Source organism: Erpetoichthys calabaricus, chromosome 2, assembly GCF_900747795.2.
Source record: "Erpetoichthys calabaricus chromosome 2, fErpCal1.3, whole genome shotgun sequence".
NCBI lineage: Eukaryota > Metazoa > Chordata > Cladistia > Polypteriformes > Polypteridae > Erpetoichthys > Erpetoichthys calabaricus.
The window spans coordinates 9,144,320-9,432,677 of record NC_041395.2 but is presented as its reverse complement, the minus strand read 5'-3'; the positions used below and the strand labels follow the sequence as shown (position 1 = coordinate 9,432,677).

Sequence of the window (288,358 nt, the reverse complement as noted above, 5' to 3'; positions counted from 1 at the left end):
ACGTTGTATGGACCAAGCAAAGGTAATTCCACACCAGGCCAGGGGATGGTGGGGTGCACTAAACCTTCTCCTGTTATCTCTACAGACCAGATGTGGGAAAACCTGTCTGACTCAACGTTGATGGTGACACTTCCAGTGCCAGTGCCTTGACTGACATCAGAAGAAGGTTACGTCCGGTTCCCCTATATCACTTCCGGTCTGACTACTTAAAACCTCCATCTTTACAAGCCCTCATCAGTTCATGTCTGGATTCCAACAGAGACACTTCTGTCAAATAAACCAAACCCATTGCATCCAGGGATAATATACGGGTGGCTGCCCCAAACCTTTTTAAGTGTGTCGAGCCTGATCCTTCCACAATATATAGAAATGACATAATGTTGACATGAAGAGTAGAATGTGTAAAGACTGAAGCACAAATGTCGAACAAACACTTTTAGAAAAGGTACAACAAGACAAGTGTAGTTTTATTAAAGAAAAAGAAATTGCTCAGTTGACATATGGCTGAAGCCTGGCACACAATAAACGAGGATCACATGCTTGTGTGTGTTTGCCCATTGTATTTTCAACCAGTTGTCACTGTGGTAGCGCAGCTCCTTCACAGGTGGATAAGCTACTGCTTAGGGTTTCAATCCTGTGCCCGGCTTACTTGTCTGAACTCATCATGACTTACAAACCTGAGCGCACATTAAGATCTCAGGATGCAGTTCTGCTTACAATTCCAAGAATTAATAAAATAACAATAGGAGGTCGAACTTTTAGTTACAGGGCCCTCTAAACTGTGGATTGGTCTGCCTGCTACTATAAGAGATGCCCCTTCGGTATCAGCTTTCAAATCCCGGCTGAAGACTCACTACTTCAGTTTAGCACACCCTGACTAGAGCTGCTGATTAGCTGTATCTCTGTTGTTAGTCATTAGTACTAAAATATAAGTTATACAATAATGCTAACCTTCCACTATTCTGTTTCTCTTCTTGGTATCCTCGTGTGGGACTTGATGCTCTACTGCCAAGTTGTTTGTCTTCCTACGGAGAAGTCATCTCAGATCAAGGAGCATTGGACTCATCGGGTAGAAGGGTCCTTTCATCTGATTGGCTGGTCCAGCACTGACTCAGCTGTGGAATGGCCAATAAGAGGGAGGCGGGTAGTTGGCCGAGGTCTCTAGAACTCTGACCGTGTCTGGCTTGTCTCTCTGACTCCTTTTCTACAATCTGGCTGTGGTTCGACAATGAGCTGATGGACAGATGTTGATATTTGTTATTTATGTTAATCCGTTTCTACTTTGTTTTTGATGTATTTGAACAAATCTGTGTCCTCAAATGTGACAGTTCTGTATTTAGTGAGTGGTATCATCTAGTCTGCATTTTGTTTTGAGAGTTTTGCGGCTCTCCGGTCTGCACTTGGTGAAGAGTGTTGTGCAACAACAAAGTCGTCTGTACTGTTTATTGTAGTTCTAAGGTGGCCATGATAGATCGGCTGTTGAGCTCTGTGAAGAGGATTACTTGGCTTCTGTATTGTGTGTTGTGTTTATCCCATTTTTGGACACCTTGAAGGGGGTCTCTCCAACATTTATTTCCCTACAAGTTTTTTTTTTTTTTTTTTGGTGGGGGGTGAGAGAGTTTTTCCTGTCTTCTTAGGGAGTCAAGGCTGGGGGGCTGTCAAAAAACGGTCTTTGAATGCCCACTGAGGCACTCCGTGTGTGATATTGGGCTATACAAGAAATTGTTTCATTTCTGTGTCAACTTTAACAAAAACTGTGAGGTCACCACTTCAGCCCCAGTCCCATAGCAGCCCTGCTATCACCCCGAAAGAGTCGCTTGAGCTGCTGGTTCTCTCTTCTTGATTTGTGCTGTTTAATTCAGTTTACTGAAGATATCGTTTTAATGCTAGTTTTAGAATGTCATGATTTACATTGCTGCATTTTTCTTTTTCTTTTTCCTTTTTGGTTATTTTGATTTTTATTTATTTTTGCAATTATTTTGGTGACCATGTCACAGTCTTCTGCCATCATTCTATTATAAAAGATGGCACAATCTTTTCTTGCCAGTTCCTGCACAGTCGTTAAAAATTCTAACAAACCACACACACTGGTGTAAAGTGACACAAATGTGGGGGACCAAGACTAAGAAGTGTTCTCATTTCTACATGGTTCTACATTCTTTCTGGTTGGGGCAAGAAAGTCTAATTCTGTTTCTCCTATTTTAGCTTCTTTACAATGGCTGCCTGTCAGTTTTCGAAATTGATTTTCAAATCTTGTTGCTAGTTTTTTAAATCTTTACATGTGCTTGCTCCTGCCTATTTATCTGAATTGTGTGCTTTACACCAGCCATCCAGAGTGCTTAGATCTTCTGGTCAGTTGTGTCTTATTGTCCCTCGTACCAAGTGTAAAACTAAGGGGGACAGAAAGGGCGTTGGCAGCCTCGTTACCTCGTCACATAAAGGAGTCATCAACAATTCAAAACGTGACCTTCAGGAATACTGATGGTTTCCTCATTGAGATTATATAATATCACTTCTATTTATTATTTAATTTATTTTTATTTATGTTCATATACTTTTATTTCTATTTATGTTATTTTTTTTCTTTTATTCTAATATTATAAAGCATTTTGGCCACAGCATTCCTATGTTGTTTTAAATGTGCTATATAAATAAATTGACATTGACATTATTATCACATTTTAAACCATGGAGCAGAGGGGGAAATCAAGGAAAATGGGTAGATAGATAGATAGATAGATAGATAGATAGATAGATAGATAGATAGATAGATAGATAGATAGATAGATAGATAGATAGATAGATAGATAGATAGATAGATAGATAGATAGATAGATAGATAGATAGATAGATAGATAGATAGATAGATAGATAGATAGATATGAAAGGCACTATATAATAATAGATAGATATGCTCATTTGGCATTGATGTCCTTGTCTTTGGGCTATAATTACAACAGAAAACTAGGCTACTTAGCTGTGGGGTCTGTTTGCTAGGGAGATCCATCTGGTGGTTCAGTCTTTCCAAAATGATGCAACCTTCTGGGAAACTGTGATGTGCTCTTATGGCCAAGATACTGGACAGGGTACTGGAAGGGGCGGAGTCAGGTGCGTTCACTGGGCAGTTTGTTGGAGAAGGAGAAGACAATGTTAGTAAATGTGCCCCCTCATGTCCCGGCCAGTTACTACATACCTCATACAGGCCTGTAGTGAGATCCTCTGACATGATTGTGTTATAACAGACAGATAGATAAGGCAGTATATAATCAATAGATAATAAAGGCACTATATAACAGATAGATAGATAGATATGAAAGGCACTAGATAGATAGATAGATAGATAGATAGATAGATAGATAGATAGATAGATAGATAGATAGATAGATAGATAGATAGATAGATAGATAGATAGATAGATAGATAGATAGATAGATAGAGGGCGGCACGGTGGCGCAGTGGGTAGCGCTGCTGCCTCGCAGTTGGGAGACCTGGGGACCTGGGTTCGCTTCCCCGGGTCCTCCCTGCGTGGAGTTTGCATGTTCTCCCCGTGTCTGCGTGGGTTTCCTCCGGGTGCTCCGGTTTCCTCCCACAGTCCAAAGACATGCAGGTTAGGTGGATTGGCGATTCTAAATTGGCCCTAGTGTGTGCTTGGTGTTTGTGTGTGTCCTGCGGTGGGTTGGCACTCTGCCCAGGATTGTTTCCTGCCTTGTGCCCTGTGTTGGCTGGGATTGGCTCCAGCAGACCCCCGTGACCCTGTGTTCTGATTTAGCGGGTTGGAAAATGGATGGATGGCTGGATAGATAGATAGATAGATAGATAGATAGATAGATAGATAGATAGATAGATAGATAGATAGATAGATAGATAGATAGATAGATAGATAGATAGATAGATAGATAGATAGATAGATAGATAGATCCCCCTTAAATGCACAAGTACTTCTAGCTTGGAGAGCTGCCTACATCTGATGCCCAGCTTCTTGCAGGTGGCAGTAAGAGGTGGTCAGATCTGCCCAGTTGTGTCACAGGTTTACATCTAAAAACATTTAACATTTCAGTAAAGCAGGTCCAGTTTGTTGTGTCCAGGAATGAAACCTGACACATACTGATGGAAGTTTATCATCGTTCCTTCCTGAGTTCCCCTGGTCAGAATGATTCATCATTAGAGTGTTGTCAACAGAGTGACTCATTTCTGTTGTTGAGCCCATGTTTGCAGACAGAGGAGCACAACTTATCTCCTCAGTTGGTATCGTGGATGAATTGCCATATTAGTAGTTTATGATCTGGATTTCACGTTTTAGTTTTAATTGTAATATGTGTACAGGGTATTCCAACTGATTTTTCACAGTGTAATGTTATCCCATTACTTTGACACCAATATTGCTTTGAAAGTGTTAAAAGTGACTATAGATCTAAGGCTATCTGAGAGGTTGATGAAACGTTTTGTCCAAAATGTTCTGAGTGTAGAAGTTTCTTAAAGTGCATGACTGACTAATGTTGGCACTGCATGGCATCGCTTACAGGTTGGATGAGCATGACAACTTTGAAGATGCATCTGGAGGACATTGGAGTTATTAGCCAACTAAATGGGTGATGTGTGGACTGAATTGTTACACTTTTTATGCTCTTAGGGCACGCTGCTTTGTTAAACTCCTCTTATTCTGCAAATGGTAAATGGAGGCAATAAGGAAGACTACTTGTCTGTAAATAATCATCAAAAGGTTCATTCCACAGATGAAAATGACTTTATAATTTAGTACTTGATACGAAGAAAATAAAAAGAGACGAGCCTAAGAGTCGCCTTCATGAAGGATAAAGCTATACATAAGCATTAATGCAGGAGGCCACTCGATCTTTTTAAAGCATAATGGACACAGAGGCTATTGAATTGGAACTAAAAGGGACATTTAAATAAAAGCAGGGGATGAAAAAGTGGAATATAAATCTCATTTTAAATTTTTATAATTTTTTTAAAGTAGAAGTAATAAGAATTTGGGACGGGCAAAACAGGCTGTGACATTGCCTTACGAAGTGGTGGATCTCTCCAGAGCTCCCAGTAATAAACCGTCCAGCCAAATGAACTCACTGTCCATTTCCAAGAGTAAAAACTGAAATCTGTAATTTGGTGATTCACTTCAACCTTTTATTTAACAGGCAAAAGGACAAAGAAAAGATTTTCCATGTTTTCACCGACAAACTTAATTCTGTGTGTTAAACAGAAAGGCATTAAGAAATTGAGGCCTGCAACCCACTCCAGAAAAGTTGGTCCAGAGGCCAGTTTACCACTGGGGGGGGGTGTTATATGAATGTTGTTACAATATTGAGATTAATTGTCACTTTATCTGTTTAAACTGTATAAATTCATTTCTTTTCTGTAGGCATGCAGAGCTGAGACAGATTTAGCACAGAGTGTCAGTATTCAGAATTGCTGGGCCAAGCATTAGGATAAGACAAACAGGGACAGCTGGAGGACTGTCGTCAGCCTGAAGGAGAACTGTGTGTTATAAAAACTTACTGTCTGATGTCAGCTAAAAGTTTGTACCCTTGTTTGGAAATGGGCTCTGTGCCATCTGGGGGCTTGCACGTGGAGGATTGCCAGCCATTGGGAGACTTGACGCCCGGACTACAGGAGACTATGTCGACTTGGTCTGAGAAACACTTCCAAACGCTGTGACAATGACTGCAAACTCCATACGCAAGGTCCCCACCCTTGGACTGAGTACTGCGGTGTGTCTTCCCCGTTAATTATGCAGCGTAAGCCGTTATTAAAGAACTAGAATTATCCTAACTTGTCGTGTAAGCTTGTAACCGCCATTGCATGCTGAGTGGGGTAATACCATTTTAATTTATAATAATTTATAATTCAGGTTAATTAAAACGCCGCAATATAAAAGAACACATTTCCAGAGAGCTAATACCTCTCTTCAGGAAACAGGGGGTCACATCCCCTTTTCTTTTAATGACACTTCATCATCGTTTGGGAACTGAAGACATTCATTTTTGCAGTATTTCAAGTGAAATTTTTGCCCATTCTTGCTGCGTATAAGACTTGAGCTGCTCAGCAGGCTCAGGCTCAGACCTGATTATTAAGAATAACTGAATGTGGGAAAAGTTTCTTCCGGGTGCTCCGGTTTCCTCCCACAGTCCAAAGACGTGCAGGTTAGGTGCATTGGCAATCCTAAATTGTCCCTAGTATGTGCTTGGTGTGTGTGTGTGTGTCCTGAGGTGGGCTGTCGCTCTGCCCGGGGTTTGTTTCCTGCCTTTCGCCCTGTGTTGGCTGGGATTGGCTCCAGCAGACCCCCGTGACCCTGTAGTTAGGATATAGTGGGTTGGATAATGGATGGATGGATGAAATGTGGAAAAAACTATTTATATGCCATTTGATATGGGATTTCTACCAGCAGTGTTAATGTGTGTGATGTGCGATTTGTTGGAATGACAAATTCAAAGACTATATCTTTTATATGGCATTTAGTATGGGATTCATGAAAGTAGTGTTTGTGACGCATCACAGTGAAATAGCAGATGCTCTGCAATTGCATTTTTCTGAGGTATTCACAAGTGAGGAAGTGGATAACTAACAAGAGGTAACAGGGACTACTAAGGAGGTACTGAATGATTTAGAAATTGTAGAGGGAGACGTGCTGCTGAGATTAAAAAGGCTGAAATCAAACAACTCAGCAGGAGCAGATAACTTTTGTCCTTGAGTTGTGCATTGCAGGTATTGGCATTGGTATTGTATGAGGAGTGTTGTCGGGAGTGGCAGAGAAGTATGTAAGAGTTGTACAGGATATGTACCAGGGAAGTGTGACCGTGCAGTAGGAGTGACAGAGGTGGGATTACATCAGGGATCGGCTCTTGTGGACGAAGACCTCAGACATGACAGCAGGTGTGGTTATATAGCAGCTTTATTTTGCAGCATCACAGTGAGTAGAGTTTCAGAAAAGCCGGCAATCAATAATACATGACAGCGTCAGGGCTCTTCTGAACCCCGTCTTTTGGGTGGGGCAAGTTTTTTATACCCCTAGAATGCGTGATTTAATATCACTATGAGATGCAACAGTTGACAATTTCATTTTACAAAATCCTTGAGTTTCTAAAACACCCCTGTGCGAGCTGATTTCTTGGCTCCTTTGTTATGGCGTTCAAATGTAAGCTAAGGGAAAACGTGATAAGGCAGACTCATGTGTGGAATGCTTTGACCTTGAGTCATTAGAACAGATATTTTTGTTCTGTTTGCTCAGCAAAGCATGCTGAATGGTTTCATAAAGCTGACTTCTCAGACATGAATTTGTACAAGGGAACGAATAGAACATTCATCTTCCACACTCTGAGCCCTTTCTTATTTGCAATGGTGATGGACAGGTTGACAGACGAGATTAGACAGGAGTCCCCGTGGACTGTGATGTTTGCTGATGACATTGTGATCTGTAGCGATAGTAGGGAGCAGGCTGAGGAGACCCTGGAGAGGTGGAGATATGAGAGGAGAGGAATGACGGTCAGTAGGACCACCAAGACAGAATACATGTGTGTGAATGAGAGGGAGGTCAGTGGAATGGTGAGGATGCTGGGAGTAGAGTTGGCGAAGGTGGAGGAGTTTCAATTCTTGGGATCAACAGTACAAAGTAATGGGGATTGTGGAAGAGAAGTGAAAAAGAGAGTGCAGGCAGGGTGGAGTGGGTGGAGAAGAGTATCAGGAGTGATTTGTGACAGACAGGTATCAGCAGGAGTGAAAGGGAAGGTCTACAGGACAGTAGTGAGACCAGCTATGTTATATGGGCTGGAGACGGTGGCACAGGAGACAGAGCTGGAGGTGGCAGAGTTAAAGATATTAAGATTTGCATTGGGTGTGACGAGGATGGACAGTATTAGGAATGAGGACATTAGAGGGTCAGCTCAGGTGGGACGGTTGGGAGACAAAGTCAGAGAGGCGAGATTGTGTTGGTTTGGACATGTGCAGAGGAGAGATGCTGAGTATATTGAGAGAAGGATGGTAAAGATAGAGCTGCCAGGGAAGAGGAGAACAGAAAGGCCTAAGAGAAGGTTTATGGATGTGGTGAGAGAGGACATGCAGGTGACGGGTGTGACAGAAAAAGATGCAGGGGACACGAAGATATGGAAGAAGATGATCTGCTGTGGCAACCCCTAACGGGAGCAGCCGAAAGAAGAAGAAGATTAAGGTAAAGTACTGTAGATCTATGTACAAAACTCTTTGTTAAAAAAGAAATTTAAGAGGAAAAGTAATGCAGACAGAAGCTTAAGTTTCACACACTTCTCCTGAAACAAGTTTAAATGAATGTGGAGAAAGTATGAAAATTAAAAAAAAAAAAATAATGACACAGCTGGAGCAATAAATAAATAAATAAATAATACAGCATCTAGAAATAATTTATCAAAAATTAAATGCAAAAAACAAAGAGGGATTTTGGGTTCAATGAATAATATGAAATAAAACCACGTTGCACATGCAATTAACAATTTCATTGTGTGAGGTACATGACAATAAACTCAATTTGCCTTGAAGACTTACACACTGCAAACTGGACTAACGTGCTTTAAAAATGGATGGATGGATGGATGGATGGATGGATGGATGGATGGATGGATGGATGGATGGATGGATGGATGGATGGACGGCCAGTCCCTCATCAGGCACACTCACACACTCACTCTTAGAGGACCAATTTAATGTCACCAGATGGCTTAACTGTGGATATTTGTAATGGAGAAGATCAATAGACCTGTAGAAATAGACATGGAAAGAACATGCAACCTCCACACAGATAGCATCCTGTCAGGACATTGAACTCAGGGCTGGCAGCACTCTCTAAGTGCCAAGCAGGATTATCCGGCGCCCCACCCTGCCCAAATGAAAGGACAGAAATGGCCTGGCATCCTGTCCGGGATGATTATAGGACAAAACAAAGGAACAGTGGGGAAAGGCTCCTATTGTGGAATATGTATGCTCCCCATCCACTAAATGGCAGCATCCTCAGTAACCATGTGGACACTGGCATCTTCTGTGGTTACTGCTTGAACCAGCAGTGCGTCCATCAGACTGTGGTCTTGCACTGGACATTCTCCCAGGTCTGACATAAAGGAAGCCATCCAGCCTTCTCCAGTGAAGTCAGAGTCAGGAGGAAGGCAGGCACAAAACACTCGCTGGAGGGAGGAGGACGGAGAGAGAAGAGAAGGAAGACGATTTGAGCTTCTGCAACCACTGGAGAAACCGTTGTGCAGTATTTTTAGAATAAAAACCTCTGTTTTGAATCCGTGACTGTATTTGTGTTGGTTTGTGTTCAGGGTCTGGGCTTGGTGGCACCCCCTATCTGTGTGGATCCTAGGGATCACTGTTGCCCCTTAAACCCAACAGACAGACATACAGGACACAGGGTAAAAGCACCAAGAAGTTGTTTTTATTCTTTTCCTTCCATAAATAGGCAAGTCATAATCACAATATTCTTTCTCTCTCCCTCTCTCTGTATAATACAGTGGAACCTCGGTTTGCGAGTATAATTCATTCCGGAAACGTGTTCGCAGTCCAAAGCACTCGTATACCAAAGTGAATTTCCCCATAAGAAATAATGGAAACTCAGATGATTCGTTCCGCAACCCTTTATTCATATAAAAGATTAATACAAAACATAAAGTAAAAATACATAAAAGAAATTAACCTGCACTTTACCTTTGAGAAGAATCATGGCTGGTGTGAGTGAGTTTCTAAACTCTTGTAGGATTGCACCCAACGGGACGACACGCGGAAGAGCGTCCCAAAGCAATCGCAGTCTCCCAGCGCTGTAGCCGTAAAAGCGAATCCGAAAAGATCGTGGACATGCTATAAGCGCCTGCCGTCGGTGAGTGATACAAGGAACATTATAAATGTGCAGGGCCCTGCCTGACTGCTGTGTCTGTGTATAGGAGAGCGGCAGATCCCACTACAATAAATAACTGCGCTGTTGCTGTTTCAAGCTGAATAAAGCTGGTGTTGCTAAAGTACTGAGACTCAGCTTTGTGTTTTAGGGTGCAATGTCACAGCACACACGCGCACACACACACACAGTCACAATGCTGTAGTAAACACTATACGCTCGTATGGATGTTGACTATATAAGTGAGGCACGCCGACTCAGATAGAGAATAGGAGATGATTACCCACAATCCCAGTGAGAGAGAGAGAAGAACCATCAGCTCAGTTGTGATCACATGACGCTCAGCAGACAAAGCATATTCATACTACTCATATTGCAAGACCTCGCTCGTTTATCAAGTCAAAATTTATTAAAAAATTTAGCTCGTCTTGCAAAACACTCGTAAACTAAGTTACTCACAAACCGAGGTTCCACTGTGTTTATATATATATTGTGAATAAGGCACAATATAAGCGTTCAACTCAGCACAGATTCACACTGAGGCACGTATAAATTATACACAAATCTTTTTATTTTCTCTTCAGCCGTGGGGCACATCTTCCCCGTGTCCCACAGGCCCAACACAGTCCCAAAAGCACTTAATGCAATAAACACAAATAAATCTTTCTCTTCACCTGTGGGGCACATCTTCCCCGTGAACCCCACAGGTATAACACAGTCCCAAAGTACCTCTTTCTCAAGACAGCAATCCTTCCGTTGGTACCACCACTCTTCTCAGGCACCTCATCCTCTTCCTCCTGATTCTGGCCCTGAGTGGTGGTTGCTGGCTTCTTTTATGGCCCTCCTGGGAGTGCTCCTGGTGCTTGCTCACCTGTTCCCAATTGCACCCCCGTGTGGGCCCAATGATTAGACCAGCTGGGCTTAATTATCTCCGCCTCGCCCCCTGGCGGCCATCCCAGGTCCCCACAGGGTTGGGAAGAACTCCATCTCCCATGAAACCCTGTGGGAAACTGAGGCATCATCATTAACCAGGGAGGCTGACACCAAGCGTCCCGGGGGAGGTATTGAGGAGTCCATGGCTACTCCCCCGGAATACAAGTAGAAGGGAAGTCCTGGCCGGGCATGGACCCTGGCCATCTTCCACATATATATATAATGCAGTGGAGTGTGTACGCCTGATGAGCCCATAATGAGGGCGAAACACGTGTCGCGTACTCTTTGCATTTATTTGACAGTAAACCATTTCAACCATTCTATGATCTGCTCCTCACAAACTGAGGGCACCGTGGCGGATGTTAGCAGATTGCTGGCCAACCACAAGCGTTACCTGGTAGGTAACCACCCATACAATCAGATTGTGACACAGACTTCGAATGCCGTGAATGTAATTACCCTGATCTACATGCTGTCAAATAAACGAACCACACGCCGTGGCGCAACGATAGGGGCATCGCCACTGACGTTCGAGGTTCGATTCCCGAGAGGGAGTGCAGTGGAGTTTGTACGCCTGATGAGCCAAGAATGAGGGCGAAACACGTGTCGCGTACTCTTTGCATTTATTTGACAGTAAACTATTTCAACCATATATATATATATATATATATATATATATATATATATATATATATATATATATATATATATATATATAGTGCTGCAAACACATGATTTTTGATAAATAAAAAGCTTATTCTGACAAAAATGCTCTTCAAGGAAAACGATGTTCCATAAAGCACAAAAGGCAAAATGGAGTCCCCTAAAATGGTAAGGCAATGAACTGCAAAGTTCCAATACGAGAATCCAAGGAGCAGTCAAAAGAAAGCAGCAAAAAAAGTACAAAAATCACACTTAGCAAACTAGAAACACAATAACTCTGAAACTATCTATCTATCTATCTATCTATCTATCTATCTATCTATCTATCTATCTATCTATCTATCTATCTATCTATCTATCTATCTATCTATCTATTATATAGTGCCTTTCATATCTATCTATCTATCTATCTATCTATCTATCTATCTATCTATCTATCTATCTATCTATCTATCTATCTATTATATAGTGCCTTTCATATCTATCTATCTATCTATCTATCTATCTATCTATCTATCTATCTATCTATCTATTATATAGTGCCTTTCATATCTATCTATCTATCTATCTATCTATCTATCTATCTATCTATTATATAGTGCCTTTCATATCTATCTATCTATCTATCTATCTATCTATCTATCTATCTATCTATCTATCTATCTATCTATCTATCTATCTATTATATAGTGCCTTTCATATCTATCTATCTATCTATCTATCTATCTATCTATCTATCTATCTATCTATTATATAGTGCCTTTCATATCTATCTATCTATCTATCTATCTATCTATCTATCTATCTATCTATCTATCTATCTATCTATCTATCTATCTATCTATCTATTATATAGTGCCTTTCATATCTATCTATCTATCTATCTATCTATCTATCTATCTATCTATCTATCTATCTATCTATCTATCTATCTATCTATCTATCTATTATATAGTGCCTTTCATATCTATCTATCTATCTATCTATCTATCTATCTATCTATCTATCTATCTATCTATCTATCTATCTATCTATCTATCTATCTATCTATCTATTATATAGTGCCTTTCATATCTATCTATCTATCTATCTATCTATCTATCTATCTATCTATCTATCTATCTATCTATCTATCTATCTATTATATAGTGCCTTTCATATCTATCTATCTATCTATCTATCTATCTATCTATCTATCTATCTATCTATCTATCTATCTATCTATTATATAGTGCCTTTCATATCTATCTATCTATCTATCTATCTATCTATCTATCTATCTATCTATCTATCTATCTATCTATCTATCTATCTATCTATCTATCTATCTATCTATCTATCTATTATTGCCTTTCATATCTATCTATCTATGATAAACTGTGTATGTGGTGCCCTCTACTGGCAAATATAAAAAGAAGCAGGTAGTGCTGTGCAGAGTAATGCACTTTGACATGCTGTGTAGAGGATCTGTTTAACCACAAAAACAAAGTACAGCAACAGCTTTCCAGTGCTTTGCCGTTGTTAGTGCCAAGCTTACGGTATATTAGGCCGATTATATTATTTAGCCTGCTTCATTTTCTCATGCCTAAGTAGTTTCTATTTCATAAACACTCTTTAAAGTAATATAATTGACAGAACCCTATATGACTTGTGTCAGTTAATTATCACAGAGGGACTGTTTATCATGAGGCTGTCTGTTAACATAAAGCAGTGACACAGTGGCACAGTTTGATGAGAATGTGAAATTTAAGACCAAATTCAATTTTCTTCCACATCTTGAATATGTGCATATTAGGTTATAAGTACCAGTTGGGTGTATGAGTGTGCCCTGTAATGGGCTGGCATGTTGCCCTTGTTTGGCTCCTATCTTGTGTCCAGTTGTGCCTGAATATGTTTTGAGTGAATGAAATCTTTATAAAGGAAGAATATATTTAACAAAATAGGATAAACTCAGGGCGGCACGGTGGTGCAGTGGGTAGCGCTGTTGCCTCACAGTTAGGAGACCCGGGTTCGCTTCCTAGTCTCCCTCCCTGTTCACCCTCCACACAATGGACTTCCAGCGCTTGCCATCTACAGAAGTTTTCAAATGGCTCATCCATCATAGGCTGCCTTTATAATGGAGACCAGCTGGAGTACAGAAAAGCTGGGGAAGTCTAGATTTTGTGGTGCAGGCACAACAATATGCAACTCAACATCAGCGAGACAAAAGAGCTGGTGATGTACTTGTGGAGTGAAAAAGACCCTCTGAGACCAGTCACCATGTAGTGGGGGTGGGGGGTGGGGCATGGAAGTGGTGCAGAGCTTCAAGTACCAGCAAACTGGACTGGTCTGACAACACAGTGGGGCTGGACAAGAAGGACCAGAGCAGACTGGACTTGTTAAGGAGACTTGGGACTTTTGATATGTGCAGCAAGCTGCTAGAAATGTTCTACCAGTCCATAGTAGCCTGTGTGGTGTTCTGCGCTGTGCTCTCCTTGGGGAAGCAACTTGAACTCAGAAGATGTCTCTCTGAGCTCATTCCAACACGATGTGCTGAGAAATGTCTAAGGGGGTCTTTTCTGCCCACTGCTATCAGGCAATTCAATGCTTCCACCCAATGCACTTGTTAAGTATTGTCACAAAAACGACATGAAGTCATCATAAAGGTTTGGAGCAGCCACCCATATAATAATTTGCCCTCGCTGCAAAAAGGGTTGAATAACTGTGAGATGTTCACAAGTCCACAAGTTTGAGTCCAAAACTGAACTGATGACATTTGGCAATGATGGCGGCTTTAAAGGACTGCATGGGAAGTGATGTCATCATGGAATTTGAAACCAGAAGTGACATCATCATGGGTGCCAGAACTGGACGTGACATAGTCTGGACAGGAAGTGATGTCATCAAGGGTGCAGGAACCTGGTGTAATTTCCCGAGAATGGTCTGCAGAGGATTGAGACAAAAAGTCAGTGCACCTCGCCACCCCCTGGTCAGACATGGAATTGTCACTATTGGAGCCCTTTAGTTGCCTCCCATGCACACATATTTTAATTTCTTTATTTATCATTTATTGATTGATCGATTGTATTATCTGTCCTGTGAGGCTGTATCTTTGGATTTTTTTATGTTTCTGCTGTTGTATGCATCTGAATTTCCCCTTGGGATTAATAAAGTTTATCATATCTAATCTAATGAAGTGGTTAGAAAAATGGATGGATGAATGTTTGATTTCAGACTCTGACTATTGTGGCTCTGGCACCGGCGGCGCACAGCTGAGTCTGAGACGGCGAATGTCCACAGCATGGCCTTTCATTTTTATCGCACTGTGCAAGTCTTTCTCGTGAGGCGTAATTACCTCCATTCTTCTGGTCTTTCCATTGTCATAATTAGTTTACACATCCCACATTTATTTAACACGTCCCTCTGTCCTCACATTTTGTACCTCACTTCTCCCTCTTGCAAATTACTTGCATCCATTTGAAATTTAAATAAACCAATTTGGTTCGGTTTTTACTTTTTGGTTTGACATAAAATCTATTCGTCGTCTGATTAAAGCAGGTCTTTGGTGACTTCAGACCCTTGAAACTACTTTGATGAGCATCTCAGGCCTGAAATTATGATAGCAAAGTCCCAGATAATGACTTTATTAAACCGTAACAGCTTGAGGATACTCCATCAATCAAAGGAGCTCGTTGTGTTACTCGATGACATTTATCATTTTTACTCCGCTGTCTTTATATTGATGTTTCAAATTCAATTAGTTTTATTGTTGCATATCAATGTCCCACAGTAAGACAAATTAACATGTAGAGATATCCCAAAGAATGAATTTCAGATATATTATAATATTGTTTGTTATTAAATACGAGGGGGTACCCAAAAATAAGTTAATTGAAAAAAAAAAATTGCCTTAATAATTTTTACTTCCTGAAACTTTAGACTCCTTCAAAGTGCTCTCCATGTGAATGAATGCACTCGGCCCAACGGTTATCCCACTGGTGGAGACGCTGAAGAGGAACGTTTGTCCAAGGCCTGCAGCAACTTTTCTTTGGCTTCCTCCACGGTACAAAGACATTTTCCTTTGAGTTATTTTTTCATTGCGCTTAGGAGGCAGTCAACAAGTCACGAGGTGAGTGAAATATCGCGAGATGAAGGGTTGATTTGTAACGGCCGACCCCTTACCCAGCCGGCAGCTACACTTCCAAGACCTGTGGCCTGGATAATAATACCAAGCCGTAACTCTAACAAATAAACTTTTCCCCACAATCGACGGTTTAAACATAAGAACAAAAACAACAGATATGTAAAAATAACTGAATATATTAAATAGAACACAACAAAACACTACTGCACATTCCTCACGTAGAATATACGGTGCATCCGGAAAGTATTCACAGCGCATCACTTTGTCCACATTTTGTTATGTTACAGCCTTATTCCAAAATGGATTAAATTCATTTTTTTCCTCAGAATTCTACACACAACACCCCATAATGACAACGTGAAAAAAGTTTACTTGAGGTTTTTGCAAATTTATTAAAAATAAAAAAATTGAGAAAGCACATGTACATAAGTATTCACAGCCTTTGCCATGAAGCTCAAAATTGAGCTCAGGTGCCTCCTGTTTCCCCTGATCATCCTTGAGATGTTTCTGCAGCTTCATTGGAGTCCACCTGTGGTAAATTCAGTTGACTGGACATGATTTGGAAAGGCACACACCTGTATATAGAAGGTCCCACAGTTGACAGTTCATGTCAGAGCACAAACCAAGCATGAAGTCAAAGGAATTGTCTCTAGACCTCCGAGACAGGATTGTCTCGAGGCACAAATCTGGGGAAGGTTACAGAAAAATTTCTGCTGCTTTAAGGTCCCAATGAGCACAGTGGCCTCCATCATCCGTAAGTGGAAGAAGTTCGAAAACCAACAGGACTCTTCCTAGAGCTGGCCGGCCATCTAAACTGAGTGATCGGGGGAGAAGGGCCTTAGTCAGGGAGGTGACCAAGAACCCGATGGTCACTCTGTCAGAGCTCCAGAGATCCTCTGTGGAGGGAGGAGGACCTTCCAGAAGGAAAACCATCTCTGCAGCAATCCACCAATCAGGCCTGTATGGTAGAGTGGCCAGACGGAAGCCACTCCTTAGTAAAAGGCACATGGCAGCCCACCTGGAGTTTGCCAAAAGGCACCTGAAGGACTCTCAGACCATGAGAAAGAAAATTCTCTGGTCTGATGAGACAAAGATTGAACTCTTTGGTGTGAATGCCAGGCGTCACGTTTGGAGGAAACCAGGCACCGCTCATCACCAGGCCAATACCATCCCTACAGTGAAGCATGGTGGTGGCAGCATCATGCTGTGGGGATGTTTTTCAGCGGCAGGGACTGAGAGACTAGTCAGGATAAAGGGAAAGATGACTGCAGCAATGTACAGAGACATTCTGGATGAAAACCTGCTCCAGAGCGCTCTTGACCTCAGACTGGGGTGACGGTTCATCTTTCAGCAGGACAACGACCCTAAGCACACAGCCAAGATATCAAAGGAGTGGCTTCAGGACAACCCTGTGAATGTCCTTGAGTGGCCCAGCCAGAGCCCAGACTTGAATCTGATTGAACATCTCTGGAGAGATCTTAAAATGGCTGTGCACCGACGCTTCCCATCCAACCTGATGGAGCTTGAGAGGTGCTGCAAAGAGGAATGGGCCAAACTGGCCAAGGATAGGTGTGCCAAGCTTGTGGCATCATATTCAACAAGACTTGAGGCTGGAATTGCTGCCAAAGGGGCATCAACAAAGTATTGAGCAAAGTCTGTGAATACTTATGTACATGTAATTTCTCAGTTTTTTTATTTTTAATAAATATGTAAAAATCTCAAGTAAACTTTTTTCACATTGTCATTATGGGGTGTTGTGTGCAGAATTCTGAGGAAAAAAATGAATTTAATCCATTTTAGAATAAGGCTGTAACATAACAAAATGTGCAAAAAGTGATGCGCTGGGAATACTTTCTGGATGGACTGTATGAGACCAATTATTGTGTGTTTTCTATTTGTCATTAATTCAGGGCACTTGGTGTGTTAAATTGCATCCAGCCCTGCAAGTGGGAGTTGGTGACAGGATTGGCACTCCAGCCCCCATAAAAATCTTCACGCATCTCCAAAATGACAGACAGGACTCCTTTCTGCTCTCCATGTGAATAGCTCTGCTGTAGGAAGGCTGCTCAGATTATGAAGGGGATGGGGGAGCCACACCTGCAGAATAGTCCAAAACTGCCGGAGAGCCAATGGGGTTAGGCCCGTTGGGGATCAGAACTGGTTTGGTGCTGAGGCGTCACCCGCTGCACAGCAACACTCGGGTACCAATACCAGCGTCCTGAGCTGTTTCATTGTGTTCTGGATGTGGCAGCGTACTGTACCAGTGCATGCTCCCCACCTGACCTGACCTGGCAGGGCACTTTGCAAGGATCTGTTCTCACTTTTACATTATAGAGTCAATCTAACAGAGCTGCTTGAGAGGATCTGCCAGGAAGAATGGGATCAACTGTCCAAATCCAGGCATGAAAAGCTTGTAGAGACTCAGCCAAAAAGACTCAAAGCTGGAATTGCTGCCTGCGGGACTTCTACTTCCAGGAAGAAGAGGAGGAGGAGGAAAAGGTTGGGGATATGCTCTGATAGCCACACCCACCACGTGACGAACCACGGGGATTGGGACCCGAGTGCAGCAGGTGACACCTTATACAGGAAAGAGAGTTTTTGATTTTTTGATCAAACCACTTTTGCGTTCATTCTTCCTCATCCCTGCAGGATTTTTACATTCTTTTCTTTTTGATCCAGAAACTTCCATGGTGTTCATCGTTCATACAGTATCTAACAGCTGGTCTAGATGTGAAGTCTGAATGCTCCAACAGGTGGTGTGCCAGGTATGGCCTGCAGAGTGGAGACCCAGAACATCCATCTATCCATTATCCAACCCGCTATATCCTAACTACAGGGTCACGGGGGTCTGCTGGAGCCAATCCCTGCCAACACAGGGCGCTAGGCAGGAAACAAACCCCGGGCAGGGTGCCAGCCCACTGCAGAGACCCAGAACATCCAGCAGAAATTATGTTATCTCACCCTGTCCGTCCTCAGGGGGCACGGTGGGCCATCAATGAGGACAGGATGGCTTCTTGTCTCTGCGACATGTAACAGAACAGGTAACCCACCTGATGCTAAGCACGTTTAGGCCCGGCCAGCACTTGGATGGAAGACCAACCAGGAAAAGCGTGGATTGCTGCTGGAAGAGGTGTGGGTGAGGGCAGCAGGGGGCACTGATCCTGTGGTCTGAATGTGGACCCACTGTTGTGTAACAATAAAATGTGGTGCTCACATAATACCCAATGACTACTGGAGGTTTTGAATCAAAATGTTACAGTTTTATAGGAAACAAGATAAATTATCTATCTGTTTGAGTCTGTTTGGGTGTGCCACTCTGAGTTTAAAAATCTAAAACTGAGCTTTTTAAGCGCTGTCTCCTTAGTCTGCTGCTTTTGAGGAAAATGAAATGAGAGATTTGTGTTCATCAAGAGGTTTGCTTTTTGTTCTGAATGTACAACATGTCTAAAATGTTATCTTCTTTATGGATTGTTTTTTACATGAAGCCCTACTTTCTGTCATTTTTCTTGAGTGACATCATTAGGCATTGTGCTTTATTATATAATAGTATGTCATTACTGTAATTAGAATTGTAATTATTACCTTACCCGAGATTCTTTCGCTCTCATACAAAAGACTTAATCTCTTGTAAATGATGTCATTTTCCCTAAAGTGATAGTATTAGTTTACATTCTTCACAATCCATAAGCACTGCAGACCTCTAGAGGGCGCTCATTTCACATGATACACTCACAATTGTCCTGTCAAGCTTTGAGTTCTGAACTAACTGAGTCAGACAAAATCATAAGAAAAAGATGGGCATGGCTGGATCTTCATTTAGCATGTCCTAAGTGTGCACCCAGGGGTCCCAGGATGGAAAGGGGGCTCTTTATCAATTGCAGTCCTTGCCACATGCATCAAAATTACTAAGGAGGGATCCCCCACTCCCCAGCTCAAAGAAAAGATCGGGTGTTCGTGTGCTGAAATCATCAAAGGCAAAGCGTGTGGTGAGTGTACTGGCACAAAATGGCATCCAGGTGGGTGCTACACATTAGTGGTGGTTGAAGTCCTGAATTAGGCACATCACCTGTATTGGAGGGAATTACCCTACTTCCTATTAAACCCTCCCCCCCCCTGCTGCTGGAAGAGCTGCTGATGAGGCCAGCAGGGGGTGCTAACTCTGTAGTTTTAAATGTGGATTCCAGTGCAGTGACGGGGGGTTGGGGAGCACTGTGCTGTAAAAATGGAACTGACTTTTGGATGAGACGTCAAGCTCAGGTCTCTGTGGTCATAAAAGATCTCTGGGCATTCTTCATAAAGAGTTGGGTGTATCTCGATGTCCTGGATATATTGCCCACCAAATAATCTAATCTATCTATCTATCTATCTGTTATATAGTGCCTTTCACTCTATCTATCTATCTATCTATCTATCTATCTATCTATCTATCTATCTATCTATCTATCTATCTATCTATCTATCTATCTATCTATCTATCTATCTATCTATCTAGTGCCTTTCACTCTATCTATCTATCTATCTATCTATCTATCTATCTATCTATCTATCTATCTAGTGCCTTTCACTCTATCTATCTATCTATCTATCTATCTATCTATCTATCTATCTATCTATCTATCTATCTATCTATCTATCTATCTATCTAGTGCCTTTCACTCTATCTATCTATCTATATGTTATATAGTGCCTTTCCTATCTATCTATCTATCTATCTATCTATTATATAGTGCCTTTCACTCTATCTATCTATATGTTATATAGTGCCTTTCACTCTATCTATCTATCTATCTATCTATCTATCTATCTATCTATCTATCTATCTATCTATCTATCTAGTGCCTTTCACTCTATCTATCTATCTATCTATCTATCTATCTATCTATCTATCTATCTATCTATCTATCTATCTATCTATCTATCTATCTATCTAGTGCCTTTCACTCTATCCATCTATCTATCTATCTATATGTTATATAGTGCCTTTCCTATCTATCTATCTATCTATCTATCTATCTATCTATCTATCTATCTAGTGCCTTTCACTCTATCTATCTATCTATCTATCTATCTATCTATCTATCTATCTATCTATCTATCTATCTATCTATCTAGTGCCTTTCACTCGATCTATCTATCTATCTATCTATCTATCTATCTATCTATCTATCTATCTATCTATCTATCTATCTAGTGCCTTTCACTCTATCTATCTATCTATCTATCTATCTATCTATCTATCTATCTATCTATCTATCTATCTATCTATATGTTATATAGTGCCTTTCCTATCTATCTATCTATCTATATGTTATATAGTGCCTTTCACTCTATCTATCTATATGTTATATAGTGCCTTTCACTCTATCTATCTATCTATCTATCTATCTATCTATCTATCTATCTATCTATCTATCTATCTATCTATCTAGTGCCTTTCACTCTATCTATCTATCTATTATATAGTGCCTTTCACTCTATCTATCTATCTATCTATTATATAGTGCATTTCATATCTATCTATCTATCTATCTATTATATAGTGCATTTCATATCTATCTATCTATCTATCTATCTAGTGCCTCTCACTCTATCTATCCATCTATCTATCTGTTATATAGTGCCTTTCCTATCTATCTATCTATTATATAGTGCATTTCATATCTATCTATCTATCTATCTATTATATAGTGCCTTTCACTCTATCTATCTATCTATCTATCTAGTGCCTCTCACTCTATCTATCTATCTATCTGTTATATAGTGCCTTTCCTATCTATCTATCTATCTATCTATCTATCTATCTATCTATCTATCTATCTATCTATCTATCTAGTGCCTTTCACTCTATCTATCTATCTATATGTTATATAGTGCCTTTCCTATCTATCTATCTATCTATCTATCTATTATATAGTGCCTTTCACTCTATCTATCTATCTATATGTTATATAGTGCCTTTCCTATCTATCTATCTATCTATTATATAGTGCCTTTCACTCTATCTATCTATATGTTATATAGTGCCTTTCACTCTATCTATCTATCTATCTATCTATCTATCTATCTATCTATCTATCTATCTATCTATCTATCTATCTAGTGCCTTTCACTCTATCTATCTATCTATCTATCTATCTATCTATCTATCTATCTATCTATCTATCTATCTAGTGCCTTTCACTCTATCCATCTATCTATCTATCTATATGTTATATAGTGCCTTTCCTATCTATCTATCTATCTATCTATCTGTCTATCTATCTATCTATCTATCTATCTATCTATCTAGTGCCTTTCACTCTATCTATCTATCTATCTATCTATCTATCTATCTATCTATCTATCTATCTATCTATCTATCTATCTATCTATCTAGTGCCTTTCACTCGATCTATCTATCTATCTATCTATCTATCTAGTGCCTTTCACTATCTATCTATCTATCTATCTATCTATCTATCTATCTATCTATCTATCTATCTATCTATCTATATGTTATATAGTGCCTTTCCTATCTATCTATCTATCTATCTATATGTTATATAGTGCCTTTCCCATCTATCTATCTATTATATAGTGCCTTTCATATCTATCTATCTATCTATCTATCTATCTATCTATCTATCTATCTATCTATCTATCTATCTATCTATCTAGTGCCTTTCACTCTAGCTATCTATCTATTATATAGTGCCTTTCACTCTATCTATCTATCTATCTATTATATAGTGCATTTCATATCTATCTATCTATCTATCTATTATATAGTGCATTTCATATCTATCCATCTATCTATCTGTTATATAGTGCCTTTCCTATCTATCTATCTATTATATAGTGCATTTCATATCTATCTATCTATCTATCTATTATATAGTGCCTTTCACTCTATCTATCTATCTATCTATCTAGTGCCTCTCACTCTATCTATCTATCTATCTATCTGTTATATAGTGCCTTTCCTATCTATCTATCTATCTATCTATCTATCTATCTATCTATCTATCTATCTATCTATCTATCTATCTATCTATCTATCTATCTATCTATCTATCTATCTATCTGTTATATAGTGCCTTTCCTATCTATCTATCTATCTATCTCTTTCTGTCCGTTTGGCTCTCGATTGGTGTGGTCTGGGGTGGGCGTGTCTGTGGTTTCGGCCGTCGACGGCTGCTGCGTGTTGTTAGTGTCTCTCTTTTTCTTTTCCTTTTTTTGTTTTGTTTGTTTTAGTTTTAATAATTATTTTTCTGTTTTAAAAGAGGACGCGATATCGGCTTTGCCGCTATGGCGGCGTCTAAAGCTATACGAGATGGCTTATCTCCACACAGTTTTTCTAACCTTTCCAGAAGGCACGCTGTAAAGTTGCTTGTTGATCCGGCGGTCTCGGTGGAGGCCTGCGTTATGGAGGTCGGTAGGGTGGTGGGGTGTAAGAATGTCCGGTCGGCCTCATGTATGAATAAAGCGGTGGTGATTTTCCTGGACGATGAAGTGCTGGTGCCCCGACTGGTCGAGCAGGGTGTTGTACTTAATGGCGCGCTGATATCGGTGTTGCCGCTGTCGACTCCTGCCCGTAAGGTTATTATTTCTAATGTGCCTCCATTCTTAAGTAATGATATCTTGCAGCGTGAACTGCGCAGGTATGGTGAAGTGATGTCTCCAATTAGCATGATTCCACTGGGCTGCAGATCCCCTGATTTAAAGCATGTCGTGTCTTTTCGGCGACAGCTTTATATGATTTTAAATAACGCGACTGATGAACTTAACGTGGCCTTAAAGTTCCGAGTGGAGGGTGTGGATTACGTGGTGTTTGTGAGTTCAGAATCGATGAAATGTTTCAATTGTGGTAGAGCAGGCCATAAAGCGATTGATTGTAAAAGAGAGAATGTTTATATAAGTGATGAAGAAAGTAGAGAGAGTGAGTCAGAGACTGAAGAGGAGGAGGAGCTTGATGAAGATGAGCTGACTGATAGTGAGAATGAATTAGATGAAAAGGAAACTGAAGAGCAAATGGAGCCTGCTGACAAAGATAATGCTGCACTAGACTCTAAACAAGAGCATGACAATAATAATGAAGGTGTGCTGGCCGAGGCTGGTGATACACCTGTCGATGAGCCCAGTGTCCCAGGTGAAGGAGCCTCCGTCCTTAAAGAAGGGCGCACAGCTGAGAATGAGGAGGCCTCCACTGGTCAGGCTGCAGAGGTCTGCGGTGATAAGAATGTCCCCCTGTTCCAAAATGAAGGCAGCTGTAATGATGTAACAGGAGATGATCCATCTCCAAGTGGTGCAGCTCTGCCCACCAATAATGAGACAAACTCAGACATGGCAATTGTTGATATTAATGGGGAAAATCTTGAGTTGGGCCTGGGCACCAAACAAATAGCAAGCAGCAGCAACAAGGAAATAAAAGTTACAAAGAGAGCAGGAGTGAGTGAGGCAGCCATGATGGATGTGAGTGTGGAGTCGAGTGGGTGTAAGGAGACATCACAAATAACCACTAGAAAAAGAATAGAAGCAGTGGAGTCCAGCACGGGTGCAAAGAAGATTTTAATGTCTGAAAATCTGTCCAAAAAACAAATTGTGCCTGTTAATAAGAAGGATATTGCAGATAGTGGCGAAGGTGTGGAAGGTGAAAGAGAGACTGATTCTGACATTTCTGGTAACACCTTCTCAGTGTTTGGTATGGAGCCTAAAGGGGGATACAGTACGAAGAGCATCAGGAAGTTCTTGATATATTTAGAAGGAAAGAGGGGTGTTCAAGTACAGGACTATTTTCCGGACCTCGATCTCTTTTTGAGCTCAGCAAAAAACATAAAGCGCAATGCAGCTAACTTAGGGTTGGACCAAAAAGAGACCAGAAAGGATGAAAAACGTAATGAGCAGAGTGCGCAAGATTCTTCAGAATAAGTCCTGATGGATGGTCAAATCAAGAAAGTGAATCTAATGGTTTTTAGGTGTGTTGTTTGTTTCTTTTGTGGTATAAATATGGCTGAGTTACATGTGGGGACCCTAAATGTGAATGGCTGTCGAGGCGATTTGAAGAGGAACTTGGTCTGTGATTTTATACGACAAAAGCACTTAGATGTGGGGTTCCTACAAGAGACCCACTCAGATCCGGAGAGTCAGGCCGCCTGGGTGCAGGACTGGGGAGGGACGGGCTTTTTCAGTCATGGCACCAGTGTGAGTGCGGGGGTGGCAGTGCTGATTTGTAAAACCTCCGTGTTAAAAATCACAAAGGTGACTGAGGTTATGGCTGGCAGACGTTTAGTTGTACAGGCAGAGGATGGCCCCCACTCGTTGGTTTTTATTAATGTTTATGCCCCAAATAATGGCACTGCCAGGGTGGATTTTTTTGAATTATTACGGGGGATTTTGGATGAATTTACTAATAATGAGATCATCGTGCTGGGGGGGGGATTTTAATTGTACAGAGGACTGGTTTATGGATAGAAATGGGGCCGAGCCGCACTTGGGGTCAGTCCGGATACTTAAGGAAATCGTCGAGGCCTACGACTTGGTGGATGTGTGGCGCTATCACTTTCCAGCTGACAAACAGTTCACGTGGCTCAAAGGGAGCAAAGGGCACCTCTCGATGGCCCGTTTAGATCGCTTTTACAGTCCTAAACGACACCTAAATTTATTAACTACCACTCATATCACTCCTGTCGCTTTTTCCGATCACTCTCTGGTTTCTGTTACTTTTCTCCTCCCATCTCCACAAAAATATAAATCATACTGGCACTTCAACACGACTCTACTTCAGGACAGTCATTTTGTGAAATGTTTTAATTTTTTTTGGGAGCAGTGGAGATCCACAAAGCTGTTTTTTAGATCCCTGAGACAGTGGTGGGACATGTCCAAGGTGCAGATTCGACAATTTTGTCAGCAATACACTGAACACGTCACCAAGGCCTGCATTTTAAAAATGAAGACACTGGAGGAGGAGATCACTGAGATCCATCAGACTCTGTTAAATGGCTACTCTGAGGATCTGCTGCACACCCTGACCACGAAGAAAACAACACTACGGGATTTACTGAAGCTTCGAGCTCACAGCGCTTTAATACGTTCTTGTTTTCAACAACGTAATCATCTAGATGCACCTACAAAATTTTTCTTTGCTTTGGAAAAAAAGGAGGCCCAAGGTAAAGTTATCCATGTTCTCCAAACAGATACTGGAGAAGAGCTGAGAGAGCCGGAGGACATCCGGGACTTTGCTGTGTCCTTTTACGAGACTTTGTTTTCAGAGGAGCCGCTCAGTCTCTCTTCTTCAGCCACTCTGTTCAAAGGACTGCCTCACATTTCTGACGATTCTGCCGAATTTCTGGACAGCGACCTCACTTTTCAAGAACTCACAGTTGCACTCAATGGTCTCAATACTGGAAAGATGCCGGGAATTGACGGATTACCGGTTGAATTTTATAAACAGTTCTGGCCGTTATTGGGCATGGATTTTTTTGAGGTTGTACAGGACAGTTTACAAGCAGGGGAGCTTCCGGTCAGTTGTCGGAGAGCTGTTGTCACTTTGCTCCCTAAGAAAGGCAACCTCTGCCTTCTGAAGAACTGGCGGCCCATGAGCTTACTGTGCATGGATTATAAAATCATTTCAAAAGGATTAGCGACGAGGCTGAGAAAAGTGATGGGCAGCATCATCAACCCCTACCAGTCCTACTGCGTACCGGACAGACAAATTCATGACAACATATTTGTGCTGAGGGACGTCATATCTGCCTCGAAAGCTTTTAACCTCGATGTTGGCGTTCTTTCTTTAGACCAAGAAAAGGCTTTTGATCGGGTCGACCACAAATATTTATTCACAACTCTAAGAGCATTTGGCTTTGGTTTACCTTTTATAAAGTACATCAAATTGTTGTATTCCAACATTTTTGGAGTCTTAAAAATCAATGGGGTGTTAAGCCGGCCATTCGCTGTGACCAGGGGGATTCGTCAGGGGTGTCCTTTGTCGGGGATGTTATACGCCATCTCCATTGAACCTTTTTTTAGGCAGCTTGAGAAACACCTGCAGGGATTTACAATTCCATTGTGTAAAAATCTGACTTTTAAATTTCTGGCCTATGCAGATGACGTCGTGGTGTTTGTAAATTCTGATGAAGACGTCTCTGCTGTATGTAAATGTTTAGCACTTTTTGAGGGAGCGTCTTCTGCTAAAGTTAACTGGGAGAAGGGGAATGCATATTTATCAGGGGACTGGGCACATCGTCCTCCGCCTGTCTTACCATCAGGGCTGGGCTGGAATAAGAAAGCTTTCCGTTACCTCTGGGTTGTGCTGGGTGGTGAAGACATTGAAAAAGACAACTGGGAGGGCTGTTTACAACAGATTGAGCTACGATTGAAGAAATGGCAGTGGATTGCGCCTAAGCTCTCTTTTAGAGGAAGAGTTCTTGTTATCAATAATCTCGTTGCCTCCATGTTGTGGCACAGACTGATGAGTGTTGACCCGCCATCAGGACTCTTACACTCCATACAGAAATTATTGGTTAACTTTTTTTGGAATGGAGTGCACTGGCTGAAGAAAGGGCTCGTCTGTTTACCGGTGGAGGAAGGAGGACAAGGCCTGATTAATGTCTGCTGTAAGGCGGCTAGTTTCAGATTGTTAGTTTTACAGCGCCTTTTTTTCTCTTTAGAACCCCTAATTTGGAAAAGAATAGCCCTTTCATTTTTCCATAAGATTGATAATTTGGGTTTTGATGTGCAGTTATTGCTCATAGATTTGAGCAGGTTTGATCTCACTCCGTTACCTAAATTTTACAAGGGAGTTTTACGTACTTGGAGCTCCTTTCTTCAGAGAGTGCCATCCAAGTCCCCTTCACTTTTCAATGAACCCCTCATTTTTAATTCTTTATTCACATGTCAACTGCTTTTTAAAATTAGTTTTGTTAAGAATTTGATCAAAAGTGGCGTTGTGGTTGTTTCTCAATTATTGGAGGAGGACAACAAGAGTTTTAAAGATGCCAATGTGTTGGCTTCAGGGCTGGGCATTCGATCAATAAGAATGGTCAATTGTTTATTATCATTTATGGCAAAAGACTTCATCAGGCTAAGGGACAGTCAGGGGAACTCGACCTCAGTGCATAACAAGGTGGAGGAAGAGGAAGGCTGTTTTTCTGATCTGGAGGTGGAACCCAAATTGGACATGGATGGTGTGAGGAAGGACTCGATTTTAAGGCTTGACGAACAGGAAAATAATTTTTTTCGATCTTTACCAAAAAAAGATGTGTATGTATACTGCATCAAAGTTTTCCATTTTTCAAATTTAAAAAACACCATCATGCCACCCTGGACTGAAACATTAAATGTAAAAACAGAGATCAGGCCAGCATGGAGAGAATTTTATAAACCCCCTAATAATAAGAGAGCAGGCGATTTACAATGGAGAGTCGTACACGGGGTCATCGCAACAAATGTAATTCTAAGTAAACTTCAGAGTGATGTGAGCGATAAATGGGCCTTCTGTGGGGGGAAAGAGACTGTTTATCATTTATTTTTATATTGTACGAGACTGAAAACTCTGTTGGTGTATTTTCAGAAAATATGTGAAAAATTTACTGTTTCTTTTGATGTTCAGAGATTTATTTGGGGCATGAAATATAACAAAACATCAAAATCTAAATTTCAACTTTTAAATTATTTGCTTGGGCAAGCAAAGTTAGCCATTTTAAAAAGCCGTAATAATAAACAGTGTGGTACATTACCAGATGAGGTACTGTTTATTTTCAAATTTTATGTAATTTCAAGAATCAAGCTAGAATTTACATATTATACAACAATGTGTAATATCGAAGAATTTGAAAAAGTGTGGGGAGTGAAGGGGATGCTGTGCTCTACTGAGGGGGGGCAACGAAAAATCAATTTGGAATAACGAAGAAGAGCGGGTGTGAAATTATAATGTTAAATGTTAGAAGGATTAGCTGGAGTACTGAATACTAAATAAAGACGTGTGTACTTAATGTGTGGGGAATGGGGAGTAGTGGAGGAGTAATGACATTGTTATATTGAGAAATTGTTACTTGTATTGATGTGTTCATGTCTTCTGTTTATTGTGCACAATAAAGTTTATATTAAAAATTAAAATTATCTATCTATCTATCTATCTATATAGTGCCTTTTCTATCTATCTATCTATCTATCTATCTATCTATCTATCTATCTATCTATCTATCTATTATATAGTGCCTTTTCTATCTATCTATCTATCTATCTATCTATCTATCTATCTATCTATCTATCTATCTATCTATCTATCTATCTATCTATCTATCTATTATATAGTGCCTTTCCTATCTATCTATCTATCTATCTATCTATCTATCTATCTATCTATCTATCTATCTATCTATCTATCTATCTATCTATCTATCTATTATATAGTGCCTTTCCTATCTATCTATCTATCTATCTATCTATCTATCTATCTATCTATCTATCTATCTATCTATCTATCTATCTATCTATCTATCTATCTATCTATCTATTATATAGTGCCTTTCCTATCTATCTATCTATCTATCTATCTATCTATCTATCTATCTATCTATCTATCTATCTATCTATCTATCTATCTATCTATTATATAGTGCCTTTCCTATCTATCTATCTATCTATCTATCTATCTATCTATCTATCTATCTATCTATCTATCTATCTATCTATCTATCTATCTATCTATCTATCTATCTATCTATCTATCTATCATATATAACGTCTAACTTGCTGTCTCTCTCGGTGACACTGTGCTGTTAAAACTCTACCAGCCTTTACATGAGACATAAAACTGAGGTCCTTCCTCTCTGTGGTCATAAGTAAATCCCAGGGCATCTGTTGTAAAGAGTAAGGTGTAAACTGATGTCAAGTGCCCACCATGGCCTTGTCTTTCTGACCCTCTAATCACCACCCGTCTCTAATTGTCAATCTTTCTTGTCACTTCACTACCTAATAGCTAGTGTGTATGAGTGGACTGGCACATAATGGCTGCCGTTCTATCATCCAGGCTGATGCTACACGTTAGTGGTTGGATGGAGTTTTCCATTTTACGCTACCATTGATATCAGATATTTAAATTAATCCATTCTTTAAAAAAAACAAAACAAGAGTCAGGCCTTTAATGACCTCTCGGGCACGGCCATCAGCAGTGTGTCTGTCTGCAGAGAGAGTGTCGACCTCGTCATCGAGAGGTTTACTTACCTCGGCAGTGACATTGATGTCTTTGTAACACCTGACTGTGTCAGATACAGAGGGTCATTTCCGGAGGGTGGGACTGGACCGCATGTCTGCCCTTTTTTACCCAGCAGGATCCTGAGCTGTTTCGTTGTGTGGTGGTGTGGCGATGTGCTCTGCCAGTGCGGGATCCTCAATCTAACCTGACCTGCAGTGGCTCCCCATTCCTTATGTAAAGCACTTTGAGTGGTGAGAATAGAAAAGTCAATTCTTCGTATTATTATCTAAAGAGAACTGATACAAAGGCCAAGGCAAATGACAGTGAAGAAGGACACATCCACCCAGAGTCTCACCGGAGCTCCTAATGTCTTTACTTTGCGTTTGAGAGCAAAAGTTGTCTTCAGAGCTTTGCACCCAAACACCTTTGTCGCGTCTGAAGAAGGCAAAGCCTTGGGTGACGTCGAGCTGCTCATTAAAGTTAACGTGACGCTAATTAGCCCGACAAACTTTTAATCATATTTCACTGGCTCTGTTCAGACCAAGAAAACCAAGTGGCTGACATTTAACGATTAGTGATCCGACAATCAGAGGGCAGGCACGGCTTATTTTTCTTTAGTGACTTGTAAGGGATAGCAGTCAACTCCCTCTACCAAACGTTCTCGTCTCTGTGATGATCGAAGATAATTAATGTCGAAAGGGTGGAAGGTTAAATAAAACTTGATGGACCTTTGACATGTGGGCTCAAATGTATGCACACATTCCATTAGCACAGCTGAGGCGATGGGGTTGTAGCATTAATTGACAACCACTAATTGGCGTAAACTTCTCTAGAAATGTGGCATCTCAGCCACGCAGAGTTCAGAGCCCACCTAAAAGGTCAAATCTGTAGGGGAAAGGAAGGTAAACCAACCGCATGGGAGACATGGAGGGCCTGCTGTTCATCACAGGCCTGTTTCAGATAATAAGACTGGGTAGGGGGTTTGTCTGAACCGATGGCAAACCTTCCAGAAGGAGCCCCACCACTTCACTACGGGTCATTTCAAGAGTTGTGTGATTGTCATTGCTGATTAAGGTAGGAGACACAAACCAGAAAATGTGGAGTCCACCGCGGTGTGCCGGACGAGAGAAGATGAGGTGCAAATTAGTGAAGGGGATGTGAGGACAACGACGTGCAACCTGAGCTGGGCAAAGTCACTTCAAGAATTAAGATATATGTTGTGGAACTGTGTGTACAGAAATAAACAGAATATGGAGCAATAATAATAATAATAAAATAAACGGAATCCCCTGAAAAGAGCTGAGCCATGTTGTGTTTGATCTGGTGGTGTAATGTCCACCTTACTAAGAATGTTGGCAGTCTTTGTAATCGTAATCTTCGACATGCACTGGAGAGAAAAATGACTCTCAAAGCTATGGGGTGCTTAAGGTGTGGACCTCCTCATCCTCACCTGGAGGAAGCAAGAAACTGGAAAGGGCAGCTGCCAGGTAAGATGGTGTGTGTGTGGGGTCTAATTTAGTGTGAATTCATGTTATAGATAGATAGATAGATAGATAGATAGATAGATAGATAGATAGATAGATAGATAGATAGATAGATAGATAGATAGATAGATAGATAGATAGATAGATAGATAGATAGATAGATAGATAGATAGATAGATAGATAGAGTTAGGTCCATAAATATTTGGACAGAGACAACTTTTTTCTAATTTTGGTTCTGTACATCATCACAATGAATTGTAAATGAAACAACTCCGATGCAGTTGAAGTGCAGACTTTCAGCTTTAATTCAGTGGGGTGAACAAAACGATTGCATAAAAATGTGAGGCCACTAAAGCATTTTTTGAACACAATCTCTTCATTTCAGGGGCTCAAAAGTAATTGGACAAATGAAATAACTGGAAATCAAATGTTCATCTCTAATACTTGGTTGAAAACCCTTTGCTGGCAATGGCAGCCTGAAGTCTTGAACTCCTGGACATCACCAGATGTTGGGTTTCCTCCTTTTTAATGCTCTGCCAGGCCTTTACTGCAGCGGCTTTCAGTTGCTGTTTGTTTGTGGGCCTTTCTGTCTGAAGTTTAGTCTTCAACAAGTGAAATGCCTGCTCAGTTGGGTTAAGATCAGGTGACTGACTTGGCCATTCAAGAATTTTGCACTTCTTTGCTTTAATAAACTCCTGGGTTGCTTTGGCTGTATGTTTTGGGTCATTGTCCATCTGTATCATGAATCAATGTGACTGCTGTATTGAGCTGGATTTGAGCAGACAGTATGTCTCTGAACACCTCAGAATTCATTCGGCTGCTTCTGTCCTGTGTCACATCATCAATAAACACGAGTGTCCCAGTGCCACTGGCAGCCATGCACGCCCAAGCCATCACACTGCCTCCCTCCACCGTGTTTTACAGATGATGTGCTATGCTTTGGATAATGAGCTGTTCCACGCCTTCTCCATACTTTTTTCTTGCCATCATTCTGGTAGAGGTTGATCTTGGTTTCATCTGTCAAAAGAATGTTTTTCCAGAACTGTGCTGGCTTTTTTAGATGTTCTTTAGCAAAGTCCAATCTAGCCTTTCTATTCTTGAGGCTTATGAGTGGCTTGCACCTTGCAGTGCACCCTCTGTATTTACTGTCATGCAGTCTTCTCTTTATGGTAGACTTGGATATCGATACGCCCGCCTACCCCCTGGAGAGTGTTGTTCACTTGGTTGGCTGTTGTGAAGGGGTTTCTCTTCACCATGGAAATGATTCTGCGATCATCCACCACTGTTGTCTTCTGTGGACGTCCAGGTCTTTTTGCGTTGCTGAGTTCACCAGTGCTTGCTTTCTTTCTCAGGATGTACCAAACTGTAGATTTTGCCACTCGTAATATTTGAGCAATTTCTCGGATGGGTTTTTCTGTTTTTGCAGCTTAAGGATGGCTTCTTTCACCTGCATGGAGAGCCCCTTTGACCGCATGTTGTCTGTTCACAGCAAAATCTTCCACATGCAAGCACCACACCTCAAATCAACTCCAGGCCTTTTATCTGCTTAATTGATAATGGCGTAACGACAGACTTGCCCACACCTGCCCATGAAATAGCCTTTGAGTCAATTGTCCAATTACCTTTGAGCCCCTGAAATGAAGGGATTGTGTTCACAAAATGCTTTAGTTGCCTCACATTTTTATGCAATCGTTTTGTTCACCCCACTGAATTAAAGCTGAAAGTCTGCACTTCAACTGCATCTGAGTTGTTTCATTTCAAATTCATTGTGGTGATGTACAGAACCAAAACTAGAAAAAAGTTGTCTCTGTCCAAATATTTATGGACCTAACTGTATATAGATAGATAGATAGATAGATAGATAGATAGATAGATAGATAGATAGATAGATAGATAGATAGATAGATAGATAGATATGAAAGGCACTATATAATAGATAGATAGATAGATGGGAAAGGCACTATATGATATGTAGATTATCGGTGTTCTCAGAAGTATACAGCACTGAAGTATTTTTTAAAGTCTCCGTTTGTCAGGGTAAGAATGCAGTGGTAGGGTTGTTAAGAGGTAAAAGCAACGGTGATTTTTAATGATAATGTCGTAGTGTGGACTCAGCCATAGCAATCAGCATGGAGGCAGAACGTGAGCACAGGTCAGTCCTGAGGAGGCTGAGGAGCCCGAAGTGCCAAGAAACAGTCGGGGACAGAAGGCAAGACGCAGTGCTTTGCTGGTGTCACAAAGGTACAGGAGCCATCCAACCTGCTGTAACACAAGAGACAGACAGCATCAGCGTGTTGGGGCTCCTTGCAGCAAACACCATATACTCGAATGATCAAAAATAGAACTAAAAACGAATTGTAAACGCAAAACAAGCCTTCCTCAGAATTGCATCCTCTCAGGCTGACTGCCCAAGATGGCGCCTCTTATGGTTATGAGGAGTCCTGGCAGGTCCAGGTGGGTGGACCCTGGATGTGATAGTGGTGTGAGTCTGCACTTCTGCAGACCGAGAGGCAGAGAGAGAGAGAGACCATTATCACACAGCGCTATCCCCTGGATAGGAGGAGAATTTTCATCACCCGAGCCTTTAAACTGCCTTTCATGGTTGGCTGCGGAGCTTTTTGTTTTACGGTTTCCATGTACTTATCCCTCACTCAGATTTCACTTGCAATAAAACGTACAAAACAAATAAACAAATAACTTGACAGAATTCTCAGATTATAAACTTCCTCCAAGTCCTGTACTTTGAAATTCCAGTCCACTCGGTTGTGCAAATGTTGGAGGATTCTTAAAATGACTTTTATCTTCAATACAATGACTTCTTGTTTGGTTGGAACAAACAGCATTTATGAAAATGATTTAAAAGGAAAAAAAAAATAAAATAAAACGGGTACAACCAGTTTGCCCAAAGCAACTGTAACTGGTGGAGACGAATCCAAAAGCCATAAATCAAAATGCTCACGGGCCAAAAAATGCAAGTCCGGCTCCGGTGAAGAGGTGCGCCAGGAAACTGAGCTGTGAGTCAATTGGAAGGAGGCATCCAAACTGTTAGTGCTGCCCTCGACTCGGGCAACAGCCTCATTTGCAAGAAACACACTCAAAGTAAATTTATGATACTATCAGATACCTGTTCTTTTATAAAACATTGACAAGTCAAACTATGGGTGGGGAGTAAAATTTATAGACGACAACACAGACAATAATCCAACAATAACAACAGCACTAATAATAACAATAATAATAATCCTCAGACTGGCGTAGCCTTAAAAGACACTGACGCGACTAAATAAACTGAAGCAATCAACACGGCAAGAGGACTGCAGCTCTCGGCTTTGACTTGGAGGCTTACAGTAAAACTTGGGTTAAAACTCCACAAAATCTCACCCTCCATTGGTCATCACCACCTACAACTTGACCACACTGTTTCCTCTCGGGACGCTAAAAACAGTTCTCCATAGTCCCGTGCCAGAAAACAAATCTGACGTTGTGCAGTGATTGCATGGTGGCACTGTGTTATTTGCATATGTAGATGGGAATTAGTAAACAGGATTCATGAGTAAATGTTTAACGATAATTATTGTGCTACAATATTAGTACAGTCTATATATTTAATAAACCTTAATCTATTACTTTATGATTTATGAGGTTGCATAATAAGAGTATAATTATGCTGTCACCGTCACCGTCAGCTATGCCTTAGGGTGCTGGTTTAAATAGATTCAGGGCTACAGGGGATGAGTTATGAGGAAAGAGCTGAGCCTTAAGGAGATGAAGAGGAGACCTGACTGAAGTGTTTAAAATGATGAAGGGAATTAGATCTAGTGGATCAAGATGGTGACTTTAAAATGAGTTCATCAAGAGCACGGGGACACAGTTGGAAACTTGTGAAGGGGTAATTTCACACAAACATTAGGAAACATTAGAGAACCACAGCCATGTGGAATACATGACAAAGTAGTGTGGTGGACAGTAGAACTTTAGGGACCTTCAAAACTCGATTTGATGTTATTGTTGAAGAATTAAGTGAATAGGACTGGCGAGTTTTGTTGGGCAGAATGGACTGTGCGGATCGGTGCGGCATCCACAGTGCGGGCTCTGCATTGATCTGTCATGGTGAAAAAGGAGCAGAGCCTCAAGGCAAAGCTCTCAATTTACCAGTCGATCTATGTTCCTACCCTCACCTATGGTCATGAGCTATGGGTAGTGACCGAAAGAACGAGATCGCGAATACAAGCGGCTGAAATGAGTTTCCTCCGTTGGGTGTCTGGGCTTTCCCTTAAAGATAGGGTGAGAAGTTCAGAGTAGACCCACTGCTCCTCTGCATCGAGAGGAGTCAGATGAGGTGGCTCAGGCATTTGATCAGAATGCCTCCTGGACACCTCTCTAGTGAGGTGTTCTGCGCACGTCTAACCGGGAGGAGGCCCTGGGGAAGACCCAGGACTACGCTGAAGGGACTATGTCTCTCGGCTGGCCTGGGAATGCCTTGGGATTCTCCCGGAACAGCTACAAGAAGTAGCCAGGGAGAGGGAAGTCTGGGCATCTCTGCTCAAGCTGCTGCCCCCGCGACCCGATCTCGGATAAGCGGAAGAGGGTGGATGGATGGATGGATGGATGGATGGATGTCCTAATGTTTTAAAGCTAATGCCACATTACGCACCTTTTATCATGGGGTACAAGTCACAGGAGGTTCTGCTCAAGCTTTATAACACACTGGTGAGGCCTCATCTGGAGTCCTGGGTGCAGTTTTGGTCTCCAGGCTACAAAAAGGACATAGCAGCACACAAAAATGTCCAGAGAAGAGCAAATAGGCTGAGTCCAGGGTTACAGGGGATGAGTTATGAGGAAAGGTTAAAAGAGCTGAGCCTTTACAGAGATGAAGAGGAGACCTGACTGAAGGGTTTGAAATTATAAAAGGAATTAGTCCAGGGATTGAGACGGTGACTTTAAAATGAGTTCATCAAGAACACAGGGACACAGCTGGAAACTTGTTAAGGGTAAATGTCACACAAACATTAGGAAGTTTATCTCCACACAAACAAACATTGATGTGTGGAATAATTGAACAAGTAGTGTGGTAGACAGGAGGACATCAGTGACCTTTGAGACTCCACTTGAGGTCTGAGCATTGAAAGCACACCTTATGAGAAGGATTTAGGAGTCATTGTGGACTCTAAACGATCGACTTCCCGACATTGTTCAGAAGCCATTAAGAAGGCTAACAGAATGTCAGGTTATATAGCGCCTTGATGTGTGGAGTAGAAGTCACAGGAGGTTCTGCTCAAGCTTTATAACACACTGGTGAGGCCTCATCTGGAGTCCTGGGTGCAGTTTGGGTGTCCAGTATACAAAAAGGACATAGCAGCACTAGAGAAGGTCCAGAGAAGAGCGACTAGGCTGATTCCAGGGCTACAGGGGATGAGTTATGAGGAAAGATTAAAAGAGCTGAGCCTTTACAATTTAAGATAAAGGAGATTAAGAGGAGACCTGGCTGAAGAGGTTTAAAATGATAAAGGGAATTAGTCCAGTGGATCGAGATGGTGACTTTAAAATGAGTTCATCAAGAACACGGGGACAGAGTTGGAAACTTGTGAAGGGGAAATTTCACACAAACATTAGGAAACATTAGAGAACCACAGCCATGTGGAATACGTGACAAAGTAGTGTGGTGGACAGTAGGACTTTAGGTACCTTCAAAACTCGACTTGATGTTATTGTTGAAGAATTAAGTGAATAGGACTGGCCAGTTTTATTGGAAAAAATGGCCTGTTCTCATCCAGATTATTATTTTAAAGCAATTGCCACATTATGCAACTTTTATCATGGGGTACAAGTCACAGGAGGTTCTGTTCAAGCTTTATAACACACTGGTGAGGCCTCATCTGGAGTCCTGGGTGCAGTTTTGGTCTCCAGGCTACAAAAAGGACATAGCAGCACTAGAGAAGGTCCAGAGATGAGTGACTAGGCTGATTCAGGGCTACAGGGGATGAGTTATGAGGAAAGATTAAAAGAGCTGAGCCTTAAAGAGATGAAGAGAAGACCTGAGTGAAGTGCTTAAAATGATGAAGGGAATTAGTCCAGTGGATCGAGACGGTGACTTTAAAATGAGTTCATCAAGAACACGGGGACACAGTTGGAAACTTAAGGGTAAATTTCACACAAACATTAGGAAGTTTTACTTCACACAGAGAACCACAGACACTTGGAATAAGCGACCAGGTAGTGTGGTGGACAGTAGGACTTTAGTGACTTTCAAAACTCGACTTGATGTTTTGGCAAGTTTTGTTAGGCTGAAGGGCCTGTTCTTGTCGAGACTGGTCTAATGTTGTAATGTTGTAGAGAATCGCTCATTTTAAAATGTGAGTATTTGTTGGTTACATGTCAGGTTTTTCTTTTCAGTCTTTTAAGAGAAGTGTGAAATGTTAAAAAAATAATGGAAGCCAGCCAGTGGGGCCCAACGTCATGACTCAAGTGTTGATTTTTCCAACTGATTCTTTCAGTCCAACTTTGCAGTAATCAAATCCACCTCACAAAATTCTTACAAACGTGAAATTGCTAATTTTCACGAAACTACTCCACATGTTATTCAAGCCCGTAATGGCTCCTCTCTCGCGTCTTCAGGTTTCTATGTAGAGACTTGACATTGATGGTCTCACTCACACCACCTTTGAGCAATGGCGAGCTGACACATTCACAGATGTTGCTGCTGAAGTCAGCATGTCGCTGGTATTCTTGGTTGTCTATTAGGTTGCATCTTCCTAAGAAATGAGTTTTTATTAATTTTCCACATTCAGGTTTGACAGCCATCCGCAATCAAATCGGATTTGAATCGCTTGAAAAAATTCATTTGAAATTAAGGAATGAACCAAAAGTTAATTTGAGACACTTTTAACTGTGGTGTGAAACTGCAGCACCGGACAGGACTCAAATGCAGACAGTATGGACATTCAGCTTCTCTCTAGCACTGCTCCATCCATCAGTGCTGTGAACGCTGTAGAAGCGAAAAATACGCTGAAGATTCTCACTTTAAATGAAGGCTCTAGGAGTCGAAGGATAGGCAAACAGAATAATTAGCTTTACTGCAATAAAGAATAACACGGACTCAACCCAATTACACCAAACTGAGCTGAGCCCCGAATAAGCCAAAATATCACAAGTTTCTATAATCATTTCTTATCATGCTGACCTCGCTCATGACAGCTCATTCGCTGCTCCTTCTCACTCTCTTCTGCAGCTGGCTTCCCAAGTTTTCATGGGCACCACCAATATCTCTCATATTTTGGTATTCGCCTTCACCTTTTGCTTCACTTATTATTAAGTCGGCCTTGAGCTTGCAGGTGTTCCCCCTTCTTCTTCTCTTGGGCTGTCTCTATCTATCATTCTCCTCCTTCTCTGTCCCTCAAGTTGATAAGATATTGGTGGCTACAGCTAAGCTTTAATTAAAAAAGAAATATGGCGTGTGCCCTTATTTAACCATTTGCTTGGTATGCCTGACTTGTATTAATACTTGCACTAAGGTTAATGCTGACAACGTCTTTAACAGGTTTGACCACCCTAACCCACTCTCACCTCGGAGTACTGCACCCTCCACCCATCCTTCTGCTGACGCCAACATAAGAGAGAGTTTCCCCCCACCCACAACTACAGCAGCCCAGGTACGCAGAGAGCTGAGGAGACTTCATGCCAGCAAAGCAGTGGGTCCAGATGGAGTATCACCATGACTGTTGAAGGCCTGTACGTTGGAGCTGGGAAGTCCTCTACAGTGCATCTTCAACCTGAGCCTGGAACAGGGGAGAGTCCCGAGGCTTTGGAAAACATCTTACATCACCCCCGTCCCAAAGGTATCACGTCCTAGTGAGATGAATGACTTCCGGCCCGTCGCTCTGACGTCACATGTGATGAAGACCATGGAGAGGCTGCTGCTTCACCACCTGAGGCCACAGGTCCACCACACCCTCGACCCTCTGCAGTTCGCATACCAGGAGAAGGTGGGAGTGGAGGATGCCATCATCTACATGCTACACCGATCCATCTCCCACTTGGACAGAGTCAGTGGTGAAGTAAGAATTATGTTTCTGGACTTCTCTAGTGCCTTCAACACAATCCAACCTCTGCTCCTTAGGGACAAGCTGACAGAGATGGGTGTAGATTCATACCTGGTGGCATGGATCGTAGACTATCTTACAGACAGACCTCAGTATGTGCATCTTGGGAACTGCAGGTCTGACATTGTGGTCAGCAGCACAAGAGCGCCGCAGGGGACTGTACTTTCTCCGATCCTGTTCAGCCTATATACATCGGACTTCCAATACAACTCGGAGTCCTGCCACGTGCAAAAGTTCTCTGACGACACTGCTATCGTGGGCTGCATCAGGAGTGGGCAGGAGGAGGAGTATAGGAACCTAATCAATGACTTTGTTAAATGGTGCGACTCAAACCACCTACACCTGAACACCAGCAAAACCAAAGAGCTGGTGGTGGATTTTAGGGGGACCAGGCCCCTCATGGACCCTGTGATCATCAGAGGTGACTGTGTGCAGAGGGTGCAGACCTATAAATACCTGGGAGTGCAGCTGGATGATAAATTGGACTGGACTGCCAGTACTGATGGTCTGTGTAAGAAAGGACAGAGCCGACTATACTTCCTTAGAAGGCTGATGTCCTTCAACATCTGTAATAAGATGCTGCAGATGTTCTATCAGACGGTTGTGGCGAGCGCCCTCTTCTACGCAGTGGTGTGCTGGGGAGGCAGCATAAAGAAGAGGGATGCCTCACGCCTGGACAAACTGGTGAGGAAGGCAGACTCTATTGTAGGCACGGAGCTGGACAGTTTGACATCCACGGCAGAGCGACGGGCGCTGAGCAGACTCCTGTCAATCATGGAGAATCCACGGCATCCACTGAACAGGATCACCTCCAGACAGAGGAGCAGCTTCAGTGACAGACTGCTGACACCGTCCTGCTCCACTGACAGACTGAGGAGATCGTTCCTCCCCCACATTAATAAAGGGATTAATAAAGTATCTATCTATAAGTTTTAGTATCTATTTCTGCTAATACATGAATACAGTAATCCCTCCTCTATCGCAGGGGTTGCGTTCCAGAACCCCCGTGAAAGGTGACAATCCGTGAAGTAAAATCCATATGTTCATTTCGTTATTTTTATATATTTTATGCGCTTATAAACTCTCCCACACTCTTATAAACATTTCCCGCACAATTATACAGCATAAACCCTTTGTATTCTCTTAGATGTTAGGTAAGATTCATTGAAATTATGTATGTAAACACACTGTTTATATACAGTAAAACCTAAATATTATTTTAAAGATATCGAGCGTCTCCGATATCACATATGTTACAGCCATTACGACAGACAGGCCACCAGCAATAAATACGTACAATGCAAGAAAAATTGTATACTGTACAGTAAAATGTGTGTGCAGTGATACTAAACTATGTACATGTAATAAGTACTGTACATTGAAAATTAATTATGTTACTCACCAACAATGACACGACGACTTGTCTGATAACGATGAGTTTAATTTTACTGCACAACAAAGGATAGCGTTACAGCTCTTCTGAAGGAGCCTCTTCAGGTGACTGTGTAGCACCGCCGTTGTTCTTCAATCCGAATCCCTAAAGCAGATTCCATCCGGACTACCGCCTTATTACGTCCACTTACAACTCTTTTTGCACCCTGTTTGAAGGACACTGCGGCCGTAGATCTTATATTCTTTTCCTCCTTTTTAAATAAAAAAGAATCGTGGACTCATCGATGCCGTAATGGCATCCTGCACCGGTGTAGCTGTTCCCTTCCTTCAACATATCCAAAACTTTTACCTTTTCGGAAATCGTTGGCACTTGCGCACGGCCCCTGAAGCAGTAGCAGCAGCACGTTGATGTTGAATGAGCGAGACGAGACTTCCTGGTTAACACAGCGGAATTGAATTCTGTGCTCCGTCGCTTAGCCAATCAGCACACAGGAACTTAACCGTGTGCTCTGATTGGATAGCTTCTCAGCCATCCGCCAATAGTGTCCCTTGTATGAAATCAGCTGGGCAAACCAACTGAGGAAGCATGTATCAGAAGTAAAAAGACCCATTGTCCGCAGAATCCCGCAAAGCAGCGAAAAATCCGCGATATATGTTTAAATATGCTTACATATAAAATCCGCGATAGAGTGAAGCCGCGAAAGTCGAAGCGCGATATAGCGAGGGATTACTGTATACTAATTTTTTATTTTCCATATAGCCAGACTAACTTTCCACACTGTGTTGTGTTGGACTAGTAACCTCACGTAGCGAAACAGCATACTGATTAAGAGGGCAGACTCAGTTATGGGACCCCCTGGAGGTCCTAGAGGAGAGAGAGAATGAAAAGAAAAGTGAGTGCCATTATGAACAATGCTGCACATCCTCTCTGTGACAGAATAACATGGAGGACTTTCAGCCAACAAATCATTCAGCAGAAGTGAGTCAAGAAACGCGACGGGGGCTCCTTCATACCAATGGCAACACGCCAGCATGGCACCTCACAGGGACTGGGACTCACGTGTCAGAAGTTTTTGTTCTTTTTATTGTTCTTTCTTTTAAGTCATTCTGATGTATACGAGGTGAGACACAAAAATAACTGGATTGGTAAAAAAAAAAAAAAAAACTTTTTGATGACTTCCAGCATTCTAAACATTGTCACCTTCACTATACTCCCCCGCCTGATCTCTACACCACTCCAGACGTATTGTAAAGAAATAAGCAAACACAGCATAAAGTTTTGAGGTTTTTAGGCCCCGTATACTGTAAAGCAAAAGGTTTTCGTCAGTGTTTTCAACTATGTACAACAGACAGTTCAAAAAATGGCGGGGCGGTCAATTTATAATGATTAACTGGAAGTGACGAAATGATGGGGAAGCCATGGTGATGGATGGGTAAATGACGTAATCAGGAGGGGACCAGAGGTAAGAAAGGAACCCAGAAGTGGTTGGAATCATCAGTCTTCCGGGGGGAATAGTTATGGTGACGGTGCTTTGTTTAGTCTGGAGAAAAACAGAAAGAGAGGTTAGTACCCCACCATTCTCCCCTGGCACGATTTGTCGCGCCTCCCGTCGGGTCCTTAAACCGCTCCCCATGCGCTCGTGCATGACAGTATCTTCCATTGATTGAAACAGTGCTGGAAGTCTTCCTGCTTGAGGCTCTTTAACATGCTTGCCGTTCCTGTCTTCACTTCATCCATTGAAGAAGAAAAGTGTCCTCTTGGGGTCACTTTTGACTTTCGTGAACAAGTGAAAATCACAGGGAGCTAAATCGGGTGAGCGAATAGGGAGGATGATCGAGGACAGGAATGTTTTTGTCAATCAAAAACTGCTTTACGGAAAATAAAGAGAAAATTCCCGAGAAATGTGACGTTGATTTGCTGTTCGATTTTTTCACCCGGCATTAACTCGTGTAGCGGTTGTTGTGCAGATACTGACTGGGCTATTCACAGGATATACCGAACTGGTCGGCGGTTTGAGAGGGCACACTTGTAGGAGGGGTTATAGTTCTAGGATTCACGTTCGGCCGACCTGCAGATGGTTTTTCAGGAAAGCCCCAAGCCCAGTCCGGTTATTTTTGTGCCTCGCCTCGTATTTGAGAACGCCTTGTTTGATTACATTGGTCAACAAGCATTTTGCTACTGGGATTCTTTCACCTTTACTTTAACAAATTTCATTTGCTGACTCCAAATCTTAAAAAAAAACGTTTTCGTCCAGCACCTCCCGTTTTTTTAGTTATGATGTTCCAAGTCTTGGACATCTAGGGTGATTGGACAGTAAAGGCGATGCGTTTCGGCATTTAAGAAATAAGTTTGGTCTCGAGAAAAGTGAAGCCAAAATTAAAGAAGGTGTTTTTGTTGTTCCTGAAATCCGTGAACTGATGCTTGACGATGAGTTCAAAAGGAAACTGAAGCCCACTGAATCAGCAGCCTCATTCGTGCGGGTTGTCCAGAATTTACTTGACAGTCACAGAGCAGAGAGTTATACTGAGCTTGTGGAGAACCTGCTGAAAGTAGATTAGCTTACAGGAGCCAGAATGTCACTGAAGATGCATTTTTGACATTCTCGTCTCGACTTTTTTCCACCAAATCTAAGCGATGTCAGAGATGAGCATGGGGAAAGATTTCATCAAGATATAAAGGTGATGGAAAACTGATTATTCCGAGCATGATGGGTGACTACTATTGGTTCATGCAAAGAGAGACGCAGTACAAGTGCAAAAGCAATTGCCTCAGACAATTCTGAGCACACTGACCTCACTTTTATATTGAGGTAAATTGACATAAATATACTTTAACGTGTCTCTGGTATCGTCTTCTGGTTTGTTTTCAGAATAAACGCATCAAAACAATTTTGGTGGGACAGAGTTCAAACTCTAGTGTTGATATATTATATTGATATTCAAAAGTGTCAAAACGACAATGATGTGTTTCTCAAAAATCTGACGTGCTAGCTTAATTCCGATTTCATATATGGAATCAGTGTAAAACAATTAATAAAGAGCAGATCTGAAATTCCCAGTAGCAAACAAAAAATATGTTTTTGTAGACCAGTGTTATTGTTTGTCATAATATAATAACTAGCTATGTTCCCTCTAGGCACGGTGGCGCAGTGGGTAGCGCTGCTGCCTCGCAGTTGGGAGATCTGGGGACCTTGGTTTGCTTCCCGGGTCCTCCCTGCGTGGAGTTTGCATGTTCTCCCCGTGTCTGCGTGGGTTTCCTCCAGGCGCTCCGGTTTCCTCCCACAGTCCAAAGACATGCTGGTTAGGTGGATTGGCGATTCTAAATTAGCCCTAGTGTGTGTGCTTGGTGTGTGGGTGTGTTTGTGTGTGTCCTGCGGTGGGTTGGCACCCTGCCCGGGATTGGTTCCCTGCCTTGTGCCCTGTGTTGGCTGGGATTGGCTCCAGCAGACCCCCGTGACCCTGTGTTCGGATTCAGCGGGTTGGACACTGGATGGATGGATGTTCCCTCTAAGAAGAGCTGACATCTACTATCTATTGGAATGTATTTTGTAATGCATCAAATAAAATTATTGCATTTGTTATTCCAACTGATGAAGCATCAAATACATTTTTAGTAATGAAATGCATTGCACTTGTCATTCCAACAGATGGTTCCCTACAAGCATTAGTATGGCTTTTACAAATCCTATACCAAATGCTATATAAAAGAGACAAAGAAACCAGACGGAAACACACAGAGTTTATTTTAACAAAAGGCTTGCAAGCACAAAGGAATTGCCAGAAAAGGCAAGATAATTCACAGTAAATGAAGTCTCAATACAGAATCCAAAACTGTAGTCAAAAAATCGGGAGTGGTCTCCCTTAGACTTTCTCGTTTACTCAGATATGGGGATGGATATTTGAGGAGTAAACCTCAAGACAATGATTATATACAGCCCAATATTATATACAGCCCTGACTTATCTGCAGTGCCCTAACACTTATGTTAGGATGCTATTTGTCGATTTTAGTTCAGCGTTTAACACCGTAATCCCGGACAAGCTGGTACGAAAGCTTCATAATCTGGGTCTGTCCACTTCATTGTGTCTCTGGATCAGGGACTTTCTCACTTACAGGCCTCAGGTGGTTAGAATTGGAGATCGTACATCAGCCACGCTGGTTTTGAACACAGGCACACCACAGGGTTGTGTGCTCAGCCCATCACTCTTCACGTTATTTACGCACGATTGCTCTGCCATCCATGCCAAAAATATGGTTGTGAAGTTTGCAGATGATATGACCGTGGTGGGTCTCATATCAGACAATGATGAGACTCACTATAGAGAGGAGATACAACACCTAGCACTATGGTGCTCAGCCAACAACCTCAACTTGAACACCAGCAAGACCAAAGAGATCATTGTGGACTATAGGAGGTCCAGAAGAACAGAACATGAGGAGGCTGTAATGTGTGTTGGCAATATCAAGTTCTTGGGTATCCACATCACATCGGATCTGACCTGGTCTTTGAACACATCTCACCTGGTAAAGAAGGCCCAACAAAGACTCTTCTTCTTCAGGAAGATGAGACGTGCTGGATTCTCCTCTCGGCTGCTCACGAACTTCTACAGATCCGCTATAGAAAGCATTCCCTGTCACAATATGACAGTGTGGTATGGCAGCCGCATAGCACAGGACGGGTGGTGAGAACAGCTCAGGGGATTGTGGGAAGTCCTCTCCTAGACCCGGACTCTGTATATGCTGGAAGGGTGCAGAAGAGGGCCAAATGTAAAGCTGCAGATCTCACCCATACGGGAAATGGACTGTTTGTACTACAGCCTTCGGGAAAGTGGTACAGAAACATAAAAACACGCACCAGCAGACTGAAAGACAGCTTTTTCCCCAGAGCTGTGAAGTCCATCTGCCCGTGCTGACACACACACTCAGTGGAACCTTGGGTCATGAACGTCTTTGAACACGTACAAATCGGGTTACGACCAAAAAGTTTGCCAAACTTTTGCATCTGTTCACGATTACACACTTGGGTGACAAACAAGCCAGTTTCCCTTCTGGTTCGTACACGCTGATAATTTACGCACGTGTTCAGTCTCTCCCTGTACAGTATAGGGTGGTCCGAATTATGCAATTTACATTACGCTATAACTTATTAAGTTTATTACATAGAAAATCACCCGAAAAATCCCGGACCATCGAGAAGTGTGCGAACTGACGACATGAAGAATCGTCCTCGCGCCGAACTCGAATCGTCCCCGCATAAATCAAAGTCATCCAGAAGATCTTTAGATAATTAGATCTGGACCGCATCGCGCAGAGGGACTTTGTGGTATAGCGGGTCCACAGCTCACGTCAAGAGGCCAGTTTTAAATAAATAATCGCCGCGCTTGCAGCTTAGCGAGGTGGCGTGGTGGTTGATTGCTACAGCTGCCACGTCCTCTTCATAAATAGAAACACGAGGCGGATAAAGGGAGGAAAAAGAAAAGAAAGACGGAGGTTGCGGAGTGAGGAAGTAAGCAGGAAGCAGTGTGGAAAGAACCGGTGTGAGCGAGCTGGACAGTGAGCCCAAGCAGGGGAGTTTGGCCGACACTCGGTGGGGCAGAAGGAAGCGGTCACTCCAGCTGAGCGATCAAGGAGCTGGAGTGACCAGAAGAAGGACGGCTGGCCGCGTAAGGCCGAGAAGGCAGTTAAAGAATGCACCGGGCTTGTTTTTAAAGAGACTGCTTCCAGCATTGTTTTAACCTCGTTGTATTTAATGAAGACTTTTTTCTATTCGGTTTTAATCTCCACTTCACTTCTGTTTTTATGGGATTATTTATTTATTGAAGGATTCTGAAAGCACTGCACTTTATTTAATTTGGACTTTGTTTTTGATTGTTGTTTTGTTGATTTTAATAAAAGCACTTGGCACTTTGATTAGACAGACCACAATAAAGAGTTTGAGCACCGCCCAGTGATACTGTATGATTGGAATGCAGCAGTGCAAAGGAAAATGAGCAGTAGCTTGTGAAAGGCGTTATATAGCGCCCGACCCGGCACAGACTGACACAGAGGCACGTACTTAAATAAAACAGATTTTTATTTTTCTTCAGCCGTGGGGCACGTCTTCTCCATGTCCACAGGCCCAACACGGTCCCAAAAACACTCACAATAACCACAACAATCCTTCTGGCACCATCACTCCTCCTCAGGCTTAGTCCTCCTCCTCCCGACTCTGGCTCATGAGTGGTGGATGCTGGCCCTTTTTATAACCCACCCGGAAGTGGTCCAGGTGCTTGACCCCCTGGTCCTAATTGCATTTCCGGGTGGGGCTGAAGATTCAACCAGCCGGGCTGCAGACTCCATGCAGCTCCCCCTAGCGGCCATCCAAGCCCCCAACCGGGCTGTGGAGGACTCCATCTCCCATGGAGCCATGCGCCAGGTTGGGGAATCATCGTCCTCCAGGGAGGCTGCCACCAAGCATCCCGGGGGAGGTATTGAAGTGTCCATGGCTGCTCCCCCGGAACAGATGTAGCAGGGTGTCCCTGCTGGGCATGGAACCTGGCTGTCCTTCACAACCTGCAAAAACGTCTTTTCCGACAGGAGTACCAATAGTGTACTGTACAAAATGGCAGAAAGAACTACGTCAGGCAGATGGACACCAGAGATGTTAGAGCTGTCAATCATCCAGTCTGCAAAGGGCATTAGAGCACAGCGCCAACCCCTGGAGCGGCAGGTAATTACAATCCTGAGAGCATTTAAGCTGTCCCCTATGCGCACATGAATGACAAAACATAAGCGATTCTCCTCTATGTTTCTCAGTAGGTCTGGTGTTCTTTTCCTTGAAAGCTTCACTTTTTTCTTCATTTCTTCTAACCCTAACCATGGACATCCATGAGACCAGAAACATTCAGGCTCATCCGAGCAGTCCTGTTGATGGAGCTCATGGATATCTTGCTGTCCCTAAAAACCTAACCAGAGAACTGATGTGATGGCTGGCTTTTTTATGTTTTTCATTCAGGAGTGGAGTCCTCCTGGGTCTTCTTCCATTGAGCCCACTGTCACTAAGATGGTGTGATCAGACACTGATGGGCCTCGACCTTGCAGTTCAGCTTGTATCTCTTTAGAAGTTGTCCTTGGCTTTTTGGCTGCCATTCTCACTATTCTTCTGTCTATTCTGGGGTCGATTTTCTTCTTGCAGCAGCATTCAGGGAGGCTGGCTACATTCCCAAGGACCTCCAACTTCTTCATAATGTTTCCAACTGTCGTCACATTAACATCAAGCTGCTTGGAAGATGGTGGACTTCTGGCCTTGGCCTTTAACTTGCTTGTCTGTCATTTTCTTTTCTGATCTCCTCAGACGTCTCTCTGCTTTGCTGTCACACGATGACACCCAACAGCAGAGTGGTGACTTTTTTCCACCTTGGAGACGTGTGATACGAATTCAGGAAAACAGCTAATTTGAAAAGTCACTCAAATCCAGTTTTTTAGGACCTTCTTCAGGGGTCCAGGCCATGTTACATAAGATAGAGTGCATCCGGAAAGTATTCACAGAGCGTCACTTTTTCCATTTTGTTATGTTACAGCCTTATTCTAAAATGGATTAAATTCATTTTTTTCCTCAGAATTCTACACACAACACCCCATAATGACAATGTGAAAAAAGTTTACTTGAGATTTTTGCAAATTTATTAAAATTAAAAAAATTGAGAAATCCCATGTCCATAAGTATTCACAGCCTTTGCCGTGAAGCTCTAAATTGAGCTCAGGTGCCTCCTGTTTCCCCTGATCATCCTTGAGATGTTTCTGCAGCTTCATTGGAGTCCACCTGTGGTAACTTCAGTTGACTGGACATGATTTAGAAAGGCACACACCTGTCTATATAAGGTCCCACAGTTGACAGTTCATGTCAGAGCACAAACCAAGCATGAAGTCAAAGGAATTGTCTGTAGACCTCCGAGACAGGATTGTCACTAGGCACAAATTTGGGGAAGGTTACAGAAAAATTTCTGCTGTTTTGAAGGTCCCAATGAGCACAGTGGCCTCCATCATCCGTAAGTGGAAGAAGTTCGAAACCACCAGGACTCTTCCTAGAGCTGGCCGGCCATCTAAACTGAGTGTTTGGGGGAGAAGGGCCTTTGTCAGGGAGGTGACCAAGAACTCGATGGTCACTCTGTCACAGCTCCAGAGGTCCTCTGTGGAGAGAGGAGAACCTTCCAGAATGACAACCATCTCTGCAGCAATCCACCAATCAGGCCTGTATGGTAGAGTGGCCAGACGGAAGCCACTCTTTAGTAAAAGGCACATGGCAGCTCGCCTGGAGTTTGCCAAAAGGCACCTGAAGGACTCTCAGACCATGAGAAAGAAAATTCTCTGGTCTGATGAGACAAAGATTGAACTCTTTGGTGTGAAGTCCAGGCGTCACATTTGGAGGAAACCAGGCACCGCTCATCACCAGGTCAATACCATCCCTACAGTGAAGCATGGTGGTGGCAGCATCATGTTGTGGGGATGTTTTTCAGCGGCAGGGACTGCGAGACTAGTCAGGATAAAGGGAAAGATGACTGCGGCAATGTACAGAGACATCCTGGATGAAAACCTGCTCCAGAGCGCTCTTGACCTCAGACTGGGGCGACGGTTCATCTTTCAGCAGGACAACGACCCTAAGCACACAGCCAAGATATCGAAGGAGTGGCTTCAGGACAACTCTGTGAATGTCCTTGAGTGGCCCAGCCAGAGCCCAGACTTGAATCTGATTGAACATCTCTGGAGAAATCTTAAAATGGCTGTGCACCGACGCTTCCCATCCAACCTGATGGAGCTTGAGATGTGCTGCAAAGAGGAATGGGCGAAACTGACCAAGGATAGGTGTGCCAAGCTTGTGGCATCACATTCAAAAAGACTTGAGGCTGGAATTGCTGCCAAAGGTGCATCAACAAAGTATTGAGCAAAGGCTGTGAATACTTATGGACATGGGATTTCTCCGTTTTTTATTTTTAACAAATTTGCAAAAACCTTAAGTAAACTTTTTTCACGTTGTCATTATGGGGTGTTGTGTGTAGAATTCTGAGGAAAAAAATGAATTTAATCCATTTTGGAATAAGGCTGTAACATAACAAAATGTGGAAAAAGTGATGAAGCGCTGTGAATACTTTCTGGATGCACTGTATCTGTCAAACAAGAGGAAACCCTTCAGTCCACTTCTCATCCATTTTTTGAGCTGATAGCTAAGCCATCCCAATATCTCATCCAGATACTTCGTAGGCTGCGGTGCCCGGGGTTTGTTTCCTGCCTTGCACCCTGTGTTGGGTGGGATTGGCTCCAGCAGACCCTCCGTGACCCTGTAGTTAGGATATAGTGGGTTGGATAATGGATGGATACTTCTTATGTTAGAATCTCTTTTGCGGAATAAGCAATACTTGACTTCTTGTGACACTTGCTTTACTCTACTCGATGACGTCTCAGAAACGTGAAGGTGGACAGGGGACAACTGCTTTTCATTTCATCACTTTTTAGGAGGCAGACAGCACATTTGCAGTATGCTTCAAGGGGAACAGCCAATTTGTCCACGTCTGTATAGACGTACTGTATATGCAAGTAAAATATATAGATCTGTGGTACGAAAATTAAATACAAGTAAAAGCTTTCAGAATTCAGAAAATTTTAGGTGGTGAAAACTTATCAATAAATGTGCTTTAAACACAAGCAACTTTTCTGCCCACCAAGTTGCTGCTACCTACCTAAACTTTTTTTTTTAATTTATAAAAGATTTTAAGTTAAAAGTTTCAAATACGTCCAAGATCGAGATTCTAGCCCCCTTTGGTCACTAGTGACTGTATTAGAGATGGACAGATGTGAGTATTTTATGCACACTCATTGGCCATTTCATTAAATACACCTGTTGAAGAGCATGGTAATGCAAATATCCAACTAGCCAATCACATGGCAGCATGTAGACATCGTCAAGACAACCTACTGAAGTTCAGAGTGAGCAACAGAATGGGGAGGAAAGAGGACTGAAGTGACTCTGAACATGGCCAGATGGGCTGCTTGGAATATTTCAGAAACTGCTAATCTACTAGGATTTTCACACACAGCCATCTCTATGGTTTACACAGAATGGTCTGAAAAAGGGAAAACATCCAGTGAGTGGCAGTTCTCTGGGTCTTGTTGATGCCAGAGGTCAGAGGAGAATGGTCATACTGGTCTGAGCTGATAGAAAGGCACCAGTAAGTCAAATAAGCACTCATTACAACTGAGGTGTGCAGAAGAGCAGCTCTGAATGCATAACACATTGAACCTTGAAGTAGGAGGGGGGCTACAGCAGCAGGAGACCACACTGGGTTTTCACTGGGTGAAAATTCACACAGGATCACCAAAATTGGGCAATAGAAGATTGGAAAAACGTTGCCTGGTATGATGAGTCTCTATTTCTGCTGTGACATTCAGATGGCAGGGACAGAATTTGATGTCAGCAACATGAAAGTGGGGATCCATCCTGCCTTGTATCAATGGCTCAGGTTGGTTGTGGTGGTGGTCTAATAAAGTGGGAGATATTTCTTGGCATACTATGAGCCCCTTAGTACCAATTTAGCATTATTTAAATGCCACAGCCTACCTGAGTATTGTTGCTGACCACGTCCATCCCTTTATGACCGCAGTGTGCCAATCTTCTGATGGCTCCTTCCAGCAGGATAACTCGCCATGTCACAAAGCTCTAATCATCTCCAACTGGTTTCTTGAACATGACAAGGAGTTCACTGCACTCCAATGGCCTCCACAGTCTCCAGACCTCAATCCAGTAGATCACCTTTGGGATGTGGTGGAACAAGAGAGTCACATCATGGATGGGCAGCTGATAAATCTGCAGCAAGTGTGTGATGTCAATATTGACCAAAATCCATGAGGAAAGTTTCTAACATCTTGTTGAATCAATGCCATGAAGAATAATGGCAGTTCTAAAGGCAAAAGGGGGTCCAACTGGGTACAAGCAAAGTGTACCTAATAAAGTGGCCAGTGTGTGTGTGTAGATAATGTGAAAGGCACTATATAATAGATAGATAGATAGATAATGTGAAAGGCACTATATAATAGATAGATAGATAGATAGATAGATAGATAGATAGATAGATAGATAGATAGATGTGAAAGGCACTATATAATAATAGATAAATAGATAGATAGATAGATAGATAGATAAATGAAGCACTATATAATAGATAGATAGATAGATAGATAGATAGATAGATAGATAGATAGATAGATAATGTGAAAGGCACTATATGATAGATAGATAGATAGATAGATAGATAGATAGATAGATAGATAGATAGATAGATAGATAATGTGAAAGGCACTATATAATAGATAGATAGATAGATAGATAGATAGATAGATAGATAGATAGATAGATAGATAGATAGATAGATGTGAAAGGCACTATATAATAATAGATAGATAGATAGATAGATAATGTGAAAGGCACTATATAATAGATAGATAGATAGATAGATAATGTGAAAGGCACTATATAATAGATAGATAGATAGATAGATAGATAGATAGATAGATAGATAGATAGATAGATGTGAAAGGCACTATATAATAATAGATAGATAGATAGATAGATAGATAATGTGAAAGGCACTATATAATAGATAGATAGATAGATAGATAGATAGATAGATAGATAGATAGATAGATGAAGCACTATATAATAGATAGATAGATAGATAGATAATGTGAAAGGCACTATATAATAGATAGATAGATAGATAGATATGAAATGCACTATATAATAGATAGATAGATAGATAGATAATGTGAAAGGCACTATATAATAGATAGATAGATAGATAGATAGATAGATAGATAGATAGATAGATAGATAGATAGATAGATAGATAGATGTGAAAGGCACTATATAGATAGATAGATAGATAGATAGATGGGAAAGGCACTATATGATAGATAGATAGATAGATAGATAGATAGATAGATAGATAGATAGATAGATAGATAGATAGATAGATAGATAGATAGATAGATAGATAGATAGATAGATAGATAGATAGTATAAAGACTAGGCAGTTGAGTTTCACACTCTCTAGGCTGGTAGCAGACCTTCATTTTTAACAAGTTTTGAACTTTTAAGGCCTCGCTGTCACTGAGGTGATCAGGTTTGGTTTAGTGACATTAAACACTTTTTATATTCAAACTGAAACAAACCCCACACATACATATTCCAGCCACATGAGCACCTACACACACACACACACACACAAACACACTTTCAGAGCGGCTCTCACAGGAACATAAAGCCTCATTCCTTTAAAGCTACTTTCATTTTTGAAACTCGAAGCCTCTATGGAGGTGTGTGTGTGTGTGTGACGACGGCTCAGTGAGGCTCGAGTATGCAAATCTCTACCTGTTACAAAAGCCGAAGGGCAGCCAATGGATTTACAAGGAAGCAGTGCAGGAAAAAAATCCCCATTGGGCACACACAGCCGGCCGTCCTCCTCTGGAGTGTGTGTTTGTGTGTTTTAAAGCTTGTAATAGTAAATTGTTGAAACACCCGCAACCATTCAGTCCATCCAGCTGGGCTCTGCCTCCATAAACTCAGAGGTGGCCATCAGATCAACACAAACGAGCAGAAAGTTGGAGGGCAGCAGAAAGTGCCGGTGAGTTCAGACTTCTGTTTTCCAAATGCTTGTAGTCTGCTTGGCTGTTTAGCTGTCCTGCTCTGTCCTGTCCTGGCGCTCTCCTCTGTTTCATGTTTATGGTCTTCTCAAATGCTGGCCAGTGTGGCATTGAGGTGGGGTGGGACAAGGCGCACTTGTCTAAGGAAGGAATATGAATAGTTAAAAAATAATAATAAAGTGACACTTGAAGGGACAGTCCAGAAAAAGCACAAAGGGTGCAAGTCTGCCTACATGAACCCCTGTTGAATTTTACGGTTTTATTGATGCATTTAATTTATTTTAGTTTATTTGTTTATTGTATTAGGAAATTATTGTGCATTTCACACATAGGGACTGCCTTATTTGTAATGATGATAAACTAATGTGATGACAGAACGTTATCTGAGTCCAGAAGAAACCCTTAATTAATTGAATGTACATATCTGGTTGTTTTATTTTTAATAAGCCATAATAAACGTGTTGTACACAGAGTGCTAATTACAGTGTGAAGGAGAATTACAGCGGAATTGGAGTCAATTTGTCATCAAAAGATCCGACTCGATCCAGGGGGAGACCTGGCCACATTCTTATTTATTTTCATGTAGCATTTCTTTAGTTAAGTTTACTGCATTTAAAAAATATACAAATAGCAGGTGTGTTTTACACGTACACTGCAGCGCCTCTTTTATATTTATTATAATTCATTTACAAGTTGGACGACTTGATGACAGGAGCCGCTTTCTGCCGGTGAATTCCACGCTTTATGTGTTTATTTCATTGTTTGTTTGTTTTTTTGACTTTCTGAGAAAATTAAAAATTATATGAAGGTTTTACACTTAGCAACGCATTGTTTGTGTCAATCAAAATTAATTTTAAGTTAAGTAACCTCTGGCTTGTTTCTATGGAGATTAAAGTCGTGGTGAAGTAAATGCATTTCTTTATTTTATTGTTTTGAGTCTTTTATTTAATATTTACAAAATCTATCTATCTATCTATCTATCTATCTATCTATCTATCTATCTATCTATCTATCTAATATATAGTGCCTTTCACATCTATCTCTCTATATATAAACTGCTCAAAAACATTAAAGGACCTCATTGAAAACACATGAGATCTCAATGTGAATAAAAATCCTGCTGGCTCTCTCTACTGCTATGGACTGATATGGTGATGTGTGAGGAGCAAAAGGATGGAAATGAAATTGATCAACCGACAGAGAGAGGGCTGAATACAAAGACACCCCGAAAATCAAAGGGAACAAAATGATACAGCGGCAGGCAGGTGAGTCCATTTGGCCGAAATTTTATTGCAGCAACTCCAAATGGTACTCAGAAGTGTTGTATTGGATTGAGGTCAGAAGATTGAGCATGGGGTGGTGGGCGGCCAGTTAATGATATCAATTCCTTCATCCTCTCGCCACATGAGTCTGGGTATTGTCGTGCACCAGGAGGAATCAGCATAGTGTCTGGCAATCGATCCAAGGATTTCATCCCGATACCTAATGGCTGTCAAGGTGCCATTGTCTAGCCTGTAGAGGTCTGTGCTTCTGTCCCTCCATGGATATGCCTCCCCAGACTGACCATCTCTGACCCACCACCAAACCGGTCAGGCTGAACGATGTTACAGGCAGCATAAGGTTCTCCACAGCTTCTCCAGATGTCTGTCAAATGTGCTCAGGGTGAACCTGCTCTCATCTGTGAAAAGCAAAGGGCGCCAGTGGTGGACCTGCCAATTCTGGTATGCTATGGAAAATGCCAATTGAGCTCCATGGTGCACACTAGAGGACATCGTGCCCTCAGGTCACCCTCATGAAGTCTGTTTCTGATTGTTTGCTCAGAGACATTCACACTAGTGGCCTGCCTGCCTGCTGGAGGTCATTTTGTAGGCTCTGCCAGTGCTCATCCTGTTCCTCTTTGCCCAAAGGAGCAGATACCGGTGGGTCCTGCTAATGGGTTAAGGACCTTCTATGAGGGACCCTGTCCAGCTCTCCCAGAAGAACTGCCTGCCTGTCTCCTGGAACCTCCTCCATGCCCTTGAGGCTGTGCTGGGAGACACAGCAAACGTTCTGGCAATGCGACATATTGATGTGCCATCCTGGAGAAGCTGAACTACCTGTGCCAGCTCTGCAGCGTCCAGGTATGGCCTCATGCTGCCAGTAGTGACACTGATCGTAGCCAAATGCAAAACGAGTGACAAAACAGATGAGGAGGGAAAAATGTCAATGGCCTCCCTCCACCTGTTGAAACCATTCATTCCTGTTTTGGGGGTCGTCTCATTGTGGCTCCTCTAGTGCACCAAAGCAGCTGAATCTGATGAACAAGCCCCTCTGCTACTTCACTGGCCAGACCAATAGACCACAAGTGTCACTGACTTGATGACATACTCGGATTATAAAGTGTGCCTTTCATTTTTTTCAGCAGTCTATGTACAGTAGATATATATATATATACTAGACAAAGAGCCCGTTTCGACAACGTAAGCTGAAACGGACACGAGTTTGTGTCAGCAGTGTATGAAGAACAAATGATACGTAACAAAGAAGTTGTTTTGTAATGATTGTAGTCCGCTTTACTCATTACTGTACAGGCTTGTACTGTTAGTTGATGAATTTTCCAGGCCTATAGTATAATATTGAATGATGAATGTTCCAGTACAATATGGAATAGTAATAAGTATAAGCACCATAAACCTGATACAGGTGTATTGAATGAATGCGTAATTGAATCAGAATGCGTAATTAGGCCTCGAGCTGTAGTCGAAATCGCCTTTCAGGCCTCTAGAGCTTTGATCGAAGTCGCCTTTCTCTTTGAATTTTTGCGGCCATAAATCCGCCGCCTGCCGCGATGTTGGAGTTCGATGTCGGTCTCGTAAGGTTTTTCGGGCAGCTGCACAGAAGGCGACTGTGCATTCGGCTTCGGACAGACGTGAGTGAGTGAGTGAGGAAGCAGGTGAATTATGTATTAAGATATATATATATATATATATATATATATATATATATATATATATAGTATATATATCTTGCACTAATAAGCACTGAACAGGGACCTATGGTAACAATTACAGCTCATTTGTATCTAAAAGAGCTGACATTAGACTGCGAGTGTGAGGCCCTTGCTTAATGACATATATTTATTTATTTATTTTACTTTAGTGTATTTCTACATTTACAGTAAGTAATATACAACTGTTTTATGTGAGTATATGTCATAACTGTCATGAACTTAGCTGAGTCAGTAAGAATTAATTTACTGTTAAATAACTTGACAACAAACATAGCCAGGACCGCTGTCTACACAAACACCTACTTGAATTTATATAATAGATAGATAGATATGAAAGGCACTATATAATAGATAGATAGATAGATAGATAGATAGATAGATAGATAGATAGATGGGAAAGGCACTATATAATAGATAGATAGATAGATAGATAGATAGATAGATAGATAGATAGATAGATAGATAGATAGATAGATAGATAGATAGATGGGAAAGGCACTATATAATCGATAGATAGATAGATAGATAGATAGATAGATAGATAGATAGATAGATAGATAGATAGATGGGAAAGGCACTATATAATAGATAGATAGATAGATAGATAGATAGATAGATAGATAGATAGATAGATAGATAGATAGATAGATAGATAGATAAGGCACTATATAATAAATAGATAGATAGATAGATAGATAGATAGATAGATAGATAGATAGATAGATAGATAGATAGATAGATAGATAGATAGATAGATAGATAGGAAAGGCACTATATAATAAATAGATAGATAGATAGATAGATAGATAGATAGATAGATAGATAGATAGATAGATAGATAGATAGATAGATAGATAGATAGATAGATAGATAGATGATGGGAAAGGCACTATATAATAGATAGATAGATAGATAGATAGATAGATAGATAGATAGATAGATAGATAGATAGATAGATAGATAGATGGGAAAGGCACTATATAATAGATAGATAGATAGATAGATAGATAGATAGATAGATAGATAGATAGATAGATAGATAGATGGGAAAGGCACTATATAATAGATAGACAGATAGATAGATAGATGGGAAAGGCACTATATAATAGATAGATAGATAGATAGATAGATAGATAGATAGATAGATAGATAGATAGATAGATAGATAGATAGATAGATAGATAGATAGATAGATGGGAAAGGCACTATATAATAGATAGATAGATAGATAGCTAGATGGGAAAGGCACTATATAATAGATAGATAGATAGATAGATAGATAGATAGATAGATAGATAGATAGATAGATAGATAGATAGATAGATAGATAGGAAAGGCACTATATAATAAATAGATAGATAGATAGATAGATAGATAGATAGATAGATAGATAGATAGATAGATAGATAGATAGATGGGAAAGGCACTATATAATAGATAGACAGATAGATAGATAGATGGGAAAGGCACTATATTATAGATAGATAGATAGATAGATAGATAGATAGATAGATAGATAGATAGATAGATAGATAGATAGTGAAAGGCACTATATGATAGATAGATAGATAGATAGATAGATAGATAGATAGATAGATAGATAGATAGATAGATAGATAGATAGATAGATAGATATGAAAGGCACCATAGGATTGCCCGTATACTCATTTCTTCTGTTTATAACCCTTCATGATGAAATTATTCATTAAGATTTGGACATAGGTGGCACGGTGGCGCAGTGGGCAGCGCTGCTGCCTCGCAGTAAGGTGGGTTCACTTTCCGGGTCCTCCCTATGTGGAGTTTGCATGTTCTCTCCGTGTCTGCGTGAGTTTCCTCCCACAGTCCAAAGACATGCAGGTTAGGTGGATTGGCGATTCTAAATTGTCCCTAGTGTGTGTGTTTGTGTGTGTGTGCGTGCCCTGCGGTGGGCTGGCGCCCTGCCCGGTGTTTGTTTCCTGCCTTGCGCCCTGTGTTGGCTGGGATTGGCTCCAGCGGACCTCCGCTAGTAGTTAGGATATAGTGGGGTTGGATAATGGATGGATGGATTGTTTTGGACATAAGTCTTCTTTTATTGGGAACTTAAAGTGAGGAAAACATAAACATTTAAAAGAGCTTAGAGAGGAGGAACTGTGTCTGACAAAAGCATTCAGACGAATGAGAGGTGAGAGGACTGTGGCCGTGGGCCGTGAACTGGAAATGGTGGAGAGGAGGGCGGGACTTGAAAAAATCTCTTGGAAAAAGTCTCATCTCGTCTCAAGATTTTCTTTTATAATAGAGAGAAATGCAGCATTGTTGATGTTCAGAAGATGTCGCTGTCATACGTTCAAGTGCACTTTATCTAATTTAGGGTCACAAAGAGGCAGAGCCACCCCGGTAGGACTGGGAGAAAGGCAGGAAGAAGCCCCAGGCGATTGCTCACACACTCAACACACACCTTTATAAGTTTCCATTTGAATTTGCCAATCAAGTTAATCTGCTCAGTGCTGAGGATGTGGGAGGAAAAGGCAGGCAGATGCGGGGAGAACATACAAACTGCAAAAAGATAACAATCAGGCGTGGCATTCAAACACACGGCCCTGAATGTGTGTGGCACTGTGCCCTCCACTGATATATATAATGTAGGTTTATGAAAAATGCAGTAAATAAAAACAAGTTATACCAACAGCAATAAAAAATTCAGATAACAGGAGAGGAAGTGAAAATGTGAGCTGACAGTTTATTCAATGAACTTTTTGGCACACAGATGGTACTAATCTTCCTGATATCACCCTCAACGAAAACGGACTCAAGGAATCGCTGCTGTTAGGAATAAGCAAACTGTGAAGGTCTCTGCTGCGGTGGGTTGGTTCCTGCCTTGCACCCTGTGCTGGCTGGTATTGGCTCCAGCAGACCCCTGTGATCCTGTGTTAGGATATAGCGGGTTGGACAATGACTGACTGACTGAAGGTCTCTGCTCCTCGTCTTTCGGTTTCTATACTGTTGTGCTTTACAGGTTAGATTAAAACCAGAGGCGGCCTTCGGGGTGTGCAGGGCCAACCCCACACGTTATGTCAAACGCTGTTACCGGTGTGTTAATGTTAACATACACCTGGTTTTCTCATTACTGTATTCAGCTAAATTTTTGCAAGATAACACACAGACTTTATCAAAGTATAACTGGAGAATATAACTGGGACAGGTGGACCTCAAAAGCAGGGCCTCCTAAGGCACGGGGTCACTCCACTTGCCACCCCGAAACACCACTCCTGATTAAAACATTCCAAATTACAAAACCGTGTTCAAATGAAACTGAGGATTCTGGACCTGACGAGCATAAGGAATGCCAATCATTCTGTCCAGCCCTGGCACCCGCTGCTCCTGTGGACTCTCCAGCTACTTCAAGATGTTTAGAAAATGGAGACCTGAAATACGTGATCGTTTAATTAAAGTCGGCCAAAGACGTAAAAGACAATCCATCTGTCATAAAACACTGGTGTAAAAGTAATAATAACGTGTAATAAAAAGATCAGACGTCATCTATTAATAGCAAACGCGCACACGCAGGCGCTCAAGGCCACCTCAAGCGCGGCCAGCCCAACGGACTTCTCTTCAGCGTGTAAGGCAAAAATCGATACGGATGTGACAAAAAACAAAAAACTTAAAAATTGCACACGCGCAGGGCCGACTTCATCATCTATCTGTGCCCTGTCAGGAACACTACGTCTTGACTGTCACAGATCTCCTCGCGTTCGCGTATCTTTGCGAGTCTTTCCGCTTTTGAATTTAACAGAAATATAACAGTGCGCCTGCGCCAAAATCAGACTGGACGCTGAACTCCACAAGGCTCAGACGTCTTCATAACACCCGCAACGCGGTCTGATCGTTTTCCGCTTCTCCACGTTTCTTTATTTTTTCAGGTTTCTAGTTTTACGTTTTGTTTTCAATGGCGCTGACTTGTTATAAAGCGGGGTTTGGTGGGTTGGATCAGGGGAGTGGTGGTGCGTGTGTGAAGGTGGGTGGTTTACAGCATAGATAATAATTCAACAATAACAATAAAGATAATGATAATAACGATAGCAAGCCTCAAACAGGCGTAAGTATAGAAGGACAGGCGTGGCACGATAAAAAAAAAATAACCATCAAAACGTCAACTACACCTCTCGAAAGAATTGCTAAAGACTGATTTAATTCACTGCGGTGGGTTGGCACCCTGCCCGGGACTGGTTCCCTGCCTTGTGCCCTGTGTTGGCTGGGATTGGCTCCAGCAGACCCCCGTGACCCTGTGTTCGGATTCAGCGGGTTGGAAAATGGATGGATGGATGGATGATTTAATTCAAATTGGAATCGTCTCTCAACTGGGCATACATTTGCGGTTTTTGTTGTTCACAACCATTTATGAAACTTGGTACGCTGGAAAAATAAATACATTAAAATTTTTAAAAACAAAACTCCATAGTCCGTCCGTCCATCCGTCCCTCTCTCTCTCTCTCTCTCGCTCGCTCTGTTTTTCTCTCTCTCTCTCTCTTTCTTGCTCGCTCGCCCGCTCTCTGAAGTCGTGCGATGATTGGATAGTTATAGTCCATTATTTACATACGCGATGATAAAATATTGGAATGACGACATTTTGCCTAAAGAAAGGCCCTGAGTTGCCTGGAGAGCTTTCATATTGTAATCTTTTTAGTTAGTCAATAAAAGGGGTCATTCTGCTTGACTTCTCACTACATTCATAATGGCTAGCACCTTACAACACCCTAGCGCTACAGGAATTATGGGTAAATGTATCAAACTATAATGATTTTATTTTAGTTCCATGGACTTTTGAGAAGATATTCTCTTCTGCTTTCGGCTGCTCCCATCAGGAGTTCCCACAGCGGATCATCTGTTGTCCGCATATTGATTTGGCAAAATTTTACACCAGATGCCCTTCCTGACGTAACCCTCCCCATTTATCCGGGCTTGGGACCGGCACGAAGAGACACACTGGTTTGTGCATCCCCCTGTGGCTGGGTTTGAGAAATTATTAAGTTTTTAAATTTGATTAAACAATCCTCTTTAATAAAACCCCTGTGTGCGTCCAGTGTCTGTGTGTGTGTGTGTCTTCTGGTGAAGTGCGCATGCGCGGGGCATGGTGAGACGCTTCAAAGGCCGCCTGACGCGTCACACAAGACAGAGAGGGCGGGACCTATAAAATATCGCGTGGCCGATCCAATCGGATTTCGGTAAATGAGGTAAGACTTAAAACAGAAAACACGAAAAATCCAATCGGGTACTGAGACGCGGAGACCAGCTTCCCCATTGTTGTGCAAGTGTTCACTCTGAGGATGTCAGATTTGCGATTATGAAGCTTGGCCCGGTAAAGTGTAAAGTAAAAGTAGATTTATTTTTGCACACATTACATCAGTTGCTGGGGAGAATCTGCTGATTGTCCACTGTTGTGACAGAGAATTAAACGCATATTACGGACAGCAAAGCCAGTATTACTGTCAGAGAAAATTACAGGCATTTTACAGAAAAAAATTTAATGAGGTAAAAGGTCCCTTGCCATTTAATACAGACTGTACCTACTAATGTTTATGGACTACTGTTCTAGCGCCCGTTATTGTAACGGGCTTAATGTCTAGTATTTAATAAATTGTTTATGTTTGTGGTGCTGCATTGGTAGGAATACAATGAAACTATCAACGTCATGGTAAGGCACCAGGCATAGGCTTAGAAAGACTCGCTTTTACGATATGTAGTGACGTTTGAAAATGTAACTTTTTTTTTTTAATAAGTTGATGCATTCACTTTGTGTTTAGAAAACATTAAAAGACTTAAGGTAATTCAAATAAATGTTGTTGTATATAATTAAAGTAACTGTATACTTTATAGGGTTGTGGGCAGTCCCTGTCAGTGATGGGCAGGTGGCACCGCCTCTTGGGGAACCACCCACAAAACACAAGGCACATAATAAGGCTTGTAGTGGAAAAAAAGAACAATGCATACAATTAACAAATAAAAATAAAAGAACTCAAAAATTAACAAAAAGGACATAAGGAACAGATAGATAGATAGATAGATAGATAGATAGATAGATAGATAGATAGATAGATAGATAGATAGATAGATAGATAGATACTGTATGTGAAAGGCACTATATAACAGATAGATAGATAGATAGATAGATAGATATGTGAAAGGCACTATAAAATAGATAGATAGATAGATAGATAGATAGATAGATAGATAGATAGATAGATAGATAGATAGATAGATAGATAGATAGATAGATAGATAGATAGATATGTGAAAGGCACTATAAAATAGATAGATAGATAGATAGATAGATAGATAGATAGATAGATAGATAGATAGATAGATAGATAGATAGATACTGTATGTGAAAGGCACTATATAATAGATAGATAGATATGTGAAAGGCACTATAAAATAGATAGATAGATAGATAGATAGATAGATAGATAGATAGATAGATAGATAGATAGATAGATAGATAGATAGATAGATATGTGAAAGGCACTATATAATAGATAGATAGATAGATAGATAGATAGATAGATAGATAGATAGATAGATAGATAGATAGATAGATAGATAGATAGATAGATATGTGAAAGGCACTATATAATAGATAGATAGATAGATAGATAGATAGATAGATAGATAGATAGATAGATAGATAGATAGATAGATAGATAGATAGATAGATAGATATATGTGAAAGGCACTATATAATAGATAGATAGATAGATAGATAGATAGATAGATAGATAGATAGATAGATAGATAGATAGATAGATAGATAGATAGATAGATAGATAGATAGGCACTATATCATAGATAGACAGATAGATAGATAGATAAATAGAATGTGAAAGGCACTATATAATAGATAGATAGATAGATAGATAGATAGATAGATAGATAGATAGATAGATAGATAGATAGATAGATAGATAGATAGATAGATAGATAGATAGATAGATAGATAGATAGACAACACAATCTAAGCAGAACCCCGTTGGCTCATCCCCAGATGAGAATTCTAAACCTGATCTCGTAATTCACTGCGTACTCGTGAGTCCACTCAGTCTCTCTTTTAAGCAGAATTAAGCAACTGCTGCCTTCTTTTGTTCATTTTGACGCTTACCCTTTTATTGAACATAACATTACAGACAAAACTTTCTCTCTGCTTTCCCTCCCCATTGTTCAGAAGGTGTTTACTTTTGGTATTATTTTTTTTGGCTATTTTGCAATCCCTGCTGCTCACAAAGAGGTGCATGAGACGTGGCATTTCTTTTTACAAGGCATTCTTATGGCGGGATCTGATTGCTTAACAGCGTTGGCACCTAATTGTACTTGTAGGTAAATGCACGTCTATACACAGTGAGATCTCCTGTTAATTTTTCAATAATGTATATTTTATTATAAAAATGTAAGCCACTTGTTGTAATCATCTGTTATCTGTAATTCAAAATATTTTAAAGACTTATTGTTCCCTGTGTTAAATAAAGTGCAACACTGAGTTAGACATCCAAGCCGACAGGTTGGTATGTGTGAAAGGCACAATATAATAGAAAGACAATATTGTAAAAGGCACCATATGACAGAGACCTAGAAATGAAAGGCGCTATATCATAGATAGCTTGATAGATAGGCAGATAGATGTTCATTTTAAACAGATCTTTATTTATAGTTACAGTATATTACAATTACAGTAATTAACAGACCTCACTCTGTAACATATATAAAAGTTTCAGGCTTTTCTACTCACATTTTACTACTAGACATTCATTTTGTATAAAGCACCACATAAATACAATAGGTCTTTGTGATCATACGTGAATTAAAAACTAATAAGTGCTTATTTCAAGCAGTCATAGCCATTAACAACACTAGTAACTCTTAACTGTATTTTAAAATCAGTTTAATGGTATCTTCATAAATAAGGTATCAATTTCAATCACAAACATGAACATATCTTAGTGCATCTAAACCTTTCACTGGGAGTGTAAATATCATGGCCTGTATACAGTATTTAACATATTCCTATGATACATTGAAGGACCATAGAGGAAAAAAGGTTGAGAACCTTGGACTACTAGGGTTTATCCAAATTGGATTACGTGATATCAGCTACTTGTGCTCTGTACTTGTAATATTTCTATTGTACTATCGTATTGTATTGAGGATTACTTGCGTTCTCTTCTGTGTATTGTCTTGTATTGACCCCCCTTCTTTTTGACACCCACTGCACTCTCACCCTACCTGAAAAGGGGTCTCTGTTTGAATTGCCTTTCCCAAGGTTTCTTCCCTTTTTCCCTACAAGGGAGTTTTTCCTTGTCTTCTTAGAGAGTCAAGGCTGAGGGGCTGTCAAGAGGCAGGGCCTGTTAAAGCTCATTGTGGCACACCTTGTGTGATTTTGGGATATGCAAAAATAAATTGTATTGTATTGTATTGTATTGTATTGTATTGTATTGTATTGTATTGTATTCACAAACTTGTAACTGCCTTGTATAACACTAGCATTTTTTTTTCTCATGCCAGTTCTTGTATTGCACTGTGTTTATCAGTTCTATAGTACAGCAATCTAATTTGTTAGAAAATACGTGGAGGCAGCGCTATTACAGTCAAGTAATCCCTGCTAGACCTTAAAACTTTAGGGACTTTCAAAGTTAGACTGGATATTTCTTTAGAAGAATTAAGTAGCTAGGACTGGCACCCTAATAATAATAATAATAATCAAACTGTAGCATAGAAGACATAGACATGGCAAAATAAAATTAAAAGATCAAAACAGCAAGACTGCGGTGGGTTGGCACCCTGCCCAGGATCGTTTCCTGCCTTGTGCCCTGTGTTGGCTGGGATTGGCTCCAGCAGACCCCCCGTGACCCTGTGATCGGATTCAGCGGGTTGGAAAATGGATGGATGGAAAACAGCAAGAGGACTGCAGCTCTTCAAAGCAATGCTTGAGGCTGATTCTATCAAAACTATAAGCATCTCCCTAACGAGCTGAAATTAAAACCTTTGCAGTGGTTCTCCATATTCAGTCTGTCACTAGAAAAACTCAATGAGTTCATGTATTGATTAGGTAGTAATATTGCATTATTTGTATACACTAGAGGGCAGCACCTAAAAATTATAAGTAAAAATTCATTGCAATTTGTGATTATATTAAGTTTTTCAGTTTATTTTATTGACATGTAAATGTTACAGAGCTGCCTGGGTGAGATTATAATTACTCTGTCACCATCACTGTAAGGTGCATGTTTGGCTGGAAGTTTAAATGGAGACATATAGAATTCTTAATTATTGACTTGAATAAGTCTCGAAATATTTCTCCCACTTAAAAACTTTGTCGAGATGAACAGAATCAAATTTCTAGGACTTAATTATTGTTCAAATGAAGTGAAAATATAGTTAGATGAAAATATGTGTTTCTTTCTTAAAAAATGTTAAATACAATAAATAAATAAAATAAAATCAGCCTCGCTAATACATCCCTGTTTTTCCTTGTTTTCTAATTGACACCCCTAAAGAGCACATTTTTCGGAGTCAGTCTTCTAAACAGACGTTGCTATAACTAATCAGCCGTCCCTCTCAACATTCTTAAATTGTAAATTTGCCATTTTAAACCCTTACTTCGCTCCCCCTCATGTGTCTCTAGGTTTCTATGTACAGGTCCGGTATTGAGAATTTCACACAAAGCACAAATTTACAAGGACAAGTAAAGTGCCTGAGCTGGCACAGGGGGGTAGAGTGTGGTGACAAGATCTCAGCTAAAATACAATTCTAGGTTTTACAAATTACTAAATACAGAATTAGTACACAAAAGAAACAGATTTCTTTAAACACAGAGAAAACAAAGTAGAAACTCATTAACAGAAATGGAAACAACAATATCTTTTCCATGAATTAATTGTTGGACTATGGCTAGTTGATAATTGAGGAAAGGGAATAAAAAAAGTCCAGTCAGCCACTTCAATGGGGAAAATAACCCTGTGTTGTTTGGGTGGTCCCTGGGCTACTAGAACAGACATAGTCAGAGTCCTGAAGACTGGTCCTCCTATAGTAGGGTCTGTGCTGGCCATCCAGTCTGATGAAGGAATCTTTCCATCTGATGACTCGAAGGGCTCCTGGAAGCTCAAATCACTTTTCTATGGGCAGGAGAAGAGCTTGTCAATAGAGCAGTGGCACCAAGTGCTACATCAGGGTTTGAAGAAGAGAAACAGAATAGCGCAGGATTCATAACGGTTTATAAGCATTCTATGAGGGGTTACCCAAAAATAACCAGAATTGAAAAAAATTGTTTTAATAATTTTTACTTACTGAAACTTTAGTCTCCTTCAAAGTCCTCTCCATGTCCCCAACGGTTTCCCCACTGGTGGAAACATTTTTAGAATTGCTGAAGAGGAACATTGTCCAAGGCCTGCAGCGATTTTTCTTTAACTTCCTCTGCGGTACAAAAACGATTTCCTTCGAGTTCTTTGTTCACAAGAAAAAGATGCACGGAGCAAGATCAAATGACATTTCCTCTCATTTGAAAAATCGAAAAGCACTCGTAGACCTGTGTTTTACTTAAAGCTTCCTCTTTAAAAGCAGTTTCAAGTATCACAACAGTCTCAGCAGCTGTTTTCCCTTAGAGAAAACAACATTCAACGCAGACTCGCTGTTCTTTATGATCACCCATATGAATTTGAATTTGTTGCAGGCATCAAGTTCAAAATGAGTGAAGATTTGCAAAACAGCAATAATGTTTATCAGTTTGAACATTCGATATCCTGTCTTCGTAGTGTATTCAATTGAATATAGGTTGAAAAGGATTTGCAAACCATTGCATTCTGTTTTTATTTACGTTTTACACAACGTCCCAACTTCATTGGAATTGGGGTTGTAGATATGAAATCGGAATTAAGCTAGCATGTCAGGTTTTTCAAATACACATTATTGACGTTTTGACAATTTTGAATACAATATAATATATCAACACGATATCTAGAGTTTGGACTCTGTCCCACCAACATTGTTTTGATGTGTTTATTCTGAAAACAAACCAGTAGACGATACCAGAAACACGTTAAAGTATATTTATGTCAATTTACCTCAATATAAAAGTGAGGTCAATGTGCCCAAAAATGTCAGAGGCACTCGCTTTTGCACTTGTACTGCACATCCATCTCTCTTTGCATGAACCAACGGTAGTCACCCATCATGCTCAGAGTGATTTTTTCCCCAATATTAGTTTTCTATCACCTTTATATCTTGATGAAATCTTTCCCCATACTCATCTCTGACATCGCCCAGATTTGGTGGAAAAAAGTCGCAATGAGAATGTCAAAAATGCATCGTCAGTGATCTTCTGGCTCCCATAAGCTGATACGCTTTCAGCAGGTTCTCCACAAGCTCTGCATTATTCTCTGCTCTGTGACTGCCAAGAACATTCTGGACAACCTGCACGAACGAGGGTGCTGATTCAGTGGGCTTCAGTTTCCTTTTGAACTCATCGTCAAGCATCAGTTCACGGATTTCAGGAACAACAAAAACACCTTCCTTCATTTTATCTTCACGTTTCTCGAGACCAAACTTTTTTCTTAAATGCATTGCCGTTTCCGTCCATCGCCTTGACAGAATTTTCAAAGTAACGGTGAAACTAACAAACAAAATGTCCTGAAATGCAATGTTATGTTTAACAGTAGAACCTCAAACTACTGCACCGTCATGTCTGAGGTGTGTCATTATGCTTTAAAGCAGTGGTTCTCAAAGTCAGTCCTGGGGGCCCACTCTGGCTTCAGGTTTTTGCTTCAACCAAATTCATAATCAGTGAGCAACTGCTAACACTGATCTCAATTAATTAGCTGTTTTTATCTCTTCACTTATTCTATATTAAGAAAGCACAGAGGCATGATTTTTACATTTATTATAAAACATTTAAAAATATTTCCATTTTGCTATAGATTTAAATGCTTAACCCACTTTTGTTGCTTTTTTATACTTTGCCCTTTCTCTGTGCAGTTGTCTTATTAATGACAATTAAAAACTAGAAGAGCAGACACCCAGGAAAAGGACACTGATTCATGAAAGGCTGCAACTACTTTAGTATTATCCATCCATTTTCCAACCCGCTGAATCCAAACACAGGGTCACGGGGGTCTGCTGGAGCCAATCCCAGCCAACACAGGGCACAAGGCAGGGTACTTTAGTATTAGACCCACTAATTATAAAACAATGGATTAATTAAACAATTAGAACACCTGGAAAAATAGAGCGAACATCAAGATGAAAATATTGTTAAAAACAAAAAAAAAAATACATTATTCCCATATAACTGCTTAGTACATTTTAATATATATATATATTTTTTTACCAAACTTAGTTTTCTAAATTCCATATTGTTCCCAAAACACTGAATCTGGGAAATAACAGTTCACTTAACTAGCCCGGGATTCCAATTAAAAACAGCAGCGGGTTGAAAGAAAAACCCACAGCCACAGGGGGTCCCCAGGACCGACATTGAGAACCCCTGCTTTAGAGTCATATACAGTGCATCCGGAAAGTATTCCCAGCGCATCACTTTTTCCACATTTTGTTATGTTACAGCCTTATTCCAAAATAGATTAAATTCATTTTTTCCTCAGAATTCTACACACAACACCCCATAATGACAACGTGAAAAAAGTTTACTTGTGGTTTTTGCAAATTTATTAAAAATAAAAAAAACTGAGAAATCCCATGTCCATAAGTATTCACAGCCTTTGCTCAATACTTTGTCGATGCACCTTTGGCAGCAATTACAACCTCAAGTCTTTTTGAATATGATGCCACAAGCTTGGCACACCTATCCTTGGCCAGTTTCGCCCATTCCTCTTTGCAGCACCTCTCAAGTTCCATCAGGTTGGATGGGAAGCATCGGTGCACAGCCATTTTAAGATCTCTCCAGAGATGTTCAATCAGATTCAAGTCTGGGTTATGGCTGGGCCACTCAAGGACATTCACAGAGTTGTCCTGAAGCCACTCCTTTGATATCTTGGCTGTGTGCTTAGGGTCGTTGTCCTGCTGAAAGATGAACCGTTGCCCCAGTCTGAGGTCAAGTGTGCTCTGGAGCAGGTTTTCATCCAGGATGTCTCTGAACATTGCTGCAGTCATCTTTCCCTTTATCCTGACTAGTCTCCCAGTTCCTGCCACTGAAAAACATCCCCACAGCATGATGCTGCCACCACCATGCTTCACTGTAGGGATGGTATTGGCCTGGTGATGAGCGGTGCCTGGTTTCCTCCAAACTTGACGCCTGGAATTCACACCAAAGAGTTCAATCTTTGTCTCATCAGACCAGAGAATTTTCTTTCTCATGGTCTGAGAGTCCTTCAGGTGCCTTTTGGCAAACTCCAGGCGGGCTGCCACGTGCCTTTTACTAAGGAGTGGCTTCCATCTGGTCAGTCTACCATACAGACCTGATTGGTGGATTGCTGCAGAGATGGTTGTCCTTCTGGAAGGTTCTCCTCTCTCCACAGAGGACCTCTGGAGCTCTGACAGAGTGACCATTGGGTTCTTGGTCACCCCCCTGACTAAGGCCTTTCTCCCCCGATTGCTCAGTTTAGATGGCCAGCCAGCTCTAGGAAGAGTCCTGGTGGTTTTGAACTTCTGCCACTTACGGATGATGGAGGCCACTGTGCTCATTGGGACCTTCAAAACAGCAGAAATTTTTCTGTAACATTCCCCAGATTTGTGCCTCGAGACAATCCTGTCTCGGAGGTCTACAAACAATTCCTTTGACTTCATGCTTGGTTTGTGCTCTGACATGAACTGTCAACTGTGGGACCTTCTATAGACAGGTGTGTGCCTTTCTAAATCATGTCCAGTCAACTGAATTTACCACAGGTGGACTCCAATGAAGCTGCAGGAACATCTCAAGGATGATCAGGGGAAACAGGATGGACCTGAGCTCAATTTCGAGCTTCATGGCAAAGGCTGTGAATACTTATGTACATGGGATTTCTCAATTTTTTTATTTTTAATGAATTTGCAAAAATCTCAAGTAAACTTTTTTCACGTTGTCATTATGGGGTGTTGTGTGCAGAATTCTGAGGAAAAAAATGAATTTAATCCATTTTGGAATAAGGCTGTAACATAACAAAATGTGGAAACAGTGATGCGCTGTGAATACTTTCCGGATGCACTGTAACAACAACAACATTTATTTCTATAGCACATTTTCATACAAAAAAGTAGCTCAAAGTGCTTTACATAATGAAGAAAAGAAAAATAAAAGACAAAGTAAGAAATTCAAATAAGACAACATTAGTTAACATAGAATAGGAGTAAGGTCCGATGGCCAGGGAGGACAGAAAAAAACAAAAAAAAACTCCAGACGGCTGGAGAAAAAATAAAATCTGCAGGGGTTCCAGGCCACGAGACCACCCAGTCCCCACTGGGCATTCTACCTAACATAAATGAAATAGTCCTCTTTGTAATTAGGGTTCTCACGGAAGGACTTGATGATGTTGGTCATGTAGACTTCTGGCTTTTAATCCATCATTGTTGGAACATCATGGTGCTTTGATTAGGTGGTGGTGGCACAAGCCGCCGCCACCACAAAGAAACCGGAACAAGAAACAGAAGAGAGAGTAGGGGTTAGTACAGATTTTAGAGCCACCATGAATAGTTATTATAATGAATTGGATATACAGAGTATCAGGATTAAATTAAAGTGAAGTTATGAGAAGGCCATGTTAAAGTAATGTGTTTTCAGCAGTTTTTTAAAGTGCTCCACTGTATTAGCCTGGCGAATTCCTATTGACAGGCTATTCCAGATTTTAGGTGCATAACAGGAGAAGGCCACCTCACCACTTCTTTTAAGTTTTGCTCTTGGAATTCTAAGGAGACACTCAGTTGAGGATCTGAGGTTGCGATTTGGAATATAAGACGTCAGACATTCCGATATATAAGATGGGGCGAGATTATTTAAGGCTTTATAAACCATAAGTAGAATTTTAAAGTCAATCCTGAATGACACAGGTAACCAGTGTAGTGACATCAAAACTGGAGAAATGTGTTCGGATTTTCTTTTCCTGGTTAGGATTCTAGCAGCTGCATTCTGCACTAGTTGCAAACGATTGATGTCTTTTTTTGGGTAGTCCTGAGAGGAGTGCGTTACAGTAATCTAGTCAACTTAAAACAAAACCATGAACTAATATCTCAGCATCTTTCAATGATATAAGAGGTCTAACTTTTGCTATATTTCTTAAGTGAAAAAATACTGTCCTAGTTATCTGATTAATATGCGATTTAAAATTCAGATTACAGTCAGCAGTTACCCCTAAGCTTTTTACCTCCCTCTTGACTTATATAAGACTTGGTAATTAGTAACAAATATTTTTTTGCTAATTAAAAATTAGTAATTTTTAAAAAAACGTAATAATGACAAGGTAAACAACTCACAGTTGTTAGTAACGTGTGGCGAATTCTTTTCATCTCAATGGCATCCCTAGTGGAATTACCGGTATTTAATAAAATGGTTATCCGCCTTTACTGTCCAGTCACCCTAGTTGTTCAAGACCTGGAACATCATAACTATAAAACGGGACATGCTGCTAGACGAAACCTGTTAAAGTAAAGGTGAAAGACTCCCAGGAGCAAAATGCTTGTTGACCAGCGTACAGCATGAATGTTGTAGCAGTCAACGAGCCAGTGACGAGTTGTGTGTTGTTACGCTTCTGACCTTGTCCATAAATGGCTTCAGAAGCTTCAGTCTAGGAAAGTCCTTCCTCCGGGAGACGAGTGTTCTGTGACATTTCAATAGAAGGCCCACCCTTTTCAGATACAACGATGCCAACACACTCGTAATGTTCACGTTCAATGCAACACATTATTTAGGAAAGACAACAAACAACTTCTTCACATCGCTGTCGCTAGCTAATAGACTGCTGCAACGTTCACAAAACACTTTCAATTCTCTCCATGATCTGACACTGCTGCCATTATTTGTTCAGAAATGGCTGCATATATCAAGCTTATGTCATATTGGGGTAATTATAAAGGCACTGATAATGATGGCACGGTGGCGCAGTGGTAACGCTGCTGCCTTGCAGTAAGGAGACCCGTCTGGGTTCGCTTCCCGGGTCCTCCCTGCATGGAGTTTGCATGTTCTCCCTGTGTCTGCATGGGTTTCCTCCCACAGTCCAAAGACATGCAGGTTAGATGCATTGGCGATCCTAAATTGTGTTTGGTGTGTGTGTGTGCCCTGTGGTGGGCTGGCACCCTGCCCGAGGTTTGTTCCTGCCCTGTGCTGGCGTGAGATTTGCTCCAGCAGACCCCCATGACCCTGTGGTTTGGATACTGACTGATAAATGATTTGTCTTTTTAGTGCTGACTGATACAAGTGTCATACATTTGCACCGACTGTTACAGACTCGGATCAAATGCATGTTTTTATTATATCCATTTATGCATGAAAGTGTTTTGTGGACATTGCAGCTCTATGGCATTTCCAAAGAATGTGGACCCTTTTCAGAAATAAAGATGCCAAGACACTCGAAACGTTCACGTTCAATGCAACTCTTTATTTAGATAAGACAACTTCTTCATATCTCTGTCGCTGGCTAATAGACTTCTGCTGAAATCCTGGCACTTCCAGGCAGGTGGCGCAAGTGCATTGAGAAGGGTGGAGGCGACATTGAGAGATGATAGCATCAGTTTTTTGAAGGTTTGTTCCATTTTCTAATAAATCCCATTTCCTAACTTTAGCTTGATTCCCCCTCATATATATATTGTGGTACCCGGCTGGGGTTCATGCCCGGCCGGGATGCCCAGGAGGACCGGAGGAGGGCTTGTGCCTCCTTCAGAACACGAGGGGGGGGGTCCACCCTGGTTGCTTTGGGGGCCACGGGTACAGAGCTTGGAAGCTCTACCCTGTAGGGACCCGTGGTCACCGTCAGGGGGCGTCCCGATGCCTTGGGAGCCCTGGACCTCAGCACTTCCACCACACCCGGAAGTGCTGGGGGGAAGAGGATTGGGGACACCCAGAGGACTTCTGGATACACCGCCAGAGCTAAAGCCACACAGGGGTGTGGCTACAGAAGCTCCTTGGGATGCACCTGGAGGCCATCCGGAGTGTATAAAAGGGGCCGCCTCCCTCCAGTCATGGGCAAGAGTTGGGTGGAAGTGGATGAAGCTTGCTGGAGAGGAGTGGAGGCTGACCAGAGACTGTGAGAAGGCATTGTGTTGTGGCCAAGGACTTGAGGGGTGATTGGTGCTGCGGCACTGGGCTTGTGCACTTGAACCTTGTATATAGTGTATAATAAACGTGTGTGTGGTGAAATCAACATGTCTACCTGTCTGTGTTATATATATACTAGCTGTCCACCGTGACTCTGCCCACGTAGTACTGAAACAGGACAGTGAGGAGGCCCCGCCCAGCTCCCTACACCTGACATCACTCCTCCCCCTCCCCTCGGCCTGCTGTCTCTATCTCAGATTAGCACGAATAGATTTCTCCTGAAAGCAAACTATGATTCTTGGCGCGATGAGAGAAGTCACAAAATCAAACGGAATGTTCAAGCAAATTCTAGAAAAAAACCTGATCTAAATCTGTTAAGTAGTTCTCTTGTTTGCTTGCTAAGCAGAGGTAAAGGTACACACCCCGAGGCTGGCGCGTGAGTGAGGAGGTATCCCTCGGCCCGCTGTGTGTCTCTCGTATTCGCGCAAGTAAATCGGTACCGCAAAATCAACCGGAATGTTCAAGCAAATTCTAGAAAAAAACCCGATCTAAATCCGTTAAGTAGTTCTTTTGTTCGCTTGCTAAGCAGAGGTAAAGGTACACACCCTGAGGCTGGCGTGTGAGTGAGGGGGTATCCCTCGGCCCGCTGTGTGTCTCTCGTATTCGCGCAAGTAAATCGGTACCGCAAAATCAACCGGAATGTTCAAGCAAATTAGAAATAGCTAAATATAATCTAAATCTGTTAAGTAGTTGTCTCGTGAAAAGCAGACAGACATACTGACAGACAGACAGATGTTGGATTTTACATATACAGGTATCTATATACTGTATATCTATATATATATATATATATATATAAAAGGCAAAGCCCTCACTGACTCCTCACTAATTCTCTCACTTTCCATACAGGTGGGAAGCTAAAATTTCGCATGCTCATTCCTTGCAGTGTACTTACAAAAATTAGGCATGTTTCATGTCCTATTGCAACACCCAAGGGGGAGAAACGGGTGTACCCCCTAAACTATATACAGTGGAACCTCGAGATACGAGTTTAATTCGTTCCAGCACTGAGCTCGTATAGCGAATTTCTCGTATCTAGAACAAACTTCCCCATTGAAAATAATGGAAATCCAGTTAATCTGTTCAGCACCCCCAAAAATATCAACATAAAAATCAATTTTCCTAACAAATAACACTGATCTATACATAGTAATAAAAGGCAAAGCCCTCACTGACTCACTGACTGACTGACTGACTGACTGACTGACTGACTGACTGACTGACTCATCACTAATTCTCGAACTTTCCGTGTAGGTGGAAGGCTGAAATTTGGCAGGCTCATTCCTTACAGCTTACTTACAAAAGATAGGCAGGTTTCATTTCGAAATTCTACGCGTAATGGTCATAACTGGAACCTGCTTTTTGTCCATATACTCTAATGGAGGAGGCGGAGTCACGTATCACGTCATCACGCCTCCTACGTAATCACGTGAACTGAAAACAAGGAAGAGATTTACAGCACGAGTCAAACGCGGGAACGAAGGTAAATGACGTTAATTTTTGACTGTCTTTTAATACTGTGTAAGCATACATATTAACACATGTGCAATTAAACGTGTGCATTTACGGGGTGATTTCTCAGCCTTAAAAGCTCGCCTTTTACTAAAAAGGTAAATGCAAAAACTATTTTCAATCATTCTATGATCTGCTTCTCACAACTGAAGGCACCGTGGCTGATGGTAAATGACGTTAATTTTTGAGTGTCTTTTAATACTGTGTAAGCATACATATTAACACATGTGCAATTAAACGTGTGCATTTACGGGGTGATTTCTCAGGCTTAAAAGCTCGCCTTTTACTAAAAAGGTAAATGCAAAACTATTTTCAATCATTCTATGATCTGCTTCTCACAACTGAAGGCACCGTGGCTGATGTTACGTCACTTGCTGTCCAACCATAAGCGTTACCTAGTAGGTAACCAGACACTAACTTCACTCCCTTTCGGGAATTGAACCTCTGAGGTTTTCTTTTGTTCTTAATTAAAATTTAAAAGCAATACTTCACCGCTGCTAAGCCCCTCTAGCGCTGACGTCCGAGGTTCGATTACCGTAAGCAAGTGCAGTGAGTGTGTAATTACATTCACGGCATTCGTAGTCTGATTCACAATCTGATTGTATGGGTGGTTACCTACCAGGTAACGCTTACACTTGGCCACCAAGTCAGGTCGAAGTGATCACTCGAGTAAAGGCAGCTTCACAAAAAAACTGATCCTTAACAAACTGTTATTAGTATATTTTCCCTCAATTTAAAAACGTTTTATTTTCTTCTTAATAAAAATTTAAAAGCGGTACTTCGCCGGTGCGAAGCGCGTGGATTTGACCGACTGACACATACAGACATATTCATGAGTGCAGGTACTTCGGAAAGAAAGCACCGTGTAAACCTAAAGTTTAAATTAAGTTCATAGACCTACAAAAGGTTGCCATTCATTTGAGGCAAGATTGCTTTTCTTCTGTACAACTACACGTTGCATTCTCAAGAGTGTGCTTGCACGGCTTCGGATATATATATATATATATATATATATATATATATATATATATATATATATATATATATATATATATATATATGTATATCTATATATAAATATGTAAGCTTATAAGTACTGCCCTTACTTCTCTTTAAGAAAGGAAGATGTAATGATACTTGATTTAAACGATTCCATGTCTTCCTGGGTTTGCGTAGCTTATTGTCAATATCTTTACACCTGTTTTTAAGACTTATTTACTGAAACGGGCTTTCACGAAAAAAGTTAGGGCTTTGCTACAGGATACACCCTCCACAAGTTAAGCAAGTAAAAATAAAATATATATTTATGTTTAATTTAAACCTTTTAAGTTCGTATGCATAGCCCCATTTGGCTGTTTAATTTTTTTTTTTCTTTCTTCAGTAATATTTAATCTCCTTAAAGAAAAACAACATGTTCATTTTACTTTTTTTGTATCTCTTTAGTAATATTTTAGTGTAAAAGGATAACCAGTATTTAAACCTTTTATGTTACTTTATACATTTATTTTACACAATGTTGAAAAATTAATAAGAAAGCTACATATTTTGGCAGCTGCTGCTTTCATTTTCAATGAAATGAAAAAAGCTCTCCAAGAGAAAACGTCAATGAAGAAGAAACAGTTTGCACTATCTAAAAAGGAGAAACCCTCATTTATAAAGGTTTGCTGCAGATGACTTAACTGAAAATAAATGAATAGTTCCTATGTGTATAATACATATTTATCTATTTTACTTATGCCTTTATTCCACCAACTTACAACATCTGAGGTACAATTTGTTACATTACTTTGGTTTTTTGCAGCACAGGCACCTGAAGTGACTTCCTCAGGGTCACACAGTGGTGTCAGTACCAGGATTTGAACTGACAAGCTCCGAGTTTACTGAAATATTACTGAAGAAAGAAAAAAAAAAACAAAAACGGGCAAATGGGGCTATGCATACAGATGTCCATCCGTCCATTATCCAACCTGCCATATCCTAAATACAGGAGCCAATAAGTAGATATGTATATATACAGTATATTTATATATATATATATATATATATATATATATATATATATATATATGTATGTCTATATATATATATATATATGTAGATATGTAAATTTGTATATGTATATATATGTTTATGTGGATGTGTATATGTGTATATACGTATGTATATGTAGATATGTATATATATATGTATATGTATATATATATGTTTATGTGTGTGTGTGTGTGTATATTATATATATATATATATATATCAGTAACACTCATAACAATGACAACACAATTACATTGACAATCATGTTACGTTATTTTTAAAATGTTTCCTTTTTTTTTTCATAACCTCTTTAACACACTACTTCTCCACTGCGAAGCGCGGGTATTTTGCTATAAATAATATATACTTTATTATTATTTATATAATATTTTTTTATATTCCAAAAAAGACCTGTTTCATCACAATTAAACACTTGCTGGGGAATAGACACTAGTTATAAATTGTTGGAACTCTGGCCCAAATTTATCAGCAGCAGCTGTATCAGAGCTGGCAGCCTCCCCATGTCGCAGAACACTGTGAATACCGGTTCTCTTTTTAAATTTTTCAAACCATCCATGGCTTGCCTTAAATGCCTCCTCATCTTCAGCCGACGTACCTGGTGTTTTTCGGAGAAGGTCCAAGTACAGCTTCTTAGCCTTAGCGCAAGTGATAGCTTCCGACACCGAATTGTCTTTTAACTGCTTCTCGTTAATCCACACCAACAACAGCTTCTCAACATCTTCTAGGAGTTTTGGACGGTGCTTGGAAGTCACGGTAACTCCTTTGGCCACATCAAGTTTCTTAATTTCTTCCTTCTTCTTCAGAATAGTGCAGATCGTCGATGTCGAACGGCCGTAAGTCTTCACCAGTTCCGTCACTCTTACACCACGCTCATGTTTATCTATGATTTCTTTCTTAATTTCAACGGCCATGGCTTCCTTTTTTTTCTTTGCAGCACTATCTGAGGCAACAATCTTCTTGAGAGGCATCGTGGAATAATTATTTTCACGTTAAATGCAAAAAAAACAATGAAATCACAAGCGCACAAACGCGTAGATCCTCACGCTGCGGGAGAACAAGGAACACTGAGTGAGCTGACGGACGGGCAGCTTCAGCTTGGGTGAATCCCCGAGTCGAGGCGGATCGGGAAACGCGTCACGTATACGCACAGCCTGGCTCGTGGCTCGTTATGCGAGCCAATGCTCGTATTTAGATCCGAATTTTTTCGCTCATACTTTCCTCGTATCTTGAATTTCTCGTATACAGAGCTTTTCGTATCTCGAGGTTCCACTGTATATGGATAGGGGAAACCAGTCCTTCACTATTTCTGCGACTTCCAATATACGTAGGAAGCCCAAATTTCCCATGCTCATCCTTTACACTGTACTTACAAATGTTAAGTATGTTTCATTTCACGCTGTGCCCCGTAACAAACTTTCGAAAATAACGTCTTCTTTTTGGTGGTTCTTACCATTCTGTCGTAAGGAACTTTCGGAACTGACCTCTCCTTTTGGCGGTTTCATTCCTTATTTCCATTAACAGATGATTTATTTCATGGCAGAGGAGCATAAGGGCCGCCCCTGGTCCCCCTTCCTTTTTCCGCGCACCTACCACGTGGTTGATTTCCTGCCTGTATACATTAACGACATCCCGCGCTCATGTGCCTCCTCACTTGCTTCCTTACTTTCCTCAGCTGTTTGTCGTGCTCACTGCTCCCTTCTTCTTTAGTCCACCACTTCAAGCCTGTTATTGTTGGCCTTGCTTCATGTCACTCTGCTGGTGATTTCTGCCTTTCTGTTTACTCCACCGTTTTAAGGCTGACATTGTTGGCTTTGCTTCATGTTTGACTGGATTTATTCCTCACATCCCTCTCATACCCTCTGACCTCCCATTCCAATTCAAACGCCTCCAATTTCCAGTAAGGGTCTGCTTTGCTATGACAATAAATAAGTCACAGGGCCAGACCCTAAAGAAGGTCGTCATTGTCTTGACACAAGATGGCTTCTCACATGGCCGACTGTACGCTGCATGCTTGGGAGTGAGCTCAGCAGACCAGCAGCTTGGTCATTTTACAGCCCGAGGGCAGAACTGCAAATGTCATTTACAAAGAGATCCATCCGTTCTCCAACCTGCTAAAATCCACGTGTTATCTTGCAAAAATTTAGCTGAATACTGTAATGAGAAAACCAGGTGTATGTTAACATTAACATACCAGTAACAGCGTTTGACATAACAGGCCCCGCATGGGGCTGGTCAACCGTAGGCCCCGCACACCCCTAAGGCCGCCTCTGGTTTTAATCTAACCTGTAAAGCACTACAGCAGCGATTCTCAACCTTTAAGTATTTGCGACCCGAGTTTTCATAACAGTTTTAATCGTGCCCCCCTAACATTTTTTTGAAACCCTAATAAAATTTATTCCTATATTTTTTGCTGCCAATACACTGCTACAAGTTTAAAATTTCCCTACGAATAGCGAAATTGTGCCACATATGGCAACATTCGCGCGCCCTTTTTTGTTAGGGTGGCGCGCTCCACAGATTGAGAAGCGCTGCACTACAGTAAAGAAACCAAAAGACGAGGAGCAGAGACCTTCAGTCAGTCAGTCAGTCAGTCAGTCAGTCAGTCATTGTCCAACCCGCTATATCCTAACGCAGGGTCATGGGGGTCCACTGGAGCCAATACCAGCCAACACAGGGCGCAAGGCAGGAACAAATCCCGGGCAGGGCGCCAACCCACCACAGACAAAGAGATCCTTACATCCTTAAAATGTGCATTTCTCATACACAACATTTACAATCATAAATGAAACTCTTTACAATCATCAAATTTACTTTCAATACTAAAATAAGCCTATGACAATTACATTGACAATCATGTTACGTTATTTTTAAAATGCTTCCTTTTCTTTTTTCATAACTTCTTTAACACACTTCTTTTCCACTGTGAAGCACCGGTATTTTGCTAATGTATATATATATATATATATCCATCCATCCATCCATTATCCAACCCGCTGAATCCGAACACAGGGTCACGGGGGTCTGCTGGAGCCAATCCCAGTCAACACAGAGCACAAGGCAGGAACCAATCCTGGGCAGGGTGCCAACCCACCGCAGTATATATATATATATATATATATATATATATATATATATATATATATATATAAAAATAAATAAATATATATATATATATATATATATATATATATATATATATATATATATATATATATATATATATATATATATATATATACTGTATATATATATATATATATATTTATATATATACACATTCGTATGAAAAAGTTTGGGAACCCCTCTTAATTCTTTGGATTTTTGTTTCTCATTGGCTGAGCTTTCAAAGTAGCAACTTCCTTTTAATATCTGACATGCTTTATGGACACAGTAGGATTTCAGCAGTGACACTAAATTTATGGGATTAACAGAAAATATGCAACATGCATCATAACAAAATTAGACAGGTGCATAAATGTGGGCACCCCAACAGAGATATGACATCAATACTTAGTTGAGCCTCCTTTTGTAAATCTAATAGCTTCTTGACGCTGTCCTCCTATAGTCTCTGATGAGTGTCTGGATTCTGGATGGAGGTATTGTTGACCATTCTTCATACCAAATCTCTCCACTTCAGTTCAATTTGATGGACAGCCTGCTTCAAATCATCCCATAGATTTTCAATGATATTCAAGTCAGGGGACTGTGACGGCCATTCCAGAACATTGTACTTCTCCCTCTGCATGAATGCCTTTGTAGATTTCCAACTGTGTTTTGGGGCATTGTCTTGTTGGAATATCCAACCCCTGCATAACTTCAACTTTGTGACTGATGCTTGAACATTATCCTGAAGAATTTGTTGATATTGGGTTGAATTCATCTGACCCTCGACTTTAACAAGGGCCCCAGTCCCTGAACTAGCCACACAGCCCCACAGCATGATGGAACCTCCACCAAATTTGACAGTATGTAGCAGGTGTTTTTCTTGGAATGCGGTGTTCTTCTTCCGCCATGCAAAGCGCTTTTTGTTCTGACCAAATAACTCCATTTTTGTCTCATCAGTCCAAAGCACTTTGTTCCAAAATGAATCTGGCTTGTTTAAATGAGCATTGGCATACAACAAGCGACTCTGTTTGTGGGGTGAGTGCAGAAAGGGCTTCTTTCTCATCACCCTGCCATACAGATGTTCTGAATTGTAGAATGATGTACAGATACACCATCTGCAGCAAGATGTTCTTGTAGGTCTTTGGAGGTGATCTGTGGGTTGTCTGTCAACATTCTCACAATCCTGCTCATATGCCGCTCCTGTATTTTTCTTGGCCTGCCAGACCTGCTGGTTTAACAGCAACTGTGCCTGTGGCCTTCCATTTCCTGATTCCATTCCTTCCAGTTGAAACTGACAGTTTAGACCTCTGAGATGGCTTTTTGTAGCCTTCCCCTAAACCAGGAGACTCGACAATCTTTGTTTTCAGATCTTTGGAGAGTTGCTTTGAGGATCCCATGTTGTCACTCTTCAGAGGAGAGTCAAAGGGAAGGAAGCACAACTTGTAATTGACCACCTTTATATCTCATGATGGACACACCTGTCTATGAAGTTCAAGGCTTAACAAGCTCATCACACCAACCAATCAGCATTGAGCAGTGACAGGCATTCAAATCAGCACAATGACAAGGGGACCCACATTTGTGCACAGCCAGTTTTTCACATTTGATTTCATTTCATACAACTAAATACTGCGTCACTAAAAATCTTTGTTCGGAAAACACCGCAGTACTCAGATGTTCCTAGAAAATGAAAGACAGACCACCGTTATCTTTATTGTTGAAAGGACAGTCAGTTATTATGCAGGCTGAGAGGGGGTCACAAACTTTTTCATATGACTGTTGTGAGACTTTCCCGGAGACCACCAGTCGGAAACCACATCTTTATAAATTGCACACATTTATTAATCATAAATAAATCCAGTATCAACACTACACACAATGCACACAGCAATAATCACCCCAATATCTCTCTGTCTCAGTCTTTGACTGCCTCTATTCTTCTCCTGGGAGCTTCGTCCTGCTCCCACTCCCGACTCTGGCTCTCCAACTGTAAGGAGGTGGCCCCTTTTATTCCTGCCCGGATGTGCTCCAGGTGACTGATGACATTCATCCGGCAGCACTTCCTGGTGTGGCGGAAGTGCTGCCCTTTGCCCCGGAAGCACTCCGGGCATCCCTGGCAGGTTCCTCCGCCATCTTGCCGAGTGCGGCGGAAGTAACAATATCCGGGTCCCACGAGGTTTAAAGCACCCTCTGGCGGTGGCCACGGGTCCCAATGAGTTCGAAACTATTCCCACCACCTTCCGGTCCTTTTAGGCGTCCCGGCAGGTAATGACCCCTGCCATCTGCGACACTGTATATTGATTCACTATTTCTACCTCCTCCCCGTTAACAGCAATGGGTGAACATATCGATTTCTATCTTTTAACATCAAATATCATTTCTTTGCTGTTTTTTTTACATTCAGAGTCAGAATGTTTTTATTACACCAGCTTGCCATCCAGTCCACTTGATTTAGACAGTGGCTTACATCCTCCCCAGATACGCATCCTAGGAGTGTGGTGTCATCAGCATACTTAATAAGGGAGCACCGCTCATTGTTCTGACTCAGATCAGTCTCATGCAGGCTGAGAGGGGTTCACAAACTTTTTCATATGACCGTATATATATCCATCCATTCATTTTCCAACCTGCTGAACCCGAACACAGGGTCACGGGGGTCTGCCGGAGCCAATACCAGCCAACACAGGGCACAAGGCAGGAACCAATCCCGGGCAGGGTGCCAACCCACCGCAGGACACACACAAACACACCCACACACCAAGCACACACTAGGGCCAATTTAGAATCGCCAATCCACCTAACCTGCATGTCTTTGGACCGTGGGAGGAAACCGGAGCGCCCGGAGGAAACCCACGCAGACACGGGGACAACATGCAAACTCCACGCAGGGAGGACCCGGGAAGCGAACCTGGGTCTCCTTACTGCGAGGCACCGTATATATATATATATATATATATATATAGTGTTGTGGCAGCGTTTTTAAGCTAAATGAACTTTCAGTGGCCATAGAAAACTGGTTGATCCCTCATAATGTGACAAAACATGGCACTTTAATGGCATACATTAATTTTAAATCTGCTGCTGAGGTCCGACTTTATTAAGTTTTGCCTTGATGAGGAAGAATTCCTCCATGTCACACCATTTTAAACTCGTTCTATAAATATCAATCTACTGCTAGTGTGAAAGACATGTTTGTTAGACCGCTGAGAAGCGCGAGGACACAAGGATGAGACAAGACAAAAGGGTGACACAAGACGTTCAGCACGATGTTAGTTGATCATTGTAGCACAGCATAATTGGGAGACCACAAGACGTCATTCTTATGCAACAAGTGATAGGCTGCAAGTGAGAATAAGTCGAGAGGGAACCGCTGGCATTGCTGCCCCTTTAGCCTGTCTCAGCCTTTGGAAATGTCAGCTCATCCTTATCAGGTGAACCTCTCGTGAAATGAATAAAACACAAGAGACTATGATGGGTTGGGGCACCCAATAGTGATCCCCATATAACTGAAATTAAATTGAAAGTCGCGAGTCTGTCATCGTCTGCCTCCAAGATGGCGGTGGAGCCAATTTTCAGGTCCACAAGAGAGGAAGAGGTGGGTTCAGGAGGTGACATCGTTGGTGTTCAGTTCGTCAATCATCTATTCTGCAGGGGGAGGAAGAGAAAAGGCATTAAGGGACAGCGCCAACCTGTGTCTCGGAGTGGAATTACTGCATGAAGTTGTTACCCGAGCGCACGTTTCTGACTCTCGACACACACACACACACACATACATACATTCACCAGCAGCCAAGCCCACCGCCATTGTGGCTTCTCTCCACACCACTATTACTGGCCTGCCATCGTAGACGCTCCTTTATGCACACATTGAGCTCACCGGATTGCACTCTGAATAAAGTCGGTGCCTGCAGACTGTGGCAATAAATCACGTCACATGAGGAATTTCAACAGCAAATATTAGAGCAGTGTGTGCTTGTGCTCATCTGCAAAGGAGGTGCAAATATTCAGTGTTGACAGTGATTATGAATTATTTACTCGTCAGCTTTATTACAATATGATGGATTTTAAGTTGTAAAGCCATTTACTTGTTTCTGCTTGTGCATATCAGGCACAACTGAAGCAGAAATGGACACCAACCAAGGACTGACTCTTCCGCATTTGGTATTTAAGACAAGACGATATGACAAGGCGGCGTCTCTCTGAGAAACCATTAATGAATAAATGGAATAAATGCCTAGCCCCCTAAATCAGTTCTGATTTCTGATGTCAAGTCATCAAACTGCAAAGTTCTACATTAGGAAAGCGGTGAACGGTAGATTGCGTAAAGACAGGGGAGACGGCACAAGCGATCCGGGTGAATGGAGTCCACTGCAGGCCTTTACTTGTGGTGAAATGTTACCAAATGTAAGATGGCAGAACCAACCGACACGGAGGAGCAAAATGTCAAAGACCCTGAAAAACGAGTTTTATTGGCAGAGTGCGCCGGTCGCCCCCTTGATCAGCGGCCTCCTCACTCCTCACCTTGGCTCTCTGCTTCATTCTCTTGTTCTCCCGGTTTTACTGTTTTTGTAAGACAAGTTTAGGCAAATGTTGTGCTGCTTTCATTTTTGTCAAAGATATGCAATGGGAGCTACAGGTGATCGGATATACAGCTGTGACCAAAAGTATGGAGAATGACACAAAGTCTGCTGCTTCAGTGTTTTGAGATCTTTGTGTCAGATGTTTCTCCGGGATACTGAAGTAGAATTACAAGCACTTCAGAAGTTTCAAAAGCTTTTATTGACAATGACTTGAAGATTATTTGCAGTGTTGGCCCATCTTTCTTTTTCAAGACCCCTGCAATTCCCCCTAGCAGGCTGTCCATCAACTTCTGGGCCAAATCCTGACGGATGGCCACCCATTCTTGCATCATCAGTGCTTGGAGCTTTGTCAGAATTGGTGGCTTTTTGTTTGTCCACCCTGCTCTTGAGGACTGACCACAAGTTCTCAATGGGATTAAAGGTGAGTGGAGTTCCCTGGACATGGACCCAAAATTTTGTTCCCCCGAGCCTCTCAGTTCTCACTTGTGCCTTATGGCCCGGTGCTCCATCATGTTGGTTATCAAACTGTTCTTGGATGGTTGGGAGAAGTTGCTCTCGGACGAGGTTTTGGTCCCATTCTTTATTCCTGGCTGTGTTCTTAGGCCAAATTGGGAGTGAGCCCTGCACTGCCTTGGCTGTCATGAATGGTCTCAAGATGCTTTACTGTTGGCCTGACACAGGACTGATGGATGCGCCGCTCACCTTTTTCTTCTTTTTTCTGGATGCCCCAAACAATTGGAAAGGGGATTCATCCGAAAAAATGACTTTCCCCCAGCAGTCCTCAGCAGATCCTATCCATGTCCCTTTTGCAGAATGTCAGTCTATCCCTGATGTTTTTCTTGGCTTCTTTGCTGCTCTTCTTGACACCCACCAGGCCATCCTCCAAAAGTCTTCACCACACTCACACCTGCCTTGCTGCCATTCCTGAGCCAGCTCTGCTCTGGTGGTGCCCCGATCCCGAACCATGAATAAAGAATGAGACCAAAACCTCTTCCGAGAGCAACTTCTCACAACCATTGAAGAACAGTTTGGTGACCAACATGACGGAGCCCTGGGTCATAAGGTAAAAGTGAGAACTAAGTGGCTGGGGGAACAAAACATCAACATTTAGGGTCCATTGCCAGGAAACTCCCAGACCTTAATCTCGTTGAGAACTTGTGGTCAATCCTCAAGAGGCGGGGGGACAAACAAAAACCCACCAATTCTGACAAACTCCAAGCAATGATTAGCAAGAATGGGCTGCCATCAGTCAGGATTGGGCCCAGAAGTTGATTGCCAGCCTGCCAGGGTGAATTGCAGATTTCTTGAAAAAGAAAGAAGAGCCAACACTGCAAATATGGACTCTTTGCATAAACTTCATGTCATTGTCAATAAAAGCCTTTGAAACGTCTGAACTGTTTGTCATTCTACTTCAGTAAACCACAGAAACAGCTGACACAAAGATCTAAAAACACTGAAGCAGTAAACTTTGTGAAAACCAACACTTGGGTCATTCTCAAAACTTTGGGCCACCACTGTACCAAATTAGAAGAATCAGGGTAAGAGTTACAGAAAGATGGCTCAGGTACAAAACAGACCACCAGAGGAGAGCTTGAGGACTGGAACAGAGAGGTCCTCTTCAGTGACTGGAGCGCACACCCCTTGATTTTTATCAACAGCACCCGAAGGTGATGGTGCCCTAGGCAGCCATCTATGGATTGAGAGGCTCTGACGCAGACTTGTGTTCTTTTATTAAGGCCTATAGGCTGATTTCTGTCCTTCCAGAAGTTACTTTTGTATTGGACATATTCAGTGGTAGCACCTTCTATTAGAATGTATTTTTAAATGCTTTGCATTTTTTCCTATTTTTCATTCTAACGGATGGCGCATTAGAAATATTAGCACTGCTTTTACGAATCCCATAGCAAATGCCGTATAAAAGAGAAGCAGCAACCAGAAGAACACACAGATTCACAGACGCTTGTCCTTTTATTATATTCAGTACTAGCCGGGCTACTCATCTACGATGGTTTGAAATTAAAGTAATCAACAAGGCCCTTAGTGTTCATGTTTGCGACAAATCGTTCAATGCATTTGTCTCTGATATGTGCCATTTGGAATGAAATTTGTAAAAGCAGGGTCAATGTTTGTAATGTACCATCTGTTGGAATGACATTACTAAAAATGTTTTGCTAAGACAAGTTAAGGCAGATGTTGTGCTGCTTTCATTTCTTCAAGAATTTGCAATGGGAGCTACAGATGATAATAATAATTCATTACATTTATATAGCGCTTTTCTCAATACTCAAAGTGCTATCCACACAGGGAGGAACCGGGAAGCAAACCCACAATCTTCCACAGTCTCCTTACTGCAAGCAGCAGCACTACCACTGCGCCACCTGTGAGGATATTTAATCTTATATGGCAAATCAGAAGAATCAGGGTAAGAGTAACAAAAGGAGGGCACAGGGATGAGACCACCAGAGGGGAGGTCAACGATCGAATCCTCCTCAGTGTCCAGAGCATACACCCTTTCATTTTCATCAACAGTGCCCCCATGTGACTGTGCCCGAGGCAGCTGTCAATGTTGCTCATAGATGTACAGTCTCTGACCAGACTCGTGTTTTTTATTATGGAGTATAAGATAATTTCTGTCCTTCCAGCAGTTACTTTCTTTTGGATTACTCTCTGTTCTCTCGGTTACTCTTTATTCAGTGTTCACGTTTGCAGTGCACCATCTATTGGAATGTATTTTGAAACGCATTGCATTTTTCATATTTTTCATTCCAACAGATGGTGCATTACAAATATTACAAAAATCCCATGCCAAATACCATTAAACAGAGATACAGTAACCAGACACCTATGCTATTTGACTTATATGCCATTTGATTTAGGATGTGTAAAAGTGGTCTTAATGTTTGTGATGCGCCATCTGTTGGAATGACAAATGCAATGCATTTTATTACTCAAAATGTTTTCTATCCATTCATTATCCAACCCACTATATCCTAACTACAGGGTCACGGGGGTCTGCTGGAGCCAGTCCCAGCCAACACATGGCGCAAGGCAGGAAACAAACCCTGGGCAGGGCACCAGCCAGGAAACAGGACGCCAGCCCACCGCTGGGCACGCACACACACACACCCACACACTAGGGACAATTTAGAATCACCAATGCACCTAACCTGCATGTCTTTGGACCATGGGAGGAAACCCACGCAGACATGGGGAGAACATGCAAACTCAGCAGCGCTACCCACCGCGCCACCGTGCCGCCCTCAAAATGTTTTTATAAGGCAAATTTTGTGCTGCTATCATTTCTTCAAGGATATGCAATGGGAGCTACTAATGATATGTTATATAGCAAACCAGAAGAATCAGGGTTAAGGTTATAGAGAGATGGCTCAGAGATGAAACCACCAGAGGAGAGGAGCAGTTTGGTTTTATGCCAATGAGAGGAACAACTGATGCAGTCTTTGCATTGAGAGAGAAAAGCAGAAAGGTCTGCATATGGCGGCCTTTCCCTCTTCAGGCAGAGCTACTTGTTTTCATTGTTTCGTCTTTGCATCGCCAGTTAAACTGACCATTCTTACAATCAACGTGTTTGGCTGGGAAAATGCAGCGGTGGTCGCTACTACATTAGCCTGGTTTAGAAACTGTAGCGCAGTAATTTTGGGCTTTTGGTTTCTCGACGTTTCCGTTGACTTATCGTTATTTTCACATATCCATTGCCAACTACGCAAAATTCTCAGTCAGTTCTCACATGGCCCAAGTGGGTTCAAGAAAGTCGCTCCCACACTGCAGTTTCATCAGATAATCTCGGGCAACAGAATAGGCCGATAAGACCAATTTTGTTTTATATTTAGAGCCTTCATTGCTATTTAATTTATCATTTTTTACATTTTTTTGACCCTTCTTCTACACATTTTGACTATTTTTAGCACTCAGGCTTCAAGGGCTGGGGGTTAGGGGGTTCTCCTCAATGTCTGGAGCGCACACCCCATGATTTTCATAAATGGTGCCCCCATGTTGACGCTGTTTGGACACCCTCTAGTGGACTGACTGGCTCTGACACAGACTCTTGCTCTTTTATGAAGGTGGATCAGCTGATTTCTGTCCTTCTGGAAGTTACTCTCTGTTGGATGTATTCAGCATTCACGTTTGTGGTGCACCATCTGTTGGAATGAATTTTGTAATGCATGTAGTAATAAAATGCATTGCATTTTTCTGATTTTTCATTCTAACAGATGGCACATTATCAATATGAACATATTTTGCTCTGTTGCAACCTCGTCCTGATGACTCACTCAAGTTCCTGTTTTGCAACTGCAGAAAATAAGATGATTTAATTGTGTCTTCTTCTCCCAGACTAAATGCAAATAAGTTCGCAGTAAATCGGGGCTTTCATGAAGCAATAAACGCAGGTCATTGATGGTGTGGCTTTGACAGGCGAGTCAAAATCTGTAAACGTGCAACACGTGAATTAACGTTCTAAGGAAGGAACAGCAGATTTAGAAAGTCTTCACACTCCTTCACTTCTTCACATTTTGTTATTGCTGGCGTGTACTAAAATCATTTCAATTTCGTTTTGTATTCATCAAACAGCACTCAATACCACAGAATGGCAAATAGGACACAGGATTTTACAAATATTTGCAAATGCATTAAAAAGAAAAAACTGAAATATCCCATGGACACGAGTCTTCAGACCCTTTCCTCAGCGCTTAGTTGAAGGACCATTATCAGCCATTCCAACCTCCTTGGGGTCGGACACCACAAACGTCACCCACCTGGATGTGTGGATGTCCTGCCATTCTTGTCGGCAGATCCGTCAGGTCAGGTGGAGATCACCGCTGGGCAGGTTGTTTTCAGATTTCTCCACAGATGTTCAAGTTTGGGCTCTGAGTGGGCCACTCAAGGACTTTCCCCACTCTTTTGTTTTGTGCTTAGGGTCTTTGTTATGTTGCAACCCAGTCTGAGGTTCAGAGCACTTTGGAGAAGGTTTGCATTACGGACATCTCTCTGTCCTTTGGTCCATTCAGCTCAGCATTCACCGTTGGGATGGCTTTTTTGCGGGTGTCTGGTTTCCTCGAGACGTGACACTAATCCTGTTCTCATCAGACCAGAGGGTCTTGTTTCTCTCAGTCTGAGAGTCGTTTAGGTGCCTTTTTGTAAACTCCAGGTGGGTGTAGGATGCAGCCAGTTCCCTTGCCCGGCCGGGACGCCTCCACACTGGGAGGACCGGGGATGCAAGCATGGCGTTACCTTCCCCGCAACACTAGATGGCAGGCCCCCCTGCATTGCAGCGGCGCACCGGACTCCCACAGGGGATTCATGGGAGTTGGAGTTTGCTGCAGCCCTGTTGGGATCTGCAGGCGCTGCCAGGGGGGATGCTGCCCTTTTGGGCAGTTCTTCTGCCACACCCGGAAGTGCTGCCGGAAATGAGTCATCAAGCACCTGGAGCACTTCCGGGTGCCTTATAAAAGGAGCCAGCAGAAACACTACTTGGGGAGCCAGAGTCGGGAGGAGGAAGACGAACCTTGACCAGAGGATTGGAGGAGAAAGGAAGAAAAAGAGAGAAGGAAAGATTTGTGCGGAGACTGTGTTGTACTTGTGGGAAACGGGAGAAGGCGTTTCCCACAAGGTAAAAAGAAAATTAAAAAAATCAATGTGTGCCTTGAACTTGTGTCTCACGCTTGTCTGTGTCGGGTTCAGCTGGTAGTGCCAGCCTGGGTGGTCCACATGGGCATTAACCGATGCCCTGATTAGTGAAGTGGTGCAGTGATGGTTGTCTTTCTTTAAGTTTCTCCCATCTCCACACAGGTACTCTAGAGCTCAGCATACTGAAAAGGGAAGGTGATAAAAGCCCCAACGTTTTGCTGTATTGCCTTCATCAGGTAGGCAGCCGAAAAGAAACAAGCAGGGAGCTGAGATAGGAAGGGGAACAAAGCTGGGGTAAGGAGAAGTTGCGAGTAGGTGGGACACATTTTACTATCGTAGAAGATGACTGCAGAGATTAGAAAGTTAGTCAGTCATTGAGACCTGGAGAAATGTGTGTTCCCAGGCTGAGCGGCTTTTTTTGAAAAGTGTCTCCGAAGCCCTGTGAAAGAACACAAAGAGAGAGCTAGCAGTGTGGCACTCGTCACAATCGGATCTGATGTGCTCCCTGAAATGTCCAGCTGGCCGTCTCCCTGTTTCACTTCTCTGGACTGCTGGACACTTCATATAAAGATTGGAGTAAGAGTAGCAGCAGGCCCGTTGTTTAATATTGAATTTACCAGGGGGACCAGATATAGACATCTCTCGTGAGGGACGAGACTTTGGCCATGAGATATTTTCAAGTCCCGCCCTCCTCTCAACCATATTCAACCACGCCCGCGGTCCTCTTACCTCTCATTCGTGTGAATGCTTTTGTCAGACTCAGTTCCTGGTCTCTGAGCTCTTATCAATTTTAACGTTTTCCTCATTTTAAGTTCCCAATTAAAGAAGACGTATTGTGTCCAAATCTTATCGAAGAATTTCATGAGTCACTCAGCATGAGTGACTATCAGGATCTTGATCACCTCTCTTACCTGGGCACTTCTCTCACGATCACACAGTCTGGCTGGATGACCAGCTTTAGGAAGAGTTCAAACTTCTTCCTTTTAAGAATTATGGAAGCCGCTGTTGTCTTGGGATCCTTCAATGCTGCAGACATTTCTTTGTGGCTGTCATGTGTCTCCATACAATCCTGTCTCTAAGTTCTGTAGTCAGTTCCTTCAACCTCACAGCCGGTTGGATTTTCTATTGACAGTTGTGTGCCTTCCCTCAACGGTCCAATCAACTGAATGGACCAAAGGTGGGCTTCTAAACAAGGTATAGAAACATCTCCCCAACCATGAAAATGGGATGCACTTGAGCCAAATTTCAGTTGTCCTAGCAAAGGCTTCTGAGTACTTTTGTCGATGTGAGATTTCAGTTTTTAATTTCTAATAAATCTGCAAACCTTTCTAAAACCCAGTTTCACTTTTAGTGTTGCTCGCATGTGATGAACTCGAGACGCCTGTGCTTTTCTTTTTTGTTGAGGTTCTTCAAGGAGATTTGTTGAGACAGTTCCGCTTTTATTCAGATCTCTCGAACAGATTGTGCAAATTTAAAATCTCCCACTGAAAAGCATTAGCGAATCTGTGAACTCGTCCAGCTAAGAATGGAGAAACGTTTGGTGCCACTTCATCTAAGGATGCATTTACTGGTTCAATTTTACCTTAGGAGCAGTTTCTTGAACTTGTAGATTTTATAGATTTTCCTCTTTTACTTGTCTGACAGCTGCTCGGATGCCAGTCAGATGTCAGTCAAACACCGGGCAGAACACACGGGTACAAACAGCTCAAACTGCAGCGCCCTCTTCTGGGGCCTCATGCAATAACGCCATGCGTAGAATTCACACTATAACATGACGTAAGCACAAAAAAATCCAGATGCATAAATCTCTGCGAACGCCTGCTTCCACGTTCTTCTGCTACATAAATCCCGGTCAGCGTGAAAAGTAACACACGTGCACGCACTTGCTGTCCCGCCACAACTCCTCCCAGAATTACGCCTCTTTGAATATGCAAATCAATATAAATAGTCCTTAAGCTCAGCCTCATGTGAAAAGAAACGAGGGAAAATAGAAGAATTTAGAATACCAAGTGCAGGCAAAGAAAAACTTACTATTCGTTGGTTTAAACAGTGGTATAAACAACAAAAGGAAGTTGATCGAGTGACATAGCGTGTCGGAGAATCTCATATGCTCAAGTTCACAAAGTCGCACAGTGCCCAAAATAAAAAAGAAATTGTCACATATCAAAGTCACCGTGAAAAGGCGAGTCATAGCCCACCGTCTGAGTGTCACATGAAAGCTTATTAGGGTACAGAGAAAAAAAATAGGCACACAGTGGGAAAAAAGCACAAAATGTCAACTTTAATCTCGAAATTTCAAGTTTCATCACGTAGTTTATTTTGTCCTTAAAGTAGAACATCATAAACTTCATCTTAAAATCGTTTAATTCACTAGTTTCTCAGATCCCATTGTAACTAAAGTAGCACGTTAAATGCTTTGTATTGTATTTGATCTTCTGTGTGTGTGAATCACTACGTGCTTCCGGACTTTCTCTTCCTCCGACAGGACACAGAATCCATTACATCCATAATATTACAGCTCTCTGAATAATTAAAATACTGAGAAGTATACGTGATATCATTTTCATGATGATAGGAGTTAAAGCATTTTATTAGATAGATAGATAGATAGATAGATAGATAGATAGATAGATAGATAGATAGATAGATAGATAGATAGATAGATAGATAGATAGATAGATAGATAGATAGATAGATAGATAGATAGATAGATAGATAGATAGATAGATAGATAGATAGATAGATAGATAGATAGATAGATAGATAGATAGATAGATAGATACTTTATTAATCCCAATGGGAAATTCACATTCTTCAGCAGCAGCATACTGATACAATAAATAATATTAAATTAAAGAATGATAACAATGCAGGTGAAAAACAGAAAAACAGACAATAACTATGTATAATGTTGAATGTTAACGTTTACCCCTCTGGGTGGAATTAAAGAGTCGCATAGTTTGGGGGAGAAACGATCTCCTCAATCTGTCAGTGGAGCAGGACAGTGACAGCAGTCTGTCGCTGAAGCTGCTCTTCTGTCTGGAGATGATACTATTAAGTGGATGCAGTGGATTCTCCATAATTGATAGGAGCCTGCTGAGCGCCCTTCGCTCTGCCACAGATGTTAAACTGTCCAGCTCCATGCCAACAATAGAGCTTGCCTTCCTCACCAGTTTGTCCAGGCGTGAGGCGTCTTTCCTCTTAATGCTGCCTCCCCAGCACACCACTGCGTAGAAGAGGGCGCTCGCCACAACTGTCTGATAGAACATCTGCAGCATCTTATTGCAGATGTTGAAGGACGCCAGCCTTCTAAGGTAGTATAACCGGCTCTGTCCTTTCTTGCACAGCGCATCAGTATTGGCAGTCCAGTCTAATTTATCATCCAGCTGCACTCCCAGATATTTATAGGTCTGCACCATCTGCACACAGTCACCTTTGATGATCACTGGGTCTATGAGGGGTCTGGGCCTCCTAAAATCCACCACCAGCTCTTTGGTTTTGCTGGTGTTCAGTTGTAGGTGGTTTGAGTCGCACCATTTAAAATGGGAACACGATGGCAGAGTGATTGTTCATGTCCTACGCAAGATGCTTGCTGCACCATGCGTGACCTTCGATGAAATAATTTATCACAGCAGTACTGTCTCTCTCAACGTACTAACCCCCAATTCCTATCCTTACTTTTCTTTCTCCAAATACCCAATCGCCACACAATCAGCTCTGTAATAGACGTGAAGCCATCTGTAAGCTTAGAAAGCCGATTCTTCAAAACTTTTAAGGAACATTGAAATATCTTCGTAGTACATGTTTAATTAGGGCGGCACGGTGGTGCAGTGGGTAGCGCTGCTGCCTCGCAGTTGGGAGACCTGGGGACCTGGGTTCACTTCCCGGGTCCTCCCTGCGTGGAGTTTGCATGTTCTCTGCGTGGGTTTCCTCCGGGTGCTCCGGTTTCCTCCCACAGTCCAAAGACATGCAGGTTAGGTGGATTGGCGATTCTAAATTGGCCCTAGTGTGTGCTTGGTGTGTGGGTGTGTTTGTGTGTGTCCTGCGGTGGGTTGGCACCCTGCCCGGGATTGGTTCCTGCCTTGTGCTCTGTGTTGGCTGGGATTGGCTCCAGCAGACCCCTGTGTTCGGATTCAGCGGGTTGGAAAATGGATGGATGGATGTTTAATTATTCTATCCATCTTTCCTTCCAGTGTCGCGCCAGCCGCAGCAAGAATACAGCGCGAGGCAGGAACAATCCGTGAACGAAGCTCCAGCTCCTCACTATCACTACGGCACCATGTAGTTAAAGTTTAAGTTTTATCTGTATAATATAATAAACGTTTTTTGCTGCATTTCATCTTAAAAATGACATCGTCATAATATGTAAATACGCGCTTTATAAAGTGACTCAGGTTATGCAATATTATAACTGTATCGCAAGTTTACAGTGAGGTAATTGTAATTATAAGTACAAACAGTTTCACAAGGAGCACTTGATGGACTGATTGAGTGCGTTTGTAGTTCTTGGGATGAATATGTTTGTGAACCATGAGGTCCATACAGGAAAGGCTCTGAAGTGTTTGCTATATGGCAGCAGTTCAAATAGACTGTGTTCATGGCTGAGACAGCATGTGCTTGATGTTGTATCCCGATAATTCTCTTACTGATCAGCTGCTGTAGAGCTGTGATTCCCTACTCAGATACAGTGATATAAATACTCCGAGAGGAGCAGTGAGAGAAATATGGAAAAAGATGATCTGCTGTGGCAACCCCTAACGGGAGCAGCTGAAAGAAGGAGAAGAAGATGCAGTGAGAGTAACAAAGCTAAAGCAGCTATGGTATTTGGAATAGTTTGACCATTCCGTGGACCATTATATTGTTACTGGTTAATTACAATCAGATGCCTTAAACTAATAAACAATATGCAGTTAGTTTCAGTGTATTTATTAAGCCGCGTCAGGGATGTGGATCTGAAAAAGAAAGGGTAACCACACAGGACATGGGGGTGCAAAACCAGTCTGCAAAACTGAGCGGAGAACTTGCGTACGACAGGGTATGAGCTACCATGGAAATGTGTGTGGCTTTATGGCAAGTTTAGGTTTTATACATAGCGATTTGAAACATGGAAATATTCTTACGCAACATTTCTGTGCGTACGCACCGTTTATACATGAGGCCCCTGGTGCTTTAAGTAAGTTAACTAATACAGGACAAACAAAGTCACTTCTCTGGAAATAAAAGGAATGGGAAAACAATTATGTAAGCACATATAAGACTGAATTGATTCAACAAAATTATCTGCAGGTTATTATTGTAAAGAAAGGACATTATCATCCTGCAGCTAAACGGTGTTTGGACTCATTAGTAATACAGAAAAGGTGCAGTTGCTGCCTAACTGATATAAACACAGGGCTGGTCCGAAAATGGATTACAATAAACCAGTTGCTTTCCAGGTTCTTACTTATTTATATAATTTTAACAAATTCCTCCTTGTGAAAAGATTGGACAGACACAGGAAAAGGTTTGGGAGCAGCCGCCTTTATACTTGAATTAGGCTACCAAAATTGAAATGTTGCTTCCATAGAACAGGCCTCAACAGACTTCAGTCCAACAGTAGAACAATCATAACAGGCAAAGATGGTGGTTTGAAAGTCAGGCAGGGGAAGTGATGTCATGGGGGCAGGAACCTGAAATGTCATTGGGCCCGGAAACCAGAAGTGATGTCGTCAGGCCCAGAACTGGAAGTGAGGTCCTCCAGTTCAGGGCGAAATTTCCTATGGTTGGTCTACCGATGAAAAAGAGAGAGGATTAGTGCACCCTGCCACCCCCTGGTCTGGCATGGAATTACCCCTTTGTGAGCCCTTCAGCTGTCTCCCATGCGCACGGGTGTGACACTGTCTTTTAACTAATATTAATAGCTAGAGGGGGGACTTACTTTAGTTGGTTTTCTCCTTTCATAGGGTAATATTAATGCTGGTCTTATGCTAGCATTGTTCATTTTGTATTATTAGATATTTTTCAATTGCTAATTACTGGATACAACTCTGTTGGGTAATCTTTGAAAAATCTTATGTGTAACAAAATTGAACGCCAATTAATCAGAGAACCCTCCACCATTAATACACACCAGTCGATGCCATCTCAACATCACTTGAATCGCATTCTGCTGTGTGTGACAGCCATTGAGCCACCACAGGCCTCTTTGTGCTCCGTTTTGAACTGCACTGCTTAAAAGTGAGGATTTAATGTCAACTGCTGACACATGGAGCTTCAGTCTGTTATCGCTTTTAATTTTGAATACGACTCATTGATACAAAATTATTTAATAACCAAACATGTAATGACTAACTCTGGAATGAAGGAAATAAAAAATGTGAAATGCTCCAACTTTCATATTAGTTAGTTGCTGAGCACACCTGAATGTTACACCATGCCGACATTGTTGAACTTGTTTCATTATTATCTTTATTATTATTATTATTATTAGTAGTAGTAGTATTATTATCCTGGGGTGTTGAGTGTTGCTTGACGAGAGATAAATGACTTTAAATGATTTTAGCCCAAGGCTAAAACAACTCAAAATGTAAAAAGGTGAAGGAGTTTGAAGCCTTTCTCAATCCACTGTTATATATGTGTATGTACTATAGAGGAAAAAAGTTAAAGGGTATCTCCATGCTGAAATGGAAAGGTGATAAAAGACGCACCGTTTTGCTGTATTGCCTTCATCAGGTATACATCTGAAAAGAAACAAGCAGGGAGCTGAGATAAGAAGGGGAACAAAGCCGGGGTAGACGTAAGCATTTTATCGTAGAAGATGACTGGAGAGATTAGAAAGTTAGTCGGTCATTGAGACCTGGAGAAATGTGTGATCCCAGGCTGAGCGGCTTTCTTTGAAAAGTGTCTCTGAAGCCCTGTGAAAGAACACAAAGTGAGAGCTAGCAGTGTGGCGCTCGTCACAATCGGATCTGATGTGCTCCCTGACATGTCCGGCTGGCCATCTCCCTGTTTCACTTCTCTGGATGGCTGGACACTTCGCATAAAGATTGCAGTAAGAGTAGCAGCACGCCTGTTGTTTACTATTGAATTTACCAGGGGGACCAGATATAGACATCTCTCTATTATATAAAAAATCCTGGGATGAGACAAGACTTTTTTCAAGATATTTTTTCAAGTCCCACGAGAGACGAGACTTTAGCCATGAGATATCTTCAAGTCACATCTTCATCTCAACCATATTCAACCACACCCGCAGTCCTCTCACCTCTCATTCATGTGAATGCTTTTGACAGACTCAGTTCCTGCTCTCTCAGCTCTTATCAATTTTAACATTTTCCTCATTTTAAGTTCCCAATTAAAGAAGACGTATTGTGTCCAAATCTTATCGAAGAATTTCATGAGTCACTCAGCATGAGTGACTATTAGGATCTTGGTCACCTCTCTTACCTGGGCACTTCTCTCACGATCACACAGTCTGGCTGGGTGACCAGCTTTAGGAAGAGTTCAAACTTCTTCCTTTTAAGAATTATGGAAGCCGCTGTTGTCTTGGGATCCTTCAATGCTGCAGACATTTCTTTGTGGCCGTCATGTGTCTCCATATAATCCTGTCTCTAAGTTCTGTAGTCAGTTCCTTCAACCTCACAGCCGTTTGGATTTTCTATTGACAGTTGTGTTCTTTCCCTCAACGGTCCAATCAACGTTTTCCTCACTTTAAGTTCCCAATTAAAGAAGACGTATTATGTCCAAATCTTAATGAAGAATTTCATGACGAAGGGTTATCAACAGAAGAAATGAGTACACGGGCAATCCTAGCACCGAGAAATGATGAAGTCAAATGAATTTACACGAAAAATGTCGATCAGTTACACGGCTAATTTGTTAAATGCGTATCAATAGGCTATACTGAAACAGTTGGTGGTGATGGTGAGGAAGATGAAAACATCAACTTACAATATCACAAAGAGTATCTACAGCCGTTAACACCATCTGGTCCACCACCACAGGAATTACTGTAGGAAGAAGGACATATCCAAGAAAAGTAATGGAGTACATCTTCCGCAGACAACATTAGACACCACAGGAGATCTTGATAAGCCGTTCATATTAAAACATTAACAGTTTCCCGTTAGAATAGCTGTTGCAAAAACAAGTAACAATCACGGGGACAAACATTCGAAGAAGTCATTTTATTTATTAGAGAGAAAGAAACGAAATTCACGATGAAAGTCCAAACACAGAATCACAATTCAAATGTGATTTTGATGAAAATTTAATTTAAAAAATTTTATAGTAAAAGTGTAAGTTTAAAAAATATTTGTGTGTTAATTTCAAAGTCAAACAGAACAAAATCGTATTACGCAACGAATAACTAACGCAACATGAAACATAATTTTCTTTCAAATGATTATGTTTTCCTATTTTTTACTATGGTTAATTCCAACCATCCATCCATTGTCCAACCCGCCGAATCCGAACACAGGGTCACGGGGTTCTGCTGGAGCCAATCCCAGCCAACACAGGGCGCAAGGCAGGAACCAATCTCGGGCAGGGTGCCGACCCACCGCAGGACACACACAAACACACCCACACACCAAGCACACACTAGGGCCAATGTAGAATCGCCAATCCACCTAACCTGCATGTCTTTGGACTGTGGGAGGAAACCCACGCAGACGCGGGGAGAACATGCAAACTCCACGCAGGGAGGACCCAGGAAGCGAACCCGGGTCTCCAGGTCACCCAACTGCGAGGCAGCAGCGCTACCCACTGCACCACCGTGCCGCCCACTATGGTTAATTACTCGCTGTAATGTAAAATAGTTAGTTCTATTATGCATATGTAACAATTCCCATGAAAATAACAATTTGTTTAAATTGTACAACTCCCCATATGCGAGCGGCAGAACCGCAAAGAGGCTAATGGGTAGCGCCAGCCCAGGGGTTAGCGAGTGAAGCGACCAGGTGGCACAAAAACTTGAAAAGTGTATTTTGATGACCGTTCATTAATCTCAACAGTTGTGCATAGAAACTGATCCTGAATTGTCCCTCCTGGTGTGAGTACCAACCTCACAGGTGGTGCAGTGGTGGTGCTGCTGCTTGGCAGTAAGGAGATTGTGGGTTCACTTCCCGGGTCCTCCCTGTGTGGAGAGCACTTTGAGTAGTGAGAAAAGCGCTATATAAATGTAAAGAATTATTATTATTAATGGTCCTGAATGGAGAACTGAGAAAAGTAGCATGGCTGGGGTCTGTTTGTCCTTCTAAGGCACTTAAGGGGCCTCATGTATAACGGCGTGCGTAGAACTCACACTATAACATGGCGTAAGCACAAAAGTGGGAATGTAACGTACGCACAGAAAAATCCAGATGCAGGAATCTGTGCGCATGCAAACTTTCACGTTCTTCCACTACATAAATCCCTATCAGCGTGAAGAGTCATGCACGTGCACGCGCCTTCTGTCCCGCCCCAACTCCTCCCAGAATTATGCCTCTTTGAATATGCAAATCGATATAAATAGCCTTCTGTGAAAAAACAATGGGAGAAGCACGGGGGAAAATATAAGAATTTCAGCGAATACCAAGAGGAGGCAAAGGAAAAACCTACTATTTGTTGGTTTAAACAGTTATATAATCAACAAAAGAAAGTTGATCGAGTGCCGGAGAAACTCGAAAGCTCAAGTTCACAAAGTCGCACAGTGCCCGAAATAAAAAAGTTGTCACATATCAAAGTCGGCGTGAAAAGGCAACTCGCAGCCCACCGTCTGAGTGTCATATGAAAGCTTATTACGGTACAGAGAAAAAAAATAGGCACACAGTGGGAAAAAAGCTCGAAATGTCAACTTTAATCTCGAAATTTCCACTTTAATCACGTAGTTTATTTTGTCATTAAAGTAGAACATCATAAACTTCATCTTAAAATCATTTTTTTTACTAGTTTCTCAAGTAGCACGTTAAATGCTTTGTTCTGTATTTGATCTTCTATGTGCTCTATGTGTGTGAATCACTACCTGCTTCTTAAACGGGCTTTCTCTTTCTCCGATAGCACACAGAATCCATTACATTCGTGATATTACAGCTCTCTGAATAATTAAAATACTGAGATGTACACGTGATATCATTTTCATGATGATAGGAATGAAAGCATGTTATTAAACATGGGAACACGGTGGCGCAGTGATTGTTCATATCTCACGCAAGATGCTTGCTGCGCCATGTGCGACCTTTGATGAAATAATTTATTACAAAAGTACTGTCTTTTTCAAACGTACTGACCTCTAATTCCTGTTCATACTTTTCTTTCTCCAAATACCCAATCAGCTCTGTAATAGACGTTAAGCCATTTGTAAGCTTAGAACGCCGATTCTTCAAAACTTTTAAGGAACATTGAAATATCTTCGTAGTACATGTTTAATTATTCTATCCGTCTATCCTTCCAGTGTCGCGTCAGCACCAGCAAGAATACAGCGCAAGGCAGGAGCTATCCGTGAACTAGCTAGCGCTGCAGCACCGTGTCCTCACATGTTTACTTATTAACAATACAGATTATTTAAATGAAGTTAAAGTTTTATCTGTATACTATAAGCAACATATTTTGCTGCATTTCATCTTAAAAATGATATTGTCATCATACGCGCTTTATAAAGTGGCGCAGGTTGTGCAATATTAAAACTGTAGTGCAAGTTTACAGTGAGGTGATTGTACTTATAAGTCCAGACAGTTCTACAAGGAGCACTTGATGGACTGATTGAGTGCGTTTAGAGTTCTTGGGATGAAACTGTTTCTGAAACGCGAGGTCCATACAGGAAAGGCTTTGACGTGTTTTGCCGTGGTTGAGGTAGTGTGTGCTTGAAACTGTATACCGATCATTCTCTTTCCGATCAGCTGCTGCTGTGATTCCCCACTCAGATACAGTGATATAAATACTCCGAGTGGTGCAGTGAGAGTAATATGGAAAAAAATGATCCGCTGTGGCAACCGTTAACGGGAGCAGCTGAAAGAAGAAGAAGATGCAGTGAGAGTAACAACGCTAAAGCAGTTATGGTATTTAGAATACTATGGCTATTCCCTGGACCATTATATTGCTGCAGGTTAATTACAATCAGATTCATTACACTAATAAACAATATGTAGTTAGTTTCAGTGTATTTATAAAGCCACGTCAGGAATGTGGGTCTAAGAAAGAAAGGGTGACCACACAGGAACAGTAGACCTGCTTTGACGCTGGGTGCCGCCAGTCTGCAAAACCGAACAGAGAAATTGCGTATGCCAGGGTATGAGGTACCGTGGAAATGTGCGTGGCTTTACGCCAAGTTTAGGTTTTATACATCGCGATTTGAGCGTGGAAACATTCGTACGCAACATTTCTGTGCGTACGCACCGTTTATACATGAGGCCCCAGAAGAGGTCATCCACTTGAAGCTGAGCAGGTTTGAGCCCGGCCAGCACATGGATGGGAGACCATCTAGTAAAAAGCTTGGGTTGCTGCTGGAAGAGTTGTTGGTGAGGCCAGCAGGAAGCCCTTTGGTCTGAGTGTGGATCCCAGTGCCACCACTGCAGTGATGGGGACACTGTGCTGTAAAAATGGCTCTCGTCCTTCAGATGAGAGGTAAAATTGAAGTCCTGCCTCTCTGTGGTCTTAAAAGATCAGTGGCTCGTCTTCATCCAGATGCCTTCCAGATCACTCCATGTAGACTATGTTTTTATTTAATATTTTATTTACTTTTTACCATCTTTCATGTCCTTACAACAATGAGTTTAACGTGGGGCATCTGTTGGTGAATAGAGATTCACTGATCTTGACTTTGCTGACGATGCTATGATCTTCGTGGAGTCAATGGAGGCTCTGATCGGGGGTCTTGAGAGACTGAATGAGGAGTCTGAGTGTCTGGGCTTGCGAAAGTCCTGATAAAAACCAAAGAGCCAGGCCTTTAATGACCTCTTAGGAACAACAGTGTGTCTGTCTGCGGAGAGAGTGTCGAGACCTCGTCGAGAGGTTTACTTACCTTGGCAATGGCATTCATGTCTCTCTCTGGTGACTCTTCCTATGAAGAGGATTGGGAGAGCATGGGGGGGGTCATGAGGTCACTGGAAAGGGGTGTGTGGTGTGGCAAAAGGACGAAGGTCCAAGTCTTTAGAGTCCTGGTGCTCCCTGGTTGTGAGACATGGACGCTGTCTGGTCACCTGAGATGAAGACAGGACTCCTTCAGTACTGTGTCTCCCCGGAAGATCCTTGAGTACCGCTGGTTTGACTTTGTGTCTCAAATGAGGCACATTAGCTGCATTGTGAGGGAGTGTCAGTTATGGCACAATGGCCATGTGGCACAGTTCCCTGAGGGTGATCCGGCTCACAGGATAGTTGAGGACCCTAGCGGCTGGACCAGGCCAAGGAGATGCCCATGTAACACTTGGCTGCGGCAGATAGATGGTCGTTTCCGGAGGGTGGGACTGGACTATGGCATGTCTGTCTGCGGGGGTTGCCAACCAGGATCCCGAGCTATTTTGTCGTGTGGTGAGTGAGGCAACGCACTGTGCCAGTGCATGCTCCCCAACCTGACCTGAATGTTGAATCTTGGGCATCCCTCATCTACATGTGTTTTGTGGACTTGGAAAAGGCGTTCGACCGTGTCCCTCGGGGAATCCTGTGGGGGGTGCTCCGAGAGTATGGGGTACCGGACCCCCTGATAAGGGCTGTTCAGTCCCTGTACGATCGTTGCCAGAGGCTGGTCCGCATTGCCGGCAGTAAGTCGAACCCGTTTCCAGTGAGAGTTGGACTCCGCCAGGGCTGCCCTTTGTCACAGATTCTGTTCATAACTTTTATGGACAGAATTTCTAGGCGCAGCCAGGGTGTTGAGGGGGTCCGGTGTGGTGGGCTCAGGATTGGGTCACTGCTTTTTGCAGATGATGTTTTCCTGTTTGCTTCATCAGGCCGTGATCTTCAGCTCTCTCTGCATCGGTATGCAGCTGAGTGTGAAGCGGCTGGGATGGGAATCCACACCTCTAAATCCGAGAGCATGGTCCTCAGCCGGAAAAGGGTGGAGTGCCCTCTCAGGGTTGGGAGCGAGATCCTGCCTCAAGTGAAGGAGTTCAAGTATCTCGGGGTCTTGTTCACGAGTGAGGGAAGAATGGAGCGTGAGATCGACAGGCGGATCGGTGCGGCGTCTGCAGTGATGAGGGCTCTGCATCAGTCTGTCGTGGTGAAAAAGGAGCTGAGCCGTAAGGCAAAGCTCTCAATTTACCTGTCGATCTATGTTCCTACCCTCACCTATGGTCATGAGCTATGGGTAGTGACCAAAGAATGAGGTCGCAAATAAAAGCGGCTGAAATGACTTTCCTCCGCAGGGTGTCTGGGCTCTCCCTTAAAGATGAGGTGAGAAGCTCAGTCATCCGGGAGGAGCTCAGAGTAGAGCCGCTGCTCCTCCGCATTGAGAGGAGTCAGATGAGGTGGCTCGGGCATCTGATCAGGATGCCTCCTGGACGCCTCCCTGGTGAGGTGTTCCGGGCACGTTTAAACGGGAGGAGGGCCCAGGGAAGACCCAGGACATGCTGGATGGACTATGTCTCTCGGCTGGCCTGGGAACGTTTTGGGATTCTCCCGGAAGAGCTAAAAGTGGCCGGGGAGAGGGAAGCCTGGGCATCTCTGCTTAAGCTGCTGCCCCCGCGACCTGACCTCGGATAAGCGGAAGAGGATGGATGAATGGATGGATGGATGGATGGGCATCCCTCATAAAGAGTAGGTTGTATCCTGATGTACAGGCTAAATTGCCTACCACAGTCTAGTCATTCTGGCCCCCTAATCTTGCCCTGTTTCACTCCTCACTTCACCACCTAACAGCTAAAGTGGGGTGAGTGTACTGGCACAATAATGGCTGCCGTCGCATCCTGCAGGTGGGTGCTACACATTAGTGGTGGTTGAAGTGGCTCCCCACTCACTATGTAAAGCAATTTGAGTGCTATAGAAATGCAATTGATATCTTATTATGATTATTATTAACCCTTAATACTTGGGGGGTTAATGCACCCCAGACCCCCATCCTGGATGTCAAATACTTTTTTGCTGCACATTTTAAGGAACAGTTCGCCATGAAAAAGTGAAATTTGAATGGAACACATATTTTTTTCCATGCATCACAATTTCGGCAACACTGATCATTTTGCACACTACCAATGAACCGTAAAAATGTTAAAAATACTACTGGAACAATCTCCTATTATATGTACAGGGTGCCACTGACACCATTGATGAAATTCAGTAAGTCACCGAGCCAACTGCGTTTGAACTGGCTGCACACGAGCACAAAGAGAGGCCAACGCTGATACTTGCAGGCTCGTCTAGTGCATCCCTGGGTCAGTGATGCTGATTCACTAGGGGGCGCCAGTGGTCATGAGCTGGCTGCTCAACGAATGTACAGCACGGACTGATCAGCAAATTGCACTGGGAACCGACTAGAGGCAGTTGCGGTTTTCAATGAATGTATATCGCCGAATATACTCGGCTCTGGCGTGCTGGCAAATTGCATTGGGAATCGACTATAGCTGGTTCAAGTTTAAGGGTTGAGGCAATGTGTGTTGTGTCTGTCCTGAACAGAAGGCACCTGGTTGTTTGTCATGTTCTGGGTTGCCTTTACCAGCCTTAGTAGGACCCTGTGGCCCTGGGCTGAGCAGGTGCCTTACCAGAAGATGTTCTGAGCCCATCGTGCACCTGTAGAAGTGCGTGAGAACATATGGAAAAATTTGAGAGGTTCTCTCAGGGGTCCGAGGAAGGTGTGGTGCCAATGAGCCTTTCTGACAAAAGCCGAAGAACCACAATCAGTGGTTGTCCCTCCAAGAAATTTAAAGCTGCTTCCCCTCCATTGAAGATGGCAGTGTGCTTTCACTGGGTGAGATTGTCATGAAACCACAGGGCCTGTTAAAGCCCATTTAGGAATTCTTTGAGTGATTTTGGGCTATGCTAGAAATAAATTGTAGTTGTTGCTATCTGCCGCCACGGTGTCAGCAAGTCTGTAGTAATTATGGATTTATTAGATCACAGCATGCACTTAAATGCTGAGAACACGCAAACGGCACCCCACTTTAACAACGGGTGTAAAAACCAGCCTGTAGCAGTGCGAGAACATCAATGTCAACTCTACAGTATGTTGTAACTCCCTGGAATATCTGATGGGCTTGAATTCTTTTCGTCTAGTTACTCATTTGTTTTAGTCCACATCAAGCTATTTCTTCTTTTGTTCTCCACCTTGAATTCTCAGTAAACTGGAGATCGGTTGTCACTCTTTAAATGGAGCTGAAGCCTTTACCAGGGTGCAGAAAACAAAAGTCTCGACAAGTAAAACTGGAAATGAAGAACTGACTTGCAAATCCAATCATCGCGGCCTGTCGGCTTTTATCCCATAATTGCTTTCCAAGTCATTTCATTTGTCAGCTGAAGAATCAATTAGTGAAAGCTGACACCCCACACACGGTATACGGATTATGAATATCAGTTATCTAGGAGGAATTTTCAAGGACACGGCATTTGTAACCATTTGCCTTAAAGTTATAAGTGTGAGCCTTTGTTAGCTAAGAATTTTCATCCTTTCTTCAGGAGCTGTGATTACTTGACTTTACGTCTACTATATGAAAGACAGTTTATTATTGCGCCTTGTGGCCAGCAGAGGGTGTAAATGAATGTATGCAGGAAAACTACAATACTAATAAACAGATAAATCCATCCATTATCGAACCCGCTGTATCCTAACTACAGGGTTATGTGGGTCTGCTGGAGCCAATCCCAGCCAACACAGGGCGCAAGGCAGGAAACAAACCCCGGGCAGAGCGCCAGTCAACCACAGGGCACACACACCAGGGACAATTTAGGATCCCCAATGCACCCAATCTGCATGTCTTTGAACTGTGGGAGGAAACCCACGCAGACATGGAGAGAACATGCAAACTCCACGCAGGGAAGCGAACCCAGGTCTCCTTACTGCTACCACTGAGCCACCGTGCCGCCCAGATAAATAATCCATCCATCCATTTTCCAACCCGCTGAATCCGAACACAGGGTCACGGGGGTCTGCCGGAGCCAATCCCAGCCAACACAGGGCACAAGGCAGGAAACAATCCCGGGCAGGGTGCCAACCCACCGCAGGACACACACAAACATACCCACACACCAAGCACACACTAGGGCCAATTTAGAATCGCCAATGCACCTAACCTACATGTCTTTGGACTGTGGGAGGAAACTGGAGCGCCGGGAGGAAACCCACGCAGACACGGGGAGAACATGCAAACTCCACGCAGGGAGGACCCGGGAAGCGAACCCGGGTCCCCAGGTCTCCCAACTGCGAGGCAGCAGCGCTACCCATTGCGCCACCGTGCCGCCCCAGATAAATAATAATAAATAATAAATCAATAAATATAGACACACACTTTGGTCAGAACACACACTGGAATTCAAAAAAAAGAAACGTTCTGACTGGGCTGTCCCAGTCCCAGTGAGGTGCTGTACAGGTATATTGCTGTTGGTATAAAAAGAGCCCCAGTTATGTTTCTTGACCCACTTCTGCTGTGGCTGGAAGTCCGCAGTGTTGGTGTGTCACAGAGAGGATGCGAAGCGTTGTTCAGAATGGCACTCAGTTAATCCTCTCCTTTGCTACAACCTCCAGGGGGTCCACAGTGTGCCCCATCACTGAGCTTGCCCTTTTAATTAGGTTGTTGGTCCAGTGGTCCTCTCTTTGAAGTGATGTCACCAGCCCTGCACACCACAGTCTGGCCATCACAGAGTTGTAGACGATGTCACCATATTAAAGGAGCTCAGTCACTTACGATAAAAGCCCCTGTTCTGCCCCTTCTTATACAGTTCCTCTGTGTTCAGAGAGCAGTCCAACTTGTCATTAATGTGGACCCCCAAGTACTTGTAGCAGTGGACGACCTCTACATCCACTCCCCAAATAGTGACCGGACATTGAGACTCTTTGGTGCGGTGAAAGTCAATAAGCAGTTCTTTGGTTTTACTGATGTTGAGTTGGGCGGCACGGTGGCGCAGTGGGTAGCGCTGCTGCCTCGCAGTTGGGAGATCTGGGGACCTGGGTTCGCTTCCTGGGTCCTCCCTGCATGGAGTTTGCATGTTCTCCCCGTGTCTGTGTGGGTTTCCTCCGGGCGCTCCGGTTTCCTCCCACAGTCCAAAGACATGCAGGTTAGGTAGATTGGCGATTCTAAATTGGCCCTAGTGTGTGCTTCGTGTGTGTGTTTGTGTGGGTTGGCACCCTGCCCGGGATTGTTTCCTGCCTTGTGCCCTGTGTTGGCTGGGATTGGCTCCAGCAGACCCCCGTGACCCTGTGTTCGGATTCAGCGGGTTGGAAAATGGATGGATGGATGATGTTGAGTTGCAGACAATTCTCAAAGTTCTCCCCCTGACTCCTCTCCTCTGTCTCACCCCCTTTATCGATACCCCCCCTTAAGTGCAGAATCATCTGAGGTTGTCTGTAAGTGACCTGACCTGCACAGAGTGAAGAGAGAAGCAGACAGGCCTGTTCCTTATGGTGCTCCAGTGTTGCTCACACAGCCCTTGAGTCTCACAAGTAAGGTCTCCTATTTTTTTAGAAATACAAACAACCGTGTATTTTCTATAATGTTTACATCATTTTAAAGGTTAAAGACTTATTTGTTTTTCTACATAATCGCCATTTCAGTCGATGCATTTTTGTAGACGCTGTGGTAGTTTTAGAATGCCCATGTCATACCAGCTCGCCGCCATATCCTTCAGTAAGCGTTGAACCTCATCTTTCACCTCTTCGTCGGAGCAGAATCGCCTTTCTGGACAAATGTTCTTTCAACTTAGGGAACAGGTGGTAGTCACTGGGTGCCACGTCCGGACTATAGGGTGGGTGGGTGATGAAGTTCCAACCGCCAATCTTTACGCATGTTTTCCTCAACCTTCGCGACTGTCTCGTCAGAAATTGACGGTCTCCTGCGTGAACTTCGCACTTGGCGGTAGCGTTCAACGGGAGCTCCATTTTTCAAGGGCTGCCAAGCCAAGATTGAGCATCCCAGCAAAGCCGCACATGCTTGTTTGGGAGTGGAGGAAGCACCAATCACAACAGTGTGGCCAACAGCCGTACGAACAGTTTCTCTACGTCCCCACCGCTTTGGAGACCTTACTTTTGGGATTGCCCTCGTATATAAGAGCCAGATGTTATTTACTTATTTACCTTTATTTATTTACTTACTTCCTACAATGTAAAGTCACAAGTAGACTGCAGAGCTTCCCGTGTACATATACAGAGTACAGCGATGGCAAAAGTACGACGTGCATTCTTGCTCCGATGTAGAACCATCGTCATGATCTTAGTTCACCTCTGTTATAGCGCGTCATTATGTGAAAACAGCAGTGTCAGATGGGTTGGGATCATGAACGTGACTGAGAGAATAAAACTGAATAAAAAAAAAAAACCAAAGCTAACCTTTACAAGTATCATACATTTACACCGGCTATTACAGACTGAAATCAAATGTATGTTTTTATTCTAATAGTAAGAATAGGAGCAGCTCACTTCTCAAAACAGACTCGTCCGGGGTCGAACACGTGAAGTTTAGATTACCAGTCAACAGTTGCACCACTGAAGCAAATTGGTGTCAATGTCGCACCCTAACGTGGGTTATTTTTCTGCAGTTATATTCTTGAACAGAAGCGCACTTGTTCTGTTCTATTTGTACCTTTTGTGAAAGTGTTTATTTGATATTTGGAATTCAGGCTTAACACATTATACACTTCATGTCTACATTTTGTCAATTATTACTAAAACATGAAAAACGTTTCTGTTTTAACAATGTGTTTACTGTACATAGATTGTTGTAGACACGGAACACACATGAAATGCATGTGTTCCAAATAACGATATATAGTATTTATAAAAGGTGTCATTTTGCTAGACTTCTCACTCTATACAACTCCAAGCAACTGACATGCAGGTAAACAGACTTGAGCTGAGAAAACTGTGCGCCGGTGGGCAGGGTGATGTGATAGCAGGCTGCTTGCTGCTTATCGACACATTTACAGGACAAAAGATGCTGATGGAGAGGTGCGAAGCGATTTAAGGTGGGACGGATCTACGAGTTTTTTCATAGGCTCTGGTAATTCTAGTGTTAACAGGGATGGTACAGAAGGCACTGGAGAAGTCAAAGGACATCATCCTCCCAGTGCTGCCAGCTTTGTCCAGCCTTGTGGAACAGACAGATAATTGCGTCCTCCATTCCAACCTTTGTCTGATAGGCAAACTGCGGTGGGTCCAGGTGGTCTACCACAACAGGGCTCATATAGTCCAGGAGCAGCCTCTCAAGGTGTGAAGAGGCGCCTGCCTTCTTTGAAAGAGGAACAATGCAGGATGCTTTCCACAGCAGCAGGACTTCCTGGGGCCTTAGGGACAGACTGATCAGGTGACAGAGGACCCCACAAAGTGGGTCAGCACAGGCCTTAGAAACTCGAGGACTGACTCCATCTGGTCCCGCAGATTTTCCTGTGTGTAGCTCCCTCAGTACTCAGTACTTTTCTCACTCTCAAAATGCCTTCAGCGAGTGGGGAGCCACTTCAACCACCACTAATGTGCAGCACCCACCTGGATGATGCCATGGAAGCCATTTTTACGGCAGTACGCTCACCACACACAAGCTTTTAAGTGGTGAAGTGGAGAGAGAGAAAGCCAATCAGAGACAGGGATGATTAGGAGGCCGGAATGACTAGGCTGTGATGGGCAATTTAGCCAGGATATCAGGATTCACCCAACTCTTTACGATGGATATCCAGGGAACTTTTATGACCACAGTGAACCAGGACCTTGATTTCTTACATCTCACTTGGATGAGGCGACGACGGCCATTTTTGCGCCAGTATGCTCACCACACATTAGCTGTGTGTGGAACAGCCCGGACACAGACAGGTAGACATTGTTTTTATCACCACAACACGTTTATTTACACTAATATTTACAAATAAGTACACACACAACCCACTCTACCCCAAAGTCCAGGCTTCTTCTCACACTGCCTTTCTCCTTAAGTCAGCCTCCACTCCTCTCCTCCGAGCTCTGTCCTTCTACTCTCCCGACTACAGCCATCGAATGGAGTAATGCGGCCCCTTTTATGCTCACCCGGACTGCTCCAGGTGCCTCCCGATAAGCTTCTGCCAGCCCTACCTGTGTCCTGGTCTTCTTCCCCTCAGCACTTCCGCCACACCCACCCAGGGCTCCATAGGCATCTAGGCGCCCCCTGGCAGTGACCACGGGCCCCTATAGGGTTGAGCTTCTAAGCTCTGTTCCCGTGGTCCCCAAAGCCACCAGGATGGTCACCCCCTAGTGGTCTGGAGGAGATGTAAGCCCTCCTCCGGTCCTTCTGGGTGTCCCCGCTGGGTACCACCCCCAGCCACCTGCCACAGCTGTTAGGTGGTGAAGTGGTGAGAGAGATAGCCAATTACAGACAGGGTGCCAAGAATGACTAGGCTGTGGTGGGCAATTTAACCACGACATTTTGATACTTCCTGCTATTTACTGAGGATGCCCAGGGATCTTTAATGACCACAGACACCACCTCAATTTTAATTCTCATCTGAGGGATGGCACCATTTTTACTGCTTAGTGTCCCCATCACTGCACTGGGGCATTGGGATTCACATTCAGACCAAAGGGTAAGCCCTCCATCCCACTCACCAACGCTTCTTCCAGCAGCAACCCAAGCTTTATCCTAGATGGTCTCCCATCCTAGCAGAGGCTCGTCCCGAACGTGCTTAGCTTTAGGTGGATGACCTCTTCTGAAGTGCAGGCGGTATGGCTATAATGGGACAACAATCCATTTGGAGAAATGACTTGATTCATTACAGGACAACAGAGGCTCTAGCTTACCACAGTAGCAATGGCCAGGGGGTACTAGTCGAACTGGGTGGGACCATCGGCCATTTTGAGAAATGACTCAATCCATTGCTTGACAGCAGAGACCCTAGCTTGCCACAGCAGCAATGACCAGAGGGCATGTGATGGTCCGGGTTGGCTGCACTGTCGCCTGTTTTTCTGTTTTGAACCCGTAACCGTCAATAGTCATGAACTGGAAAGTCGTGTTTTTGTTAAATATGGAATCCACAATGATAGGTGCCAATGGCTTTTGTCAGTTTCATTTCAGGCATAATTGTGGCTTCATCTATTTTTGTTGTGACTACAAAGTTTTCCAAAAGTGGCACAACACACCACTAGATCGGTGAACTTAAGAGACTGTCAACTCATTATATGTGTAGGATTTTGCTGTATGCGCAGCAGTATGAACTTAGCTCAGATTACACATTACAAAGAACCCAATATTTGCTTTAAAATCAAGATAAGGCTGTAATTGACTTAACTTTATTTGCAAAGCTCTGTCTGAAAACTTTAGCGGGTCAAATACAAGCAAGTCAAAGTCTTGTTGAATATGTGGGAGTACCTCTTTAGAGCTGAGGCCTAAAATATTTGAATGAAAAAGGCAGCACTGGTGCTCAGAAAAGTCCAGTATTCAACGCAGAAGGCCCTTCAGTCTTATCCTGTTCTTTCAGGTTTTCTTTAAGACGTTTTCGAGGTTTGAGACACAGGAATTTGCAGTGGAAACGAGTTCACCAAAAGAGCAGATTCTCTCGTCTCTCTTACCTTGACTTCTATCCAGCATCGGTTATTCTCTGCTAAAGCTCATGCCCGCCTGTCACTGGACATCTCCAGACTCGCTCCCTAGAAATCCTCTTTCTTTAATCCAACTCTACTTGAACCTTCAGTGCCATGGACTAATGGATCATTTGGCTCCAATATACTAACGTGGCAAAGTGCTGCACAGCAGACTGGCGAGGGATCCGTGCCCCTCCGCAAACCTTAATCCCTAATCTTGTAATAGGTTAGAAAAAAGACCAACTCAAATCTACCAGACAGATGCCATTTCTCGTTTCTATAAATTTCAACTGTTGCTACCAGAATGCAAATTTAGGTTCGTGAAGGTAAAGACTAAAAGATTTAACAACTCTCTCATTCTTATGTGCATTTTGAATTTTGCTTGTACATGCTGCAGAATGAAAAATTCTGAATTATTATATCTTGTACTGTTAAAGGTAGTTATTAATATTTGTACTAATTTTAAGAGTGTGAACTTATGATAACACAAGATGTCTGCTGTTGAGTCTTGGCTTATTTTCTCGTATCCTTGCAGAGATGTCTTATGTTTTTGTACTATCCTGCTACAAAGAATTTTCCTTTTGGGATAATAAAGTCTACTTACCTATCTACCTACCTACCTACCTATAGGGCACTGACGACCCACATGTCTAACCCTGAATGCAGAACAATGCAGAAATCAGAATTCCAGTGCTAAATGAAGGACATACGAGAACATGAGGGCAACCATTAAAAAGGATATTATGGAGGTTAAAAGGCAGTTAGAAAGGAACACAGAATAAAAGGTGAAAGACGACCCAAAGAGATTCTTTCATTATTTTAATAGTGAAAGAACAGCCAAGGAGGAGGTGAAGTGCATCAGGAATAGTAAAAGGGAATTAAAAAGTATACAGAAACAGTGAAATAGCAGATGGTCTAAACTTGAATTTCTCTGGGGTCTTCAATTTTGGGGAATTGGATAAATTCCCAGCAGTAACAGGGACTACTATGGAAGTACTGAGGGATTTGGAAACTGAAGAGAGAGAAGAGCTGTGCAGAATAAAAAAGCTGAAATCAAACAAATCATCAGCACCAGATAACATTTACCCTCATGTTCTTAAGGTGGTTGGTGAGTACAGATAAAAACCCATCCATCCATCCATCCATCCATCCATCCATCCATCCATCCATCCATCCATCCATCCTCTTCCGCTTATCCGAGGTCGGGTCGCGGGGGCAGCTGCTTAAACAGAGATGCCCAGACTTCCCTCTCCCCGGCCACTTCTTCGAGCTCTTCCGGGAGAATCCCAAGGCGTTCCCAGGCCAGCCGTGAGTCATAGTCCCTCCAGCGTGTCCTGGGTCATCCCCGAGGCCTCTTCCCAGTTGGACGTGCCCAGAACACCTCAACAGGGAGGCGTCCAGGAGCCACCTCTTCTGACTCCTCTCAATGTCGAGGAGCAGCGGCTCTACTCTGAGCTTCTCACCCTATCTTTAAGGGAGAGCCCAGACACCCTGCGGAGGAAACTCATTTCAACCGCTTGTATTCGCGATCTCGTTCTTTTGGTCACTACCCATAGCTCATGACCGTAGGTGAGGGTAGGAGCAAAGATCAACTGGTAAATTGAGAGCTTTGCCTTACGGCTCAGCTCCTTTTTCACCACGACAGACCGATGCAGAGCCCGCATCACTGTGGATGCCGCACCGATCCGCCTGTCGATCTCACGCTCCATTCTTCCCTCACTCGTGAACAAGATCCCGAGATACTTGAACTCCTCCACTTGGGGCAGGATCTCGCTCCCAACCCTGAGAGAGCACTCCACCCTTTTCCGGCTGAGGACCATGGTCTCGGATTTGGAGGTGCTGATTCCCATCCCAGCCACTTCACACTCAGCTGCAAACCGATCCAGAGAGAGCTGAAAATCACGGCCTGATGAAGCAAACAGGACAACATCATCTGCAAAAAGCAGTGACCCAATCCTGAGTCCACCAAACCGGACCCCCTCAACCCCCTGGCTGTGCCTAGAAATTCTGTCCATGAAAGTTATGAACAGAATCGGTGACAAAGGGCAGCCCTGGCGGAGTCCAACTCTCACTGGAAACGGGTTCGACTTACTGCCGGCAATGCGGACCAAGCTCTGACATCGGTTGTACAGGGACCGAACAGCTCTTATCAGGGGGTCCGGTACCCCATACTCCTGGAGCCCCCCCCCCCCCACGGGATTCCCCGAGGGACACGGTCAAACGCCTTTTCCAAGTTCACAAAACACATGTAGACTGGTTGGGCGAACTCCCATGCACCCATGAACTCTGCTAATGGTGTAAAGCTGGTCCACTGTTCAGCGACCAGGACGAAAACCACACTGCTGATCCTGAATCCGAGGTTCAACTATCTGACGAACCCTCCTCTCCAGAACCCCCGAATAGACTTTTCCAGGGAGGCTGGGGAGTGTGATCCCTCTGTAGTTGGAACACACCCTTCTTAAAGAGATAAAAACCCATTACACACTGGGGGAATTCCAAAGGACTTTAAAATGGCAAATATTATCACATTATATTAAAAGGGTGACCAAGCACATCCAAGCAACTACAGGCGAGTAAACTTAATGTATATCACAGGTAAATTAATGGACAAAATTATTAAGGAATACTTTGAGCAACACCTGGCAAGGAAAGGAGTTATTAGGAACAGTCAGCATGGGTTCAGAAGAGGGAGGTCGTGTTTGCTTTAATTCTACAAGGAACTGACAAAACCAGAATGGTGCATATGATATTATTTATCTGGACTTTCAGAAATTCTTTGATATGTTACCACGTGAGAGGGTGGGCATCAAACTAAAAAAGTGGGAGTTCAGGGTGTGGTGAGTAGATGAATGCAGAATTGGCTCAGACACAGGAAGCAGAGAGTGATGGTGTGAGGAACCTCGTCAGAACTGGGTGTAGTTAAAGTAGTGTCCAGCAGGGGTCAGTCCTGGGGCCACTGCTGTCTTTAATATATATAAATGATTTGGATAGGAATTTAAGTAACAAGCTGGTTAAGTTGGAAAATAATCAAGAATGCACAAGCTCATTCCAGAGGGACTTGGACAGCATACAGGCAGTATGAATATGAAGTATGAATACTCAATGAGAGGTCTGAAAATCAGAAGTACTCTTTATGAGAGGAATTAAGGAGTCATTGTGGACTCATCACTATAAAGTTTCAGACAGTGTTTAGAAGCCATTAAGAAGGCTAACAGACTGTCAGGTTATATAGTGCCTTGATGTGCGGAGTACAAGTCCCAGGAGGTTCTGCTCAAGTTTTATAACACACTTGTGAGGCCTCATCTGGAGTCCTGGGTGCAATTTGGGTCTCCAGGCTACAAAAAGGACATAGCAGCATCAGAAAAGGTCCAGAGAAGAGCAACTAGGCTGATGCCAGGTACTACAAGGGATGAGTTATGAGGAAAGATTTAATGAGCTGAGCCTTCACAGTTTAAGATAAAGGAGATGAAGAGGAGACCTGACTGAAGCATTTAAAATGATGAAGGCAATTAGTGCAATGGATCGAGACGGTGACTTTAAAATGAGTTCATCAAGAACACGGAGACACAGTTGGAAATTTCACAGAAATATTAGGAAGTTTTTCTTTACACAGAGAGTCACAGACACATGGAAAAAGTGACCAAGTAGTGTGGTGGACTTCCTGACTATTCATTCTGCTAATCCCTTAACTTACCATTTTCATTTCCCAGTCCACTTGATCCAAATCTCATAGTCCTCCTGGACAACCCTTCACATTTTTTGACATTTGATACCCATACTCTGAAGGAAATCCCAGTTTATGGCAAGGATTATTATACACAATACGGCCAAACACTAAATGATTGAGTTGAGGTGTTTCATTGTTAGCAGATGCAATCTCTATTGACAAACTCTTGAGTCGTACTGAGGAGCTCAGTGACTTTTTAAACGTGGCTCTGTCATAGGATGTCATCTTTGCCACAAGTCAGTGTCTGATATTTTTGCTCTATTAGATCTGGCCCTGCTCAACTGTGAGTGCAAATATTGTGAAGTGGAAGTGTTGAGGAGTAACAACTGCTCAGACCAGAGGTGGTAGACCACATTAACTTAAAGAGCAGGATCACCAAGTGATCAATGATGTAAAAATGGCATCTCCTCTGTGTTGTCACTAACAACAGATTTCCAAACTGCCTTCTGGAAGCAACAACAGCACAAGAATCATGTGTCAGGAGCTTCATGAATTGAGTTTCTACGGCCGAGTCTTAGTTGACTTAGTTGACTTGTGTAAAGCACATGGCCTGCCATTGGACTCTGGAGAAGTGGAAACATTCCCTGGAGTGATGAGTCCCACTTCATTATCTGGCAGACTGATGGACCAACTTGGATTTGGTGGATGCCGGGAGAACGCTCCCTTAAAGACTGTATAGTGCCTAGTGTAAAATACTCTGGTCTTAATGGTGAATCCCGTACTTGAGGACAAAGGTGGTAGTTATGGGGAAGTGCATTTAGGAAAGCACTTCTTCACGCAAACAATTGTGGGTATCTGGAATAAACTACTGTGTCATGTAGATGAAGCAGGAACTTTGACAACCTTTAAGAAGTATCTGGATGAGATGTTGGGGCAGCTTAGATTGGGAACATTCACTGATTACAGCGTGTTTCTGCACCCATCACACAACAAATCACCTGGACTGGCACCCGAGTGAAGTGGGTGACACTTCAGTCTCACACTGGAACAGTGTAAGTTTATTTTTTTTTATGGTGGCTGGGGTGGCAATTCTGCCACCAACCCCCAAGTTTTCCCTGTAAGTTGGAGGACCTGCTTGCAGGGCTGGACGCTGGTTAACGTCCCACCCATGACTGAGCAATCACAGGTTAAGGGCCTCACTCAAGGACCCAATGGAGCTTAGCTGTTAGCTGAACAAACAAGCTGGAGGGACTGAGTGGTCTCCTGTTATTTGTCAGATTTCTTATGTTCTCATGTTCTTTGCTGGATGGGGGATAATGGCAGGGTTTGGACTCGGCCCCTTGGTTCCACCAAAGAGTTCTCTTAATGCTACAGCATAAACAGACATTTTGTGTGCTTCTAACTTTATGGCAGCAGTTTCGGGAAAGTCCTTTCCTGTTCTGTCATTTGCACAAAGCCTGGTCCATAAGGACATGGGGGCATTGAGTAGGCCTGCACAGAAGCCCCAACCTCGACTTTAATGCACACCTTAATGAATTGCAACTTCCAGGTCTTCTAGTCCAGCATCAGTCCCTAATCTCACAATTGCTCTTCTGGATGAATGGGTAGAAATTCTTGTGGAAAGAGCAGAGTGGAGGCTGTGGTAGTGGGGGGCAACTCCATATTAATACCCATGGGTTTGAAATGGGATGTCCCACAAGCTCATGTAGATGTGATGGTCAGGCGTCCAGAAACGTTTGGCAGTATAGCGTATCTTAATTTTGATCTTCTAACATTTCCAGGTTGCCAAACAGTAGTTGCACAATCCCTTTGTTTTTTAATCAGTTTGATCTTTTTAAACACTCGTGTACAAATATGTCAGTTAGAGAAGGCCACCTTCAGTTTCACTTCTAATTTTACGATTTGTTCTTGCACTTTGACTGCTTATTAATTACAAGTTTTGTTCCTGTCCTTTTCCTTTGGTTGCTCCTCATCTGTGTCTACCGCAGGTTACGTCTAAATCCCCTCTTGCTGGCATCAATAACTTTGTCTTTGCCACTCTGGAATTATTTTGATGTATTTTTAAATTTTTCTCGACATTTTGCAACAGAAATAATTAATAATACAAAACCACCAAATTACATTAATCCCGCTGCATAAATTATGTCAGACTACTAAGTAAGAAGCAGCAAGGTCAATTATCAAATAAGTGTATTTAATTAACCCAATCTGTATTACATATTAATTTTACAACATGCAAAAATATTTTATAACATTAAAAATCGAGCACAAAGAGGGCATCCGGTGTACAATTTTGCCAAATCAATATGTGGACAAAAAATGATCCTCTGTGGCAACCCCTAACGGGAGCAGCCGAATGAAGAAGAAAAAGACAAATCGAGCACAAAGGCTTCCAAAATTTTAGACATGTTAGATAGATAGATAGATAGATAGATAGATAGATAGATAGATAGATAGATAGATAGATAGATAGATAGATAGATAGATAGATAGATAGATAGATAGATAGATAGATAGATAGATAGATAGATAGATAGATAGATAGATAGATAGATAGATAGATAGATAGATAGATAGATAGATAGATAGATACTTTATTAATCCCAATGGGAAATTCCCATACTCCAGCAGCAGCATACTGATAAAGACAATATTAAATTAAAGAGTGATAACAATGCAGGTATAACAGACAATAACTTTGTATAATGTTAACGTTTACCCCCCCGGGTGGAACTGAAGAGTCACATAGTGTGGGAGAGGAACGATCTCCTCAGTCTGTCAGTGGAGCAGAACGGTGACAGCAGTCTGTCGCTGAAGCTGCTCCTCTGTCTGGAGATGATCCTGTTCAGTGGATGCAGTGCATTCTCCATGATTGACAGGAGTCTGCTGAGCGCCCGTCGCTCTGCCACAGATGTCAAACTGTCCAGCTCCGTGCCTACAATAGAGCCTGCCTTCTTCACCAGGCGTGAGGCGTCCCTCTTCTTAATGCTGCCTCCCCAGCACACCACTGCATAGAAGAGGGCGCGCGCCACAACCGTCTGATAGAACATCTGCAGTATCTTATTGCAGATGTTGAAGGACACCAGCCTTCTAAAGAAGTATAGTCGGCTCTGTCCTTTCTTACACAGAACATCAGTATTGGCAGTCCAGTCTAATTTATCATCCAGCTGCACTCCCAGATATTTATAGGTCTGCACCCTCTGCACACAGTCACCTCTGATGATCACGGGGTCCATGAGGGGTCTGGTCCTCCTAAAATCCACCACTAGCTCCTTGGTTTTGCTGGTGTTCAGGTGTAGGTGGTTTGAGTCACACCATTTAACAAAGTCCTTGATTAGCTTCCTATTCTCCTCCTCCTGCCCATTCCTGATGCAGCCCACGATAGCAGTGTCGTCAGTAAACTTTTGCACGTGGCAGGACTCCGAGTTGTATTGGAAGTCTGATGTATATAGGCTGAACAGGACCAGAGAAAGTACAGTCCCCTGTGGCGCTCCTGTGCTGCTGACCACAATGTCAGACCTGCAGTTCTATTGTAGGCACGGACCTGGACGGTTTGACATCTGTGGCAGAGCAACGGGCGCTGAGCAGACTCCTGTCAATCATGGAGAATCCACTGCATCCACTAAACAGTGTCATCTCCAGACAGAGGAGCAGCTTCAGCGACAGACTGCTGTCACCGTTCTGCTCCACTGACAGACTGAGGAGATCGTTCCTCCCCTACACTATGTGACTCTTCAATTCAACTCGGGGGGTAAACGTTAACATTATAAAAAGTTATTGTCTGTTATACCTGCATTGTTATCACTCTTTAATTTAATATTGTCTTTATCAGTATGCTGCTGCTGGAGTATGGGAATTTCCCATTGGGATTAATAAAGTATCTATCTATCTATCTATCTATCTATCTATCTATCTATCTATCTATCTATCTATCTATCTATCTATCTATCTATCTATCTATCTATCTATCGATCATTTAGTGCCTTTCACATCTATCTATCTATCTATCTATCTATCTATCTATCTATCTATCTATCTATCTATCTATCTATCTATCTATCTATCTATCTATCTGTTCCTTATGTCCTTTTTGTTAATTTTTGAGTTCTTTTATTTTTATTTGTTAATTGTATGCATTGTTCTTTTTTTTCCACTACAAGCCTTATTATGTGCCCTCTATTTTGTGGGTGGTTCCCCAAGAGGCGGTACCACCTGCCCATCACTGACAGGGACTGCCCACAACCCTATAAAAGGGACAGATTTCCCACAATTCTCTGCAGTTCATCTGAATGCCCTTTTGGGATTTTGGTGAGTTATTGTGTTTCTGCTGTAGTTATTGGTAACTTATTACATTTGTAACTTGTTTGCTCTGTTTTTTTTTGACCATTCTTGCATTGGGATTTTGTTTTCATTGGATTGCCTTATTGTTTTAGGCAACTTTATCTTGCCTCTTGTACCCTACTGATCTTCTTGTTGAAGAGCAATTTTTATGAGAATAAACCTTTTATCCTGTGTTTGCTCTTACAGTATATCTTGCTGGGGTTTGATGGTATATCCCCCTCTAGTCGGCATTTCTGAGCATTGTTTCCGACTCTCTTGTGTTTTAAACCTTTCAAGTCAAAGTTGCAGTTGTTCTTGTTGGTTTATTATCTGTCCTGTGAGTCTGTATCTTTGTTTTTTATGTTTCTGCTGATGTAGGCCTCTAAACTTCGTCATCAATAAACGTTATCGAATCTAATCTAATTCCTAGCTTAAAGACTTAATGTCTGACTTCCTGATGACTAGTGCTGTTTCTCCCCTTGATTTATTGAACGATTGGTTTGATTCCTGGTGTACTATACATCTCCTCCCCTGATCCTTACTAAAAATGTTTAACAGCAGCAAAGGGTGACATTTAAATCCCACAAACTCTGTTAAAGTCCACAAACATGCAATGCAATTCCTCCTGGCCTTCTCCATCATCACTCTTTCACTAGTATTCCTAGCTTAATGATTTTTAGGGAAAGTGACCAGGAGCAGATTTACCAATTAAATAAAGAACAAAGGAGAGAGTGAGGTGAAAATGATAAAAAATATCACAGAAAATAAAGCCCAATACACAAAAACCAAAGGTGTAAAGGGAAGTGTATTTAATTCAGTTGCCAGGAATCTGGAAGAAATTGCTGAGTCGTACAGCTGACACAGTAAACGTATTTCAACACATTGACTGTGTAGAAGTATTTAAAAGATCAGGAAGTGCAACGGATTAGCAAGGAGGAAGTAAGGACAGCGATGAAGAGGATGAAAAACGGAAAGGCCGTTGGTCCAGATGACATACCTGTGGAAGCATGGAGGTGTTTAGGAGAGATGGCAGTGGAGTTTTTAACCAGATTGTTTAATGGAATCTTGGAAAGTGTGAGGATGCCTGATGAGTGGAGAAGAAGTGTACTGGTGCCGATATTTAAGAATAAGGGGGATGTGCAGGACTGCAGTAACTACAGGGGGATAAAATTGATGAGCCACAGCATGAAGTTATAGGAAAGAGTAGTTGAAGCTCAGTTAAGAAGTGAGGTGATGATTAGTGAGCAGCAGTATGGTTTCATGCCAAGAAAGAACACCACAGATGTGATGTTTGCTCTGAGGATGTTGATGGAGAAGTTTAGAGAAGGCCAGAAGGAGTTGCATTGCGTCTTTGTGGACCTGGAGAAAGCATATGACAGGGTGCCTTGAGAGGAGCTGTGGTATTGTATGAGGAAGTCGGGAGTGGCAGAGAAGTATGTAAGAGTGGTACAGGATATGTACGAGGGAAGTGTGGCAGTCGTGAGGTCTGTGGTAGGAGTGACGGAGGTGGGATTACATCAGGGATCGGCTCTGAGCCCTTTCTTATTTGCAATGGTGATGGACAGGCTGACAGACGAGATTAGACAGGAGTCCCCATGGACTGTGATGTTTGCTGATGACACTGTGATCTGTAGAGATAGTAGGGAGCAGGTTGAGGAGACCCTGGAGAGGTGGAGATATGAGAGGAGAGGAGAGGAATGAAGGTCAGTAGGACCACTAAGACAGAATACATGTGTGTGACTGAGAGGGAGGTCAGTGGAATGGTGAGGATGAGGGAGTAGAGTTGGTGAAGGTGGAGGAGTTTAAATACTTGGGATCAACAGTATAGAGCAATGGGGATTGTGGAAGAGAAGTGAAGAAGAGACTGCAAGCAGGGTGGAATGGGTGGAGAAGAGTGTCAAGAGTGATTTGTGACAGACGGGTATCAGCAAGAGTGAAAGGGAAGGTCTACAGGACGGTAGTGAGACCAGCTATGTTATATGGGCTGGAGTCGGTGGCACTGACCAGAAAGCAAGAGACAGAGCTGGAGGTGGCAGAGTTAAAGATGCTAAGATTTGCATTGGGTGTGACGAGGATGGACAGGATTAGGAATGAGAGACATTAGAGGGTCCGCTCAGGTGGGACGGTTGGGAGACAAAGTCAGAGAGGCGAGATTGCGTTGGTTTGGACATGTGCAGAGGAGAGATGAGGGGTATATTGGGAGAAGGATGATAAGGATAGAGCAGAACAGAACAAGAAGCAGAGGACAGAAAGATATGGAAGAAGATGATCTACTGTGGCGACCCTTAACGGGAGCAGCCGAAAGAAAAAGAAAGAAAGACCTATATATACAAATTAATGAAACGCTTTAATCATGGATTAGTCTGAAGCAGAGTTAGATACACACAAACGCACTGCGAGGGTCCTGCTGCTGCTGCTCCTAAGCTCTGTGTGTGTGTGTGTGCTCGTTGTATTGAGCAGGCTGCTTTTATAAATTCACACATACGGCATTGTGTAATGATGATCTTTAAAACTAACTACCAGGAAGGCTAATTTTGAAACAAGAGTCACAGGCAGATTTGCTAGTACAAACCACAGAAGGAAACCTAAGAATCGTAACATTGCTGCTGCATTATTAGTCAACGTATAAGCTAAAGCAATAGATAGAAATAAGGAAACATGGGCTAAAAGCAGTTATGAGCTAATACAAGTGTGGGCTCAAATAAAATATAACTATATTGTTCTACTGCGGTGGGCTGGCGCCCTGCCCAGGGTTTGTTTCCTGCCTTGTGCCCTGTGCTGGCTGGGATTGGCTCCAGCAGACCCCCATGACCCTGTGTTAGGATACAGCGGGTTTGATAATGGATGGCTGGATGGACATATTGTTTTACGCTTCCTGGGTCCTCCCTGCGTGGAGTTTGCATGTTCTCCCCATGTCTGTGTGGGTTTCCTCCGGGGTGCTCTGGTGTCCTCCCACTGTCCAAAGACGTGCAAGTTAGTTACATTGACGATTCTAAATTGGCCCTAGTGTGTGTGCTTGGTGTGTGGGTGTGTGTCCTGCGGTGGGTTGGTGCCCTGCCCGGGATTGGTGCCTGTGTTGGCTGGGATTGGCTCCAGCAGACCCCGTGACCCTGTGTTAGGATATAGCGGGTTGGATAATGGATGGATGGATGTTGTTCTAATGTTAGCTTTACACTGTCTTGCCAGTCAATATAGACAGGACGGAATAAATTTTACATCGAGAGATGGTTAATGTAATTATTATTACCTGAGTGCATCTGTATTTTTGTTTTCCATGGACTTTTTATAGAAGACAAAAGGCTTTGTGATATTTCCTGAGACGTGACTGTGCAATCTGTAAAAAGACACAACTAAAAGGACAGGGGAGTACTCCACTAACTCCTCATTTACTGACGGAGTTCCATTCCAGCGATCAGGTTGTGACGTGAAATGCTCGCTGATCACGACTGTGCATACGACTTCACCTCGGTCTTCCATGCTCAATTTCATTTTACCCTTCATGAAGTGGACATTTTTAACCACATTTTGTACATTCTCCTTTATGACCTTTCAAATCTTTGCATCTCCTTCTCATTGTTTTAAAAAAAGAGATGAATATTTCTTAAGTTTTGGTCGAAGAGCACTGTTACGCCCGCCTGCTTTCATTGCCTTCCTGATCCTTTCCTCGTCTTTTTAAACAGTCGAGACGGTATTGAATGCACCAGGCCTTTGTCACGCACTATGTGCGGTCGCCTTCTTACCCTGTAGGGAGATCTTCAGAATCTTCATTTTGACATTACGATGGATGCCTTGCCTTTCCTTCTTGCTTCTTCCTTCACCTAAAATGGGGTTCTGTCTCTTTGAGGACATTGTAAGAATGAGAATAAGACAAAGAGAAGCAATTGGTGAATCCTGTGTAATTGGCAGATGAATTCGCCAAAAAATAATGTGATTGACTCCCTCCAGTGGTGGCCTTCAGGTTTGTTAGAGGAAGTGGAAGTGACATCATCACAGTTCCTCTCACCTTTGACCCTCCTTTCAGAAGGACTAAAAGGGAAAGGATGTGAATGACAGTTCCAACCCCTGGCTTGGAATGGTATTGCAGTAGCAGATAAGCCCTGAAGATGTCTTCTATTCACGTTTGTGTGACAACATCTTAACATGGAGTATACATGAGTGTAAATGAGTAAATACGTGAAATAACATTAGCTAGTAGCAGCGCTAGGAAACTGGGACTCAGTAAAGGAGGTGGGCTGGTAGCCTGCTAACTCAGATAAAGTTCTCAAACAGCTAGGCCATCATCACTCACTCCCAGTGTGAACTGTTGTTGAAGTACTACAGTTGTGAAAATATTGGATGATGTTAGGTTGTAAATGCACACAGTGGTTCATAAATTGGATCATTTGAAACCAAAGTATTTACTAAATGAGTGAATGTGGCTACTTTACTCCACCTCCTGGTGTGAAACTGATTCCTATCCAAAAAGTGGCCTTAAAATGACACAGTTGTGCTTTCTAGTTCTGCAATCGTCTTCAAAAAATTTAGAATTACTTGTCAGGCCGCGATCAAGCGATTGGAAGAGCCTGACACTAAAGCCACTCAAGGCCTGTGCCAGTCAGTCACTCCTGATCAATGCAAATCAATAAACCATATACTGGGATGTGCACAGTGGAGAAAGGAGACATTACACAGTCTCTCATTGACCTAAGTATCAGAGTCTGCTTGCAGTACCGATTTATTTGCACAAATGCAAGAGAAACACTGCGCTCCAAGGATGGGGGGATGGGGCCCTTGTCACTCATGCACCAGCCTCGGGGCGTGTACCTTACCTTTAATGACCTAGCGAACAAGAGAACTACTTAATGGATTTAGATCGGGGTTTTATAGAAATTGCTTGAACATTCTGGTTGATTTTGCGACTTCTCTCATTGCACTATATATCTTAGTTTGCTTGCGGCACCAATTTATCTGCATGAATTCAAGGGGGGCCGAGGGGAGAAGGGCGGAGCCTTCCTCAATCATACGCCAGCCTCGGGGCATTCCTTACCTCCGCTTACCTAGCGAACAAGAGAATTACTTAATGGATTTAGATCGGGTTTTTTCTAGAATTTGCTTGAACGTTCTGGTTGATTTTGCAACTTGTCTCATCGCTCTAAGAATCATAGTTTGCTTGCAGGAGTGATATATTTGCACAAATCTGAGAAAGAGGCTGCAGGCCGAGGGGAGGGGAAGCATGACGTCAGGAGTAGGGAGCCGGGCAGGGACCTCCTCACTCACGCTCCAGCCTCCATTCGAGTCGCTCTAACCTCTGCATTTTTGGAGTGTACCTTGCCTCCTCTTAGCTAGCAATACCTGTTTGTATATATATATATATATATATAATATATATATATATATATATATATATATATATATATATATATATATATAGTGGAACCTCGGTTCACGAACGTCTCGGTCCACGTACAAATCGGTTTACGACCAAAAAGTTCGCCAAACTTTTGCCTCGGTTCACGACCACACACTCGGTATACGAACAAGCCAGTTTCCCTTTCGGTTTTGTATGTGTTTCAGTCACTCCCTGTGCATTTCCTGTGCAGCAAGCAAGAGAGAGCGGAGAGCGAGAGAGTAAGAGCGCGACATACACGAGAGAGACACACACACACACACAGGCAACGCGAGAGAGAGAGAGCTGGACGCATAGGGTAGGAAGGCAGTTAAAGAATGCACTGGGCTTGTTTTTGTTTTCACTTCTGTTTACAGCGATCGGTTCGTAGCGTGCATTGTTGCAATGTTACTTTTCTTGGTGGTTTATTAAATTACGGATTTATTCAAATGTTCATTTTTTCCCTGTGCTTAAAACTCATTAAAAAAAAGTGTTTTTAGCCAGGCGGTTGGTAGCGCTATAGCGCGAAACTATTGCAGTGTTAGTTTTCTCTGTTGTTCAAGGTTTTCTCAGTGTTATTCAATGTTTTTACATTTAGTTTACTATTACGCTGTGCATTCTATTAACAATGGATTAATTGTATTTACACACAATCCTATGGGGGAAATTGCTTCAGTTCACGACCAAATCGGTTTACGACCAGAGTTTTGGAATGAATTATGGTCATGAACCGAGGTTCCACTGTATACAATATACAATACTATATATATATACAATATATACAATATACGTAGAATAATATACTATAGATAATATATATATATATATATATATATATATATATATATATATATACATATACACTATATATATACTATATATATATATACAATATATAAAATATACAATACTATACTAAATACAATATATATATATACAATACAATACATCCATCCATTATCCAACCCACTGAATCCGAACACAGGGTCATGGGGGTCTGCTGGAACCAATCCCAGCCAACACAGGGCACAAGGCAGGAACCAATCCTGGGCAGGGTGCCAACCCACCGCAGGACACACACAAACACACCAAATACACACTAGGGCCAATTTAGAATCGCCAATCGCCAACCTGCATGTCTTTGGACTGTGGGAGGAAACCGGAGCACCCGGAGGAAACCCACGCAGACACGGGGAGAACATGCAAACTCCACGCAGGGAGGACCTGGGAAGCGAACCCAGGTCCCCAGATCTCCCAACTGCGAGGCAGCAGCGCTACCCACTGCACCACCGTGCTGCCCTATGCAATACTATACTAAATACAATATATAAAATATACAATACTATACTATTTACAATATATATCAAATATATACAATATTCAATACTACAGTAATCCCTCACTTATCGCGGGAGATAGGTTCCAAGGCCGACCGCGATAACTGAATTTCCGCGAAGTAAGGACACCATATTTATTTAATTATTTAACGTTTATTTGGACGTTTTTAAACCCTCCCTGTATTGTTTACAACCCACCCTTTACTCTATTAATAACAGGGACAACTGCTAAGCAATATGAAATCGGTAGATAAATTTACACTTACTGTATAGCGAAGTACACGTAGCTATATATGACGTGATGAATATGCTGCGCAGTAAAAATGATGACGATGAAAGTGATGATCCCCTGAATGCAGTATAAAGAGCACGTTAATATTGAATGAGTGAGATGAGATGAGACTTCCTGGTTAATGCAGCACTGCGTCGCTGAGCCAATCAGCAGCACACAAGAACTTAACTGCGTGCTCTGATTGGGTAGCTTCTCAGCCATCCGCCAATAGCATCTCTTGTATGAAATCAACTGGGCAAACCAACTGAGGAAGCAACTATCAGAAGTAAAAAGACTAATTGTCCGCAGAAACCCGCGAAGAAGCGAAAAATCTGCGTTATATATTTAGATATGCTTACATATAAAATCCGCGAAGTCGTGAATCCGCGAAAAGTGAACCGCGAAGTGGTGAGGGATTACTGTATACTAAATACAATATGCAATACTATACTATGTACTATATATATATATATATATATATATATATATATATATATATATATATATATACAATATATACAATATACAATAATATACTATAGACTATATATATATTATATATAATATAAAATACTATACTATATATATATATATATATATATATATATATATATATATATATATATATATATATCCATCCATCCATCCATCCATTTTCCAACCCGCTGAATCCGAACACAGGGTCACGGGGGTCTGCTGGAGCCAATCCCAGCCAACACAGGGCACAAGGCAGGAACCAATCCTGGGCAGGGTGCCAACCCACCGCAGGACACACACACAAACACACCCACACACCAAGCACATACTAGGGCCAATTTAGAATCGCCAATCCACCTAACCAGCATGTCTTTGGACTGTGGGAGGAAACCGGAGCACCCGGAAGAAACCCACACAGACACGGGGAGAACATGCAAACTCCACGCAGGGAGGACCCGGGAATCGAACCCAGGTCCCCAGGGGTCCCAACTGCGAGGCAGCAGCGCTACCCACTGCGCCACCGTGCCGCCTATATATATATATATATATATCCATCCATTTTCCAACCCGCTGAATCCGAACACAGGGTCACGGGGGTCTGCTGGAGCCAATCCCAGCCAACAAAGGGCACAAGGCAGGAAACAATCCTGGGCAGGGTGCTAACCCACCGCAGGACACACACAAACACACCCACACACCAAGCACACACTAGGGCCAATTTAGAATCGCCAATCCACCTAACCTGCATGTCTTTGGAATGTGGGAGGAAACCGGAGCGCCCGGAGGAAACCCACGCAGACACGGGGAGAACATGCAAACTCCACGCAGGGAGGACCCGGGAATCGAACCCAGGTCCAACAGATCTCCCAACTGCGAGGCAGCAGCGCTACTCACTGCGCCACCGTGCCGCCCTATATATATATATATACAATATACAATTCTATACTATATACTATATATATACAATATATACAATATACAATACTATACTATATTCACAAAATGCTTTAGTTGCCTCACATTTTTATGCAATCGTTTTGTTCACCCCACTGAATTAAAGCTGAAAGTCTGCACTTCAACTGCATCGGAGTTGTTTCATTTAAAATTCATTGTGGTGATGTACAGAACCAAAATTAGAAAAAAGTTGTCTCTGTCCAAATATTTATGGACCTAACTGTATATACACAATATATACAATATACAATAATATACTATAAACAATATATATATACAATATATATAATATACAATACTATACTATATACAATATATATATATACAATATACAATAATATACTATATACTATATACTATATATATATATATATATATATATACACAATATACAATACAATACTATATACTAGATATATACAATATACAATACTATACTAAATACAATATGTAAATATACAATATACAAAATATACAATACTATACTAAATACAATATATATATATATATATATATATATATATATATATATATATACAATATACAATACTATACTATATGCTATATATATATATATATGTATATATATATATATATATATATATATATATATATATATATATATATATATATATGTATATACACAATATATACAATATACAATAATATATTATATACAACACCCTGCGGTGGGCTGTCGCCCTTCCCGGGGTTTGTTTCCTGCCTTGTGCCCTGTGTTGGCTGGGATTGGCTCCAACAGACCCCCGTGACCCTGTGTTAGGATATAGCGGGTTGGATAATGGATGGATGGATACTATATACAATATATACAGTATACTGGCGCCAGCAGACTGTACGTTTACGATTTCTGCTGCCAGTACTGAAGCTGACTCACTCCTTCAGAGTCAGATTTACCAATACAGTCTATGAACCCCAAACAGTAGCTTATTCACTATGTTGTTGGCACATTGACTGCTGTTTATGTTTCATATCTTATCAGTGTTCTTTACACACAGATAGGTAAGGCGCATATTTGGATCAGAAAGAACGTTACGTTTATAGCGAGCAGAGAGAGCGCATTTGCTCCTCATCCTCCACGTGTTCTAAATTTGCCATTGCAATTCCACAATTCACACTCATTCAGTACAAATGAAAGTATAGAGTGGTGTACATAAAAAAAACAAATTTCAGTTTTGACCTTAATTGAAATATTTAGTTGTTTTTCAAAGCCTTTAATTCTGATGATTTAATCAATTTTAAAGAAAAGGATAACATGAAAAACATGAATATTTTATTTAAGGTCAAAATTAAGTTTTTAAATATTGAATTGTTTTTTTTCTTAGTCTGATCCCATTTTTATAAAATTGAAAACCATTTATGGTCTTAGCTTTATTTGTAAATGAAGTCCATGTGCCTATCCTGCTCCATGTAAATCTCCATCACTTTCTTGTAAAAGTCCTCCTTATTTTCCTTTAGTTTTTAAAAGTCTTAATCTTTCATTTTGGCAGTCAGTTGGAACAAAAAATTAAAATAAACGGCCTGCTGCAGTGCACGTGACTTTCTGATGTCGCTAACTTATCGGCGCCTCAGTGTCAGCAGCAACGAGTGCCTGTTGAGCTCACATGTGCCCCCTTAAGGACAGCACGGTACTGTCTGCCTCACCTTCTGCCTTTTCACTTCGGTTTTATGTCCGATCAGCAAGACTAAATATGTCACACATATTCATTAAAGATATTAGCCAGACTGTGGAAAGTCAGGGTGTATAATAAACATGTCTGCAAACCTTATATTGGTGACATACAGAGAGACAGAGACAGGCACGCGCCAATTACAGGCGTCAACCCCATGTGTGAGGAGAGTTCAGTCCGAGGGGAGGTGAGACTCGTTGCTGCCACACCTCGTGTTTCTCCCCTGTATTTGAACAGTGTTAATTCAGTGATTTGGACGTTAAAAATGATCCAAATTATTTCGAATCATACAGAAAACAAATTTATAGCCCAGACCAGTGGACACATTTATTTTATGTTATGATTATTAGTATTTTTTACTTTTCATGAAGGTCCATAGAAGTGCTGGACTTCCACTAAGTTCTGATGCAGCAGGTCCTGCACTGAAGACTCTTTTCTTCTTCCCGCACGCTACATGTTATTTATCATCTGCGCTCTTATTAAAGTATTTCCACACGTTACTTTCTCAATTTCTACCCGCAAACATCTGTGCAAAACTCGCCACCATCAACCACACGTGCTTACTGCTTCAACCCAATGAGCCAAATGTGCTCAACAAATAAACAACGGTCCTTTACGGAAGTTGTGCCACGTGACTACAGTAAGCCCAAGTTACAAGATCACCGCATAGTGAAGAGCGCAACATAAGTGAAGGCTCAGGGCGACCTGCAAACAACTCCTCCGCACGACTGAACCGGAATGAACGAAAACGCTATTGCTGTTTTTTTTGTTTTTACTCAATTCATGTTTTAGTTCGTTCACATATCACTAATTTTTTTTTTTATTTAGTTTTAGTTTCTCTGTTTGCCTTAATTTCAGTTCTCGTTCCTGTAAAACAAAAAAGAATATTTTTAGTTACTCATTTTCATTATGAAAATATCACTTGTGTTCGCCAGTGACTCTCACAGAGCTGAGGGCCATTGGGCATACTAGTGCTATGTCCATGAGCGCCAATCTCCAAACTGATTTTTTAGATGGCAGACAAGACCCTCTGGACAGTTTAGCACGTGTATGACATTTAATGCTTTTTTGGTTGGTAAAATTGAGGTGTGTCTTGGGATTTTTTGTTTTACAATAAAGTGTGCCACCACAGAGAAAACATTGGAAAGCCCTGCTGCATGCCCTTTTCTTCTGGCACGCAAAAAGTAATCCACAGCAGCTTTGTCACCTAAAAACAGACACCGTGCATTACTTGGATGGTTATGTTGTGTTCTTTAAATAAATTAGCGAAGATACTGCAAACTGGACTCATGGGTAGAGATAATCATTACACTCCTAATTCACAGTATTTTGTCATAATAGAAGAGCTGCAAGATACCTGGCAGACCACCGAGTTAAATATAGAGGTACTAAAGACTCGTTTTAGTTTTACTGCCACTCAAAGATAACTTATTTATCTCTTAGATGGTATGACATTGAATATAACATCTTATAGAAACGTCAAAAAAAAAAAAAAGAGTGCAATGTTTATCTTTGCAACTTTTCTGTGGCATTGCATCGGGACTGGCATTACACCCCCCAACCTCACCCCGGGCTCCCCTGTTTCGTCCCACTCCCCTGCATGTATGTCTGTGTAATGTATAAATCAAGGAAATGAACACCAGTATGAGGCAATTGACAAGCTGCCTGCCATGGATGTGACAATATTTCTTAACACGTTAAACTGGCGACATTAATCACAAGAATTAATGCATTAACTTTCCCAGGTCTGTAAAAAGCCAAATTTCCCCATGAAAACAAAAAGTTTATCTATCTATCTATCTATCTATCTATCTATCTATCTATCTATCTATCTATCTATCTATCTATCTATCTATCTATCTATCTATCTATCTATCTATCTATCTATCTATCTATCTATCTATTATATAGTGCCTTTCATATCTATCTATCTATCTATCTATCTATCTATCTATCTATCTATCTATCTATCTATCTATCTATCTATCTATCTATCTATCTATCTGTCTGTCTGCTTGTCTGTCTGTCTGTCTGTTTATTCTCCCCTTGGAGAATCACCACTGACAATCACAATGGAACAATATTAATTGCTTAAACTGCCCATGATGACCTATCACAATAAACTTCACAAAACGTACACAATCTTTACCCAATGAATACAATAGAGACACAAACCCCTGCACAACCCAAAAGGTGGCAAATTATAAACCTTTTTGGGTTGTGATCTATAATTTAAGAAACTTTGCCCTATACAGATTCATTGTTCTCCTTTTAAAATCATACTGCACTGCTTTTTGACAGGGGGATATCAGACAATATATTCTCACTGCACTCCACTTTAGGCTGGTAGCCCTGCTATCAACGGGTTATTAGAGTTTAGAACTAGTCTACAAGGAAACATGACGACACTCCAGTTGGCAGCCGTTCCTCCAGACAGCTCTTTCACCTCCATGGTTGTACTTGAGATTTGTTCAATTGTGATTATTTACTTACAGATTAGACTTTCTATTTCAAGCTACCGCTGCTAATTCATCAAAAGACTTGAGTACATAAATGTGACTCTTTGTGCAGGTGGTTAGGAGGGCTGGCATTGTTATTTATTAATACCATAGAACACAGAACAAAATTAGGATCTCAGCCGAAAGAGATCAACTCTGTTTAGATAGATAGATAGATAGATAGATAGATAGATAGATAGATAGATAGATAGATAGATAGATGGATAGATAGATAGATAGATAGATAGATAGATAGATAGATAGATAGATAGATGTGAAAGGCACTATATGATAGATAGATAGATAGATAGATAGATAGATAGATAGATAGATAGATAGATAGATAGATAGATAGATAGATAAGATAGATAGATAGATAGATGTGAAAGGCACTATATGATAGATAGAAGATAGATAGATAGATAGATAGATAGATAGATAGATAGATAGATAGATAGATAGATAGATAGATAGATAGATAGATGTGAAAGGCACTATATGATAGATAGATAGATAGATAGATAGATAGATAGATAGATAGATAGATAGATAGATAGATAGATAGATAGGATAGATAGATAGATAGATAGATAGATAGATAGATGTGAAAAGGCACTATATGATAGATAGATAGATAGATAGATAGATAGATAGATAGATAGATAGATAGATAGATAGATAGATAGATAGATAGATAGATAGATAGATAGATAGATAGATAGATAGATGTGAAAGGCACTATATGATAGATAGATAGATAGATAGATAGATAGATAGATAGATAGATAGATAGATAGATAGATAGATAGATAGATAGATAGATAGATAGATAGATAGATAGATGTGAAAGGCACTATATGATAGATAGATAGATAGATAGATAGATAGATAGATAGATAGATAGATAGATAGATAGATAGATAGATAGATAGATAGATAGATAGATAGATAGATAGATAGATAGATAGATGTGAAAGGCACTATATGATAGATAGATAGATAGATAGATAGATAGATAGATAGATAGAATAGATAGATAGATAGATAGATAGATAGATAGATAGATAGATAGATAGATGTGAAAGGCACTATATGATAGATAGATAGATAGATAGATAGATAGATAGATAGATAGATAGATAGATAGATAGATAGATAGATAGATAGATAGATAGATAGATAGATAGATAGATGTATAAACGGTGCGTACTCCCGTTTCTATGCTCACATCGCGATGTATAAAACCTAAACTTGGCGTAAAGCCACACACATTTTCATGCTAGCTCAAAACCCTGGCGTACGCAAGTTCTTCGCTCAGTTTTGCAAACTGGCGGCACCCACCGTCAAAGCAGTGCTTTTGTTCCTGTGTGGTTTCCCCTTTCTTTTTCAGATCCACATCCCTGACGCGGCTTTATCATATACACTGAAATTAACCGCATATTGTTTATTAGTTTAAGGCATCTGATTGTAATTAACCTGTAACAATATAATGGTCCACGGAATGGCCCAAACTGTTCCAAATACCATAGCTGCTTTAGCTTTGTTACTCTCACTGCACCTTCTTCTTCTTCTTCTTTCAGCTGCTCCCGTTAGTGGTTGCCACAGTGGATCATCTTTAGCCATATTACTCTCACTGCACCACTCGGAGTATTTACAGTATATTACTGTATCTGAGTGTGGAATCACAGATCTACAGCAGCTGATTGGAAAGAGAATTGTCGGGATACAGCATCAAGCACATGCTGGCTCAGCCATGAACACAGTCTATTTGAACTGCTCTCATTCAGCAAACGCTTCAGAGTCTTTCCTGTATGGACCTCACGGTTCAAAAACAGTTTCATCCCACGTTTCAAAAACAGTTTCATCCCAAGAACTATAAACGCACTCAATCAGTCCATCAAGTGCTCCTTGTAGAACTGTTTGTACTTATAAGTACAATCACCTCACTGTAAACTTACGCTACAGTTATAATATTGCACAACCTGAGCCACTTTATAAAGAGCATATTTGCATATGATGACGATATTTTTAAGATGAAATGCAGCAAACTATGTTTATTATCTTATACAGATAAAACTTTAACTTCTTTTAAACAGTCTATATTTTTAATAAATAAACATGTGAGGACACGGTGTTACAGTGCTAGCGACGAGCTGGCGCCCATTCAGGGATTGTTCCTGCCTTGCGCTGTATTCTTGCTGCGGCTGGCGCAACACTGGAAGGATAGATGGATAGAATAATTAAACATGTACTACAAAGATATTTCAATGTTTCTTAAAAGTTGTGAAGAATCAGCGTTCTCAGCTTACAGATGGCTTTACATCTAATACAGAGCTGATTGTGTGGCAATTGGGTATTTGGAGAAAGAAAAGGAAGGACAGGAATTGGGGGTTAGTACGTTTGAGAGAGAAAGTACTGCTGCAATGAATTATTTCATCGAAGGTTGCACACAGCGCAGCAAACATCTTACCGGGGGACAGGAACAACCTCTGGACGGGGCGCCAGCTCGTCACTATCACTGCGCCACCGTGTTTAATAACATGCTTTAACTCCTATCATCATGAAAATGATATCAAGTATACATCTCAGTATTTTAATTATTCAGAGAGCTGTAATATCTCGAATGTAATGGATTCTGTGTCCTGTTGGCGGACGAGAAAGCCCGTTTAAGAAGCACATAGTGATTCACACACATAGAGCACATAGAAGAACACATACAAAACAAACATTTAACATGCTACTTTAGTTATGATGGTATTTGAGAAACTAGTAAATTAAACAATTTTAAGATGAAGTTTATGATGTTCTACTTTAATGACAAAATAAACTTTATGATTAAAGTGGACATTTTGAGATTAAAGTTGACATTTCGAGCTTTTTCCCCACTGTGTCTCTATTTCTTTTTTTTTGTCTCTGTACCCTAATAAGCTTCCATATGACACTCAGACAGTGGGCTACAACTCGCCTTTTCACTGCGACTTTGATATCTGACAACTTCTTTTTTATTTTGGGCACTGTGCGACTTTGTGAACTTGAGCTTTCGAGTTTCTCCAACAACTCTATGTCATTCGATCAGCTTCCTTTTGTTGTTTATACCACTGTTTAAACCAGCAAATAGTACGTTTTTCTTTGCCTCCACTTGGTATTCGCTGAAATTCTTCTATTTCCCCCCTGTGCTTTTGCCATTGCCTTTTCACAGAAGGCTGATCTTAAGGGGTATTTATATTGATTTGCATATTCAAATTCTGGGAGGAGTTTGGGGAGTGACGGCAGGTGTGTGCACGTGCGTTACTTTTCACATTGACAGTGATTTATTGAGCAGAAGAACGTGGAAGTTGGCGAACGGACAGATTTATGCATCTGGATTTTTTTGTGCATACGAACATTTCCGCTTTGGTCCATACGCCATGTTTTAGTCTGAATTCTACGCACGGCGTTATGCATGAGGGCCCTGGTATTTCAAGGCCCTGTTTTGTCCTTTTCTTCCTGCCACTTGCCCCGTCAAACCTGCAGCACAAAGTCTCCTCTTCACAATCCAAACTGACTCGTGCTTTTTTGAAGCTGTGCTTGGTGCCTGTGATCTCGCAAGCCAGTGACCCTCAGAAACTTGTCTTCTGATTGGCTGGTGACTTTGGCTCTGCCAGATTTCTTCCTATCAGAGTTTCCAATTACCTTTGGATTGTGTGGGACACCACTGGACTCACTGACACTTGGATTTTTTTTTGCAGTTTCTCTTAATGAAAGGCCTAAACCTCTAGGTGTAGTCATTCTCGGTCTCATTTCATGTGGTAATTGCTGTTTTCTTGCCATTTTCACTGTACACTTCACAGGGCACTTCAGTGGGTGTCGTAACACAGTCAGTTCCAACTCTGCTCTAAGACAGTTTGGAATACCGAATGAGGGGTAGTGGGCCAGCCGCCCCAACCCCGACACAGAAGAGCCAGAGACACAAGTTCAGCGCACACTTTTTATTTTTTCCACGTGGGAAACACTTTCCCTCATTTTCCCACTTCACAGCACAGATCCCAGTACACAAAGCGCAAAACACTTTCTTTTCTTCTTTCTCTTCCACTCTCTTTGCCTCCACTCCTCTGCCAGAAAGCTTCGTCTGCCTTCCTCCCGACTCCGGCTCTCGGAGAAGTGGCTGCCGGCTCCCTTTTTGCTCCATTTGCTTGATGTCCTTATTCCGGCAGCACTTCCAGGTGTGGCGGATGTGCTGCAATGAAGGGCCCAGCAGTTCTTGCACTGCCCCCAATTTCCAAGGAGCCCTGCGGGAGACCGAGGCACTGCTACATCCCATGAGGGGCTGCCATCTAGCACTCCAGGGGAGGTAACACCCTGAGTAAGTTCTCTCCCCGGGTCCTTCCACTGACCCCGGCCATCCGCCATAACAGACAAAGGGTTTCTAAGTAATCAACAGAAGTAAGGACACCTGTGCAAATTGTTTCCTTGAATTTGAAAGGCTTCATTTACTTGAACTGCTGCAGAACATCTGTACGTTGTAACCTATTAGTTGTTCCCCAAAGTTGTTGCCCATTTGTAATATTCTCTATCCATCCATTATCCGACCTACTATAGCCTAACTACAGGGTCATGGGTGTCTGCTGGAGCCAATCCCAGCCAACACAGGGCGCAAGGCAGGAAACAAACCCCGGGCAGGACACCAGTCCACCGCAGTTGTAATATTCTGATATTGCATTTTACTTTTCAGTTTTTGCTAACATCAACTTTACATTTAAACCTCTGTCAGCTTACAGCTTACCTTTTCACCATTTTAGGTCATTTATTGCATTTCACCTGATTACATCTGGAAAAGCTGAGGTGTTCTAAAACCTTTGACCAGAAGCGTATAGAAATAAGCTTAAGTATGGTCTTGGTGGGCACTGCATTGATCTGGTGGTCCTATCCAGGAGGGGTTGTGGAAGACACCCGTCAGTTTCTCCCAAAAAGACGATTCTTAAAGAACTGAACCCTTTTTAAAATTTACATATTACTCAATAGTCATGTAGCATATGAACATGTAATAGTATGCACCAAATTATAGAGGCCCTTCATTTTTGTTCCAGATTTTGGTGCTTGAGGAAATGGTGGGATATGAAGTTGTTAGTAATGTGCTACAAATGTTATGCTTTGGACCAGTTTGTTTCAGCTGGCTATTTTATTTATTTATTTATTTATTTATTTATTTATTTTATTTACTGTCCTGCGGTGGGTTGGCACCCTGCCCGGGATTGGTTCCCTGTCTTGTGCCCTGTGTTGGATGGAATTGGCTCCAGCAGACCCCCGTGACCCTGTGTTCGGATTCAGCGGGTTGGAAAATGGATGGATGGATGGATGGATGGATGGATTTTATTTACTTATTTATTTATTTAATTTCCCATAAGTTTTTTTCTGCTTCTCTGTTTTGCATTCTTGGAGTGTTGACCCACCAGTGGGTGTTTCATGTTAATAATACAACTACAAGTTAACATCATTTTATTGCTGTTTATTTTTATCTGTGTGCCACATCATGGATTCTTTGCTTTATAAACCCCTGGCCACATTGGATGCAGTGTTCAAGATTATGGTTCCAACAGTCAAACAACCTCAGTAAGAGCCCTTGGGGTGAATGCCTTTAGACCTTTGGTTTACAATAATTTTTGATTTGGCTTTGGTGACAGACTTGTCTATAGATCCCAGTTGAAATAAGAAGTTTGAAGATGTCCTTCATCGCTAAAGATGGCTCCTCCAAGTTGATAGGAAATGATTTTAAGATGGAGCTCTGCTGTTTTCAAAAGAACAAAGTGAAAAGAAAGAGAGACACGTCTTCTGAACAATTCGTTGTCTGAAAGTCCTCAGTGTTGGTGTGTCACAGAGAGGACGTGCAGCGTTGTCCATAATGGCACTCAGTTTTGCCTTTATTTTCTCTTCCACTATTACCTCCAGAAGGTCCAGAGTGCTTTTCGTAGTTCAGCCTACTTTTTTAAATAACTTGTTAATTCAGTGGGCATCTCTTGAAGTGACATTGCTGGCCCCCCACACCACGCTGGCCATCACAGAATTCTAGAACATTTAAAGGATGCCACCACCCACATTAAGACCAAAGAGCCTGCTCTGCCCTTTCTTCTCTTGTTTCTCTGTCTGAGACCAGCCCTGCCACAGTTGGAAACTTGTTAAGGGTAAATTTCGCACAAACATTAGGAAGTTTTTCTTTATACAAAGAACGATAGACACTTGGAGTAAGCTACCAAGTAGTGTGGTAGACAGTAAGACGTTAGGGTCTTTCAAAACTCGACTTGATGTTTTTTTGGAAGAAATAAGTGGATAGGACTGGCAAGCTTTGTTGGGCTGAATGGCCTGTTCTCGTCTAGAGTGTTCTAAAGAAATGTTTCACAATGATCACATTCTGGAATTCTAAAGAAATGTTTCATTGATGTGGACCCCCAAGTACTTGTAAGAGTGGACCACCTCTACATCCACTCTATGAATAATGAATAAACATACAGTAGAGGCTCTGTAGTGCAACAAAAATCAATAACCAGTTGCTTGGTTTTGCTGCACAAAGTCCTCCCCCTGACTCCTCTCCTCTGTCTCACCCCCCCTTATCAATACCCCCCATAGGTGTAGAATCATCTGAGATTGTCTACAAGTGACATGACCTGCTGTTATATTTCTAGTCTGAGATGTGCAGAGTGAAGAGTAAAGCAGAAAGGCCTGCTCCTTGTGGTGCTCCAGTGTTGATCACACGGTCCACGAGTCTCACAAACTGCGGTCTGTTTGACCCCACAGGCTCATCCCCTGCATATCTTTGAGTTGGCCCCTTAAATGAGATGGCTGGATGGTATTGAAGGCACTGGAGAAATCAGAGAACATCATCGTCACAGTGCAGCCAGCTTTGTGGAGCAGACATAATAATTGTGTCTTCCACTCCAATCTTTGTCTGATAGTCAAACTGCAGGTGGTCCAAGTGGTCTACCACAAGGGGACTCATGTAATCCAGGACCAGCCTCTCAAAGGTCTTCATGATGTGAGACATTAGTGCCACTGGTATGCAGAGTATACCATCATAAGTGTGACAGTCTATTGATCGGTGTATGAATTTTTGGAGTATCAGATGTTAGGAATAAACAGAGTGGGTGTGTGATTCACATACTCACATGTCCTGCATTGTGAGGTAGCAGCAGTTATGGTACTATGGCCACGTGTCGCGATTCCCTGAGGGTGATCCAGCTCAATGTTGAGGGCCCAAGTGACTGGACCAGGCCAAGGAGATGTCCACATAACACTTGGCTGCGGCAGATAGAGGGTCATTTCCAGAGGGGTGGGACTTGATTGGTGGGTTGCCAAGCAGGATCCCGAGCTGTTTTGTCATGTGGTGAGTGTGGCAACATGGCATACCGATAAATGCTCCCCAACCTCACCTGACTCAACCTGGTTAACGAGCGTGTTTTTCCGTATTAAGCTCTTTGACAACAGATCACTGTGATTTTTAGTAAGGACTTCGGCTCCACCTTTTGACTACATCTCATCTCCTGATCCTATTCATTACATTTTCTCACTGTCTCTTTTAGAGTCGCCACAAGAACACGGCCTCACCTGGCGGAGTGGAAGAGAAAACTGATAAGGCCCGAGTGTTAACAGGAGCCTGTGAAAGGTAAGAAGGAGTCAAGGGGACGTAAGGGGAGCATGTTCTTAGTAGTGGATGACGTTAAGGCCCAGATGTTGGTTACATTAGTTCACTTATCTTCACACCGTGTCCTAATCTTTCCATTATACCCTTCCTTCTTCTCCTTATTTTTCTTCCTTTGTTGAAGATTGAGTTATCTCACACTCTAGATTCGATTTCAAGCATAAAGTTAATTGTAAAAGAACTGAACCCTTTTTAAAAAATGTATTACCGCCAGCCATACCACCTGCACTTCAGAACTGGTCATCCACCTGAAGCTAAGCAGGTTTAGGCCTGGCCAGTCCAGTACTTGGATGGGAGATCATCTAGGAAAAGCTTGGGTTGCTGCTAGAAGAGGTGTCAGTGAGGCCAGCACGGGGAGTGGGGTGCTCACCCTATGGTCGGAATGTGGATCCCAGTGCAGTGACGGGAACACCATGTTGTAAAAATGGCACCGTCCTTTGGATGAGGCATAACACTGAGGTCCTCACTCTCTGTGGTCATTAAAGATCCCTGGACATCTCTTCGTAAAGAGTAGGGTGAATCCCGATGTCCTGGATTAATTGCCCACCACAGCCTAGTCATTCTGGCTCCTTAATCATCCCCTGTCTGTAACTGGCTAACTGTCTCTTTCACCCCTTCATCACCTAACAGCTCATGTGTGGTGAGCCTAGTGGCTCAAAAACGGCTGCCATCACATCATCCAGGTGGACCTTGCACATTAATGGTGTTTGAAGTGGCTTCACACGCACTACATAAAGAGCTGAGTGTATCTCGATGTCCTGGCTACATTACCCACCACAGCCTAGTCATTCTGGCCTCCTAATCATCCCCTTTGTTTAATTGATCATCTCTCTCTCACCCCTTCATCACCTAACAGCTCATGTGTGGTGAGCCTACTGGCATAAAAATGGCTGCCATTACATCCTCCAGGTGGACCCTGCACATTAGTGGAGGTTATTGTGGCTTCACACACACTTTGTAAAAAGTAAAGTGTATCCTGATGTCCTGGCTACATTACCCACCATGACTTAGTATCTGCCCCCCCTAATCATCCCCTTTGTTTAATTGACCATCTCTGTCTCACCATTTTCACCACCTAACAGCTCATGTGTGGTGAGCCTACTGGCACAAAAATGGCTGCCATCACATCCTCCAGGTGGATGCTGCCCATAGTGGTGGTTGAAGTGTCTCCCCACTCACTACTTTTAACAGTGCCGAAAGCTCTATAGAAATGTAAAGAATTATTATTATTAATATTAATATTCCATATTTAAACAACAAATCAACATGTAGTGTGCACCAAATTGCCATTTTTCCAGATTTTGGTACTTGAGGAAATGCTGAGTTCTGAAGATGTCGTTCTACAAATGTTACGTTTTGGGCTTGTTTGTTTCTGTCGGTCATTTTTTGTTTTCTTTTTTTATTCTACTGCTTGTGTTTTTCATTCTTTGAACTTTCACATGTCAGGAAATATTAATTTCAGTGTCCATTCTTGTTAATAGTTGAACTGCAAGTTAATGTCATTTTATTGTCATTTATTTCTAAGCGTATTGCAGTGCCATTTTGTAGCTTTGACGTTGTGTGCCACATTATGGATTCTTTTGGTCTCGAGCAGAGGAGACCTCATGGAGGCCTTAGTCAAGTCTTTAAAATTCTCCAAGGCATTGATAAAGTAGATCTTGCAGAATTCTTACAATTTAATGGTGAATCACGTCCTCAAGGGCAGGAGTGGCAGTTAAGCATTTAAGACTGAAACCAGCCGGTAATTCTAAATTGGCCCTAGTGTGTGCTTGGTGTGTGGGTGTGTGTGTGTGTGTCCTGCGGTGGGTGAGCGCCCTGCCCGGGATTGGTTCCCTACCTTACGCCCTGTGTTGGCTGACATTGGCTCCAGCAGACTCCCGTGACCCTGTGTTCAGATTCAGCAGGTTGGAAAATGGATGGATGGAAGGACTGAAACCAGAAAGCACTTCTTTACGCAAAGAGTTTTGGGAGTCTGGAACAAACTGCTGACTCATTAAAAAGGTTAAGAAGGATCTGGATGAGATCTTGGGGCAGCTTAGCTATTAGCTAAATAAACGGGCGACAAATGGACTGGCGGGCGGCACGTTGGCACAGTCGTAGCGCTGGTGCCTCGCTGTTAGGAGACCTGTGGTTCGCTTCCCGGGTCCTCCCTGCGTGGAGTTTGCATGTTGTCCCCGTGTCTGCGTGGGTTTCCTCCCAAGGTCCAAAGACATGCAGGTTAGGTGCATTGGCGATCCTATAATGTGCTTGGTGTGTGTGTGTGCCCTGCAGTGGGTTGGCACCCTGCCCGGGACTGATTCCTGCCTTGCACCCTGTGTTGGCTGGGATTGGCTCCAGCAGATCCCTGTGACCCTGTGTTAGGATATAGCGGGTTGGATAATGGATGGATGGAAATGGACTGACGGGTCTCCTCTCGTTTGTCAAATTTCTTATGTTTGCTTTATCACTTCTTGCCGCATTCAATGCTGCATTTGAGAATGTGGATCCAACAGTCAAACAACTTCAGCATGAGACCTCGGGATGAATGCCTTTTGATCTTTGCTTCACGGTAATTCTTGTTTCGGCTTTTGTGACCACCGTGTGTATAGATTTTCGATGATGGCTCTGTATTGTCCGATTCATCTATGGTGTCAAGTCTGTATATCTTCTGATTCAAGTATGGTTTCAAGTCTGGAATTTATGTTTGTCATCAACCGAGACAAATGCTGTAGTCCAAATGAAATCTTGGGGTGCCAACATGGTAACCCCGTTTAATAAAATAATAAGTTTTAAACAAAAACACAAATGCACACAATGGTTCAGGAAGAAACAAAAACACAATCAGCCATGAGCTGTAGTGGTGAGGCTCTGAAGATCATCGCGGCTTCAGAACGGACCTCCGTCTGGCGGGTTTGATTGTACCCAACTGACAGTCCTCCTCCTAGGAGAGCTCTGCTCTTAAAGCCTGTGGACTGGAAAGAGCAGAGTCAGTTGCCCACATTGGGCATCTTCAGAGAGTTGTGAGTGAAAAAAGAGACAAGACAGTCAGCGATTGCGCCCCCTAGTGCCACGGGGTGGTAGTGCTTAGCTCTGAAGAGCCTGGAAGGCGCATACGTGACACGCCATCAGGATGTCTTCTGATTGTTGACTTCTGCCATTTCTCATCAATTCTGCATTAATCACAGATTTACTCTTCAGTTTTAGCTACAGCTTATTCAGTTCAAGGATTCAGCCCTCGAATAACTCCAGTGCCTGTGCTCAGTATACTGAAGGTCACTTTGACTCACTTTTGGTCCCGCTAACAGTTTGTACATCTAGTTTTGGTGCAAGGTTATTATAGTTTTGCCTTTTTATATTAGTTTTTATTTCTATATTTTTTCTGACCTTACTTGGAAATTCAGTTTAGTTTTAGTTTTCCTTGGTATCCTTCAATAAGGGCGCACACAAAAAGGCGAGGATCAAAAGGGTGACCTCAATTGGGCACGGCGAATAAAGGCAAACGCAACAAAATTATTACAGAAAATTTATTAGATAAAGGCAATGATTGAACGTATAAAAAGGCGAATGCAAGAATATTTATTCGCTGCGCTCAATTGAGGTCGCCCTTTTGAAGCTCGCCTTTTTATGCGCGCCCTTATTGATTAGAGACGTTTTCCTTCATTGTGTATGTTTAGTTTTAGTTTAGTTTTTATTTCACAAAGACATTTCTATTTTATTTTTATATATATTAGTTTTAGTTTTAGTAATTATGGCATGGAGCGCCTATGGAGCAGACAGAACTGTACACTTAACAGATTTGGATATGAGTTTAAAATTAGTGGAGGCTTACTACCCTACATGGTTTACTATCTGGTTCTGTTTTTGTCTGATAAAAACAAGTATAATCAAAACTAGACACTGAATATGAACAATTTTATACAATTTTATAATTTTTAAAATATTTTCTCATGGAAATCACAAGGGCAGACCCCACCTCGCTGTATTGAGGGAAACAAAGAACAAGCAGCATGTAGTGTGAAGGTTAGGGGCAGTGAGACTTGAATAGACCACCATAAAGTACACCATAAAGGACAGTAAACCCATAATGAGCAGAGCAAGAACAGGTAATAGGAGTACGGACAGGTATAAAACAACAGAGACAGCATCTGAGGTTAAGAGCAACATACAACAACAACAACAACAACAATAACATTTATTTCTATAGCACATTTTCATACAAAAAAGTAGCTCAAAGTGCTTTACATAATGAAGAAAAGAAAAATAAAAGACAAAGTAAGAAATTAAAATAAGACAACATTAGTTAACATAGAATAAGAGTAAGGTCCGATGGCCAGGGTGGACAGAAAAAACAAAAACAAACTCCAGACGGCTGGAGAAAAAAATAAAATCTGCAGGGGGTCCAGGCCACGAGACCACCCAGTCCCCTCTGGGCATTCTACCTAACATAAATGAAATAGTCCTCTTTGTATTTAAGGTTCACACGGAAGGACCTGATGATGAATGTCATGCAGAATTCTGGATTTTAATCCATCAATGTTGGAACATCATGGTGCTTTGAGTAGATGACAAACAAACCGGAAAAAGAAACAGAAGAGAAAGTAGGGGTTAGTACAGATTTTAGAGCCACCATGAATAGTTATTATAATGAATTGGATATACAGAGCATCAGGATTAAATTAAAGTGAAGTTGTGAGAAAGCCATGTTACAGTAATGTGTTTTTAGCAGTTTTTTAAAGTGCTCCACTGTATTAGCCTGGCAAATTCCTATTGACAGGCTATTCCAGGTTTTAGGTGCATAACAGCAGAAGGCCGCCCGCCTCACCACTTCTTTTAAGTTTTGCTCTTGGAATTCTAAGGAGACACTCATTTGAAGATCTGAGGTTGCGATTTGGAATATAAGGTGTCAGACATTCCGATATAAAAGATGGGGCGAGATTATTTAAGGCTTTATAAACCATAAGCAGAATTTTAAAGTCAATCCTGAATGACACAGGTAACCAGTGTAGTGACATCAAAACTGGAGAGATGTGCTCAGATTTTCTTTTCCTAGTTAGGATTCTAGCAGCTGCATTCTGCACTCGTTGCAAACGATTTATGTCTTTTTTGGGTAGTCCTGAGAGGAGTGCATTACAGTAATCTAGTCGACTGATAACAAACCTGTGAACTAATTTCTCAGCATCTTTCAATGATATAAGAGGTCTAACTTTTGCTATGTTTCTTAAGTGAAAAAATGTTGTCCTAGTGGTCTGATGAATATGCGATTTAAAATTCAGATTACAGTCAACAGTTACCCCTAAGCTTTTTACTTCTTTTAACTTTTGACTTTTAATCCTAATGCATCCAGTTTGTTTCTAATAGCCTCATTGTATCCATTATTGCCAATCACTAAAATTTCAGTTATCTCTTTATTTAGCTTTACAAAATGACTATTCATCCATTCAGAAATACAAGTAAGACATTGTGTTAGTGAATCAAGAGAATTGGGGTCATCAGGTGCTATTGATAGATACAGCTGTGTGTCATCAGCATAGCTGTGGTAGCTCACGTTGTGCCTTGACATACACAACATTATCTATACCTGTTTATCCAGAGTAGGATTGCAGGAAATCTGGAGCCTACCGCAGCAGGTTTGGATGCAAGGCAGGAAAAATCCCTGGTATGACAATTTGAATGATAAGGCTCATGTTAAGAACAAAAAGAATATGATATTTCAACTATCTATTTTGAGAGAGAGAGAAAAACATTGAAAAAAGGAGAGAAATATTTAAAAATATAATTCTGCTAATGAATTACTTTCACAATATCAGGTATTTTGAGTTGTGAATACGAACTAAAAAAGATAAATTAATAAATATGGAATCAAAACAAAAACCCATTAGTATGTTTAGTTTTTCATCACTCGTCAGACTCTCTACCTTTGTTTGAATCGCTTCATTGTTAAATGATGTTTTTAAAGCAAAAGTGATTGGTCAGCAACAATATGCTGATCTTGTATGATGACCTAGTCAGTCTCTCAATCAGTACCGTTTTATTTTCAAAAAATCGGGAGTGCTCTCCCCTCGACTTTCTTGTATACTCAGATATGGGGATGGATATTTGAGGAGTAAACCGCAAGACAATGATTATATTTTTATATTATGTACATTAAGGAACCATCAACAACAAATCAAATGAATAATATATTGAACAATTATTATAAAAGTAAAGTTGAATAAATCGGACTCTGCAGCTGTATAAATAAAAAAAAAACTTGAGTATGTGTTCAGGTAAAGTAAAAAGGTAAATCCTGGTGATGGATTTGGCCCAGAAGTTAATACAGATCTATAATTGTGGTGTAACCACATTTCGAATTTCATCCATTTATCTACTTGCGTTTTTGAGTTATCGTGTTTACACACACACACACACACACACACATGCGCGCGCGTACACACACAATTCCAAAAAACAGTATTGTTGGACAAAGGTTAGTCTATAACGTCAAGATTCATCAAAATATCGAGGTCGAATTTTTTCATGATTACTAAACTCTCTATACTTTGTATATGAGAAAGTTAAAAAACGATTTCTCCTGTGTGAAGTGGCAGGTGAATTGCTATCAACAATAAGCAGACACCTGGGAAATAAACTGAAACGTTACTCATTCGTGATTTTTCTGTCCAAATGGTAAATGTTTTGTTGACCAGCACATTCTGATTTCAGCCGTTTTAATTACATCTTGATATACAACAAGCACAAAGAAAGGGGGCAAGCAAATCGCTTTCTATTTCACACGCTTTACGCACCCGCACTCACCGCAAATGCTGTGTGAACAGCCAGCCGCCGTCCACTGGATGAATATATGTGGGGACGGCTCGTGGCGGATGACTTTCTGTTTTAGAGTTAAAACTTACAAGGGTTAAAGACTAACAGCAAGAATATTCATTCAAAAACGAAATTTAAAAATATTTTAGTAAGTTATTTTATTTCAGTTAGTTTTTCCAGCTACTTTAATAGTTTCGTTTAGTTTTAGTTTTTCATTTCGGTTTTGTTAATTATTTTATTGCAGTTTACGAAAATGTTTTTTTAATAATAGTTTCAGTTTTGATTTTAGTTTTCGTTAACTATAATAACCTTGGCTTGGTGACAGTAGTTATTTTGTGTTTTGACTTACCTTTTGACTTCATTATCAGTTTTACATTTAGGTTTTATGAGAGCACGTCTTTTGTAAGTGTCTTCTGGCTGTTCAGCTATTGGCAACGTCCAATGTTTTGGACTACGGTTTTGACTGTATTTGACTGTATACTGTATTTTCTCTCAATTTTGATACCAACCCTTGTTGATGCTTTCTGAATGAACGTGTACCTCCTGTCCCACTATGGGGAATTTCGGAGCTTTCTGTCAGATGCCCAGCTCCCACTCATGCCATTTTTCTGCCCACCTTCCATTCACTACTGCCACCCTTGACCTACCTTTTTCATCTCCTCTGTCAAGGCACCACCCCTTTTGTTCCTCTCAGTGTCAATCATCTCCCTAATGGACGCCCCTCCATGTTGGTTTCCACCACAGCAGACATAAAATCTCTCAGCCGCCAGGTTACATTCCAGCCAGGATGCTACAGTACAGGCCCAGATATTTACAGACTACGACAAACTTCTTACTTGAACGTCCAACTGACATGTGACACGTTGCCACTTTCCAGCTTCTTCATCTTATGATAGGAATGACATAGCATAGCTAGTGTACGATATAATAAAACACAACGGTCTGAGCTATCAGCAATCTGATTGGTCAGTTTGGTTTTGATGTGATTGGTTAGTGTTTGGCTTTAGTGATGAGATCGAAAAAAGGAAGTGCTAAATGTTTGGAACATGAGAAGGAGTAAAGGCGTAGGAAGCACGCTGAGAGTTTCGCCTAGAAAGACGGGAAGTTTAAGGCAAGAAAAGGTGCCTCAAAAATGACAGAGTCTGAGAAGCAGGCTTTACAGGAATGCAGTTGACAGAGAAACCATCAGTCAAGGGAGGAGGATACCGAGAAAAGTCCATCCATCCATCCATTTTCCAACCCGCTGAATCCGAACACAGGGTCACGGGGGTCTGCTGGAGCCAATCCCAGCCAACACAGGGCACCGAGAAAAGTGCAGAAGATATTTTTCGATTTATTCTGTTAACTGTCTTCAACAGGGAATGTGGCTCATACTAACAAAGAAGTACATTTCGTGAAGGCGAACCCCTCCGAAAATAAGTTTCTTGCCTGGTTTTCGGAGATTTGTTTTTGTATGTTTGAAATAGAGAGGACACAGAGGACCATGTTTTTACTTGGAATATAATTAATAAAAGGAAAAAACTGTTAGAATTAGGTGCAGAATCAGTGTCACGCCTGTCAAGTTACCATATCAAGGCCCTAAGCCCGCACCGTGCCCTCCGATATTTTACCAGGCCTCACCCTCTCTACCCGGCAAATCCAATTTACGGACGTTGTATTACACCAGGTGTCTGAACAGATGAAGGCATTCTTCAAACTGGAACAATTAGCTTTTTATTTTTAGTCTGATCATCTAAGAAGACAGAGAGCTTTTGTTGTGCTTGCATGACTCTGGTGAGATGCAAATATGAAAAACTGGTTTTTCCACCTGTGAGTTCCTCTCACCAGCCCTGCAGGCATTTTCATGTACTTTATGGCTCTTTTGGAAGTAGCAAGCAAATGAAGTACAAGGAAGGGTTTCCTTCACATTTTTTTCCAGCTATCATAATACCTGTGAGAGAATTCCAAGTGAACGGACTTCTAGTGAAGGCTGCAGGCCCAACCACCACATGCAAAGAACGAGTTCTTAGGAACTTGCTGAGCACCTTTGGTGTTCCGATGACTCACTCGCGTTCCTGTTGTCTAACGAAAAGTTCACTTAAGTTGATCTTCTTCTCCCAGGCTCAATACAAATCAAATGACGGTAAATCAGGTCTTTGACGAACCTCATCAATAAATGCGGCTCTCTGGCTGCGTGGCGTTCTCAGCCGAATCAAAAGGTGTGATGCAACGTTCTAATGAAGGTATGGTGGATTCACAATGTCTTCGGACCCCTGCACATTTTTGGCATTTTGCTATGCTTCTGTCTTGTGCTAAAATCTTTTAAATTAACTTTGTTCCTCATCAGATCAGAACCAATGTCCCAGAATGACAGGATTCTGGACATTTTTGCAAATGTATTAAGAATCTGACATTGAAAACAAGCATTCTGAGACCTTTGCTGTCACACTTGAAATTTAGCTCAGATGCATCCCATTCTATTGAGCATCACTGAAAGGTTTCTACATCTTGTTTGGGGTCCACCTGTGGTCAATTCATTTGATTGATCTGATTAGAAAAAGGCACACACACCTGTTTATAGAAGGTCCAACAGCTGAGCGAACACCAAGCCACGAGGTCAAAGGAACTGCACGAAGAACTTCGAGACAGGAGGGTGTTGAGGCTCAGATCTGAGGAAGGCTGTTAAAGATCATGCAGAATTGACCTCAGAATTCTTACAAGAGAAGAAGTCTGGAATAAGCTGTCCAGCCAAACCGAGTGTCTGGGTGAGAAGGTCCATGATAAGAGAAATGACCAAGAACCCTGAGCGAACACCAAGCTATGATGTCAATGGAATCACCTATTGAGCTTAGAGACAGGATTGTGTTGAGACACAAATCTGAGGAAGGTAGGCTACAAAGAAATGTCTGCAACATTGAAGGTTCCAACGACAAGAGGGGCCTCCATAATTCTTACACGGAAGAAGTTTTAAGCAACCAAAACTATTCCTAAAGCAGGTCACCCAGCCAGACTGGACGATTGTGAGAGAAGTGCCCAGGTAAGAGAGGTGATCAAGAACCCGATAGTCACTCATGCTGAGCTCGAGAGAACCTGTGTGGAAAAGGGAGAAACTTCCAGAAAGACAACCATCACTGCAGCACTTCACTAATCAGGGTCAGACAAAAGCCTCTCGCCAGTTAACAGTTTACAAAAAGGCACCTAAACGACTCTCAGACTGAGAGAAACGAGACCCTCTGGTCTGATGAGAACAGGATTAGTGTCACGTCGTGAGGAAACCAGACACCCGCAAAAAAGCCATCCCAATGGTGAACGCTCTGGGGTCAGGACTGTGAGACTACAGAGCTGAATGGACCAAAGGACAGAGAGATGTCCATAATGCAAACCTTCTCCAAAGTGCTCTGAACCTCAGACTGGGTTGCAAAATGACAAAGACACTAAGCACAAAACAAAAGAGTGGGGAAAGTCCTTGAGTGGCCCACTCAGAGCCCAGACTTGAACATCTGTGGAGAAATCTGAAAACAGCCTGCCCAGCGGCGATCTCCACCTGACCTGACAGATCTGCCGACAAGAATGGTAGAACATCCACACATCCAGGTGGGTGACGTTTGTGGCGTCCAACCGCAAGGAGGCTGGAATGGCTGATAATGGGCCTTCAACTAAGCGGTGAGGAAAAGGTCTGAAGACTCGTGTCCATGGGATATTTCAGTTTTTTCTTTTTAATGCATTTGCAAATATTTGTAAAATCCTGTGTCCTATTTGCCATTCTGTGGTATTGAGTGCTGTTTGATGAATACAAAACGAATTTGAAATGATTTTAGTACACGCCAGCAATAACAAAATGTGAAGAAGTGAAGGAGTGTGAAGACTTTCTAAATCTGCTGTTCCTTCCTTAGAACGTTAATTCACGCATTGCACGTTTACAGATTTTGACTCGCCTGACAAAGCCACACCATCAATGACCTGCATTTATTGCTTCATGAAAGCCCTGATTTACTGTGAACTTATTTGCATTTAGCCTGGGAGAAGAAGACACAATTAAATCATCTTATTTTCTGCAGTTGCAAAACAGGAACTCGAGTGAGTCATCAGGACGAGGTTGCAACAGAGCAAAATATGTTCATATTGATAATGTGCCATCTGTTAGAATGAAAAATCAGAAAAATGCAATGCATTTTATTACTACATGCATTACAAAATTCATTCCAACAGATGGTGCACTGCAAGTGTGAACACTGAATACATCCAACAGAGAGTAACTTCCGGAAGGACAGAAATCAGATGATCCACCTTCATAAAAGGGCAAGATAGATAGATAGATAGATAGATAGATAGATAGATAGATAGATAGATAGATAGATAGATAGATAGATAGATAGATAGATAGATAGATAGATAGATAGATAGATAGATAGATAGATAGATAGAAAGGCACTATATAGTGATAGATAGATAGATAGATAGATAGATAGATAGATAGATAGATAGATAGATAGATAGATAGATAGATAGATAGATAGATAGATAGATAGATAGATAGATAGATAGATAGATAGATAGATAGATAGATAGATAGATAGATAGATAGATAGATAGATAGATAGATAGATAGATAGATACTTTATTAATCCCAAGGGGAAATTCACATACTCCAACAGCAGCATGCTGAGAAAAAACAATATTAAATTAAAGATCTTCTTTCAACAATCTTTTAAGGATAAAGATACAGTGAAAGAGGCCATAAAAAGCATCAACAACAAAAACAACATTTATTTCTAGAGCACGGTTTCATACAAATGATGGAGCTCTTTACGAGATGAAGAAACAAAAATATAAAAATAAGATGAGGCAATACTAAGTCACAAAGAATAAAATAAGATCTGAAACAAAAATAAAAACTCTAGGGGCTGGAGAAACATCAATGATCTCAATCAGTCCTAATGGTTTTCAGCCTTCACGTGGAAGAATTAGATGATGATGGTCATGAGGCCCTCTGGCCTTCAATCCATCAATGTAAGGAGTGCATGGTGCCCTTATCAGGTTGTGGTGGTGGTGCAGATCAGAGCAGAACAGCAGAGACAGTAGGGGTTAGTAGGGATTGTGGAGCCTGAAACGTTTTCATGTGTTCAGTCGCATCTAATAACAAGACAGAAAGAAATGAAACGAAACAAATAGAGACAAGGCAGCTTAAGGTAAGGCAATCTGAGAGTGCATATTCACACACAAATGGTTACAGGATACATTATCAAACTTTAATCATTACCTCGGAAAGTCACATGGCTGTGGTGTAGCGGGTCCACAGCTCAAGTCAACAGGGCCACTTTTTAAATAAATAATCGCCACTTAGAGAGGTGACATGGTATGTGTGGCCGGAGCAGTTCCCAGGTGATGCGTGATACGGATGGTCCTCACTTAAGTGCACAGATGAGGAGTCGTCCGCATCCGTAATTGGTGCCGGGAGCTGCTAATTGCCACATCTGATCCACGTCCCTGTAATAAATAGAAGCATGAGGCGGCTAGGGAAGAAAGAAAAGGAAAAGTGAACGGAGGTTGCAGGAAAAGAAGGCAGGAAGCGGGGAGAGGAAAGTCGGTGCAAGAGAGCAAGAATGAGCAAGCGCAGCCACGCGGGCAGCTGAGCAGTGAGTCCTAGCGGGGTGTTTGACTGACACCTACTCCTGCTGAGCATGTAGTTGAGGAGCAGGAGTGACCGGAAGAAGGATGGCTCACCGCGGAAGACAGCGGGAGTCGGGAGACTTGGGAGGTGGATGCCCCAGCGTGAGCGTCCTGGTCGCTGGGGAACCCATGTCTCGGTCTGGGGAGAGCAGAACCGAAGCCAGGGATCGGAAAACCTCCAGACCAGCAGGTTAGCTGCATCTAGAGTGACTCTCCTGGTGCATTGCCTGGATGGGAGAAAGTGGGGAGTCACCAGTCAGCAGAAGAAGAATGCACCGGGCTTTATTTTTAAAAGGACAGCGTCCAGCCATTATTTTAACCTCATTTTAAAAAGGATTTTTTCTTTTTATTGGATTTTAACCTTCACTGGTTCGCTTGTTTTATTGGATTACTTAAAGATTTTTGAGATGCACTGGACTATTTATTTGAACACTTTGATTGTCGTTGTTTTAATAAAAGCACTTGGCACTTTTGAACCATTCCCTTGGTTTGTTGTGCCTCACTGCCTACCTCATCGGTGACATTACCGACGGTGTTGGGGTTCAAGAGCTCTCAGAAGGAAGATGGGAGCATGGAGCGAACCCGCATCGTCACAATGGCACTTGGAAGAATGGAATTTTTGGAGTGATTTGTATGGGTTCTCAAAGCGACCTGATTTACCGAAGTTCAGTTGCCTGTCATCAGGTGAGATGATTTCCAGTTTCTTTAGCGTTGTCCTCCAACACCAGAACTTGCCAGATCATCTACAGAGCTTTTTTAAAATCTTGGTTTGTCAGATGACTACACCAGGTAGTAATGAGACTGAAAGTGATAACAGACCCGATCAGACTGTGAGAAAAGGACAATATGAGCTCCTTGTCTACTTTAGATAGATTTTTATAGAAGAGAAATAAGTGCTGATTGTATTTAGAGAATATATTTTATGTATTTGTATTCCAGTTACGATTGTTATCTGGGTTAGGTCCTAAGGATCTACAGTCATATGAAAAAGTTTGGGAACCCGTCTTAATTCTTTGGATTTTTGTTTCTCATTGGCTGAGCTTTCAAAGTGGCAACTTCCTTTTAATATCTGACAAGCCTTATGGACACAGTAGGATTTCAGCAGTGACATTAAGTTTATTGGATTAACAGAAAATATGGAATATGCATCATAACAAAATTAGACAGGTGCATAAATGTGGGCACCCCAACAGAGATATGACATCAATACTTAGTTGAGCCTCCTTTTGTCCTCTAGATGCTGTCCTCCTATAGCCTCTGATGAGTGTCTGATTCTGGATGGAGGTATTGTTCACCATTCTTCATACAAAATCTCTCCAGTTCAGTTCAATTTGATGGACAGCCTGCTTCAAATCATCCCATAGATTTTCGATGATATTCAAGTCAGGGGACTTTGACGGCCATTCCAGAACATTGTACTTCTCCCTCTGCATGAATGCCTTTGTAGATTTCGAACTGTGTTTTAGGTCATTGTCTGCTTGGAACCCCTGCATAACTTCAACTTTGTGACTGATGCTTGAACATTATCCTGAACAATTTGTTGATATTGGGTTGAATTCATGTGACCCTTGACTTTAACAAGGGCCCCAGTCCCTGAACTAGCCACACAGCCCCACAGCATGATGGAACCTCCACCAAATTTGACAGTAGGTAGCAGGTGTTTTTCTTGGAATGCGGTGTTCTTCTTACGCCATGCAAAGTGCTTTTTGTTCTGACCAAATAACTCCATTTTTGTTTCATCAATCCAAAGCACTTTGTTCCATAATGAATCTGGCTTGTCTAAATGAGCATTGGCATACAACAAGCGACTCTGTTTGTGACGTGAGTGCAGAAAGGGCTTCTTTCTCATCACCCTGCCATACAGATGTTCTTTGTGAAAATTGCACTGAATTGTAGAACGATGTACAGATACACCATCTGCAGCAAGATGTTCTTGCAGGTCTTTGGAGGTGATCTGTGGGTTGTCTGTCACCATTCTCACAATCCTGCTCATATTCCGCTCCTGTATTTTTCTTGGCCTGCCAGACCTGCTGGGTTTAACAGCAACTGTGCCTGTGGCCTTCCATTTCCTGATTCCATTCCTTACAGTTACAGAAACTGACAGTTTAAACCTCTGAGATGGCTTTTTGTAGCCTTCCCCTAAACCAGGAGACTCAACAATCTTTGTTTTCAGATCTTTGGAGAGTTGCTTTGAGGATCCCATGCTGTCACTCTTCAGAGGAGAGTCAAAGGGAAGGAAGCCCAACTTGTAATTGACCACCTTAAATCCCTTTATATCTCATGATGGACACACCTGTCTATGAAGTTCAAGGCTTAACAAGCTCATCACACCAAGTCATCAGCATTGAGCAGTGACAGGCATTCAAATCAGCACAATGACAAGGGGACCCACATTTGTGCACAGCCAGTTTTTCACATTTGATTTAATTTCATATAACTAAATACTGCGTCACTAAAAATCTTTGTTCAGAAAACACCGCAGGACTCAGATGTTCCTAGGAAATGAAAGACATACCACTGTTATCTTTAGTGTTGAAAGGAGAGTCAATTATTATGCAGGCTGAGAGGGGGTCACAAACTTTTTCATATGACCGTATATTCATTCACTATTTCTACCTCCTCCCCGTTAACAGCAATGGGTGAACATATCTATTTCTATCTTTTAACATCAAATATCATTTCTTTGCTGTTTTTTACATTCAGAGTCAGAATGTTTTTATTACACCAGCTTACCATCCAGTCCACTTGATTTAGACAGTGGCTTACATCCTCCCCAGATACGCATCCTAGGAGTGTGGTGTCATCAGCATACTTATATAAGGGAGCACCGCTCATTGTTCTGACTCAGATCACTTGTGTACAGAGTAAGTAATAATGGTGTTAAGATGCCCCCCCTGTGGACTTCTTGTGTTTGAATGAATGAATTTTGAAAAAGCGTCCTGTACCTTGACTGTCTGTGAACAAATTAAGTCCCAAATCCATAATGTGATAAATAGGTTTACTGTACAGGGTATATACTCACGTTTAAGTTTTCCCGCGGATAAGTCGGGGCTTGATTTTGCCGTATAATTTCCTGTATTTTATAATGTCAGTTGTATAAGTTGAATGCGGAAAACTCACGCTATTGGTTCAACAGATTATGATATGCTAACGCCCGCCCACCTGAGAGAGTAACCACGGGGTACACAGCCTTTTCTTCTATGTATTCAGCCTACGTGACCACACAGTAATACCCCAACTATCACAAAGCAACATTTGCGCTGTTTTGTGTTTTTTGTATGTCACACCCTCATACTCCCTTACCTACGATGAAACATTCAATCAGAAGAAAATATGAAGCTGGTTTTAAATTAAACGTCATTGAAGTGGCAAATGGTAACTGTGCTGCTGCAACAAAATTCAACGTAGTCTGAGAAACTGGGGTGAGACTGGAAGAGGGAAGAACATGTAAAAAATAAAAGTTAACTGTCGTATTTTTGAACAGACGTATAAGCTGGGGTCTGATTTTATGGTCGATTTTTTGGGTTTCAAGACCCGACTTATACGTGAGTATACACGATACATTTATACTGTTCACTTTCCCAATGAGCATGTGAGGGTGGATGGTATTGAACGCTGAAGAAAAATCCAAAAATAGCGTACTGACCTGTGTACCCGGCTGCAAAGGAAAAGTGTGCCGTAGATCTGATGTAAGACAACAAGCAGAGCATCTTCAACTCTTCCGTTTGCACAGTTAGCAAATTGGTGGTCATCTTGAAAAGACTTTGTCTCTGTTATGAGAAATCAAGCAAAATGACCCCTTCTATTGGCTAACTAAAAAGATTGCAATATGCAAGCTTTTGAGGCAACTCAGGGTCCTTCTTCAGGCGAGATGTGAAGAAAGGGCCCCGAGTTGCCTCAAAAGCTTGCATATTGCAATCTTTTTAGTTAGCCAATAGAAGGGGTCATTTTGCTTGCTTTTGATGAATCTCAACGTTTTAGACCTCCCTGACTTTCTCGTATACGAAGTATAGGGAAAGTATTGGAATCCTCCAAAAATTCAATGTCAAGATTTTGAGGAATCTCAATGTTTTAGACCTCCCCGACTTTCTCGTATATGAAGTTTAGGGAGATATTGGAATAGTCCAAAAATTATTTGTCGAGATTTTGATGAATCTTGTTGTTTTAGACCTCCCTGACTTTCTCATATACAAAGTTTACGGAAACTATTGTAATTGACCAAAAATTTGGTGTTCAGATTTTGATGAATCTCAACGTTTTAGACCTCCCTGACTTTCTCGTATACGAAGTATAGGGAAAGTGTTGGAATCCTCCAAAAATTCAATGTCAAGATTTTGAGGAATCTCAGTGTTTTAGACCTCCCGGAGTGCAAAAATACCATTTTTACTTTCTCGAAGTATAGGAAAAGTATTGTAATCGTCCAAATATTTAATGTCAAGATTTTGATAAATTTCGATGTTTAAGACCTCCCTGAGTCCAAAAATGCCATTTTTGGAAATATGTCTGTGTGTGTGTTTGTGTGTGTGTGTGTGTGTATATAAATACAATAACTTGAGTTCTTTGTCGAGATTTTGATGAATCTCGATGTTTTAGACCTCCCTGACTTTCTCATATACAAAGTTTACGGAAACTATTGTAATTGACCAAAAATTTGGTGTTGAGATTTTGATGAATCTCAACGTTTTAGACCTCCCTGACTTTCTTGTATACAAAGTATAGGGAAAGTATTGGAAACCTCCAAAAATTTGATGGCAATATGTAAACTACTGTCACAAATAATTGACTAAACTCTCGTGGTAGATAGGATGGGTTAAGTCCGACAGTGAGTAGTTCTATATTCGGCATGCAGATGCACTCTTTTACAGTGATATTCTTGCACCACCTCTTTTGTTAATGTGAAGGCAGACCCCACCGCCCGTCTGAGTACCAGAAGCTAGCTTTTCTGTCTTGCTATGCACACACAAATCCATCCATTTCAACAGCTGTATCTGAGTCAGTTTAGTTTGTGATCGACAGCTGGGACACCCTGAGGATGGAAGGATGGGGAGAGGCAGTGAGTTTTGTACACTGCTTCCCCCAAAACGCTAGATGGTAGCTCCCCTGGAATGTAACGGTGCCCCGGATTCCCGCAGGGTATCCTGCGATTCGGAGTGTGTTTTCTCAGCCCTGTTGGGTACCGTGGGTGACACCGGCAGGAGCTGTAACAGTACCAAAGGAGCCATGCCTCATTCATAGAGGATGGGAGCTCTGATGTACTTCCGGGCTGAAGAAAAGCCAGTTCTCCACCTGACCCGGAAGTGCTAGGAAGTCATGTGGACGGATGGGCAGAAGCACTTCCGGGTCAAGGACTATAATAAGGACTGTTGGAGACCCAGCAAGCGAGCCGTAGACGGAAGGTAGAAGACAGAGCTTGCTGGGAGGTGTGGAGGTGAGAATTGTGTTAATTTATTCTTTATTTGTATTCTTATTATTATTGTGTTGTCTGTTTAGTGGTGGCTGTGGTGCTTAAGGCACTATTCCGAGAAAGAAGTTATTAAAAGTCTTCTGGGTGCTTTTACTTTGTGTCCTGAGTGTCAGTCTGTTGGGGTTAAAGGGACAACAGCGACCCCTGGCGTTCACAACTTAAACGAGGTCTCAGTAAAGCACATTAGACAGCTTTCTCAGTATTCGCAGAGGTGTCTCTCGGATGTTGTCAGCTCGTCCAGTTTATTCCGAAAGGACTGTCCATTGCTCATGATGATAAAGGGTGGCGCACGAAAAACCGAACCATCTCCGACTCCAATGTCGACATACATTTCTTGTGTACCCGAAATGAGCAACGGGGCCCGATTCTTTTTGCAGCTTGCAACTGACTCAGTCTTACTCCATTTCTTCACCAACTCGTGAATACTGCTCTTTGCTGGTAGGTTTATGCTAGGAAACTTCTGTGTGAAAATACAATACAATACAATTTATTTTTGTAGAGCCCAAAATCACACAAGAAGTGCCGCAATGGGCTTTAACAGGCCCTGCCTCTTGACAGCCCCCCCAGCCTTGACTCTCTAAGAAGACAAGAAAAAACTCCCAAAAAAAACCTAGTAGGGAAAAAATGGAAGAAACGTCGGGAAAGGCAATTCAAAGAGAGACCCCTTTCCAGGTAGGCTGGGCGTGCAGTGGGTGTCAAAAAGAAGGGGGTCAATACAATACAATACACAGAATAGAACACAAGTAATCCTCAATACAGTATAAAAATAAAAAATTTAGAAGTACGGAGCAGAATTTAACAGTAGATGATATGGATTGGCTCCAGCAGACCCCCGTGACCCTGTGTTTGGACTCAGCGGGTTGGAAAAAGGATGGATGATATCACATAATATGATTTGGATTTGTTTAGAGTCCTGGAGACCTCGGCCATCAAGCTGCCTCCCCCATTTGGCCATTCCTTGGATGAAACAGCGATCCGATGAAAGGACCCCTCTTTCCCACGATTCCTATGATCCTCAATCAGAGATGACTTTACCTTAGGCAGGCAAAAGAACTTGGCAGGTGGGCAGTGGCACCAAGTGCCATACTTGAGTACCGAGTAGAGGAACAGAATAGGTGAGGGTTAGTAACAAATTATAACTATCATGTTACTTATGTTTTGGTTCTAATGACTAACAACAGAGATGCAGTCTGTACAATTAATCAGCAGCTCTAGTCAGGGTGTGCTAAACTGAAGTAGTGAGTCTTCAGCCGGGATTTAAAAGCTGAGACTGAAGGGGCATCTCTTATAATGGTAAGAAGAGTATAGTTCTTTGAAAGGGTTTCCCTCTGACCCAGAAGTGCTTCCAGTGTGCAATGCCGTGGCAACAGAAGTACCCCCAGGTTCGGTATAAAAGAAGTCATTTTTGGGAGGAGGTGGATGAGACTACTGTATGTGAGAGGTGTGGAAGGTGCGCGGCTTTATTGTGCGGCCTGAAAAGAAGGAAATTGGAATCCTGTGAAGGTATTGTGTAAAATAAATACCTTGTATCTAATATCTAAATGGCTCTTACAGATCACTTTAGCTCAAACAAATGGAAACGATTACTCGGTGAAATAACAGAACAGCGAAAAGAGATCGAATATATTGTTCGGATTTAAACTTTAAGTCAGAGAGTTGTAGATCGTCTAATTCGTGTTGCCATCAGGGAAAAGTAGTGTTTCTCCCCAATGAAAAGGCGTATCCACGAGAATTAAAAGATTTGTTGTTTTGGTGAAAGTGAAATCCACATACGCGAGTGGCAGAAACGTGAAGTGGCTGGCACATAGCGGCAGGCAGGGGGGTCAGTGAGCGAAGCGAGCAGGGGGTTAAGCCCCCTAGTACAAATATAAATCTAACATACACCCCATGTGCATTCCCCAGTCACTTTTAGACTGAACTTTTTTTTGGCTTTGGATCCAATTGGTGTGGGTATTAAATCCAGCACACTGGTCAAATATACCACTGTCACGTTTGCCCTCTACAGTATAAAGCTGTGTTCTCACCAGCTTGGAGACAAGTCTTATCCTGGATGCCAAAGTCCGCCTCACACAGGTGTAATGGCATTAACGTCCCTCAATGGAAAACGCAAGCGTCACAAATAAAAGGCGGCCCTGTGCACACCGATGTCCTCACCTGGTCAGCCTGTACTCGTTTTTGTGTGCGCCCGAGCCAATCTAGATACGGAGCATTTCATGCCTTTCGGATCGCTCCCTTTGTAATCCTTTTTCCCTGCTTCTTCTCCTCTCCTTTTTCAAAATGCACGCATCTTTGTCTTTGTGAAGTCGGGATTATGCAAGGACCCCCCACGCGTGGTTTGGCCCCCCCTCCCCGTTTCCTTTAAAGAGATATCCTTAAAATACTCAATCCCTGTTCTAAAGGGAACAAGGGGCAGAAACAAAGCGCATAAAATATGTAGCAACCGTTACAATATGTGTCTGTCATTTGGGTTGTGTTGAAGAACTGCAGGACTGCAGGAAGTTTAAAGATGGAAGCCGTTTCCCACCTTGGTGATTGGTAGTGCTGAGGTAAAAAAATGGAGGCGATCGCTGGAGGATGAGGTTCATTGATCTACAGAGTGGAGCAAATAACAAGCCAACTGAAGAGCAGCTCAGCCATTGGCTGCCATGTACAGTAGGAGCCAATCAGAGATTTTATTCAACTCCTATGAGGGAGTGGCTACAGCAGCACTTCCTTCACGTGGATTCAGCATAGTGATCAGCATGTGGTGAATTCCAGTATTGCTTTTTGGAACTTTCTGGATTTTTCGGTTTTATATCTTCAATCCATGGTTGGTTGTATCCACAGGTGTGCATCCCACGGGTATGAAGGGCTGACTGTACTTTCTGAATCCATTGGACAAATACGCCCATCAGACAGAATAAATCGTCTGGCTTGTCACAGCAAGCTTCATGATTTTTAACGCCTGAGAATTCATTTTCATGTGTTTTCCATCCATCCATCCATTTTCCAACCCACTGAATCCAAACACAGGGTCACGGGGGTCTGCTGGAGTTAATCCCAGCCAACACAGGGCACAAGGCCAATTTAGAATCGCCAATCCACCTAACCTGCATGTCTTTGGACTGTGGGAGGAAACCATAGCGCCCGGAGGAAACCCACACAGACACGGGGAGAACATGCAAACTCCACGCAGGGAGGACCCGGGAAGCAAACCCAGGTCCCCAGGTCTCCCAACTGCGAGGCAGCAGCGCTACCCACTGCGCCACCATGCCGCCCTTTTCATGTGTTTTTTTAATGTAAATGTAATTTTATTACATCAATTGTTTTCCTTTGTCCTGCTATTTATATTTTCCTTTTTAGCCGCCACAGCTCTTTTTGTTGTGGCAACAGAGTGTTGCTGTCACCACATGCCTTGTGATGTCATCTCCTGGGAATGTCATTGGCTATTAAATGATCACCTTACCAATGAGACAGTGAGAGAATATTCAAGAAGGAGGGCTTCTTTAACTTGAATTCTGAGTCAGTCTTGCGTATTACGTGTTTGACATTTGGTATTTGGATTAGTGTCTGTTACGCCGGTTACGACAACACAAGGCTGCCTGACAGCCATGCACACACGTATGCCCACTCTCTGCCATTTATTCAAACCGGCTTCCCCAGATAATCTTCTGGCAATTCAATTTTAAAATTAACTGCAATGATGACTAAGCACCACACGAGGAGATGCACGTTGTTTTGGGGAATAAAATCAAAACCATAGGAAGGCATTCCCAAAGACTGGAAATGGAATCAAAATCGGAAAGAAGGATCGTGTAAAGGCTCGGTGTTGTTTCTGGAGAGCAGAAGGTTTAACGGTAGCTGGATAAGAACCGAAAAGAGTCAGTCACCTGTGGCCTGAAGGGGGCGCTCAGCTCCCCAAACCCAACACAGACAGACGCAGGACAAAAGTTCAGCCAAAGACACATTTTTTAATTATTCTTGTGGGAAACGCTTCTCCACCATTTCCCACCTGTCCACCACAGTCTTTTCTTTCTTTCTTTCTTTCTTTCTTTCTTTCTTTCTTTCTTTCTTTCTTTCTTTGTCTGTCTCTTCCACCTCCAATCCTCCTTGCAAGCTTCATCTCTTCCCTCCATTATGGGCTCCTTTTTTGTCAGAAACAAACAGGGCTGTGCTGAACACCAAATCCTATGGAGCCCTGTGGGAATCTGAGGCACCACTGCAACCCTGGGGGGCTGCCATCTAAATCATCTTGGGGAAATAATGGCATGAGCCCACTTTATCCCCTGTTCCACTATAGAGGCGTCCCAGCCAGGTAAGAGCCCCAGCCATCCGCCATAACCAGTATTCTGTTATTAATAAACACTAAGGCAAAAACCAACTTCAGACAAAAGAGCTAAGAGTCATAACCAGAATTTTAAACTCAAATCTGTTATCTCGGACAAAGAAGCACTGCAGTTTATCAGCAAGTCTTCATAATGCACGTCAGTGGAGAAGTCTCTGCGACACACTTAAAATTGAATTAAAAAATTATTTTTCACAGAAAAAATTTAAATTCAAGCTTATATGTAGAAGCAAAATTAAAAAATACAGCTTTCAAAGTATAAAAATCTCATAAACCATGTCACAAAGATTACATAGAGACATCACGAAGGTTTGGGGCAGCCAGCCGTGTATTATGTCCTGGCTGCAAAAAAGGTTGAAAATTAGGGTTAGGGTTAGGGTTGAGTCCACAACTGAACTGAATCATGGCAGCAAAGATGGCGTCTTTATATGTCGGCACCGGAAGTGACGTCTTCTGAGCCGCCGGAGCCAGAAGTGACGTCATCGAATGTGCCAGAACCCAGCAGGATTTCCCGAGAATGGTCTTCAAGGGATTGAGAAGATGGTCAGTGCACCCCGCCACCCCCTGGTCAGATGTGGAATTACTATTATTCAGGCCCTTTAGTTGTCTCCTACTTGCACGTGTGTGACAACTCAACGACTTTTAGTAAATTGCAAAGGAAAGGTTTTATGTGCAAAACTCAGATAGGGATTCACATCTGGAAGTGACCTTTGAACTCCTTCACGACATTGTGGCCCCTAAGACCACGCCCCTTGCAACCAAGAATCGCATCTTGAAGATGGGATCACAAAATAGCAGTGTGCACAGAAAGTAAAGACGGCATCACGGCAAGAGGGTGAAAATATTCAACTTGGTTGATTTATTTTAAATTTGAAAACAAACATCAAATTCATAATCCTTGGGGGTCCCAACATCCCCAAACAGATGTACAGAGTGAGTCAATGGACATGGGATGACATGCAAAAAATGTTGGTGAGCTCATGTGAATTGAAGCCTCAGTTGCCTGTTCTTAGCTGACAGGAGTGTCACCCGGTGTGGTCTCCTGCTGTTGTAGCCCCCCACATGCTTTAAGGTTTGACGTGTTGTGTGTTCAGAGATGCTCTTCTGCACACTTCGGGTGTAACGAGTGCTTATTTGAGTTCCTGTTGCCTTTCTATCAGCTCAAACCAGTCTGTCCATTCTCCTCTGTCGTCAACAAGGCATTTTCGCTCACTGGATATTTTCCCTTTTTCAGACCATTTTCTGTATACCCTAGAGATGGCTGTGTGTGAAAATCCCAATAGATCAGCAGTTTCTGAAATACTCAGAGCAGCCCTTCTGACACCAAAAGCCATGGCACGGTCAAAGTCCCCTTTCTTCCCCATTCGGATGCTCGGTTTGAACTTCAACAAGGCATCTTGACGACGTCTACAGCCTGAAATGCACTGAGTTGCTTCCCTGTGATTGGCTGATTAACACTCAGAAATGCATTGAGTTTCTGCCCAGTGATTGGCTGATTAACATAATAATAATAACAATTCTTTACATTTATATAGCACTTTTCTCACTACTCAAAGCGCTCTCCACACAGGGAGGACCCAGGAAGCAAACCCACAGTCACCTTACTGCAAAGCAGCGGCGCCACCTGTGAGGATGCCAAAATGCATTGAATTGCTGCCCTGTGATTGGCTGATTAACATGCCGCAATGCATTGAGTTGCTGCCCTGTGATTGGCTGATTAACATGCTGAAATGCATTGAGTTGCTGCCCTGTGATTGGCTGATTAGATATGTGCGTTAACAAACAGTTGACATTGTTTTTGATTATATTGGTTATGAATACTTTGCAGTTAAGCATTAAATATATGGACTAAAGTCACTTGAAAAAGCAAATTCTTTTTTAACATAAGTGAACATATCAAGATTGGATCTTCATGTAGAAAGTATATTTAGATCCAGGTGATATGACATAACGGGCAGCACAGTGGCACAGTGGTAGCGCTGCTGCCTCGCACAGGGCACCAACCCACCGCATGACACACACACACCCACACACCGAGGCCAATTTAGAATCACCAATCCAGGAAACCGGAGCACCCGGAGGAAACCCACACAGACACGGGAAGAACATGCAAACTCCACGCAGGGACCGTGGAGTTAAAAATAGGTTTTTATTCTCACCTTATACGTGAACGTGAATTATAGTTGGCAAGATAAGCTGCAAATTCCTCCCTTATCATCATTTGACTCTGTAAAAATCTGCGGCACGATTAACTGCACACTGCATAAATCTGTAAGAAGGTAGAGCGTTATCCCACTCTACACGACTTTCAAACAACAGCAAAATAAATAAAATCGTTTTGACATGCATGCTGTCACTCCGTGTTCAGATTTTGGTTTGGAAGACGAAAGCAGGCCCGGGCCCAGAAAGTTAAGCGCAGTGTGAGTGCAGGCCAGTAGGAGAGTAGGGATGGGAGGACACAATGGAACAATCGTGCCTAGTGTGAGTACACCCTTCATTTTAAACGGTTACATTTCCCATTTTCGCCCATCGTTCTACACTCATTAACCCATAATAATAAAATGAAAACATGTTTTCAGAAATTTTTGCACATTTATAGCAAATCAAAAACTGAAACCTTCCCATTTGTATTAGGATGGTGACCCTTTTTTCAGTACTTTGTGGAAGCCCCTTAGTTAGCAATTACAGCTTTGAGTCTTTTGGGGTAAGTCCCAAGCTTTGCACACATGGATTTAGGCCGTTTTTTCCATTCTTCCTGCAAGATCCTCTCAAGCTCCATTAGATTGGGTGGGACGTATCTGTAAACGGTCAGCTTCATGTCTCTCCACAGATATCCTATGGGGTTTAAATGTGAGCTTTGGCTAGACCACTCAGGGACTTGTCCTGAGTATTGTCTTGGCTTTATGCTTCAGGCCATTGTCATGCTGAATGGTGACCCATCATCCCAGTCTGAGGTGGTGGGCACTCTGGAGCAGGTTTTCTTCAAGTACATCTCTTTATTTGGCCACAAACATCCTTCCCTCCATTGTGACCAGATCCCCCTGTCCCTATATCCCCATAGCATGACACTGCCACCACTCTGCTTCACCGTATGGATGGTACTAAGCAGGTGTTGAGCAGCGCCTGGTATTTTCCTGACACAGTGCTTCTGAGTTCAGCTTTTGTCCCATCAGACCAAGGAATCCTTTTCCTCATGCTCCCAGAGTCCTTTAAATATCATGTGGTAAGCGTGTCTTCTGTCTAGCCACTGCCATAAATGCCTGTTTGATGCAGTGCTACTGTATGGTTGTCCTTCAGAATCAGAATCAGATTTATGGGCCAAGTGTGCATGCATACAAGGAATTTGACTCCGGTTTTGATGACTCTCCAATAATAAGTTATAGAATCGACATACGCACAACGGTTCATCACACACCTGACATTTTTTTTTTGTTTATTTTTGCCGTATTAAAAAGCCCTAAGCCATTCTCCTTTGGCCATGCTCTCCTTCTCAAGGGTGGGGTTTGATTTGTCTTCAATTCTTTTTGGTATTAATTGATCTATTTTTATGGAATGATTACAATAAAATTAATAAATAAAATTTAAAAAAAAAAAAAAAAAACACCACACACAAAAGACAGAGAATGTAAATATATATATATATATATATATATATATACAGTAAAACCTTGATTATCCGTCACTCGATTAACCGTTAATGTTCAGAGCCAAAAAAACAAAACAAAACATTGTTCACTCCAGCGCCTTCCTACTCCTGGACTACTACTGCCATTCAGTACGCTGTGAGCTGTGCACATTGGAATAACTTTCCCTTGTGCCAGCATGTAGTGGTCTTCCCCAGCACCACAGTGTCAGTTTTAATAGTGTTACGTAGCTTTTCTCTTTTGTAGAGAGTGCAGGCATGGTGGAGTGGTGGAGAAGAGTGCCAGGGGTAATCTTTGACAGACGGGTATCAGCAAGAGTGAAAGGGAAGGTCTACAGGACAGTAGTGAGACCAGCTATGTTATATGGGCTGGGGACAGTGGCACAGGAGACAGAGCTGGAGGTGCCAGATTTAAAGATGCTAAGATTTACACTGGGTGTGACGAGGACGGACAGGATTAGACCTGAGGACATTAGAGGGTCAGCTCAAGTTGGACGGGTGGGAGACAAAGTCAGAGAGGCGAGATTGCGTTGGTTTGGACATGTGCAGAGGAGGGATGAGGGGTATAAAGAGTGAAGGGTACTAAGGATAGAGCTGCCAGGCAAGGTGAGAAGAGGAAGGCCTAAGTGATGGTTTATGGATGTGGTGAGAGAGGACATGCAGGTGATGGGGGTGACAGAACAGGATGCAAAACCACAGTTTCCCTACTCACGTTCGTATGCGCTGATGATTTCCCATTCTCCGTTTCCCATTTTCTGTTGTTTGCGTACACAGGGCCTAACAAAGCAGCTGATGTTGCAAAAGGAGTTACAATGTTAACCAAGCAGAGGCCTCAAGTGCTGGAAGAGGTGGAAAAACTGTTGCTAGTGTGGTAGAACGAGAAGCAACTTGCAGGATGATAGCGTAAGCGAGGCGATCATACGTGGGAAAGCCAGGAAGATTCATGGCGATTTGCTAGAAAAAAATCCTTCTTCGAGTGGCGACAGTGAGGAATTTAAAGCCAGTAGAGGACGGTGTGAAAAGTTTCGCAAGAGAAGTGGCATTTAATTTTTTTTCCCTGTGCTTAAAACTCATAAAATAAGTGTTTATACCAAGCGGTTCGTAAGGGTCTAGCGCCAACTCTTACAATGTTAGTTTTCTCTGTTGTTCAAGGTTTTTACATTTAGTTTACTATTACATTGTGCATTCTATGATATAATTAACTATTATTGTGCTTAAAAAATATATATATTTACATACAGTCCGTACAGTCCAGAACGGATTAATTGTATTTACATACAATCTTATGGGGAAATTACATTCAGGTCACATCCAGAGTTTTGGCCATGAAGTGCCATGTTGAACTTCCAGTGACCAGTATGAGAGAGTGTGAGAGCGAGAACACCAAATGTAACACACCTGAGACCTTGTAACATGAACGAGTCACATGACACCGGGGAGGGAAAATGGCTAATTGGGCACAATTGGACATTTTTCACTTAGTGGTGTACTCACTTTTGTTGCCAGCGGTTTAGACATTAATAGCTGTATGTTGAGTTATTTTGAGGGGACAGCAAATTTACACTGTGATACAAGCTGTACACGGACTACTTGACATTGTATCAACGTGTCATATCTTCAGTGCTGTCCCATGAAAAGATATCATAAAATATTTACAAAAATGTGAGGGGTGATACTGTACTTTAATGCATGTCACCATGAAAGTGATATCAAGTATAAATCTGAATATGATTCTGATTCTGAATATGCAGAGAGCTGGAATATCATAAATGTAACGTGTTCTGTGTGGCGATGGCTGCTTCAGATCAGGAGGAAACCCCAGAAGCTCATAGCGGTCAGTTTTAAGATGACATTTATGACGGTCAACTTTAATGATAAAGTAAAGTACGAGATTAAAGTGAACATGTTGAGATTAAAGCCGAAATTTCCACTTTAATCTCAAAACAGTCACCGTGTCCTTAATTTTTTTCTCTGTGGCACAAATACACAACCATACATTATGATGTCATTGTGAAAAAAAAAAGACGGCACAGAAGATGGCACGTGAGACCTTTAAAACGTATCGTGTCATTACGTTGGGGAATATGTGATGCTTGAATATAAAACATTTGTAAATTGACATTTTGCTTCACCACATCGAACCATTCAACAAACATCGAAGTGCGCACATCGATCCCGTAGGATCCGCATAGCGGCTTTCTGTCACTGACTAATAGTAAACATCCGACTTGATCACATTGTGGTCTCCTATCTTTTTACTGGTACTGCGACTCATGCACACGTCATGTTCATTTCTGAGGACCTGCTCAGAGGACGCGTCAAATGAACTCTGGGAACATGTGGCAGCCATGCTGTGTGCGCATACGCGTTCTGAGCGTGAAGTATAAAGTGGCCCTCAGGTGACATTTAACAAAGTGAGGTTATTTCTCCTACACGATTTCTTCCCGCCGTATCACTAGAGAGGGGTATCGTCTTTTATGTTATTTCTATAGAGATTCGGGTCAAGTAACACGCCGCAATCATAAACTAACTCACTGCCCCCTGCAGGACACAACAGGCAGGGTGAATTGTGGGACCTTCTATACACAGGAACTGGACACAAGTTGATGTCCAGTCCAATCAATTTGCAGCAGGTGAAACTCCATTCAAGTCCTTAAAACATCTCAAGGGGATGTGAAGCAAACAGGATGGACCTGAGCACACTTTGGAGGGGTCACAGCAAAAGGGTCGGAATACTTCTAGGAATGAGAGATGTCACTTTTGGATTTTTAGTAAATTTGCAGATGTTTCTGAAAACATCACTTTGTCATTATGGGTTATGGACTGTAGATTGATGGGCATCAATGTCCAACGTATTCTTTTCAAAATGAAATCTTAGACACAGTAAAAGTGTGCAGAGAGTGAAGAAGTCTGAAGACTTTCTGAAGCCACTGTAACTCGAGGGGAAAGGCAGCCTTCCGTTAAACCTGCTATGAAGAGCGACTGATGTTTTTGTCAGGTATCATCTACCAATCACGGTGTGGATGTTCACCTCCTTTCTATTGTCCAGTTTCAGTCAATCCTGTATGATGAACGGATTTTCGTCGATGTGATCCAGAAGGGCTGCCCAGTGTCTTTCAGGCCCAGATTTTGGTTTGGTTTTTAAAATAAAAGAGCCTGTCTGCCCCCACGCCATATGTTTTATCATGAACTTCAAAATGTGACCCCCTGATCAAGTACAGCGATGATAAGAAAACAGTCGATGGGAGTGCCGAGATTGAGCGACCAAACAAATAAGGAGGTTGTTTGAGCAGATCATGTTGTACAACTGACAGAACCCTGGAGGAGAGTTTTTGTGGCGGCTGCTTCAGCTGTGGGACAGAAGATTAAATTCCCCAACTGCGTCTTAGATTACAGCCCAGACTGTTGACTTTTCACGTTAGCCATTGTACAGCTTCACTCATGACATACCATAAACAAGTCTCCTAGCAACAGTAACAGATTTAACGGCCGCTGGCACACACCATCCATGGAAAAATTGCAGCTTGACAATCATTTTACAACCTCTGACAAGCAATTAAACGCTCTAGCGATGGTGGCTCATGCGTCGTGTCACACAAGTTCAACATGGAACGATGAGGCCTCGACAAGTGAGGCTCAAGACGCCTCGATTCAGGACATACTTGCTGTTTTGAAAATAATTCAGTAAAGTCCATAGGATTGATGATCATCTTGGCAGTATTTTGGGTAAGGCAGGCATCACCCTTTGGATCCTGGACATGCACACACCAGGCCAAGTCAGAATTGCCAGTTTGAGATGTTCAAGCAAATTGAAGCATATAAGAACATGGAGAGAGCATGCATGCTGGGAATGAAATGAACCTAGCGCCATGGGGCTATGAGGCAGCCAGCAGTGTTAAATACCACACCTTCATGGCCACCTGCCACACATTATACATGCTGTAAACTGGAAAAGGAGATAAGCAACTCATCAAGAAGACTTAAATGCACCTAAAGAGAGATAGCCCATACAAGGCTACTATCATCAAAAAAGGTTAAAGAGTTCTCCCACAAGCTGTGTCAGCACAAATAACGTTTGTCCCCATGTCACCATAACACAGGCCTATTAAGAAGTGGAAGGAGTAGAAAAGAAGGACGAGGAGACAGGCCTTGAGGTCAAGGGTACTCTGCTTGGCCGAGGCCTACCAGGTGGAGCTCAGGAGTGGAGAACAGTTAGGGTGCCGTGTGCCTCTCATCACCAAGTACCCTTACTGTCTACCACACTACTTGGTCGCTTATTCCACGTGTCTGTGGTTCTCTGTGTAAAGAAAAACTTCCTAATGTTTGTGTCAAATTTACCCTTCACAAGTTTCCAAGTGTGTCCAAGTGTTCTTCATGAATTCATTTTAAAGTCACCGTCTCGATCCACTGGACTAATTCCCTTCATCACTTTAAACACTTCAGTCAGGTCTCCTCTTAGTCTTCTTTTTCTTAAACTGTAAAGGCTCAGCTCTTTTAATCTTTCCTCCTAACTCATCCCCTGTAGCCCTGAATCAACCTAGTCGCTCTTCTCTGGACCTTCTCTACTGCTGTTATGTCCTTTTTGTATCCTGGAGACCAAAACTGCACACAGGACTCCAGATGAGGCCTCACCAGTGTGTTATAAAGACTTGAGCAGAACCTCCAGTGACTTGTACTCCACACATCAAGGCGCTATATAACCTGACATTCTGTTAGCCTTCTTAATGGCTTCTGAACACTGTTGGGAAGTCGATAGCGTGGAGTCCACTACGACTCCTAAATCCTTCTCCTAAAGTAGACTTTTCATTTTCCCACTGCCCAGTTGTGTATTCAAACCTCACATTTTTACTTCCTATGTGTAATTCTTTACATTTACTGACATTAAATTTCATCTGCCACAAATCTGCCCAAGCCTGTCTGCTGTCCAAGTCCCTCTGTAATATTATAACAAATTCCAAATGATCTGCCAATCCACTGAGCTTGGTATCATCTGCAAACTTAACCAGCTTGTTACTTATATTCCTATCTAAATCATTCATATACAGTATATTAAATATAGCTGCAGCCCCAGCACTGCCCCCTGCTGGTCACCACTCTTAACATCATCCAATTCTGATGAGGTTCCTCACACCATCACCCTCTGCTTCCTGTGTCTGATCCAGTTCTGCACCCACCACACCCTGAACTGCCACTTCTTTTAGTTTGATGCCCACCCTCTCATGTGGTACCTTATCAAATGCTTTCTGAAACTCCAGATAAATAATCTCATCTGCTCCACTCTGGTCGTATCCTTTTGTTGCCTCCTCATAGAATTCCAGCCTGTTAGTAAAACACGACCTTCCTCTTCTGAGCCCATGCTGACTGTCTTGTCCTTGCCACGTGTTGCTCAATCTTATCCTTAATAATTGTTTCCATTAATTTTCCTGTAATGCATGTTAAGGGGCAGCACGGGGACGCAGTGGGTAACACTGCTGCCTTGCAGTTGAGAGACCCGGGTTCGCTTCCCGGGTCCTCCCTGCGTGGAGTTTGCATGTTCTCCCCGTGTCTGCGTGGGTTTCCTCCCACAGTCCAAAGACTTGCAGGTTAGGTGGATTGGCGATTCTAAATTGGCCCTAGTGTGTGTCCTGCGGTGGGTTGGCACCCTGCCCGGGATTGGTTCCTGCCCTGTGTTGGCTGGGATTGGCTCCAGCAGACCCCCGTGACCCTGTGTTCAGATTCAGCAGGTTGGAAAATGGATGGATGGATGGATGCATGTTAATCTTATTGGCTTATAGTTGCTGGGATCTGCCCTGTCACCCTTTTTATATAATGGGATAATATTTGCCATTTTCCAGTCCTTCAGAATCTCTCCAGTGTGCAGTGACTTCCTAAAAATATGTGTCAAGGATTTATCTCTGTACTCGCTATCCTCCTTAAGAACTCGAGGGTAAATATTATCTGGTCCTGGTGATTTGTTTGATCTCAGCAGCTCTTCTCCCTTTACAATTTCCAAATCCCTCAGTACCTCCTTAGTAGTCCCTGTTACTGCTCTGAGGTTATCGACTTGCTCACTTGTGAACACCTCAGAAAAATGAGTTTTGAACGTCTGCTATTTCATTGTCTGTATCTTTTCATTCCCCTTTACCATTACTGATGCCCTTCACCTCATCCTTGACTGTTCTCTTACTGTTTAAAGGATAGGATCTGAGGGTCGACTTTTGCCTTATCTGCTCTATTCCTCTCCACCTGTCTTTTAGCATCCCTGATATCCTTCTTAATGGTTGCCCTCATGTTCTCACATGATTGGCAAGTCTATGAAAGGGAAATTAAGAGATACTGTAGGATGTAAGATTTTTTCTTGTTAGACCACTAGGTGCTTGAATGGTTTGAGAAATAGCTGATCCTGTTTAGTGATGTGATTGCAGGTTGGTGTGGAAGCTAGGGGGCGTCAGTGAGCCACAAACCCCAATCGCAAACACACAAAACAGCCCTGGGTTCAAATAAAGGGTGTTTATTATACAAAATACCTCGTACAAAGGCAATAAACAAGTTGCATTCTCTCCTCTTTTGTCTCCTCTGTCTACCGCACTGCTCTCCTCCATTCGTGTGTTGCCTTCCTTCTTTTCCTACTCTGACTCCCGTGAATAAGGCAGTGAGGTCCCTTTTTCTGAGGGCCCAGGAGTTCTTCCAGTGCTAGGGCTTCACCCATTGGAAGCACTTCTGGGTTCTATGGAAGTATTAAGGAGTGTATGTCCCTGCAGCGCCCTCTTGCAGCAGTCCTATACCACAGCAGGGCAGCATTTCTGAACTACAATTCCCAGCATTCTCTGCTGTTGTCCAAATGGGTAACAATATCCAGGGCTGCTGCCATCTATCATTCTGGGAGTAAAACGGACCCCAGAGAGAGTCCTTTCCTGTTCTTCCCTTCTTTACTGGCCAGGAAAGGTACCATAGGTATAACCAGTTGGGATGCCGTCTATCCACATGGGGCCTCTTGTTTGGGTAAGAAACCATTCTCTTTCTGTCAGTCGGGACGCCTGTCCATCTGCCTGGGGCTTCTCATCCGGGCAAGGGAACTTCTCTCTGTTGGTCAAGACGTCTGTCCATCCGCTTGGGTCTTCCCATCTAGGTAATGATCCTTCTGCTGTCTTAGCTGGGATGCCCGTCTGTCCCGTATGGTAGTTGCATTGGATTATTGACTTAGTGGTGGTGGTGGGTAAAGGGAGGATGGTGGTTTGAAATTCTATGCATTCTTCATTTTTTTGCAGTCCAAGACCACATCTGATATCCTGAAACAGCCAAGGAAAATGCTGATAATAGTTTCTGTGAAATTTTGGTGGAAGAAGTGGGATCACTGATCTCAAAAGCATTGAGGGTTGTAATTTGCTTGTCCAGGCCATCGGATTGAGTAGGCAGAGGTGCGGTGGAGGCTCATTTCTTAGTGTTTAGTCACATTTTGATCGAGTCACACTCTGTGTGGCGTCAGTGAGGCTGATTGGTGGCACAAGCTTTGTCTATGCTGGACTGGCACACCATTTAGGTTTGATGCTGAGTTTCTGTAATGCAATCACCAGACTTGAGAAGATCAGCTAAACAAGCTCAACGTCTTGAGCATTTCCAAAATAAAATAAGCTCAAAGAGCACAATGGCTGAAACTATTAAGAACAGAAGGCTTTTTGGCATGTGCAGGTACAAATGAAAAATATGTCATCATAATATTTGATTAGCAAACACCAGAATGTTAGATTTATATCCACAGGCTTGTCACTAAGAATCTTTTCAGTATTTGCTTTAGAGGCATCAATATGCAAATCATGTTTAACATAAATAAAAGATTCCTTATTGGCTCCATTCCTATTTGCTTTAAGCCTCCAGCAATCCCAGCAGCCATGGATGTGCGCTTCCATTCAGGTCCAGCAAGATCAACGTGGCACTTTACAACCACAAGGTGCAGAGGAACATTTGGCATTTCTGATGGCAAGAAACTGTCTGATAGACTCGGATTTAATATTTTATTTGGGTAAAATGGGGACAGTGACAAAGTGTTTCGGGCTGCTCCCTCCTCCAGCCAAGTCACGGTCTGTGTGCAGCTGGCATGTTCTTCTGTGACGACTTTTTTTTATCCTACCACTTCCCTAAAGATATGCTGGTCAGGTTAATTTTGCTTATACCCGTTTGAACTCTCAAGGCCAAACGATATATTGTGTTGGCATTTGAAGTAAAAAATAAATAGGAAATACAACTTTAACTGCAAACAAACTTAAACCATAGCATATTTATGACAATCTTAATCTACAGTTATAATATATTTGATGAACTAAATATATATATATATATATATATATATATATATATATATATATATATATATATTCGATATATAGTATTCGATATATAGTATCTATACTAATAAAAGGCAAAGCCCTCACTGACTGACTCACTGACTGACTGACTGACTCACTCACTCACTCACTCATCACTAATTCTCCAACTTCCCGTGTAGGTGGAAGGCTGAAATTTGGCAGGCTCATTCCTTACAGCTTACTTACAAAAGTTAGGCAGGTTTCATTTCGAAATTCTATGTTTAATGGTCATAACTGGAACCTGTTCTTTGTCCATATACTCTAATGGAGGAGGCGGAGTCACATTTTGCGTCATCACGCCTCCTACGTAATCACGTGAACTAAAAACAAGGAAGAGATTTACAGCACGAGTCAAACGCGGGAACGAAGGTAAATGACGTTAATTTTTGAGTGTCTTTTAATACTGTGTAAGTATACATATTAACACATGTACAATTAAATGTGTGCATTTACGGGGTGATTTCTCAGGCTTAAAAGCTCGCCTTTTATCAAACGCGGGAACAAAGGTAAATGACGTTGTTGAGTGCCTTTTAATACTGTGTAAGCATACATATTAACACATGTGCAATTAAACGTGTGCATTTATGCGGTGATTTCTCAAGCTTAAAAGCTCACCTTTTATTAAAAAGGTAAATGCAAACTGTTTTCATTCTGAAGGGCACAAACCACGTTAGATTTCAGCCGTTAAACGCGCAAAAATGTCGGTACACCAGATAAATAAGTGCAACATATTATCAGTTGTATTGAATGCTTACAATACATATAAAAATGTGTTAATCGTTAACTAATATTATGGGATGGTGTTTTTCGACTCGCACCTTGATTTAAACAATTGCATTTCTTGGTGGGTTTGCGTAGCTTATTGTCAATATCTTTACACCTCTTTTTAAGACTTGATTTAAAAAGGGGTTTTTTTCTTCTTAATTAAAATTTAAAAGCAATACTTCACCGCTGCTAAGCCCCTCTAGCGCTGACGTCCGAGGTTCGATTACCGTAAGCGAGTGCAGTGAGTGTGTACGCCTGATGAGCCAAGAATAAGGGGGAAAGACGTGTCGCGTACTCTTTGCATTATTTGACAGTAAACTATTTTCAACCATTCTATGATCTGCTTCTCACAACTGAAGGCACCGTGGCTGATGTTAGCTGACTTGCTGGCCAACCATAAGCGTTAAATGGTAGGTAACCAGCCACTCACTTCACTCCCTTACGGGAATCGAACCTCGGATGTCAGTGCTAGAGGCGAAGCCCCTAAAATTGCGCCACGGCGTGTGGTTCGTTTATTTGACAACATGTAGATCGGGGTTCCCACTGTTTCAATTCCATGGAATTGTTTACCATTTTTGCAAACGATTCCCCTATCGATTCCAGTCGCCGCGAATGACGTCACCACGTTGCGTAGCGTCATTTACCCAGCAGGAAACATGGCGCCTAAGCGGCACAAACACTCAAAAGTTTGGTTATACTTTACGAGAAAGGATGACAACAGGGCAACTTGCAATACTTGCAAAATAGATATTTCATCAAAGGGAGGAAACACTACGAATATGCAAAAGCATTTGCTCACGCGATTACCTTAAATGAATGTCGTGTTTTTGATCCGCTCCGGACTAGTGAATCTCAACCCAGCAGCAGTAACGTTTGCACGTCCTCTCCCGTTAATACGGCAGGTAACTAATCAACTAACATTGCATATTATGTTAGCGCGATTTGCCTTATTGCAAAACCTGCTATTACTGTGCATTGCATTTAGATGACCATGACGAGAGAGACAAAGAGTCTGGCTGGCTTAGATTCTGGCAGTTCTCGCTGCAATCTACCGGTAGCTTCTTTCACAGAGGCGGGGAAAGTAAAAATTCCTTCCTGAAAAAGCAGATATGCTTATATTTCTGCAAAAGAATTGTTAATTCTCCATAGTTGATGGTTGCAGAATTGCACAGTGCACAGTTCCATTGGACTTGAGTTGATTGTATTTGTTGCTGGCTGATGTAGTTTTATTTTTGAGTGCTCAGCTCATATATACTTTTAAAAGGAGAGTGTAAATGTTACTGGACATTCTTGTGTAATTGCCACAGAATTATTTATGTTATACTTTGTTGTTGCTACAGAAGAATATTTATTTTATTATTATTTTACATTTACAAATTTTTTTCTGGGGACCCCGTGGCACCCCATCGAGGAGCCGTAGGCTGTGTACTCTTAAGATCTCACTGTTGGGTTTGTAAGGTCATGCTACTCCTAAATTTCTGTCTTGTTCAAAGATAAGATATAAATCAAAGTTCTAAGCTAATCGGCCTGTGTGTTCTCCTTTTTTAAAAATAAGAATCGATAGGAGAATTGATAAAGAATCGAATTGTTAAACAGAATCGAAAATGGAATCGGAATCGTGAAAATCTTATCAATTCCCATCCCTAGTAATTACATTCACGGCATTCGTAGTCTGATTCACAATCTGATTGTATGGGTGGTTACCTACCAGGTAACGCTTATAGTTGGCCACCAAGTCAGCTCGAAGTGATCACTCGAGTGAAGGCAGCTTCACAAAAAAACAGATCCTTAACAAACTGTTATTAGTATATTTTCCCTCAATTTAAAAAGGTTTTCTTTTCTTCTTAATAAAAATTTAAAAGCGGTACTTCGCCAGTGCACAGCGCATGGATTTGAGCGACTGACGCATACAGACATATTCATGAGTGCAGGTACTTCGGAAAGAAAGCACCGTGTAAACCTAAAGTTTAAATTAAGTTCATAGACCTACAAAAGGTTGCCATTCATTTGAGGCAAGATTGCTTTTCTCATGTACTACTATACGTTGCATTCTCAAGAGTGTGCTTGCACAGCTTCGGATATAGATATATGTATATATATATATATATATATATATAGAGAGAGAGAGAGAGATATAGATATACATATATACGTAGATATAGATATATATATATATATATATATATATATGTATGTCTATATATATATATATATATGTAAGCTTATAAGTACTGCCTTACTTCTCTTTAAGAAAGGAAGATGTAATGATACTTGATTTAAACGATTCCATGTCTTGGTCGGTTTGCGTAGCTTATTGTCAATATCTTTACACCTTTCTTTAAGACTTATTGACTGAAACGGGCTTTCACAAAAAAAGATATGGGTTTTGCTACAGGATACACCCTCCACAAGTTAAGCAAGTAAAAATAAAATATATATTTCTGTTTTATTTAAACCTTTTAAGTTCGTATGCATAGCCCCATTTGGCTGTTTTAGTTTTTTTTTTCTTTCTTCAGTAATATTTAATCTCCTTAAAGAAAAAGAACATATCCATTTTACTTTTTTTGTATCCCTTTAGTAATATTTTAGTGTAAAAGGATAACCAGTATTTAAACCTTTTATGTTATTTTACACAATGTTGAAAAATTAATAAGAAAGCTACATATTTTGGCAGCTGCTGCTTTAATTTTCAATGAAATGAAAAAAGCTCTCCAAGAGAAAACCTCAATGAAGAAGAAAAAGGAGAAACCCTCATTTATAAAGGTTTGCTGCAGATGACTTAACTGAAAATAAATGAATAGTTCCTATGTGTATAATACATATTTATCTATTTTACTTATGCCTTTATTCCAGCAACTTACAACATCTGAGGTACAATTTGTTACATTACTTTTGTTTTTTGCAGCACAGGCAGGTGAAGTGACTTCCTCAGGGTCACACAGTGGTGTCAGTACCAGGATTTGAACTGACAAGCTCCGGGTTTACTGAAATATTACTGAAGAAAGAAAAAAAACGAAAACGGGCAAATAGGGCTATGCATACAAATGTCCATCCATCCATTATCCAACCTGCTATATCCTAAATACAGGAGCCAATAAGTAGATATGTATATATACAGTATATCTATATGTAGATATGTAAATTTGTATATGTATATATATATATGTGTATATGTGGATGTGTATTTGTATATATATGTATATGTAGATATGTGTATATGTAGATATGTATATATATGTATATATGTTTATGTATATATATGGTTACATAACCTCTTTAACACACTACTTCTCGGCTGCGAAGCGCGGGTATTTTGCTAGTATATATATAATATAATAATATATATATACAATATAATATATACAATATAATATATAAAATATATATATAATATAATATATATATATATATATATATATATATATATATATATATATATATATATTCGATATATATATTCGATATATAGTACTTCGAAGACCTCCTCAATCCCATTAACATGCCTTCCAATGAGGAAGCAGAGCCTGGGGACTCGGAGGTGGGCTCCCCCATCTCTGGGACTGAGGTCACCGAGGTGGTCAAAAAACTCCTTGGTGGCAGGGCCCCAAGGTGGATGAGATACGCTCGGAGTTCCTCAAGGCTCTGGATGTTGTAGGACTGTCTTGGTTGACACGTCTCTGCAACATCGCATGGACATCAGGGGCAGTGCCTCTGGATTGGCAGACTGGGGTGGTGGTCCCCCTCTTTAAGAAGGGGACCGGAGGGTGTGTTCCAACTACAGAGGGATCACACTCCTCAGCTTCCCTGGAAAAGTCTATTCGGGGGTCCTGGAGAGGAGGATCCGTCGGATAGTCGAACCTCAGATTCAGGAGGAACAGTGTGGTTTCCGTCCTGGTCGTGGAACAGTGGACCAGCTCTACACCCTTAGCAGGGTCCTGGAGGGTGCATGGGAGTTCGCCCAACCAGTCTACATGTGTTTTGTGGACTTTGGAAAAGGTGTTCGACCGTGTCCCTCGGGGAATCCTGTGGGGGGTACTCCGAGAGTATGGGGGGCGGAGACTGTGGGGCAGTGGGTGTGTCTCCCTTACTCCTCCCCAACTCCTCCCCCCTGGTATTATCAGTGTGTCGCCAGCGTTGGCTGTGTACACACATTCGGCTGTTTATACTGCAGTTCCTTACGACTTCATCTTAAATATCACAATGAGTGGGAGAAGAAGCCATAAGCTATGAAATGGCAGAGCCAGCGAGAAACACAGCCATTAGTTTTATCTGAATTTTCATTTATCTGAGGTAGCCTCAGTCTACATTACTCTGATTGGATAATCAAGGTTCTACTTTACATATATGCAAAATGGTAAGGGTTACTAGCAAACAACCTGAAGCTAGAGAGTTGATTTGAGTTGTAACCCCATCCCGCAAGGTTACCGGGATTCACGTCTTTCTTTTGGCCAACTGGTGAATGAGATCACATGGCAGAGAGAACAAACAACAGTGGCAGGTGCTCAGTATTTGAAATGTAAACCCATAAAGGTCCGAATTTTTGTCTTGCAATGCGGACTTTCCTTCTGGGTGGACAGAGCCAAGCACTTTATAGGTAAGAGATTGAAATAAGAACATTGGACAAAACTCCCAGCCCTGAGAGAAATGGTGACCTGCGGGTCAAATCAACCAAACGGAGCCGGGATGGTAGCTCATAGAGTAGCAGTCCAGGAATTAGCTTGCAACACAGAAAGACACGGAGGAGCAGCAAGAGTCTGACAGAGTTCAGTTTGTGCTGTGATTTGGTTCTCTTTCTTAGGGCACCTTCCATAGGCGTGGCACTGGGACAAGTACAGGCACTTAAATCGAGGAGGTGCCTACTAATTCGCTATTGGAGTCTGTGCCAGCTTGTCTACTTTGCCCCTTGGATTATTCAAGTGTTTTTCACCTGAGTACCTCAGGAAAAGATAACATCACATGGAATAGATAGATAGATAGATAGATAGATAGATAGATAGATAGATAGATAGATAGATAGATAGATAGATAGATAGATAGATAGATAGATAGATAGATAGATAGATAGATAGATAGATAGATAGATAGATAGATAGATAGATAGATAGATAGATAGATAGATAGATAGATAGATAGATACTTTATTAATCCCAAGGGGAAATTCCCATACTCCAGCAGCAGCATACTGATACAAAAAAAACAATATTAAATTAAAGAGTAATAAAAATGGAGGTAAAAACAGACAATAACTTTATATAATGTTAACGTTTACCCCCCCCGGGTGGAATTGAACAGTCGCATAGTGTGGTGGAGGAACGATCTCCTCAGTCTGTCAGTGGAGCAGGACGGTGACAGCAGTCTGTCGCTGAAGCTGCTCCTCTGTCTGGAGATGATCCTGTTCAGTGGATGCCGTGGATTCTCCATGATTGACAGGAGTCTGCTCAGCGCCCGTCGCTCTGCCACGGATGTCAGACTGTCCAGCCTACAATAGAGCCTGCCTTCCTCACCAGTTTATCCAGGTGTGAGGCGTCCCTCTTCTTTATGCTGCCTCCCCAGCACACCACCGTGTAGAAGAGGGCGCTCGCCACAACCGTCTGATCGAACATCTGCAGCATCTTATTGCAGATGTTGAAGGACACCAGTCTTCTAAGGAAGTATAGCCGGTTATTTATGGTAATCAGTGGCTGTTTGGCATAGGCGGCCCCCCGTATCTTTGACTCCTGAGTCATTCTGAGAACCGGTGGTGTCAAGCTCACAAGTGACAGAGTGATTTAATAGACGAGTGGCTTTGGAGTCTGCAGGTTTGGTTTGATTCTTAAGAGAAGTGCAAACATCACGATAAAACCTGTCAACTCACTTAACATGAGGGGCTCTCCCATATTCTTTCAAGAGCAATTTGTCCACCATAGTAAATGATAGCTGAGAAGGTCAAAGTTAATTATGGGTTCTTTCGATTTTAAAACTCTACCAGATGGTTCAAAGATTAAGAATGTCGATATCTGTAAAATCAGTGCTGGCAAATTTAATCACAAAAACTAAAATTGGCACCAGACTACAAACCATCCATGTCTATGAATGAAATAAAATCTAAAGAATTAGATACCATAATTGATAAATGGACAGCATCAGACCTGACACAGGCCTAAGAGACGTCAGTCAGATGGAGAGTCCTGACACGTTCTTACACGTTACCTTTGTGTCGCATCGCGTCACGTATCGATGATTTATATCTGCGTGTCTCAACCTTTAAGTATTTGCGACCTGAGTTTTCATAACAGTTTTAATCGTGCCCCCCTAATGTTTTTTTTGAAACTCTAATAAAATTTATTCTTATATTTGTTGCTGCCGATACATCACTACTGTGGTGGGTTGGCACCCTGCCCGGGATTGGTTCCTGCCTTGTGCCCTGTGTTGGCTGGGATTGGCTCCAGCAGACCCCCGTGACCCTGTGTTCAGATTCAGCGGGTTGGAAAATGGATGGATGGATGGATACACCACTACAAGTTTAAAATTTCCCTACAAATAGCGAAATTACGCCACATATGGGAACATTCGCGCCCCCTTTTTTGTTACTTCCCCACAGTTTCAGAGCCGCTGATTTATATGAAAGCCGCAAGTCTTCACAGTTTGGGTAGCTAAGAAGTTCTACGATTGTGACTTTCACAGATGGTTATTGGATATCAGCCAGCTTCACGTTGGGTTAAACATGTTATTAATCAGGACTTATTAAATAAAATTTTGCAATTCTGTGACCTTGAAATCTGTCGCGTTTCGTGACCAGCGCTCGTACAGTAATCAACGCTCTCCCCTGCAGATCAATGCAAGGTCTAAGTGACATTCTCTTATAAGTAAAAAGTGATTACCGCTCCCCAAACTTGCACCCTTCATTTTCTTTTCTCCCCTGTGCCCTGCCACAAAGCGAATGTGAATGTGAATGTTGCGACCGTTAAACTAAAATTAAAACAGAGGTTACAAATGAAATCGTCGTAGAAGTTAAAGGAGCGAATGTTGAGGATCGACTCTAATATCATGGAGGGTGAAGCCATAATCTGCTGTTCCTGGGTTTGAATCCCATGCCGCGGACGCCACACTAAGTGCTGCCGTTTTTGTTTTCTTCTCGTCCATTGTCAGCTGACCTGACCTGACAGATCACAATAATCGATGGATGTTGTTAGGGGCCGTTCATGTTCGTCCATTTCAAGTTGGCTTTTTCTGTCTGTTTGAAAAAATCTGTTATTTTTTATTTTATTTTTATTAATTTTATTGTAACCATTCCATACAAATAGATCAATTTTTACAGAAAATAGGATTGAAAACAAATCAACCCCCACCCCTGAGAAAGAGAGCATAGCCAATGGAGTAAAACTTAAAGCTAGTAAAAATAAATAAATTGATGAGATTAATAGGCGGATACAGATAAATGGAGAAGAAAAAGAAATGGGGAGAGAATCTGCTTCCTCAGTGCTTTAATAGCTTATTCTAAAATATTATTAATTAGATCCTGCCAGGGCGGCACGGTGGCACAGTGGGTAGCGCTGCTGCCTCGCAGTTGGGAGACCTGGGGACCTGGGTTTGCTTCCCGGGTCCTCCCTGCGTGGAGTTTGCATGTTCTCCCCGTGTCTGCGTGGGTTTCCTCCCACAGTCCAAAGACATGCAGGTTAGGTGGATTGGCGATTCTGAATTGGCCCTAGTGTGTGCTTGGTGTGTGGGTGTGTCCTGCGGTGGGTTGGCACCCTGCCCGGGATTGGTTCCTGCCGTGTGCCCTGTGTTGGCTGGGATTGGCTCCAGAAGACCCCCATGACGCTAGGTTCAGATTCAGCGGGTTGGAAAATGGATGGATGGATGGATGGATGGATAGATCCTGCCAGGTTTTGAAAAAGTTCTGCACAGATCCTCTAAGTGAGAATTTGATTTTTTCAAATTTCAAATAATATAAAACATCAGTTACCCACTGACTTAAGAGAGGAGAATTAGGATTCGTCCAGTTTAACGAAATACGTCTGCGTGCCAATAGTGTAGTGAAGGCAATCACAGTTTGTTTGTCCTTCTCCACTTGAAGCCCCTCTGTGAGCCCACCAAACACAGCTGTTAATGGGTTAGGAGGGATTGGGACACCAAGGTTGTCTGATAGGCACATAAAAATTTTGTTCCAGAATGATGTTAATTCACGGTGGCGCAGTGGTAGCGCTGCTGCCTCGCAGTTAGGAGACCCGGGTTCACTTCCGGGGTCCTCCCTGCGTGGAGTTTGCATGTTCTCCCCGTGTCTGCGTGGGTTTCCTCCAGGCGCTCCGGTTTCCTCCCACAGTCCAAAGACATGCTGGTTAGGTAGATTGGCGATTCTAAATTGGCCCTAGTGTGTGCTTGGTGTGTGGGTGTGTTTGTGTGTGTCCTGCGGTGGGTTGGCACCCTGCCCGGGATTGGTTCCTGCCTTGTGCCCTGTGTTGGCTGGGATTGGCTCCAGCAGACCCCCGTGACCCTGTGTTCGGATTCAGCAGGTTGGAAAATGGATGGATGGATGATGTTAATTTGGTGCAGGCCCAGAACATGTAACCCGGTGAGGCTAGAGCTCGATTGCAGCGTTCGCAGGTTGGATTTTGCCCTGGAAACATTTTGGACAGTATTAAGCGAGACAGATGTGTTCGATATATAATTTTGAGTTGAATAATTGTATACTTTCTGCATATGGAGCTCGAGTGAATTCTCTGCATTGCTACCTTCCACTCCTTTTCTGAGATGTTGACTGAGAGATCTTTTTCCCAATGTTCTCTTGGGTCTTTGAAAGAGAGGGACTGTAAAATGATTTTTATATATTGCAGAAATGCTGTCTGAGTCCTCGAGACTGAGCAACATTTTTTCCAGCATAGAGGAAGGTGGGAGATGAAGAAAATCGGGCAGGTTCTGTTTAACAAAGTGAGGGTTAGTAACAAATTCTAACTATCATGTTAATTCTGTTTTGGTGCTAATAACTAACAACAGTCTGTACAGTTAATCAGCAGCTCTAGTCAGGGTGTGCTAAACTGAAGTAGTGAGTCTTCAGCCGGGATTTAAAAGCTGAGACCGAAGGGGCATCTCTTACAGTAGCAGGCAGACCAGTCCACAGTTTAGGTGCCCTGTAACTAAAAGCTTGACCTCCCACTGTTATTTTATTAATCTTTGGAATCATAAGCAGAAGATAGTGAAAGAAATGTGTTGCTGGAAAGTTAAATTTGGAATGTAATTGTTCATAGGATGCAAAGATGTTGTCTATATAAAGATCTCTAAGTGATATAAACTCAAATGTTTTCCAGATATTAAAGACTGCATATGTTTGTGAGGGTTGAAAAAGGTGGTTCTCATGCAGAGGTGCCACAGATAAAAGATTCTCCATCTTGAAATACTTTCTACATTGGTTCCATATTCTGAGTGAGTGAAGCACAATTGAGTTAATGCATTTATTGGGGCACAAAGCAGGGAATATAGAGAAGTACTGCAGGATTTTCTTTCTATTGCGGACCAAGCCTGTGTATGTTCATCTATTTGTGTCCAGGTTTTTATAGCTTGTATGGTTGCTGCCCAGTAATAAAACTCAAAGTTAGGTAGAGCCATGCCACCTTCTGTCTTAGGTCTTTGTAGGGTCGCTCTTTGGATACGTGTATGTTTTAGGTTCCAAATAAATGAGGTTATGGTTGAATCTAATTGCTTAAAGAATGATTTATTGATGTATATTGGAATGTTTCTGAATTAAAAAAAGAAGCTTAGGAAGGATATTCATCTTAACAACTTAATTCTTCCAGCTAGAGTGAGATGAAGGGTTGACCATCTATGCCAGTCTTGCTTATTTTTTTCCATAAATTTTGTTGATAAAGAGCTTTATGTTTCTGGTGATGTTTAAACTGATCTGCAATAATAAAAGGGAAGCTGTCCAATCTAATATTGTGTGCATGAAAATTCACTGGAAAGATTACACTTTTAGTCAAATTAATTAATTAAATTTGTTTTTTACCTGCAAACCTGCTACACTGCTCTGAGTCTGCACTCAGTGCCAAACAAAACTAAACTGAATCAATTAAAAAAATGAAAACTTGAATTTAGAAGAGTTAACTGACCTAACGTGTCTAAGATCAGAAAACGTTTCAATCTGGACTTCCTTATGGGTGGGATGCATTGCCATGCCTGCCAACACAAATAAAGGCAGGACATTTTATTTTCCATTTCTAGTGGGCATTTGTTTTGCGGATTCAAATTCAAACCCAAACAAGGAAGGAGCCTGAAAGGGCCGTGCAATGTTGGCACAGATTCAGTCGGTTGTCTCAGCAGAGGCCCGCCAGTTTGGCCGTTAAAGCCCACTTGTATCTTCCCACGTCGTTTGTCACCGCTGGCGGCGAAGTTGGTATTGCCAAGTTGATTTGCATGGCACTTAAGTTTATTCCAAGAAATTTAAAAACAAACCTCAAGGAGAACGGATACAGGATTTACGGTTGTGTATTAACACATTCAGCAATGGAGAAAAGATCAGCAACGAGTAATCTGGAAAGTGCTGGGCGAGCTCAAGTGAGGCAAAACTAAACTCAGACAAAAACGTTCTTTTGTTTTTTGTGAATAGTTATTTTATGGACACAGCAAAAAAGTATAATGAGAATATTCACATCACTAAACATTTAAGTCCAAAACTGAAAAGAAATGGAATAAAACGTTAACCTATTACACAAAATATTCATATATACAATATTATCCTAACTGAATTTCAAATGAAAATATTTAGTCAGTCTCAAATTTTTAAATATGTCACACATGGGTGCTCCAGGATCATCTTCAGGGCTCAGTCCAAGCAGGTCATACCACTTTGGGGCACAAGGGGGCGCTGGCGTTAACTGTTCGGTCTCTTCCTCCCACAGTGCTGTGGAGCTGTGGGGCGAGAGTCACGTGACCTATGCAAGAGAGACCCCGCCCCTTTAATTCTTGACATTATAAAAGTCGATCGACTACAGAAAGAGAAGTCAATTCTTGGACCCGAGCCCATGAGGATGGGGCTGCCTATGAGTGGCCTGCTCTTCCATCCATCCATTTTCCAACCCACTGAATCCGAACACAGGGTCACAGGGGTCTGCTGGAGCCAATCCCAGCCAACACAGGGCACAAGGCAGGAAACAATCCTGGGCAGGGTGCCAACCCACCGCAGGACGGCCTGCTCTTAGACGAACCAAATTAAAGATATGGCATCAAGTGGAAGTCAGAGGTGGCATTTGTTGTTCTTGAACGTTTATCTGAGTGTGTACATTAAACAGAGTTGTCCAGTTGACTCCCCAACTCTTCCCTGGGATGTTGCGAAGTTACTTGGGCGATTACAATCTGTAATCTGCTGACTTCCATGGAACTTCTCTCGTTTTTGTCACTTCTCACTTTTGGCATTTGTCCATCTTTTTCTGCTGGATTCGTCTCTATGAATCATCTAGTCGGTTATCCACCCTCACCCTGACATCTCCATGTCTCCCTGGTACCTCCTGCCCACTTCTTTGACATCCCGGTGGAATCGATCACCCTGCTCTTCACTCATCACTTCGAGATTTTCATGGAATCCAAAAAGTGAACTTTGAGACTCGTGTTGCAACCCTGTTTCTAAAGCGTAGCTAATACATTTATTACAGTCTCTCTATGGATACCTAAAAACTCATTTGACCGATATCCATGCCTCTCCTTCCAGGTCTTTCATCTTCTACTTCTTCATCTTCTTCTTATTCTTCCATTGCTAGTTCTGTTTTTATATGGGGGTTGCTCTTTTTTAACTAGACTTCTCTAACAGAGGTTTTCGGCATGATTTGTTCGGCCAGATGCCTTTCCCGACACCAATCCACTCGTTTATGCAGGCTCGAGACCGAGTCTATTCCAGGCTGCTCATCACACCATTAAATTTTGCATCAGTAATACGTTTTCCAATATCTGGTCCCTTGTTTAATGTAGCCTCAGACAAAACTGGGAATGTCTGTCATAAATCCATAAAACAGGCTCTGTCTTTTAATTTAACTTTTGCTTAGGTTCAGGTATGGTAGACTTTATTATCCCAGAATGAAATTTGTTTGTAGATCAGACACAGTTACACACATTCAATAAAATAAGAAAGACACCACTAGTGACAACCAGTGTTAGCGAATACACACACACACACACGCACACACACACACACACACACACTCAAGTTTAGTAGAATACTGTCCTGTCTCCCTTCTCTTCACTTTCTACACAATCCCAGTTAGTGAATTAATGAAGTGGATGGATGAGAACTACTTGTCTTTAAAGACAGATAAAACAGAGATGATAATAATTGGAGGGAATGACGCTGATCACAACAATATTTTGTCATCCTTTAACTCTGTTGGAATCACCATTAATTTTACTGAATCAGCCCACAATCTCTGAGTTACAGTATCTTTGACTCTAGCATGTCATTTAAAGCACACATTACAAAGTTGTCCAAATCATGTTTCTTCCATCTTAAAAGTGTTGGGAAATTAAGGTGTTTTCTAAATAAACAGGATTCTGAGAAATTAATTCATGCATTTATCTCTAATAGGATTGACTACTGCAATGCAGTTTTCACTGGATGTTCAAACTGTTCTTTATGCAGCCTCCAGTTAATCCAAAATGCTGCTGCAAGAATTATTACAAGAACAAGAAAATACGAACACATAACTCCAGTCCTCAAGTCCTTACACTGGCTCCCGGTTAAGTTTAGGGCAGATTCCAAAATCCTCCTTTTAACATATAAAGCATTAAATGGCCGAGGTCCAGCTTACTTGTCTGAACTTATCATGACTTACAAACCAGAGTGCACATTAAGATCTCAAGATGTTGGTCTGCTTATGATTCCAAAGATTGATAAAATAACAGTGGGAGGTCGAGCTTTTAGTTACAGGACCCCCCCTAAACTGTGGAGTGGTATGCGTGCTACTATAAGAGATGCCCCTTCAGTCTCAGCTTTCAAAGACTCACGACTTCAGTTTAGCACACCCTGACTAGAGCTGCTGATTAATTGTATAGACTGCATCTCTGTTGTTAGTCATTAGCACTACAACATAAGTAACATGATAGTTCTAATTTGTTACTAACCCTCACCTATTCTGTTTCTCTTCTCGACACTCAAATGTGGCACTTGGTGTCACTGGCCACCTGCCAAGTTGCTTTACCTAACCCTAACCCTAATTTTATATATATGACTCAGGCGCCACCGAGAGTGGTAGCCTTTTCAGCAGCTCTGTATACGACTTTATTTTTCTATATGTGAATTCCCCTTGGGATTAATAAAGTATCTATCTATCTATCTATCTATCTATCTATCTATCTATCTATCTATCTATCTATCTATCTATCTATCTATCTATCTATCTATCTATCTATCTATCTATCTATCTATCTATCTATCTATCTATCTATCTATCTATCTATCTATGGTAAAGTCATCCCTGATGGAGGATCACAAGAATCGTTGGATAGAGGGGTCCTTTCATCAGGTTGGCTGGCCCAGCACTGACTCAGCAGTGGAATGACCAATAGGGGGAGGCAGCTTGGTCTCCAGGACGCTAAACAAATCCAAATCATATTATGTGATATCATCTACTGTTAAATTCAGCTCCGTACTTGTAATAGTTTTATTTTCATACTTTATTGAGGATTTGTTCTGTTCTGTGTATTGTATTGTATTTATTGTATTGTAGTGACCCCCTTCTTTTTGACACCCACTGCACACCCAACCTACCTGGAAAGGGGGTGTCTCTTTGAACTGCCTTTCCTGAGGTTCCTTCCATTTTTTCCCTTTTTTTTGGGAGTTTTTTCTTGTCTTCTTAGAGAGTCAAGGCTGGGGGGCTGTCAAGAGGCAGGGCCTGTTAAAGCCCATTGCGGCACTTCTTGTGTGATTTTGGGCTATACCAAAATAAATTATATTGTATTGTATTGTATTATACACAACAGACTTCCAGCACAACACCAACCCTTGCGATCTAAGGACATTTTCAGAAGACTCGTCCATCGTAGGCTGCATCAATAATGGAGATGAGTCAAAGTACAAGAAAGTTGTGGAGGACATTGTCTCGTGGTGCAGGGACAACAGCCTGCAGCTCAACATCAGCAACACGAAAGGGCTGGTGGTGGACTTCTGATGTCCCAAAGAGTCTCTGAGACTGGCCACCATCCAGGGGGAGAGCCTGGAAGTGGTGCAGAGATGCAAGTATCTGGGGGTCCATATGAACAGCAAACGGGACTGGTCTGACAACAATTGATGCTGAACATGAAGAGCCAGAGCAGGCTGCATTTCCTGAGGAGACTCTCAGATCTTCTGATGTGTGCAGCAAGCTGCTGGAAATGTTCTACCAGTCCAAAGACGGCAGTGTGGTGTTCTAAGCTTTGCAACTTGAGCACAAAAGAAGCACAATTGTCCCAACAATTTTTTTAGGAAGGCCTGCTCCATCACAGTGGCGAACCCCTGAACACGATGGAAGTTGTTGTGGAAAAGAGGATGGCGGCAAAATTGGATGCCATCATGACAGTCCCCTCCAGAAGGCAGTCTCCTGCCCCCAAAGTGTGCTGGTCTTTACGTAGAATAAGGTGGTTGCATAGCAAGGATGAGGGGGTGTTTGTTAGCGGTGACTTTCCATGTACAGTCATTAGTTTTCCTGTGGAGGTAATACAACAATGTTCATGATGGTGAATTCTAGTGTGTCTTCATGTGGAAAATATGCAGTAGATAGATAGATAGATAGATAGATAGATAGATAGATAGATAGATAGATAGATAGATAGATAGATAGATAGATAGATAGATAGATAGATAGATAGATAGATAGATAGATAGATAGATAGATAGATAGATAGATAGATAGATAGATAGATAGATAGATAGATAGATAGATAGATAGATAGATAGATACTGGGGGTGGAATTGAAAAGTCGCATAGATGTGATTCAGTATGTCACATCTACTGCATAATCGACGTTAATGTCCGTGTGTGTGTGTGCGTGTCCATTCCCTCCGAGCACTTTGATTGATCACTCTGAGCACTCTGGTCTGACTGGTCAGTTTTGCTTTGGTTGCTCAGCCAAGACCTGACGTGCCAGGAAAGAGAAGTTGAGACAAGTGAGGAGTCCGAGGAAAGGCGTAGGAGGAATGTTGAGAGTCGTCTTTCAAACATCCTCAATAGTGTTGTAATGATGTTTTCGCACTGTGTAATGGAGACTCATATTCAATTTGTGACAGTCAAAAAGCTAACAGGAGGTGAGGAACACCACCTAAAAACACAGAGAGCGCGAGAGTTCACGGGAACACAACTTGGAGGGGAAACGAAAGCCAACATAGGCTGAGACTTTCAGGGATATCAAAGAAAGGCGTAGGACAAATACTCAATCTCAATATTTTAGCATGTATTGTATTTCATAGTGTAATATATCAAAAAAGTTGAAGACAACACGTCAAAAGAGTTGGGGAATAACCCCGTATAATGTTCAACGGACAGATGCAAAATTATATGCAAACGGATCAAAATAAGCATTTGACAAGAAGGGCATGATTGCAATTGCTTTTATAGCAAAGAAAAAATGGTGACAGGAAATGGCATAACAGGATGTGATGTCAGATACAGAGAGTGGGAAATTACGTTAAACTTGTGGGACCGGAAGTGACATCATCAACTGGGAGACAAAAGTGGATGTGGAGAGCAGCCATTTTGAAGTGTTGTAATGGAGGTAGGTGTAAACATTAGTGTTATGACGTAGAGAGAGACGTTAGTGCCCTTAAGCAACGCTTCCTCTCACGATACTTTACTCACCTCAGGGCTTGTTGGCTGCCTCCTAAGCACACGTGAGTGACAATAGCTAGTCTTTAATAAATGTACTGCACTCCCCTATTGTGATTCGGTCAAGTCAAGTCAAGTTGGGGAGCATGCACTGGTAAAGTGCGTTGTCGCACTCACTACACAATGAAACAACTCGGGATCCCGGTTGGCAACCCCCCAGGCAGACACACAGTCCAGTCCCACCCTCCAGAAATGACCCTTTATCTGAAGCAGACAGATGTTAAGTGGGTGACCCCTTGGCCTGGTCCAGCCACGCGGGTTCCCAACAATGAGGATCTTACGAGCTGGATCACCCTCGGGGAAATGCGCCACATGGCCGTAGTGCCGTAACTGACGCTCCATCACAATGCAGGTCATGTGCCTCATTCGGGACTTCATGAGCAACACAAAGTCAAACCAACGGTACCCAAGGATTCTCTGAAAAGACACACATGAAGCAGTCCAGTCTTCGTCTCAGGTCACTGGATAGCATTCATGACTCACAAACATATAGCAAGACAGGAAGCACTAAGACTCTAAAGACTTGGACCTTTGTCCTTTTGCAGAGATATCAGGAGCGCCACATACCCCTTTCCAGTGACCTCATGACCCCACATGCTCTCCCAATCCGTCTACTGACTTCACAGAAAGAGTCCCCCGAGTCACGTGAATGTCACTTTCGAGGTCAGTAAACCTCTCAATGAGGTCGACACTCTCTCCGCAGATAGACACAATGCTGATGGCCATGCCCAAGAGGTGACTAAAGGCCTGGCTCTTTGGTTTTTATCAGAACACTCGCAAGCCCAGACACTCAGACACCTCGCTCAGTCTCTCAAGACCTCCAATCAGAACCTCCATTGACTCCGTGAAGATCACAGCATCGTCAGCAAAGTCGAGATCCGTGAATCTTTCTTCGCCAACAGATGTCCCACAGCCGCTGGACCCCACGACCTTGCCCAACAAGCATTGAGCAGAGTAGGAGCAGAACACACCCTGCTGATGGACCCCCAGAATCAACTGGAAAAAAAGCAGAGGTCCTGCCTCCACTCTGCACAGCACTCACAGTACCAGTGTACAGGCTGGCCATGATATCCAGCAACCTCGTGGGGATCTCCCGCGAACCCTCAGGATGTCCCACAGGGACATCAATATAAAATAACAATGCTGATGATTTAATACTTCTTCTTCGTTGTCTTTCGGCTGTTCCCGTTAGGTGTCACTACAGCGGATCATCTTCTTCCATATATTTCTGTCCTCGTCATTTTGCTCTGTCACACCCGTCACCTGCATGTCCTCTCTCATCACATCCATAAACCTTCTCTTAGGCCTTCTCCTCTTATCTGACAGCTCTGTCTTTAGCACCCTTCTCTCGTTATACCCAGCATCTCTCCTCTGCACATGTCCAAACCAACGCAATCTCACCTCTCTGACTTTGTCTCCCAACCGTCCCACCTGAGCTGACCCTCTAATCTCCTCATTTCTAATCCTCATCACACTCAATGTAAATCTTAGCATCTTTAACTCTGCCACCTCCAGCTCTGTCACCTGTGTCACCGTCTCCAAACCATATAACATAGCTGATCTCACTACCGTCCTGTAGACCTTCCCTGTCACTCTTGTTGATACCCGTTTGTCATAAATCACTTGATGAATTAATACTGAATGCTATGAAGTATGGAGAACTTATAGAAAGGTTATGGCCCTTTAGATTGATGCTGAGCACCTTCTTCGTATTACCCAGTAATTACTGGACTATGACCGTGTCCCCCAGGTAGGGTGGCTGATGCCAGCCTGTATTTTCTTATTCATTTTCTTATTGGATGTTATGCTGATGGGGTGGACTCTGATTTTTCTAAAATGAATTTCCAGTTTGGATAAACACGTTTCCTTATCTCACCTTCACCGCCGGGCTGGTGACACCTCCACTCCCTTACTCTGTGACAATGTCTTATACAGGTGCTGGTCATAAAATTAGAATATCATGACAAAGTTGATTTATTTCAGTAATTCCATTGAAAAAGTGAAACTTGTATATTAGATTCATTCATTACACACAGACTGATGTATTTCAAATGTTTATTTCTTTTAATGTTGATGATTATAACTGACAACTAATGAAAGTCCCAAATTCATCCAACCATCCATCCATTTTCCAACCCGCTGAATCCTAACTACAGGGTCACAGGGGTCTGCTGGAGCCAATCCCAGCCAACACAGGGCACAAGGCAGGAACCAATCCTGGGCAGGGTGCCAACCCACCGCAGGACACACACAAACAACAAGCACACACTAGGGCCAATTTAAAATTGCCAATCCACCTAACCTGCATGTCTTTGGACTGTGGGAGGAAACCGGAGCGCCCAGAGGGAACCCACGCAGACACGGGGAGAACATGCAAACTCCACGCAGGGAGGACCTGGGAAGCGAACCCGGGTCACCTAACTGCGAGGCAGCAGCGCTACCACTGCGCCACCGTGCCGCCCTCCCAAATTCAGTATCTCGGAAAATTAGAATATCAATTAAGACCAATGCAAAAAAAAGGATTTTTAGAAATGTTGGCCAACTGAAAGGTATGAACATGAAAAGCCTAAGCATGTACAGCACTCAATATTTAGTTGGCCTGGATTACTGCAGCAATGCGGCGTGGCATGGAGTCCATCAGTCTGTGGCACTGCTCAGGTGTTATGAGAGCCCATGTTGCTCTGATAGTGGCCTTCAGCTCTTCTGAATTGTTGGCTCTGGCGTATTGCATCTTCCTCTTCACAATACCCCATAGATTTTCTATGGCGTTAAGGTCAGGCGAGTTTGCTGGCCAATCAAGAACAGGGATACCATGGTCCTTAAACTAGGTACTGGTAGCTTTGGCACTGTGTGCAGGTGCCAGGTCCTGTTGGAAAATGAAATCTGCATCTCCATAAAGTTCGTCAGCAGCAGGAAGCATGAAGTGCTCTAAAACTTCCTGGTAGACGGCTGCGTTGACCTTGGACCTCAGAAAACACAATGGACCAACACCAGCAGATGACATGGCACCCCAAACCATCACTGACTGTGGAAAATTTACACTGGACCTCACACAACGTGGATTCTGTGCCTCTCCTCTCTTCCTCCAGACTCTGGGACCTTGATTTCCAAAGGAAATGCTAAATTTACTTTCATCAGAGAACATAACTTTGGACCACTCAGCAGCAGTCCAAAGGCGAGACGCTTCTGACGCTGTCTCTTGTTCAAGAGTGCCTTGACACAAGGAATGCGACAGCTGAAACCCATGTCTTGCATACGTCTGTGTGTGGTGGTTCTTGAAGCACTGACTCCAGCTGCAGTCCACTCTTTGTGAATCTCCCCCACATTTTTGAATGGGTTTTGTTTCCCAATCCTCTCCAGGGTGCGGTTATCCCTATTGCTTGTCCACTTTTTTCTACCACATCTTGTCCTTCCCTTCGCCTCTCTATTAATGTGCTTGGACACAGAGCTCTGTGAACAGCCAGCCTCTTTAGCAATGACCTTTTGTGTCTCGCCCTCCTTGTGCGAGGTGTCAATGGTCATCTTTTGGACAACTGTCAAGTCAGCAGTCTTCCCCATGATTGTGTAGCCTACAGAACTGGACTGAGAGACCATTTGAAGGCTTTTGAGTTAATTAGCTGATTAGAGTGTGGCACCAGGTGTCTTCAATATTGAACCTTCTCACAATATTCTAATTTTCCGAGATACTGAATTTGGGACTTTCATTAGTTGTCAGTTATAATCATCAACATTAAAAGAAATAAACATTTGAAATACATCAGTCTGTGTGTAATGAATGAATCTAATATACAAGTTTCACTTTTTGAATGGAATTACTGAAATAAACCAACTTTGTCATGATATTCTAATTTTATGACCAGCACCTGTATGTTTTGTAACTGTCTCTCACAGACACAACACAGCAAGTGTGACATGCGTGTCATTTTACTCTTAATTACTGGTAGCTCTATGCAAAGTCGCTAACCGACCAAAGGGCCCTGTGTTTGTCACACCACCTCATTGTTGATGCAGCTATGTGTGCCAGATGAACTTCCTGAAATCCTTTATTTGTCATACTTATTCAAATGCCATGTGATGATTGATTACACCCTGAGCACCTTCTTTTTATTTATCCAGTAATTACCGAACTATGACCGTGCCCCCCAGGTAGGGTGGCTGATGCCAGCCTGTTTCGTCTTCTGTAAATCATCACACTGAAAGGCTCCACAGAGTTCTGTGTGTTTTATGACATGGAGGAAACATTTCATAACACGTTTATCTTGTCACGTCAGATGTTGCATTTTGATTGGCTAGGCCAGTAAACTTGAATGTCCTCCTTTGTGGTGGCACCCCCTTCTTAATAGACTGGACGGTCCCATCCGTCTGCTGAAGTACTTCATTCTCCATCTGCGGAGCCCTCCGTAATGTGTGGGACAAAGACACAAGTTTCGTTGATTTCCCCCTCTGCTCCACAGTTTAAAATGACAAAGCAAACGATTCAGACATTGAGATTAAAGTGCGCACCGCGGACTTTCATTTAAGGGGATTTAAGTTCATTTTGGTCACACCTCACTTATTCTGCACAGTCCCCCCCATTTCAGGGCACCATGATATTTGTGATAATTGGCGTCTCAGGTGCCTGTGATTCCTCAGGTGGGTTTCATGGCTTCATAAGACCCCTCGGCCTGCTTCTACCCTTTGGAGTCTGCAGTCGCCATTGTTCAACATGAGGACCAGAGCTGTGCCAATGAAAGACAAAGAAGCCATCATGAAGGTGAAGAATGAGAATCAAACCATCAGAGACATCAGTGACACCTTAGGATGACTGAAATCAACTGTCTGGAATGTCAGGAAGAAGAAAGAGCACACTGGTGGGCTCAATAATGGAAAAGGGACTGGTAGGCCAAAGAAGACCTCCACTGCTGAGGACAGAAGAATCCTCACTCTGGTCAAGTAAAAGCCCCCAAACGCCTGTCTGACAGACCAGAAACAGTCTTCAGGGGGCCGATGTGTTTGTGTCAGAGGCGACTATCAGCAGAAGACTTCATGAACAGAAACACAGAGGAGGACACACTGCAAGATGGAGACCACAAAAACAGGATGGGCAGATGACAGTTTGTGACAAAGGACTCCTGGGAAAAGGTCTTGTGGATTGACGAGACAAAGATGAACCTCATCAGAGTGATGGTAAGAGTAAAGGGTGAGGAGACCAAAGGAACTGCCTGAGATCCAAAGCAGACCATCTGATCTGTTAGACATGGTGGTGCTGGGGGGTGTTATGGCTTGGGCATGTATGGCTGGCACAGGTCCTGGCACACTTCTCTTCATTGATGATAGAACTGCTGACAGCACAAGGAATTCTGAAGTGTGTAGAAACATCTGATCTGCTCGAGTTCCAGTAAAAGTCTCCAGACTCAGTGGACAGCACTTTGTCCTACAACAAGATGATGAGCCAAACACACTGCTGAGGACACACAGGAGTTTATCAATCAACCAAAACGGAAATTTCTGGAATGGACAAGCCACTCACTCGATTAAAATCCACTTGAGCAGGCCTTCCATATGCTGAAGAGACAAATTAAGGGGATAAGCCCACCGAAATAAGCAGGAGGTGAAGGTGGCTGCATGAGAGGCGTCACCAGAGAAGACCCTCAGCGCCTGGCAATGTCTATGAATTGCAAACTCCAAGCAGTCATTACATGTGAGGGATAAGCGACAAAGAACTCAAAATGACAACGGCTTTAACAGACCTGCCATTGCTGTGTCCAAACATTATGGTGCCCCCTGCCTGAAATGGGGGACCATGCAGAGAAAGTGTTGAGACACCGAAGTGTCTGCAAATCCCCTTAAATCAAAGTCTGCAGTGTGCACAATGTCTGAATTGTTATTTTAAATTGTGCAGCATAGGTGGAAATGAAGGAACAATGTGTCTTTGTCCCAAAAATGATGGAGGGTACTATCCTGGCAGCACAGGGCACATGGTACCCACACACATACACACAAAGGGCCAATTTGGAGTTACCAGTTCACTGACGTCATGCTTGTTTTACAATGAAGCCCCCATTTCTCCTGTGTATTGGACATTTGCATTTACTTTTTTGCAGACCCCTTTATTCAAGACCAGTACAGCATGAGTGATACAACTGGTGATACAACTGGTTCTATTTCTTTTTGGTTTTCCAATTGGACCACAGGCACATCATGTGACTCGCTCAGGATCACACAGGTGTCAGTAGTGAGATTTGAACCCTCTGCATCAGGGTTTGAAGTCCAAGGCCTTAACCACTACACTACACTGCCCGCCATGGCCCGTGCCATCTTCATTAGTGTACAGTGGATTCAGAAAGACTTCAGCCCCCTTCACTTTCTGCTCACTTTATTGTGCCGTAAATTTCTTTTTAAATGGATAAATCTGCCTTTTTGGCCCATCAATCTACACTCGATAACCAATAATGACAAAGTGAAAAGACGTTTTCAGACTAACTGAAATGTCTCATTCCTAGAAGTATTCAAGTTCTTTGCTGAGACCCTCCACGTTTTCGTTTATTAGTCCCAACCTTTACGTACAAAGCTGCAGACTCCCATTTCGAGTCTCTGTTTGTGTGTACGGCAGTTATATGAATCTGACCCCAGGACACCTGCTCCGTCCCCTGTGCTCGCACTCCTGACTTCTCACCCTGAGCTCTGCTAGCGTTGACTGCTCCTCTGTCACAGTCACTCGCCCCTCTGGCCATTGTAAGGGTGCACTTACTAGCCGTAATTACACGGGTTCAGCGGCCTTTCTTCATTTAACCTGACACATGGAGTATCACAGTCACTTTCAGTTCCAAAGGCTCATTCCACACATTCACATTCCACTTTGAATCCTTCCAGCTGTGCTACTTGTCTATGGGTGGGTTGAAATTTAAATAAGCAACGTGGACCTCATTGTTAACATTTGCAGTGCAACACCTTTTGGAATGTTTTTGCACTACATATAGTAAGAAAATGCATTGATTTTGTCATTCCAACACATGGTGCATCACAAATATTTGTAGTAATTAAATGCATTACTAAAAATGTTTCTGATGCGCCATATGTTGAAGTGACAAACAATGCATATGTCTTTCTCATATGCCTTTTGATTTTATATTTATCAAATCATAGTTACTGTTTGTGATGTGCCATCTGTTGGAATGACAAATGCAATGCATGTGTCTCTGTTATATGCCAATTAGAATGGATTCATCAAAGCAGTGTTACTGTTTGTGATGCGCCATCTGTTGGAATGACAAATAAATGCATGTGTCTTTCTCATATACCTTTTGATTTTATATTTATCAAAGCATAGTTACTGTTTGTAATGTGCCATCTGTTGGAATGACAAATGCAATGCATGTGTCTCTGCTATATGGCATTCGGTATGGAATTCATCAAAGCAGTGTTAATGTTTGTGATGCGCCATCTGTTGAAATGACAAATGCAATGCATGTGTCTCTATTATATGGCATTCGGTATGGAATTCATCAAAGCAGTGTTAATGTTTATGATGCGCCATCTGTTGAAATGACAAATGCAATGCATGTGTCTCTGCTATATGCCAATTAGAATGGGATTCATCAAAGCAGTGTTACTGTTTGTGATGTGCCATCTGTTGGAATGACAAATGCAATGCATGTGTCTCTATTATGTAGCATTCGGTATGGAATTCATCAAAGCAGTGTTAATGTTTGTGATGCGCCATCTGTTGAAATGACAAATGCAATGCATGTGTCTCTGTTACATGCCAATTAGAATGGGATTCATCAAAGCAGTGTTACTGTTTGTGATGCGCCATCTGTTGGAATGGCAAATGCAATGCATGTGTCTCTATTATATGGCATTCGGTATGGAATTCATCAAAGCAGTGTTAATGTTTATGATGCGCCATCTGTTGAAATGAAAAATGCAATGCATGTGTCTCTGTTACATGCCAATTAGAATGGGATTCATCAAAGCAATGCAACTGTTTGTGATGCGCCATCTGTTGGAATGATAAATGCCCTGCAAATGCCTCTGTTATAAGCTATTGGGTATGGGATTTGTAAAAGCAATGTTAATGTTTATGATGCATTATTTGTTGGAATGACAAAACATAACAACGAGCTGGACACGCAGACTTATATCCTTTGATTGTGGTGGATGATGCTAGGTTGTGGTATTAAAACTAGACTGATAAATGGATGGATATCTGGAATTTACACATTTAAAGGAATTCTGGTCAAGGGCACCCACACTTAAAGTGGCACATATTTCTCATTTGTTGAGGCTCCTAAAACTTCTGAGAAGCAGACCTTGGATGGCCACGCAGGCTTGTTTCCTTGAAAGAGTTTTTGCCAAGCTGAGATAAAGACTGCCATTTTCTTTCAGTTGTAGCCTAGAATGTCATGAGGGCTTTGCACCTCGACGAGCACAAAAGTTTAATTATCTGTCTCAATTTGAACTGAAAAGAGCAAGAAAGGAGAGTTAAGCACAATTGAGTCCTCGCTGAAAAATCCATCTTGTCTTTTTGTCTGAAGCTTTTCACTTTTGCCTTGCATTGTCTTGCTGTGCTCCCCTCAAATGAATGATCATCAATGGCGCCCTGCCTCTGCCCAGCCTTGCCCTACATTAGTGAGCACATGCTGGGCTTTGGACTGGAGACACAATGAGCGAGTAACAAAGCCTCAGGGCCTCGTTCTGCCATTGTCTTCTTTCATTGGCTCATGGGCTCCATCCACATTACATCCACACCACCCCTGGGTAATTAACCCCTGAAAATGAAGAGTTTTAAAAGTGTTTGCCTGTGGCCTCATTTATGAAGCTTGCATACACACAAAGTGAGGCTTGAAACGTGCATATGGAACTTCTCACGCAAAAGCTGGGATTTGTAAAAAGAAACATTTTGAAAAAGCTGGGAAATGAAGACACCCTTGATCAATGATAATAATGATAATAATAATCCATTTTATTTATATAGCGCCTTTCCCATGGTTATGGATCAAGCAGGGAGATGCAGAAAAGCCAGCTAAGTGACAACTCACAATGTAATAATCCATATCACCGAGCTGTCATTATAATGTGTGATGAGGTGACAGACATATTAAACCTCAGAAATGATGAATATGGCATATTGACTGTGTTTTAGTTCCCTTGTAAGAGGGGCACTGCTGTGTATTGGACTTTGTGGAAACCAGGGGGCGCTCCAATTGCTCCAACCCCAGCACAGACAGGCAGAGGCACGAGTTTGCCACACAACACACATTTACTCACGTGGGAAACACTTTCCCCTCGCTCCCCACAGTCCCTTCTTCCTCTCTCCTGGTCGTCCGCCTCCATTCCTCATCTTGGCAAGTTTTGTCCCTCTTCCTCCCGACTCTGGCCCTCCAAATGGATCGAGCAGACCCTGGGAGTGTAACAGGTGGCTCATTAATCGGACCTGGAATCACTCCCTGGTGTGGTGAAAGCCCCCTATAGGGCTCTGCAGTTCCTCATGGCAGCCCCCACAGAACCCAACAGGACTGTGCCACACTCCAACTCCCAGCGTGCCCTGCGGGAATCCATGGTGCCACAGCCACCCAGGAGGCCTACTCTCTAGTGCCCTGCCGATGCTCTCTCTCTCCCCCCGGCCCTTTCATCAGATAGATAATGGCTGTGGCCGCCTGTCACAACCTGAAGAACTTTTCTGTTTCTCATCTGTTGTCACTTCTCAAGCGTAAATTGCCAACAGATCAGGAATATTTCAGCCAAGCTTCACCCTATCATGCCTTTAGTGCTGGGAGGCATTAACTGACTTCCTTCAGTTCTCGTGTGGTGTGGGTGCACACACATAAAACTGCAATAAAGGCACCAGGTGAGAAAGAAGATGCTTTTGTCAACTGTAAGTACTTTCATTCCATTAATGCACAAGTCATCTGTGATGCCAAGACTGACAATCGTCACAGTTCAGTGTCCTGTATCAACCCGTGATTCATTTATTTTGAGGCAAAGTGGCTTTGACAGATGTGACGGTGCTGTAGGTGGTGATTGGCTTGTTGGGGATGTAACTGGCTGAATACTCAGAGTTTCACACGTCCTGTAATGGGTATTGCAACAGCAGTCACGTCATCACATATGTCAGGTGATAATGGCTGCCCACTCATACGCTGGCGCCTTACACCTTTCCCGGACCCCAGGAATGCAGAATGAAACTGCTATAATGCTACACGTGATCTTAAGCTGCCATTTCTGGAGCCCAACCAGACATTCATGAATGCAGGAGGCGGAGTCTCAATGCGTCAGGTGCTCAGCTGCTCTTCCGGCCAATGAAGTTCTGCAGCATCCTGATTGCATTTCTATGAGATTGATTTGCATGCTCCATATATGGACGTTTCAAGGTGGCGGTCAAAGCGCTTTCCTCTACGCACATTTACAAGGTGAATGTCATTTATAAATGACACGTTCTCAACATCTGAGTTAATGTTTGAGTTTGGCGTAGGCATATATTCCTGTTTTTCTGAAGTGCACATATTTTTATGCTTAAATACGCAAAAAGTGTTATGAATGACTTCAGACTACAGATTTTCACATTGGGCGGCACGGTGGCGCAGTGGTAGCGCTGCTGCCTCGCAGTTAGGAGACCCGGGTTCGCTTCCCGGGTCCACCCTGCGTGGAGTTTGCATGTTCTCCCCGTGTCTGCGTGGGTTTCCTCCCACAGTCCAAAGACATGCAGGTTAGGTGGATTGGCGATTCTAAATTGGCCCTAATGTGTGGGTGTGTTTGTGTGTGTCCTGTGGTGGGTTGGCACCCTGCCCGGGATTGGTTCCTGCCTTGTGTCCTGTGTTGGCTGGGATTGGCTCCAGCAGACCCCTGTGACCCTGTGTTTGGATTCAGCGGGTTGGAAAATCTGATGGATGGATGGATTTTAACATTTCTGAAAATGAAGGTTCGGTGTTTTAGTGTGAATGTGGAGGAAATAACGGTATTTTTAAACTCTGACCCTACCACACTCTGATTGGTCTGTGTTTATTAGGTGACCCTTTCCTGAATGAATTCTGCTCATTACAACATCTCATGTCCCTCATTGGTCACCCTTCACGGGTGGCTCTCCATTCATAGATAGATTATGTGAAAGGCACTATATAATAGAAAGATAGATAGATAGATAGATAGATAGATAGATAGATAGATAGATAGATAGATAGATAGATAGATAGATAGATAGATAGATAGATAGATAGATAGAAAAGGCACTATATAATAGATAGATAGATAGATAGATAGATAGATAGATAGATAGATAGATAGATAGATAGATAGATAGATAGATAGATAGATAGATAGATAGATAGATAATGTGAAAGGCACTATATAATAGATAGATAGATAGATAGATAGATAGATAGATAGATAGATAGATAGATAGATAGATAGTAAAGGTACTATATAATAGATAGATAGATAGATAGATAGATAGATAGATAGATAGATAGATAGATAGATAGATAGATAGATAGATAGATAATGTGAAAGGCACTATATAATAGATAGATAGATAGATAGATAGATAGATAGATAGATAGATAGATAGATAGATAGATAGATAGATAGATAGATAGATAGATAGATAGATAGATAGATTATGTGAAAGGCACATATAATAGATAGATAGATAGATAGATAGATAGATAGATAGATAGATAGATAGATAGATAGATAGATAGATAGATAGATAGATTATGTGAAAGGCACATATAATAGATAGATAGATAGATAGATAGATAGATAGATAGATAGATAGATAGATAGATAGATAGATAGATAGATAGATAGATAGATAGATAGATAGATAGATAGATAGATAGATTATGTGAAAGGCACATATAATAGATAGATAGATAGATAGATAGATAGATAGATAGATAGATAGATAGATAGATAGATAGATAGATAGATAGATAGATAGATAGATAGATAGATAGATAGATGTGAAAGGCACTATATAATAGATAGATAGATAGATAGATAGATAGATAGATAGATAGATAGATAGATAGATAGATAGATAGATAGATAGATAGATAGATAGATAGATAGATAGATAGATAGATAGATTATGTGAAAGGCACTATATAATAGATAGATAGATAGATAGATAGATAGATAGATAGATAGATAGATAGATAGATAGATAGATAGATAGATAGATAGATAGATAGATAGATAGATAGATAGATCTTTATTTGTCCTCAGGGGTAAATTTGGGGGTAAATTTGACTTTTATCAGAAGTTCCTTAAATAAATAAATAAACCCAAACACACTTTGGTCTGAACATTCACTGGAATGATTGTAAATCAAGAAAATTTGAAAGAAAGAAAAGTTCTGACTTGGCAGTCCAAGTCCGAGTGAGGTGCTATACTAGCGTATTGCTGTTGGTATAAAGGACCCCCAGTTGTGTTTCTTGACCCACTTCTGCTGAATGATTCATTATCTGAAAGTCCTCAGTGTTGGTGTGTCACAGAGAGGATGTGCAGCATTGTTCATAATGGCGCTCATTCTTCATTGTCTTCATTCTCTCCTTTCCTATGACCACCAGGGGGTCATATTGTTTCCCCTAACTGAGTCTGTCCTTTTAATTAGCCTGCTGGTCCTCTCACAGAGCCATAGAAGATGTGAAGGACGTCTCTTCAAACATTAAAAGAACACAGTCTCCTAAGATAAAAGAGCCTGCAGGAAGTGAAAATGCTTTCAATGGCAGCTTGATAGAACCGGACCAGCATTCATTGGGAAAGTTTGAACTTTTTAATTTGGCGGAGAAAAAAAACATCTGCTAAGACCGGTTCTGATCTCATTCCAGTTTGGACTGTGAGCGATGGTTGTGCCAATAACTTTAAATGATTCCATCCTCTTGACATTGCCGTCATTAATAACTAGGGGTGTAGGAGGAAAAGAGCATCTCCTAAAATCCACAATCATTTCCACTGTTCCCAGGGAATCCAAGACTGTTGGGAGTGTGCTAGCTGGTCCACCTCACTGCAATATGACACCTCACCACTTTCTGTGATCGGGCCAATCAGGGTGGTGCCCTCAACAGTCTTCAGTAGTTCAACAGACGGCTCACTGTAGTTGCAGTGTTTGGTGTGCGGAGAGAAAAGGAGAGGGAACAAAACACAACCCGGAGGGGACCCTCTGCTCAGGGACCATAACTGAAATTGACCCATCTTCAGTGTCTGACGTTTGTTACTTAGAAATTCGGAGATCCAGAGACATGTGGTGTAGACCATATTCATACTGAGAAGTTTGCTGTGGAGAAGGTCCGGTATGATTATATTAGATGAAGTTCTTGACCCACAGGGAATCAATTAGTCCAGTGGATCGAGACGGTGACTTTAGAATGAGTTCATTAAGAACATGGGTACACAGTTGGAAACTCGTGAAGGGGAAATTTCACACAAACATTAGGAAGTTTTTCTTCACACAGAAAACCACAGACACTTGAAATAAGTGACCAAGTAGTGTGTTGGACATTAAGACTTTAGGGACTTTCAAAACACAACTTGATGTTAATAGGACTGGCGAGCTGTGTTGGGCTGAATGGCCTGTTCTCGTCCAGACTGTTCTAATTTACTTAAATTGCATGGTATAAGAGGTCCCAAGTTGGCCATTTTGTGGGCACTTGAATGAGTCACTAACCCTAACCCTAAACCTAACCTGCTGCCCGTGCTCCATTGAAACAGCTTCTCTAGTTCACGCTGAGGATGCTAGCATGCTTGGTGACCTGTTTTAATTTTTAACACATTCTATTTATGTGCAAACTTTTTCTATGGGGATTTTAATCAGTTCTCCGCATTTCATGAATGATCACGGTTCTAAATAATCCATTTTTTTTAAAACTATTTTCCCACACTCTCATAAAACACCCTACAATGCTTTCTCTACCAATGTGTTCTTCCTAATAATAACATTGGCTAAAATGCACTTGTGTCTTTTCATCCCAATGCTAGGATTCCTAAGAAGATGTGGCAAGAGACACATCCTCAGTTTTGGACCAAATTCCAGGTGTGGGAGTGGTTGCAGCAGACCTTCGACATCCACCAGATGGACGCCATGTACATCCCATTCCAGAACTTCGACATTGACGGCGGGCAGCTGTGCATGATGACTTTCCAAGACTTCAATCGCATGGCTGGCCATGCAGGGCCGTTGCTTTACCACAGTTTGATGGAGCTGATGTGGAATGGAACAGGTAACTGGTCTTGATACTGTTAATGGCGGGGCGGGGGGGGAGTCACTGAGCCCCAAAATCCCAGACACTGTACACTAAACAGTCCATCCACCCATCCATTCTCCAACCCGCTGAATCTGAACACAGGGTCACGGGGGTCTGCTGGAGCCAATCCCAGCCAACACAGGGCACAAGGCAGGAACCAATCCCGGGCAGGGTGCCAACCCACCGCAGACTAAACAGTCCCAGGTGCAAAATAAATGGTTTTATTTTCACAAATACCTCAAACACAGATGAATCCACAATCGTCCTTTTCCTCCTCTAGGTGAGCTTTGCCTTCTGCCTCCCGACTCTGACTCACCGGAGGAGGCTGGACGGATGTCAGGCCCAGGAGTACTTCCAGTACCGGGACATAGCCTGACGGAAGCACTTCCGGCTCAGATAGAAGTCTCCTGATGCAGGGAGTCCTTCTAACTGAAGTACCCTCTGGTGGCACCAGCAGGGTTTTCCCCTCAGGACTACGACTCCCAAAAATCCCCATGGGTGTCCTTACTGAGTGCACACCAGCAGAGCACTGCCATGTATCATACTGGAGGAGGAACTGCCCTAGATGCACCAACTCCCCTTCCTTATCCATTAAGTTATCCCTTTGCAGGGATGTTGCTTCAGTTCCATCCCGGCCGGGTTACGCCTCCTTCCATACTGTCCTTCCATTGCAGCATCCCGACTGGGAAAAGGTCCAGCACGGCACTCATAATACAAATGTACTTTCACATTCTGACGCAGACCCCAGGACTTCATCCGATTAACTAACCAGCAGGATTCACTTGTTCACAAGTTTGTTTGCCAGGTAGTTATTATCCCCTTAAACCAGGGGTGGGCAATGTCGGTCCTGGAGGGCCACAGTGGATACTGGTTTTCATTCTAACCCACTTGCTTAATTAGAGGCCAATCCTTGCCAATCTCAGGCCTTATTTAGTGTTATGGTTTGTTGGTTCTTATATCGTAGATTTTTTCCTTTCCAAGGATATCATCCAAATGATTTGAAGCTTAAAACAGATCATTTTCAGTCTGTCACATTCTTCTCTTAAGTGTTTTATCAAACCAAACAGTGCATGATGAACACACACAGATGTAAATGGAAACAAGTTAGACGAAGAACTGCTGGCTGCTTTGTCATTCACATCTTGTTGCTAATAAGGATCCATTAAAGCAGTGAATGCGGCTGTTTAAGATTGAAATAAGCAATTAAGGGTGGGCAACCCTAACAAGAGAGACCACTAAAATGAAGCATCAAAATGTCATTTCAGCAATAATCACGTCATCAGCAATAGTTGACGGGGTTGTAACAAAAACCTGAAGCCATTGCGGCCCTCCAGGACCGATGCTGCCCACCACTGCCTTAAACGGTCCCAGCCTATGACAGAGAAAAAGGGACATGTAGTCCTGAGAGTTGTCTGAAGATGCATTTACAGCATGCAGTTTGCTTAGGTAGATGTGAACACACAAATCTCACTCTGGTGTAGACCAAAACATCCAAACCGAGACCCTTTAGGAACGGTGGACTCACAGCAATGCCAAGCAAACCCTGGAGAGGTTGAATGTGATTTGTCATGGGACTGATCTGATTACTGATGTTGCATTATGGGTAACATTTGTGCGTGGTGTGGTAGTCACGCTATGCTAGTGCCCTCAGGGCGTGTACTGACCAGCTAACAGGTGTGTTCACCAACATCTTTAATCTCTCCCTGAGGCAGTCGGTGGTCCCCACTTTCTTCAAGGCATCCACCATCATTCCTGTCCCAAAGAAACCGGTGGTCTCCTGTCTGAATGACTATCGCTCGGTTGCACTGACATCGGTCATTATGAAGTGCTTCGAGCGACTGGTCAAAGGTTACATCTGCTCCTCCCTCCCCGACACGTTGGATCCTCTCCAATTTGCTTACAGAGTAAACAGATCTACAGAGGATGCCATTGCACTAACAATAAACACTTAAACACTGCCCTCACCCACCTGGAAAGAGGAAATACTTACAGTGCATCTGGAAAGTATTCCCAGCGCATCACTTTTTCCACATTTTGTTATGTTACAGCCTTATTCCAAAATAGATTCAATTCAATTTTTTCCTCAGAATTCTACACACAACACCCCATAATGACAACGTGAAAAACGTTTACTTGAGGTTTTTGCAAATTTATTAAAAATAAAAAAATTGAGAAAGCACATGTCCATAAGTATTCACAGCCTTTGCCATGAAGCTCAAAATTGAGCTCAGGTGCCTCCTGTTTCCCCTGATCATCCTTGAGATGTTTCTACAGCTTCATTGGAGTCCACCTGTGGTAAATTCAGTTGACTGGACATGATTTGGAAAGGCACACACCTGTCTATAGAAGGTCCCACAGTTGACAGTTCATGTCAGAGCACAAACCAAGCATGAAGTGAAAGGAATTGTCTGTAGACCTCCGAGACAGGATTGTCTCGAGGCACAAATCTGGGGAAGGTTACAGAAAAATTTCTGCTGCTTTGGAGGTCCCAATGAGTACAGTGGCCTCCATCATCCATAAGTGGAAGAAGTTCGAAACCACCAGGACTCTTCCTAGAGCTGGCCGGCCATCTAAACTGAGCGATCAGGGGAGAAGGGCCTTAGTCAGGGAGGTGACCAAGAACCCGATGGTCACTCTGTCAGACCTCCAGAGGTCCCCTGTGGAGAGAGAAGAACCTTCCAGAAGGACAACCATCTCTGCAGCAATCCACCAATCAGGCCTGTATGGTAGAGTGGCCAGACGGAAGCCACTCCTTAGTAAAAGGCACATGGCAGCCCGCCTGGAGTTTGCCAAGAGGCACCTGAATGACTCTCAGACCATGAGAAAGAAAATTCTCTGGTCTGATGAGACAAAGATTGAACTCTTTGGTGTGAATGCCAGTCGTCACGTTTGGAGGAAACCAGGCACCGCTCATCACCAGGCCAATACCATCCCTACAGTGAAGCATGGTGGTGGCAGTATCATGCTGTGGGGAACTGGGAGACTAGTCAGGATAAAGGGAAAGATGACTACAGCAATGTACAGAGACATCCTGGATGAAAACCTGCTCCAGAGTGCTCTTGACCTCAGACTGGAGCGAAGGTTCATCTTTCAGCAGGACAACGACCCTAAGCACACAGCCAAGATATCAAAGGAGAGGCTTCAGGACAACTCTGTGAATGTCCTTGAGTGGCCCAGCCAGAGCCCAGACTTGAATCTGATTGAACATCTCTGGAGAGATCTTAAAATGGCTGTGCACCGACGCTTCCCATCCAACCTGATGGAGCTTGAGTGGTGCTGCAAAGAGGAATGGGCCAAACTGGCCAAGGATAGGTGTGCCAAGCTTGTGGCATCATATTCAACAAGACTTGAGGCTGGAATTGCTGCCAAAGGGGCATCGACAAAGTATTGAGCAAAGGCTGTGAATACTTATGGACATGGGATTTCTCAATTTTTTTATTTTTAATAAATTTGCAAAAATCTCAAGTAAACTTTTTTCACGTTGTCATTATGGGGTGTTGTGTGTAGAATTCTGAGGAAAAAAATGAATTTAATCCATTTTGGAATAAGGCTGTGACATAACAAAACGTGGAAAAAGTGATGAAGCGCTGGGAATACTTTCCGGATGCACTCTATCTATCTATCTATCTATCTATCTATCTATCTATCTATCTATCTATCTATCTATCTATCTATCTATCTATCTATCTATCTATCTATCTATCTATCTATCTATCTATCTATCTATCTATCTATCTATCTATTATATAGTGACTTTTACATCTATCTATCCACCTCCACATTCTCAGTTCTACCACATTCAACTTCTTCTCCTGCTCTCCCTTTAACTGCCCATGTCTCAGCTCAATGACATCACTGCTGGTCTTAAAAACCTGACCTTTAACCTTCACCTTAATTTTTTGATCACACAATTCTCCAGATACCTTCTTCCAATTGTTCCATCCACACTACACTCTACGGCGTATTTCTGCATTTAATTCTCCATCTTGGGCTACCATTGATCCTAGATGTTCAAACATCTCTCCACTCTTTTCAATGGCTCTTCAAGCAGGCTAACTTGTGAATCCTGATCATCATTAAACATCAGATATTCCATCTTCTTCCTATTGATTTTAAACCCTCTATCTCCCAAAGCCCTTCTCCATTCTCCCAATTTCCTCTCCACTTCCTCTTTAGTGGTGCAACACAACATAATTTCACCAGCACAAAGTCTGAACCAGGGGGACTGGTCTTTTAATCCCATGATTCAACACATCCATAAACCTGGTCAAAAGTAAAGTAAAGGCTTCAAGAAGACCCCTGGTGCAGACCTCAGCTAACTGGGATCTTGTCTGTTAGTCCAACCCGAGTCCTCACTTCCTCTGGACTCTGGACCTCCTTTCTCTCTCATTGACTACCAGACCTCTTGACGTGGCCCTCTATCATAAGCCCTCTCCATATGGCCACCATATGCAAACCTCTCTTGATGCTTCTCTTTGAGTTGTCTCAATGCAGAGACTGCATCAGTTGATCCTTTCCCTGGCATAAAACCAAACTGACCAGTGTGTAAAACCAGTGAGAATCTAACAGTCATCATGACCACTAGTGCGCCACACTGTTAAAGGTAGGATCAACTCTCCGTTAAGGAACTAAGTCACCCAGGGACCTGTGGGGGTCTTAATCCAGGATTTGCCCTTTTCATAGGGAGTCATGGACTTCTGACCATCAACTGAGGAGGAGAGATGGGTCTTCAAATGTAACGATATTTTAGCAAAAAAGACATGCTTTTTGATCACTTTGAACATACAATGTGGATTATGTGGCACGAGTAATGGGAGATTTTTATTGTGGATGTTTTCATTGTGTCATCCAGCATGGGTCACCATTGGGTGCTGTTCTATCAGAACTGTTGTTATCTCAGTTCCCCACAAAACTATAAAATTAAAATATTTTCTCACACACCACTACAAACTATGTGTGGTAAGTAGCATATAAAAATATATATCATTTTTGGATGGAGTATTCCTTTAACGGGCGGCATGGTGGCACTGCTGCCTCGCATTTAGGAGACCCGGGTTCACTTCCCGGGTCCTCCCTGCGTGGAGTTTGCATGTTCTCCCTGTGTCTGCGTGGGTTTCCTCCCACAGTCCAAAGACATGCAGGTTAGGTGGATTGGCGATTCTAAATTGGCCCTTGTGTGTGCTTGGTTTGTGTGTGTCCTGTGGTGGGTTGCCACCCTGCCCGGGATTGGTTCCTGCCCTGTGCCCTGTGTTGGCTGGGATTAGCTCCAGCAGACCCCCGTGACCCTTGTGTTCGGATTCAGCGGATTGGATAATGGATGTATGGATATTCCTTTAACTTGACTCCATAGTATTACAATCATCCAGAGTTTGGCATTTAAAAAATGACCAAAAAAATTCACAATTCTTACTAGAACCTTCACCAACAGTTTTAATGCCACCAAGTTTGGTTTGAGAATTTCCTCTTTCTGTCGTATTAGTTTTTTCCTCAGCCTGTTTTCTTCTTGCCCAACAACAGCAGTAACTCCAGCATTTCTTCATATTCACCTTGTAATTGACAACGTGGGTTAACTGGCATCCCAGCCAGGATGGATGGTTCCTTACCAGAATGCCTGCCCACCCGTATTGATTGATTGGTACATTTCCTGGTCGGGAGGCCATTGTAATGGATAGACAAGAGGGAGACTGCTTCCCAGGGCCATATGCTTCCCCAGTACACTGGGTGGTGACATCCCTCTGTCATGCTTCCCATTAGGACACCTCCAGGGCTGCCATGTTGGGGTCGTTGGGTGCCTCCAGGGGGAGCTACTGGAGGCAGGATCTCTTGTCACGGAGAGGTACCATCTGACCCAGAAGTGCTTCATTAGATGTAATGTGATGGCACCACAAGTACACAGGGTCCAGTATAAAGGAAGGTGCTCCACTTCACCCAGGAATTCAGGGTTGGGACAAAGCTCACTTAGAAGGAGCGGAGAAGGGAAGAATCATAATGTTGGAGTTATGAAGTGTGTGTAAGGCATTTGTGAAAAAGAATTCATTTATTTTGCTGCTGCACCTGTGTCTGTGCTGCTCTGTCTGGGGTTTGGGGTGCTGCAGCGCCTCCTAGTGGTCATAACCTAACCAGACTGATGGATCATGACCTGAAGGCTTGAGAGCTCAGTATCTAGGGGACACCTAACAACATTCATCAGTGTGGCTATTTTGGGTCCCACAAAACCTAACCATGGACCACAAAACTGTGTGGAAAGAGATTTGTCCTGATACTGTATGCTCTTCCATTTTGAGGCTGAGGATGAAAGCTTTTTGTCATGGATGGCCACTAGAGATGAAAACTGGATCCATGACTTTCAACTGTAGACCTGGGTTGATTTTAGTTGTCACAATTCTACATGGTGAAACCTGTTCAGTCAATCTCCAAAAAAGTCACAGTAGCATTTATGGAGAGTTCAGCCTCAGAAAAATGTCACTGAAATTTTCCCTCAACCTGATCATGAACAACCACACACAGGCTGGACAGAAGGCAAACCTCAAACTTAGGTGGGATGGGAAGTGGATGGGGAAGATCTTGCTCCTTCAGATCTCCCCCTAGTATTTGGAGACCACAAAGGTAACATCTGTAGGACAAACTTTGGGAGCAAACACAAAGTTATTGAAGAAGTGGCTGCAAGCGCAAGACTAGTAGGGGGGCTTCAGAATGCCATGTCTCACTGCTGACAGAGACTATGCAGAAATATTTAGACGTGAGTGTCAGTAGGCTTTGAGGCCTCGGAACCGAGTTACCCGAACTCTTCTCTAACATTTCAGTTATTTATTATTTTATATTATTTATTTTATTTTTTTGATGCTGATCTTTCCAATCATAAAATAGGTCCTTACGATAGTAATTGATGAGAAGAATTCATAATTAATTGCAGAATTACCGTATTTGAGGATTCCTCTACAGTCTCTTTCTCTTGCACGATTTGGCACAAAAACTAATCAGCACATCGTCATCTCATAACAGCCTAAAGTTTAGAATTTGGTAATTTTCCATCCAGCCAATTTGGCTCTAGAACATCCTCAAGAAACTGTAACACACAGACACACACCCATCATTGAGATATTGATGTTTTCTGTATCAGGGGACCCTAAAACGTTGAGATCTGTTGAAAACTGGAAATCAAAATTTTTGGCAAATCTAAAGCTTTTGCTTTGTAGGTTATGGTAAGGGAGGCTACAAAGCAAAAATATATGAACAGACACGGCACAGGAGTTAGGAGTCAGGCCATCTTTGACTACAATGATGTTAGGAAGGTCGTTAGACAAACTAAAATCAAAATAATTCTGACGTGAGTGTCAGTAGACTTTGAGCCTTCGCAACCAAGTTACCTGAACTCTAACATTTCAGTCAGTATTTACAGTCATATGAAAAAGTTTGGGGACCCCTCTTAATTCTTTGGATTTTTGTTTCTCATTGGCTGAGCTTTCAAAGTAGCAACTTCCTTTTAATATCTGACATGCCTTATGGACACAGTAGGATTTCAGCAGTGACATTAAGTTTATTGGATTAACAGAAAATATGCAATATGCATCATAACAAAATTAGACAGGTACATAAATGTGGGCACCCAGACAGAGATTTGACATCAATACTTAGTTGAGCCTCCTTTTGTCCTCTAGACGATGTCCTCCTATAGCCTCTGATGAGTGTCTGATTCTGGATGGAGGTATTGTTCACCAATCTTCATACAAAATCTCTCCAGCTCAGTTCAATTTGATGGACAGCCTGCTTCAAATCATCCCATAGATTTTCTATGATATTCAAGTCAGGGGACTGTGACGGCCATTCCAGAACATTGTACTTCTCCCTCTGCATGAATGCCTTTGTAGATTTCCAACTGTGTTTTGGGTCATTGTCTTGTTGGAATATCCAACCCCTGTGTAACTTCAACTTTGTGACTGATGCTTGAACATTATCCTGAAGAATCTGTTGATATTGGGTTGAATTCATCTGACCCTCGACTTTAACAAGGGCCCCAGTCCCTGAACTAGTCACACAGCCCCACAGCATAATAGGACCTCCACTAAATGTGACAGTAGGTAGCAGGCGTTTGTCTTGGAATGCGGTGTTCATCTTCCGCCATGCAAATTGCTTTTTATTATGACCACATAACTCATTTTTGTCTCATCAGTCCAAAGCAATTTGTTCCAAAATGAATCTGGCTTGTCTAAATGAGCATTGGCATACAACAAGTGACTCTGTTTGTGGCGTGAGTGCAGAAAGGGCTTCTTTCTCATCACCCTGCCATACAGATGTTCTTTGTGCAAATTGTGCTGAATTGTAGAACGATGTACAGATACACCATCTGCAGCCAGATGTTCTTACAGGTCTTTAGAGGTGATCTGTGGGTTGTCTGTCACCATTCTCACAATCCTGCCCATATGCCGCTCCTGTATTTTTCTTGGCCTGCCAGACCTGCTGGTTTAACAGCAACTGTGCCTGTGGCCTTCCATTTCCTGATTCCATTCCTTACAGTTGAAACTGACAGTTGAAACCTCTGAGATAGCTTTTTGTAGCCTTTCCCTAAACCAGGAGACTCAACAATCTTTGTTTTCAGATCTTTGGAGAGTTGCTTTGAAGATCCCATGCTGTCCCTCTTCAGAGGAGAGTCAAAGGGAAGGAAGCACAACTTGTAATTGACCACCTTAAATCCCTTTATATCTCATGATGGGACACACCTGTCTATGAAGTTCAAGGCTTAATGAGCTCATCACACCAAGTAATCAGCATTGGGCTGTGACAGGCATTCAAATCAGCACAATGACAAGGGGACCCACATTTGTGCACAGCCAGTTTTTCACATTTGATTTAATTTCATATAACTAAATACTGCGTCACTAAAAATCTTTGTTCAGAAAACACCGCAGGACTCAGATGTTAATAGGAAATGAAAGACAGACCACTGTTATCTTTAGTGTTGAAAGGAGAGTCAATTATTATGCAGGCTGAGAGGGGTTGACCAACTGTTTCATATGACTGTACCGCTCTGACGCTGATCCTTCTGATCATAAAATAATCATTACGATTAATGAGAAGAAGTCATAATTCATTACACAATTATGGTATTTGAGGGTTCCTCTAGAGTCTCTTTCTCTTGCATGATTTGACTCAGAAACTAATCAGGACATTGTCATCTAATATCGGGCTTAAGTTTCGAGTTTGGTATTTTCCCGTCCAGCTGTTTTAGCTCGAGACCGTGACACACACACACACACTCATCATCGAGATATCAATGTTTTTGGTATCAGGGGTATCCTAAAACGTCGAGATCCATCGAAAACTGGAGATCGAACTCTTTGATGAATCAAAAGCTTTGGCTCCTTCCACATAGATGATAGGTTATGGTGGTGGAGGGCGCAAAGCAAAAATGAGGAGTGTAGTAACTGTAGTGAGTTATCCTACAAGTGAGTCGTAGAGTAAATTAGGAGGAAATAAAAACTGCTATAAAACCTTTGTGTTATCTTCCTCTGCCAGTTTGGGGTCACTGGAGCACAGATGCTACCCTGTTAGCATTAAACATAAGGGAGGAATCAGCCCTGCACAGGGTGCCAGTCCACCAGAGGGCACACTCACTCATGCCAAGCCGATTCAATCCATGCCACTTTGTGGGTGTGGGGGTACAGGAGGTGATTGGTGATATGTATTAAGATCATAAAAAACAGATGGCGATTATCTGTGAAAAAGACCATCCATCCATTATGAGATCGGTTTGATGCAGTTCAGGGTCAGAGGGTGAGGAGTTTAAGATGGCAGCTATGAGGGTAAGGCAGGAGCCAAAACTGGACTGGTGATAGCCTTTAGTTTTAATAATAAAATTAGGGTTAGGGTTAGGGTTAACCCTCATAATAAATGCAAATGAGTAATTGTAATGAGATGATGTTACATAAAAGGTAATGAGACAAAAGCATAAGATTCTCAAATCTAATTTTTTTCTCCTACACTTTATTTTTTAGGGCACAGTGGCAATGGACCCCTGGTATCTGGTAACAACAAGACACAAATCCACGGTGAGTGGCAGGCACACACAGAGTTTTTTTTTCCACTTCCCCATTTTGTTGTTTTCATGTGTCTCATGTCTCAGAAAGAGCAGCTTCTGTGGAAAAACCACCTTGCTTTGTTCCTGCTACAAAGAGCGCAGACGTCTCTTCACCTCATGACGACAGAGCAGTGGCACTAAAGTCTCACACCATGAAGACCTTTGAGAGGCTGGTCCCGGACTATATAAGTCCTCTTGTGGTAGACCACCTGAACCCACTGCAGTTGGCCTAACAGACTAAGACTGGAGTGGAGGACGCAATTATCTATCTGCTCCACAAGGCTGAAAAAAGATGGCCGCACTGTGAGGATGATGTTTTGATGTCTCCAATGCCTTCCATACTATCCTTGTTACGGGGTCATCTCAGAGATATGCAGGTGGATGAGCCTGTGGGGTCCTGACGATGACAGGCAGACCACCATCTGTGAGACTTAAGGACTGTGTGAGCAACACTGGAGCACCAGGCCTGTCTGCTTTACTCTTCACTCAGTGCACCTCTGACTAGAAATATAACAGTAGGTCAGGTCGCTTGTAGAAATTCTTAGATGATTCTGCACTTATGGGGTGTATTGATAAGGGGGGACAAGACAGAGGAGTCAGGGACTGCGTATTTGCATCTACATAAATAAATAAAAAAAAAAAACTTTCATAAAAATAACTGCACCACACAAACTGGGCATGGAAATGCCTTTACCTGCCCATGGTGCAATATTAGAACACTCTAGATGAGAACAGGCCAGTCCTGTCCTCTTACGTCTCTTAGAATAAGATCATCAAGTTTTAAAAGTCCCTACAGTCCTCCTGTCTATCACACTACTTGGTTTATCGTTCTTTGTGTAAAGAAAAACTTCTTAATGTTTGTACGAAATTTCCCCTTCACAAGTTCCCAGCTGTGTCCCCGTGTTCTTGATGAACTCATTTTAAAATAACCGTCTCGATCCACTGGACTAATTCCCTTCATCATTTTAAACACTTCAGTCAGGTCTCCTCTTCATCTCCTGTAAAGGCTCAGCTCTTTTAATCTTTCCTCATAACTCATCCTCTGTAGCTCTGGAATCAGCCTAGTCGCTCTTCTCTGGACTTTTTCTAGTGCTGCTATGTCCTTTTTGTAGCCCAATCTGCCCAAGCCTGCATGCTGTCCAAGTCCATCTTTGATGATTTCATGGATTCTTGATTATCTGACAATCCACCTAGTATGGTATCATATGCAAACTTAACTTACATGGTTGTGTGTACCCATGCACCTTGTCAACATCATCTCTGTAACCCTAACTTAACCTGTTTGTTATTTATATTCCTATCCAAATCATTTATGTTCATATAAAAATAGCAGCGGCCCCAGTGCTGCCCCCTGCTGGTCACCACTCTTAACATCAGCCAATTCTGATGAAGTTCCTCTCACCATCACCCCCTGCTTCCTGTGTCTGAGCCAATTCTGCACCCATCTACACCCCACACCCTGAACTGCCACTTCTTTTAGTTTGATGCCCACCCTTTAATGTGCTCTACCTTGATCATATGCTTTTGTTGCTTCCTCATAGAATTCCAGCATGTTAGTAAAACATGACCTCCCTCTTCTGACCCCACGCTGACTGTCCTGTCCTTGCCATGTGCCTCTCCATCTTATCCTTAATAATTCCTTCCATTAATTTTCCAGTCCCCTGGAATCTCTCCAGTGCACATTGACTTACTAAATATATGTGTCAGTGGTTTACATCTGCACTCGCTAGCCTCCTTAAGAACTCGAGGGTCAATATTATCTGCTCCTGGTGATTTGTTTGATTTCAGCCTATTTAATCTGAGCAGCTCTTCGCTCTCTACAATTTCTAAATCGTTCAGTACCTCCTTAGTAGTCCCTGTTACTGCTGGGAGGTTAATTACTACCTCACATGTGAAGACCTCAGAAAAACCAAAGTTTAGAGCATGTACTCTACATCCGCTCTCCCTGCTCCTCTGCACAACATTGCATGTTTATTTGGAGTTTGCACATTCTTCCCCATATCTGTACTGGGTTTCCTCCATGACTTTGTCCATTTTTTCATCTCACATCCCGTCAAAAATGTGCAAGTTGAGTTGATTGACAATTCCAGATTCGTGCCAGTCTAACAGTGTGTGCATGTGTGGCACCATCTCCTGGGCTCTTTACTGCTTTGTCTATAGCACTGCCAGGATCAGCGACACCTCCCATGACCCTGCCTTGGTTTAAGTTGGGTTCAGAGTGGCTGGCTGTTCCTTTAGGACAGCGTTTCTCAACCTTTAAGTATTTGCAACCTGAGTTTTCATAACAGTTTTAATCGCGCCCCCCCCCCCCCCCCCCCCCCCCCCACCTAACGTTTTTTTGAAAGGAGCCCACTAATACCAATTTGTTCGGTTCCCGGGTCTTCCCTGCGTGGAGTTTGCATGTTCTCCCCGTGTCTGCGTGGGTTTCCTCCCACAGTCCAAAGACATGCAGGTTAGGTGGACTGGCGATTCTAAATTGGCCCTAGTGTGTGATTGGTGTGTGTGTCCTGTGGTGGGTAGGCACCCTGCCCAGGATTGGTTCCATTCCCCTGGGATTGGCTCCAGCAGACCCCCGTGACCCTGTGTTCGGATTCAGCCGGTTGGAAAATGGATGGATGGATATATCATAGATGCATATTTTATTATACCTACTTAACTTTTATCGACATTTATCTAACTCTATATTTATTTTTCTAGTATCAGAATGTAGTTTAAGTTAATTTGTTTTGTTTTCAATAAATGTATTTTTCATATTTTTGATTCTTTACTTTTTTTCACATCTTCGCGCCCCCCCCTTTTTGTTACCTCGTGCACCCCTAGGGGGGCCTGCCCCACTGCTTTAGAGAGCAATAGCTCCCTAGCTGGAATTCTTTTGCAATTGCGGCGTTTTAAGTAACCGAAAACTATATAGATATGATATTAAAAGGTGATATCCCTCCCATAGTGATACGGCGGTAAAAATCACATAAGAGAAAATAACTGAGCTTTCTTTACTGACGATTTACACAGCATTACAGATGGAGGAAGCCATAGCTAGACAAATACCAAGGTGGGATCTTGATCTAGATAGATAGATAGATAGATAGATAGATAGATAGATAGATAGATAGATAGATAGATAGATAGATAGATAGATAGATAGATAGATAGATAGATAGATAGATAGATAGAAAGGCAGTATATAACTGATAGATAGATAGATAGATAGATAGATAGATAGATAGATAGATAGATAGATAGATAGATAGATAGATAGATAGATATGTAGTGTAGTAGGCAGGATAGATAGATAGATAGATAGATAGATAGATAGATAGATAGATAGATAGATAGATAGATAGATAGATAGATAGATAGATAGATAGATAGAAAGGCACTATATAGTGATAGATAGATAGATAGGATAGATAGATAGATAGATAGATAGATAGATAGATAGATAGATAGATAGATAGATAGATAGATAGATAGATAGAAAGGGCACTATATAGTGATAGATAGATAGATAGATAGATAGATAGATAGATAGATAGATAGATAGATAGATAGATAGATAGATAGATAGATAGATAGATAGATAGATAGATAGATAGATAGATAGATAGAAAGGCACTATATAGTGATAGATAGATAGATAGATAGATAGATAGATAGATAGATAGATAGATAGATAGATAGATAGATAGATAGATAGATAGATAGATAGATAGATAGATAGATAGATAAATAAACGCACTATATGATAGATAGATAGATAGATAGATAGATAGATAGATAGATAGATAGATAGATAGATAGATAGATAGATAGATAGATAGATAGATAGATAGATAGATAGATAAGAAAGGCACTATATAGTGATAGATAGATAGATAGATAGATAGATAGATAGATAGATAGATAGATAGATAGATAGATAGATAGATAGATAGATAGATAGATAGATAGATAGAAAGGCACTATATAGTGATAGATAGATAGATAGATAGATAGATAGATAGATAGATAGATAGATAGATAGATAGATAGATAGATAGATAGATAGATAGATAGATAGATAGAAAGGCACTATATAGTGATAGATAGATAGATAGATAGATAGATAGATAGATAGATAGATAGATAGATAGATAGATAGATAGATAGATAGATAGATAGATAGATAGATAGATAGAAAGGCACTATATAGTGATAGATAGATAGATAGATAGATAGATAGATAGATAGATAGATAGATAGATAGATAGATAGATAGATAGATAGATAGATAGAAAGGCACTATATAGTGATAGATAGATAGATAGATAGATAGATAGATAGATAGATAGATAGATAGATAGATAGATAGATAGATAGATAGATACCTTATTAATCTCAAGGGGAAATTCACAAAATCTATACAGTCTGCTATCTTTCATTGCTGTGCTGGAAGGCTTTTCAGGACAGATAACGATATCACCCATCCGTCCGAGTCTGCTGTCCGAGTCTTTTATACTGGTTTCTCAGGCCCTTACTTAGGTTCCAAACAAGGGAAGAAGATTTTGTGCTGACTTTTAACAGAGGACAAAATAGTATCCATCTGTCTTTAGGCTGACTATACATTCCTCTAGCTGTCTTAGTCTATCTTGTCCTATGTTTGGCCCAGCAATTCTAAATGCTGAGCCCCTTTGTGCTAAATCTGGCTCAGCTATGCATGTACAAAGAAAAGAAAAACAGATTTAAAATGTCTGCACAGAGACAGTGACATCAAACTTAATTTTATAACATACTTATTATATTATAACACTGGCTTAATGCTGTGTTTCACATCTTTACATTGTCAAAGATGAGACAAGAAAGTCGCAAAAAGGTTTGGGGCAGCCACCTGTATAATTTTTCCTGGCTATGAAAGAGTTAAACTGGCAGTACATTGTGCACAGGTACAAGTCCAAATACAGAGCTGACTTAACTCTTTTAGGGCTAATTTTTTTTTTTGTTTCTTTTCTCCCTGGGCTGAATATTTTTCTAAAAACAAATATTTTTTTAAAAAGAACACAAAGCAATTGTTTAACATATTAAATCAGTGAAAAATATTTACTTTTGACAAATGTTACCATCTTGCATGTTGTATGAGCCTGCAAAGTAATTCCTGGAGGGCCGCAGTGGCTGCAGGTTTTTGTTCCAACCCAATTGCTTAATAAGAAGCACTTATTGCTCAAGAAACATCTTCTGCTTCATTTTAGTTATCTCCCTCATTAAGATTTTGAACCCTTATTGCTTATTTAAGTCTTAAACAGCTGCATTCTCTGTTTTTAATTGCTCCTTATTAGCAATAAGATGCAAATGACAAAACAAACCAGCAGTTATCCATTTTGCTTGTTACCCTTTACGCCTGTGTGTATTTATCGTGCACTATTTGGTTTAATTAAATACTTGGAAGGAAAGAGAAGAGAAAAAAGTGAAGGATTGAGAATTACTCATCCATTTGACACTTCAAAGTATTTGGATGATATCCTTAGAACGGAAAAAAAAAATCTAGGATATGAGAATGACTTGACATAGCAGAGTTAAAGCACTAACAAGCCATGAAATGTAATTATTGGCAAGGATTGTTTTCTAATTAAGCAACTGGGTTGGAATAAAAACCCGCAGCCATTGCGGCCCTCCAGGAATGACTTTGCCCGCCGCTGCTCTATGATTTCACATACATGTTACACAGCACAGTCTGATCTCGCTCAAAGCAGTCAATTGCATGCCTTGCCACGTTGCACTGCTTACAATACGTGTTGCACTGGTGCCTCCTTTTCAATTGTCTGTTACTGCACTTTCTCACATATGTTGTTAGTGTGTACTGTAGAGAGACAAGTCACCCGTTTGGCATCGTGCCATGCCACTGCCACCAAGTTTTCCGCCCGCATGAAAACCGCATTGTCACCTCTTTTCATCTTCAGCCTGTGTCTCCTGTTCACCCTCACTGTGCCACAAGCTCCAATTCCCCTGCTCTGTAGCTCCATCAACAATTCTGGGCATGTATAAAAATTGTCCAAATGTACACAACATGACCCAAATGTTCATAGCCCTGAAGCAGCTCCAGCACAGCCTGACTTGTCAAGGGACAGTTCTCTCTTTGAATGAAATACTTTCCTGTATATGTGATTACTTTCAGGGAGAAACCAGTGTTTGCTTCTGCCAGTACAAAATCCTTTATGCCATACTTTGTGGGCTTGTCTGGCATATATTGGCAGAAAAAAAGGCGTCTCTTTTATTTTATCATAGATTCATGCACAGACAAATCACGGCCAGGGTGATAAAACTGTTTTTCTGTCGGCTCCACAATGTCAAGCAGGGGCTGAACTTTATACATGGGGTTATAGCCTGGCTCACCCCTTGGGATTTGCTTCTGGTTGTCACAGAAGTGAATAAAACTTTGCAGCAGCACGTACCTATCACCACGCGGCATAACCTGTCCAAAGCCACCAGGGGACAAAGCACGTTTGGACCAATGCTCCCTGAAGTTATCTCGCCAGTCTAGTCCCATCTCTATTTGTAATGCCACAAAGCCCTTCATCTCGTCTTTTGTTGTGAGTTTCCACTTTGAAAAACGAGAATGCGATGTAAGCGTAGCCCGCCATTCAAAAAATTTCTCTGCCTACCTGTTTGACTTGTCTGACAGTAGCTGAAAAGCAGCATCAGGAGAGAGCAGCCTGAAGTAGTCCAGCGGCTGGTGATCTGCAGTGTCCAACAACAACAACAACAACATTTATTTCTAAAGCACATTTTCATATAAAAAGTAGCTCAAAGTGCTTTACATAATGAAGAAAAGAAAAAGTAAAAGACAAAATAAGAAATTAAAATAAGACAACATTAGTTAACATAGAAAAGGAGTAAGGTCCGATGGCCAGGGTGGACAGAAAAAACAAAAAAAAAACTCCAGAAGGCGGGAGAAAAAAATAAAATCTGTAGGGGTTCCAGGCCACGAGACCGCCCAGTCCCCTCTGGGCATTCTACCAAACATAAATGAAATAGTCCTCTTTGTATTTAGGGTTCTCATGGAGTCACTTGATGCTGATGGTCATACAGACTTCTGGCTTTCAATCCATCCATCATTGTTGGAACATCATGGTGCTTTGAGTAGATGGTGGTGGCGCAAGCCACCACCAAAAGGACACCGGAAAAGGAAACAGAAGAGAGAGTAGGGGTTAGTACAGATTTTAGAGCCACCATGAATAGTTATTATAATGAATTGGATATACAGAGTATCAGGATTTAAATTACAGTGAAGTTATGAGAAGGCCATGTTACAATAATGTGTTTTCAGTAGTTTTATGAATGGGCGGCACGGTGGCGCAGTGGGTAGCGCTGCTGCCTCGCAGTTGGGTGATCTGGGGACCTGGGTTCGATTCCCGGGTCCTCCCTGCGTGGAGTTTGCATGTTCTCCCCGTGTCTGCGTGGGTTTCCTCCGGGCGCTCCGGTTTCCTCCCACAGTCCAAAGACATGCATGTTAGGTGGATTGGCGATTCTAAATTGGCCCTAGTGTGTGCTTGGTGTGTGGGTGTGTTTGTGTGTGTCCTGTGGTGGGTTGGCACCCTGCCCGGGATTGTTTCCTGCCTTGTGCCCTGTGTTGGCTGGGATTGGCTCCAGCAGACCCCCGTGACCCTGTGTTCGGATTCAGCGGGTTGGAAAATGGATGGATGGATGGATAGTTTTATGAAGTGCTCCACTGTATTAGCCTGGCGAATTCCTACTGGCAGGCTATTCCAGATTTTAGGTGCATAACAGCAGAAGGCCACCCGCCTCACCACTTCTTTTAAGTTTTGCTCTTGGAATTCTAAGGAGACACTCATTTGAGGATCTGAGGTTACGATTTGGAATATAAGACGTCAGACATTCCGATATATAAGATGGGGCGAGATTATTTAAGGCTTTATAAACCATACACAGAATTTTAGAGTCAATCCTGAATGACACAGGTAACCAGTGTAGTGACATCAAAACTGGAGAGATGTGCTCGGATTTTCTTTTCCTGGTAAGGATTCTAGCAGCTGCATTCTGCACTCATTGCAAATGATTTATGTCTTTTTTGGCTAGTCCTGAGAGGAGTGCGTTACAGTAATCTAGTCGACTGAAAACAAACGCGTGAACTAATTTCTCTGCATCTTTCAATGATATAAGAGGTCTAACTTGTGTTATGTTTCTTAAGTGAAAAAATGCTGTCCTAGTGACCTGATTAATAAGCGATTTAAAATTTAGATTACAGTCAACAATTACCCCTAAGTTTTTTACCTCCGTTTTGACTTTTAATCCTAATATATCCAGTTTATTTCTAATAGCCTCATTGTATCCATTATTGCCAATCACTAAGATTTCAGTTTTTTTCTTTATTTAACTTCAGAAAGTTACTATTCATCCATTCTGAGATACAAGTTAGACATTGTGTTTGTGAATCAAGAGAATCGGGGTCATCAGGTGCAATTGATAAATACAGCTGTGTGTCATCAGCATAGCTGTGGTAGCTCACGTTGTGCCCTGAGATAATCTGACCTAACGGATAGAGCCTTGTGGAACACCATATAGGATATCATGTGTCTTTGAGTTGTAATTACTACAACTAACAAAGAATTTTCTCCCTGCCAGGTAGGATTCAAACCAATTTAAGACACTGCCAGAGAGGCCCACACATTGACTAAGGCGATTTCTAAGAATATTATGATCGATGGTGTCAAACTCAGATCTAAGAGGATGAGAACAGATAAATGGCCTCTGTCTGCATTTACCCGCAAATCAACAGCAAGCCATGCCATCTTGTGAAGTTCAGTAAGCCAGTTTGGCTCCCACGGATCAATGTCTGGGTATTCCTCCCACACGAACCTTGCCGTAGGTGCGTCGGCTGTGCAAATGCACTCAGCTGGCAGCCGATCACCTGGGGCAGCATCAGCTGGTGTCCGATCAGCTGATGCCGGCTCCTCACTCTCTTGCTCGATCTCCTGATCACTGTCAACAAAATCAGATTCTGAAAAATCAGAATCCGACTCAGCGATAATGTGCAAAACATTGTCTGCTGAGTATTTTCTTTTCTGCACTCACTCACGAGATGTCGATGCCATCTTGCCTTTGTTTACATTTCATAACTCACGCACATGCAAGGATTAGATGACGAGTCAATGAGTCTAACATTCCTCCAAGCAGATAGGGAATGCCTGTGACGTAACAATGAGTTTTGTTGCTATTAACAGCTGATTGTCACCCTCTACCCCTGGATGTCGAGTTTTGTCGACATGTGCCCTCAACCCCTCCTGTTGACAAAAGTCAACATCCGCCCTAAAAGAGTTAAGGAGGCAAAGATGGCAGTTTTATGGGAGAGCAGAGGCAGTGAGGTCATTAGGGCCGGAACCAGAAGTGAGGTCATTGGACCTATTTCCCGTAATCGGTCTGCAGTGGAAAGAGAGAAAGGGTCAGTAGACTCCGCCACCCCCTGGTCTGATGTGGAATTACCTTCATTCAGGTCCTTTAGCTGCCTCCCACGTGCATGTCTGTGACAACATCTAATTTATGTTGGAAAAGTGTTTGAGAAAGGCATTGGCTGTAACGCTGGGCAGTGGACAACTAACCACTCCTTTGTATTTTCTGCCCTTTCATTTCAGAGTTGCCAGGCCAATTGTCTTTTAAGGAGGAGAACTGCTTTTACGACTGCACAGACACAGGTAAGGAAATCATAAGGTGAGAATTTCAATGAAGAAGCTCGGGAGCCGCATCTTTGATGAACAAACTAATCTGCCAAAATCACAACGGGAATAGTCATTCAGTGGATGATTCAGGTTTACTAATTGCATGTGAATTTACGTTAACATTTAACTGCTTGAATGTGCGGTGGATTCAGAACGCATTCAGACCCTTTTACCTTTCTTCATGTGTTGTTAGGTGGCAGCCTTGTGCTAAAATCATGTAAAAATCATTTCTTTTCCCCCTCATCAGACAATACCCTGGAATGTAAAAGGTAAAAACATGAAATTAAGAACTTTTGTAAGTTTGTGCAAGGACAGACCATAAATAATTGCCAAAGAGTGCTGGGTTCACCATCTTGGCGACCTCAATATTGCTTGCTTAATCTGTCAGTCGTTTCATTCATTTTAAAATATTACTTTTTACTCTTCATTTTTATTTTGTTTAAATGTTCATTTTAGCTTAGTTGATTTTATTGTGCAGCACTTTGGTTGACATTGGTTGTTAAATATGACTTGACTTGACTTGACGTAATAAGAAATGTGTGGCAGCACAAGAAAAATGTCAGCCAAGCAAATGGCCTCAAGCTGAAGGTCTCCGTTGACTCTGAAGATCTGGTCAGATTGAGACCCCCCCTACCGTCCTTCCTTTCTGAATCCACTGTAAATAAGGAAAGCTGTAGGCCTTCATTTATTAGACTTTGCAAACATCAGGGATTGTATTGGTGATCCGGTAACTGTATAATGTGTCGTCATTTTCATTGCAGAGTTGTTCAACTGTAAGGAACCTTTTCAAACTACAGAGGACCATAACTCACCTACGCCTGCCTCCCAAGGTACTCTTATTTCAAGTAATACGTTTCATCTGCTGAACTAACTGGGGTTTCTAATGAGGTGGGTGTTTTCCTCTAGGGAGCGCTAGCTCCCTGGTTGGAATAAGTTCTTTTTCAATTGCGGTGTCTTAAGTAACCCAAAACTATATAAATTGTGACACTAGAGGGCGCTGTCACTCCTCAAACCACGCAGACAAATGTCCAAGACACCAAGTAAAAGCACCAAGTAATGTTTTAATTTCTTAAATAAAGTGCACAAAGCACCACATACGCCACAAATCAACAATAATCAATAATCCAATACAAATAATCAATCCTCCTCTCCCAGCAGCTCCGTCACTCTACCTCCCAACTCTGGCTCAGCTTGCTGGGTCTGCACCAGTCCTTTAATTGTCCTTGACCCAGAAGTGCTCCTGCCCTTCTGTCCATGTGATTCAATAGCACTTCCGGGTCGGATAAAGACTTGTATTTTTCTTCAGCCCGGAAGTACTTCTGTTATTCTGTCCCCGTGACTTGGGAGTACTTCCGGGCTACAGGGAAAATAAAAATCCCCACGTCTCTCTGCAGCGTCACCCAATGGCACCCACGGCACCCAGCAGGGCTGTGAAGTTGAACTCCATCTCCCATGATGCCCTGCGGGAATCCGGGGCACCTCCATGCTGCAGGGAGGACTCCATCTAGCAGCCTGGATGTGTTGGCCAGGATAAGCTGCCGGCCGTCTCTGACAAGATATAATATTAAAAGGCGATAAACCTCCCATAGTGATACGGTGGTAAGCAATCACATAAGAGAAAATAACTTAGCTTTCTTTAATGACAATTTACGCGATACTGTAGATGAGGAAGCCATAGCAAGACTGTTATTGAAGTGGGTGCCCGATGTATACAGTCTGACATTTTTGTCCCTGCACTGTAAGGATTTTCAGGATCGGATGACGTAATCTTCCATCCGTCCATTGGCTTCAAAGGTGTGCCGGGCAATGTCCCAATTATATTTATACTCTTTCTCCATGTGCAGGCCCTTACTTAGGTAAATCATGCCATTCCAAACAAGGCAAAGAGAGGATTCAATTTCATGCACACAGAAATAGTACATGTTGCCCATGTTTGTAGTTGTCCCTTTCTCGTCTTCTAATGCTTGTTTAGCAGTTCTAAATGTGTGCTAAATCTGGCCTGTACATGTGAGTGGATTTATAAACTATGTTATGTACAGAGCACAGTGATATATTAAACAATCAGTTCACAATTGTGTGAACTCTCAGCACGCATGACGGTAGTGAAGGATGCAGCAGAAGGAGGAATAGGCCTCCTTGACAAGCATGATGACAATCCTAGAAAGGAGCAGAAACAGTTTATTCATCAACTGGTTACAAACCATCATAAGACTTTTTCATCTTCATCAACGATGATTGGTGTAGATGAGAGATGGCGAACCTACAACATGTGTGACACGCCACGACATTTTGGGTGACCCGAGTTACCAAAGAAACTGAATGAACAAAAATATAAAAAACACTAGCTGTGTAAGCCCGTGCTGTAAAAACTCCGGGGTCCTAGAAACTCGTTGAAATCGTCGTTGAGATGTCAAATAATTGAAGGGAACTCCTCTGGGCGTTTCTCTCCTAGGAGGTTTCGTTTTGCAGATGTAGTTGTATCGCTTGTGTATTAGCGACTAAGCAAGTGTCTCTTTCTTTGGAGGTTTCATTTTGCAGATGTCCTCGACTTGCTTGTCTATCAGCATCTAAGCGAGTTTCTCTCTTGTTTGTCTTTCATCGGCAATTTCACTTTGGCAATGGAGTCGCTTTCTTTCAGCTTCATGCTGTAGCCTCGTACTTGTTTCTTCTTCCAACTTGTTAACTTGGGGCTGCCTTCCCGGCTCATTGAGCTTCATGCTGTAGCCTCGGACCTCTGGGCTGGGCAGACAGACACACGCACTTCCAAGCGTAGACGTTTATATGTAAGACTAGCTTTGTGAGCCCGTGCTGTAAAAAGCCTGGGGTCCTAGAAACTTTTGAAATCATAGAACCTCTGGTCACCAATGTTTCCGAACACGTACAAATCGGGCTACAATCAAAAAGTTTGCCAAAATTTTGTATCTGTTCACGGCCACATGCTCTGGTGGCAAACAAAAACACTGGCGGTCAGTTTCCTTACATGCATTCGTACGCGCCAATGATTTCCTATTCTCCGTTTCGCTTCCATACCAAACAAAGTAGCTGATGTTGCAAAAGGAGTTACAATGTTAACCAAGCAGAGGCCTCAAGAGCTGGAAGAGGTGGAAAAACTGTTTCTAGTGTGGTAGAATGAGAACCGAGTTGCAGGGGTAGCGTAAGCAAGGCGATCATACGCGAGAAAGCCGGGAAGATTCATGGCAATTTGCTGAAAAAAAAATCCTTCTTTGAGTGGCAAAGGTGAGGAATTTAAAGCCAGTAGAGGATGGTGTGAAAAGTTTCGCAAGAGAAGTGGCATTTAATTTTTTTTCCCCTGTGCTTAAAACTCATAAAAAAATGTTTACAGCGAGCGGTTCGTAAGGGTCTAGCGCCAACTCTTACAATGTTAGTTTTCTCTGTTATTCAATGTCTTTACATTTAGTTTACTATCACACTGTGCATTCTATGGTATAATTAACTATTTTTTTGCTTAAAAAATATATATGTACATGCAGTTTGTACGGTCTGAAACGGATTAATTGTATTTACATACAATCTTATGGGGAAATTACGTTCGGGTCGCGACCAAATCGTCCAGAGTCTTGAAACGAATTACAGTTGTGACCAGAGGTACCAATGTAATTGAAAGGAACTCCTCTGGGCATCTCTCTCCAAGGAAGATTCGTTTTGCCGACATAGTTGCATCGCTTGTGTATTAGCGCTGAGCAAGTGTCTCTTTCCTCTGAGGTTTAGTTTTGCCTTTGTGCGCACATCGCTTATGTATTAGCAGCTAAGCGAGTTTCTGTTTCCTCAGAGCTCTTTACCCTGACTCCACCTCTCACTTCCAGGCCGGAGAGATAGGCAGACACATTTCCACGCGTAGATCTATACTAATAAAAGGCAAAGCCCTCACTGACTCACTGACTGACTGACTGACTGACTGACTCACTCATCACTAATTCTCCAACTTCCCGTGTAGGTAGAAGGCTGAAATTTGGCAGGCTCATTCCTTACAGCTTACTTACAAAAGTTAGGCAGGTTTCATTTCGAAATTCTACGCGTAATGGTCATAACTGGAACCTGTTTGACTGACTCACTCATCACTAATTCTCCAACTTCCCGTGTAGGTAGAAGGCTGAAATTTGGCAGGCTCATTCCTTACAGCTTACTTACAAAAGTTAGGCAGGTTTCATTTCGAAATTCTACGCGTAATGGTCATAACTGGAACCTGTTTTTTGTCCATATACTCTAATGGAGGAGGCGGAGTCACGTATTGCGTCATCACGTATTACGCCTCCTACGTAATCACGTGAACTGAAAACGAAGAAGAGATTTACAGCACAAGTCAAACACGGGAACGAAGGTAAATGACGTTAATTGTTGACTGTCTTTTAATACTGTGTAATTGTTGAGTGTCTTTTAATACTGTGTAAGCATACATATTAACACATGTGCAATTAAACGTGTGCATTTACGGGATGATTTCTCAGGCTTAAAAGCTCGCCTTTTATTAAAAAAGTAAATGCAAACTCTTTTCATTCTGAAGGGCACAAACCACGTTAGATTTCGGCCGTTAAACGCGCAAAAATGTCAGTACACCAGATAAATAAGCGCAACATATTATCAGTTGTATTGTATGCTTACAATACATATAGAAATGTGTTAATCGTTAACTAATATTATGGGATGGTGTTTTTCGACTCGCGCCTTGATTTAAACGATTGCATGTCTTGGTGGGTTTGCGTGTGGTTCGTTTATTTGACAGCATGTAGATCGGGGTAATTACATTCACGGCATTCGTAGTCTGATTCACAATCTGATTGTATGGATGGTTACCTACTAGGTAACGCTTATGGTTAGCCAGCAAGTCAGCTCGAAGTGATCACTCGAGTGAAGGCAGCTTCACAAAAAAAACAGATCCTTAACAAACTGTTATTGGTATATTTTCCCTCAACTTTAAAAGGTTTTCTTTTCTTCTTAATAAAAATTTAAAAGCAGTACTTTGCCGGTGCGAAGCGCGGGGATTTGAGCGACTGACACATACAGACATATTCATGAGTGCAGGTACTTCAGAAAGAAAGCACCGTGTAAACCTAAACTTTAAATTAAGTTCATAGACCTACAAAAGGTTGCCATTGATTTGAGGCAAGATTGCTTTTCTCATGTACAGCTATACGTTGCATTCTTAACAGTAAGCTTGCACGGCTTGGTCATATTACAACCTGAGTGCTGAACTGATAACGTTGTATACAAACACAACTATAACAATTGTAATAAACAAACAAAAAAAAAAAGCGAAGAACCCTTGGATTTAATAAAAAGGCTCCTTCCTTGGCGAAGCAAGGAAAAAGGAAGACCTTATATGGCGTTCGTTTATAAAACAGCGGAAAAGCTGTGTTAAGGCTGCTCCACAAAAAAACAGATCCTTAACAAATTGCTATTGGGATATTTTCCCTCAATTTAAAAAGCTTTTCTTCTTAATAAAAATTTAAAAGCAATACTTCGTGGGGATTTAGATATATATATATATATATATATATATATATATATATATATATATATATATATATATATATATTTATGTATATATAGATATATAGATATACTAGCAAAATACCCGCGCTTCGCAGCGGAGAAGTAGTGTGTTAAAGAGGTTATGAAAAAGAAAAGGAATCATTTTAAAAATAATGTAACATGATTGTCAATGTAATTGTGTTGTCATTGTTATAAGTGTTGCTATACACACACACACACACATAAACATATATATACATATATATATATCTACATATACACATATCTACATATATATATACATATACACATCCACATATATATATATATATATATATATATCAACATATATATATATACACACATACATACACACATATGTACATATACACATACATAGATACAGATACACACACATACATATATATACACACATACATACATAGATACACACACACACATATATATATATATATATATATATATATATATATATATACACACAGACACATATATATATACATATATATTTACATATCTACATATATATATATATATATACACATCTACATTTATATACACATATATATACATATCTACATATATATCTAGACATACATACAAAAATACATTGACAGATATATATATCTACATATCTACATATATATTTACTAGCAAAATACCCGCGCTTCGCAGCGGAGAAGTAGTGTGTTAAAGAGGTTATGAAAAAGTAAAGGAAACATTTTAAAAATAACGTAACATGATTGTCAATGTAATTGTGTTGTCATTGTTATGAGTGTTGCTGTCATATATATATATATACATATATATACATACATATACACATATATTATATATATATGTTATGAGTGTTGCTCTCTTTTATATATATAATATGCACACACACACACATAAACATATATATACATATATATATACATATCTACATATACACATATGTACATATACATACGTATATACACATCCACATAAACATATATATACATATACAAATTTACATATCTACATATATATATATAGACATAGATATATACATACATACATTCACATAAATTGCGCGTCCCGTTTTGAATCAATACTGGACGGGATTTATCCATCCATCCATCCATTTTCCAACCCGCTGAATCCACGGTGGGTTGGCACCCTGCCCAGGATTGTTTCCTGCCTTGTGCCCTGTGTTGGCTGGGATTGGCTCCAGCAGACCCCCGTGACCCTGGGATTTATCCCGTATTTTTTTTATCATTTTTTTTTTAAAGCAGCGTCTCATGCAAATCATCCCACACGCATTTTATGAAGATGCCTCCTTTCCTACTTTTGATTGGGTAATACTTGATGTCATCATTAGTTTGATTGGTGTTTTTAACTGTCCAGTGAGGAGGGCGTGTCTTTTAAGTACAGTCTGCAAAGTGTTGGCACTGAGATGTGGCGTCAGCGCCATAGTTGAAGCCCCTAACGTTGCGGTCAGCAAGTCGGCTAACATCCGCCATGTGCCGTCTTTCAGTTGCGAGAAGCAGATCATAGAATGGTTGAAACTGTTGCCCCTAACGTTGCGCCACGGCGTGTGGTTCGTTTATACCTCGTGTCTTCTCATTAAACTTTTATCTCGCGAATATGTTATTGCAATCCGCAGCGGGAGCGTTTCTATAAACTTAATTTAAACTTACGTTTTACACCGTGCTTTGTTTGCCTTATGAACACGCTTGTATGCTTAACTCGCTCCGTTCTCAATTGCTTAATTAATTTTTTGCTCTTCGCTGTTTGCGGCTGTTCCTCCATTTCCCCCTACTTCGTTCTTTTATCTCGCGAATATGTTATTGCAATCCTTAACGGGAGCGTTTCAATAAACTGATTGAAAATAGTTTTGCATTTACCTTTTTAGTAAAAGGCGAGCTTTTAAGCCTGAGAAATCACCCCGTAAATGCACACGTTTAATTGCACATGTGTTAATATGTATGCTTACACAGTATTAAAAGACAGTCAAAAATTAACGTCATTTACCTTCGTTCCCGCATGTGACTCGTGCTGTAAATCTCTTCCTTGTTTTTAGTTCACGTGATTACGTAGGAGGCGTGATGACGCGATATGTGACTCCGCCTCCTCCATTACAGTGTATGGACAAAAAATATGTTCCAGTTATGACCATTACGCTTTGAATTTCGAAATGAAACCTGCCTAACTTTTGTAAGTAAGCTGTAAGGAATGAGCCTGCCAAATTTCAGCCTTCCACCTACACGGGAAGTTGGAGAATTAGTGATGAGTCAGTCAGTCAGTCAGTGAGTGAGTGAGTCAGTCAGTGAGGGCTTTGCCTTTTATTATTATAGATATATGTAATTGTGTTGTCACTGTTATGAGTGTAATATACACACACACACATAAACATATATATACATATATGTACATATACACATATATACATATATATATATATACATATACACATCTACATATATATATACAAATATATATATATACATATATATATATACACACATATCACACATATATATATATACACATACATATACACACATATACATATATACATATACATACATATATATATATATATACACACATACATACGTACATACACACACACATATACATATATATATATATATATATTTACATATCTACATATATATACACATGTATCTACATATATCTAGATATAAATATATACATACATACATTGACATATATATGTATATATATATATATATATATATATATATATATATCTCAAATGAATGTGAACCTTTTGTAGGGTCTGTCCCTGAGACTTATTAATTGTCATTGCGAAGCAGAGCCTTAGTGGAAATTGGAGGCGTTTGAATTGAAATGGGAGATCAGAGGGTATAACGGGGATGCGAGGAATAAAAACTCTCTCCCCTGTGCCACCACCAGTAAAAATAGTTGCCTGAATGAGGTTCTTTTGCAGACATGTGACCTGAAGTCTCGTGCCATCACAAAGTTTCAGTGGCTGTACGCAAATCCACAATCGGTTTCATATTGTGAATTTCCCATTGGGATTAATAAAGTATCTATCTATCTATCTATCTATCTATCTATCTATCTATCTATCTATCTATCTATCTATCTATCTATCTATCTATCTATCTATCTATCTATCTATCTATCTATCTATCTATCTATCTATCTATCTATCTATCTATCTATCTATCTATCTATCGTTTTCGTACCTTATCAATTGTGAAATGTGTTTTTTGAATAGGTTTGATTCATTGAAGTGATCACTCCTGCTGCGTTAAGTCAGTTCACGTGAGCCGCTGTCTTGTGTGATGTTGCGATGTCCACGGGTTTATTTAATGTTAGCTAAGATCCGGCAGTTAAAAGTTTCTGGCCACAGCAATTTTAACTCTGTCACAAAGTGATCCAAACTGTCGTTTATACCTCGTGTCTTGTCATTAAACTTGTATCTCGCGAATATGGCATTGCAAACGGCAGCGGGTCAGTTCACGTGCTTACATGGGAGGCGTGATGACGCGATATATTTTGATACAATTTTTATTAAGAAGAAAAGTAAACCTTTTTAAACTGAGGGAAAATGAATCAATAATTATTTCTTAAGGATCTCTTTGTATATCATATTGTCAGTTCACCCTTCCGGCTGTAATATGACCAAGCTGTGTGCTGAGCTTACTCTTCAGCATGAAATCTTAACGTGGTTTGTGCCCTTCAGAATGAAAACAGCATTTACCTTTTTAATAAAAGGCGAGCTTTAAAGCCTGAGAAATCACCCCGTAAATGCACACGTTTAATTGCACATCTGTTAATACAGTATGTATGCTTACACAGTATTAAAAGACACTCAACAATTAACGTCATTTACCTTCGTTCCCGCATTTGACTCGTGCTGTAAATCTCTTCCTTGTTTTCACTTCACGTGATTACGTAGGAGGCGTAATACGTGATGACGTGATATGTGACTCCGCCTCCTCCATTAGACTATATGGACAAAAAACAGGTTCCAGTTATGACCATTACGCGTAGAATTTCGAAATGAAACCTGCCTAACTTTTGTAAGTAAGCTGTAAGGAATGAGCCTGCCAAATTTCAGCCTTCTACCTACACGGGTAGTTGGAGAATTAGTGATGAGTGAATCAGTCAGTCAGTCAGTGAGTCAGTGAGGGCTTTGCCTTTTATTAGTATAGATATATATATATATATATATATATATATATATATATATATATATAGATATATATATATATAGATGTATGTATGTCTATATATATATATATATATATGTAAGCTTATAAGTACTGCCTTACTTCTCTTTAAGAAAGGAAGATGTAATGATACTTGATTTAAACGATTCCATGTCTTGGTGGGTTTGCGTAGCTTATTGTCAATATCTTTACACCTTTTTTTAAGACTTATTGACTGAAACGGGCTTTCACAAAAAAAGTTAGGGCTTTGCTACAGGATACACCCTCCACAAGTTAAGGAAATAAAAATAAAAGTATATATTTCTGTTTTATTTAAACCTTTTAAGTTCGTATGCATAGCCCCATTTGGCTGTTTTAGTTTTTTTTTTCTTTCTTCAGTAATATTAAATCTCCTTAAAGAAAAAGAACATATGCATTTTACTTTTTTTGTATCTCTTTAGTAATATTTTAGTGTAAAAGGATAACCAGTATTTAAACCTTTTATGTTACTTTATAAAGTTATTTTACACAATGTTGAAAAATTAATAAGAAAGCTACATATTTTGGCAGCTGCTGCTTTAATTTTCAATGAAATGAAAAAAGCTCTCCAAGAGAAAACCTCAATGAAGTAGAAACAGTTTTCACTATCTAAAAAGGAGAAACCCTCATTTATAAAGGTTTGCTGCAGATGACTTGACTGAAAATAAATGAATAGTTCCTATGTGTATAATACATATTTATCTATTTGACTTATGCCTTTATTCCAGCAACTTGCAACATCTGAGGTACAATTTGTTACATTACTTTTGTTTTTTGCAGCACAGGCAGGTGAAGTTACTTCCTCAGGGTCACACAGTGGTGTCAGTACCAGGATTTGAACTGACAAGCTCCGGGCTTGCTGAAATATTACTGAAGAAAGAAAAAAAACGAAAACGGGCAAATAGGGCTATGCATACAAATGTCCATCCATCCATTATCCAACCTGCTATATCCTAAATACAGGAGCCAATAAGTAGATATGTATATATACAGTGTATATATATATATATATATATATATATATATATATATATATATATATATATATATGTGAATGTATGTATGTATGTATATATGTATGTCTATATTTATATGTATATATATACATATGTAGATATGTAAATTTGTATATGTATATATATATATATATATATATATGTGGATGTGTATATGTATATACAGTAATCCCTCCTCCATCGCGGGGGTTGCGTTCCAGAGCCACCCGCGAAATAAGAAAATCCGCGAAGTAGAAACCATATGTTTATATGGTTATTTTTATATTGTCATGCTTGGGTCACAGATTTGCGCAGAAACACAGGAGGTTGTAGAGAGACAGGAACGTTATTCAAACACTGCAAACAAACATTTGTCTCTTTATCAAAAGTTTAAACTGTGCTCCATGACAAGACAGAGATGACAGTTCCGTCTCACAATTAAAAGAATGCAAACATATCTTCCTCTTCAAAGGAGTGAAGCAAACAAATCAATATGTCTGTTTGGCTTTTAAGTATGCGAAGCACCGCGGCACAAAGCTGTTGAAGGCGGCAGCTCACACCCCCTCCGTCAGGAGCAGAGAGAGATAGAGAGAGAGATAGAGAGACACACAGAGTTTGTTTTTCAATCAAAAATCAATACGTGCCCTTCCAGCTTTTAAGTATGCGAAGCACCATGCAGAATGTCGCTTCAGGAAGCAGCTGCACAGAAGGTAGCAACGTGAAGATAATCTTTCAGCATTTTTAGACGAGCGTCCGTATAGTCTAGATGTGCGAACAGCCCCCCTGCTCAATCCCCATATGTCAGGATCAGAGAAAGTCAGCGCAAGAGAGAGAGAAAAGTAAGTTGGGTAGCTTCTCAGCCATCTGCCAATAGCGTCCCTTGTATGAAATCAACTGGGCAAACCAACTGAGGAAGCATATACCAGAAATTAAAAGACCCATTGTCCACAGAAATCCGCGAACCAGCAAAAAATCAGCGATATATATTTAAATATGCTTACATATAAAATCCGCGATGGAGTGAAGCCGCGAAAGGCGAAGCGCGATATAGCGAGGGATTACTGTATATGTATATGTAGATATGTGTATATGTATATATATGTATATATGTTTACATAACCTCTTTAACATACTACTTCTCCGCTGCGAAGCGCGGGTATTTTGCTAGTGTTTATATATAAGATGAGAATCTGCACCACCCAGAGCTTAAAATGGATTCTCACCATCCGTATCAGCACATCATCTTTCATCATGCCAGCCGCACAGTTCAGTTGACTTCTAACCGCTGCACCATTTTCATGGCGCAAGTGCGAGATCTGCAACTGCAGGCTCCAAAATGAGCGCACTTTCAGTGTTTGTGTGAAATCAGCTTGTACATTTGTTGCTCGTGTGAAGTGCTTTGAACTATTATGTGCCAGGAGCCAGCTTGATAACTATGGAAGCTCTGAACCACACAACGAAAAAAGATAAAACATTATGGGATAACCCTGATCTCATATGTATCCTGTACATACTACATTTGTGATATTTTCACGTACACACAGGATACGTGCGAGATGAGGGTTATCCCATAATGTTTTATCTTTTCTTTCTCCGGTTCAGAGCTTCCTGCTGCAGAGGTTGTAACGGCCGACCCAGTCGTCTGGACCGACAGCTACATCGCCAAGACCCGTGGCCTGGCAACCTGAGGGAACGTTAGACTAGACAAGCTGTACTTCTTCCAAAACGCTTCACCAATCAACGATCAAAATAAGTAAAAAGGCAAACAGTACGTAAAATAATAAAGTGGATATACAGTGCATCCAGAAAGTATTCCCAGCGTGTCACTTTTTCCACATTTTGTTATGTCACAGCCTTATTCCAAAATGGATTAAATTCATTTTTTTCCTCAGAATTCTACACACAACACCCCATAATGACAACGTGAAAAAAGTTTACTTGAGGTTTTTGCAAATATATTAAAAATAAACAAACTGAGAAATCCCATGTCCATAAGTATTCACAGCCTTTGCTCAATGCTTTGTCGATGCACCTTTGGCAGCAATTCCAGCCTCAAGTCTTTTTGAATATGATGCCACAAGCTTGGCACACCTATCCTTGGCCAGTTTCGCCCATTCCTCTTTGCAGCACCTCTCAAGCTCCATCAGGTTGGATGGGAAGCGTCGGTGCACAGCCATTTTAAGATCTCTCCAGAGATGTTCAATCGGATTAAAGTCTGGGCTCTGGCTGGGCCACTCAAGGACATTCACAGAGTTGTCCTGAAGCCACTCCTTTGATATCTTGGCTGTGTGCTTAGGGTCGTTGTCCTGCTGACAGATGAACCGTCACCCCAGTCTGAGGTCAAGAGCGCTGTGGAGCAGGTTTTCATCCAGGATGTCTCTGTACATTGCTGCAGTCATCTTTCCCTTTATCCTGACTAGTCTCCCAGTCCCTGCCGCTGAAAAACATCCCCACAGCATGATGCTGCCACCACCATGCTTCACTGTAGGGATGGTATTGGCCTGGTGATGAGCGATGCCTGGTTTCCTTCAAACGTGATGCCTGGCATTCACACCAAAGAGTTCAATCTTTGTCTCATCAGACCAGAGAATTTTCTTTCTCATGGTCTGAGAGTCCTTCAGGTGCCTTTTGGCAAACTCCAGGCGGGACGCCATGTGCCTTTTACTAAGGAGTGGCTTCTGTCTGGCTGCTCTACCATACAGGCCTGATTGGTGGATTGCTGCAGAGATCGTTGTCCTTCTGGAAGGTTCTCCTCTATCCACAGAGGACCTCTGGAGCTCTGACAGAGTGACCATCGGGTTCTTGGTCACCTCCCTGACTAAGGCCCTTCTCCCCCGATCGCTCAGTTTAGATGGCCGGCCAGCTCTAGGAAGAGTCCTGGTGGTTTCGAACTTCTTCCACTTACGGATGATGGAGGCCACTGTGCTCATTGGGACCTTCAAAGCAGCAGAAATTTTTCTGTAACCTTCCCCAGATTTGTGCCTCGAGACAATCCTGTCTTGGAGGTCTACAGACAATTCCTTTGACTTCATGCTTGGTTTGTGCTCTGACATGAACTGTCAACTGTGGGACCTTCTATAGACAGGTGTGTGCCTTTCCAAATCATGTCCAGTCAGCTGAATTTACCACAGGTGGACTCCAATGAAGCTGCAGAAACATCTCAAGGATGATCAGGGGAAACAGGAGGCACCTGAGCACAATTTGGAGCTTCATGGCAAAGGCTGTGAATACTTATGTACATGTGCTTTCTCAATTGTTTTATTTTTAATAAATTTGCAAAAATGTCAAGTAAACTTTTTTCACGTTGTCATTATGGGGTGTTGTGTTTGGAATTCTGAGGAAAAAAATGAATTTAATCCATTTTGGAATAAGGCTGTAACATAACAAAATGTGGAAAAAGTGATACGCTGTGAATACTTTCCAGATGCACTGTATATTGATAAAAAGAAATGAATCAAATTCCAAACAATGTATACATATATCACAGCCCAACCAGCCCCAGCATAACACACAACCCCAAAAGTGACTGGCAGAAAATAATAATAAAAGGTGCTCTTCCTGTAGGGGGCAGTAGCTCCCTAGTTGGAATAAGTTCTTTTGTAATTGCGGCGTTTTAAGTAACTGAAAACTATATAGATATGATATTAAAAGGTGATATCCCTCCCATAGTGATACGGCGGTAAAAATCATATAAGAGAAAATAACTTAGCTTTCTTTACTGACGATTTATGCGGCATTACAGACGGAGGAAGCCATAGCAAGACAATACTTTTATCAAGGTGGGATCTCGATGTATACAGTCTGCCATTTTCTGTCACTGCGCTGGAAGGCTTTTCAGGACGGATGACGATATCACCCATCCATACATCGGCTTCAAAGTGTTTAGCTGTTGTCCAAGTCTTTTATACTGTTTTCTCCACATGCAGGCCCTTACTTAGGTTCCAAACAAGGGAAGGAGAGGATTCCATTTCACCTCTAACATACAGAAATAGTACAATGCCTATTTTCATAGTTGTACCTTTCTCTCTTCAAATGTTTGCCTAGCAGTTCTAAATGCTGACAGCCCATGTGTGCTAACTTTGGCCTGGCCTGGACATGTGAGTGGATTTCTAAAATAAGTTTTGCACAGAGCACAGTGACATTAAACTTATATTCTCATTACAGGTGCTGCAATAAATTTACAATACAAACCCTCCCTTGTCCCAACACTGAACACCAAATAGATACGACACACGGAGAACACGAAACACACATAAATGTCCAAAAGAGAAAAAAGAAGATGAGTAACGAGAGTGAACCTTTTCTGGGTGAAAAAGCAACAGGGTTGTCCGCTCCTTCCCCAAGTGACACAAAACAGTCTCACCGTCCTCTCCTCGGCGTGTTGGTCTGATTCTGAAACCCTGGGGTTTGCGTAGTGATGGTGAAGGAGTTGAATGTTTGGCAATCGAAGGCAGCAAACGTGACAACGGTGTCAATTCCGTATCGGCGTCCAGTGAAGTGTCCGGGTTGTAACTGATCCCCCATCTCTTCTCGTCCTCTTGTTTATAAAGCACTGGCCCGGATGGAATTGATGTGATTGACAGGGACAATTACCTTGAGGGGTCACGGCTCTACAGCGTTCTCCTTCCCCCTTTGTTTCCAGGAGGAAAACTTTAAACCGTCACACGATGGACTATATAAACGGGACAACGCTATAAAAGACGCGACTCGGCACATTTAAGACGTCCCCATTCGTGTAGCACCGCTAAAAGGTGAGGAGGTTACTAACCTCAAAGACTCTTTCGGTCTACTGTCTCGATATGAGTCTGCACAGTGCTGACATTGTCTTCTCCCCGTGGTCACACTTCTGCAAAGGGCAAGTAGTCTTCATTTCTAAGCGTGTGCTGTTTTACATTTTGCTCAACTGTCCCTCTTAATCCCTCCTAAAACTGGCTGATTTTCCACGTTATACTTTTGCGTGACCTTATTCTCGGTACTAAGATGGACAAAAGAAACAGATTGACAAACGAAGGTAGTGCTGTTCGCTTGGACTTGAAGTTCACTAAGAACCTACCAGAAATTTCAGACTCGTCCATTAACACTCACAGACAAAAATAATCATTCACTGATGTCAAATCAAACGCGATGCGTTCCATGTTTTTGTTCAATTCAGTTCAAAATTGCTATTAATTAAGTACGTTAATATTGTAGTGCACTATTTTAAGGCCCATTATCAGTGCCCATATCATTTTCTCTACTGTAACTCACTAATGTTTCTTTTACTCTTATAATAGAAAAGCACCACACATGATTGGGCTGTTTTTTATTTTTTTAAATAAATGAATATGTAAAGACTTATGTCTCTTTTGTTTAGTGGGGCGACATGCCAGCAGAGTCGAGTTGGGCATTTTCAGAATTTCTGACATGCCAAGCCCAAAAGCTTCACCATCACTGGTGTCGACCTACAAGAGCAGAGCTGCTACTGTGTCTGCTGTTTAGTTCTGAGGACATGAATACTACCTGATGGCGTGACCGTGAAATGTCGTTTATCTTCAGTAAACTGTTATGTATTTGGTAGAAATATGATAAAAGAATAAACGTGCCTTGTGGAGAACTTGAATCTCTTAGGTTTCTTTGGACCACCCAATTATACATCCATCCATTCTCCAACCCGCTGAATCTGAACACAGGGTCACGGGGGTCTGCTGGAGCCAATCCCAGCCAACACAGGGCACAAGCAGGGAACCAATCCTGGGCAGGGGGCCAACCCACCGCAGACATAATTATACAGTCATATGAAAAAGTTTGGGAACCCCTCTTAATTCTTTGGATTTTTGTTTATCTTTGGCTGCGCTTTCAAAGTAGCAACTTCCATTTAATAATAATTAATAATTCTTTGCATTTATATAGCACTTTTCTCACTACTCAAAGTGCTCAGCAAGGGTCTTGCTCAAGGGCCCAACAGAGCAGAGTTCCTGTTGGCATTTACGGGATTCGAACCAGCAACCTTCCGATTGCCAGTGCAGATCTCTAGCCTCAGAGCCACCACCATCATATCTGACATGCCTTATGGAAACAGTTGGATTTCAGCAGTGACATTAAGTTTATCGGATTAACAGAAAATATGTAATATGTATCATAACAAAATTAGACAGGTGCATAAATGTGGGCACTCCAACAGAGATATGACATCAATACTTAGTTGAGCCTCCTTTTGTCCTCTAGACGCTGTCCTCCTATAGCCTCTGATGAGTGTCTGATTCTGGATGGAGGTCTTGTTCACCATTCTTCTTACAAAATCTCTCTAGTTCAGTTCAATTTGATGGACAGCCTGCTTCAAATCATCCCATAGATTTTCGATGATATTCAAGTCAGGCGACTGTGACGGCCATTCCAGAACATTGTACTTCTCCCTCTGCATGAATGCCTTTGTAGATTTCCAACTGTGTTTTGGGTCATTGTCTTGTTGGAATATCCAACCCCTGCGTGACTTCAACTTTGTGACTGATGCTTGAACATTATCCTGAAGAATTTGTTGATATTGGGTTGAATTCATGCGACCCTCGACTTTAACGAGGGCCCCAGTCCCTGAACTAGCCACACAGCCCCACAGCATGATGGAACCTCCACCAAATGTGACAGTAGGTAGCAGGTGTTTTTCTTGGAATGCAGTGATCTTCTTCCGCCATGCAAAGCGCTTTTTGTTCTAACCACATAACTCCATTTTTGTCTCATCAGTCCAAAGCACTTTGTTCCCAAATGAATCTGGCTTGTCTAAATGAGCATTGGCATACAACAAGCGACTCTGTTTGTGGCGTGAGTGCAGAAAGGGCTTCTTTCTCATCACCCTGCCATACAGATGTTCTTTGTGCAAATTGCGCTGAGTTGTAGAACGATGTACAGATACACCATCTGCAGCAAGAAGTTCTTGCAAGTCTTTGGAGGTGATCTGTGGGTTGTCTGTCACCATTCTCACAATCCTGCTCATATGCCGCTCCTGTATTTTTCTTGGCCTGCCAGACCTGCTGGTTTAACAGCAACTGTGCCTGTGGCCTTCCATTTCCTGATTCCATTCCTTACAGTTACACAAACTGACAGTTTAAACTTCTGAGATGGCTTTTTGTAGCCTTCCCCTAAACCATGAGACTCAACAATCTTTTTTTTCAGATCTTTGGAGAGTTGCTTTGAGGATCCCATGCTGTCACTCTTCAGAGGAGAGTCAAAGGGAAGGAAGCACAACTTGTAATTGACCACCTTAAATACCTTTATATCTCATGATTGGACACACTTGTCTATGAAGTTCAAGGCTTAACGAACTCATCACACCAACCAATCAGCATTGAGCAGTGACAGGCATTCAAATCAGCACGATGACAAGGGGACCCACATTTGTGCACAGCCAGTTTTTCACATTTGATTTAATTCCACACAACTAAATACTGCGTCACTAGAAATCTTTGTTCGGAAAACACCGCAGTACTCCTAGGAAATGAAAGACAGACCACTGTTATCTTTATTGTTAAAAGGAGAGTCAATTATTATGCAGGCTGAGAGGGGGTCACAAACTTTTTCACATGACTGTATATGTTTATCTATGAGGGGCGACCCAAGAATTCAAAGAAATGATAATAGAAATATGATTGTACAACCTACAGCAATTCCCTTTGAGTCACCTTCGAAATCCTCATCTGGAGATGCAATCCACCTGCCCTGGCACTTCTCTGATTCCTGGACACATTTTCTGTACTCATCTTTTGCTACCGTGTCTAAAGCCTTCTGCGTTTTTACTTTCTCATATGTGAAGTACAGGGAAAGTATTGGAATCATCCAAAAATTGCATTTCGAGATTTTGATGAATCTCGACTTTTTAGACCTCCCCAAGTCCGTAAATACCATTTTTAGAATTATGTCTGTGTATCTGTCTGTGAGTGTGTGTGTGTGTGTGTGTAAACACGATAACTTGAGCACGCTTTTAGACCGCCCTGACTTTCTCATATACAAAGTATAGGAAAAGTATTATAATCGTCCAAAAATTCAATTTTGAGATTTTGATGAATCTCAATGTTTTAGACCTCCCCGAGTCCAAAAACACCATTTTTTGGAATTATGTCTGTGTGTGCGTGTAAACACAATAACTTGAGTACACTTTCACTTCGGTCAACCAATTTTTGCATACAAGTACAAGTATTAGGTACAAAATGTCGATTTCTATCAATTTTTGGGCTCTTTCTGCTGACCGGAAGTGGTACTTTACATTGTATTCAATTTTCCTTTTATAGTAATTGGTCAATATATCATTCATTTGATTTGATTTGTTGTTGATGGTTCTTTAATGTACATAATATAAAAATATAATCCTTGTCTTGCGGTCTACTCCTCAAATATCTGAGTATATGAGAAAGTTGATGAGACACCACTCCTGATTTTCTATTCCTGGATTTCTTCCACAGTAGCAAATCAGTTGTAAGGAGTGAAGTAGAAAAAGTGTCCAATTCCTTGTGTACTCTTGATGCCGCTGTTTGTTCGCAGGACAGCCTGAAGGACAGCTGTGAATGTTCCGTTCTAATAAATTGAATCCTAATTTTTTTGTTTATTATTTCAGAAGAGAAAAAACAGCACATCCGGGGACAGCGGACACCAATCAAAAAGCACAGTAAGTCCCATTTGGTATGTTCTCCCAGTGTCTGTGTGGGTTTCCTCCCACAGTCCAAAGACATGCAGGTTAGGTGGACTGGCGATTCTAAATTGGCCCTAGTGTGTGTGTTTGTGTGGTTCCTGCCTTGTGCCCAGTGTTGGCTGGGATTGGCTCCAGCAGAACCCCGTGACCCTGTGTTTGGACTCAGCGGGTTGGAAAATGGATGGATGGATGTCCTATAAGAAATTCATTTAGTTGACACCCACGGAAAACGTAACACCGATTACCTCTAAGGATGAAGTAAACACACAGGCTGTGATGACTTTATTGGAAGTCTTTCTAGAAAGTTGGCCCCCATTTTGCTTCCCAAAGAGCCTGAATTTTTCTTCTTCTTGTGCTTCTTCATGGCCTGAAGAAGTTGCTCTACATGGTCCTTCATGCTTGCTTGATGGTATTCTGCAGTTTTTGCTGCAGAGTTTCTAGATACAACATTTCTGTTCCATCCTATTCTACACTGGATGGAGAACTGGGGACTTTGCAGGCCACTGGAGTGAACTGAAGTCACAGCCGTGTCTGTCTTGACATGATGGTGTACTTGGTGACTGCTGGGGCACTTTATTAGACATTTTTGTTGCTTTAGATATTTTTTTCCATGTATCCCATAATGTTTTGAAATCTTATGCTTCAAGTAATTATAAATGACCAAACAATTAGGGCGGAGTGGTGGCTCTGAGGCTAAGGAGCTGCGCTGGTATCCCGAAGGTTGCCAGTTCGAATCCCCATCACTGCCAAAAGGCCACTGCTCTGCTGGGCCCTTGAGCAAGGCCCTTAAACCTGTGATTGCTCCAGGGGTGCTGTACGATGGCTGACCCTGTGCTCTGACCCCAAGGGGTATTTGAAAACTACCAAATTCCTAATACAAGAAATTGGATAAGGTGAAATAAAGAACAAAATATATTCATTTCGTAAAATGAATTGAATTTAATTCAGTTTAAGAGAAAGAAAATGAAGGGAATCCAACCAGGGGATTGAGATGGTGACTTTAACTCTTTGAGTGCTGAATACTCAGATTTCTAAAAAGCACCCACGGCAATGGTTTCACGCATAAACCAACATAAGAAGTCTGTTCCTGCGTGCTGTGGCTGCTGTTGGCGCCTGTTCGGTATCTCTGGTGGCAGCGGTTGTGTGAGGGCGGCTTGAAGGCCAGCTGTCTTCACACAGCAGGTGGGCAGCGGTGACAGTCATTGTGTGACACGAACATCGCTGCCAGCACATCAGCTGTACAAACATGTTCAGCACCACGATCAGCTGGGGACCAATCAGATGATGCTGGTCCCTCACTTTCTTTTTCAATCTCCATCTCCAGATTATTTGCTCTCAAAATCGGAATCCAATAAGGCCCTGAGTTCTTTAGTTTGGTGTCGCCACCCAATACTTAAATTTGTTTTCAACCATTTAGCTCATTTGGCTCGTAACAAATCACACCGTTCACTCAGTTTAAAGAACAGAAAACTTTCTCTTTACTTGAAACCAAGAAACTGACAACCAAACATTTGCATATTATAACTATGTACCTCCCTGGTGAGGTGTTCCGGGCACGTCCAACCGGGAGGAGGCCCCGGGGAAGACCCAGGAGACGCTGGAGGGACTATGTCTCTCGATTGGCCTGGGAACGCCTCGGGATTCTCCCGGAAGAGCTAGAAGAAGTGGCCGGGGAGAGGGAAGCCTGGGCATCTCTGATCAAGCTGCTGCCCCCGCGACCCGACCTCGGATAAGCGGAAGAGAATGGATGGATGGATGGAACTATGTACAGCGGGAAGAATAAAAAACACAAGAATGATAAGCGATTTACAAAACTATACGCCATCCTCTCAACACTACTGGTGAGCTCATCATTAGTACCTTTACCCATTAAGAGCAATTAGTCACTGCTTTGGGGCGGTGCAGAGTGGCCAATAAACAAAACAGCACTGACCCCTTCACTTGAGCTTTACCTCAAGCCACATAATTCAAACAAATAATAAAAACACACACAGACCTTGGGTGGATGAACTCTTCCTCCTTGTGTCCCTCCTTTGGTCTTTCATCTCACCCGTTGTCTGGTATCGGGAAAAACTCACCAGCGGGTTGCACTCGTGTCCTTACCGACTTTCTCCTCGTTTATTTCCTGCACGCTCCGTTCACCCCTGCTGGACACCTTCTATCCCTAAGGTTCCCAACAGGGGTGGTACCGCTGAAGAAATCTAAGGGGACATTTCTGGTCCAAGACATTTTAAGGGGGCGTTGAGGACCAGTCACCACCCCCTTGGGCAATACTCACAAGAACACGCTGAAAAGTTTGATTAATATTAAAAATCATCGAAAGTGTGCTTCAACTAGTTATTCTAAATGTCCATTAAGAAAGACCCGTCCGTATTAAATAGTAGGTATTGGTACATTATATTTACAGTTTGGCACAAGTCGTGCATTCTCAGATCATGCAAGTCCTTACAAGATTAACGCATGTGCAGAGGACCGAATCTATGCATGTTTTGATAGGCTCATTGAACATTACTATTGTGGACACTTTTTGTGACTGAAGACAGAGAAGAAAATTAAAATTAGTCAAAACCTTTTATTAATACATACCAGGCAAGGGTAAAATGTCAGAGAAACACAGTCCCAGGACACCGCGCTTCATCTGCCTCGAGCGCAGATGTCCTTGTTCTTTTATACCTTTCTAATCTCCTGATCGTTGACCACGTAAGCAAAAAATAGCGTCCTGACTCATTGTACTTTTCCAATTTTGTAAAGTCATTACCCTAAAGGTATATTTTCTTGTCACACACATCATCAAAAGAAAACTTCCAGAAAGTATACATGCTTCTTGTCACGTACGCAAAACACAAACAAGTTTCATCATTCTGTCCTATTTTCTATACACACATACATTTTGTTCAATTACATCTTTTTATGTTTTCACACTCCTCCCTTTTTGAACAAAATGATGTGGGCAATATAATTCTATCTTGAAATGGTTGATGAAGGGGAAGGGGGGAAGAAAATGGAAGAAGCTATACGAGACATGCGCTCCTCATGTAGCATATATGCCCTTTCCATAGAGGCGGTAAAGTACTTAGATATTATATAGCGAAACAAAGGGATAATACAACAACCAAACAGGAGGAGGAGACAAAATGTCACAACCAAAGAAATGAAAACAGATCTTATCCATTGTCCCCAGGATCCGAAGGAGGATGCAAACCACTGATCCCAAGGATTTGTAATGCCAGAATTAGTGGAAAGTTCTTTAGAGAGAGCAGTGAGGCCTGCCAATGCACGAGTTATTGATCCATCTGGCGCGGTATTATTTGGAATATATGTACAACAAGCATCACCAAACATAGCACAGACACCTCCCTTTTCCGTAAGTAACATGTCCAGGGCTAGACGATTTTGCCAAGTCATCAGAGAAGTACGATCAAACTGTTCATGTATGCCTTCAATAGCGTCTTTGGTGAAGTTAAGGAAACGTTGTTGGTTATAATAAAGATAATTAATCCAGTCTACATTCTTATTAATAGTAATTTGGGGTATGATAGATTCAAAACCGGCTGCGACTTGATCCCTAGCTTTAAATCTGTCTGGGACACCCCTAGGGACTCCAAATAGCATCTATGTATACTCCAGGGCCATATAAGGAGATATTAGTAGGCATATGGAAAAGGGAGCGGGTATGTCGGAAATAAAAAGGAGGTGTGGAATAATATGGGGAGTGAGAGGGAGGTAAGGATAGAAGTCTAAAAGGCATAACTAATTGGATTGGAGCACAGGTACCAGACCAGTTAGGGGGAAGGGTGGCAAATAATTTGGACCTACGACACATCCACCAAATATCTGATCTAGGAGTGGTTTGGGAGAGAAGAAAGGAAGACAGAACGGTGTTCAGAGAAAAGTTAACCTGAAAAGTTTGAGAACAGAAAGAAAATGGTAATTCTCCTACCCATGTCGTTCCATAAGATTTGAAACATGTATAATTTCCTTCGTGAGTTTGAAACATAGGGGTATCCATGTGACGGGTGGGGGGAAAAAGAATAGATAGATTAGAACACTTTGAACCAGAGAGGGGTTTCTTGGAAGTAGTGAATAAGTACAGAAGGCAGGGCAACCCCACGGGGTCAGAAATGTTAGATAATGGGAAAGGGACTGTAGCTAAATGGGGACGGGCTGCAGCGCACGCATAACAATGAGAACGATTAACTTGCTTAGCTGAATAGAGAACCCACTGCAACCATCTATTCTGATCTCCATAACCAGTTTCTACTGAAAAAGTGGATGAAAGGGTGGAAATATTCATAATCTTAACAGGAGAAAAATCTGAACCAAAAGTTGGGGAGATGGGTGTGTGTGCCAGAGAATGAGGGGTGTTAGTAACAGGATTGTCAATCTTAATTAGAAATCTCCCCAAAGGGTCTGTTCCAGATACATATGCCCCTAATACATAAATACCTGAGTCATGTAAAGAGGGGTTCTTCAAAGTAATGATCAAGGGGTTACAATGGTTGTCAGCACATTCATGAGAGGCATGTCCTTTTATGATAGAAAACCGATTTTTCAAACCGTATTTTTGGGCCTCAAAAGGTTGATAACCCCAGTCCTCAGTTCCAGTGTTAGCAAAAACCCATTGCCAGTTGTCGCAGTCACTTCCCCTCATACACACGTATTTGTCAGATCCGGTCCACTGGGCTTGTCGACCAGTCCCACAGTTGATAATAGAGCAGAAATCAAACTGCACTGATGTGGTAATTCCCAACGGGAAAGTCAAGGTGACCAGGGCAGTAGACAAGGGAAAGGAAAAACATAGTAGCACAGCAATCAAGGGTGCCATCTCTTGCAATGTGAGGCGTGAATCCAGGCAGGCAGTCCTCCAACTTTCACGGCGTGTGGTGTGGATAGAAGAATTTGGAATGGTCCTCTCCACCTAGGCTGATGCCAGTGTTTCCTCCGAGTATCTCGAACCAGGATCCAGGTGCCCAAAGGAATTGGTAAATCCTTGGAAAGGGGGCTGGTCCTCCAGGTTCGATTAACCTGCTGGTGGATTTCCTTCAACGAGGTTCGCAAACCTGCAAGACTAGAGAGAAGATCATTGTCCACAGTATGCAAATTCACATTACAACCATGCCAACGGGCATGGGACGTCCGGTCAGAATCTCAAACGGCGATAGTCCCAGTTGTCGGTGTGTCCGTCCCCTTAGTCCCATTAAAGCTAAGGGTAGTGCATCCAGCCATGATAAATTAGTTTGTTCACAAAATTTTTTCGAGTTTAAAGTGCCATTGCATCGTTCTACGATGCCTCCGCTTTGGGGATGGTATTCACAATAGCCAGGTGGTTAATTATTTATAATGGAGTTCACAAAATGAGTGCCATTATCTGTTTGTAACTTTTGAGGGATACCCCATCTTGGAATAATCTCTTTAATTAGTGCTTTAGCTACTGTTTTGGCATCGCTGTGTTTTGAAGGGAAAGCCTCTATTCATCGGGAGAACACATCGACAATCACAAGACAATATCGGTACCCTTTAGACGGGGTTAGTTCAATGAAATCCATTTGGAGGTGTTCAAACGGATCCATTAGATTAGGGGTAACGGCGGGACTTACCTGGGTACCTTTTTCCCACATTAAACTTTTGACATATTGCACAGCATCTGCAAAATTGCTCTGCATATGTAGAGAAACCTACAGCTTCCCAATGTTTTTCAACATCTCTTTTACAATTGCATTTCATTCATAGAATAAAGTTTTCTTTCAATTGTACTTTATTCACAGAAATCTCTCACGCGAGGTTGTGCTTAAAGGTTATCTATGCAACATACTTAAACGCGTCTTTTCCTTCATGCTTATTATTACAACTTCTCAGGCCGCAAGCTGGTATCACTTTCATTAAATTAGGAATTCATCTTACCTCAGTTTAACAAGAAAGCATTCCCAACAACAAGAAAGCATTCCCATTACGCGGTCACAAAGAACATTCTGACTTAACAAGGAAAACATACGTGCTTGAACCTTTATTCGTATCAAGTGTGCTGACCACTGCGTCACCATGCTCTTCCTTTATAGTACCTAAAATACACAACTTCCATTCATATCACAATTATTAAAAGAGTATTTTTCCTTCAAACTTGATCAGGGTTTAAAAGGAACACAAATCGATAATTATCTTTTTTAGTTTTTAGTTAGAGCTCTCCAGTACTGGTCTTAAATCCCCTTAATTTCCATAGTGCTCCATGATCATGGCAGACTCCAAAAGCATACCTGGAATCTGTATAAATTGTTACGATCTTCCCATCTGTATAAATTGTTACGATCTTCCCTTCGGACAGCTGACATGCTTGAGTGAGTGCTACGAGTTCAGCTGTTTTGTGCACTTAGCTTGATGAAATTCGATTTGCTTCCAGCAGGCGGTCCCCTTGGACCACTGCGTAACTGGTTTAGGGCGCTCCATTTTTCAATTGTAACATTTGACAAAGTACAGAGTACATTCTGATACTCATAGGGATCCCTTTAATACACTCTATAACACACAAAATCACCCAAACCATTTTCAACACACTTCACCCCAGTATTATTCTATATTTACACTATATTTGGAAACAATGCAGCAAAGGAAACAGAAACAAATGGACTCTGAAGAAAAGCAAGTTCCACTCTTCAGAACAAACAAACATAAAACAGCCTCTCATGATGTTAGCTGGTGTTAACACAATCCTGCTCAGCTAAACGGCGCCGGTTTTCCAGATCAAGGAGACTCCGAGAAACCACACGGTACGATACCACAGCAAGACCGCATTCCCAGAAAAAGGCTACAGTCACAGAGAATATTAACTCCTTTAAATACACACGTCACAAGAAAAAAGAAAAGGACAGAAGAAATTTCATGTGAACTACATCCGTGCTTGCTAATACAGCTTCTGTTGTTGCAGCCACAGCACGAAGACACGGAGGAAGTGCTGCGGCCACTGGATCCAGTTTTTTTTAGAAAAAATAAGTCACCGGTCTTTGTTTATCTCCATGTTGTTGCGTCAGTACTGCATTCATAAATCCCTGCTTTTCGTCCACGAACAAAGTGAATGGACGAGAATGATCAGGCAAACCTAGCGCGGGCGCAGATAGAAGAGTAGTTTTGAGGTTACAGAGAGCCTTCTCAGCCAGTTGTTGCAACGGCTGTGCTCTTTCAGTAAAATTTAGAACCCACTGTCTGCAGTAGCCCAGAATACCTAAAACAGACATAACCTGTTGTTTTGTTTAGCTGCAGCTTAACCTTAGAAACTTTATGGCCATTTTTCCTCCAGAAACAGCAACAATTTCTGAGTATGAATTGTACAATTTTCTTCCGTAGCGCTACATATTATTTCCATCTACATACTGTATCAATGTACTACTTCCGGCCAGACGCCTTCTAAATTTTGGGCAAGAGCTTAACCAGAAACACAAAGGGCTTCTCTGTATCCCTGAGGCATGACGGTCCATGTCCATCGGCGGTACCGCGTTTGACGAGATCGGGATGTACGGCGGAGATGCCAGCCTCTGCTTCGGGAGACAAAGGATATTGGGCACGGTGCGGGCGGAAGGAGGATTTCGGATGGATCACCAGAGGCTCACAATGGGCTATCCTTTGAAACACTACTTTAGTTATTAAATGGTCAGGAGTATCAAAAATACCTGGAGTAACTTGTAACCAGTCTGTTCTTTCAAGGCATTTTTCCACCCATGGTCCTATTTCCTCCCATTTAACAGTGTGTGATTTAGCTAAGGAAATATGAGGCACTATGCTGCCAAGATAATATATATGCTGTGAGCATGTAAGATGAACAGAAGCAGCTACCTTTGTGGATGAAATAAAAACACAGTAGATGTGAAGGGTTTCGGGGCAAGTACCAGAAGTAAGGAAAAATTCTAGCCAGGGGGTGTCTACTTCTATAGGGAAGTATTGGGCAGTACAGTGTAAAATGTCAGGGGTCTGTAAATTGGGAAAAAGACAAGGGGAAAAAGAGTGTAGGGCTTTGAGGAGAATGGTGTGTAGGGAAATATCATGCTGCAAAAGAGGGTTTGGGGTAAGGGGTAATTTGACACAACAACTTGGGGGTTGAACAAGGTATGTCCGCCAGGACGTGACTGGACTTGAAGAGGTTTTGATACTTGAAGAAGGTGAGGTTGTCCAGAAGCAGTAAGCACAGTAACAGTTTCGTTCGAGGCAGGGACCTTTGCCAGCGAGCGAGTGGCACCAGTGTCGATTAAGAAAATAGTCTCAGTGCCATCAACGAACAATGTCAGTAGTTGAAAAGAGTGGCTGGAGGTCCCAGCGTTTTCCTATGGCCAGTATTGTTAGTCAGACCTTTCGTATGCGTCAAACTGCTTGGGTCAAGTCTCCATCACCTTAAGCAACCCGTTGAGATATGAGTATGACTAGACGGTCAACAGGAAACTCGCCCTCCCGTTATTTAGAAAATAAAAAAAAAATGTTCGGAAATCCCCCGGTGCTTACCCCAGCCTGGAAGTGTGCAAGCTCTGTCTGGAAATCCGTTCAGTCACCGTGGATGTAGCAAAGAGGAGACCAGGGACTCCCCACGCAAGAACTGTTTCAGGACAGGGCAGTCCTAACTTTTGCCGGAGCTGCATGCTCTGCTGCCGGAGCGCTCAAGTTGACGGCAGTCCGCTGGTAAGACGGATCACTGAAATGGTCTCGCTGGAGGAGTCGACCGGCCGTCTCTTGCCCCACGTCCGGGCGCCAAAAACTGTGGACACTTTTTGTGACTGAAGACAGAGAAGAAAATTAAAATTAGTCAAAACCTTTTATTAATACATACCAGGCAAGGGTAAAATGACAGAGAAACACAGTCCTAGGACACCGCGCTTCATCTGCCTCGAGCGCAGATGTCCTTGTTCTTTTATACCTTTCTAATCTCCTGATCGTTGACCACGTAAGCAAAAAATAGCGTCCTGACTCATTGTACTTTTCCAATTTTGTAAAGTCATTACCCTAAAGGTATATTTTCTTGTCACACACATCATCAAAAGAAAACTTCCAGAAAGTATACATGCTTCTTGTCACGTACGCAAAACACAAACAAGTTTCATCATTCTGTCCTATTTTCTATACACACATACATTTTGTTCAATTACATCTTTTTATGTTTTCACACTATACATACGTGAGAAGTTTTTTTATCAATACCAGAATTCCTTCAGAGCAAGTGTAAACCTAAAATTACAGAGTGGTACCTACAGATCATATTGAAAGGAAAACTTACATGGACCTACTTATTAAAAACTAGGGGGCTTTGCTCCGTTTTGCTCGCCATCCCCCGGCCTGCGCTACATGCCAGTCACTTCACGTCTCTGCCGCTCGCGTGTGTGGATTTCACTTTCACCAAACAACAAATTTGCCTCTTCATTGGGAAGAAACACTACTTTTCCCTGATGGCAACACGAATTAAACGATCTACAAGTCTCCCATCATCACATTTAGCCAAAAGAGGATTTAGCACGGTCGACAATCTGTTAACAAAGAAAAGAAACAGATTGTCAATAGTGGAATGTGGCAATTTAAGATTGCTGATGACAAAAATGGCACCAAACATCGAAAAAATTTGTGTCATCACACCATTATTTATTATTTTTTTAATAATATTTTTTTTGTAATCATACACCAATATTGTTAATATCTTCTAATAAAAATCTGTCCTTGTTTTTCAATATATAGTATAGTATAGTTCACCCAAGGGGGGCGCTATCGAATCACTCTTTGAAAAAGTGGGCTCTGACCCAATAAAGGTTGGGAGCCTACGTTCTATCCGAGAGTGTCTATTTGGGAATGGCGTTCACTTTCGTCCCACTAAATCGTTTAACAACTTCGGTTTTCTCCCCCTCTCTCACTCTCTGTCTGCTCACCAGCGTTTTCCCATACGCTTCTTTTTTTCTCCTTTTCTTTTTGTACGTGTCAATATATTATAGATTTATCGTCCTCGTCAGCGTTATGCTGCCACTTCTCTTCTACTAGTTTCATGTTTTGCTAAAGCTGTCTTCTTATAGCTGTGTCTCACTAAGTTATCCTTTCTCTCTTAATGGCGTTCAATTCTACTCCACGTGTGTCCCCTCTCTCCTCTTTTACTTCTATGTTGCTCCAGTCCTCCCTTTTTCCTCCAATCCCATCCCTGTATTGACTTGACACAGCCTGAGGATGGACCAATGAGGGAGCTCTAACAGATGTTAAGCTAGGCCTTATGGCCCTGCTCTGTTTTGGGTTACAACTTGCAACCACACTTATCGTAATTATGACATTAACTTTATTAACAAAATACATTCTGCAAAATCTACACTGGATACAGAAGTATTTTGGTTTGCAGTGTGTACATTGAAGTATAAGAATTGGTTTAGGAAAAATACTGAGATAGTCAAGTAAATGAAGAATGTACCAGAAGAAAGGTTGATGTAATATACAAAATGAACTGAAGGATGACTAAGAGATGATTAAGAAGTCAGAAGATGTCCTGGACAGAAATTTCAAGGGTGGTAGCGCATCTCAAAGGTATAAGAAGGACCAGAAAAATAATAAGATTGACTTTAATTCAATATGTCATTTGGGTATAAGCTGATGAACCAACCAGAGTAAATTCATGTATTGATTGACACTGTTATATAAATTCATTTGCTTATAAGACAGACCTTCTACCCTTTAATATTTTGACCATTCTGACCACGTTGTAATAGACTGCTTGTGAGAATGCTCCCTCTTCGTGAAGTGACATTAAGAGACGTATAGAACGGTTCTTCTTCCGTCAGGTTTCTAATAGTAAGAGTTTCCAAATTTAAGATTCTATTCTTCTTCTTCTTCTTTTGGGTGCTCCCGTTAGGGGTCGTCACAGCTGATCATCTTCTTCCATCTCTTCCTGTCCTCGTCATCTTGCTCTGTTACACCCATCACCTACATGTCCTCTCTCACCACATCCATAAACCTTCTCTTAGGCCTTCCTCTTTTCCTCTTCCCTGGAAGCTCTATCCTTAGCACCCTTCTCTCGTTATACCCCTCAACTTTCCTCTGCACATGTCCAAACCAAAGCAATCTCACCTCTCTGACTTTGTCTCCCAACCACCCAAACTGAGCTGACCCTCTAATGTCTTCATTTCTAATCCTGTCCATCCTCGTCACACCCAATGCAAATCTTAGCATCTTTAACTGCCACCTCCAGCTTGGTCTCCTGTGCCACCGTCTCCAGCCCATATAACATAGCTGGTCTCACTACCGTCCTGTAGACCTTCCCTGTCACTCTTGCTGATACCTGTCTGTCACAAATTACTCCTGACACTCTTCTCCACCCACTCCACCCTGCCTGCACTCTCTTCTTCACCTCTCTTCCACAATCCCCATTATTCTGTACTGTTGATCCCAAGTATTTAGACTCATTCACCTTCGCCAACCCTACTCCTTTACATCCTCACCACTCCACTGACCTCCCTCTCAATCACACACATGTATTCTGCCTTGGTGGTCCTACTGACCTTCATTCCTCTCCTCTTATATCTCCACCTCTCCAGGGTCTCCTCATCCTGCTCCCTGCTATCGCTACAGATCACAATGTCATCAGCAAACATCATAATCCACGGGGACTTCTGTCTAATCTCGTCTGTCAACCTGTCCATCACCATTGCAAATAAGAACTGATCCCTGATGTAATCCCACCTCCGTCACACCTACCTCAGACCTCACCACAGTCACACTTCCCTCATACATATCCTGTACAACTCTCATGTACTTCTCTGCCACTCCTGACTTCCTCATTCAATACCACAGCTCCTCTCAGTCACCCTGTCATGTGCTTTCTCCAGGTCCACAAAGACGCAATGCAACTCATTCTGGCCTTCTCTAAACTTCTCCATCAACACCCTCAGAGCAAACATCACATCTGTGGTGCTCTTTCTTGGCATGAAACCATCCTGCTGCTCACTGATCATCACTTCCCTTCTTAACTGAGCTTCCACTACTGCTTCCCATAACTTCATGCTGTGGCTCATCAATTTTATCCCCCTGTAGTTCCTACAGTTCTGCACATCCCCCTTATTCTTAAATATGGTGCTCTTTCTTGGCATGAAACCGTACTTAAGATAAGGTTCTATTAATATATCTAAATTTAATTTCTTCCCCACCATACAGCCATTTTTTTCAGAACACTTAGTATCAACCGTGTTCATTGGATTGATCATCCATGACGGCTTTGCAGGCCAAATGTCTTGTACCATCATCTGCTTTTAACCCTCTACATTGCACTTCTCCTGCCTTCAATAATAAATTCATGGCAGCTTCAAATAGGACCAATGATACTGGACATCCTGCCATCATGCCCTTCTCAAGCCTCTGCCATTTGGTGGTAAAGTTTCCCACAGTGAACCTCATTTTCAGCGAATCCACATGTGATATTACAAGCCTAACTGCTTCTGATGCTACCTGGTAGTGCTCCAGTGCGACCTGGACCAGCAGCAGAGGTACGCTAGGGTAAGAGATAGATAGATAGATAGATAGATAGATAGATAGATACTTTATTAATCCCATCTAACCATACAACTGAGAGTTTGCTGTTATTGCTCTTTGCTATCTTGATACTCACAGAAAGCCAACTGTGACGTTCAATAATCCACAACCGAGGTCGTCTCTCTTGACTCCATACAGTGCATCCGGAAAGTATTCACAGCACATCACTTCTTCCACATTTTGTTATGTTACAGCCTTATTCCAAAATGGATTAAATTCATTTTTTTCCTCAGAATTCTACACACAACACCCCATAATGACACCGTGAAAAAAGTTTACTTGAGGTTTTTGCAAATTTATTAAAAATAAAAAAATTGAGCAGAGTCCCTAATTGGCATTTATGGGATTTGAACCAGCAACCTTCCGATTGCCAGTGCAGATCCCTAGCCTCAGAGCCACCACTCCGCACGTTGTCATTATGGGGTGTTGTGTGTAGAATTCTGAGGAATTGGCGATTCTAAATTGGCCCTAGTGTGTGCTTGGTGTGTGGGTGTGTTTGTGTGTGTCCTGCGGTGGGTTGGCACCCTGCCCAGGATTGGTTCCTGCCTTGTGCCCTGTGTTGGCTGGGATTGGCTCCAGCAGACCCCCGTGACCCTGTGTTCGGATTCAGCGGGTTGGAAAATGGATGGATGGATGGAGTAATCACAAAGGACCGAGCCAAAAACAACGGCTGATTTGGAGAGTGGAGTGCTTGGGTTTTATAGGTGCAGGACAGGAAGGGGCGGGATCTCAGAAGGAAATGAGGTCTGCAGGAGGGCGTGATGTAGCAGTGGAAGTGGGCGGAGTCTTAGCTTAGCTAGGCTTTGCTTCTGGTGGTCTGTGGAAGAGGAAGAAAAGGCATTAGTATCGTTCTTCAACCCCTGGCTCTGCATCTTACCCCTCCAGTTAAGCCTTTAGACTGTCTCCCCATGTGTGACAATCCATTATGTGAACAATTTCACTCAACACGTGTTGTGTTTCTTTTCAATTTTACGCCAGAGACGTTTGTTCAAGAACAAATAATCCAATTGTTCATGCTACCCTCCTGTTCTCTTTGCTGTGTCCTCAGGTCCTCGTGGAACACACCTCTGGGAATTCATTCGGGACATCCTACTGAATCCTGATAGGAATCCAGGACTGATCAAGTGGGAGGACCGGACGGAAGGAGTTTTCCGTTTCTTGAAATCTGAAGCTGTTGCTCAGCTCTGGGGAAAGAAGAAAAATAACAGCAGCATGACATACGAGAAGCTGAGTCGGGCCATGAGGTATGGAGCAATGTCGAAAGTAGGGGGTGATAACGACGTCAAAAATGAATTCATACATTCTCAAAAAAAAAGGCCTAAGAATTAGAGAGATCATAACTGTAAATCTGTGGAGTTTGTATCACCTGTGACCGTGTCATCGCACTCTGAGCATGCAACCAATCAAGGTGCTATAGAAAAATAAAGAGAATTGAATTTAAAGTTTTCATCTGGTCATCAGACAGTGGACGGAGAGTTTGGGGTTGTTATATAATCCAGTGGGCGGTGCTTAGCCAGGGTCACAAAACTGGTTGGCTGGTGTTCTACTTCCTTACTGTGGAGAAAAGATGATTATGCGACTTCCCAGGCTGCCATTATTTGCTATGATTTTGGGCCCTATAAGGCCAACTGTAGAGACCCCGGCTGTATGATGGCCAACTCTCAGACTGTTTCTGTGACCTCATTTCATAAACACACCGAATGAGCAATAAATGCAAAGTACAAAATAAAGGGCATGTAAGTAACTTAACATAACTTTTGTTTTACATATAACACACAGAAATTAATACAGTACCTTGTTCAATTTTCAGCAAGCTGGTTGGTAGTTAACTCCAACATGTCGCTGTTTTCCTTTCCTTTTCCCGGCAAAAGAAACTGCACAAGTAATTAAGTGAAGGAAAGACACCCAATAACTTTGTCACACAAACCCTGCGATTCGAGTATCATGTGTCCTGTACACCAGTGGTTCCCAAAGTGGGGGTCGTGAGACATTGGGGGGGGGGGGGGTCGCGAGATGATTTCCAAGAAATCAAATACTTTTTTAAAACTTTTTAGAAATTAATTAATTTAATTTTTTAGAAATAACATTTTATCCATAACTAACAAAAGATAAAAACTAGTAGTTAATAGTTACATTTAAAAAAAAACATGCAAATTAAAAAGCCATCAGACTGTCTTGGAGCGAGTGCGTCGGTGTGTGTACAGACGGTGCTGGAGCGATGCTGGGGAAAAAGAAAGGTCTTAAAGCAAGAGTCTTACAAGTGGCGCCTCACGTAAAATTCACGCATTGTATTATACACAGAGAAGCTCTTGCGAGCAAAACACTTGACCCAGAACTTAAACGTGTTCTTGAGACTTTGATAAAAATGGCCAACAATATAAAAGCGCATCCACTCAATATCAGACTGTTTGCCACTCTCTGTAACGAACTGCGATCGGAGCATGAGTGCTTGCTTTTCCATACAGAAGTCAGGTGGCTTTCACGAGGGAATGTGCTCTGCCGCCTGTTTGAGCTGCGGGACAAAGTGCGCTTATTTCTGATGGAGCATGGGTCCCAGCTCGCTGATCACCTCACTGATCCTGACTGGTTAACAAGGCTAGCGTATTTGGCTTGCATATTTCAAAAACTGAATGGACTTAATATGTCATTTCAAGGTGAGAACACACACATAATTTCGCTAAATGATAAAATCCACGCATTCAAGAGAAAACTTGAGCGCTGGACTGAGCGAGTTGAAATAGGAAGGATTGATGTTTTCTGAGCTGGATGAAAAAAGTTATATGGTTGTTAGAGCGTTATGTTCTTTTTTGTTGTCATGCTCTTGTTTGGATAAGATATTTTGTTGAAATTAAACAAATGAGTAAATTACTATTAAAAAAAATATATGGTTGTTAGACCATTGTGTTCTTTCGTGTTGTCATTCTCATGTTTGGATAGGCCTATTGGCGCATGTGCACCGTTGCGCGCAACATTTGTATATTTTAACCACTTCCGAGGATAGTGGGGGTCACGAGTCACTGGCACAGTTATTTTGGGGGTCGTGAGCTGAAAAGTTTGGGAACCCCTGCTGTACACCACTAGTGTTTATTTCTAGCGTTGCTAGGGGCGTGGCCTCGGAGATCGAGACTCATGCGTAATCGATGTGACGGCTATGAGGGCAAATCCTAATCCGATCTGTGGATACCGAATCTCTGAACCTTTCAAAGTTTACCTTTGTTGCTCTTGAGATGGTGCGGGTCAGCTCCACACTTCCGATTTTTTTCCGCCGATAACGTACCCGAGGGATGAGCAAGTAGATGCGGACACAACCATAGTGAGGGGTTGCTACAAAATTAAAAACAGTCAAAACAGTGTTCAAACAGTGCAGTGCTCCAGAACTCCAATAAATAAAAAATCCATTAAAACGTTGAACATCCGGAACAATAAAAGCAAGACTTAACCCATTAACTTCCTTTTTTTTCTGAATATTTTTTTACTTTTTTTCTATCCATCTACATCTGGATAGTAAGAAAAATATCTACAGTATTTTCAATTGCAGCACCAGCATTTTTTCTGAAATTTCAAATTTTAGTCCGATCCCCATCTATTTCTGATACCATTCCATTCGTGTAGTCCAACATTGCATCTACAGCATCGTTTCCTTGCATTTTTCTTACACGCTGCACATTTCCTCTCTTTTCCCATTTCTGTGCATTTGATGTAGTGAAATCCGAATGTTCAGATGTCAACAGGAACACGACTGATTGATGACTTAGGGAATGCCTACAATCGAGCCCTTTCCTCTAAAACTTGTGAATTTCCCATTGGGATTAATAAAGTATCTATCTATCTATCTATCTATCTATCTATCTATCTATCTATCTATCTATCTATCTATCTATCTATCTATCTATCTATCTATCTATCTATGTGTTATATAGTGCCTTTCACTCTATCTATCTATCTATCTATCTATCTATCTATCTATCATTATATAGTGCCTTTCATGTCTATCTATCTATCTATCTATCTATCTATCTATCTATCTATCTATCTATCTATCTATGTGTTATATAGTGCCTTTCACTCTATCTATCTATCTATCTATCATTATATAGTGCCTTTCATGTCTATCTATCTATCTATCTATCTATCTATCTATCTATGTGTTATATAGTGCCTTTCACTCTATCTATCTATCTATCATTATATAGTGCCTTTCATGTCTATCTATCTATCTATCTATCTATCTATCTATCTATTATATAGTGCCTTTCATATCTATCTATCTATCTATCTATCTATCTATCTATCTATCTATCTATTATATAGTGCCTTTCATATCTATCTATCTATTAAATAGTGCCTTTCAATCTATCTATCTATCTATTATATATTGCCTTTCACTCTATCTATCTATCTATCTATCTATCTATCTATCTATCTATCTATCTATCTATGTGTTATATAGTGCCTTTTATATCTATCTATCTATTATATAGTGCCTTTCACTCCATCTATTATATAGTGCCTTTTATATCTATTATATAGTGCCTTTCATATCTATCTATCTATCTATCTATCTATCTATCTATCTATCTATCTATCTATCTATCTATCTATCTATCTATCTATCTATCTATCTATTAAATAATGCCTTTCAATCTATCTATCTATCTGTGTGTTATATAGTGCCTTTCACATCTATCTATCTATCTATCTATCTATCTATCTATCTATCTATCTATCTATCTATCTATCTATCTATCTATCTATGTGTTATATAGTGCCTTTTACTCTATCTATCTATCTATCTATCTATCTATCTATCTATCTATCTATCTATCTATCTATCTATCTATCTATTTTCCAACCTGCTGAATCCGAACATAGGGTCACGGGGGTCTGCTGGAGCCAATCCCAGCTAACACAGGGCACAAGGCAGGAACCAATCCCGGGCAGGGTGCCAACCCACCGCAGACCTATCTATCTATCTATCTATCTATCTATCTATCTATCTATCTATCTATCTATCTATCTATCTATCTATCTATCTATCTATGTTATATTGTGCCTTTCACATCTATCTCTCTATCTATTTATCGTTGTGTGCAAAAATTTGGGCAGCTCTATGAACCTCCAGCAGGGCACAGAGCAGCGTTTGGTCGGCTCCTACCCACATGATGGATCCTCTTCATTATAAACTCTCACATATTAACATATTTGCCAGGTATGGGCAGCTGCATTCAGAGTCATCCATGTTAACTTTAGACTGCGCCCAAGTAATGCCTTCCCCTGCTGTCATAGCTTCTGCAGACATATCTGGCCATACAATGTCAGCATTTTAAAACAGCCCGCCTGGGTGGTCTTTCACACGTTTCTATCCGTCTTGCTGACCAGTTTCTCCCTGTCAGCTGGTGTGTGTGTGGCTTCAATAAAGGGATGATTTTTTATAAAATAACAGGTTTGTAATAAACCTTACAGATCACAGTGGGACATTTAAAACATTTCCTTCACAGTAGTCAGGCATTTTTTATTCAAATATAAGAGATATCAGAATCCAAGCTGCAGCCCATTATAAAATGGAGGTATTGGCACTGCCATCTTGTTTCCAGTGTCACACTGATACCTAGTCAAGTCTTAACCCTTTGAATACTGAAGGCTGGGTTTCGGGCCAACAGCATAGCGGTTTATACCCGAAAGGCTGGCATAATAGCCCAGTTATTTACCGTCATGGCCCTCCTGGTCTAAAGAACGGCCTACTCATATCTACACTACCATTGCGCTACTCTACTCTAAATCTTGCAATCCACTGGTGTGGAGACATTCAGTTCTTCCGAAGTGCCACCCTTTCTTTTTTTTTACCCTCTTTGGACCAGCAGGGGGCATACCGCTCCCCAAACCCAGACACAGACAGGCTGAGACACAAGTCCTGTCAAACATCACACTTTTTATTCAAGTGGGTAAGCATTTTTGTTTGCCCCCACCCCCCACTACACAGCACAGTATAAATCCCCAAATAACACATAGTCCTTTCTTCCTCTTTCTTTCTCTTAGTCTCCCGAATGTCTCCTCCACCTCCCGACTCTGGTTTGCTGACTCATGGTGAAGTGGCTCCTTTTACAATGCACCCGGAAGCACCCCAGGTTTATCTTGACCTTCTTCCAGCTGTACGTCTGGGTGCGGAGGACGTGGTGTCCCAAAAGGCTCGGCTGCAGCTGCAGCACCCCCTGGCAGCACCCACAGAGCCCAATGGGGCTGCTTCAAACTACAACTCCCAGCATGCCCTGCGGGGACACATGGTGTAGCAGCAACCCAGCAGGGCTGCTCTCTAGCGTCTCAGGGAGGATACTGTCCCAAAGAGGATTTCACCCTCGGTCCTTCCACCCAGCTGGTGTTCCGGCCTGGTAATGATCTTGGCCATCTGTCCCACCTCGTACATTATGAATGGGTCTAGCTGTAAGTTTTACTAATGAAGATAACAAGCTCAAACTTATTAGAAAGGCTTATTGTGGAGGTGACTGCCAGAGTGCAATGACAGTGAAATGAACCGCGAGGAACTGTGGAATTTACATACAGTGCATCCGGAAAGTATTCGCAGCGCATCACTTTTTCCACATTTTGTTATGTTACAGCCTTATTCCAAAATGGATTAAATTCATTTTTTTCCTCAAAATTCTACACACAACACCCCATAATGACAACGTGAAAAAAGTTTACTTGAGATTTTTGCAAATTTATTAAAAATAAAAAAATTGAGAAAGCACATGTACATAAGTATTCACAGCCTTTGCCATGAAGCTCCAAATTGAGCTCAGGTCCATCCTGTTTCCCCTGATCATCCTTGAGATGTTTCTGCAGCTTCATTGGAGTCCACCTGTGGTAAATTCAGTTGACTGGACATGATTTGGAAAGGCACACACCTGTCTATACAAGGTCCCACAGTTGACAGTTCATGTCAGAACACAAACCAAGCATGAAGTGAAAGGAATTGTCTGTAGACCTCAGAGACAGGATTGTCTCGAGGCACAAATCTGGGGAAGGTTACAGAAAAATTTCTGCTGCTTTGAAGGTCCCAATGAGCACAATGGCCTCCATCATCCGTAAGTGGAAGAAGTTCGAAAACCACCAGGACTCTTCCTAGAACTGGCCAGCCATCTAAACTGAGTGATCGGGGGAGAAGGGCCTTAGTCAGGGAGGTGACCAAGAACCCAATGGTCACTCTGTCACAGCTCCAGAGATCCTCTGTGGAGAGAGGAGGACCTTCCAGAAGGACAACCATCTCTGCAGCAATCCACCAATCAGGCCTGTATGGTAGAGTGACCAGACAGAAGCCACTCCTTAGTAAAAGGCACATGGCAGCCCGCCTGGAGTTTGCCAAAAGGCACCTGAAGGACTCTCAGACCATGAGAAAGAAAATTCTCTGGTCTGATGAGACAAAGATTGAACTCTTTGGTGTGAATGCCAGGCATCACGTTTGGAGGAAACCAGGCACCGCTCATCACCAGGCCAATACCATCCCTACAGTGAAGCATGGTGGTGGCAGCATCATGCTCTGGGGATGTTTTTCAGTGGCAGGGACTGGGAGAGTAGTCAAGATAAAGGGAAAGATGACTGCAGCAGGGCGGCACGGTGGCGCAGTGGTAGCGCTGCTGCCTCACAGTTAGGAGACCTGGGTTCGCTTCCCAGGTCCTCCCTGTGTGGAGTTTGCATGTTCTCCCCGTGTCTGCGTGGGTTTCCTCCGGGCGCTCCGGTTTCCTCCCACAGTCCAAAGACATGCAGGTTAGGTGCATTGGCGATTCTAAATTGTCCCTAGTTTGTGCTGGGTGTGTTTGTGTGTGTCCTGCGGTGGGTTGGCACCCTGCCCAAGATTGGTTCCTGCCTTGTGCCCTGTGTTGGCTGGGATTGGCTCCAGTAGACCCCCGTGACCCTGTGTTCAGATTCAGCGGGTTGGAAAATGGATGGATGGATGAGTGTAGCAATGTACAGAGACATCCTGGATGAAAACCTGCTCCAGAGCGCTCTTGACCTCAGACTGGGGCGACGGTTCATCTTTCAGCAGGACAACGACCCTAAACACACAGCCAAGATATCAAAGGAGTGGCTTCAGGACAACTCTGTGAATGTCCTTGAGTGGCCCAGATTTGAATCCGATTGAACATCTCTGGAGAGATCTTAAAATGGCTGTGCACCGACGCTTCTCGTCCAACCTGATGACGCTTGAGAGGTGCTGCAAAGAGGAATGGGCGAAACTGGCCAAGGATAGGTGTGCCAAGCTTGTGGCATCATATTCAAAAAGACTTGAGGCTGGAATTGCTGCCAAAGGTGCATCGACAAAGTATTGAGCAGAGGCTGTGAATACTTACTGTATGTACATGTGATTTCTAAGTTTTTTATTTTTAATAAATTTGCAAAAACCTCAAGTAAACTTTTTTCACGTTGTCATTATGGGATGTTGTGTGCAGAATTCTGAGGAAAAAAATGATTTTAATCCATTTTGGAATAAGGCTGTAACATAACAAAAGGTGGAAAAAGTGATGCGCTGTGAATACTTTCTGGATGCACTGTATGATGGGGGGACAGTTTGTGGCGGTGATTGGCAGGTGGCCCCGCCTTTTAGGGAACCACCCACAAAACACAAGGTGCATATCCAAGGCTGCAGCACTGCTGCGCCACCAATTTACATGCTGGACATTTTCCCCCATTTCTCTGAGTACGGTGGACAAAACGGCACGGATATAGAACACGCAGAACGTGCAGATTCCACACCAATTTGAATCGAGACAGCAGCTCTAGGCATGGTGTTTTCTTATTCTGCTTTCTTCATTGTTCTTTGTGTTCCTCTGTTACGGTGCTCACGCTGTTTCTCGATTCCACAGGTATTATTACAAACGGGAGATCCTGGAGCGAGTAGACGGACGGAGGCTGGTGTACAAATTTGGAAGGAACGCCAGAGGCTGGAGGGAATGCGAGAAGTAACCGGTCGTTCACCGATGGCGCCCTTCATTTGTAAATCTTTAATTTATGACATCGAGAGAAAGCAGCTACCTGTAAATATAAATATAAAGAAGACTTTTGTTGTTTACTTTCTATTTTGGATATTTGATTTTGTATTGAATGTTCTTTATGAAGAAGTGTTACAACGTGATTTTATTGTGATTAAATGACTGTTTTGTATAAAATGATTTGTTAAAAACAAAGTGAATGGAGCGGTTGGTTCTTTGTCACTCTTTGGTTGATAAATGCTATATAATGACAACTCTGAAGACAGCGAGGAAATTTTGGGGAGCCAACTGAGTCGTGCCTTTTACAGGAAAGTCAAGGACAAACAAAAAATGGAGCTTGTAGGCTTTTGTTCCTTCAGTGGGAATGTCTTGAAAAGACAGCAAAGATAGTCACTCTAGTGGAACTCTGTGTGGTTGCAGTGGCCAATAATGACGCCTCCTACTGAAAGGGTCTGGGATCTTAATGGCGGCTGGGCCAGAAGGAGTGGGGCTAAATGTCTTCACCGGGTGACTTCTCGGCATTGTGGGGAAAGAAGGAGATGACGGCAACAGCGGTAGCTCCCCATTTTGTTATTTCATACCTCAAATAAGCCTGCGAGGTGGTCCTCAAACACACATGCATGACAATATATATTTATTGTAAGGACAAAACGAGAGATGTCATTAAGGGTTGGGGGCCCTGAAGTGAACCCTCGTATCCCTGAAAGATCTTAAATAAAATCACGAAATAAATGTGAGAATGTCGTCTTCAGACAGGAGTCAAAAAGGGCTGCTGCAGGATTGGAGGAGTAGCTGGTTTTAAGGGCTGTGAAGCAGAAGAGTTGGGTTCAGGTGGGCAGAAACGGGAAGCGATGTCATCGGTGGTTGATCTCTTTCCATAAAGGGAGGAAGTTAAGAGTTAAGTGACAGCACCAACCCCTGGTTCGGAGAGTAATTACAACCAGCCAAGCCCTAATGTTGTCCCCTAATCGCACGTGTCTGACCATATGGAGTACAGCAGTTCAGTGGACAATAACAAATCAAATTAACCCTTTTGTTGGCCACAATTAGTGCACTCAAACACAAGCGATCCGGAACAAACTTGAAATGTGCAAGCTCACTCAGGTACGGCACTTCTGTACCGGTGCCACGTTGGATTTGTGCCATCTAATTGTCGTGTCACATGCTCTCATCGGGAGAGTTCCTTAACCAAATTTTTGCTCATAGACCTTCAGCGCTATGATTAATGAAGCATTTTAGGACATCACTTTATCATTAGAAAAAAAATATTGGTTACCAGATATCACACACGTGTGAATGGGAAAGAACTCTAAGGCACAGGTGATTGTACTTCAACTCCTAGCCAGGGGTTGGTGCTGTCAATTAACAGCGCTCCTTATTTTCCTATTGACGGGCACACTCTCATGATGTCATATCTGGTCACTGCGCACTGGAGAGATTCCGAAGGACTGGAAAATGGCAAATATCATCCCATTATATAAAAAGGGTGACAGGCCAGTAAGCTTAACATGCATCACAGGAAAATTAATGGAAGGAATTATTAAGGATAAGATTGAGCAACACCTGGCAAGGACAGGACTTATTAGGAACAGTCAGCATGGGTTCAGAAGAGGGAGGTCGTGTTTTACTAACAGGCTGGAATTCTATGAGGAGGCAACAAAAGGATACGATCAAAGTGGAGCTTATGATATTATTTATCTGGACTTTCAGAAAGTATTTGATAAGGTGCCACATAAGAGGTGGGCATCAAACTAAAAGTGGGAGTTCAGGGTGATGTTTGTAGATGGGTGCAGAATTGGCTCAGACACAGGAAGCAGAGGGTGATGGTGTGAGGAACCTCATCAGAACTGGCTGATGTTAAGAGTGGTGACCAGCAGGGGGCAGTGCTGGGGCCGCTGCTATTTTTAATATCTATAAATGATTTAGATAGGAATATAAGGAACAAGCTGGTGAAGTTTGCAGATGATATCAAGATAGGTGGATTAGCAGATAATTTGGAATCCGTTATATCATCACAGAAGGACTTGGATAGCAGACAGGCTTGGGCAGATTTGTGGAGGATGAAATTTAATGTCAATAAATGTAAAGTATTACACATATAGGAAGTAAAAATGTGAGGGTTGAATACACAATGTGTGGTCAGAAAATTGAGAGTCCACCTTATGAGAAGGATTTAGGAGTCGTAGTGGACTCTAAGATATTGACTTCCAGACAGTGTTGAGAAGCCATTAAGAAGGCTAACAGAATGTCAGGTTATATAGCGCCTTGATGTGTGGAGTACAAGTCACAGGAGGTTCTTCTCAAGCTTGTATAACACACTGGTGAGGCCTCATCTGGAGTCCTGTGTGCAGTTTTGATCTCCAGGCTACAAAAAGGACATAGCAGCACTAGAGAAGATCCAGAGAAGAGCAACTAGGTTGATTCAGGGCTACAGGGGAAGAAATTTAATGTTAATAAATGTAAAGTATTACACATAGGAAGTAAAACTGTGAAGTTTGAAGAGACAACGGGAGGTCTGAAACTTGAAAGCACACCTTAAGAGATGGATTTAGGAGTCGTAGCGGACTGTACGCTATCGACTTCCAGACAGTGTTCAGAAGCCATTAAGAAAGCTAACAGACTGTCAGGTTATATAGCGCCTTGATGTCTGGAGTACAAGTCACAGGAGGTTCTGCTCAAGCTTTATAACACACTGGTGAGGCCTCATCTGGAGTCCTGAGTGCAGTTTTGGTCTCCAGGCTACAAAAAGGACATAGCAGCACTAGAGAAGGTCCAGAGGAGAGCGACCAGGCTGATTCAGGGCTACAGGGGATGAGCTATGAGGAAAGATTAAAAAAGCTGAACCTTAAGGAGATGAAGAGGAGACCTGAATGAAGGGTTTAAAATTATGAAGGGGATTAGCCCAGTGGATTGAGACGGTGACTTTAAAATGAGTTCATCAAGAACACGGACACAGTTGGAAACTTGTTAAGGGTAAATTTTGCACAAACATTAAGAAGTTTTTCTTTACACAAAGATCGATTGACATTTGGAATAAGCGACCAAGTCATGTGGTGGACAGTAAGACTTTAGGGACTTTCAAAACTCGACTTGATGTTTTTTTGGAAGAAATAAATGGAGAGGTCTGGTGAACTTTGTTGGGCTGAATGTCCTGTTCTCGTCCAGAGTGTTCTAATGAAATGTCTGCTGAACCCGCCTCTTCCTGTCTACAGCCCTAAAAACCATCGCATCTCCCAATACCAATCAGTCTCGTCTTTGACTCGTGCGGAGAGAAGACTTATTGTCAATTTCAATAAACAGGGATTGTTTCAGCACCCCCAAGTCTTTTATACCTTTTTTTTTGTCTGTTTTTACACAGAGTAATGACTTGAAAAATTTAAAAAAAATATTGTAAAATAATTGGACGGCATGGTGGCGCAGTGGTAGGGCTTCCCGGGTCCTCCCTGCATGTTCTCCCCGTGTCTGCGTGGGTTTCCTCCCACAGTCCAAAGACATGCAGGTTAGGTGCATTGGCGATTCTAAATTGTCCCTAATATGTGCTTGGTGTGTGTGCCCTACGGTGGGCTGGCACCCTGCCCAAGGTTTGTCTGTCTGTCTTGCGCCCTGTGTTGGCTGGGATTGGCTCCAGCAGTCCCCTGTGACCCTGTAGTTAGGATATAGCAGGTTGGATAATGGATGGTGTGACAAGAAGAGACCCGAGACATTGTAAAGGTTTGGGGCAGCCACCCATATAATGTGTTCTTGGAAAGGAAATTAGTGAGGCTTTATAGGAAGTCTGGAGGAAGTGATGTCATCCTCGTGGCTGGGACCGGAAGTGCCACGTCCCGAGTCGAGGCAGTGGCTCTTGGTGGGATTTCCTGGGAAACGCAGGTGTGCAGGGAACTTAGAAAGAGTGCTAGTGCACCCCGCCACCCCCTGGGCAGATGTGTTACCATTATTCTCCAAGCCCTTCACACGTGTGTGGCAATGGATGGATGGAAGTAAAATAATTTTAAAAATGAGAGGGGCTCCAGAGGACACGTTGGCTAATGCAGCGGTTCTCAAACTGTGGAAGTAACAAAAAAGCGGGCGCGAATGTTGCCATATGTGGCGTAATTTTGCTATTCGTAGGGAAATTTTAAACTTGTAGCAGTGTATCAGCAGCAAAAAAAATATAGGAATACATTTTATTAAGGTTTCAAAAAAATGTTAGGGGGGCGTGATTAAAATTGTTATGAAAACTCGGGTTGCAAATACTTAAAGGTTGAGAAATGCTGGGCTAATGTTAGAGTTGACAAAAAAAATTCTGAAAATGCAGGACGTAACCTCACAAAGAGTGCTGACCGGTGTTTTCATAGAGTGCTGTGTTCGCCGGTGACCTTGTTCACCGAGAATTTTCCTAGAAATTCATGACGTGGCTGGCTGAGGCAAACATTTTTTTTCCCAGCGGCCCATGATGTTTTGCAGTGCCAGTGTAACATCACAGCAGCTGTAGCAGCCATGCATGCTTACTGACTGCAAGATTGTTGCCAATGTCGCAGACAATGGGTCACATGAGGGAAATGAAATGAATAAAATGCCGCAGCGTGCTTGGTATCTCAACCCCGTCTCTAATTGCAGTCAATTCACCAAGGGGAGCCCCGGTTGTTTCAACTCAACTCTCACCAACTCCTCAATCAGTGAGTCACCTGTCAACTTAAAAAAGTAAAAATGAGTCCTGAAGCCACAAAGATTGAGAAACACTGCCGGATTTCCATCCCACATACATACATCCCACAATTTTTTTTGAGAGTACATTATCCATCCGTCCATCCATTATCCAAACCGCTATATCCTAACTACAGGGTCACGGGGGTCTGCTGGAGCCAATCCCAGCGAACACAGGGCGCAAGGCAGGAAACAAACCCCCGGGCAGGGCACCAGTCCAATGCAGGGCACACACACACCCACACCCACACACACCAAGCATCGCCAATGCACCTAACCTGCATGTCTTTGGATTGTGGGAGGAAACCCACGCAGATATGGGGAGAACATGCAGGGAGGACCCGGGGAGCGAACCCAGGTCTCCTAACTGCGAGGCAGCAGCGCTACCCACTGTGCCACCGTGCCGCCCGAGAGTACATTAGACAACCATAATTAGAACATTACGAGTACTGCCACCGGATATGTAACACTGATCCCTGTGCGCTGCAGCACCGCATGGCTAATTATGCCTGCAAATTAGCCATGTGCCCAGGTTAAGATGCCAAAACAAGCCTTAAACGGGCCGTCCTCATCCTCCACACCTCACCAGAAAGCACAGGAGATGCCACGAAATAATAAAAACACAAAATGTATTACTATTTACAAGGCATCAGCACATAGAAATCAGAAAAAGACAAAAAAAATACAGATGTTCTCTCTGCACGCCATGTCAGACAATAAAATGAGCCAATCGCACGGCACCGCTTTGTGACATGGCCAATGTGTGCCCGAAGAGTGGAACTCTGTGAGCGCGATGATCTATATTTGATTTACTTATTGCTAGTCTGCGGCCGTTTGTTGGGATTCCTGCCATTTGTATGTTTTGCTGTTTGAGGCCCAATGGCACAGTGGGTAGGACTTCTGCCTCACGACTCCCATCACATATTGCATAGACAATGTATTTAAGTTTGTTCGGCTGTCACAGGAGTTCATGAGGACACCGTGGTCTTCTGAATCTGTTCTTCTCACAGCACACGATCAAAGACAAGTTAGGTGAGATGTTATCAGAGCTAAGCTACAGCTAAACCTTCATTGTCTGGGTTCTACCTAGAATTGTTCTTTCCAATGTACGGTCTCTGGCAAATACAATCAAAGAGCTTTGACTTTGGATCACCTTTCAGAAACAGATTATGGATTGCAACACCATAATTTCACATTTTAGCAACAGCATTTTGGAGGGCATAATCTCACTAGGGGGGTCATTTCTTCTTCCAAACAGACAAAAAAGCAGTTGACTCTGCTAAGTCCAAAGATGGAGGGCTCTACCATTAATTAAATGAAACCTACATCTGCCATGTCTGCGTAGAATTTTACTCGTCAATGTATGATCCCTGGTGAATAGCGTGGATGGGCTTTGAATTTGAAACAGATTACTTAATACGTTGTAGCCAGGTGTGGTCACGACAGCATGGAAAGTGGCGGAAGAAATTTTGGGATCATCCAGTTTAATGTCCGCAGGCATCAAAATGAAGCAAAACAACAGCAAAAAGAAAAACGGGACGTTCATTAGCGTTCTCCCTTCAGCGGCAGTCTTTTTTAGAAGAACGCGAGACAAAGTTCGGTTGGGTCGATGACGCCTCCTTCCGGGACGCCCGATGTTTATTGGAGGCTAGACCAGAAGGGGTGGAATTAAGTGACTTCCTCGGGTAGGAAGAATAAGGGACAGCATAGTTAGTGGCAGCGCCCCCTTGTCATCCCTGTGAGGAGGTCCTCCGACACAACATGCGTCGCAAGTTCTATGAACGAGAAATTTCAGTTTTTGATTTTTAATAAATTTCCAAAACCTTTCCAAAAACATCTTTTCACTGGTTTGGCTTGTTGAGTGTAAAATGATTGGCAAATTCAACAAATGTAACCATTTCAAATTCAGTAAAGTGTCCAGAAAGTGAAGGGGTCGCCATACTTTAAGAAACATCAGAAGCTAACAAGTGATGGGTTTTCGGTTTCTAGCACCAATTTTCCCATCGAGATCCTGAATTGTAAGATGTTGCCCCAAGCTGTGGTTCTCACTCCCAGATCTCGTAGCCCAGTTTCGGTTGTTGTCCGTGTGGACTTTGCACGTTCTCCCTGTCCATGCATGGATTTTCCTTTGGGTTCTCCAATTGTCTTCACGTATCTACTAAGTTTTGCAGGTCAGGTTCATTTTGGCTCTCCATCCACGGCCATTTCCTGACCTGCTCCCGAGATTCCGGACTGTGCTCTTCTGAGAAGCTCTGGTGTTGAGTTTCATTTTCTGAGAGTCCCTAACACGTTAAACTTTCCTTCCTGCTGCTTTTCTTCAACCTAACACGTTCTTTTCGCAAGTAGACATTTTCTTAACACACCTCTGTTTGCCAAGTCAATAAACTTGTTCTCGTCACGGCAGCTTTTCAAAGATAATGAGATTGTTTCCAAGATATTCAATTGTCTAGTTATTGTTTTCAATTTTTTTCTAACAGCTCATGGTAAGAAATATTGAGCCTGAAGCTCTTGGCAGCTGTCGAGCAGGAAAAAAATCTCCAGAACGAGGAAAATAAACTAAAAAAAAAAAGACAAATAAAAATAAAACTAACCGACTAAAGTTGGGTAAGCAACAAGTCTGATTAGACCACAGAAGGTGTGGCAGCTTGGTGATGATCCCAAATGGAAAAACTGAAAATCTGAGAGATTGGGAACAAAAAAGTGAAATGACTGAATAATTATTAATCAAGATAAGTAGGCAACGTAGATCCAGAAGCCATTACGTTATAGATCACTAAATATGTGGAGTAGAAGTCAAGGGGCCTTATGGTGAAGCTTTCTAAAATGCTGGTGAAGCCACACCTGGAGAGCTCTGTGACGTTCTGGTCTGAATATCACAAAGAAGACACAGCAGCACCAGAGAAAGTCCAGTGGAGAACATCTAGAAGATATGAGGTGCAGAACAGTGACTGAAGGAGTTGAAAATCAAACTGATTAAGAGGAGACCTGAACAAAGTGTTCAAAATTCTGAAAGGAATTGGTCCAGTGGTCCGAGACTGGTTTACATCTCAGCCGATGTTTCTCCTCTGGCTGGGGATCAAATTCTTGTTTTATGTCTATTAGGTTATTTGGGCAAACCATTTATCAAAGTTAATGTTTCTTTTACTGATTATCAGCAGTATTTTCATTGCCTGTGATTTGTTTTGTGGGTGGTGCCCTAGGAGGTGTGGGCACGTGCCAATCACCCAATCGGGGACTGGGACTTAACTGGTTAGGAGACGAAAGGCCAGTAAATAGGAAGGCCCTTAAATACAGCCAAAGGTGCTCAGTTAGGACAATCGGCCAATCACAGGCTTCCAAGTAATAATAATAATAATAATAATTTTATTTATATACCACCTTTCCCATGTTCAAGCCAAGTAATCCATTCCTGAAATCTCCCAGTCTGTTCAAACAGACATTCAATTTGATGTACGGAAACATCTGATGTAGGAAATAACGGCTGAAATCAATTTGTTGCTCAACTATCATGGTGGCATTAGCAGTGATGGATATGAAGTCAGTACTCTCTCACAGGGAATGTACCACAATATGATGTGTGTGAAACGTGAAGTTTGAACATCTTTAGCTAAGATGGATAGAAATGTTTGGCCTCAGGTGTATTGTAATCAGAACAGAAAGCCAGACGTTTGTAGCACAAAGGCAAGAAGGCAGAAATCAAGGCTGAATATGTGTGTGACAATTAATAGGGAGCAAGAGAAATAAGGGGTAACGGAATAACATGGGGGCATCATTTGTTAAAGGGACTACCGAAAACAACAAAGGGTAGATAGATAGATAGATAGATAGATAGATAGATAGATAGATAGATAGATAGATAGATAGATAGATAGATAGTGAAAGGCACTATATAATAATAGATAGTGTAACAAAGGCGCTACATAGGCGCCTGACCCGGCACAGAAGAACACCGAGACACGTAATAAACCAATGGATTTTTATTTTTCTTCAGCCGTGGGGCACGCCTTCCCCGTGTCCCACAGGCCCAACACAGTCCCAAAACACTCACAATAAGTACACAACACTCTTCTCTTCCTTTACCACCACTCCTCCTCAGGCTTAGTCCTCCTCCTCCCGACTCTGGCTCTCGAGTGGTGGTGGCTGGCCCTTTTTATAACCCACCCGGAAGCGTTCCAGATGCTTGACCACCTGGTCCTAATTGCACTTCAGGGTGGGGCTGTAGATTTGTCCAGCCGGGCTTTTGGAAGGAGACAGCCCCCCCCCCAGCAGCCACCCTGGGCCCCAACCAAGCTGTGGAGGACTCCATCTCCCATGGAGCCCTGCAGGAGGTTGGGGAATCAGCGTCGGCCAGGGAGGCTGCCACCAAGCACCCCTTTGGGGGGGGGGGGTGGGGGGTGGGATGGTTATTGAGCTGTCCATGGCTGCTCCCCCAGAACATACACAGCAGGGGCGTCCTGTCACAATAGATAGATAGATAGATAGATAGATAGATAGATAGATAGATAGATAGATAGATAGATAGATAGATAGATGTGAAAGGCACCATATAATAGATAGATAGATATGAAAGGCACTATCTATCTATTATATTGTGCCTTTCACGTCTATCTATCTATCTCAGATAGATAGATAGATAGATAGATAGATAGATAGATAGATAGATAGATAGATAGATAGATAGATATGTGAAAGGCACTATATAATAGATAGATAGATAGATAGATAGATAGATAGATAGATAGATAGATAGATAGATAGATAGTGCCTTTCATATCTATCTATCTATCTATCTATCTATCTTAGTGCCTTTCACATCTATCTTAGATAGATGTGAAAGGCACTATATAATAGATAGATGTGAAGACCACTATTTAATAGATACATAAGGCACTATATACAGTATTTCTAAACTGGCCCGTTGTGAATTGCGGACGCTCCCTCCTTTTCTTTTTCCAGGCCTAGCCTGCCGTAATCCCACACGGTAATTTGATTTATTGATTGTCTTAATTCTTGATTCTCACACCTACTGTAGGTGACACAAACTAGGGTAAAGGCTGCATGTTATCATTTTTCAAATATTGCGAAATGTTTGTAACAGTAAAATTAGAAACACAGAAAGAATGACATCATTATTTGACACGAAGAACAAGGAAATCACATGCCAGCACACAGGCGGCCCGAGGCAAAATGTCAAATGTCTACACTGTCTGAGCAAACTCAGCTGGCTGCCCCGAACACAAGCAAAGGGAATCCAACAAACCGCATTTTCATGTCAAAGCTGTAATTAAGGAGACGTTTTGACTGGGCACGCTGATCTTTCTATAGCCCACAATGGAGTAACACATCAAGTAGACACCTGCCCATATGTGAAGGCCTTCATCACTGGACTCTCCATGTAAACAATTCAAAGAGGACCCTGAAGTATTTTTAATTGCAATAGAAAAGAACACAGAAAACATTTGAACCATATTCTGAGGTGGGTGAAGGCAATTAGGAGCCAAGCCAGGAAGGGACAACACAGAAAACTAACTTATACAGAGTCAGAGTCACCAAGCACAGAGATGGGTAGAACACGTACACTCCACACAGACTGGGCTCCTCCCTGAAGCCATTATAACACACCATCCTAAGGTGACCAAAGTCCCAAGGTGCTGGAGTATAACTAGCTAAGTGTGATAGACACCATTCATGGACTGGGATGGACTGGGAGCACATTTCTCCAGTTTTGATGTCACTACACTGGTTACCTGTGTCATTCAGAATTGACTTTAAAATACTGCTTATGGTTTATAAAGCCTTCAATAATCTCGCCCCATCTTATATATCAGAATGTCTGACATCTTATATTCCAAATCGTAACCTTAGATCCTCAAATGAGTGTCTGCTTAGAATTCCAAGAGCAAAACTTAAAAGAAGTGGTGAGGCGGGTGGCCTTCTGCTGTTATGCACCTAAAATCTGGAATAGCCTGCCAGTAGGAATTCGCCAGGCTAATACAGTGGAGCACTTTAAAAAAACTGCTGAAAACACATTATTTTAACATGGCCTTCTCATAACTTCACTGTAATTTAATCCTGATACTCTGTATATTCAATTCATTATAATAACTATTCATGGTGGCTCTACAATCCGTAGTAACCCCTACTCACTCTTCTGTTTCTTTTCCCAGTTTTCTGTGGTGGCAATCTGCACCAACACCACCATCTACTCAAAGCACCGTGATGTTCCTACATCGATGGATTAAAAGCCAGAAGTCTGCATGACCATCATCATCAAGCCTTCCATGAGAACCCCAAATACAAAGAGGACTGATCATTTATGTTAGGTAGAATGCCCAGAGTGGGCTGGGTGGTCTCGTGGCCTCAGAGCCCCTGCAGATTTTATTTTTTTCTCCCGCCGTCTGGCGTTTTTTTTGTTTTTTCTGTCCTCCCTGGCCATCGGACCTTACTCTTATTCTATGTTAATTAATGTTGTCTTATTTTAATTCTTACTTTGTCTTTTATTTTTCTTCTTCATCATGTAAAGCACTATGAGCTACATTATTTGTATGAAAATGTGCTACAGAAATAAATGTTGTTGTTGGGATGGAGAGTGGTTCCCTTACCTTGCCAGAAAGCCATCATGGAAGGACAGTGCAAATGAATGGACATCCCAGCTGGAATATTTCCTAAGATGAAGATATAATGGGGTGGACAAAGGGACACCAAGAACAGTTGTTCCTGCACTATGAGAGGTGGCAGTGCTCCCTTGGCATGGCTCCTGTTTGGCTTCATGGGAAGGATAGTTCTGCTGGGAAGCCTAGTTGGATTCCCTGGGTTCTGCCGGGGGGCACTGCCAGGAGAGAGGTCTCCCTTGTTTTATGGCCAAAGTGCTTCCTGGGTGCAATGTTAAGGCATCAGAAATACCCCCAAGGTCCGGCATAAAAGGAGCCAACTCAGCTCACTCCGGGATTCGGAGTTGGCAGGACAAAGTGGTCAAAGCTCACCTGGAAGGAAAAGAGAGAAGGAATTGTGCTAATCCAAGAAAAATGCTGCAGGCCGAGGGGGAAGCGCGACGTCAGGAGTTGGGAACCGGGCAGGACCCTCCTCACTGTCCTGTTTCACTACTACGTTATGGACCCACAGGGGACGGCTAATAATTCATATTACCAAGCACTTACTAGAATGTGTGTTGATGGTTGATGTGTGTTGTGGAAAACACTTAATAGATAAAACAAAAAGTCTTGAGCCATTGTTATAAATGGACTCCAAAATGGACGTCCATTATAATAGCTGGCCAGTGGAGCCCCATGTGCTGGTGTTTGATGCATCGTGGCAGACTGAAGAAATCTAACAGAGCACTGTCTTGTCATTTAGGTATATTTACAGTGTATCCGGAAAGTATTCGCAGCGCATCACTTTTTCCACATTTTGTTATGTTACAGCCTTATTCCAAAATGGATTAAATTCATTTTTTTCCTCAGAATTCCACACACAACACCCCATAATGACAACGTGAAAAAAAGTTTACTTGACGTTTTTGCAAATTTATTAAAAATAAAAAAATTGAGAAAGAACATGTACATAAGTATTCACAGCCTTTGCCGTGAAGCTCGAAATTGAGCTCAGGTGTGTCCTGTTTCCCCTGATCATCCTTGAGATGTTTCTGCAGCTTCATTGGAGTCCACCTGTGGTAAATTCAGTTGACTGGACATGATTTGGAAAGGCACACACCTGTCTATATAAGGTCCCACAGTTGACAGTTCATGTCAGAGCACAAAAGAAGCATGAAGTCAAAGGAATTGTCTGTAGACCTCCAAGACAGGATTGTCTCGAGGCACAAATCTGGGGAAGGTTACAGAAAAATTTCTGCTGCTTTGAAGGTCGCAATGAGCACAGTGGCCTCCATCATCCGTAAGTGGAAGAAGTTCGAAACCACCAGGACTCTTCCTAGAGCTGGCCGGCCATCTAAACTAAGCGACCGGGGGAGAAGGGCCTAAGTCAGGGAGGTGACCAAGAACCTGATGGCCACTCTGTCAGAGCTCCAGAGGTCCTCTGTGGAAAGAGGAGAACCTTCCAGAAGGACAACAATCTCTGCAGCAATCCACCAATCAGGCCTGTATGGTAGAGTGGCCAGACGGAAGACACTCCTTAGTAAAAGGCACATGGCAGTCCACCTGGAGTTTGCCAAAAGGCACCTGAAGGACTCTCAGACCATGAGAAAGAAAATTCTCTGGTCTGATGAGACAAAGATTGAATTCTGGTGTGAATGCCAGGCGTCACGTTTGGAGGAAACCAGACACCGCTCATCACCAGGCCAATACCATCCCTACAGTGAAGCATGGTGGTGGCAGCATCATGCTGTGGGGATGTTCTTCAGCAGCAGGAATTGGGAGACTAGTCAGGATAAAGGGAAAGATGACTGCAGCAATGTACAGAGACATCCTGGATGAAAACCTGCTCCAGAGCGCTCTTGACCTCAGACTGGGGCGACGGTTCATCTTTCAGCAGGACAACGACCCTAAGCACACAGCCAAGATATCAAAGGAGTGGCTTCAGGACAACTCTGAATGTCCTTGAGTGGCCCAGCCAGAGCCCAGAGTTGAATCCCATTGAACATCTCTGGAGAGATCTTAAAATGGCTGTGCACCGACGCTTCCCATCCAACCTGATGGAGCTTGAGAGATGCTACAAAGAGGAATGGGCGAAACTGGCCAAGGATAGGTGTGCCAAGCTTGTGGCATCATATTCAACAAGACTTGAGGCTGGAATTGCTGCCAAAGGTGCATCGACAAAGTATTGAGCAAAGGCTGTGAATACTTATGGACATGGGATTTCTCAGTTTGTTTATTTTTAATAAATTTGCAAAAACCTCAAACTTTTTTCATGTTGTCATTATGGGGTGTTGTGTGCAGAATTCGGAGGAAAAAAATGAATGTAATCCATTTTGGAATAAGGCTGTAACATAACAAAATGTGGAAAAGGTGATGTGCTGGGAATACTTTCCGGATGCACTGTACATAACCCATTTAAATATATTTTAATTTACACCAATCAGCACACAGATAAATGGTACATTCTGCTCCACTGACAGATTGAGGAGATCGTTCTTCCCCCACACTATGCGACTGTTCAATTCCACCCGGGGGGGGTAAATGTTAACATTATATAAAGTTATTGACTGTCTGTATACTTGCATTGTTATCACTCTTTAATTTAATATTGTTCTTTATCAGTATGCTGCTGCAAGGGTATGTGAATTTCCCCTTAGGATTAATAAAGTATCTATCTGTCTGCTTAATGTTTATCGACATAAGGGCTGTTACTAGAAAGACAAAGTCCCAAATTAGTTAAACATCTTAATAGTATAATGAGTAAATATCTGGTTAAATAATACGAGACATCTTATATGTAAAGAGAGCATAATACAGGGTGATTCTAATGGGTGGGCCCCCAGTTATGATGTATTACGGTCTTAATAAAGAGGCAATCCAAACGACATAAAAATCACAGTATTCCTGGAACAAGTGAGGCATGGCGCTGTTCTGTCGAGAGTGTTGGCAGCTGGAAGAACGTCTGCGTCTGTCTGCCAGACGGATGCCTACAGTGAGCGCCTGTGTATACAAACTTAACACAATGGCGTTCGATTGCGTATAATAGGCCCCACTCTTTTCACCTCCTCCACCAACACTGACATGTACCTCAACATTTTTAACTTATTTGAGAATGGAACTGGATGACCGTGAAATCGGTGAAGGTTAATTCCGGCAAGATGGGTCAACCTGTCACACATCAGCTCGCAGCATGTCACAAATTGAATCGTTTTTTTAGCAATCGGGTCATTTCAAAAGGGACTATGGCTACCTCGTTCCCAGGACTTGTCACCTCCAGATTTATTCCTGTGGGGAGCACTAAAGGGAAAACTGTACAAGAATAAGTCTCTTACACTGGAACAATCACAGCGAAACATTGAACAGGAAATTGCTGCCAGTACCACCTACAATGCTTGTAGATGTTGGTCTGTGTTTGCAAGAAGAAGACGACCGTTTCCAGCACTGAATGTGATTGAAATTGTTTACACATCTGTCAAGGTATGCACTGTTAGTATTTTCTTTCTATCACTTCATGATTACATGAATAAACACATCATAACTCAGGGCCCCATCCATTAGAATCTCCCTGTAGAAATGAAATGTTACCTATAAGCTAATTTTCTAATTTAAATGTGCCAGTATACACGAACTCAGGATGTCCTAATTAATTAGGCAGGTGGTTTCAAGCACTTTTTTCTTTTCCCTTATAAAGTGACAAAACATATTCAACCTCAAAGGTAATGAATAGAATGCACAAACTGTATTTTCGTTCCCTTTTAAGAGGGCCAATGCTGCGTATTCGACCTGAAGAACTTTTTCAGTTTTTCGTCAGTTTATATTGGCTACCTGTTTTCACTTCTCAGGTCACTGGCCAACAGGTCATGAGTAAGAGGTCAACACACACACACACACACGTGCATGCACACGCACGCACACACACACACACACACACACACACACACACACAAAGAGAGACTGTGCATGTTAACTTTTTTTTTTAACAATTCAAGAAACTTAACCACGATCACCTTCAAAATAGTTCCCTTCAGAGTTGACACACAGTTGCATGAGATGCTGTCAACGTTCCAAGCAATTCCACAGACCATGTTCTGATAGGGTGTTGAGGATCTTTATCGTTTTTGCTTTCACATCTTCTACCGACAAAACATGAGCAGCGACTTGTGCCATTCAAAAACGTGTACACAAGACACGTCACGTCAGTCAATAATTGAAACATTTCCGTCGTGGATTTCTTCAGTGATGTTGACTCGCTGTTCACTCTTACACTCCGACATTTTCAAAGTGAAGGTAAGAAAATGTCAATATTTGAACAGGCGTCCACTCGTACTGAGTAAAGTGATTGAGTTGAGACTTTTCTTACCAGGTTCTAGAACCATCTCTTTGTTTCTCCCCTCGCATTTTTGGTTCCCAAGCTATAGTGTTAGTCTCACTTTTTTGCTTTTTTTCTGTCGGACTTCGTATCTCAGCCAAGCTTCACTCCATCATACATGTTTTGCCAAAATAAAAAGGTGATTTGCAGCCGTGTCTGGTACTCCTTACGTAATCTAAGCGATTGACTGTGCTCATATTGCAATAAGGGCACCGACTGAGAACGAAGCTGGGTTTGTAAACCATAAGCAGTGACATTTAACACACACGTTATCTGTGATGCCAAGATGAGGCTGACAAATGTCATGGCTCAGAGGCCTGGGTCAGCCCATGATCCTCTTACTTTAAGGTAAAGTAGCTTGGGTAGATGTGATGGTGATGTGGTGGGAAATGGCTTGTAGGTAAGTTAACTGGCTGAACCCTCTGTGTTTCATATGGCCGAACAATTCATTGCAACAGCAAAAGAACATAAGAAAATTGACAAAGAAGATGAAACCATTAAGTCCATCAGACTCATTTCTTTAGTTAATAGCTAAGATGTCCCAACATCTCATCCAGATTCTTCTTAATCATGTAAGGTGTTGCAAACTAAAACCTTTACTTAGCACCAAACCGTGTTTGTAAGGTTGTGTCAAGGGGTTGAAGGCCACGAGACACCTCTTATGGGTCAAAAGTGTTACACCTGAAAATTCTGACAACAGAACTCTGCTGGCATCTAGCAGACAAAATAACTGAATATTTCTGTGCTTTCTGCTGGTTTATGGTAACTTTATGATAACACATCAATCATCATGAAAGAATAAGGACTTATTTTAAGCAAACTCAGAAGCTTGTTGATGTCCGTCATAATAATCTGGAGCTTCTGTAAAAAGCTAAACATCTCCCTTGGAACAAAAAAGTACCCACTTTCTATCTATCAATCATATAGTGTCTTTACTATTTATGTCTATTTATCATTTTTAAGAAGAAGAGGGAGGAACATAGGGTTACATACAAGAGTGGAGGAAGATGCACACAGGTAGATTACATCCTATGCAGAAGAGTCAATCTGAAGGAGACTGAAGACTGCAAAGTGGTGGCAGGGGAAAGTGTAGTTAAGCAGCATAGGATGGTGGTCTGTAGGATGACATTGGAGATCAAGAAGAGCATGAGAGTGAGGGCAGAGCCAAGGATCAAATGGTGGAAGTTGAAAAAGGAAGACTGTAAGGTTGAGTTTAGGGAGGAGGTGAGACAGGCACTGGGTGGCAGTGAAGAATTACCAGACAGCTGGGAAACTACAGCAGATGTAGTAAGGGTGACAACAAGAAGAGTGCTTGGGGTGACATCTGGAAAGAGGAAGGAGGAAAAGGAAACCTGGTGGTGGAATGGGGAAGTAAGGAGAGTATACAGAGGAAGATGATGGAAAAGTAGTGGGATAGTTAGAGAGATGCAGAAAGTAGACAAGAGTACAAGGAGATAAGGCGCAAGGTGGCGAAAGGCTAAAGAAAAGGCAAATGATGAGTTGTATGAGAGGTTGGACACTAAGGAGGGAGAAAAGGACCTGTTGGCTACAGCGGGGCCGAGCTGGGAAAGATGTGCAGCAGGTTACAGTGATAAAGGATAAAGATGGAAACGTACTCACAAGTGAGGAGAGCAGATGGAAAGAGTACTTTGAGAGGCTGATGAATGAAGAGAACGAGAGAGAGAGAAGGTTGGATGATGTGGAGATTGTGAATCAGGAAGTGCAACGGATTAGCAAGGAGGAAGTAAGGACAGCGATGAAGAGGATGAAGAATGGAAAGGCTGTTGGTCCAGATGACATACCTGTGGAAGCATGGAGGTGTTTAGGAGAGATGGCAGTGGAATTTCTAACCAGATTGTTAAATGCAATCTTGGAAAGTGAGAGGATGCCTGAGGAGTGGAGAAGAAGTGTACTGGTGCCAATATTTAAGAATAAGGGTGATGTGCAGGACTGCAGTAACTACAGGGGGATAAAACTGATGAGCCACAGCATGAAGTTATGGGAAAGAGTAGTGGAAGCTCAGTTAAGAAATGAGGTGATGATTAATGAGCAGCAGTGTGGTTTCATGCCAAGAAAGAGCACCACAGATGCGATGTTTGCTCTTAGGGTGTTGATGGAGAAGTATAGAGATGGCCAGAAGGAGTTGCATTGTGTCTTTGTGGACCTGGAGAAACCACAGGACAGGGTGAGCAGAGAGGAGCTGTGGTATTGAATGAGGAAGTCGGGAGTGGCAGAGAAGTACATAAGAGTTGTACAGGATATGTACGAGAGAAGTGTGACCGTGGTGAGGTCTGTGGTGGGAGTGATGGAGGTGGGATTACATCAGGGATCGGCTCTGAACCCTTTCTTATTTGCAATGGTGATGGACAGGATGACAGACAAGATTAGACAGGAGTCCCCGTGGACTGTGATGTTTGCTGATGATATTGTAATCTGTAGCGATAGTAGGGAGCAGGTTGAGGAGACCCTGGAGAGGTGGAGATATGAGAGGAGAGGAATGAAGGTCAGTAGGACCACCAAGACAGAATACATGTGTGTGAATGAGAGGGAGGTCAGTGGAATGGTGAGGATGAGGCAGGGAGTAGAGCTGATGAAGGTGGATGAGTTTAAATACTTGGGATCAACAGTACAGAGTAATGGGGATTGTGGAAGAGAGGTGAAGAGGAGAGTGCAGGCAGGGTGGGGTGGGTGGAGAAGAGTGTCAGGAGTGATTTGTGACAGACGGATATCAGCAAGAGTGAAAGGGAAGGTATACAGGACGGTAGTGAGACCAGCTATGTTATATGGGCTGGAGACGGTGGCACTGACCAGAAAGCAGGAGACAGAGCTGGAGGTGGCAGAGTTAAAGATGTTAAGATTTGTACTGGGTGTGACGAGGATGGACAGGATTAGAAATGAGGACATTAGAAGGTCAGCTCAGGTTGGACGGAATGGAGACAAAGTCAGAGAGGCGAGATTGCGTTGGTTTGGACATGTGCAGAGGAGAGATGCTGGGTATATTGTGAGAAGGGTGATAAGGATAGAGCTGTCAGGCAAGAGGAAAAGAGGAAGGCCTAAGTGAAGGTTTATGGATGTGGTGAGAGAGGAGATGCAGGTGATGGGTGTAACAGAACAAGATGACGAGGACAGAAAGATATGGAAGAAGATGATCTGCTGTGGCAACCCTTAACGGGAGTAGCTGAAACAAGAAGAAGATTACTATTTATGTCTATCTATTATAAAGTGCATTTCCTATCTATGTGTTAATCTGTATTACAACACCTTTCCTATCTTTCTATTATATAATGCCATTACTATCTGTCTATTGTGATAAGAATGAGTTGAAGACATCATAAAGGTTTGGGGCAGCCACCCATATATTGTTTTTCCTGGCAGCAAAAGTTGTTTTAGAATAGCATGAAGTGCATAGATCAGAGTCCAGAACAGAACTGACTGCATGGAGACAAGATGGCGGATTTAACAGAAAGAAGGGGAAATGATGTCTTCAGAGCCGGAACCGGAAGTGGCATCTTTATGATAAGAAGTGACGTCATTGACACCGGAACAAAGTGGGATTTCCCAGGAAAGGTCTGCAAGAGGCTGAGAGAGACAGTCAGCACACTTCACCGCCCCCTGGTCCGGCATAGAATTACTGTTATCTAGGCCCTTTAGCTGGTTCCCATGCGCACGTGTGTGACACTATCTATATGTTATATAGTGCCTTTATTTCCTATATATTATATAATGCCTTTACTATCTGCTAATTGTGGACCACCAGGGGGTGCACCAGCTGCCCCAACCCCGACACAGACAGACAGACAGAAGCGGGACATTACCCACGCGTACAACACAGTCACAGCAAATACAGTCCAACACCAAGCACTCTTTTCTCCTCTCTTTTTGTCCACACTCTCCCTGGCAAGATTTGTCTCTTCCCACACGACTCTGGCTCCCAAAGTAGTGGCTGCTGGCTCCTTTTATAAGGTACCCAGATGTGCTCCAGGTGCTCGTTGACCCACTTTCAGCAGCACTTCCAAAGGGTTCAAGAGTTTTCCAGGTACTCCCTGGCAGTGGTCACGGGCCCCAGCAGGGTTGAGCTTTCATGCTCCAAACCCACGGCACTGCTGGACACCTGGGGGGCTGCACTCTAGCACTCGCGAAGACCCCTGAACCTTCCATTATAGGGGTGTCTCAGCTGGGCAAGGGCCCTGGCCGTCCACCACACTATTTATTTATTATATAATGTCATTACTGTGTCTATCTATCTATGTGTTTTATATATTATATATATATATATATGGAGAGAGAGAGAGAGCACCTTTACTATCTATTATTTACATAGCACTTAGCATCTATCTATTATAGTGTTTTTCACATCTTATAGCGCCTTTCCTATGTATCTACTATATAATGCCATTACTATCTGTCTATGTGTTAAATAGAATCTTTACTATCTATCAATTACTGTATATAGTACTTAGCATCTATCTATTATAAAGTGCCTTTCACATCTGTCTCTTATAGTGCCTTTCCTAAGCATCAACCTAGCTCTTATATAGTGCCTTTCACATCTATCTATTATATAATGCCATTACTATCTGTCTATCTATGTGTTATCCATCCATCCATTTTCCAACCCACTGAATCCGAACACAGGGGGTATGCTGGAGCCAATCCCAGCCAACATAGGGCGCAAGGCAGACACAAACCCCGAGCAGGGCACCAACCCACCGCAGGGCACGCACACACACACCAAGCACACAATAGGGACAATTTAGAATCGCCAATGCACCTAACCTGCATGTCTTTGGACTGTGGGAGGAAACCCACGTAGACACGGAGAAGAACATGCAAACTCCATGCAGGGAGGACCTGGGAAGTGAACCCAGATGGGTCTCCTTACCGCAAGGCGCCACCATGTGTGTGTTATATGCAACAACATTTATTTCTATGGCACATTTTCATACAACTGACGTAGCTCAAAGTGCTTTACAAGATGAAGAAAATGAAAAAAGACAAATGCATTAAAAAATAAAATTGGGCAATACTAAATTAACGTCCGATGGTCGTCAACAACATTTATTTATATAGCACATTTTCATACAAAAAGTAGCTCAAGGTGCTTTACATAATGAAGAAAAGAAAAATAAAAGACAAAGTAAGAAATTAAAATAAGACAACATTAGTTAACATAGAAAGGAGTAAGGTCCGATGGCCAGGGTGGACAGGTCAGAGAGGACAGAAAAAACAACAACAACAAAATCCAGAAGGCTGGAGAAAAAATAAAATCTGCAGGGGGTTCTGAGGCCACGAGACCACCCAGTCCCCTCTAGGCATTCTACCTAATATCAATGACCTCAATCAGGTCCTCATGGTATTCAGGATTCACATGGAAGAACTTGATGATGATGGTCATGAAGACTTTCGGCACCGGCATGGTGCTTTGATCAGGTGGTGGTGGCGCAGATCGCCGATATAGCACCTTTACTATCTATCAACTACTGTATATAGTACTTAGCATCTATCTATCTATTATATAGTGCCTTACACATGTATTTCTTATAGCACCTTTCCTTAGCATCTATCTATTATATAGTGCCTTTCACATCTATCTATTATATCATGCCATTATTATCTATCTATCGATCTGTTATATAGCACCTAGCATCCATCTATCTATTATATAGTGCCTTTACTATCTGGCTATCTAGCTAGCACAGAGGGTGGGGGAGTGGACATCCTCTCCATGTCTGCTAAGCTTATCTCATCAGCCAATCTGCTCCTCTTCACTTCACACCGCTGCCCCTTTGGTTTTCTGTATGACACCATGTTCTTTTTTGACAGGTCACACAACACATCTGACGCTATGATTTTCAGGTTCAGGAGGAATCAGCTGTTCTTTGGTGAAATTTGAAACTGTTTTGCAGGGGAGAAATGACAATGCTTGGCATTAATCACTGGAGCTGGCAGCCATGCAGTCAAACCAGTTCTCTGAGATCTAAATCTATGTCCACGTGTGTGACAGCTGCCACACAAGAACAGGCACAGTGTCTGATTTCATGCATTCTGTAAAGCCAAGAAGGTGTGCCCGCATGCCACGGTTATGTGGCTGAGCGTCACCTGTGAAATGTGAAGCAATTTATCTGACCCTACCTAAGAAGAGGCTATTTATATTTTTGTGGCACGGAGACCAGCCAATTGAGTCTGATGGACTAGTCACCTCACATTTGTCAACCGTCTTATGAAGTTTGACTATTGGCAACCCGCGTCAAACTATTAGGACAGGGGGTGCCACATGAAAATGGAGCTGGGCTCAAATAGGAGACCACCTCACCTGATTAGTCACTCACCTTGCTACCTTAGTTATTGCCCCATGGTAAGGCCTGGGTAGGCCTATGCCCAAACGCTTAACTTTGTGGCCCACCCTGTTTTGTAACTTAGCTTTTTAAACATTTTCTTTACAAAAGAAAAATAGCCAGTGTTGCCATTCCACTATAAGAGTTCATTCAATTCTGAAAAAGTATTTGGAAAGTGTATATCTTATTAATTCATTCATTTTCCACTGGTTTTTCAAAGCCGGGTTGTGTGTGCAACAGCCTTAGCAGTGAGGCCCATACAAATTATTCCACAGCCACACTTGCCAACTCGTACT

The 288,358-nt window shown here is 42.1% G+C and overlaps 1 protein-coding gene across 1 annotated transcript; it reads left to right on the top strand.

The window, feature by feature from the left end:
* The first annotated feature begins 53,292 nt into the window (after positions 1 to 53,292).
* On the top strand, positions 53,293 to 266,341 carry ehf (ets homologous factor). The gene is made up of 9 exons (XM_051923632.1): positions 53,293 to 53,389; positions 140,296 to 140,378; positions 205,159 to 205,400; positions 215,417 to 215,470; positions 225,120 to 225,179; positions 225,965 to 226,033; positions 244,502 to 244,552; positions 258,147 to 258,342; positions 265,957 to 266,341. The coding sequence occupies exons 3-9, from the start codon at positions 205,172 to 205,174 to the stop codon at positions 266,054 to 266,056; spliced, it is 759 nt and encodes a 252-aa protein (XP_051779592.1). The 5' UTR covers positions 53,293 to 53,389; positions 140,296 to 140,378; positions 205,159 to 205,171; the 3' UTR covers positions 266,057 to 266,341.
* Positions 266,342 to 288,358: the final 22,017 nt, after the last annotated feature.

Bases quoted from the DNA above. Each gene is read 5' to 3' on its own strand.
- ehf (XM_051923632.1), top strand. From the start codon at position 205,172: ATGTGGCAAGAGACACATCCTCAGTTTTGGACCAAATTCCAGGTGTGG. The intron at 226,034-244,501 runs GTACTCTTATTT...TTATTATTTCAG, and splicing joins ACCTACGCCTGCCTCCCAAG to AAGAGAAAAAACAGCACATC. The intron at 258,343-265,956 runs GTATGGAGCAAT...TCGATTCCACAG, and splicing joins AAGCTGAGTCGGGCCATGAG to GTATTATTACAAACGGGAGA.